The following is a 288,358-nucleotide window of genomic DNA, read 5'->3' as shown; positions in this document are numbered from 1 at the left end:
AATTCACCTGTGAAGCCATGTGGTCCTGGGCTTTTGTTTGTTGGAAGATTTTTAATCACAGTTTCAATTTCATTACTTGTGATTTGTCTGTTCATATTTTCTATTTCTTCCTGGTTTAGTCTTGGAAGATTATACCTTTTTAATAATTTGTCCATTTCTTCCAGGTTGTACATTTTACTGGCATAAAGTTGCTTATAGTAGTCTCTTCGGATGCTTTGTATTGCTGCGGTTTCTTTTGTAACTTCTTTTTCATTTCTAATTTAATTGATTTGAGTCCTCACCCTCTATTTCATGATGAGTCTGGCTAGTGGTTTATCAATTTTGTTTATCTTCTCAAAGAACCACCTTTTCGTTTTATTGATCTTTGCTATTTTTTTTCTTTGTTTCTATTTCATTTATCTCTGCTATGATCTTTATGATTTCTTTCTTTCTACTAACTTTGGATTTGTTTGCTCTTCTTTCTCTAGTTCTTTTAGCTGTAAGCTTAAATTGTTTACTTGAGATTTTTCTTCTTTCTTGGCGTAGGCTTGTATTGCTATAAACTTCTCTCTTAGAACTGATCTTGCTGCATCCCATAGGTTTTGGATCATCGTGTTTTCATTATAATTTGTCTCTAGGTATTTTTTTTATTTTCTCTTTGATTTCTTCCTTGATCTCTTGGTTATTTAGTACCATATTGTTTAGCCTCCATGTGTTTGTGTTTTTTACCTTTTTTTCCCTGTAATTGATTTCTAATCTCATAGCATTGTAGTCAGAAAAGAAGCTTGATATGATTTCAATTCTCTTAAATTTACCAAGGCTTGATTTGTGACCCAAGATGTGATCTATCCTGGATAATATTCCATTTGCACTTGAGAAGAAAGTTTAATCTGCTGTTTCTGGATGGAATGTCCTGTCAATTAAATCTAGCTTGTCTGTCATGTCATTAAAACCTTATGTTTCCCTATTAATTTTCTGTTTGGATGATCTGTCCATTGGTGTAAGTGAGGTGTTAAAGTCCCCCACTATTATTGTGTTACTGATGATTTCCTTTTTTATAACTGTTAGCAGTTGCCTTATGTTTTGAGGTGCTCTTATGTTGGGTGCAAATATATTTATAATTGTTATATCTTCTTCTTGGATTGATCCCTTGATCATTATGTAGTGTCTTTCCTTGTCTCTTGTAACATTCTTTATTTTAAAGTCTACTTTATCTGATATGAGTATTGCTACTCCAGCTTTCTTTTGATTAAATTTGCATGGAATATCTTTTTCCATCCCCTCACTTTGAGTCTGTATGTGTCCCTAGGTCTGAAGTGGGCCTCTTGTAGACAGCATATATATGGGTCTTGTTTTTTGTATCCATTCAACCAGCCTGTGTCTTTTGGTTGGATCATTTAATCCATTCACGTTTAAGGTAATTATCGATATGTGTGGTCCTATCATCATTTTCTTAATTGTTATTCATTTGTTTTTGTAGGTCCTTTTCTTCTTTTGTTTCCCACTTAGAGAAGTTCCTGTAGCATTTGTTGTAGAGCTGGTTTTGTGGTGCTGAATTCTCTTAGCTTTTGCTTGTCTGTAAAGATTTTTATTTTTCCGTCGAATCTACATGAGATCCTTACCAGGTAGAGTAATCTTGGTTGTAGGTTTTTCCCTTTCATCACTTGAAATATATCATGGCACTCCCTTCTGGCTTGTAGAGTTTCTGCTGAGAAATCCGTTCTTAACCTTATGGGAGCTCCGTTGTATGTTATTTGTCATTTTTCCCTTGTTGCTTTCAATAATTTTTCTTTGTCTTTAATTTTTGTCCATTTGATTACTATGTGTCTTGGTGTGTTTCTCCTTGGGTTTATCCTGCCTTGGACTCTCTGTGCTTCCTGCACTTGGGTGGCTGTTTCCTTTCCCATGTTAAGGAATTTGTTGACTATTATCTCTTCAAATTTTTTCTCAAGTCCTTTCTCTCTCTCTTCTCCTTCTGGGACGCCTATAATGTAAATGTTGTTGCACTTAATTTTCCCAGAGGTCTTTAGGCTGTCTTCATTTGTTTTCTTTTTTTTTCTTTTTTTCTTTTTTTTTTTGCCTTATTCTGTTCTGTGGCAGTGAATTTCACCATTCTGTCCTCCAGGTCACTTATCCGTTCTTCTGCCTCAGTTATTCTGCTATTGATTTCTTCTACTGTATTTTTCATTTCAGTTATTGTATTGTTCATCTCTGTTTGTTTGTTCTTTAATTCTTCTAGGTCTTTGTTAAACATTTCTTGCATCCTCTTGATCCTTTCCTCTATTCTTTTTCTGAGGTATTGGATCATCTTCACTATCATTAGGCTAAATTATTTTTCTAGAAGGTTGCCTATCTCCACTTCATTTAGCGTTTTCTGGGGTTTTATTTTGTTCCTTCATCTGTTACATAGCCCTCTGCCTTTTCATCTTGTCTATCTCTCTGTGAATATTGTTTTTGTTCCACAGGCTGCAAGGTTGTAGTTCTTCTTGCTTCTGCTGTCTGCCCTCTGGTGGATGGGGCTATCTTAGAGGCTTGTGCTCCTCCTTAGTTATGTTTATTTCTGCATATTTTATTATTGTGATGCTTTTGTAAATAGTATTGCTTTCCTAATTTCCTTTTGGGATTGTTCATTGTTATTGTATAAAAACACAACTGATTTTTGTATGTTGATTTTGTATCCAATAAATTTATTGAATTATTTTATTAGTTATTACATTTTTTTGGTGATTCTTTAGGGTTTTCTACATATAAGATCATATCATCTACAAACAGATCATTTTCTTTCTTCTCTCTGATTTGCTTGACTTTTATTTCTTTTTCTTGCCTAATTCCTCTGCTGCAACTTCCAGTACCATGTTGAATAGAAATGGTGAAAGCAGTCATCCTTACCTTGTTCTTGAGCTTGAAAGAAAAACTTTCAGTCTTACAATATTGAGTATGATATTTATTTTGCATTTTTCATATATGGCTTTTATCGAAGTAGTTGTCCTCTATTTCTATTTTGTTAAACATTTTTCTCATGAAAGGGTGTTGAATGTTGTCAAATGCTTTTTCTACCTCAATTATGATGATAATGTATTTCTTTGCTTAATTCTGTTAATGTGGTGTAAGAGACTGCTTGATTTTCATATGTTAAGCCATCTTTGCATTCAAGGAATAAATCCCCCTTGGTCATGGTGTGTGATCTTTCTAATGTGGTGTTAAACTTGGTTTGCTAGTATCTTGTTGAGGATTTTTGAATCAATGCTCATAAGGGATGCTGCTCTGTAGTTTTCCTGTAGCGTCTTTTTCTGGCTTTGATATCAGAGTAATGCTGGCATCACAGAATGGGTTAAGAATTGTTCCCTCCTCTTTAAGTTTTTGGAAGAGTTTGAGGAGAATTGATGTTAACTATTTTTTTAAATATTGGGTAAAATTCACCAGTGAATCCATAAGATCCAAGGTTTTTCTTTGGTGGTAGGTTTTATTACATTTTTAATCTCCTTACTGGTTATAGATCTATTCACGTTTTCTATTTCTTCATGATTCATTCCTGGTAGGTTTTGTGTTTCTAGGGGTTTGTCCATTTCAACTAGGTTATCTGATTTGTGGCAAATAGTTAGTTGTTCAATATGTTATGCTTTTTGGTGTTATTGTAAATTGTTTTCATTTCACTTTCCTATTATTTATTGCTATTATTATATATGAATACAGTTGATTTGCTAACATTAGCATTGTATCTTGTGAACTTGATAAATTTACTTATGTATTCTAATGGTTAGTTTACAGATTCCTTAAGATTATCCATGCGAACAATCCTGTTATCTGCAGAGATAGTTTTACTTCCTCCTTCTGATCTTAGTCTTTTACCTAAATGTATTTTAACTGATTTGAATTTAATAGTTTTAATTATGAAAATGTTATTTTTAATGTTTGCCAAGATGTTATTTTTAAAGCACTCAAAGACAACAGATTAAAACTGTCATTTTGTTTTGGCTTTGGATAAGTAACATTTACTTTATCATAGTTTTGTTAAGGAACTGTACTTGTTTTGAACTCTTAAATCAACCTACAATCAAAGTAGACAAAACATAATTATGGTACAGAATATAAAATGAATATTATCTCCCCTAACAAAGGTCCAGTTAATAGCTCTTGGAGAGTGAGTGTAGAAATAGAGATAACAAGAAATACAAATCTGATTTTTAGAAATGTGCACTTAATTATATGACTTATATTTACACTGTAACTGACAGAAGGACTGTCTAAAATTGGGAAGAGGCCAGAGAGAAGAGAAGGAATTGGTTCAGGTGACCTAAATTTTAAAATTTCATATCAGAGGATTACTAGAAACTGTGTGAAAAATATTTTAAGATGAAAGAAATAGCAGAATAGGGTTCGAATGAGCATTTCGGTGGTAAGAACCTGAACTCAAAACAGAAAGTTAAAGATTTGGGGAGGGAATTGAGGTGTGCAGGGACTGTGCCTCTCCCTGTGTACTCATGTACCTTCCTGTTTTTCTTTGCTATATGTGTATTACTTTGCTAGATATTAAAACATTATGAAAAAATGTATCTCAACCTAAAAAAATTATGAAATTGAAATTACCTCTTAGTAGTTGTATTTCTACCCAACTCACATTTCTCAACACTTGAGCTCGCCATTCCCACACACAATACCATCATGTTACTGTTGGCACCATGTGGGTTTCTTCCATGGTGATAATTCCAAATTCTCTTAACCTCTAATCACTTTCTAGCTAAAAACAGGCATGTTGACTTCTCGAATCCTGGAAGGAAGGTGACGACCACCACTTATCTGAATCCTTGTAGGGAACAACAGTCTCTGCTCATATGATGGTTTCTCAAAATGGTTAGTGACAGCAAGAGCCATTATACTACTGCCCATTTGGAAACAAGAGCCAGGTCCACTGTTGGGTTAATAATGAGGTTATTTTGCTTTACTTTGGTGCGTATCAGTGTCCCTGCAGCTGAACAACATATTCTGGTTAATAATGAGGTTATTTTGCTTTACTTTGGTGCATACCAGAATCCATGAAGCTGAACAATATATTCTAAGTGTCTCAAGATCATTATAACCATTTATGCAGACCACTCATGTACCAAAAATAATCAATTACAGAAGCATCACTGAGGTTGTGGCTGAGTGCTTTTTGGTTTCATTTTATTCATAAAACTTTATGTACTCTCTTCCTAGTATGGTAATAAAGTAAAATAAGATTCTGTCCTGGATGAATTGTCCTAATGTAATGTACAGTACTCCTATAGAAGTGACATGTAAATTGTGACTTCAAAAGGTGGAAGAGGTTGCTGATCAGTAATGTGAACTGAAGAAATGTTTTTGGAGAACAAGACATCTGAACTGGCCTTTGAAGAAAAGGTAGTATTCAGATTAATGGTAGGCAGGATACAGGAATAGAGTAAACAAGGGTACCAAAGGAGAGATTAACAAAATATGTTCCAAAGGTAGAAACAGAGACCAAATCAGACTGCTGTGAGGAATACTAGAACCTAATGACAGAAGGTTTCAAATGACAGTATACTTCTTCAAGAAGTGATGCTGGGAAAACTGGACAGCTACATATAAAAGAATGAAATTAGAACACTGCTTAACACCAAACACAAAAATAAACTCAAAATGGACTAAAGACCTAAATGTAAGGCCAGACACTGTAAAACTCTTAGAGGAAAACAGGCAGAACACTCTGTGACAAAAATCACAGCAAAATCCTTTCTGACACACCTCTTAGAGAAAGGGAAATTTAAAAAAATAAATAAACAAATGGGACCTAATGAAATTTAAAAGCTTTTGCACAGCAAGGAAACCATAAACAAGACAAAAACATAACCCTAAGAATGGGAGAAAATATTTGCAAATGAAGCAACTGACAAAGGATTAATCTCCAAAATTTACAAGCAGCTCATGCAGCTCAATATCAAAAAAAAAAACAACCCAATCCAAAAGTGGGCAGAAGACCTAAATAGACATTTCTCCAAAGAAGACATACAGCTTGCCAACAAACACATATGAAAGAATGCTCAACATCACTAATCATTAGAGAAATGCAAATCAAAACTACAATGAGGTATCACCTCGCACCAGTCAGAATGGCCATCATCAAAATATCTACAAACAATAAATGCTGCTGAGGGTGTGGAGAAAAGGGAAGCCTCTTGCACTGTTAGTGGGAATGTAAAATAATACAGCCACTATGGGGAACAGTATGGAGGTTCCTTAAAAAACTAAAAATAGAGCTACCATACGACCCAGCAATCCCACTACTGGGCATATACCCTGAGAAAACCATAATTCAAAAAGAGTCATGTACCACAATGTTCATTGCAGCTCTATTTACAATAGCCAGGATGTCAAAGCAACCTAAGTGTCCATCAACAGATGAATGGATAAAGAAGATGTGGCACATATATACCATGGAATATTACTCAGCCATAAAAAGAAACAAAACTGAGTTATTTGTAGTGAGGTGGATGGACCTAGAGTCTGTCATACATAGTGAAGTAAGTCAGAAAGAGAAAAACAAATACCTCATGCTAACACATATATATGAAATCTAAAAAAAAAAAAAAACTGTTCTGAAGAACCTAAGGGCAGGACAGGAATAAAGATGCAGACATAGAGAATGGTCTTGAGGATACAGGGAAAGGGAAGGGTAAGCTGGGACGAAGTGAGAGAGTGGCATGGACTTATATATACTACCAAATGTAAAAGAGATTGCTAGTGTGAAGCAGCCACATAGCACAGGGAGATCAGCTCAGTGTTTTGAGACCACCTACAGGGGTGGGATAGAGAGGGTGGAGGGAGACACAAGAGGGAGGAGATATGGAGATATATGTATAGGTATAGCTGATTCATTTTGTTATACAGCAGAAACTAACACACCATTGTAAAGCAATTATACACTAATAAAGATGTTAAAATAAATAAATAAATAAATAAAAATAAAAATTGGGGTAAAAAAATAAATGACAGGCTACTGAGTTTAAAGTTCATGCACTACTTTCCTCAAGGTTTTTAAGCATGGAAGTATGACTCAAGAGAAAATCTTCCAACTAGATCATCAGAGAAAGCCTGAGGTCTGAAAGGAAACAATGGATATAAATACCACTGGAACCCACAGTCCACATAAAGGTTGAACACAGTTTTCCTTCTGCCCATGTTTATACAAACCAAAATAAATAATACTCCTCACAACATGCTGATAACTTCACTTTAAATGCTGCAATTCTGGGACTTCCCTGGTGGCGCAGTGTTTAAGAATCTGCCTGCCAATGCAGGGGACATGGGTTTGAGCCCTGGTCCAGGAAGATCCCACATGCCACGGAGCAACTGAGCCCATGCGCCAAACCTTCTGAACCTCAGCTCTAGAGCCCACGTGCCACAATTACTGAAGCCTGCATGCCTAGAGCCCGTGCTCCACAACAAGAGAAGCTACCACAGTGAGAAGCCCGCACACCACAACAAACAATAGCCCCTACTTGTCACACATAGAGAAAGCCTGCACAGAGCAACAATGACCCAATGCAGCCAAAACTAAATTAATTAATTAATTATTTTTAAAAATAAATAAATAATTGCCACAGCTCTAAATTCCCATGTCAGTCCTATATTATCAGAAAGACATAATACAAAGAAAAAATATTACAAGCAGCGAGGGAAGAACAGCACATAACATACAAGGGAATCCCCATAAGGTTAACAGCTGATCTTTCAGAAGAAACTTTGCAAGCCACAAGGCAGTGGCAGGACATATTTAAAGTGATGAAAGGGAAAAAACTACAACCAAGATAACTCTACCCAACAAGGATCTCATTCAGATTTGATGGAGAAATTAAAACCTTTACAGACAAGCTAAAGCTAAGAGAATTCAGCACCACCAAACCAGCTTTACAACAAATGTTACAGGAACTTCCCTAGGCAGGAAACACCAGAGGAGGAAAAGACCTACGATAACAAACCCAAAGCTATTAAGGAAATGGTAATAGGAACATACATATCGATAATTACCTTAAATGTAAATGGATTAAATACTCCAACCAAAAGACATAGACTGGCTGAAAGGCTACAAAAACAAGACCCATATATACTCTGTCTACAAGGGACCCACTACAGACCTGGGGACACATACAGACTGAAAGTGAGGGAATGGAAAAAGATATTCTATACAAATGCAAATCAAAAGAAAGCTGGAGTAGCACTTCTCATATCAGGCAAAATAGACTTTAAAACAAAGACTGTTACAAGAGACAAAGAAGGACACTACATAATGATCAATCCAAGAACAAGATGTAACAATTGTAAATATTTATGCTCCCAATATAGGAACACCTCAATACATAAGGCAAATACTAACAACCATAAAAGGGGAAATCGACAGTAACACAATCATAGTAGGGGACTTTAACACCCCACTTTCACCAATGGACAGATCATCCAAAATGAAAATAAATAAGGAAACACAAGCTTTAAATGATACATTAAACAAGATGGACTTCATTGATATTTATAGGACATCCCATCCAAAAACAACAGAATACACATTCTTCTCAAGTGCTCATGGAACATTCTCCTGGATAGATCATATCTTAGGTCACAAATCAAGCCTTGGTAAATTTAAGAAAATTGAAATTGTATCAAGTATCTTTTCCAACCACAATGCTATGAGACTAAATATAACTTACAGGAAAATATCTGTGAGAAATACAAACACATGGAGACTAAACAAAACACTACTTAACAACCAAGAGATCACTGAAAAATCAAAGGGGAAATCAAAAAATACCTAGAAACAAATGACAATGAAACACAATGACCCAAAACCTATGGGATACAGCAAAAGCAGTTCTAAGAGGGAGGTTTATAGCAATACAATTCTACCTTAAGAAACAAGAAACATCTCAGATAAACATCCTAACCTTACACCTAAACCATTTAGAGAAAGCAGAACAAAAAAAAACCCAAAGTTAGCAGAAGGAAAGAAATCATAAAGATCAGATCAGAAATAAATGAAAAAGAAATGAAGGAAATGATGGCAAAGATCAATAAAACTAAACACTGGTTCTTTGAGAAGATAAACAAAATTGATAAACCATTAGCGAGACTCATCAAGAAAAAAATGGAAAAAGCTCAAATCAATAGAATTAGAAATGAAAAAGGAAAAGTAACAACAGACACTGGAGAAATACAAAGTATCATGAGAAATTACTACAAGCAACTATATGTCAATAAAATGGATAACCTGGAAGAAATGGACAAATTCTTAGAAATGCACAACCTTCTGAGAGTGAACCAGGAAGAAATAGAAAATATAAACAGACCAATCACAAACACTGAAATTGAAACTGTGATTAAATATCTTCCAACAAACAAAAACCCAGGACCAGATGGATTCACAGGTGAATTCTATCAAACATTTAGAGAAGAGCTAACACCTACCCTTCTCAAACTCTTCCAAAATATTGCAGAGGGAGGAACACTCCCAAACTCATTCGATGAGGCCTCCGTCACCCTGACACCAAAACCAAAGATGTGACAAAGAAAGAAAACTACAGGCCAATATCACTGATGAACAGAGATGCAAAAATCCTCAACAAAAAAACTAGTAAACAGAATACAACAGCACATTAGAAGGGTCATACACCGTGATCAAGGGGCTTTTATCCCAGGAGTGAAAGGATTCTTCAATATACGCAAATCAATCAATGTGATACACCATATTAACAAGTTGAAGGAGAAAAACCATATGATCATCTCAATAGATGCAGAGAAAGCTTTCAACAAAATTCAACACCCATTTATTATAAAAAAAAACCTTCCAGAAAATAGACATAGAGGGAACTTACCTCAACATAATAAAGGCTATATATGACAAACCCACAGCCAACATCATCCTCAATGGTGAAAATCTGAAAACATTTCCACTAAGATCAGGAGCAAGACAAGGTTGCCCACTCTCACCACTATTATTCAACATAGTTTTGGAAGTTTTAGTCACAGCAATCAGATAAGAAAAAGAAGTAAAAGGAATCCAAATCAGAAAAGAAGTAAAGCTGTCACTGCTGGCAGATGACATGATACTATACATAGAGAATCCTAAAGAAGCTACCAGAAAACTACTAGAGCTAATCAATGAATTTGGTAAAGTAGCAGGATACAAATTTAATGCACAGAAATCTCTTGCATTCCTATACACTAATGATGAAAAATCTGAAAGTGAAATTAAGAAAACTCTCCCATTTACCATTGCAACGAAAAGAATAATATACCTAGGAATAAACCTACCTAAGGAAACAAAAGACCTGTATGCAGAATATTATAAAACACTGATTAAAAAAATTAAAGATGATACAAATAGATGAAGAGATATACCATGCTCTTGGATTGGAAGAATCAACATTGTGAAATTGACTATACTACCCAAAGCAATTTACAGATTCAGTGCAATCCCTATCAATCTACCACTGGCATTTTTCACAGAACTAGAACAAAAAATTTCACAAATTGTATGGAAACACAAAAGATCCCGAATAGCCAAAGCAATCTTGGGAAAGAAAAACAGAGCTGGAGGAATCAGGCTCCATTACTTCAGACTACACTACAAAGCTACAGTAATCAAGACAGTATGGTACTGGCACAAAAACAGAAATATAGATCAATGGAACAGGATAGAAAGCCGAGAGATAAACCCACGTACATATGGTCACCTTATCTTTCATAAGGGAGGCAAGAATATACAGCGGAGAAAAGGCAGCCTCTTTAATAAGTGGTGCCGGGAAAACTGGACAGCTACATGTAAAAGAATGAAATTAGAACACTCCCTAACACCATACATAAAAATAAACTCAAAATGGATTAAAGACCTAAATGTAAGGCCAAACACTATCAAACTCTTATAGGAAAACATAGGCAGAACATTCTATGACATAAATAACAGCAAGATCTTTTTGACCCACCTCCGAGAGAAATGGAAATAAAAACAAAAATAAACACATGGGACATAATGAAACTTAAAAGTTTGCACAGCAAAGGAAACCATAAACAAGACAAAAAGCCAACCCTCAGAAAGGGAGAAAATATTTTCAAATGAAACAACTGACAGGGGATTAATCTTCAAAATTTACAAGCAGCTCATGCAGCTCAATATCAAAAAAACAAACACCCCAATCCAAAAATGGCAGAAGACCTAAATAGACATTTCTCCAAAGAAGATATACAGATTGCCAACAAACACATGAAAGAATGCTCAACATCATTAATCATTAGAGAAATGCAAATCAAAACTACAATGAGATATCATCTAACCCTGGTCAGAATGGCCATCATCAAAAAATCTACAAACAATAAGTGCTGGAGAGGATGCTGAGAAAAGGGAACCCTCTTGCACTGTTAGTGGGAATGTAAGTTTTACAGCAACTATGCAGAACAGTATGGAGGTTCCTTAAAAAACTAAGAAAAGAACTACCATATGACCCAGCGATCCCACTCCTGAGCATATACCCTGAGAAAACCATAATTCAAAAAGAGTCATGTACCACAATGTTCATTGTAACTCTATTTACAATAGCCAGGATGTGGAAGCAACCTAAGTGTCCATCAACAGATGAATGGATAAAGAAGATGTGGCACATATACACAATGGAATATTACTCAGCCATAAAAAGAAACAAAATTGAGTTATCTGTAGTGAGGTGGATAGACGAAGAGTCTGTCATACCGAGTGAAGTAAGTCAGAAAGAGAAAAACAAATACCATATGCTAACACATATATATGGAATCTAAAAAAAAAAAAAAGGTCATGAAGAACCTAGGGGCAGGACAGGAATAAAGATGCAGACATAGAGAATGGACTTGAGGACACGGGGAGAGGTAAGGGTAAGCTGGGACAAAGTGAGAGAGTAGCATGGACATATATACAGTACCAAATGTAAAGTAGATGGCTAGTGGGAAGGAGCTGCATAGCACAAGGAGATCAGCTTGGTGCTTTGTGACCACCTAGAAGGGTGGGAGGGAGGGAGACGCAAGAGGGAAGAGATATGGAGATATATGTATATGTATAACTCATTCACTTTGTTATAAAGCAGAAACTAACACACCATTGTAAAGCAGTTATACTCTAAAAAGATATTTTTTAAAAAAGAAAAGAAAGAAGACCTAATGAAAGCCTAATATCCATTCAATATTCTAAAATGGGGAATAACTTTCTGCTACAGTGGATATAATTGTTCGGGAAAAAGGTCTTTCTAACATTTTTTTTTTGGAATTGTAGAAATGTATTTTTTTATACAGCTGGTTCTTAATAGTTATCCATTTTATGCATATTAGTGTATATATGTCAATCCCATTTTCCCAATTCATAACATTTTTCTTAAAATACTCCAATATATTATGCTGAAATCTCATTGTAAGGCTACTAATTACAGACAGAATTCATAAGGAGTTGGACCTATCTTGAGTGCATCTAAAAGGAGTTTCATTTTTGAAATACAAAAATAAGTCTGAAACAACTCAGGGAAATGCCTCAAGGAATAAGTAACCATTGATACAAACCTTGGAGGATTATCAATATCTGGGTATAAATTTCCTTGCATTCTCTCATTACCTTGATCTCCCACATAGTTTCATGGTCTACAAGGCACATGGATATGACAAAGCCCAAAAAGTCTGAATGTCTGGATCCACTGTGGCCATGGGACTAACTGAGATTCCCTTTACTCCAGTGGCAGTGCCAGATCCTGGCCTGCCAGAAATTCACTCCTATCTATTCAGTAGCATCCATGCCTCTGGTTCTTGGGGAAGCCATCTGTGTAAATCACACTTACTTAGGCTCCCCAAATGGTACACACAACTTTCATGCCAGTTCAGGCAGCAATAATTTCCCTTTGGTCAGTCAGGTTTCAGTCAGGAAAACAGAAGCCATTCTGGGAATTTCAAGAAATAATTTATATCTTAAAGGGCAGGAATCCCAAGAAATTTCCACAAGCATCAGAGTGAGTAATTCTCAGCACACCCAGTACCTTTTGCAAAATCTTACCTCCAGCCTCTGGTGATGCTCAGTCACCTGCCTGCCACGACAACCAAAGATCAACAGCTCCTCCTTCTTTCTTACTTCTCCAAATTCACACATGAGCCTCACATTGGAGAACTCTAGACTGGAACCTGCTGACAAGGTAAACTGGGAAATATATATATATATATATATATATATATATATAATTTTACATCTTTATTGGAGTATAATTGCTTTACAATGGTGTGTTAGTTTCTGCTTTACAACAAAGTGAATCAGTTATACATATACATATGTTCCCATATCTCTTCCTTCTTGTGTCTCCCTCCCTCCCACCCTCCCTATCCCTCCCCTCTAGGTGGTCACAAAGCACCGAGCTGATCTCCCTGTGCTATGTGGCTGCTTCCCACTAGCTATCTAATTTACATTTGGTAGTGTATATATGTCCATGCCACTCTCTCACTTTGTCACAGCTTACCCTTCCCCCTCCCCATATCCTCAAGTCCATTCTCTAGTAGGTCTGTGTCTTTATTCCTGTCTTACTCCTAGGTTCTTCATGACATTTTTTTTTCTTAAATTCCATATATATGTGTGAGCATATGGTATTTGTCTTTCTCTTTCTGATTTACTTCACTCTGTATGACAGACTCTAGGTCCATCCACCTCATTACAAATAGCTCAATTTCGTTTCTTTTTATGGCTGAGCAATATTCCATTGTATAAAATTTTTAACATTTCAGCCCTATAAGGCAGGATGGAGCTTAGAAGGGCAAGGATGTCATTGAAAACCAATAAACAACATCCAGCATACCTTTCTTCTCTTGACAACCCTTAACTAAAACCATTCCCAAGAAATCAAGACTCATTCCCCCACAGTATTTTCATTGTGATGATTTCCCTCCAGAGACTCAACTGAGTGTTCCTTCTTCCCTAGTCTATGTTCTGCTGGTCCTTCTGCTCCCCCTTGAAAACCACACCTCATCTTCCAAAGAGCCACTTTTCCAGAGTTTGAATAACAGTTTGTGCATTTTTGTGGGTGAAGAGGTAGAGGAGGAATGGTGTGGAGAGACTTTCAATAAATCCAAGATTAAGCCCCTAACATGAAAAGGATAGGTTGTACAATACATACTGAACAGTGCCCCAGTTAGCCAGCCAAGCACATACAAAAAAAAAAGTGTGTACAGTACTTTACTTTGGCATATTCCAACCCAAAGTGAATCCACAGAGTGCGTAGAGATTTGGGATTGGCTCATCCTCACTATTCCACTCACTCTCTGTATCCATTGTACACACTTCTTTTATAGAAATTCTCACTAGATTTTCAGTTACTTGAATGCAAGTATCATGCTTTGCTAATCTTTGTATCTCTGGTATATAATATAATAATACTTATATAGTAGGATTTCCTTGAATAAATGGAGCCGTAAGCTGGAGCTTGAAAAGTTTTCTACTGTATCTCCAAATGGCTGTTCAATGTTCTTATGTATATATCACTTAGTCACTTCAAACACAACATATCCAAAATAAAATCCATCTGTTCCTTAAATCTTTTTCCTCTCAACAGGTCAATAGTGATTTTTTTAATGATATGGTTCATCAAAAAGGTGGGTAAATCCTAAGGTCAAGATGTTTTATGGATTTACATGGCTGTTGAAGACGTTTAAGAAAAGACATGAGAAAAATGGAAGGAGTAAAAATGTTCTAGGAAGATAGAAATGGAGATTGTTGAGCATTAGACAACTATTTGTGATCTAGCCAGAGGGATTGAGGGCATTTTTAACATATTTGAATATCTACTGATACTGAATGATATTATAATGGCATTTCCAGATTTACTTGATAATAATGTAAAAATTTAGAAGCAATTATACATATTATCACTCTTACCCCAAACTTCATGAAAAGCAAAAAAATAAAAAATAAAAGGCAATAAATTCACCACATGTTAGAAGAAAAGAAAGTGTACCATCTAAAGACATTTCTGAGGAATCTCTGAAAGGTGGTAAGCAGACAGAATCATATCTGCAGAGTCACAAAACTGAAAAAAGCCTCAGTGTGAAACACATGCAGAAGAAGGTGACATGCAGTTCTGGGAGTTCCAGAGTCAACAGATAAAATAATAGGGAAGAGTCTGAAGGCAGCTTTGAAGATGCTAAACTGGTTAGTCCTTCCCACATCCTGCTAAAAAACTGCCAGGAGAAACATTGGGAACTGAGGTAAAGCACTGATGTCTGCTCCAGGGTCCAAGACCCAGGCGGTATCCATTGACAGAGGAACAGATAAAGAAGATGTGATACATACATACAGTGGAATATTAGCCATAAAAAAGAATGAAACAATGTCATTTTCAGCAACATGGATGGACCTAGTAATTGTCATACTGAGTGAAGTAAGTCAGAGAAAGACAAATATCATATGATATTGCTTACATGTGGAATTTTAAAAAATGATACAAATGAACTTATTTACAAAGCAGAAATAGAGTCACAGATGTAGAAATCAGACTTCTGGTTACCAGGGCGAAAGGCAGGGAGAGGGATAAATTGGGAGATTAGGATTAACATATACAATACTATATATAAAATGGATAACTAATAAGAATCTACTGTATAGCTCAGGGAACCCTACTCAATATTCTGTAATGACCTATATGGGAAAATAATTTTAAAAAGAGTGGATATATGTGTATGTATAACTGATTCACTTTGCTGTACACCTGAACCTAACACAACATTGTAAATCAACTATACTCTAATAAAAAAAAAAAGAGAAACTGACCCAAGGAGGAGCAGGGAACCTCCTTACCTCTCATCCAGTGGAGCATTCCGCCCCTCCCATGCAATCATTAAAGGTGATCTACAGTTACCACAATCAGCATCTTCACACAAGTAACAAGGACAAAGATAAGAAAACAACTAAAAATTACTGAACATTTGAGTTAAAGCAATACCACTAAAGAATGGCACCAAATCCAACTAACTGATTAACTAACATCTGAAAAAACAGAATTAATAGAACAAGGTGAGGGAAATGTCTTTAAGTAAAAATTTTATGTAGTCATTAAGGGCTGAATTCCCCCAAAATTTATATCTCGAAACCCTAACCCCTAGTAACTCAGAATGTGATTGTATAGAATACTTGGAGATAGAGCCTTTAAAAAAAGTAATTAAGTTAAAATGAGGTTATTGGGTGGTCCCTAATCTAAGACTAGAGTCCTTATATAAGTAGAGATTAGGACACATAAGGGAAAGCAGATATGTGCATACACAGAGGAAAGACCATTTGAAGAGGCAGCAAGAGGATGGATATCTGCAAGTGAAGGAGAGAAGCCTCAGAGGAAACTAACCTTGCTCAGCACCTTGATCTTGGACTCCCAGCCTCCAGAACTATGAGAAAATAAATTTCTATTGTTTAAGCCACCATGTTTATGGCTTTGTCGTGGCAGCCCTAGCAAATTAATACAATAGTGATATTCTCAGAAATCAGAGGATATAGCCAAAAAGGAAAACAAACTAAAGGGTTTAGAAATTTAAAATGTTATTGTTGAATTTTTTTAAGTTATCTAAGTAGAATGGACATAGCTGAAGAATGAATTGGCGAGCTGGAAGCTCAAGCTGAGCAAGTCTCCCAAGATGCTGTGCAAAAGAAAAATGAGACAGAAGGCGTGAAGGAAGAGAAGAAGACTTGGAGGACAGATCCAGACGTTTCAGCAGCTGTCTGATAGGTATGCCAGAGCAAAAACAAAAATAACAGAAAAAAAGGAGATGACATAGAAGTTATTGAAGAAACTTCCCCAGAGATGAAGAAACACATGCATCTTTTCATTCAAAGGGTCCATCAAGTGCCTATGAGAATGAATGAATGAACAATAGTAAATCACATCCACATGAAACTTCAAAACTCCAGTGATAAAATGAAAATCCTAAACACTTCCAGAGAAGTGAAAAAGGTTATCAACTAAGGAATGAGAATTAGATTACTATTTATCTGTCATTTCTCAGACCCAGCAACACTGGGTGTGAGAAAATGCTGGAGTACTATACTCAAAATTCTAAGAAAAATTAACAGTTGAATCTAGAATTCTATGCCAGCCAAATTTCAAGTGCAAACACAAGAGAAAGATATTTTTAGATACAGAAGAATTCATAAAACTTAATTGTTCATCCTCTCTGAAATAATTTTTCAAGATTTACTCCAAAAATTTTTTAAATTAAATATAAAAAGAGGAAGCTTTGGAATACAATACATTGTAGACAACAAAGAAAACAGGAGCTATTTCAAAAATCATCGATTTTTTTAAATTTAATAACCATTTATAACCAAAATTACAAGTAACCTCAACATATTAGGTACGTATGGGGTTAATCAAAGAGGGAGAAAGAAAAAGCACACATCTCTTGTTTGGGAGTAATGTTTAGATACTTATTAACTCTAGACTTCACTTGAAAAACATAAATTTGAAATGGTTCATTTCATAAGTATTCATTACTGAGAAATATATACCTTGCAGGAGTAATTAAAGAAGAGAAATAAGGGGACTTATTAAGATTACTAATCGCCCCAAGTAGCTACTAATACATGTCTGATGGAGTGAAGAAAATGGGCCTATGAGAGGAGCAGAGAGCAATGACCTTCCTTAATTGCCCCTTCCATTCTTTGACTCTATGTGTTGGGAGATGGACAGTGCATTGGACAAAAGTATAGTGTTTAAGTCCCAGCTTCCCATTTATTAGCTGTGTGAGCTTAGTCACCATACTTACCTTCCCAGAACTATGGTTTGTCCATTGTTAAAGTGAAATTGATACCACCACGTAAAATTGCTGCATAAATAAAATAATATAAGCCTCTCTTGGGGACCAACCATGTGCACTTCTGGACAGGAATATAGAATGATGTCTAGACAGAGCCTGAGACCCTCCCCACTCCAAACAACCTTCTGGTTTTCTCTTCTTCCTCTTCTTTTTCCTCACTCTCCTTAGGAATTCTCAGCGATCCAAACTTTGGGACAGTTGTGCAGAGAAATTTTCATGGTAGGCTAGCTGCAGCTGGACCTCACTTTATCTTCCCCAGAACCCCTCAGGAGCTTCATCACAGCCCAGGGGACTTAGTGTAAAGCTCTGGTAGCTTCAGCTTAGCTTTGCCACTGGTCACAATCTTGAGGCAAAGAACTATTGTTTTCACAACCTCCTCAGTGGGTAGAACCTCAGAGAAGAGCTCTAGGATTCATTTCTTAATGCCAAAAGTAATAGAACTACAGAGGTATGTTCTTGCTGATTTAAAAGTTGCTTTTCGATATGTCAAACTCTCACCTATATTTGTTGTGTTTTAAATGTTCCTCCTTATCTGTCTTTTCCTTATCATTTCCAAACCTAAGAAATGTGGGTTATCTATAATCAGCCTTTAATGTTTTCATTACCCTCAGTTGGTGAATATTTGAAGAAACTTGGAATTCTTTTTTTTTAATAGACCTTTATTGGAGTATAATTGCTTCACAATACTGTGTTAGTTTCTGTTACACAACAAAGTGAATCAGCCATATGCATATATATATATCCCCATATCCCCTCCCTCTTGAGTCTCCCTCCCATCCTCCCTGTCCCACCTTTCTAGGTCATAGCAAAACACCAAGCAGATCTCCCTGTGCTGTGCTGCTGCTTCCCACCAAAACTGGGAATTCTTGAAGCTCTGGTAGTTGCTTGAGAGAGAGTCAACAAATAACAGGGTACAGAAAAGCCTCAAGTAAAACTAGATGGTATTATTGGATACGCATGATGTAAGGACACACATAGTCTTTTATGTTGTGGAGTCAAAATGTGCCATCTGAACAGAATAAAAACTGTACAGTTTATTAGCTTTAAAAAAACATGGTCATTTAAATCTACATCATTCATGTGTTTATAAGTATTTTTATATGCTTTATATGTGAAGAGTTTTAGCTTTTTTATTTAAGCGTAGGTAAAAGTCAGCAACTGAAAAATCATATGCATGAGAATATTTGGGCAGTTTTCTGGCTTATTGAATTTCTAGGTAGTGGAGGAGTTACCCAATAGTCCTTTAGTTTTCCACCTTTATCTTTTAATGATTGATTTTTTTTTTAATCATCCCAGGTCCCTGACTCAATAGGTATGTTGTGCTTAAGGAGCATGACCATTTTTTACCAAGAATTTCTTATTTTAAAATGTCTCAGAATGTCATTCTGGTTTTCTATTTATTGTAAATGATATGAATTCAGGGGTAGAATATGCAAAGTCAGGCTAAGAGCATGCTCATCACAGGTGATACCATGTGTATACTTCTCAAAATCCAGAAAAACTTGTGTTAGCAACTTACCTCCTTTTCATGAAAAGTTGTGTACAAAATTTACAGATTTCATCATGATGCCCAAATGCTTTAAAGCGTGTAGGTTCAATTTTCTGTTTCTGGCACTCATTTTTTGGATGTTTACAACAGTGAGAAACCTAAAATGCAAGGAATCTAAAGCAATCCTGTATGCTTTTGTTTGCCCTCTATGCAAAATACCCAAGTAAAGTGGCTTCTCCTCAAAAACCTACATTAGAGGCTAATTTCCAAATGTAGCCCAGTTGTCTTAACACTCCCAACTCCCAAGAAATGTGTTTCCTCTTTGCAGGTTTCCACAAGCCAAAAGTTTTCATTCCTTATATTTAAAAGGCTGTAATTCGTAAAGAAATATGGGCAGGGTAAAGCACAAAGGGTAAAATGCCAGAAATGTAGCTTTGATCTGACTTAGTACTCATTCAACTGTTCTCTTTTCCTTGAGGTTCCCCACCTCACCTCCATCCATTGGTTTCACTGACACCATCCAAAGCCTATTCTAACCATCTAACAACTCGGGAAACTACTGTAGAAGAAAATGTGGGTTCTGGAATCAGCAACCTCAGTTGGAATCTCTCCTGCCCCACTAAGTAGTAGAGTGATATTATACAAAATTCTTACATTCTCTGAGACTCCATTTTCTCATCTGTGAAAGTGGAGATAATAGCACAAAGTGAGTAATCTTGAAATGATTCAATGAGTTGACACGTGAAAGAAACTGTTCCATAATAGACGCTCAGTAAGTATTAGTTTCTCTTCCCTGGCTGCAGGAATTTGGAAGGAACAACAATGTTTGTGTCCATAAACTCATATCACTTGACCACCACAGGTCTTTATATTAACAATCTGAGTGAAAATTCAAGGGCAGAGTACCAAAGAGGCTAAAATGGTTGTCTGAAAAAAATCACTAAAATCCTCCGCCAAACCTCCAGTCTCAGAAGACCCAGAATACTCTTACCAAGAATTTCCACTGACCCTCTTCCAATTGCTAATGATAAGACAAACAGACCTGACATTTGTTTGCTGTTAGAGTGATATAGCTCAATCTTCAATAAAAATTTAGTATAATCAAGTGTATTCAAATTAGAGCATAGTTTAGTATTTTGTTTACAAGTCAGAGGGTATTTCAAGACCTTGTCCTGTCTCTGTTTGCTAACAGGAACATTTATTAGTAGCTTATTTTAGTTATTTTCACTGTCTATCTCTTTGGAGCTAGATATTGGAAGTTTAGTAATACAAACTGGAGGACCAAAAAGGAACATAAACACAGACATTAGGGTAACTGAATAAGGGAATTTGGACAAAAAACTGCAAAGAAGGAAGTTACTTAGTTTGTAGAATATCACATTCTCTGTCCCCTTTTTATGGACATTTTATCCTGCAGAATTCCTGTCACTCTAAAAAGCCATTTTCCTACTTGACGTTACAGCGGAGCCAATGGATTGAGAAGAATTTGGGAAAGTATTCTAGATATCTAGGATAAAGAAAATAAGGTCATGAGCTTCCCTGGTGGCGCAGTGGTTGAGAGTCCGCCTCCCGATGCAGGGGACACGGGTTTGTGCCCCGGTCCGGTAAGATCCCACATGCCGCGGAACGGCTGGGCCCGTGAGCCATGGCCGCTGAGCCTTTGCGTCCGGAGCCTGTGCTCCGCAACGGGAGAGGCCACAGCAGTGAGAGGCCCGCGTACTGCAAAAATAAAATAAAATAAAATAAGGTCTTCCTTATTTTCCTTAACAGTTACAAATTTACCTAATGGTATCAATTCAAATTAAGCAGAGAATAAGGTAAAGTTATTTTAAACATTTGGCAATTTGTGTTTTAAGTCCGACTGACAATATTAAGAAACCCACAATTTAAATCACAAATCATGTGAAATAGTCATTTTCTTTAAAAATGCTGGGTTTCTTGGCCTATGTTGTAAAAAAAGATATTATAAGGGACCGATTACAGCAGGAATTTTATAGAACATTTGTGGAATGAAATATGTGAAGAATTTCTCTAGTTTATTTCCTTCAAATGAGCCACATCATAAAAGTGGTTACAACACACTTTTATATATGTAAGTGTCCCTGGGCCCTCTTAATTGTTGGTAAACTAGTTTTGCTATGAAAGAACTGAAGAACTCCAGCTGGAGTCTGTCCTCAATTGTTACTGAAGGTTTGATTTAATTATTTAGCTGAGCTGCTGTAATTAGCATCCACAAAGCTTTGTCCTATAGTGACTTGAACTAGACTTTAGGGAAGGCTGTTACCATTTGGATGGGCCCTGCTAACCCCAGAAATTAATGTCCATTCAGTTTCCATTCCCTCCTCCTAATGTGTTTGTGTACTGTTCAATGACAACTGTAACATGTTTGTAGTACAAACAGTACTTTGAATTTGGGGTTTAGATGTCTTCAGGCTTTCTCATGTGGCTGGAATGTTGGCATGGCTCAGAAAACAAAAGTCAACTTAAAAAAAATAAGTTGGTTCTTCCAGGAAGAAAGAAATGGCTATCCAGCTTGACAAATGCAGTGTAATGTGAACAGGGCAGCAGGGCTAATTCTGTTAAGCGACTGCTACAGGTCTTTGCTTGTCTTGGACTTTCAGCCTTTTGCTGTATGCAGGGTGAGCCTTGTTAAACTGCCAAGTCGACAATTTTATATCCAAAGGCTTTTGACCATTTTATATCAGGCTTTGCTTCTCTGTTGTGATTTTTCAACAACAAAGTTCAAAGTGCTCTGGGACTTTTGTTTCTAAGGCCGTGATAACACTTAGCAGACTAGGTGGATTGTTGTTTGCTGAATGCAGGCTTGGAAATGGGGTTCTAAGAGGAAAACATAATCAAATAAAATCATTGGTTTGGATATGACAGTGGGCTTTACAAATTTCTGTTGGCTGGTACTTTTTTAAAGTTTGAGTTGGACATCGGATCTCTGTTTCCACTGAACCATTTCAGAAACCAGAATACAAGGCTGAGTTTCAAGGTGAAGAGCAGTGTGGGGTTACCTTTCTACTGCCGGGGCATTCTCCAGCTCGGCAAGGTTCTCGACATTGTGGAGATATGTATTAAGCGTTTACATTACCTCATCTGTGTCAAGCTTAAGTGAGGCACAGATCATTTAAAAAGTAGCCCCAAGTCCTGAGGCCCAGTGCTGAAAATCTAAGAGTTGAAAATCAGTGTCACTCGATGGATACAAATCAGCAAGCCTCATTCAGCACACATTTATTAAATACCTGTAATATATTAGACACTCTACTAACCACATGCCCCATATTGTGTAAAAAAATAAATAAACATCCAGTTAAAAGTTTCTAAAACTGACCAGATCTCCAACCAGCTCCATCAGAACCCTGAGGCAAGTTTATATACTAAGCAGATTGCTGAATCCTACCCTAGATCTACTTAACCAGACTGAGGGAGAGACTAATTTTGTATTTCTAACATACTCCTTAGTGATTCTTATGACTAATGTTTGAAAACTATTCTAGGCCCATGACTCTCAAATCTGGCTAAATATTTTAATCACCTGGTGAATTTAAAACCACCCAAGGGGTGGTGTGATGAACTGGGAAATTGGGAGATTGGGATTGACATATATACACTAATATGTATAAAATGGATAACTAATAAGAACCTGCTCTATAAAAAAATAAATAAAACTCTAAAATTTAAAACAAACAAACAAAACCACCCAAGGACCTAGTACCACAGCAGATGGATTAAATCAGGCCCTCTGGAGGGAAGAGGGTCCCTGGCATCAGTTTGTGTTTGTTTTTGGTTTTGTTTTTGTTTTTTAAGAGCTCTTTGAGTGACTCCCTTATGCAGTCAAGGCTGAGAACAAGCCTGGACAGTAAGCCTTACAGGAATTCACAGAGAGAGAAATGACTCCCATCTGGGGAAGGCGGGTGTTACCTTTAGTTTCTTCTCATATCTTGTAAGAGACATTATGTTCTCTTTGGAAAGTGTCTGTGTATGGGTTTATTACTGTTAATAAAATGAAATACTTATACAGCATCCATCTAAGAAATAGAGTATTTTTATAGACACTACTTAATCCCATTTATCCTCAATTCATCTCTTGTAATGTAATTAGAAGAAAAATTTATTACTGTCCCAAATACAGATAAAGCAGAAGATCAGTACTTTGCCCGAGATTACACAGCAAGTTCATTCTAAAAACCTGACTCCACTGAGTTTGCTTCCAAGAAAAGTTTTTTTAAAAAAAGAAAAAGAGTCTTTAAACAGTCCTGGTTGAAATGAACCTATTCAATTCTGAAAATTATTCAAATATACATTTTGCACATGTATATCCCATAATAGACTGTCTTCCTTTTGGCATTCTTTCTTTTGTTTGTAAATGAGGGGATATCCTGAAGGTTCGATAATCTTTTTATTTCCCTGTTTTACTGTCCCCATAAGTCAATAGCATTGAGTAAACTAATGGGCTTACTCAGTTAAGGTTTTCACCTGTCCAGTTTCCCCAGAGCTTTCCCAGTTTTAGTACTGAAAGTCCCATACCCAGTAAACCACTGAGTCCTGGGCAAACCTGGACAGTCTCTATCAAAAGTGGAAGTAGCCATGCTTTAGGGATCATGGAGCCTGAGAATTTGCATTTCTAAAAGTTCCCATGTGATGCTAATTCATAGATAGGATGCAAGATCATACTTTGAGAACCAGTACTAGAGGTGCTAGGTAGACTTCAAGTTGAGCATAGGTAACAGGTGGTATAGATGGTGTCTTGGCACCAAAGAGCTAGAAGCAGACCACATTAGGTAGAGATGTAGCCTGGGGACCAAGGCTAACATGGCAGGACCCAGGCTATAAGGACCTGGAGTACTAGACAGATAATGACAAGAGGACCTCCATTATAAAGAAGTATGACCAAGACCCTTCTACTAGATGTAGGTGCAAGGTGGCTTCTCAACCTTAGATCAAGGCAAAATTCAGTTCCGGGGCAACAATGCAAGGTCACAGACTTAATGTCCAGTCAGTGAAGCTATTGATTAGGAATTCTTAAAGATCCCCTAACAAGAATAAAAGTATGGAGACCAACCATCCTGGTTGCCCAGGACCTTCCTGATTTTAGCACTGAAAGGCCAAGACCTGGGTAATTCCTCGGTCCTAGGACAGTTGATCTCAGGAGACTGGAGCCCAGGTCCACCTTCATCTCTTGGTCAGATGGCTGCAGCCATAGGAAAGGAAGGCACAGGTAGGAAGAGGAGGGGCCAGCTGGAGATAGGGGCACAGAACAAGGATGGTCATTTCAGCCTATGGCCTTCAAGAGAGGGAAAAAGGGCACCCAGAAAAGTAGTCTATAAATGTTGAAATGCATTTGCTTTAAATGGTCAAAAAACATTAAATGACTCCACAGGCCTGCAGCTTTTCTAAACTCCTGAAAGTGGAAAAGTTCAGCACAAACAGAATAATCCAGACGCCCCATAGATGGAAGTCACTCTCACTGCCTTTCGACAATCATCACGCACACTTAAGATCCCACTGTAAGTATAACCTTAAAGGGCCCTGATATGTGCACACACACCCCAATAGGGAAAAATTTTTGTAAATATTGGCAGGTATCCCATGTTATTTTGGGTCCCCACCATAAAAGAAAAATAGCTAAGTAGAGTAAACACAGTTCAAGATGACTGAAACATGAAAGAATATTTAAATCTAGGAAAAGAGTCTCTCTGGTTGAAAATGATTTTACCTAAGATCCTTAGTGAAATCAGCTAGCATGCCAGAGCCATTCAAATCTCTCCAGGACTGAATATTAATTAACATTCCATCAGAATGGCGAGCACGAGGCCACTATGGACAGCAGCACATCCTACGAGTAACAATAGATTTTTAAGTTGTTCTTCATGAAGGTCATCCACATACTGTATAAAAATAAATTGACAACAGAAAATTTTCCAACTGTAACAAGGATCATCACTAAGGAAATTACCGAAACCAGCATAAAGAATCCACAAGCCAATGCTGAACTAACCCATCTTCCCAGTGACCAAGTAAACCTTGCTAAAGGCTGCATACATGGAAATAATCTCCTCAGTCATACTTAAAATAGTCACTATGGTGATGAACTTCAGCCTAAATAGATGAGGAAGAAGAGTGCCCCAGTATGCTGATTCTTCATGGATTGAGAAGAAATTGATATAACCAAGGTCTTCAAAATGCCAGTATGGGGACTTCCCTGGTGGTCCAGTGGTTAAGGTTTCACCTTCCAATGCAGAGGGTGCTGGTTAGATCCCTGGTTAGGGAGCTAAGATCCCACATGCCTCGGGGCCAAAAAACCAAAACATAAAACAGAAGCAATATTGTAACAAATTCAATAAAGACTGAAAATCGTCCACATCAAGGAAAAAAATCTCTTTAAAAAAATGCAAGTATGTTCCTTCTGAATGAGCTATTCATCCAATAAATTGCAACAGAGGGACCCAAGGAAGACGCCCTCACAGAGCCCTAGTGAGAGTTAGAGCAGACAAGAAGATTGAAAATCTCGCAGATAATCTTGAAAAGAACGCCAAATAAACATGAGATTACTCACTCTTGCAATCACTCATTCAACAAATAGTTATTAAGTGGCATCTATATGCCAGATCCGAGGTGCTATGGATACTCATGTTTGTGTCTCCTCCAAATTCATATGTTGAAGCCCTAATGTCCAATGTGATGGTATTAGGAGGTGAAACCTTTAGAAGGGGATTAATTCATAAGGTGGAGCCCACATGATGGGTGTGGTGACTTTATAAGAAGAAACACATGCAAACTTGCTCTCTCTCTGCCATGTAAGGATACAGTGAGAAGGTGGCCATCTGCAAACCAGGAAACAGGCCCTCACCAGACACTGAATCTGCTGCTTACACATTTAATGTACCACTAAGAAGTAAAGGATGTAGGTGACTCTAACACCTACTAGACTCTACGATCTACTAGGTGAACGCTCACAATAGCCATGCTAGTTCTAAACAATACATTTGGGGGAAAAAATGGAAGCTTAAAGGGTTTTTTTTTTTTCTTCTTCTTCAAACTGAGAAGCTACTGGACATTGAAAATGAAATATTCTGCTCATTTGGAGAAAATCCCTAGAAAGGTGGCTGGCAGAGGTCCCGCCTCCCAGTATGGAAAAGCCTGAGAGCAGAAGATCTGCCTGCTCCCAGGCAGAGAGTAGGCCTTTCCTCCGCCAGGGTCTAAGCCAGGCTTTGCCTCCCTGAATTCTTGCCAGAGGGTGGTTCTCCATGTAGGTCTATTAAATTCTTCTTTTAAAACCTAAGTTAACCAGAGTCAACTTCTGTATTTGAAGCCGAGAATCCTGGGTATGGTACATCCACACAATTATAGGAGAAAATATCTTCAAAATATTTTTAATGGGTGGGTAGAAGATAGAAAGGGGTGAGAGAAGAAGGCAGAAGGAAGGGGAAAACAAATATTCCATCCATCAATGGAAAAAAAAAACTTTTGAAAATGTGTATTGTCTTCTATTCTGATTTCTTTTGGATGCAACTTATGGGTCCACGAGCCAATGACCACTGGCATTCAGTATATTAATAGACATCAAGTTGTGGGGACAGAAGGGATACAACATGATGTCATGGCTACACAAACAGCAGCAGGTTGATAACTTAAAGTTACAGAAAAGAACAGTATCGCCTTTCAAACAGTAATTGGTCCCTGACATCTACATGCCAAGTATTGTCAGACTCATGTCCATGGCTGTAGGTATTCTATGTCATTTTCAGTGTTTGGGCACAAGTTAATGGAAAACAAAAAAACACTGTTTAGTTCAGATTCTTCTTTTTTAATGCAATCGGGATTGTATAAATGTTTACTTAAAAAATTTTTTTGCAGGGGAAATAGGGCTTAATTTATTAGCAAATTGCTAGGGGGAATTTATTAACTACACGATTTCTTTTTAAAAAGGTTCATATATTATGCAGCTCTTCCAGACTCTAAAAGCACAAATTATGGTGCTTAAGGCCTTTGATTTTCAGTTCTTCAGCATAAACCCCACATAGCAAGGCACAGACACTGGGCATTTCTCCCTGGAGTCACTTTGCCTTATTATCAGGGCTGGACTTAAGTATCCATCCCTGGAAGGGGCACAAAATCTCACATTGTAGGACAAACATTCTGGAACCAGTACAAAGAGGCACAGTCATGTTGCAGGATGTGGCTTCAGCCAAAGGTGATACGATCACAAGGCTAGGTTAAGAGAGGAAATGACAATCAGTTGTCTTGAGTTTGTTCCCAATACCTGGAGTCTTCCTGCTCTTTTTCCTTTCTAACTCTGCAAGTCTCACTTACCACTGATGGGAATAATTAGTAATAAGAGCCGGAAGCAAAAGCTTTGGGACACTTGAGCTCTTTTGAACACAATGTAATAATAGTAATAAACTCACAAAAGAATCACTGAATTGAGGGCAGATTCTATTACACCAAAGAACCTGTATTATGATATTAATTAAGAAGATTGTTCTAAACTATATACTATACTCAGAGTTAAAACTCTCTCAACACATCCTGCTCCACCTAAGAACAATTAACTCTCCAGTTTTCACACATGGGTGACAGATATTCACACTCTGGATCTTTGATCTGATTCACTTTTCCATCATTAGAAGATTCAATATACAGGTGTTACACTACATGCAGAAGATTATGTTAATCATAATCATTCATTCATTGATTCATACATTCATGCAACAACTGTGAAGTGTGTGCCTGCTCACAAGGAACTGAAATTCAGATTCAGCTCATATACTTTGAGTCACAACCATGCAATAGGTATTGAGCTGAACACTTTATGTAGGCACTGATCACATGCTAGGTGTAGAGCTAGTTACTTTAAGGAGTTACCTCATCTGTTCATAACAACCTCTGCAGTAGGCATTAGCATTTTTCTTTTACAGATAGCAAACTGAGACTCAGAAAAGTTAAGTGACTTGTCCAAAGTCATAGAATCATCCAAGCTTTAAAATTGGTCTTTTAGCCCTAAGTCCTCTGACTCTTTCCAATCGGTAATATTTTCTGTCTCATGATTCTGCCTTAACATCCTTGCTCCAGGTAAAAGAGTGTCTGATCAGGAAGAAAGAAAGCCACTTATAGATTGATCAAGAAGAAATGAAACCACTAATTGTTGGAATCAGCTTTGCCCATGAGCTGATAGATTAGTTCACACCACCTCAAGCAAACACAAACCCCAGAGACATGGCACACATCAAATCTTTTCAGTTCTTGGGAGCATGGTGCCCAAAGGCTGCTACTTATAACTTCAGCAGAGACACATAAACAGATGGATGTGACATAGTCCAGAAATGGCAGTTACATAATTTCTAGATTTTTCTAACTGGCTCTTACAACTTGTCCAAGACTGAGAATGATTTACCAGGTGCATCCCAACAGGATAATCAAGAAGAAATCATTTCCCAATTAAAGAAATACAAATTAAATTATATCTCTTTCTTGGCTCCATTATTTTGAAATTTCTAACTCGGTGAGGTTGTTTTTAACTTTATTTATTTATTTATTTATTTTTGTGGAAAGAGGCCATATACACACGTTTACATAAGAGCATAGGTTCTGAAATTAGACTGCCTGGATTCAAACCCTGGCTCTATTACCTAGTGGTTATGGAAACAAGCTTATTGCTTTACTGGGATTCAGCTTCCTCATCCATAAAATGAGTATAAAGTGCTTAGAACAAAATCTGGAATATACTAAATAAATGTTTCCCTTTTTTTCTTTTTTTAATTCTAGTAGTATAAAGGAATATACAATTAAACCCATCCATGTCCTCCAGTTTCTCAGTTCTCCTTCCCTGGGATAAACTCTAGTATCAGTTTAGATAGATAGATGATAGATAGATAGATAGATAGATAGATAGACAAATAGATATAGAAATGGGTATAGATAGAGACAGATAAAGAGAGAATCTATGTATATGTAGTTATTCTACATATACAGGCATACCTCATTTTATCATGCTTCGATTTACTGTGCTTTACAGATACTGTGTTTTTTACAAATTGAAGGCAACACTGCGTCATGCAAGTCTTTCAGCACCTTTTTTCCAACATTTGCTCATTTTGTTTCTGTGTCACATTTTGGTCATTCTCACAATGTTTCAAACGTTTTCATTATTATTATATTATATTATTATATGTGTTATAGTGATCTGTGATCAGTGATTTTGATGTTACAACTACAACTCACTGAAGCCTCAGATGATGGTTAGCATTTTTTAGCAAAGTATTTTTAGTTAAGGTATGCACATTGTTTTCTTAGATATAATGCTATTGCACACTTAATGGACTACAGTGCAAACGTAACTTTTATATGCACTGGGAAATAAAAAATTTGTCACTTGCCTTATTGCTATATTTGCTTTATTGCAGTGGTCTGGAACCAAACCCACAATATCTCTGATGTATGCTTTTATATAATCACAGACAGACACAAATACATATACTTATGTATACACATTTATATATAATGTGCATATGACTTGCATGCATGTTCTACTTTTTCACAAATATAAGCACACCATACACATGTTGATTTTCTCCTTTAAAATATTTTTGAAGATATTTCTATATTGACACATTTAGATCTGCCACATTCTTCTACAAGTGATGTATAATATTCTATTTTATGGATATACCATAATTTATTTAACTAGGTTCCTACTGGCAGATATTCAAGGTGTTTCCAATATTTTGCTACCTAAAAAAAATATATTATAATGAGCATCCTTGTGCATACATGTGAGAGCTTATCTGTAGAAAAATCCCAGAAGAGTGAATTTTGTGTTGAATATTCTGTGTATTTTCAATTACTGTGGATATTGCCAACTACTTTCTAAAAAAGTTGAGCGAGTTTAACCACCAGCAAAACATGAGAGTCCTTGTTTTTCAATACCTTTGTCAAGATGCACTTTTCAATGCCAAATTAGTAGGAGAATACTAATGACATCTTACTATAATCTGAATTTGCATTTAGCCTATGAGTGAATAGGGTATATTTCCAATGCTTATTTTAATATTTTAATTTATTTTAATTTCCTTTTCAAAATTGGCTTTAGGTCACCTGCTCCAAAGATGGTTATTGATACTTGAATTTTGTAGAAGACTTATGCTGGTTCTCCTGTAGATTATTCTTCAGTAGTTGAAATTGGCAATACATGTTTCTGTGAAATTCAGTGCTGCTGAGCATAAATTCATGGCATTTATTAAAGAAAAATGTATCAGTGCCTACATTGTTCATTCCTATCGTGAGGAGTTAGAGGTGAGGAGGAAGACATCTATACCTATGTCACACTACCTCAAAAGAGGCTTAACAAGATTTTGACTTTTTGTGTGTGTGTGTATTTTTAACAAGGATTCCCATTTTTAATAAGCACTTGAAGGTGATTCTAGTGCACTGCTAGGGTTGAAAAGTACTAGCTGCTAGGATTCCCCTGGTGGCGCAGTGGTTAAGAATCCTCCTGCCAATGCAGGGGACACGGGTTCAAGCCCAGGTCCAGGAATATCCCACATGCCGTGGAGCAACTAAGCCCGTGCACCACAACTACTGAGCCTGCGCTCTAGAGCCTGCAAGCCACAACTACTGAAGCCTGCGTGCCTAGAGCCTGTGCTCCACAACAAGAGAAACAACCACAATGAGAAGCCCGTGCACCTCAACAAAGAGTAGCCCCCGCTCGCCACAACTAGAGAAAGCCCACGCGCAGCAACGAAGACCCAGTGCAGCCAAAAATAAATAAATTTATAAAAGAAAAAGAAAACTACTAGTTGATGTTACAAACTCACATGGATATATTTATTATAAATCCCCTGCCACCTTTCTGCCAATATACTCTAAGATGTATTCTTTTGAGTCTTTTTTTAATATTCTTTTCCATTATGGTTTATCACAGGATATTGAATATATTTCCCTGGGCTATACAGTAGGACCTTGTTGTTTATCCATCCTATATATAATAGTTTACATCTGCTAATCCCACATTCCCAGTCCTTCCCTCCCCGACCCAAGATTTTGACTTGATGCTATATGAATATAAAGAGAAATTCTCCATCCCACACGTTGGTCCAAAACTTGAGTTAAAAGTACTTCTGAAATTGGAATATGAATTTGAGAATTCCCAGATCTAAGTGGTGAAACCTCTCTGAGGTGAAACTCTGCTGAGTTCTTACATACCTTAAATAATTAGTGGACAGACAGCAAAAAAAATCCTTAATTTTTCTTCCATAGAAGATCTTCCAAAGTTGATGCTGGCAGGATACTTGTGCCCTAGGAAATTCCTTGCTTTCATTCTTCATAGTCCTTGAAAATCATTCTATTGTCCCATTTTAATTTTCAGTACAGCATTTTCCAAACATCGGAAGTAAAAGAACATGAAGCAAACAATTGTATGAAATTTATTTTATCAGTCTGAAACAGAGTGTCTTCTAATATCAAGAGTAAATTCCTTGGGATTGCTGGGTCGTATGGTAGTTCTATTTGTAGTTTTTTAAGGAAGCTCCATACTGTTCTCCATAGTAGCTGTATCAATTTACATTCCCACCAACAGTGCAAGAGGGTTCCCTTTTCTCCACACCCTCTCCAGCATTTATTGTTTCTAGATTTTTTGATGATGGCCATTCTGACCGGTGTGAGATGATATCTCATTGTAGTTTTGACTTGCATTTCTCTAATGACTACTGATGTTGAGCATTCTTTCATGTGTTTGTTGGCAATCTGTATATCTTCTTTGGAGAAATGTCTATTTAGGTCTTCTGCCCATTTTTGGATTGGGTTGTTTGTTTTTTGTTATTGAGCTGCATGAGCTGCTTGTAAATTTTGGAGATTAATCCTTGGTGGTCCAGTGATTAGGACTTGGAGCTTTCACTGTCATGGCCCAGGCTCAATCCCTGGTCAGCAAACTAAGATCCCACAAGCCATGTGGCACGGCCAAAAAAAAAATTGTAAATATCTTATTTTTCCATCAGCTATTAAAAATAAAACATAAAATGTATATTCATATACACTATTTAGGGTGTTATAGGCATGACTTTTTGAAAAAATGTTTTAAAAATCTATTGCTTATTTATGGTTTAACATAATATGGTATGGTATAACACCTACTTACAAAAATGTGAGACTATAAATAAACATGACAAAAAAATTATATATATATATACATACATATACATGGTACATATTCATTCACAAATATCACAAAGTCTATATCTTCCAAAACAGTTGATTTGACAGGCTTTAATTTTTTAAGTTCCTCATTGGGAATTTTATTCATAGTCGATATTATGCAATTTTAAATAACCTTAACCATGGCTGGTATTCATTCTTTGAAAAAGGGATAGTTTTCTCTAGCTACTTATCTCCTTTCTCTTCACTCCTCACATTAGATTAACCTTCCATATAATCCCTGACCATGTAATCCTATACAGAAATGTACATGTAAATATGTCTACATATATGAGTATTGTTATTTTATAAAAGGGGATCCTATAATTTCAATGTCTTGCTCTCCTCACTCAGAAATATATCCAGGGACTTCCCTGGTGGTCCAGTGATTAAGGCTCAATGCTCCCAGTGCAGGGGGCCTGGGTTCAATCCCTAGTTAGGGAACTAGAACCCACATGCCACAACTGAAGATCCCACATGTCTCAACTAAAGACCCAGTGCAGCCAAATAAATAAATAATTTTATATATATATATATATATATATATATATATATATATATATATATATATATATATATCCAGAGAAAAACATGGTTCAAAAAGATACATGCACCCCAATGTTCATTGCAGCACTGTTTACAATAGCCAAGATATGGAAGCAACCTAAATGTCCATCAACAGATGAATGGATAAAGATGTGGTACATATATAAAATGGAATATTACTCAGCCATTATAAAGAATGAAATAATGTCATTTGCAGCAACATGGATGGACCTGGAGATTATCATACTAAGTGAAGTAAGTCAGACAGAGAAAGAAAAATATCATGTGATATCACTTAGATGTGGAATCTAAAAAAAAATGATACAAATAAACTTATTTACAATACAGAAATAGATTCACAGATTTAGAGAACAAACTCATGGTTACCAGGGGGAGAAGGTGGAGGGGGAGAGATACATTGGGAATTGGAGAATGACATGTACACGCTGCTATATTTAAAATAGATAACAAAAAAGGACCTACTGTATAGCACAGGGAACTCTGCTCAGTACTCTGTAATAACCTAAATGGGAAAAGAATTTGAAAAAGAATAGATACATGTATATGTATAACTGAATCAATCTGCTGTTCACCTGAAAGTAACACAACATTGTTAATCAACTATACTTCAATATAAATTAAAAAAAAATTAAATACCTTGTGGCAAATACTATAGGTCAAGAGATATAACACTAATGCATTATTTCTAATGAGGTTTTTGCCACTGCAACATAAAGCGTTACATACTGATGCATTTCTTTCTGTGGAACAGAGCCCATGGACTAGGCCAAAAAAGTATACATGTTTTTTTAATTTAATAGGTGTTGGCAGATGGATTTCCCCAAACCTATGACACCTCATATTTCTACCAACCATGACCATGAGAGTAATCCTTTCCCTAAATCACCACCAGTAATAGTTATCATAGTTCTCTTCCATTCCTGTCAGTCTGGTGTAAAATGACATTTTATTTTTACTTTTATTTGAATTTTGCTTGCTAATAATGAATTTGAGAATCTTTTTATAAATTTATTGGCCATTTGGATTCACTACTCTTTGCCCATTTTTCAGTTGGGTTGTTTCTCTTTTTGTCATATATTCAGCTGTTTGGACAAATGAGTTAAAAATATTTTATTCTAAATTGAATGTTCATTTGTTATTTTTTGTGGTATCTTTTGTCATATCAAGGTTCTTAGCTTTTATAAATTTAAACATGTCTCTCTTTTTATAGCTTCTTGATTTCTATAGCTCCTCAGCGCATAGATTTTATACATTCAGTTTTTAGGTCATCTTACATGACTTTTGCAATTTTATTTTGACCATGTAAGCTTTTCAGCCATTGGAATTTAAATTTAAATGTAAAATAAGATAGGGACATACTTTTCTTCCAGATGGGTAGTCTGTTGTCTAAACATCATTTATTAAGTAATTGCTTGATTTCTTACTAAAATGATCTACCACTTTAGAAATATATTAAACTATCATCTACACTGGACTCTACTTCTTCACTGTTTCTTCTATTCTTTTACCAATGCCACATGACTGAGATGCAGTAGCTTTATTATACATGTTAATACCAGTAAGATAAGAGCTCTCACAAATCTCCCTTGCATATTTTCTTAGCTATTCTGGTGCATCTGTTCTTCAATATGGACTTTAATCTTCTTTGACCAATGATCCTCCTAAAAAACACCAATTCTAATTTTAGTGCATTATGTTTACACATTTATTAGGTGTATGTATTTGATGTTTGTGTTATTAAGTACTCCTGTCCCACAGGTATGCTTTCCATTGTTCAAATCTTACTTAATTTGTTTCAGTAAGATTTTATCATTTCCCTTACAGAAAAAATTTGTCTCTTATTCAGTTAATTCTTAAGTATTTTACATTTTTCAATGATTGTAAATAGGAAATCTTTCCCATTTCTGTTTCTAAGTATTTTGTTAAAGTACATTTTGAAAATTATTGCTTTTAAAAAAAATTTTATCTTGTATCCATGCCCTCACCAAGTTCTTCTTTCTAAATCTGGTGATATTTACTAGGGCATCTTGAATTTTCTAGGTATACAGTATCATCATCAAAAAGAGATCATTTTATTACTTTTTTCAAAGTTCATATCATTTTTTTTTCATTTTGGCTGTGCTGCGTGGCTTGCAGGATCTTATTTCTCAGACCAAGGATTGAACCCGGGCCCATGTCAGTGAAAACGCTGAGTCCTCACTACTGAACCACCAGGGAATTCTCAGTATATCATTTATTTTAGTTTCTTACCTTCTATATCCACTAGCACCTCCAAGATAATGTTAAGTATAATGGTGGTAGTGGATATCCCTATCTAGTAACTAATTTAATTAAAATAGTTTATGTGTTTTAAAATTTAAAGCATTGGCTCAGTGGTTTATATTTTCTTATTTCATGATCTATCTTCCTTAATAATTTTATTAGAAATAACTAATGATTTCTATCAAATGCCTTTTAAGCATCTATTGATAAAATTACATTTTTTCTTCAATGTGTTGATATAATAGTTTATGTTGATAGATTTCTGACACTCAAGAACTCTTGAAATCTGGGATGGGGAATCTGCTCTGTAAAATGCAGATACTGTAGATACTGTTTGGTAAAATTTATTAAGAATTACCCTCAGACTTCTCTGGTGGTCCAGTGGTTAAGACTCTGCCTTCCAATGCAGGGGGCGAGGGTTCAATCCCTGGTTGGGGAACTGAGATCCCACATGTCTCGCAGTGTGGCAAAAAATTTTAAAAAAAAATAATCCTCTACACTCCTTAGTGATCTATGGGTTTTTTGATTAGCCATCTTTAGCAGGTTAATTTTAAAGTTATTTTGGCTTGAAAAAATGGATTTGAAAGATTTCCTTCAACTGTTCAAATAATACTGCAGTTATCTACTTTTTAAAGATTAGCTAAATCTTAGTTATGAAAGCGTCTGATCATGGTGCCTTTCTCAATGTTAAAGTTATAATCATCTTTCCTATATTACCTTTAAAATTTAATCCAATCTTAGGTCAGTTTTGTTAACTTTTATTTTGTTAGGACATCCTTTATTTTTTTCTAAGTTTTTCAAATTTATTACTCTCGAGTTGCATACTTTGTTTGTTTTGTTTTTTTATTTAACATCTTTATTGGAGTATAATTGCTTTACAACGTTGTTAGTTTCTGCTTTATAACAAAGTGAATCAGCTATACATATACATATATCCCCATATCCCCTCCCTCCTGTGTCTCCCTCCCACCCTCCCTATCCCACCCCTCTAGGTGGTCACAAAGCACTGAGCTGATCTCCCTGTGCTATGGCTGCTTCCCACTAGCTATCTATTTTACATTTGGTAGTGTATATATGTCAATGTTATTCTCTCACTTCATCCCAGCTTACCCATCCCCCTCCCCACATCCTCAACTCCATTCTCTATGTCTGCGTCTTTATTCCTGTCCTGCCTCTAGGTTCATCAGAACTTCTTTTTTGTTTTTTGGGGTTTTTTTTAGATTCCATGTATATGTGTTAGCATACGGTATTTGTTTATCTCTACATTTTTATATTATAATTATTTTAAATTTCTCTCTATATGTGTTTATGTTTCTTTTCTTGTTCTTAATATTTGCTCCTTTTGTAACTTCCTTAATCAGTGCTATAAGGTGCTCATTTATTTTATGGGTATTTTTAAATTTTCTTTTGGATTTGTTTTTTCTTTTTTCTAATTTTTTATTTGTTATTCATTAGTTTTAGATTTCATTTCTTATAACTTATATCTTTTGGTTTACTTTGGACTTCTCTTTCTAATTTCTTAAGTGGAGTTATTATTTTTATCTGTTTGGTTTTCTCCTTTAATAATGATGGCATTAAAAGTAAAAATCTTGGGCTTCCCTGGTGGTGCAGTGGTTGAGAATCTGCCTGCTGATGCAGGGGACATGGGTTTGAACCCTGGTCTGGGAAGATCCTACATGCCATGGAGCAACTGGTCCCTTGAGCCACAATTGCTGAGCCTGCGCGTCTGGAGCCTGTGCTATGCGACAAGAGAGGCCATGATGGTGGGGGGCTCACACACCACGATGAAGAGTGGCCCCCGCTTGCCACAACTAGAGAAGGCCCTCGCACAGAAACGAAGACCCAACACAGCCATAAATAAATAACTAAATAAAGCAAACTGTCAACAAGTAAAAATTTAAAAAAAATTTTTTTAAAGTTAAAATCTTCCTGAGTACAGATTTTGATAGCTTTCAAAGGTTTAGATATGAAATGTTCTCGTTTACACTGTTTTCAACACAGTCTGTAATTTCACTTTTAATATTTTATTTGATCCAAAGATTATCTAGAAGTATACTTTTCAATTTCCAAAGAAACTGAAATTTTAAGCCAACTTTTTATAATTGTTTTTCAATTTTATTGAATTTGATCAGGGATTTTGAACTACAAAATTTCTACTTTAAAATTATTGAAGTTTAGGGACTTCCCTGGCTGTCCAGTGATTAAGACTCCAAGCTTCCACTTCGGGGGGCACAGGTTCAATCCCTGGTCAGGGAAATAAGATCCCACATACCATGCAGCATGGCCAAAAAAATAAATAAATAAAAGTATTGAAGTTTAAAAACTTCCAGCCACTCCCCACAGCAGATACTGATGAAATAACAATGGAAGTCACCCTGGGACCCCTTAATGAGATAGGGCGATAGCTCCATGACCCCAACTAGGTAGGGTCTATGAGGCGCATGCCAGCATAAAGAAGCTACAGAAGACAGACCTTCACCCTTCATCTTCCCAATAAAGATTTCTTGCATCTGTCTACATCAGTCAGGGGGATTTGAGGCAGGAGATGGATGGGCCCCAGGCTGAGCAGCTGGAGTTGTCCCCTGGGGACAGATACTACAAGACAAAGATAATAGCAGGAGGGAGGAGAAGTTGAGCCCTGACTAGATAAGAGATAAAGAGACCACATAGTCCTCATTCTCAAGGTCAAGAAGACCTTCCCAACTACACATGTACAGAAAGGCTCCTCAGAGGTCAAAAGGGAGGAGGCACCACCCCATAGTAAGTGATGTCAACCTACCCACAGGCCTCTTCACTAGAATCCATCCTGGCTAGGAGATGCTCGCATGCACACAGGGGAGGACCCTGAGATAAACCAAATACGAACTCAGGATTGGCCAAAGGAAACTCAGAAGAAATGCCCCATATAAGTGATTTAAACTACCACAAGTGTGTGACTCTCTCTCTGAGTCTGCCAGTGTGTGCCTATTCACACATACTCTTTTTCCTCCTAATAAACACTTTTCTTGTTTCACTACAAAATAAATAATTAAAAAATTTTTTAAAATAAAATTATTGAAGTTTTCTGAGACCAAGTACAGTACAAGAACAAGCTCTATTTTGTAAGTGTTCTGTAAATATGTGAAAAATATTTATTCTCCCTTAGAGGTATGTAAGGTTTAATACACATCTATTAAATAAAGTTTATTGATTGCATCATACTTTCTTGTATGTCCTTTTTCTGTTTTTAACTAGAGTTGTCCCAGTATGGAAGATGAATATTTTGTCATCCACAATAATTTTATTTTTTTCAAATTTTGCCTTTATTCCTAAAATATTTTACTTTGTATAGTTAGCTGCTATGTTATTTGGTGTAATATACTCTTCATAAACATTATTACATAATGTACTTCTTCTGTGCATTTAATTTTAAATTTGACCTTGTCTGTCATTAATATTGCCATTTGTTGCATAAAATAAATTGTACTTGTGTCAGAAAATAGATGTTCTGGGTTTTGTAAAGAATGGCCAGGCTTCCCTGGTGGCACAGTGGTTGAGAGTCCGCCTGCCTATGCCGGGGACATGGGTTCGTGCCCCGGTCCGGGAAGATCCCACATGCTGCGAAGCGGCTGCGCCCGTGAGCCATGGCCACTGGGCCTGCGCATCCGGAGCCTGTGCTCTGCAAAGGGAGAGACCACAACAGTGAGAGGCCCGCATACCGCAAAAAAAAAAAAAAAAAAAAAAAAAAAAACAAACAATGGCCAAAGAACGCTCTCCTTTTGGAAAAAGGATTCTATGAGATACTGTCGATGTTAAGTCTTTATACTGTTTAACTAGCCTGCATTCATGTCACAAAGCTATATATGTTCTAGGAACAGTGTTCTTGAATGGTCAGATGCTCATTAAAAACTTTTCAGATTGTGTCAGGTATTGTGGTTGGTTTTGACTTTTAGACAGTAACAGACTCTTGTTTCACAGGTCACGCTGATGCAACTCAGCCTGTAATCCCACTATTAAGACCCACTATCTTTGTTCTTATCTTCATGCAACTGGACCACAAAACAGCTGCAAAGTTCCACCACACACTCCTTTCTTTTTATTTGAATTTGTCTCATAGCTCTTTGTTCAGTCTTCAATTTTAGCCATTAACACTGCTTAAATGAGGTTTATTTTCTTGTAAATAGCATATAACTAGGTGTTATTTTTACCCCAGTCTATGCTCTCTGTCAATGATGTCCCTAACTGCTCTTTTCCCCCACCAGGATGCTCTAGCTCATCTCTACTTCTTTCTCAACCCCAATAAGATGAGGCCCAGAGAATATCTTCATTCCCCTCACTCCTCCCCTCCTGCACCCTCTGCCTCCAGTGAGAAACTTGGAGTGCTTCTACTTCCCACTGCTCTCCACAGTCACAGATTCCTATGTCTTTCTGAGTTAGTGTCATACGTATTAGAAATTTCAAATTTAAAACCTTCTACACAGCAAAGGAAACAATCCACAAAGTGAAAAGGCAATCTATAGGATGGAAGGAAATATTTGCAAATCTTATAGATAAAGGGTTAATATCCATAATGTATAAGGAACTCAAAGCACGAAATAGCAAAAAAGTAAAAAACAAAACAATACAAAACAAACAAAAACCCCTCAAAAAATCCAATTTAAAAATGGACAAATGACCTGAATAGCCATTTCTCCAAAGAAGACATACAAATGGTCAATGTGCATATGAAAATGTTCTCAACGTCACTGATCATCAGAAAAACACAAATCACAACCACTATGAGATATCACCTCACACCTGTTAGGATGGTTATTATCAATAAAAGAAATGATAACAAGTATTGGTGAGGATATGGAGAAAAGGAAATTTTTTATGTTGTTGGTGGGAATTTAAATTGATATGGAAAAACAGTATGGCAGTTCCTCAAAAAGTTAAAAATATAAATACATTTTCTCCAGCAATCTCACTTCCAGGCATATATCCAAAAGAATTGAAATCAGGATCTCAAAGAGATATCTGCATTACCATGTTCATTGCAGCATTATTCATAATCGCCAAGACATGGAAACAACCTGTAAATCAACAGATGAATAGATAAAGAAATGTATATACACACAATGGGATGTTATTCCACCTTAAGAAGAAGGAAATCTGGGACTTCCCTGGTGGCGCAGTGATTAAGAATCCACCTGCCAATGCAGGGCACACGGGTTCGATCCCTGGTCCAGGAAGATACCACATGCCATGGAGCAACTAAGCCTGTGCACCACAACTACTGAGACTGCACTCTAGAGCCCGTGTGCCACAACTACTGAAGGCCACACACCTAGAGCCCATGCTCTGCAACAAGAGAAGCCACTGCAATGAGAAGCACGTGCACCACAATGTAGTCCCATTCGCCGAAACTAGAGAAAGCCCGCATGCAGCAACGAAGACCCAACACAGCCAAAAATAAAATAAATAAAATAAAATAAATAAATTTATTTTTTTTAAAAAAAGAAGAAGAAGAAGGAAATCCTATCACATACAACACCGTGGTGAACCTGGAGGACGTTATGCTAAGTGAAATAAGCCAGACACAGAAGAAAAAATACTACATGATCCCACTTATAGGAGGAATTTCAAATAGTCAAACTCATAAAAGCTGAGTGCAGAGGGTGGTACTAGGTGCTGGGGGGAGGGGAAAACAAGAAGGTACTGGTCAAAGCATACAAAGTTTCAGTTATGCAAGAAGAATAAATCCTAGAGATCTTCTGTACATCACTGTGTCTATAGTTAACAATACTGTATTCTCTACTTGAAACCTTACTAAGAGGCTGTGTCCTTATCACAAAAATAAAAAATAAAAATAAATAAAGAGGGCATTAAATTTGTTATAAAGCAAAAAATTTAAAAAAAAAAAAGCAGTATGTGAGCATGAGTGCCTTGAGAAGGGGTCACCACATTGTCATCCTTGCAGTTCTCTATTTGTTGTGAGTTGTACAAACTTCTCCTTTCAGAGCAGTCATCTTGTTTTTGCCAGGAATATATTATGGGGCATGGTCCTTCTGATGTCTACTTATTCAGTGAGTGTGAGATGATTTGTATCACTTTCATTGGTTTATTTTGACTGTAATGTATTTTTTTCTGCATTAAAGTTTGAATTACATAACAGAAAAAAAAATTAAAAAAATAAAGAGGGCAGGAGGAAACTTTTGGAAGTGATGGATATATTTATGGTATTCTTTATGGTGATGGTTTCACAAATATGTATCTCCAAACTCATCAAGTTTTATACATTAAATGTGTATACACAATAAAGTGATTTAAAAATAAAGAAAGGAAATTTACTTAAAGCTTATTCTTCCTGTTTCAACGACCTTGCATGGTACATATGGATCACATTTTGAGCTATCATATTCTTATTCATGTAGATGTATAGAGGGAAACAAGAAGGAAGGGAGGGAGGGAGGGAAGGAGGAAGGAAGGAAGGAAGGGAGGAAGGGAGGGAGGGAGGGAGAGAGGAAGGAAGGAAGGGAGGGAGGGAGGGAAGGAGAGAGGGAGGGAGGGAGAGAGGAAGGAAGGAAGGGAGGGAGGGAGGGAAGGAGAGAGGGAGGGAGGGAGAGAGGAAGGAAGGAAGGGAGGGAGGGAGGAAGGAAGGGAGGGAGGGAGGGAGCGGGGAAGGATGGAAGGAAGGAAAGGAAGGAAAAAGACATTTACTGCTGCTCGCCACTGTTACCTTGCTGCTATATTTTCTCCATCTTAAGACTTCTGTTGTGGTTCATTTGTTGTTCAGTTAGAGGATTTTCACAAGTACTTTTCTTAAAGAGGTGTATGGTTGATATACTCTCTGAATTCTTGTTTATGCTCACATATATTTCTTTCACTCTGACAAGTCAATGATATCTTATGTGAGAATACTTTGGGTTGCAACTCTTTGATTGGTGCTACTCCACTATCTATCAGCATTCAGTAAATTAATTTTTTTTCCATTTTTTTTATTAGTTTCTGCTTTATAACAAAGTGAATCAGTCATACATATACATCTGTTCCCACATCCCCTCCCTCATGCATCTCCCTCCCTCCCACCCTCCCCATCCCTCCCCTCCAGGCAGTCACAAAGCACCGAGCTGATCTCCCTGTGCTCTGTGGCTGCTTCCCACTATCTATCTACCCTACGTTTGGTAGTGTATATATGTCCATGCCTCTCTTTCGCTTTGTCACAGCTTACCCTTCCCGCTCCCCATATCCTCAAGTCCATTCTCAAGTAGGTCTGTGTCTTTATTCCCGTTTTACCCCTAGGTTCTTCATGACATTTTTTTTTCTTATATTCCATATATATGTGTTAGCATACGGTATTTGTCTTTCTCTTTCTGACTTACTTCACTCTGTATGACAGACTCTAGGTCTATCCACCTCATTACAAATAGCTCAGTTTCGTTTCTTTTTATGGCTGAGTAATATTCCATTGTATATATGTGCCACATCTTCTTTATCCATTCATCCGATGATGGACACTTAGGTTGTTTCCAGCTCCGGGCTATTGTGAATAGAGCTGCAATGAACATTTTGGTACATGTCTCTTTTTGAATTATGGTTTTCTCAGGGTATATGCCTACTAGTGGGATTGCTGGATCATATGGTAGTTCTATTTTTAGTTTTTTAAGGAACCTCCATACTGTTCTCCATAGTGGCTGTACCAATTCACATTCCCACCAGCAGTGCAAGAGTGTTCCCTTTTCTCCACGCCCTCTCCAGCATTTATTGTTTCTAGATTTCTTGATGATGGCCATTCTGACTGGTGTGAGATGATATCTCATTGTAGTTTTGATTTGCATTTCTCTAATGATTAATGATGTTGAGCATTCTTTCATGTGTTTGTTGGGAGTCTGTATATCTTCTTTGGAGAAATGCCTATTTAAGTCTTCTGCCCATTTTTGGATTGGGTTGTTTGTTTTTTTGCTATTGAGCTGCATGAGCTGTTTATAAATTTTGGAGATTAATCCTTTGTCAGTTGCTTCATTTGCAAATATTTTCTCCCATTCTGAGGGTTGTCTTTTGGTCTTGTTTATGGTTTCCTTTGCTGTGCAAAAGCTTTGAAGTTTCATTAGGTCCCATGTGTTTATCTTTGTTTTTATTTCCATTTCTCTAGGAGGTGGGTCCAAAAGGATCTTGCTGTGATTTATGTCATAGAGTGTTCTACCTATGTTTTCCTCTAAGAGTTTGATAGTTTCTGGCCTTACATTTAAGTCTTTAATCCATTTTGAGCTTATTTTTGTGTATGGTGTTAGGGAATGATCTAATCTCATACATTTACATGTCCCTGTCCAGTTTTCCCAGCACCACTTATTGAAGAGGCTGTCCTTTCTCCACTGTACATTCCTGCCTCCTTTATCAAAGATAAGTTGGCCATATTTGCGTGGGTTTATCTCTGGGCTTTCTATCCTGATCCACTGATCTATCTTTCTGTTTTTATGCCAGTACCACACTGTCTTAATTACTGTAGCTTTGTAGTATAGTCTGAAGTCAGGGAGCCTGATTCCTCCAGCTCCTTTTTTCGTTCTCAAGATTGCTTTGGCTATTCGGGGTCTTCTGTTTTTCCAAACAAATTTTGAAATTTTTTGTTCTAGTTCTGTGAAAAATGCCAGTGGTAGTTTGATAGGGATTGCATTGAATCTGTAGATTGCTTTGGGTAGTAGAGTCATTTTCACAATATTGATTCTTCCAATCCAGGAGCATGGTATATCTCTCCATCTGTTTGTATCATCTTTAATTTCTTTCATCAGTGTCTTATAATTTTCTGCATACAGGTCTTTTGTCTCCTTAGGTAGGTTTATTCCTAGATATTTTATTCTTTTTGTTGCAATGGTAAATGGGAGTGTTTTCTTGATTTCATTTTCAGATTTTTCATCGTTAGTGTACAGGAATGCCAGAGATTTCTGTACATTAATTTTGTAACCTGCTACTTTACCAAATTCATTGATTAGCTCTAGTAGTTTTCTGGTAGCATCTTTAGGATTCTCTATGTATACTATCATGTCATCTGCAAACAATGACAGCTTTACTTCTTCTTTTCCGATTTGGATTCCTTTTATTTCCTTTTCTTCTCTGATTGCTGTGGCTAAAACTTCCAAAACTAGGTTGAATAAGAGTGGTGAGAGTGGGCAACCTTGTCTTGTTCCTGATCTTAGTGGAAATGGTTTCAGTTTTTCACCATTGAGGACGATGTTGGCTGTGGGTTTGTCATATATGGCCTTTATTATGTTGAGGAAAGATCCCTCTATGCCTACTTTCTGCAGGGTTTTTATCATAAATGGGTGTTGAATTTTGTCGAAAGCTTTCTCTGCATCTATTGAGATGATCATATGGTTTTTCTCCTTCAACTTGTTAATATGGTGTATCACATTGATTGATTTGCGTATATTGAAGAATCCTTGCATTCCTGGAATAAACCCCACTTGATCATGGTGTATGATCCTTTTAATGTGCTGTTGGATTCTGTTTGCTAGTATTTTGTTGAGGATTTTTGCATCTATGTTCATCAGTGATATTGGCCTGTAGTTTTCTTTCTTTGTGACATCCTTGCCTGGTTTTGGTATCAAGGTGATGGTGGCCTCGTAGAATGAGTTTGGGAGTGTTCCTTCCTCTGAAATTGTTTGGAAGAGTTTGAGAAGGATGGGTGTTAGCTCTTCTCTAAATGTTTGATAGAATTCGCCTGTGAAGCCATCTGGTCCTGGGCTTTTGTTTGATGGAAGATTTTTAATCACAGTTTCAATTTCAGTGCTTGTGATTGGTCTATTCATATTTTCTATTTCTTCCTGAGTCAGCCTTGGCAGGTTGTGCATTTCTAAGAATTTGTCCATTTCTTCCAGGTTGTCCATTTTATTGGCATAGAGTTGCTTATAGTAATCTCTCATGATCTTTTGTATTTCTGCAGTGTAAGTTGTTACTTCTCCTTTTTCATTTCTAATTGTATTGATTTGAGTCTTCTCCCTTCTTTTCTTGATGAGTCTGGCTAATGGTTTGTCAATTTTGTTTATCTTCTCAAACAACCAGCTTTTAGTTTGGTTGATCTTTGCTATCGTTTCCTTCATTTCTTTTTCATTTATTTCTGATCTGATCTTTATGATTTCTTTCCTTCTGCTAGCTTTGGGGGTTTTTTGTTCTTCTTTCTCTAATTGCTTTAGGTGCAGGGTCAGGTTGTTTACTCGAAATGTTTCCTGTTTCTTAAGGTGGGATTGTATTGCTATAAACTTCCCCCTTAGAACTGCTTTTGCTGCATCCCATAGGTTTTGGGTTGTCGTGTCTCCATTGTCATTTGTTTCTAGGTATTTTTTAATTTCCTCTCTGATTTCTTCAGTGATCACTTCGTTATTGAGTAGTGTATTGTTTAGCCTCCATGTGTTTGTATTTTTTACAGATCTTTTCCTGTAATTGATGTCTAGTCTCATAGCATTGTGGTCGGAAAAGATACTTGATACAATTTCAATTTTCTTAAATTTACCAAGGCTTGATTTGTGACCCAAGATATGATCTATCCTGGAGAATGTTCCATGAGCACTTGAGAAAAATGTGTATTCTGTTGTTTTTGGATGAAATGTCCTATAAATATCAACTAAGTCCATCTTGTTTAATGTATCATTTAAAGCTTGTGTTTCCTTATTTATTTTCATTTTGGACGATCTGTCCATTGGTGAAAGTGGGGTGTTAAAGTCCCCTACTATGATTGTGTTACTGTCGATTTCCCCTTTTATGGCTGTTAGTATTTGCCTTATGTATTGAGGTGCTCCTATGTTGGGTGCATAAATATTTACAATTGTTATATCTTCTTCTTGGATCGATCCCTTGATCATTATGTAGTGTCCTTCTTTTTCTCTTCTAATAGTCTTTATTTTAAAGTCTATTTTGTCTGATATAAGAATTGCTACTCCAGCTTTCTTTTGATTTCCATTTGCATGGAATATCTTTTTCCATCCCCTTACTTTCAATCTGTATGTGTCTTTAGGTCTGAAGTGGGTCTCTTGTAGACAGCATATATATGGGTCTTGTTTTTGTATCCATTGAGCCAGTCTGTGTCTTTTGGTGGGAGCATTTAGTCCATTTACATTTAAGGTAATTATTGATATGTATGTTCCTATTCCCATTTCCTTAATTGCTTTGGGTTCGTTATTGTAGGTCTTTTACTTCTGTTGTGTTTCTTGCCTAGAGAAGTTCCTTTAGCATTTGTTGTAAAGCTGGTTTGGTGGTGCTGAACTCTCTCAGCTTTTGCTTGTCTGTAAAGGTTTTAATTTCTCCATCAAATCTGAATGAGATCCTTGCTGGGTAGAGTAATCTTGGCTGCAGGTTTCTCTCCTTCATCACTTTAATTATGTCCTGCCACTCCCTTCTGGCTTGTAGAGTTTCTGCTGAGAGATCAGCTGTTAACCTGATGGGGATTCCCTTGTGTGTTATTTGTTGTTTTTCCCTTGCTGCTTTTAATATGATTTCTTTGTGTTTAATTTTTGACAGTTTGATTAATATGTGTCTTGGTGTATTTCTCCTTGGATTTATTCTGTATGGGACTCTCTGTGCCTCCTGGACTTGATTAACTATTTCCTTTCCCATATTGCGGAAGTTTTCAACTATAATCTCTTCAAGTATTTTCTCAGTCCCTTTCTTTTTCTCTTCTTCTTCTGGAACCCCTATAATTCGAATGTTGGTGCGTTTAATGTTGTCCCAGAGGTCTCTGAGACTGTCCTCTGTTCTTTTCATTCTTTTTTCTTTATTTTGCTCTGCAGCAGTTATTTCCACTATTTTATCTTCCACCTCACTTATCCGTTCTTCTGCCTCAGTTATTCTGCTATTGATCCCATCTAGAGTATTTTTTATTTCATTTATTGTGTTTTTAATCGATGCTTGATTCATCTTTAGTTCTTCTAGGTCCTTGTTAACTGTTTCTTGCATTTTGTCTATTCTATTTCCAAGATTTTGGATCATCTTTACCATCATTATTCTGAATTCTTTTTCAGGTAGACTGCCTATTACCTCTTCATTTGTTAGGTCTGGTAGGTTTTTATCTTGCTCCTTCACCTGCTGTGTGTTTTTCTGTCTTCTCATTTTCCTTATGTTACTGTGTTTGGGGTCTCCTTTTTGCAGGCTGCAGATTCGTAGTTCCCGTTGTTTTTCGTGTCTGACCCCAGTGGCTAAGGTTGTTTCAGTAGGTTGTATAGGCTTCCTGGTGGGGGGGACTAATGCCTGTGTTCTGGTGGTTGAGGCTCGATCTTGTCTTTCTGGTGGACAGGTCCACGTCTGGTGGTGTGTTTTGGGGTGCCTATGGCCTTATTATGTTTTTAGGTAGCTTCTCTGCTAATGGGTGGGGTTGTGTTCCTGCCTTGCTAGTTGCTTGGCATAGGGTGACCAGCACTGTAGCTTGCTGGTCGTTGACTGAAGCTGGGTGCTGGTGTTGGGATGGAGATCTCTGGGAGATTTTCGCTGCTTGATATTATGTGGAGCTGGGAGTTCTCTTGTGGACCCGTGTCCTGAAGTTGGCTCTCCCACTTCAGAGGCACAGCACTGGCTCCTGGCTGCAGCACCAAGAGCCTTTCATCCACCCAGCTCAGAATAACAGGGAGAAAAAGCAGAAAGAAAGAATTAGTAGAAGAAAGAAAGAGAGAGGGAAAGAAAGGAAGAAGGGAAGAAAGGAAGGAAGGAAGGAAGAAAGAAAGAAAGGAGGGAGGGAGTGAGGAAGGATGGAAAGAAAGAAGGAAAGAAAGGAGGGATGGAGGGAGCAATGAAAGCAAAAGGAACAGTGAATGGAAGAAGGGTGGGAGGGAGGGAGGGAGGAAAGAAAGAAAGAAAGACAGGAGGGAGGGAGGGAGGAAGGAAAGAAAAAGAAAGTGGAAAGAAGAAGGGTGGGAGGGAGGGAGGAAAGAAAAAGAAAGAAGGAAAGGAAGAGCGGAGGGAGGAAGGAAGGGAAGGTAGGAAAAAAAGGAAGAGCAGGTAAAGTAAAATAGAATAAAGTATGAAATATAGTAGCGTTATTAAAATTAGAAAGTAATTATTGAAAAAAAAAAAACGGACCGATAGAACCCTGGGACATATGGTGGAAGCAAAGCTATACAGAGAGAATCTTACACAGAAGATTACACATACACATGTACAAAAAGAGAGCAGGGGGAAAAATCAAAAATCTTGCTCTCCAAGCCCACCTCCTCAATTTGGGATAATTCGTTGTAAAAAGAGGAAAAGGGCAAGAAGTCTGAAATCTTGCTCTCTAAGTCCACCTCCTTACTTTGGAATAATTCGTTGTAAAAAGAGGAAAAGGGGGGAAAGTCTTAAATCTTGTCCTCAAAGTCCACTTCCTCAGTTTGGGATGATTCGCTGTCCATTCATGCACTCCACAGACGCAGGGCACATCAAATGGACCGTGGAGCTTTAATCCGCTGCCTCCAAGGCTGCACAGAGAGATTTCCCTGACTCTGCTCTCACAGCTCCCGGGTCTCAGCCTTGGACCTGGCCCCGCCTCTGTGCGTAGGTCGCCGGAGGGCGTCCGTTCTTCGCTCAGACAGGACGGGTTTAAAGGAGCCGCTGATTCGGGGGCTCTGGCTCACTCATGCAGAGGGGAGGGAGGGGAGCGCAGTGTGGGGCGGGCCTGCGGCGGCAGAGGCCGGCGTGACATTGCAGCAGCCCGTGGGGCTCCGTGCGCTTTCCCGGGAAAGCCGTCCCCGGGTCTCGGGACCCCGGCAGTGGCGGGGTGCACAGGTCCCCCGGAAGGCGGGGCGGACAGTGACCCGCGCTCGCACACAGGCCCCGCGGCTGCGGCGGCGGCGGGCGGCGGCAGGAGGCGGCGGTGGCGGGCCGCGGCGGCGGCGGCGGCGGCGGCGGCGGCGGCGGCGGGCGGCGGCGGGCGGTGGGCGGCGGCGGGCGGTGGGCGGCGGCGGCGGCGGCGGCGGCGGCGGCCGCCCACGCCCGTCTCCGAGGTCCACGCCTTACCCGCGGCTCGCGCCTGTCTCCGGCGCTTCCCTAAGCAGCCCTTTTAATGCCCTCTCCTCGCACACCTTTTAGGGGGTCTGAGGTCTTCTGTCGGCGTTCAGTAGGTGTTCTGTAGGAGTTGTTCCACGTGTAGATGAATTTCTGATGTATCTGTGGGGAGGAAGGTGATCTCCGCGTCTTACTCTTCCGCCATCTTCCTCTGGGGCCCTCAGTAAATTAATTTGAAATATAAATAAAGGATGTCACTTGTCCAGTGCTTCCTGGATATTTGCTTTGGCTGATTGTTTGTTCCTCCTGCCTAGAACATTATAATATTCTCTTCATTATTAAAGTTGGGAGGACTTTATCAGTATATGTGTCTCTCTCTTTATCAGTAATTATGTCTTTTCTCATCAGTAAAGCCTGTAATTTGGGCAGCCATTACAACTGACAGTCTCAGGACTTCATTTACTTCAGATAAATATTTTACTAGTATTTGTTTAATTATGCTTTTCTTCCGTCTGGTCTTTTTTCTCTTTTTTTTTTTTTTGCGGTACGTGGGCTTCTCACTGCTGTGGCCTCTCCTGTTGCGGAGCACAGGCTCCGGATGCGCAGGCTCAGCGGCCATGGCGCACGGACCCAGCCGCTCCGCGGCATGTGGGATCTTCCCAGACTGGAGCACGAACCCGTGTCCCCTGCATCGGCCGGCGGACTCTCAACCACTGCGCCACCAGGGAAGCCCCTTTTTTCCCTTTAAGAATGTTGATTGTTTCCATGATAGTGATCCTCAAATTATATATCCAGGTTGCCTACATTTTCAATTAGGCCTTTCATTTGTGCTTTGAGAGAGTCCTTTCAGCTGATCATCAGCTGACCAATTCAAACATCCACAACAACTATCCTTATCTTCAACTCATCTACTGAGTTGTTTATTTCAGAAATCGTGCTGTCAAGTTCAAAGAAGCCTTTTATCTGCTGCTCTTAAGCACATTTCCTTTTTTAATTTAATTATTCTTCTGCTCTTCCAACAATTCACTTCCGCTGAATTTGTGCTCTAGGTTTTCTGCCTGATATTTTTTTCTCTCTCACTTATGAGAACCTTAGATTTGTTGTTCTTTACCTTTGACTGTTCACTGGGACCCCAGTCATGGTGTGGAGAATTCTGAATGGCTGGACTCTCATGAGTGTTGGAAGGAGAAGCATCCTCTGGACCCCTAGGCCTGAGTGTGGAAACCTCAGGCTCTTATCCCCCACAGTGTCTCCCTGTAGAGAGAAAAGGAACCAAATTCATGTCACCATGTTCCCAAAAGCCCTACTGCTATCTATCCTTTTCCTCAATGTTTGTTTGTTTTTAATGTATTAATAAATGAACTCTTTGAGCTTTAGCTTTTGAAAAAAGGTATAGTGAGGTTCCACTTTATTCTATTCGGTTGCAACTCTGGGTTTCAATAAGCCTCTATCACCAGGCTTTATGGAAATAAAAGGTTCTTAACTTCTGGAGGATAACAGGCATCAGGGAGAAACTGAACAAAGCTAGACACTCTTTCTCTAGAAGAAAATGCCCTCTTGTACATTCAGATGGTCACCAGATCTCTAGAAGTCCATGAACTTCAGGTTAAGAGACCTCTAAGGTTTAGATCTTTTATAAGGGCACTCATCCCCTTCAGAGGACTCCACCCTCATGACTTAATCACCTCCCAAAAGCCCCACCTCCTGATACCTTTGCCTTGTGAGTCAGAATGTCAATATATGAATTCAAAACTCAATTTTTATTCATAAGTCAATGAATTATTCATTGAATTTGTGATTTAATTCATATGGTCAACTGACACCATAACATTCAGTATGAAGGGAGAAAATAAAAAATATAAAAGGAGTGAGCCTGTCATGTCAGTTACAAATATAAGGAGCTGAATCATTTTAAGTTTTCACTAAATTACTTTTTTAACCATGAAGATTAGGTAGGTGATCTCTAAGATGTCTTTCAATTATAAAACTTGCTGTATTTGATTCATGCTCTAAAGTTCTGTTATTTCTGTATCAAATATTGTTTTGCAGATCAAATTGTGAAGTCTTTGGAAACAGTAGCTGTGCCTTACACTTGTTTTTATCTGCCACGGAATCTATGGAAATGTCATATACAGAATACACATTTACACAATGATTGATCATTCAATATTTTAGTCTCTGGATTTCTCCATATTCCCTTAATTATTTCAATAATTGACATTACCGAAAACCACCAAAGGCGATTATTTCTGGCAGATGAAAATGTGAGTGTACTATTTCTTATTCATTTACTCTTTTACATATAAACCATTCATTTATCCTGTTTATTTGTTGAACATTGGCAGCTCCATCTATTTCGTGTAAGTTTTTGGAGTTATTATGCCTACTCACAATTATGACTTTTTGTTAAAGAATTACTTTGGCTATAAGACTTGGCTCAGGGAAATTTCTGGGGAATAATAGTCAACTGCAAGGAATTGGTGACCTAAAATGAGTTGGTCATTAATTTTGTTGAAATGCCAAAGCTCATTTCTGAAAATGGTGGGCAAAATAAGCAAATACGTAACTTTTAATAGGTAGTACACTTTTTATGCTGTTCACATAGAGACTTTAATGAATTTTCACAACCAAAATAACTTATTAGCATTCCATCCAATACGGAAAATAATTTTTGTTAGTTTCTAAGCAGCTCTTGTATCCAGAGACTATTTAAAGAGTTTACATCTGATTTAAGATTTATTTGTTTTTTTGGTGTCACTTAAGTATTTCAATTTGTACAGTAATGTTATGGACTGGAAGGAGAATTTGTAACAGATGATTCTGATTATGGTCTTGGTCACACCAGAGAGTAGCTATTGGCCTTCATGAAGCTACTGATCCCCTTGTACTCTTTGGCAAAATAGGAATAATAACCTCCCACTCCAGAATAATAGTATAAACTCTGATGACATGAAGAATTTTTACAGATTTGTCTTTCCTGGAAGACATCTCCTAAAAACATAATGTTCTTTCTAGAATGCTGTGTTTCTAATGACAGAGAAAGTCTTGCATTTACTTTGTCAATTAAATCTGTTAGAATAATTAAGTTTATCACAAATATGCCTGTAGAGACAAAGGTCACTGATGTTCTAATGAAGTCACAGATTCATGTGAGAAATGATGGATAGTGAGCTAAGGATTATAGTGCTGGCATGTATATTATAAGGTTTGGTGGATAAATGTAATTCCTATAACAAACATATTCTAATAAATATAATTTACTTTAACCAACATATGCAACTGCACATAACAAATCATGATGATAAACACACAGGTTACATTCTACAACCACATTTAAAGTCAGAAGTTCACAAAGTTAAAAATTATTGGCCTTTAAAACTATTAAACGAAACTTCTTTCTATTATAGGGAAGCTCTTTTCCATTCTTAGCAAACAGACTTGAAAAATAAAATTCAATGTTATTATAAAAAGAAACTAGATACAGATAGATATAATTTAAATTTCATACATTAAACTAATTGATTCATTAAACTAACTGACACATAGCTGCTAGATTGAGTTATAATTTCTAGTTAGGACTGAATTAAAATTCGAGGCTTATAATTCTCTATTACTGACCTAGTATGCCAATAATAATCACTATAACAATACTAATAATAAAGTACGTAACACTTACTGAGTACTTATGATGTGCCAGGATTTCTTTTTTTTTTTTTTTTTTTGGCTGTGTCAGGTCTTAGTTGCAGCATGTGGGATCTTTTGTTGTGGCATGCGGGCTTCTCTCTAGTTGTGGCGTGTGGGTTCCAGAGTGCATGGGCTCAATAGCTGCAGCACATGGCTTAGTTGCCTCATGGCATGTGGGATCTTAGCTCCCAGACTAGGGATCGAACCCGAGTTCCCTGCATTGGAAGGTGAATTCTTAACCACTGGACCAGCAGGGAAGTCCCCAGGATTTTAACTATGAATATTTTATTTAATCCCAGGAACACCAAATGAGGTAGCTATTATGACACTCATTTCACAAATGAGGAAATGACAGTTTAAAGAAGTTAAGGTACCAGAACTGGGAAGAGGGTGGATTCTCATCCAAGCCATGCCCTTAAGAGTTAAACCATTTGTACTTCTCATAATTCAACAACCTGAAATGCCCTTTTTTCATAATATAATTTAATATGACAGTGCTGTTTTTAATGAAGTAATCTGCATCGCTGAGGTGGGGTCATCACATGCTACTTTCTGCAAAATACTACTTTCCAATCTCTTTCTCCTCAGCATACTGCCTTCCTTTATTTCTCTCTCTTTTATCTCCTTTATTGATTATTCCTTCCCTTTACCAATTTCCACTTTCCCAACTTTTCTCCAATGATCCTTGTCTGTGCAATAAGCTTGCCAGGAGCACCCAGAAATACCGAACAATTCCTGAAAGGGGATCCTTGGGGCTTCAGAGGCTGATGATCCTTGAGACAGAAATTGGAATCAAGAAACAGAAGCTGGGAAATCAGAACTGCTTTCCCCGCATTTTCTTTCTTTCTCTCACTTTTTCCATTTATCTGGGTGTAAATTAAAACAAAAAACTGCCTAATATAAAATGAATGAGCTATGGGACTTCCCTGGTGGTCCAGTGGTAAAGAATCCACCTTACAATGCAGGGGATGTGGGTTTGATCCCTGGTCAGGGAACTAAGATCCCACATGCCACGGGGCAACTAAGCCCACGCTGCAACTAGAGAGCCTGTGTGCCACAAACCACAGAGTTCCTTTTCTCTGGAACACGCATGCCACAACTAGAGAGAAGTCCATGCACGCCACAAGGAAAGATCCCGTATGCCTCAACGAAGATCCCATGTGCTGCAACTAAGACACTACACAGCCAAAAATAAATAATAAAATAATTTTTTCTAATGTCTTTAAAAAAACGAGTGAGTTATTTGTAAATTTATTTGAATTGGGGGGTTAGAATATTCTGACAAAATAAAGATAGAGTTTGAAGGGGTCATTTATTTTAGCTCATACCTTCTGTCTGATAGACAAGTTATTATTGTACTATATCCAGGTCAACCCCCTTATTTTATACATAAGAAAGCTAAGGCTCAGAGTAGTGAAGTTAAACTCAAGGTGAAATAAACAAGATAATGGGATTTCAAGTGGCTGGGAGAGAAGGGGAGAATCACTTTAGAAAAGGTTGTGGGTTGTATTAGTTTCCTCTAACAACAATTTGCCAAAATCAGAAATTTATTTGCTTACAATTCTAGAGGCCAGAAGTCTGCAATCAAGGTACCAGTAGGGCCATACTCACTCTGAGGCCTCTAGGGGTGAATTTGTTCCTTGCCTCTTTCAGCTTCTGGTGGCTGCAGACATTCCTTGGCTCATGGCTGCATCACTCCAATCTCTGCTGCTATGCCCACTTTGCCTTCCCCTCTGTGTGTCTGTGTGTAATCTCCTGCTGCCTCACTCTTATAAGGACACTTGTTACGGGATTTAAGGTCCACATTTTGGCCTGCTGAAAACAAGGAGGGGGCCCAACCCTCCGAAACCAAGGAGGAAGCAACCTTGCTCCCCTGGTCCTGTGGTGGGAGTGGCAGCCCTGATGGTCTCTGAATCACCTTCAGGGTTATACAGTTGGTCCTTGAACAACACAGGTTTGAACTGCATGGATCCATTTACACACAGAATTTTTTCACTGAATATGATCAGAAGTTGGTTGAACTCGAGGATGCAGGACTGTGGATACAGAGGGTCCACTGTAAAAGTTACTTGATTTTCGACAACAGGGAGGGTCAGTGCCCCTAACTCCCCATGTTGTTCACGGTCAACTGTACTTCCCTTTTCTTGAAGAGTAAACCATGTTTGCAGCTGAATCATCCAGTCCTGTAGAATCCTAGAAGTATAACAGCCTTCGTTCTGTTTCACTTTCTCTGTCCCCTTTAGTTCAAACTGGCAGTGTCTCTGTTAGTATAATCTCATCGCTATTTCTGTCTTCTGCTGAGATAGTTGATCAAATCCGGAGGCACCCATTATCTCTTTATCAAATGGTTGTTCAGCCTCACCCTTATTGTTCTTTTGAGAATGCAGTTCCTCATTTTTTGCAATATGAATAAGCTGAGATTTTCCAAATCTTCAAGTTCTGGTTGCTTTTTGCTTAACAATTCCTTCAATTTATCTCTGTCCTCTCCGATTTTACTATATGTGGTAAAGAGAAAGCAAGCTGCTCTCCCAATCCTTTACTTAGAAACCTCCTCAGCTAAATATCCAATTTCATTGCTCACACTGAAACATAATTCAGCCAATTCTTTGCCACTTTATAACAAGGTTTGCCTTGCCTCCAGTTTCTAATAATCTGTTCCTCCTTTGCGTTTGAGACCTCACTGAAATTGCCTGTAACATCTGTACTTATACCAGCCTCCCATTCACACAATCTAGGCTTTTTCTAGCATGCACCTCAAAACTCTCCCATCCTCTGACTACTACCTAGGCTCAAAGCCACTTCCACAAGTTCAGGTATTTGTTACAGCAGCACCCCTACTTCACAGTGCCAAAATCTGTATCAGTCAGCTTCAGCTGCCATAACAAGATATCATCAACTGGGTGGCTTAAATAAGAAAAACTTATTTTGCCACAGTTCTGGAGGCTGGGAAGTCCAAGATTAAGGTTTCTGGTTATAGCTCTCCTCCTAGCTCATAGATTGTCATCTTCTTGCTATGTCCTCACATGGCTTTTTCTCTGGGTACAAGCAGAGAAAAAGAGAGTAAGTTCTCTGAGGTCTCTTCTTATAAGGACACTAATCCTATCAGATCAGGTCCCCACCTTTAAAACCTCATTTAACCTTATTCACTTCCTTATGAAAATGAGCAGGACCTTGTGGGGGCTGCTGGGCATGGAAGCCTTTCTGTGTCCCCCATTGCTTGTTTGTAGGGAGCAGACTCCAGCCTCCATGACCTTCCCTGAGTTCCAAAGGGCAGATTTGAACAGTTGCTAATCAGGGAAGGGAGGGAATGCAGAGACAAGGGAGGAACAGCCAAGAAAAAATAGTGCAGTCTTGGGGCAGGGTCCTGGTTCTGCCTCAAGGGATACACATAGTAATATCTTTAAGCTCTTTATAGAACTAAAACCCCCAACAAATGGAAGATGTCAGCATTCTTCATTCCAGAGAAGACACCTGAGGCCAGATTAAAGGATTCAGAGAAGCTCATCAAAAGATTACCTGAGACCAGATTAGAGGAGTGCAGGCCCTGCACACACCCTAATCTTATCAGCAACCCCTCCCTTGAACCATTGCTATAAAACTCCTCACCAAAACCTCCCGGGTTGGGACACACAGTTTTTCAAGGGCTCGAGCCTGCTGTGTCCCCCTTTGCCTGGCAAAGCAATAAAGCTATTCTTTTTTCCTTCACCCAAAACTCTGTCTGCGAGATTCGATTCAGCACCGGTCACAGAGGCCGAGTTTTCAACATCACTTAGAGGCCCCATCTCCAAGTACAGCCACACTGGGGGTTAGGACTTCAGCATGTGTCTTTGGGTGAGAGAAAGAAACATTCTGTCCATGACATACACCTTAACCAAAAAGAAAAAAAAAAACAGAAAGAGTAAAAGTAAAATGATGGACAAAGCTAAAACATGATAAACACCAAACAAAACCTAGTGTAGCTATACTAATATCACACAAAATAGACTTTCAGGTAAGAAGCTTTACCAAAGATGAAAAGGAACATTTCACAATGATAAAGATTCAATTCCCCAAGAATACATAATTATTCTGAACTTGGTTGTCTATTAACATAGATTGAAAATCTATAATGCAAAAATTGAAAAATCCAAAACAAAAAATAGAATATTCACAATCGTAATGAGAGATTTTAACATACCTCTTTCATAACTGATAGAACGAGCAGACAAAAACAATTAGGGCAGAGAAGACTTAAAAAACATGAAAGTTGTCTTTAAAAGGCTAGGACCAGGAATTCCCTGGTGGTCCAGTGGTTAGGACTCAGTGCTTTCACTGCCAGGGCCCAGGTTTGATCCCTAGTCAGGGAACTAAGATCCCACATGCTGCGTGGTGTGGCCAAAAGAAAAAAAAAAAAAAAAGGCTAGAACCAAAGCAAAGAAAAAGATAATATTTGCCCTTAGTGACCTAGAATTATTCTAGAAAATATCAGCATAAGATGTGGGGTAGTGATGGGGGAAGAGAACAAAGTGACATGAGAGCAGTACTTGTCTGGTTCAGGGCAAATACAGACACTGAAAAGTTTCAGCACTCAATAGAAAAAAAAATAAATATGACAGGAAGTTCCCTGGTGGCCTAGTGGTTAGGATTCAAGGCTTTCACTGTCATGTCCTGGGTTCAATCCCTGATCAGGGAGATTCCGCAAGCCACATGGCCAAAAAAGGATAAATAAATATGACAATAAGCTTAGGCAAAGGAGTAACCACCGTAAGAATGAAAATAGAATGTATAGCTTTTTTCTTTTTTTTTTAACATCTTTATTTGGGGATTCCCTGGTGGCGCAGTGGTTGAGAGTCCGCCTGCTGATGCAGGGGACACGGGTTCATGCCCTGGTCCGGGAAGATCCTACATGCCACGGAGCGGCTAGGCCCGTGAGCCATGGCCGCTGAGACTGCGCGTCCGGGGCCTGTGCTCTGCAACGGGAGAGGCCACAGCAGTGAGAGGCCCGCGTACCGCAAAAAAAAAAAAAAAAAAAAATCTTTATTGGAGTATAATTGCTTTACAGTGGTGTGTTAGTTTCTGCTTTGTAACAAAGTGAATCAGGAATCTGTTATACATATACATATATCCCCATATCTCTTCCCTCTTGCATCTCCCTCCCTCTCACCCTCCCTATGAATGTACAGCTTTTAATCACAGAGAAGAAAACTCAATCTATCCAATGGAAAGTGGGAAATTGAAATGATATTCACAAACTTCCCCTCTTAAAAAAACATACCCAGATGGTGAGTTCTGCTAAACTTTAAATAAAAATGCATTTCCCATCTCCACCACTGGGACTGTGTGAGCTTTGGGAGAGGTTATTTTGCCTCTCTGAGTTTTAATTTTTTCTTCTGTAAAAGGAAGTTATTGCACATAAAGAAATTAGCACAATGTCAGGGTTAGGCATTCAGTAAACATTAACTACATCTTTTAACATTCCTACTAATTTTTACTATTATTTTTACTACTGTTTCTACTCCCATTATTCATGTTTCTTTATAGTCTCCTGAGTCCCAGACATAATGAATGAACTCAAGATAAGCCTATCAATATTTGTTTTAGTTTGACTTACGCAAATAGATATAATTAGATCTTGCAGACATGGGGAGTGTCTCTTTGCAAGATGAGATCCAGACAAAGAAAAGTTTGTGTGAATGCCAAAGTAAGCCAGAAGTAATACATGGTGGCACTGCTATGGTGCAGAATGCATTAAAGTGTCAGCTACAAAGACCAATTGATTTGCATGTGGAAGTCAAATTCTTGCCCAGTTGAAGTAAGTTAGAACAGCAAGCTGAGAAGTGTTCATTCTTGTCCGTGACTTGCTGGTAGGGAATCAGGAAACACATCACTAACGAGGTCTGTACATCAAGCCCCTACATCCTCACCTCTGTTTAATGGCTAGCAAATCTCAATTTGAAGTTGGCTTTGTATATAGTTGGTGCTCAAGAAATGTTTATTTATCAATTTATCAACTTTGGTCCTTCTGTCAATTTAGCAATTTCAATCATTTTATCAACCTGTCAGTTAGGTCATACATAGCTTGCCACTCTTCTTCAGATCCCAAGCATTTCCAAAACTGACTTGTTTATCAACATCAGACCTTCAGACTAAGGAGATCATCCTCAGTGGAGTAATATTCAAACAAGGAACTTGTGTTATTCATTGTGGATTAACAAAAGAAAATATGCTTTTATTATTAGTCTCTACAAAGATATGGTGAACCTGTCCTATCTTTCAGGAAGTGTGACTTGAAAATTTAGTGGAATATTTATTGGCAACAAGAAAAATGAACACCTGAAGAAGCTGGAAAACATATTGAGGATAAATGCTTAAGTTCATAGCAAAATATCTGGCAAGAAAAAGAATGTTAATGGTAGTGTGAAATACACAATGGATTCAGTTATGAATTTTCCCATCAAAGTTTCACTTCAAAAAACAAACAGTGCAGGGACTTCCCTGGTGGCTCAGTGGTTAAGAATCCACCTGCCAATGCAGGGGACATGGGTTCGAGCCCTGGTCCGGGAACATTCCCACATGCCGCAGATCAACTAAGCCTGTGCACCACAACTACTGAGCCTGCGTGCCACAACTACTGAAGCCCACATGCCTAGAGCCCGTGCTATGCAACAAGAGAAGCCACCGCAATGAGAAGCCTGCACGCTGAAACGAAGAGTAGCCCCTTCTCACTGCAACTAGAGAAAGACCACGTGTAGCAACGAAGACACAATGCAGCCAAAAATAAATATAGCTTTAAAAAAAACAGTGCAGACTAGTCAGTGTTTCATAATGGGAAAAAGGCATATCTTAGGAACTAGTTCAGGGAGATATTTTAGTTGCCTTGCTTTGTTTTTCAATTACTCATTTGACTATTTTGTGCACTTCCTTTCCTTGGGGAGATATTCTGAATCCGATCTGATTGTTTTCTTAAACTTATTACATGTGTGCAAAATACTTTTGGTATTTGCAAATTTACAAAATGTTCCTAACCTCAAGAGAAAATAAATAAGTTAGAGAAAATTAAAACAAGGTCCAATCATTAAGCACATTTTTTGAAATCCCTCAAGTGTAGGAAGAATGTAGGTAGAAGAGAACAACAGTCAGACTTGGGCCAGAACCTAGAGAAATCTCTGAAGATGTCAAAAATGATTTCATATGAGTAGTGGTGTTTGTGTTTTTTTCCTGAGGATTTCTTAAAAAGAAGAGTTGGAGAAAAGCATGAAAGAGGCAAGCTTATCAGAATTCAAATTTGGCAAGGGTATGTTGGTGTAGCTAGCTTTCCCCAGCCCATCAAGTTACCACCTAGTGATAATTCAATTTCTTTCAAATCAATGGGAAGAGACCCAACCTAACACTAAGGGGGCATAGAAAGATGAACAAGACTGGATTCTCACCCACGCTAACTAGTTAAGATGATGAAACTGGTTAAAAATTTTTAAATAATACTATAATATTGTATAAGATTATAACATAACCATATTATAAAGAGAACTTCCAAGGTCATCTTCTCCCAGAAGTCAAAGAGAGATGAACTCTACTTCTCATCTGTTTAAATCCTTCTTACCCCTTAGGCTTTGGTCCTACAGCTGTTTCTTACTCTACAAAACTTTCCAGCTTTCTTGTTGTTAATGCTGCATATGTGATTCCATTATAAATACCCCTTGATTTTTAAAAAAAATTTTGGAGTATAGTTGATTTACAATGTTGTATTAGTTTCAGATGTACAGCAAAGTGATTCAGTCATACATATACAAATAATCATTTTTTTTCAGATTCTTTTCTCATGTAGGTTACCACAGAATACTGAGTAGAGTTCCCTGTGCTATACAGTAGGTTCCTGCTGGTTATCTATCTTACATATTGTAGTGTGTGCATGTTAATCCCAAGCTCCTGATTTATGCTTCACCCGTACAACACTCCTTGATTTTAGTTCTAAAAATCATGGAAGGAGTGTCTTTAGCCCTAAGGAAGCATAACATGCAGGGGCAACAGAGCATAGTGGTTAAGAACACAGACTTCAGAGCCAGATGATTTTGATATAAATCTCAGTATCACCAGTGTGCAACTTTAGGATAGTTACTTAATCTCTCTAAGCCTCAGTTTCCCCATCTTCAAAATGGGTGTATTAATAGTTCCTACCTCTTAGAGTTGTGAAGATCAAATGAAGCAGCAATTGTACTTGGAAAGCTAGTGGGCATAAATATTAGCTATATAAGCATTAGCTATAATTAACATTTGATATAGGTATATTCATTCATGCATTCCACAAATATTTCCTGAGTGTCTATTCTGTGCCAGATAATGGTCTAGGCACTGAACTCCAACAGTGAATAAGACAGATAAGGTCCCATGGAGCTTCTGCACTCATCTCAACAAGTAAATGGGTTTCTTTAGGAAAGAGAGTATCAAATACCATTTTGTATATCCCACGGTGCTTTGCACAAAATAGACAATAGGTGTTTGTGAGGAAATTATAATAAGTGGAAGAAAAAGACATGCTTTGAAAATCTTGCACTCCTGGGCAAAGAAAATAACAATTATGTATAGACAAACCAATTGTATTCTGCTAAGAAACTCTGGAATCTAGTCCTTTAACATTTCTTAAAAGAATTCCTTGGTAATTGAAAATATAGAGGATTACACGAAGTTTCCACTGCACCAGGCCACATTTTGCTCACAAGACAAAGGAATGAATGGCACAGAGCACACTTCGGCCAGGTGAGCCCAGATCACCTTGGGTTTTGTGGTCGTTCAGTCTGAAGCATCTGACTGCCAATTAGAAGGCTTGGCATTGCTCTCAGACTTAGAGCCACAGGAGGAAATCACGTGGCCAGGGAGGCCCAGGAACGCCTAGTTAAGGAGTTTCACTTTTCTAAGACTTGAGTTACTAAACACATGTTCACCTAGAACCGTAATTTATTTAATTTTAATTCATTCTTCACAGTAAATAAGAATCAGATATTTTTTTTAAAAAAAAGAACCTTGGGAATTTCTACTCTAATTATAAAAATATGTTTTGTTCATCTAAAGAAACTAGAAGCTATAACTTTGCACAACTACACAGTCTTTCTAAAGAGCAAGTTTTGAGAATTGTGGAGAAACTTAGAAGGAGTTTGCAAAAAATTGGCCTGGGAAATCAGGAGACCTGGGTTCTAGTTTTGATTGCAATTAAGTAGCTGGTTGAACTTAAACAAGTGAAATAACATCTCTGGACTCCAGTTCCCACATCTATAAAATAAGAGCTCTTAGGTGCCCCTTCGACCTCTGATTTTTTTAAGTATTTATTAAACAATCATGTACCGTATGCCCATTTCTTTCACGCAGTAGAAAAAACAACCTTGTATGATAATTGCACTTTACAATGATGAATGTAAAGCTCAGAGAAGCTCGTTTATTTACCCAAGGCACAGGATATGGGTCAAAGGTGTGATTTAAGGGTATCTCCTGATTCTAAGTCACATCCTCTTCTTACCAAACTACAGCTGCCTTTAATGTAATGGAGTATAAAATGGCTCTGGGTTGGAGAAGAAAGAAAGTTCCTGATAACAAAACTTCATTGTCCACTTGACCCTTTTGCCCAGGATTAGCTCTACTCTGTCACTTCCCTGTAGGAAAACCTCTATGCTTTTTTTTTTTTTTTTTTTTTTTTTGCGGTATGCGGGCCTTTCACTGTTGTGGCCTCCCCCGTTGCAGAGCACAGGCTCCGGACGCGCAGGCTCCGGACGCGCAGGCTCAGCGGCCATGGCTCACGGGCCCAGCCGCTCCGCGGCATATGGGATCCTCCCAGACCGGGGCACGAACCCGTATCCCCTGCATCGGCAGGCGGACTCTCAACCACTTGCGCCACCAGGGAGGCCCCTCTATGCTTTACATTTGTGAAGTGAATAGTTTAAAAAGTTGAGTCTTACCTAGAGACGGTCTCTGAGTTTCACAGAATGGACATTCAGAAGATGTGTTCTCAAATAAAGGCCTTTGCTTTATTTCCACCTGTGCCCCAGATGGAGGCACATGTACAGGTGGAGAAATGTAATCAGAAAACAGGATGGCATGTAGATCAAATCCAACCATAACAATCTCCCAGGAACCATAAGACGTATCAGTCATTGTGCCAGTTATACCAACAACCCCAGCAAAAGTAAGATATCCACCCATTCTCCCTGCTAAAGGGATAGTCCCTTAATTACCACCCAAGTTTGGGGCAATGACCTGTCCTATGGCTGGTCAATCCATAGTCTTGTCGTTGGACTACAATGTGGCCTGGCCAGTAAATGCTTATCCAGACCAGAATGCCTGTTCTAGGAATCTGAGTAGTGAAATACAGAAAAAGTAGGTCATTTGGTAGCCATAGAGAAGGTACTGGATATACAGTGTCTTCATATGGACACATGGTGTCTTCATATTAAAGTTGGGCACCCAACAAAATACATCAGGAGCTGGGGTGCCAGTTCTGGCCAAGCAGGTGGGGCCTGCTGAAGGTCCACAGCCTCCTCCCCATGGCTATGCTCCCTAGACCGTTCCTGGGCCTTGGCAGATGATGGCCATGGCAGTGCCCACATAACTGTCCTGTGCATCCTGGGTCACTGGTCCCAACTGTGGTCCCAGCCCCCACTTACCCACACCAGAATTGCAGCCCCCAGCAGATTACCACACCAGTTCCATAGCCTGTGAAAGGAGATACGTTCACAATGCAAATGAAAGCCATGGGTGCTCCATCTGGGCAGAGGGAGCCAGAGCCAAAAAAAAAAACTTAGGCACCCAGATCAAAATGAACAGACCCCTACTTCTGAGGGTCCCGGACTTGTGTTAGGTTCCAAATCATTTCCCAGTTCCTGTTCCATTTTCTATAGAGATTATTCTACTGTGAACCCTGTGCTTGGGTTTCTGAGAGACTATTTTTCTAAACAATATATGTATACTGCTACATCAAAACTTTTTAAGTTATTGGAATAGATGACTCTCTAGTCTTTACAACCAAAAGAGCTGAATAAAACTGTGCACAATTATTTTAGTATACTATATACTACTAAATTCTATTTAGTAGAATAGAATTCCATTTAGTAGAATAAAGTCTATTGGGTAGAATAGTAAACTATTTTGTTATACTCTATACTACTAAATTCTGCTATGTCAAATAAGATGGAAATTAATAGGGACTTGGCACCTGGTTTGCTGATTTCAAGGCCTAATTTATTTGCTGTATTATACTGCCTTGTCATTCTTTGGGCTGATCAGACTGGCTCAATGATAACCATTGAGAGTCTTAAGAATTCAGTAGGCCATACCGGGAAGAGACATCTAGCACCATGCTTTATCTATCAGCCCAAAGATCACATTCTTCTAAGGCCAATTCCATATTCTCTGGGAGTAAATTTTGGGCATTTGGTTTTAATTCACCTATACCTTCTATACCAATAAGAAGTTTTTTCAAATGTGATGAAACTATATGTAGAAATATGTGTATTGATTTTTTTTTTTTTTCTTTTTGCGGTATGCAGGCCTCTCACTGTTGTGGCCTCTCCCGTTGCGGAGCACAGGCTCCGGATGCGCAGGCCCAGCGGCCATGGCTCACGGGCCCAGCCGCTCCGCGGCATATGGGATCCTCCCAGACCGGGGCACGAACCCGTATCCCCTGCATCGGCAGGCGGACTCTTAACCACTGCGCCACCAGGGAGGCCCTGTGTATTGATTATTTATGAAAGTAATAAATATTCTCACAGTAGGTCAAGCAAGCTTCTCCTTAGAGAAATTTTTTGGCCAATAAAGTTGAGTCAAAGGGTTTCCAACCTCTGACTTATTCAAGGCACTCAGCCCTGTAAATTTCATTTCCATCAACAATAATGAGCTCTGCATGCCTTAGAAAAGAACAAAACACTTTGTTCTTTCCCTGAATTCTGACTCTCAATGCCCCTGATGCATCTAGCTCTTCTGATGCTCATAGGAACCTTCTTCACATAATTTAATTTAATGTTAACATTTCCCTCATTGGCTCATTAACTGCCCTCCAGTGAAGGTTAACCAATGAACCCCGAAAGAGGTCTCCAGTTACTCTGCAAGGATGATCAGCAATTCTCACCCTGCACTTCAGCCAACAAAAATGTTGGGCCTTTTTACAAGCAGCAGAAGTCCCAGGTCACACAGTTCCATGGCATAATATATGCAGAAAAAATAGTAAAAAGTTTTATGGCTCTAGGAGAGCCAGCTGGTCTCAGTAATGCCCCAAGGCAGGTAAACTTGCCGTGTCCTCACTCAGCCTCATGCCTTGACAACGTTAACCAAGGGCACTTAGACTTGAAGTGCTATTTGGGATAACCCCTTGCACCAGGTTCTTCATAAGTGCATTTATATCTAATTGGTGTGTTATCTAAGAAATCAGGAGAAATATTTATTTAAAACATGAAAGCTAAGTTCTTTTAATGAATGAGATGTTTTTATACTCTTGGCAAGCCAAGAAATATACATTCCATTTTTCACTGGGAAAGAAACAAGACCTTTTGCCGATAGAATTTCAGTTGAATGTTAGCTTCTGGTAGCTGACTTCCATCCAATCCAAGTATTCCTTGAAAAGCTTTCCCTACTTCCTGAACATATACCACAATGATAAGTGCACACAGGGATATTATCAGAAAGTGGGGAAACCCCTTCAAAGGTTACCATTTCATTACAGACCCCTTTAGGTGGTCAATACTCACATCAAGCAGGAGATACTGGGTGTGGTAGCCCCTACAAAATACAGGGGAGATACTGGGTGTGGTAGCCCCTACAAAATACAGGGGAGAACTGGAGGTAGGGAAGGATGATCCAAGTAATTTAAGGAGAAATCCACCCACTAAGAATCATTTACAACATTTACTCACTTATTGAAATTGTAATGTTTGTATAAATTTCCTTAATACATAGATTTGCTCAGGTTGAGGGTCACACCATGAACATCTTGTCCTAGGTAATATTTGGCACCCCCAAAATGTCATGGAGTGCCCAGAAGGCAAAGTCTTTGCCTTTTATCAAATATTCATCACTTTGTTTTTGCATTTATGTAACTATATATGTATGTGTATTAGGAATATGTGTGTGTATATGTAATGTATATATATATACATAATATATGTATATTACATAATATATATGTACTGATATATATACATAACGCATATACATGTACATATAACATGTATTCCTTATGCATAATTATGTATATATACATAATATATGTATTGATATACATTACATATATATTCTTAATACACACATATATAGTTTTTTCTTCACTGAACTCTAAGGTAATCATCACCCAAAATATAATTGCTTACAGATTCTGTTTAGTTTCCTAAGATTTCTTGATCCTACAAACATTAATCTGGTCCAGGAAATTACACTGGCTAGATGCCTTTATGAAACATTGACTGGATTTCAAAAGAAATTCTATTTCTTCAGAAAAAGAAAGATGCGATGTCCATGGGGTCTTTGGGAGAAGACAAAAAAATCTAAGTGATTCAAAACTATCCTTACTGCCTGCAGGTAAAAAGGCATATGTATCCCAAATGTCGAATCTGATTATGGAGATCAGACTCTAGGAGGATGTGACTATAAAAAATGGAGATATTAATTGTAAAATGCATTAAATGTATATAAATAAACCTATTAACTCTCGACTGCATTTGCATATTCATTACTCAATAATACATTAATTGGCATGTAAATAATCTATATCTTGTTAATTACATCATTAATAGCATTATCTGTTTAGAGCAGCACTATCCAATAAAAACATATGACTCTCCCATATATTTGTAATGAAAATGTTTTCATTTCCCAATCAAGAAGTAAAAAGAAATTGAAATTTAATTTAATACTATATTTTACCCAATATGTCCAAAACAGTAATGTTTCAACATGTGATCAATATTTTTAAATTATTAATGAAATATTTTACAGTCTTCTTTACAATTCATGGTGTTTTTGTTTTTGTTTTTGTTTTTGTTTTTTTGCGGTACGCGGGCCTCTCACTGTTGTGGCCCCTCCCGTTGTGGAGCACAGGCTCCGGACGCACAGGCTCAGCAGCCATGGCTCACAGGCCCAGCTGCTCCGCGGCATATGGGATCCTCCCGGACTGGGTCATGAACCCGTGTCCCCTGCATCGGCAGGTGGACTCCCAACTACTGCGCCACGAGGGAAGCCCTCATGGTGTATTTTACACTTACAGCACATTTCATTTCACACTGGCTGAATTTTCAGGGCTCAGTAGCCCCAGGTGCGTAGACGGTGCAGGTCTAAGGGTGCTGGATATTAAAGGACTGCACACTATACCCACTACCATCTCCCCCAGCTTTCAACTGGGGGCCAGTACATGTTAGAACTTTAAATTAGCCTGTCTTTTACATCCGCCATGCTTGTGTCTTTAGAGGTTCGAAATAGGGTCTAAAGTTTAAACTGCTTTTAATGATTAGTTGTACCACACTAAGAAAATAAAATCAGTGGTAATTGATGTATTATTTCCCTATTGTGGCTATAACAAATTATCACAAACTTAGTGGCTTAAAACAACACACACAAATCTATTATCTTATAATTCAGGAGATCAGAAGTCTAAAATGGGTTGGCAGCCTTCCTTCTGGAGGCCCCAGGGGAGAATCCATCGCTTGGTCATCCCAGCTTCTAGAGGCCACATATGTTCCTTGGCTTGTTCTCTTCTTCCATTTTCAAAACTAGCATCTGCAAATCTCTCTCTCTCAATCTGACTGCTACATCCATCACCACATTTCCTACCCTTACTCTGACTCTCCTCCCTCCCTCTTAGAAGGAGCTTTAGGATTACATTGAGCCCATTTGGATAATCTCCCTATCACAAGATCATTAATTTGATCACATATGTAAAGTCCCCTTTTGCCAGGTAAGTTAAAATTGTCACAGATTCTGGGGATTAGGATGTGGACATCTTTGGGGGACCATTATTCTGTCCACCATGATTGAATATATGCAACTCAGGCCTACAGGGAAAATTCTGTCACAACACCTTTAGTTATGACATAGACCTACATGTGACAAAAACTAGCTATGTCCTAGAAAGCTGTTTCAAGCAATATTTCAAAAGCATAAATATGTAGTACAATAAATATTAGACATGTGCTTGGTATTTGTTTTTAATTAGTAGGATTTGGCAGTTTCTAGAAGTAATTTAAGCTGGAAGCTTGTACTTTTTGATCACCTTCACCCAATTTTAAAGGTACAAAAGGTCAAAAGGTGCAAACTTCCACCTTAAATTACTTCTAAAAACTACTACATCCTGCTTATTGAAAGCAAATGCCAGGCATTTAAGTTCTGGGATGTAATGTACAACATGATGACTATAGATAATAATGCTGTAGTGTATATTTGGAAGTTGTCAAGAGAGTAGATTTTAAAAGTTCTCATCACAAGAAAAAAAATGTGTGACTATGTGAGGTCATGGATGTTAACTACATTTATTGTGGTGATCATTTCCCAATATACATATATATCAGATTATTATGTTGTACATCTTAAAATTATACAATGTTATATGGCAATTACATCTCAGTAAAACTGGGGGAAAACAGAAGTAATTTACATTTATGCTCTGATGACTTACAGAAAGTCAAGATAATAAGTGCCTGAGTCAAGACTGGAGAGAAAAACTCTCCATGTGTATATGAGCTTTTTTTTTTTTTTCTTTTTTTTTGGCTGCATTGGGTCTTCGTTGCTGTGCGTGGGCTTTCTCCAGTTGCAGTGAGTGGGCGCTACTCTTCACTGTGGTGTGCAGGCTTCTCACCGCGGTGATGTCCCTTGTTGCAGAGCATGGGCTCTAGGCGTGCGGGTTTCAATGGTTGTGGCACACAGGCACAGTAGTTGTGGCATGTGGGTTCTAGAGCGCAGGCTCAGTAGTTGGCGCACGGGCTTAGTTGCTCTGCATCATGTGGGATCTTCCCGGACCAGGGCTCGAACCCGTGTCCCCTGCATTGGCAGGCAGATTCTTAACCACGGCACCACCAGGGAAGTCCCTATATGGGCTATTTTAAGCTGCTTTTCCAAATTTGCCAGGGCAAATTTTCACTCACATTCCCAAGTAATTAGTGCCACTTCTAGTATAAGTGAGCCATAAAGGTATACTCTCTCACAAGAATGTAATAAATTTTCTGAATAGGCCTCCTATTCTTTGCTAAATTTATGCCATGAAGTAGAAAACATTTTTAATCAAATCAACAAATATTTAATGAGAATAATATGAGGAAGGCATAGGGACCAGCTCAGAACACTCCATAACTTAAACTATCAATTCAACTTTCTTAAGAATAACAACTACTTTAAGAATTTCATTAGCAATCAGTATAGGCAAAAATGATCATTTTACTTACAAACTGTTAACTGATTCCGCTGGAATGTTGTCCTCTTAAGGCTCTCTCTTCAGCTTAACCATCTTCTGAGGTTCTATTTATACACTAAAAGAGGCAGTAATTGAAATTGTAAAACATGTATTCCTGAACTGCCTGGAACACCACCTGAATTTCCCACCAGACCCTTTTTGTGTGCTCTGGATCCAAGTATCTTGGCCTTGGGGGACATATTAGTAAGCTAGGGCTACCATAACAAAATATCACTGACTGAGAGGCTTAAACAACATATTTCTCACAGTTTTGGAGGCTGGATGTCTGAGATCAGGGTGCCAGCATGGTTGAGTTCTGGTGAGAGCCTTTTTCCTGGCTTGTGATGGCTGACTTCTCACGAGGTACTCACATGGCAGGGAGAGAGAGAGACAGCAAACTCTCAGATGTCTCTCCTTACAAGGACATTAATCGTATCATGAAGGCCTGCCCTCTCGTGACCTCATCTAAGCCCAATTATCTCCCAAAGGCCCCACCTCCAAATACCATCACATTGGGGATTATGGCTTCTACATAAGAATTGTGGGGAGGGGGCACCACAATTTGGTCCATAGGAGGGGATGTGCAAGATCCAGGCAAAGAAGAGTCTCAGAGTGATGGTACATATTCTGGCAACCATGATCAAAGTCAGCCCTTTAGTCATCCTCCAGCTCTCGTGGGGACTTCTTCCAGACTGGGGACGAAGTAAATGTGATTACTGCTAAAAACTCATTTCTCCAGATCTCTAAACATGGCTTCAATGTGCAACCTCCAAAGGGTGTTCTCTACCCAAAAGTGTAGCTTTGCAGTTAAACAATTACATTCTTGAAATGAGGTTGTAACAGAGAAGAGCAAACCTGACTCCACATTGGATGTATTCCTTTAGCTCTAATCTTTGTGCTCTGTTGCCTGTGCTTAGTCATGCTGGCTTTGCACCTTTTGTAAAAGAAAGTTACCTATAGCCTGAAATATACAGGATAGCTCATTCTCAAGGCTTTAATCTTTAAAGGTACAGTAAGTCCCCTACATATGAACGAGTTCCATTCTGATAGCACATTCGTTAAGACCAATTTGTTTGTAAGTCCAACAAAGTTAGCCTAGGTACCCAACTGACACAATCAGCTATATAGTACTGTACTGTAATAGGTTTATAATACTTTACACAAAAATCATACATAAAAAACAACACAAAAAATAAAGAAAACATTTTTAATCTTACAGTACAGTACATTGAAAAGTACAGTAGTACAGTACAACAGCTGGCATACAGGGGCTGGCATCAAGTGAACAGGCAAGAAGACTTACTGACTGGAGGAGGGAGAGGAGGTGAGAGATGGTAAAGCTGAAGGATTGTCAGCAATAGGAGATGGAAGGCAAGCTGAAATTTCACTCACTCACATCCTGGGCTTGAAATAAAGATACTGTACTCTACACAGTACTGTAAAGTACACAAAAGCACAACCACTTGTAGAGGATGCATGCACATGACAATGTACACCAGACACGTGAACTAACTTACATGATTGGACATGGGAATGCAGGTTCACATCTCTGAAAGTTCACAACTTGAAGGTTCATATGTAGGGGACAATGTATAACACTTTTTCATTCATATAGAGAAAAAAAGTTACAGAAAAAAGAATAATTTGTCTTGCTGGAGGTTTATAGGAACATTGTGACCAGACCTACCATGGACAGCCGCAAGAGCAAAGAATTACAGCACCAAGAAGTTTGCAACAATCAGTCACACCCCCTCCCTTTTACTATGAAAGAAGCCTGAATTCTAACTCAGGTAAGATGGTTCTTTGGGACACTAGTCCACCATCTTCTCAGACTGATGGCTTTCTGAATAAAGCTGCTATTCCTGAACTCTTCTCTAGATTTATTGGCTTGTCATGCAGGGAGCTGTATAAGCTTGGGACTCGGTAACAATGTCGAGATTGAGTTTTCTTGAATTGACATCTCTACAGAGAAACCAAAAGCCTAGGTAGGAATATGACTTTCTTACCTAACCTCACTTTAAATAGAAATGGATAGGGTAAAGTTTCATGAGCCAGGGGAAAGATTCAGTTTATGATTCCTAAACTAAAATATAACTGTGCAGAAAAGAGAAGTGAATGATGAGTATCCATGATGATCGTTTTCATGAAAGCTTAGTTTCAAAAAGACCCTGAATTTTATTCATGATTTGTCTTTTTTTTTAAAAAAAAAGGAAAGGGTAATCATTAACCACAGAGATTAACTGGACATGTGGTCTATTTCTGTGCTTTATCCTGTATAAACACAATGTAATTATGACTTCTGTTGGGAATTTCAATAAAACATGACTTAACACTACAGCAAGGGTGCCATTAAAATGTGAATATTAACTTTCCAATAATTTCTAGAAATTGAAATGGAATCTGTTTGGCAATAACATGACATTTTGACACCAATGAAAATATTTTATGTGGTTATGTAAGTGATAAAAATGAATGTTTTATAAAAATTTACCCAGAAGGACTTATAACTAGGAAAAACAGTCATAATTAACAAGATTTCATAAAGTACACAGCAGCCAAAGATAACTTTTAGACCAGCTGAAGGTGATGAGGTCGTTGCTGATCCTAAGTTCATAAGATCTGAGCACATGTAGAGATTTTTTAAAGCACTTAAAAAGAATTAATTTTCCAATATAGAGAGGCTGAGAGAGTCTCCCTCTTCTACGTGACTTTGCATTGTGCCAAAGTAATGGAATTGAATGCATTCTTGAGCTTTTCTAGCAGCCGTTCCTATGGTGCAGAAGTAAATGTGTCAACCCTACCAGTACCAGCTGGAAAAGAGACATGAGTCTACTATTTCTGAATGTATTATGGAGCCTAGATTTTGTTTCCAGGGTAGAATGTGTCCAAAGCAACCAAATTTAAGAAGAGGGTTGTGAAATTATCCAGTGGATGAGTAACCATCTTAACAGTTCAACTGGCTGATGCAAAAAGAGCTGTATTGGCAGGTAACCATACCACTTACTGTGCTGGCTGTGCAGTGTTGGAGAGATTCTTTTTAACATTTTTAACTGAGATTTTTATAGCATGAGAATATTAACAACAGCAATGTCAGAAGAACAAAAACCAATTCTGTCAAGTATATATATACGTATTTTTCAATATGAACATCATTGATCACTAAATTTATAATGTCTACTGGGGATTTTTAAGTCAATAATAATTATGATAATAGTAATAATAATAGAAAGCATTTCATTAACTAAAACATGCTTATCTTTGACTCCACATTTAACTGTAGTTTTCATTAAAATATTTAAAATTATATTTCTAAATCTAACCAATAACAAATATATATATATATTTTTAGTGTGTCGTAGTATGTTTTTTAAAGCTGTTTTAGATTCACAGAAAAATTGAATGGAAAGTACAGAGTTTAAATATACCCCCTTCCCCTACACACATACTGCCTGCCCACAATCAACATCCCCTACTAAAGCGAGATATTTGCTACAATAGATGAACCTTCACTGACACATTATTATCACCCAAAGTCCATAGTTTACAATTAGGCTTCAGTCTTAGTGTTGCACATGCTATGGGCTTTGATGAAAGTATAATGCCATGTATCCACCATTTTGTATCATACAGAATAGTTTCACTGCCCTAAAAATCCTCTATCCTCTGTCTGTTCACCCTCCTTCCCCACTAAACCCTGGCAACCACTGATATTTTTACTGTTTCTATAGTTTTGCCTTTTCCAGAATGTCATATAGTTAGAATCATGCCATATATCACCTTTTCAGTTTGGCTTCTTTCCCTTCAAAATATACATTTAATTTTCCTCCATGTCTTTTCATGGCTTGATAGTTCATTTCTTTCAAGAGCTGAATAATATTCCATTGTCTGCAACGTATCACAGTTTATATATCCACTCACCTACTGAAGGACATCTTGGTTGCTTCCAAATGTGGGCAATTATGAATAAAGCTGCTTTTGTTTCGATATAAGTTCTCCATTCCTTTGGATAAATATCAAGGATTGCTGGATCATATGGTAAGAGTATGTTTAGTTTTGTAAGAAACCATAAAAGTGTCTTCCAAACTAGCTGTACCATTTTGCATTCCCACCAGCAACGTATGAGAGTTCTTATTGCTCCACATCTTTACCAGCATTTGGTGTTATCAGTGTTTTGGATTTTGGCCATTCTAATAGGTGTATACTCATACCTCATCATTTTAATTTGAGATTTCCTAACTATACTTACTTACAATCTGTATGTCTTCTTTGGTGAGGTGTCTGTTCAGATCTTTTGCTCAGCTTTTAATTAGGTTGTTTGTTTTCTTATCGTTGAGTTTTGAGAGTTCTTTTTATATCCTGGATAACAGTACTTTATGTGTCTTTTGCAAATATTTTCTCCCAGTCTGTGTCATAGTGCTTTAAGTGTAGTGAACAACCCTGAAAAGTTGATGCTTTATGAAAATAAACAAACAAACATTTTTGAAAAGAATTCTTTGGTTGGAAAGATTTAGAGTCATTCTTGAAGAAGCACTAAAAATGTTCTATCTTTGAATCGTGTGTTATTTCACTAACTACTAAACTATAGTGGAATTAACTTAAATAATCTACATAATCCCCTTACACCAAGAGGAGACTTGTAAACTAATCAAGGTTGGTTCCACTCTTGGATATCATGAAGAGAGCCAGCTGAAACTTGTGGTTTCTATTAAAATGCAAGCCAGGCTAAGATGAGACAAGAACCAGCTAAGGGGCTTCCCTGGTGGCGCAGTGGTTGAGAATCTGCCTGCTAATGCAGGGGACACGGGTTCGAGCCCTGGTCTGGGAAGATCCCACATGCCGCGGAGCAACTAGGTCCGTGAGCCAAAACTACTGAGCCTGCGCATCTGGAGCCTGTGCTCCGCAACAAGAGAGGCCACGACAGTGAGAGGCCTGCGCGTCGCAATGAAGAGTGGTCCCCGCTTGCCACAACTAGAGAAAGCCCTCACACAGAAACGAAGACCCAACACAGCCCAAAATAAATAAATAAATTAAAAAAAAAAAAAGAACCAGCTAAATATATATCTTGCCAGAAAAAAAGAGAAGATATTCTCTCTTATGTAAGAGGCTTATTCCAAAGCCTTTTTAAGAGTAGAAATATACCTTGTTGCAATATGCTATTAGGCTCCATTGCCACTGAGAAAAAAGAATTCTCACTAAGAAGATGAAATCAAAATGCCTAAGCATTTGATTTTACTACCATACCACCAAAACCACCAGTAATGATGGAACCAAATATCCTTAAAATAACAAATGTAAAACATCTCTGAAATAAGAAGGTATTATCACAACATACCAGAAAATGCAGGGCATCCCCATGTATCGGTGAGGGTTTTGTTGCATATCATAGGATCCACTCCAGTTAGTTCAAGCTAAAAGGAATTTTTTAAATATGATATCCAATGGGTATTATAATCATTGAAAGGTTTAAAGAAGGTCAGCTCTGAGCTGAACTTCCAGGAACACCTCCTAAAGGCACATTACAGAACTGAGCTACTGGCCCTGCCACAGTCAGGAAACCATGGAATCAGGAATCAGCTGCTGCAGCTGCTAACTGCAAGCTCAAATCACATACACGCCCATCCACAGCTGCAAAATGAAGGAACTGTGCTCTGTCTCTCGATACCCATGAAGCTAGAGGCCTAACACTGAGAATCCTGTCAGAGTTGTTGCAAAAAAATCAAACCCCTCTACAATGCAGCTTGCCAGCAGAAATAACACAGGCAAGAAGTCAGCCTCTACATCAGAGTGTTCCACTCTTCCTTCCAAAACTTACGTGGTTGTAAATGATTGGTGGGATTTAAATCACATCTAAAACTGGAGCTTCAGGGGAATCTAAAAAATGTAGTTTTTGAGGGTTGCAGCCTCAGGAATCCAGGAAGACTTACTATAAGGAAGATGGAAAGGATACAGGGAGTGAGGTGATACAGTGTCCCACTCATCCTAAAAAGGGAGCAGGAAGGATGTGACAGTCAGAGGAAAGTCAGGAGTGACCAGAGAATGCCAAGTGTACAGCTTGTGGACACAAGGAGTTGGAGGGAATCCTGGAGCAACCACTAGGGTGGCTGATTCCATCAATATCAGAGCAGTAGGCAGGCGATTTCTAACTCCCCTCTAACTCCCTCTGTTGAGTAGATAACAGACACAGACTGGAGTATTGGGTATGAGTGTTGGGCCAGAGGCCATGCTTAAGAGAAACAGGGAGCTCCACTTCCTTAAGAGAAGTTACTGGTATGCCCTGCCTGGCAGCACAACACCTCATCTTCTCAAAATCCCTGGAGGCTAACTGTGGTAAGCATACTGCTTACATACGTGGGCTAACAGAACCTCAACTACAAAGATGAGCATGCAACCGAAAATTAAACACCTGAGGTAAACAAACACCATGAAAGAGAAACATACAACATAATGAAAAAAGGAAACTTCACCAAATTCGACTTTATACAGCAAACAGATGGAAACTTCAAAAAAAAAGTAAATCTCCAAGGGATGAGAATAGATATTGCCTCCATGAAACAAAAGATTATTATTTTTTAAAACGCTATACTAGGAAGAAAAAGGTTTACCAAATAAAAATCTCACTAGAGAAGGCAAAAAGCAGAATATGTTCAACTAAAGAGAGGACATGTTAGCTGGAAGCCTAAATTTCCCTCTAAATGGCAGAGATGGTGTAGGGAGTGCTGTAGTATGTCACCCAGATTGCCCCTTAGGGACCAAGGCACTCCACCACCTTTGGCTGCTGACAGCTCACAGCCAAGTCTCTCTGCAGGAATTGCCCTTAGGAAAGAGAACTGCCTGCCCAAGGTTATAAGTCCTTTCCCCAAAGGCACACAAATCCCCTTGCTTGAATTTGGGACCATCTGAAGGGTCATCCCAGCTCCAGAGCTCCATGTAAGGTCAGCTGAGGCCTTGGTTGCAACTGCATTATGGCTCAACTTCTCCCTTTTCCCTACCTTGCCTCTCTCCCCCTCACAGATATTGTTTCCTAGAGAACTTTGGCAATAAACTTCCTGTACACACACCTCAGAGTCCATTTCAGGTAACCCAATCTAAGACAGATTGAAAGAATAAAAATAAAAAGACCTGAAGACATCTAGGTGTATCTCCATCTATATGACTGGATCTCCAGGAGACAAGAACAGAGAATGAAGGAGAGGGAAAATCAAAGAAAACATAGAAATACACTTCCCAGAACTGATGGAAGAAAGACTGATCACATTGAAAGAGTCCACCAAGTATTTAACAAAATGAAAAGTATAATATACACATATAGTATTAGTTGGTGTTCTCCAGAGAAACAGAACCAGGATGTGTATATATAGGAAGAGTTCTATTTCAAGGCATTGTCTTGCACAATTACAGAGGCTGACAAGTCCCAAGATATGCAAGGTGGTCCAGCAAGCTGGAGACACCAGAAGAACTGATGTGGTAGTGCAGTTTCAAAGGTTATCTGGTGCAGAATTCCCTCTTGCTCTGGGGAGGTCAGTCTTTTACTCTATTCAGACCTTCAACTGATTGGGTGTCAGCTCACCCACATTGGGGAGAGCAATCTGCTTTAATACAAGTGAACTGATTTAAATATTAATCTCATCTGAAAACACCCTCACAGAAACATCCAGAATAAGGTTTGACCAAGTTTCTGGGCACCATGTTTCAACCACACTGACACATAAAATTAACCATCACACATATAGATATACTTATGGATATGCATATCCTACCTTGAGTCTTTCAGAAAACCAAAAATATACATTTCCAGGGCCAAAATTACATTTTCCATAAAGGAATAAGACTCAGATTGGCACTACATCTCATCAGCAGCACTGGATGTTAGGAAGACACTGGAGAAATGTTCTCAAAATTCTAAGGGAAAATGATTCTCAACCTAGAATTCTTTATACACACAACCTACTTCTTAGGTTGAAGAGTAAAATAAAGATATTTGGGATACTACCATCAGTAAAAATTAATAAAGAATGTATTCCAGCTAAATATGAGTCCTAGGAAAAAACATGGGATACTATAAATATGTGGATCAGAGAGCCAGTAGAGTCATTAAATTAAAATCACTGTCAGCTGTTTTTTTGTTTGTTATTTGTTTTAGCAGTACACGGGCCTCTCACCGCTGTGGCCTCTCCCGCCATGGAGCACAGGCTCCCGACGCACAGGCCCAGCGGCCATGGCTCACGGGCCCAGCCGCTCCGCGGCACGTGGGATCTTCCCGAACCAGGGCACGAACCCATGTCTCCTGCATCGGCAGGTGGACTCCCAACCACTGCGCCACCAGGGAAGCCCATGTCAGCTGTTTTTAAAAAAAACAAAAGTATCATCTAAATTCTCAGGTGATCTCAACATGCGAAATGGGGTTGGGAGACATTAGGAGAAACAAGTGAAAGCATGCTAACATTTTTATCTTTATTAAGAGAGGATATGATGCTGATCAGTGGGAAAACCGTGAGAACATAATGTCTTTGTGTGCATGTGTGTGTTTCAAAGTTTAAGGGTGAAAAAATTACAGTGAAAAAAGGACAAAGGCATAGTAAGAAAATGGAAACAAAAAGAAAGCAGTGTTGTGTTCTTAATCTTAAGCAAGGTTGAATTCACAACAAAAAGCAGTAAGCAAGACAAAGACATTTTATAGTAAACATAATCCTCAAATAAGATGTATTGATCATAAATATCAGTGACCCAACTGGTATATCATGAAAATTCAAAAACTACCAAAAAATATATAAGTAGACAGGAGCATGCTAATAATGAAAGACTTTTGATTGCGTCAATTATAAACAATTAAATCACTTCATTCAGGCCATAGAAAATCAAGTAGATATAAAATAAGATTCTAGAAGACCTAATGACCTAAGTAATAAGGTAGATCCAATTAATATAGTGAAGTCTATACTTTAAAACCAGAAAATAAAGAGCAGAGAGTGGGAAAGACATTACTAAGCACAATGCAAGAATCAGAAACTTTAAAAGTAGATTTAATAAATATTTTAAAATATCCGCATAGCAAAAAATACTGAAAAACAAAATCAAAATGCAATAACAAACTGAAGGTAAATAATTACCAAACATATGAAAAACTTTCATGTAGTAGACAGCTCATGTTTTTTGCCCAGCATCTATATCAGTACCACAATTTTGCTTTGGTGGATAATTCTGGCTCTCTGATTGTGGGGGGCCCACCGCCTCCGCATCCCAAGAGAGGCGGGGGGAGCTCATGTCATCTACCTGGTCACAGGATCAAGTCAATCATTAGCACATGACCTATTCGGAGCCAATAAGAAAGAGCGAATGACAAGGACTTCTGTGCAAGCAACTGGAAAAAAAGACTCTTCCACTGAATTTGGTGACATGAAGCTGTAAAGATGCAGCAATCTTGGTACCAAAAAGAGGATTAGCCTGAGAACGAAGGTGAAGAGGCAAAACTAAGGAATGAACCCCAGAGCCATATATTGGTGCCTAAATAGATTCCATAGAAATAATCGGCATTCTCAATGTCTTTAAATATATGTGGGGCGGGGTGGTGGGCAGGCATAGGATAAACAATTAGAAGAGACTTTGAGGCTGAACTTTGATATGTAGAACACTATGCAAGTGAAAAAGTACTTATCACTAGGTGTTGTGGGTTGAATCATATTCCCCCAAAAGACATGTTGAGGTCCTAAACCATCCACTCACCCCCACCTCTGTGTATATGCCCTTATTTGCAAATAGAATCTTTCCAAATATAATCAAGTTAAAATGAGGTCATACTAGAATAGCTACGGACCTAAATCTAATGACTGGTGTCCTAATAAGGAAATATTTGGAGATACAAAGACATACAGGAAAGAAAGCCATGTGAAGACTAAGGCAGAGATGGGCGCTACACTGCCACAAGCCAAGGAAGGTCAATGATTGCTGGTAACCCCCAGAAGTTAGGAGAAGCAAGGAAGTATTCTTACCTAGAGGCTTCATGGAGAGCATGGCCTATCCAACACCTTGATTTTGAGTTTCTCACTTCCAGAACTACGGGAGAATAAATTTCTGTTCTTTTAAACCCCTTAGCTTGTAGTAATTTGTTATGACAGGCCTAGGAAACTAATATACTGGATAATTACTAACTTTAAGGAAAAGCAAAAAGTTGTACAAGAAAGCAAATGTAACTAGTATATTACACATCTGTTTTGAGTAGCATTTATATAAAAAATAATGTAAAAAATCATGATATAATCATATTGAGAACATGGGGAGAGAGGGGGTGGCAATTGCATTTGTTTATTTGAGGCAGAAGAATTAAATTCTTGCCTTCTATCATGAGAACTTTACCTCCTACTATGGGAACTCAACAGATAAGGCTAAAGTTGACAAATCAAGTAATATCATTATAAGCTTGGTATATAGAAAGATGGGAATAGATGGCCAAAGAAACAGCTAAAAGTTGAAAATGGCCACCCCTGGGAAATGAGACATGAGAAGTTGGGTGCTAGAGTGGATTGTTTTTTCATAATAAATCATGTAGAATTATTTGGGCTATGTATGTTATTAACCTTGGTAAAAATAAAAACAAAACCAAAAAGGAAAAACATGCAAAAATGAACAGACAGTTCACAAAGGAAGAAACTCAAATGATGAAAATATGAACACATGCCTAACCTCAGTTAGCAATTAGAACAATTCAATTTAAAATAAACAAAAAAATAAATCTAACAATATTAAATATTAAAATCTGCCACAAAATGGTGGCAGAAATATAAATAAGTAAAATTAGCTTGGGGAGAAATTTTGAAATTTGAAAATGTCAAGTAAATTTTAAAATGTGTACATATTACAACCCTGCTGATCCACTCTGGGTGGAATCCCAGGAAATTTCTGTAAAGACCAGAAAAAGCCACGTTTAAGAAAGTTGATTACAGTGTCGTTCATAACAGTGAAAACTTGGAAAAAACTAAATGTTTACCAATTGATATTTATCCATGCCAGATAGCAATTGTTTTATAATTTCAAAAAAAACTATGTGGCAATTAAGAGGAGTAAACTAACTTTATATACCAAAATACAAATCTCAGATAATGTTGAGTGAAAAGGAAATTTGAAGAACAATACGTCCAACCTATCACCAGTTACACAAATATGAAAACACATAAACCAGATGTTGTCTATGAATGTATGAATAAAAGCATGAAAACATGGGTTAGATGGATCCTAAATCCATGAAAGAAGTTATTTTGGATTGAGGATTACAAAATGGAACTGAAAGTGAGTACAGAAAGAACATCCACTTCACTTGTAATATTTTAGTTCTTATATTTTAAAATTATTTTAAGGAAACATGAGAAAATACTACCAATTGTCAATTCTGGGTGGTGGATATTCAAGGTTTTTAAAAATGTTATCCAAGTACTTTGTATTTTTATTTCTCAAATTTAAATATTTTAGTGAGAAAGAAATTTCAAAAACTGACTCAAAAAGAATGCAAATAGCTGAATAGTCTAATAACCTATAGAAGATTCCCCCAAACACCAGAGAACCACACACTAAAAGCACCAAGCCCAATCTGTTTTATGGGTAGTTCTACCAAATGCTCCAGAAACTATGTCCTAAGGAAGCATAACCCTGATACAAAACAGAGCTAGATCATTAGCATTTCAAATTCAACCGTGTATTAAATAAAAGAAAAATGCATCGTTTTGCTTGAGTGAGGTTTATAGAAAGAGAGCATTCATGATTCAACATAAGAAAGGCAAGTTTTGTACTATATTGCACTACTAAAAATGAAGTAAGGAAAACAAATCTTAACCTTAAGGCTCAACGTTGAAAGTTCAATGGTTGTAAAAGAAAAAAAAAAAAAAGGTTAAATTTAGTAACCATTACATTATGTATTTTTTCAAATCTTTGCCAACAAGGAATAGAAGGAAACTTCTAAGTGTAGAATAGAGAGAGAAAACATTCCCCTTAATCAAAAACAATAGAGGCTGCCTCTATCCGGTGCTAGTCCATAAAATAAAACAAATTTTAATACTCTAAAGAGGAAAGCAAATGTTAGTAGCTGCAGATTATATAACCGTCTAATTAGACATTCCAAGTGCATCTCCTGACAACCTGTAAGCGAGGCGACTCTCCGCCCCCCGGTGCCCCGCCCCCACTGCTGGGCCTGCGCCCTTGCACGCACGCATGCGCATTGCGCATAAGCGTGAGCCGGAGGAGCGAAAGATGGCGGCGCCTTGGTTCCCTACGCCGTTGCACAGGCATGTGGGCCGTGGCTCCTTCAGCGACGTGTACGAGCCCGCGGAGGACACATTCCTGCTGCTGGACGCGCTCGAGGCGGCGGCAGCCGAACTCACGGGGTGCGAGGAGGGCGAGGGTCCCCGCGGGAGAGGGCTCGGGAGTCCTGGAGAGGCGGCGGCGGACGATCAAGGCAAGGACTGTCGCCGCCGTCCCCGAGAGGAGGCGGTGTCGGTCCACTTGGCGACAGTTGACACCAGAACACTGTAACTGAGGATTTTTCCGTGGATACATGTAGTCAGTGTAGCGGGGATCTGTCCGCAGTTGCCAAGATGGTGTTTTGGTTTCAGGGGCTCCATGCTTCCTCACCACGCCGGGATGTATCTTTTCCTATCAGCTGTTAACTGAAGACCCCAAGCCCCTGAGAGTAGCGATATTATAACACGTTCAAAAGCAAAACATTCTGAAAACAATGCGTCTTAATATTACAACTTGTAGTAAATATCAGCGTCGCATGGCATTAATTTACTCAGTACATAAAAGCATCCTCTAGCAATGGAAGGGCACAAAAAGGAAATGAGGTTGTAAAATATTGGAGTAGGGGAGTGTATTTAAACCCACTGAATAGCATAGTCAGCTATCTAGCAACAGCCATTAGCCCCATGTGACTACTGAGCACTTGAGATGTGACTAGTACTGAATTTTTCATTGAACTAAAAAAATTAAAGTTACATGCAGCTAGCTACCTATAGAAGATACCCTAGCTCCTAATAAGTATTAAAATTGATTTGTTGAAGTGCTCATATAAGTTTTAAATTAATAATATAAAAAGTGAATACTTACATTGTCATTTTTTAAATGAAGGAAATTTGGATAATTAGATTTATGTAAAGATCAAGAGTTGAAATGGGTTTCCTCAGGATGAAACAAAGAGTTGTCAGGCTTCAAAGATCCATATTGTGTTTATTTATCCCTCGTGGTCAGATTTTTCCATGTGTAAAATGCCCCAACTATTGTTAAACTAGTTTTTCATTGTGAACGGTGGAACTTTTGGATTTACTGGAATATAGAATGGGACAGTACTGTTTTATAACTTGTCTTTTATTATCAAGATATCACAGAAAGATTTACAAGCACAAAGTGCCTTGCAAAGTGTGCTTTAAAAGGAACCGATTTTGCTTTAAAGTCTTGGGTATTTCTGGTCTTGGAGTTTTAATTATTTATGAGGCTACAATAGTTATTTTCAAGTAGAAGCCGCCTGGGAAGATTCAACAGACCTTCCTACAGCACAGTAAAGGCTTGTCAGATGTGTAGAAATGGTTCCAAAAGTGAGAAACCCCTGGAGTTTGTTGTTTTTGAATAGTTGTTTGGAAAGTTAGGCGCTAGAGAGGCCCCTGTATCCCATCAAACCTATTTCTGTAATGGAGATAATTCGTGCCTTTGATGTATATATATGATTATAGGGAAGGTCAAATACAGTAGAATCAAGAGTTTATTATATTCAATAGCATTCTTAGGAGTATTATTAATATTCTAAGATCAGATACTCAGATATTTTCCCAATTCAGTGAAGAGCTGCACAAATAGGGAATTTCTTTGCTGCTCTAAATCTGTTATCAGTAGAATGGGGGAACTTTTCTTTCCCTGGGATATGCTGATGGACTTACAAATTACTTCAAAGTGACAGAGAAAATGTTTTTCATAAATAAATATTGTAATAATACCCTATCATTTTAGGAAATACCAAACTAGAAGCTCCTTGTGGGAAGGGCTGATGTCTTCCATATTAATATTTCCAACCCTAAATTAACATTCCATGGTTTATGTAATGTTTTATAGAAATTAATTGAAAGCTACCTGTTATATTACTATTTTACAGACTTAAAATAAATTACATACCCCAAAACAGTTTTGAACTATTCAGTATTAAGCACAGAGTGGTTGTCGGAAATCAGCTTATTTATAAATTTGTTTTATATTTCCATATATTTGTAGGTGAGGGATGATGCTGGAGAAACAGACATACAAGTAGCATGAGTTATTTTCCGAGATGTGTATTTTAATACCACTACTAATACTTGTTTTATTTTGTTTTTTTAGAGTGGAGATATGCCTTGAAGTAGGGTCAGGGTCTGGAGTGGTATCTGCATTCCTAGCCTCTATGATAGGTCCTCAAGCTTTGTACATGTAAGTATACAAATTCATCCACATCTTGCTTGAATGAAATCATTTTTGTAAGTAAATAATATGTATCTGATAGTGTCTATTTAAGCGTAGTAAGTACTCAGATGCAAGTTATGCTTCCCTAAAAGTTATAATTACATGTTCAAAACCATTCCATCATACTGCATAATTATATAAGAAGCATAATAATTTTAGGTCATCTCTAAATTTGAATCTTTTTTTAAAATTAATTAATTTATTTTTGGCTGCATTGGGTCTTTGTTGCTGCACGTGGGCTTTCTCTAGTTGTGGCGAGCAGGGGCTACTCTTCATCGCGGTGCACGGGCTTCACATTGCAGTGGCTTCTCTTATTGCAGAGCACAGGCTCTAGGCGTGTGGGCTTCAGTAGTTGTGGCATGCAGGCTCAGTAGTTGTGGCTTGCGGGCTCTAGAGAGCAGGCTCAGTAGTTGTGGTGCACGGGCTTAGTTACTACGCGGCATGTGGGATCTTCCTGGACCAGGGGTCGAACCCGTGTCCCCTGCATTGGCAGGTGGATTCTTAACCACTGCACCCAGGCTACTGGGACCCAGTCCCTCTCTTTCTTCCTCCCCTCCCCAGACCTTTGCCCTGGCTTTGCTGGCCAAGGCATGGGTCTTTCTTCCATCGCTTCATTTCATGGTACAGTTCACTTTGGCCCTTTCCCATCCATTCCCACGCCATTGCTAACCACACAGTACATTCCAGCCCCTCCCCTCGGAGGCCTTCAAAAGGCCTACATTGGTTCCCTTATCCCCATCCTTGTCCTGCCCTCTTCCCTCACCAGCTGGTTTAGAAGGATTTAGAATTCCCTTTGTCTTTTTTTAGTACATTGTACACACCAAAGTGTCAAACCAGCCGTTAATACCACCCACCACATTCTGAGCTGCCTCCTCACCATTGTGCAGGGCAGTTTGCCTCCCTCCTGCTTCCCCACCTTCCTCCCTACCTCCTTAACTTTGTACTAGGCGGGCCTGGTCCTGCACCAGCTCAGCATCTTCTCAATTTTTTTCATATTATTTATTATTTTAATTTTATATTAAATTATTAGAATAAAAAATGAATCTTATTTTAGATACATAAGTTGATTATCAGAAAAAATTGGAAGTTAATAAAATTTCTCTTTAGAAGATTTAAGAATATAGAAAATATAAAGAAGAAAATAAAAATCACCTTGGTGGTGCAGTGTTTAAAACTCCATGCTCCCAATGCAGGGAGCCTGTGTTCCATCCCTGGTCAGGGAACTAGATCCCACCTGCATGCCACAACTAAGAGTTTGCATGCCACAACTAAGGAACCCACCTGCCACAACTAAGGAGCCCACGTGCCACAACTAAGACCAGGCGCAACCAAATAAATAATTTTTAAAAAATCACCTATAAATTTTACCACACATGGTCCAACTGTGTTTCCTCTATTTTTTTTCATTTCCTATGTTTTTCATTTAATATTGTATGATGAGCATTTTCCTTTTAAATTTCATTTTTGGTAGCTACATAGTATTCTTCTGCTGGATTCATAATTTAATAAATTCCTCCAGATATGTGTGCATGTAAGTGTATTTGTCTACTCTTGGACATTATATCAATATAATAACAATCTTTCTCATCAATGTAACAAATCTGAGTTCTTTTTTTTATTCACCATTATTAAAGCATTCCAATTTTTTTATAGATCTACTTTATGTAAAAGGAGTAGAACATTCCTTGCGTTTTTGTCCGTAGACACAGGATGTAGTTGGTTTCTTTTCTGTTTATAGGTGCACTGATGTCAACCCTGAGGCAGCAGCATGTACACTGGAGACAGCACGCTGTAACAAAGTCCACATTCAACCAATAATTACAGATTTGGTAAGCTGTTAGTTCTTGTCCAGTACTGTAATAATTAATTTTCTTTTCAAGTAAGTTAAGGTCAAGGTGATTTAGGTCAAATAAACTTGAGTCATTAATTAACTTTTAACCCGCTGAACAAAGTAAATTCTTGACTAATATAATCCATCTTTTCCATAATTCAAAGGGACTTTCTCTTGGCCTGTATAGATCAAGTATCTTTCAGTCAGAAGAATGCTCAAACTGGCTTTAATAAAAAGAGTGAACGGTGTCAGGAACTCAAATGATGTTACAGGCATCTTTTTCTTAGCTGTAAACTTCTCTCTAGTGACTGTATTCCTCAGCAGTCGTTCCCTTCATGGTAACAAGATGCTTGCATGTATGTATCTTGTTTCTCAGCAACTTCACAGGGAAAGAAACACTTTCTATTCAGTTACTCTAGCAGAAGCCCTAGAATGAGTGCCATTTATATCAGCTTTAGTCATATGCCTATCTCTCAAGGGGGACTGGAATATGCACATGATTGGCTCGAGCCTGAGTCATAGTCCCACTCCGGCAGCTCAGTTGGGATAATCCAAGCCACTTGGATTGAGAATGAGAGGAGGTAGAGTTTCCCTAATGAAAGTCAAGGACATGTAATCAGATGAAGGGCAGAATGGGTCCTGGGCAGGTAAAAGCAACAAATGACAACTACAGAACCATCATTTTATGTTACACATCATACGTTTTTCAGTTCCATTTTTTAAAACATTTTACATTATATTAGTAAGATTTGGATGATTCTGAACTTTTTTTCAGTTATAAATGTGATTGCCTTTTTATAAGCAAAAATCATAATAGTGTGTACCAGGTGGGCATAAGAAATATAAAATGCTTTCCATGCTTCTTGACCTGTATTATTCTTGTACTGATAAGGGTATTGAGCTTTTCTTTTTTTTTAATTCACAAATGATTTTACAGCTTAGAAGGAATTAAGCCAAAGATCTAAGAAATTCTATACATATCACTAGAAGTTGTTACTGCCATTAAAAATTAGACTATCAAGAAAGATAATCAGTGTGGTGATTTTACTCTTTAAATTTTTATTTTATTTATTTTTTAATTAATTTATTAATTTTTGGCTGCATTGGGTCTTTGTTGCTGCGCGCAGGCTTTCTCTATTTGCAGTGAGCGGGGGCTACTCTTCGTTGCGGTGCACAGGCTTCTCACTGCAGTGGCTTCTCTTTTTGCAGAGCATGGACTCTAGGCGTGCGAGCTTCAGTAGTTGCAGCACACGGGCCCTAGAGTGTGCGCGGGTCTCAGTAGTTGTGGCTTGCAGGCTTAGTTGCTCCGCGGCATGTGGGCTCCTCCTGGACCCAGGGATCAAACCCATTTCCCCTGCATTGGCAGGCAGATTCTTAACCACTGTGCCACCAGGGAAGTCCCTAAATTTTTAAAGTTGTTTCTTTAATGTGTCCATAATTAGTATTATATATTTTTTGATAGAACAATAAAACTTTAGAGGTACAAGAAATTCAGAATATCTATTTTTGTTAACAGAGGTAAGGGACACTTTTGAAAGTCACATAATTAATAAAGTGATAAATCCAGAATTTAAGCCCACATCTTCCGAATCAAAGTCGAGAGGTCTCACAGCTGTATTATAACATGACTGGCATGACTGGTGGTAGTCAGTTCTAAAGCTGTCAGAATCCATTCTTTCAGTAATGAAAGCTGACCATGATGTGGAGTGTTGACTTGTGGCAAAGAAGGTAGGAAGAGGTAGGTATGAGCATAGGTATTGTGATCAGTTTACAAAACTATTTACATTTGCTTGTATTCAGAACACTGGACATAGAGTGTCACAGCTATCATATAAAAGAAAATCATTGTTTTGGATAACTGAGTTTGTTCACAAAGTAGTACTTTCATTGTATTTCTTTTTTAGTTTTAGAAGAAAATCTTTTTCATATATGTCTTATGCATTTCCTTACATTCTTAAAACAAAATGAACATAATTTTACCTTTTAGTGATTCAGGGTCATTAATATGAATATCAGTTATTCTGTACTATACATGATAATGACTAAGGTTTATTCAGGTGTTTCTGCCTTTACATTAAGTAGCTATAGCGTGCAGTGATTTTGAGGGGTTTTTTTCTCTCCTCTTTGTCTGTCTTTACACTTGCTTTATGTTGTCATGTTTCACTGCTGCCCATTGATAGCACTTTCCTGTCTCTTTTCATGTGCTTTGTGCTAGAATACCAAACAATTAATTTAGTTAGACTTGTATTTAAACTGAGAGTTAAGGGATTCTGAATAAGTGCTTCTCACACAAGGTACCTTTTGCTGTATGGATTTAAAACTTGCTGTCAGAGGCCTGTTTTGCTTACTTCTTAATTCTTGGGTTTATTCTAGTGCTGTGAGACTATTCAAAAGGTAGATATGGATGAGTGAGGGTTGCCTGTAATTAGACTTTATATCCAGTCTGCAGTGACTTCTCATTTAAATCCATTTTCTTTTTAACTCCGTAATTTTCTATTTTTTTAGTATCAATTTGTTCCTTTATTTGAAGTCCAGTACTGAAATGATTATTAATATATAGTACCTCAGGGCCATCATAAATAATTACACAGCAAATTCTTTTCTAATTTCCTTACTCAGCATTTCTGGAAAATTACATTTTTGAATTCTTTTTACAATTGGGAAACTTAATTTCTTTATGGAATTGAAGACAAAGCTTTTGGTTATTTCAAATATACTTACTCACCAATGTTATTACTAGAAAGAACAGCAGATTAACTAGTCACCTTTCTACTTGCAGAAGATACACCTGAATTATGTTCTGCAAAATAGTTATCTGTTCTCTTTTTAAATGAGTAGAGAAAGAAGTTACCTTTGAAGAATAACGGTTGGAATTCATGAGTGAGAGTCAGTGTGAAGTAATAATTGAAGGAAATGGCTTTAGGGGTGAGAAGTCATCCAGATACAGCATTTTTACTTTACTGTGCCTGTGAAGGTATAGGATGACATCATCAGACATAATTTTTTAAATACTTCATTATTTAATTCAATCAGAGGGATGCTTTAAATGGCATTTTGCCCTAAATATACTTTCTTTAAAAAGACATCTTTCTTATTCTATAGAAAGTTGTATCAGTTCAAATATTTATAAAATGCCAAACAACTGATGTTTTACAGGTCTCTTCCCACTATTTTTAGTCCTTTGTTTCTTTAATATCTAATTGTTTTAGCCAATATATATACAAGTAATTAAAGAAGTAGAAAGAAAAATAAAACTCTGTCTTCTGATATTTTTGTCATTCATATATGTTTTCTGTCATCTTGTAAAATATTTCCCTTGGTTATAGAAAATAAGTGTAAGTTAGCAGCTATAACTTTAAAGTTGTGCACAAATCTATGTAGAATATATGAGAGCTTGCCTCCATCTTATTTTATCTTCTAAAAGTGAGCCCAGAATGTAAACATGTGAGCTGTTGAAGAGCAGAGTGTTCATTCTGATAAATAGTTTATTTTCCTTATTTTTAGGTAAATGCATATAATCTTTATCTGAATGAAAGTGTAAAGATATTTATCTCCATTTCTGTCTTAAATTTGGCTCTCTAACACATTTTTTCTAAAAACATGAGAGAGTATATTTAAAGATTGATTAGATGGATATCTATCTATCCATCTACTTATTTACTGTTTCTGGGTCCAGCTTAAAATTCTGACTATTTTGAACATTTTTTAGGTCAAAGGCTTGCTACCAAGATTGAAGGAAAAAGTTGATCTTCTGGTGTTTAATCCTCCCTATGTAGTGACTCCACCTGAAGAGGTAAGACATACAACAAAATTTAATTACTAATATTTTCAGCTTTTTTCTATCTAAAAGTCAAACATACTTCATCATATGACATCAGTCAGCCGCTAATAACACAGACTGCTCTCATTTTACTCGTAATTGTCAATTATTGGATACTATTGGTAGACATAGGAAAGGAACCTGAAACTAATGGAAATACAAACTGTGGTCCATACCTATTCTTTAAAATCCCATCCAAATCAAGCCATGGTGTTTAAATTCATGTATCTGTGTGTACCTTTATCATGAATAACAAATTTTCAAAAAAAGATATTTTTAATCACCTTAAATTCACATAGGAATTATTTCTGAAAGCCTCAGCTTTCCTCCTTTCACAGGTGTCAGGAAGTGGGGGTGGGGGAAAGCAGTCCTCATCTCAGGTAGGAAAAAGCTATAACCCTGACACGCATCGCTGTAGCATTTCCAGTGATGAAAAGGCAAACCACAGTAACCATTTCCCAGTTTAAAGAAAGGATGGTCAGGGCTTCCCTGGTGGCGCAGTGGTTGAGAGTCCGCCTGCCGATGCAGGGGACGCAGGTTCGTGCCCTGGTCCGGGAAGATCCCATATGCTGCGGAGAGGCTAGGCCCGTGAGCCATGGCCGCTGAGCCTGCGCGTCCGAAGCCTGTGCTCCGCAACGGGAGAGGCCACAACAGTGAGAGGCCCACGTACCACAAAAGGATGGTCAAAGCAGACAAAAGTTTAGTGATGGACTAGCTAGCTTTCCTCTGAATTATTGTACCTATTTTATTCTTTGATGATCACTCTCTGGCAAGGCTGATAAATATTACATTCACCTTTACCAAGATGGGAAGGGTCTATATTGCTGCTGTTACTACTGAGAAGTTGTTGCTCCCCTGACATATGAACTCACGTGAGAAGGAAAGTCATTGTCGTAAGGTGGACAGCAGTTGAGGGAAATGCAGCTTAATAAAACTTTTTTTTATATAAATTTATTTATTTATTTATTTTTGGCTGCGTTGGGTCTCCATTGCTGTGCACAGGCTTTCTCTAGTTGCGGCAAGCGGGGGCCACTCTTCGTTGCAGTGCGCGGGCTTCTCATTGCAGTGGCTTCTCGTTGCATAGCATGGGCTCAAGGCACGTGGGCTTCAGTAGTTGTGGCATGTGGGCTCAGTAGTTGTGGCTCGCAGGCTCAGTAGTTGAGGCGCATGGGCTTAGTTGCTCCTCTGCATGTGGGAACTTCCCGGACCAGGGATTGAACCCGTCTCCCCTGCATTGGCAGGAGGATTCTTAACCACTGCACCACCAGGGAAGTCCCTGCAGCTTAATAAAACTCTTTAGAAAAGCACTATGGAAATAAATATCAAGCGTGACAAAAATGTTTTAGTCCAATAATCTCAGTCTTTGAGATCTAATTTAGAAAAATGATTAACAACAGAATATAAATTGTAATTTACAAAAATATGTTTAGTGCACCTTTATTTATGATGACAAGTAATATGAACCTATATATGTAACAGAAGAGAGACAGTTAAGTAAATCCTGGTGTATCAGGTCTACAGACTACTGGGAAGACTAGTGAATGAGGAGGAGATTCTGGGAACATGGTGAGATGAATGGGCTTCCTTTCTCCCACATTCCTACTCCTAAGCTGTGTGTGTGATTATGTAGGTAATTGAGTGTGGGCAATGACTTGGGCTTTGTCACAGTTCCAACAGAGAGAGCTAGTGTCATAATTTCCATTAGCTGAGCAATTAGCTGGAGAGCAGGGTTAAATACAGCACAACAAAGATTTTCTGGAGCCTGAAAACATGTTTTACTGTGTAAAACATTAGGAAATGAATTTAAAGATAATGTAGTCTCTGTCAAGACCTGAATCAGTGGCATGGAAACCAAATGAAAATATTTCAGTGCATTGAGCATGAAGATAAAAAGAAGGAAACAATGAAGGTAAAAGGTAAGAGACTTAGAGGTTAGATCCAGGAGACATACAAATAATAGGAGTTTGTACATATAAAAAGTTGTGGCTATACTTACTATTACATCCCTCAACATGAGGTTAGGTACTGTTGGTTTGTAACTGTGACTTATAAAGGATCAGGAGAAGGCACAGCAAAGCCCAGGTAGTAGGCAGTCAGCAGACCACTGAACGTGACTCCTTCCAGAGATGAAAACTTCCCCTCCATGGCCTGTGAGAATGTGCTTGTTACCAGGCAATCCTCCTGGAGGGTGGTCTCTAGTGCAAGCAGACAAACCTGGCTGAGCATCCCTGGGGGGCATGTAAACAGGGTCCAGCACAGAGGGCTCCTAGTCCACATTGAAACAGAGGTGACAAGGGACAGTCTTGGCAAAAGCTGTCATCACCATGCACTCTTTCCACAGGTAACTTTACCCTGTGAAACATCCAGATAATGGGCTCCACCAAAATAAGGGAGTAAGCCAAGAAACGGGAAGATATGGGCCCCAGAAAAAGGGAATTCTTGGAATGATAGAAAAGGGAAGTCTCCAGGAGGAAAGGCATGACAAAAAAAGCAGAGGAACTGATAAATTCCATAGTATGATTAACTATGTGGGAAATTATATTGAGGAGCTTATGATAAATATGAGAATAATTTAAATTAGATACAAAAAAATTAAACAAATGGACATGCTGAATGCCCATCGATAGCTAAATAAGAAATGATACTTTTCCACAATAAAATATTATGCAGCCATTAAAAAGGAAATTGAACTATACCTGATCACATGAAGAGATTTCCATATGGTACTGTTGAGAAAAGCAAGATACAGGTAAGAATGTAGATATAATCCTTTTTTGTAAAACACGGACAAAAAAGAAAAATGTGTGTGTGTGTATGTAAGATGAGAGGGTAGCAGACAAGCAAAACAGGGAAAGGGAAAAGTACAGTTTTTTTTTTAAAGGAGGTATAAGAACATATTTCTATTATTTGTGCATATATATGGTTATAGGTATAAAGAAATTCTTTTTTACGGCCACACCATGTGGCTTGCAGGATCTTAGTTCCCCAACCAGGGATCAAACCTATGCCCCCTGCAGCGGAAGTGTGGAGCCCTAACCACTGGACCGCCAGGCAATTCCCAAGAAATTATTTATAATGGGGAAATATATGCCATGATAAATGAATAAAAGCAGAATGTATAATTGTATGTAAATAATTTAAACTAAAATGTGGACAAAAACCATTAAAGGGATTAGGAAGAAAATAATTGTATTAGGGTTTAAGTAGTTTTTGAGTGATTTCATCAAGATATTCTTTTTTTTAACGTTTTTATTGGAGTATAATTGCTTTACAATGGTGTGTTAGTTTCTGCTTTATAACAAAGTGAATCAGTTATACATATACATATATCCCCATATCTCTTGCCTCTTGGTGTCTCCCTCCCTCCCATCCTTCTAGCTAGTCACAGAGCACCGAGCTGATCTCCCTGTGCTATGCGACTGCTTCCCACTAGCTATTTATTTTACATTTGGTAGTGTATATATGTCCATGCCACTCTCTCACTTCGTCCCAGCTTACCCTTCCCCCTCCCCGTGTCCTCAAGTCCATTCTCGAGTAGGTCTGCATCTTTATTCCTGTCTTGCCCCTAGGTTCTTCATGACCTTTTTTTTTTTTTTTTTTTTAGATTCCATATATATGTGTTAGCATATGGTATTTGTTTTTCTCTTTCTGACTTACTTCACTCTGTATGACAGACTCTAGGTCCATCCACCTCACTACAAATAACTCAATTTCATTTCTTTTTATGGCTGAGTAATATTCCATTGTATATATGTGCCACATCTTCTTTATCCATTCATCTCTCGATGTATTCTTAAGTTTTAGAAATAATATACAATGTTAAGAATCTAAAGATTTTTAATACTATATAAACTCTGGGTTTTGTTTCTATACTATAATTAGATCATTATAGGAAAAAATGCTTCAATGTACTTTTATGTAATAAATGGGTTCCTAAAAAAGGGCTGTAGTACTCTCAGTAATCTAGAAGAGAGCCAGATACAGTGGGACATTTTGAAACTTTGTTGCTGCAAAGTAGATCTCTTATAATACAAGTTCTCCCTTTTAGTTTCTTCCTAATTGTTCTATGTTAAGTATAAGAATTTAAACATTGTATTAATAGTATCAACTATTATTAAACCACATTATTATGCACAGAGCACTGTTCTCAAACTTTAAATATACTTCCTCATTTATTCCTAAAGGATAAAAATAATTGTTTATCATTTTCCTAATTTTACAGATAAAACTGTTGTTTTTCTAATTTTACAGGTAAGAGAGGAAACTAATTCATCAAGATTACAGACTTATCTGTATAAGATTTGGAGACATGAAGGGCTCTGTGAGGGAGTTTTCTCCTGTAGTGCCAGCTGCCATAATTAAATGTGAAATGGTGACAGATATTTAGGACCTTTAGCTTTATGTTGCTAATCACACAATGATCTATCCCAAGGGCAAAAAAAAAAAAGATGACAGGCTTATGCAGGGTCACACATGCTAGGAAATGGTGGGGCTCCGATTCAGCTTTACTGCTGCCTCCTCATCAGCAGTAAAATAAAAAGCATATACCTGTTTGGTGAACGTTACTTGTCAAAAAGATTCCGTTTTTTTAATGTAACTTAAGTCAAAACAGAACAATCTTTCTAATTGGTCACAGGTAAGGAGTCACGGGATAGAGGCAGCTTGGGCTGGTGGCAGAAATGGTCGTGAAGTCATGGACAGATTGTTTCCACTGGCTCCAGAGCTCCTTTCACCAAGAGGATTGTTCTATTTAGTCACCATTAAAGAAAACAATCCAGGTAATACAGACCAGTTTATCTTTTAACCATTTACTTTGCTGAAGTCAAGACTAATTATGTCAAAGATGGTAGTAACCCAGAATGTTATTGAATGTAATCACTGACAACAGATAATACAGACATAACATTCATGTTGAAAGAGGAGAAAGATTTTTTTAGAGGTAGATTTTTCTGATTTTAAAGAGTATTGTCTTTTTTGGAGCGAGGGAGAGTTTTTTCCCTAATTTATCAACTAATTTTCAAATACAGAATCTATAATCTTCCTAAAACACCTCACCCGCAATTCACCCTGTGAATTTTCTCTCTATATTCTAGTCTTCATGTCTTTGACAGTTCTGCTGCATACTCTTTAGTTCATCTGAAGTTTTATCATGAAAGGTATCTCCTGATACGATTTTTATATCTCGGTTTTCAGATTACTTGGTTAACTAAATCGACCATAATCTTTCTTCTCTTTTCTGCACATCTCAGGTTTGATTATTATCTTATATGTTACATTCTCAGCCCCTCATATCACATCATAATTAACTAGGGTTTTCAGTTTGTTTGGTTTTGATGGTTTTTTTTGTTTTTTGTAACCCCAGTTTCTTGGTTTCATCTTTTTAGTGCTACTTATTTGGAAAGGGAAGGTCTTGCTTTTTTCAGTACTCTTGAAAGAAATAAGCTACTTCACTTACTACCGCTTTTCAATGTCAGTATATGATTTGCACACACTCTCGTTGGCATTTTTCATTCAAAAGGGAGGATATAGGACAGAGATTAGAGCCAAGCAACTAAAAAATGAATCATTTACTGTAACAGCAAGTATAACTAACGTTTCTTTTGAGTCCAGAGTAGGCTACCACTGCAAAGCAGTTATTCAGTCTGATTAGAATTCTCAGCAACACCCTGAAAATCCAAGGTGCTCTCATCTATCTGAAGTCCAAGTTCACTTCAATAGAAATTACATGGTATATGCTATTTTCTTAGATAAATAGAATTTGTGAATAGTCTGTTTATCATCTCATTAAACTGTTTAGTGATAATATGTACTTCACCACATGATTTAATTGGATTTTACCTTTTGTTTTAATTTTCGTTTTAGAAGAAATTTTGAAAATAATGAAGACAAAAGGTCTACAAGGGACCACTGCACTTTCCAGGCAAGCAGGCCAAGAAATCCTTTCAGTCCTCAAGTTCACCAAGTCTTAATCTACCGTGTATGCTACTGAAAGCTTTATGCATTTGGCATATTTGAAACAGAAGTCATTTCTTAGTTAACAAGTAAAGTCAGAAATTTGTCATATAGAAAAAGGCAGAAGAGTAAGGCATTTCCTTTTACCCAGGAATCAGTCCTACAGAAATATTTGCACAAATGCAAGTAAATATATATATTATATATATAATTTGAATTTTATATATTACATATATTTTATGTGGAGAATATATAATAAAAAATTATATTTGTAGGGCTTTCCTGGTGGCGCAGTGGTTGAGAGTCCACCTGCTGATGCAGGGGACACGGGTTCATGCTCTGGTCTGGGAAGATCCCACATGCCGCGGAGCGGCTAGGCCCATGAGCCATGGCCACTGAGCCTTCACGTCCGGAGCCTGTGCTCTGCAACAGGAGAGGCAACAGCAGTGAGAGGCCTGCGTATTGCAAAAAAAAAAAAAAAAAAAAAATTATATTTGTATATGAAGAGGATGTTCATTTCAACATTACTTGTAATGGCAAAACAATGAAGTTAACCTAAATGTCCATCAGCAAAGGGATTGGTAAAATAAATTACAGTATATTCATGTTACTGAACATGAGTGACATATCCAGCCATTAAACACAAGTCAGTTCTGTATATACTGAACCAGAAGGGGTTCATGATGTACTACTGAGCAGTGAAAAAAATCAAGTTGCAAAGTAGTACTAACCTATATGTATATTTTTGAAAAACTAACAAAGTTTGTGTGTATGTGTATATAAGAAATTCTCAAAAGGTAAATAACAGCTGGGGATAGAGGAACTTTCATTCTTTTGTGTTGGCATTTGTACAATGATAGTGTATTCTGTAATTAAACACAATCTTTTATTTTAAATGTTTTAAGTTTACCTTTACTTATTTTCTCCATTCTCTATTACTTAGAATGGCTTCTGCCTCCATTCTTCTCCTTGGTCACATTTTTCCTACTTTTTATCCTCTATCATATATTTCTGTTTTCTTCTTGCATATATATTGCAGACTGCTTTCATTTTTTTCTTAGGTCCCGGAGAGTTGTATGTAAATAATCCCAGCACTCAAATTAATCACATTTTTAAGAGCCCACATGTATCTTTCAAGAAATGTCAAATTACCTTTACTAAATTTAGGAACCTCTTCTGTAACTTCCCCACCATTTAAAATATACAGTTGACCCTTGAACAACATGGGTTTGAACTGTACGGGTCCACTTATACACAGATCTTTTTCAATAAAGACATACTGCAGTAGTTCACAAGCAGTGGTTGGTTGAATCCGTGGATGCCGTGGAGGGCTGACTGTAGAGTTATATGTGGATTTTTGACTGTGAGGGGGGTCAGCGCCCTAACCCCCATGTTGTTCAAGGGTCAAGTGTGTTTATCAAAATCAATTAGCAGGACTGTGTAGGACCAGAGTGAGAGCAATCCGTAATTTTTTAATTTGGCTACATTCAGAATCACCTGAGGAAGTTCAAGATTATGCACTCCTAAACCCCACCATAAATCCATGGAATACTCTGCTGACCAGACCTAAAAACTGTATTTTTTAAAATGTACTTCTCAGCATTCTTTAGGCACCCTGTCAAATTTTAGAACTATTGCTTTAGATGGCATGCTCATTTAATCCTTTGGACAATCCACAGAAAGAATAGAATTATCTACCTTTGATGTTCAGAAAGGTTAAATAATTTGTTCAAAGAAACACAGTAGTAAAGAGTGAAAACAGTATGGCAACATTTCAAGCACAGATCTGATTCCAAAAGCTGTCTTTTTCTTTGCTTATGCTGCTTTCAGCAGCAAAAATTTCAAAATTAGTATTTACTTAAATCTGATATCTGTAAATAAATTTCCATTCCCAGAAACAGTGCCATCTGAATGAAATCTTATAGTAAATAACCTCTATCCCAGGAGAAAAAAAAATTAACTTAGAATTTTATTGTGGGCTCTTAGTCATAGTTTTGAGGAATGAGGTCCTGAATGCTTTTTCAAATAATGTTTGAAATACTTTTAAATGAGTATAGAGGACTTCTATCAACATAGGAAACTAAACATAGAAATGCTACGTAAAACACCAAGGACTTCACATACATAGCTGTTTCAGACTGAATTGTGTCTCCCTCCCCACCCCACCCCTGTCACCACCACCAAATGCATGTGTTGAAGCCCTAATCCCCTCTTAACCTCAGAATATGACTGTATTTAGAGATAGGGCCTTAAGAGAGGTAGTTAAAAAGGCCATTAGGGTGGGCCCTAATCTGATCTGGTGTTCTTTTTTTTTCTTACTGGGGTATAGTTATTTTACAATGTTGTGTTAGTTTCTACTGTACAGTGAAGTGGAGTTCCCTGTGCTATACAGCAGGTTCTCATTAGTTATCTGTTTTATACATATTAGTGTATGTATGTCAATCCGAATTTCCCAATTCATCCCAACCCCCTTTCCCCCTTGGTGTCCATATGTTTATTCTCTACATCTGTGTCTCTATTTCTGCCTTGCAAACCGGTTCATCTGTACCATTTTTCTAGATTCCACATATATGCGTTAATATACAATATTTGTTTTTCTCTTTCTGACTTACTTCACTCATATGACAGTCTCTAGGTCCATCCGCGTCTCTACAAATGACCCAATTTTGTTCCTTTTTATGGCTGAGTAATACTCCATTGTATGTATGTACCACATCATCTTTATCCATTCGTCTGTCGATGGACATTTAGGTTGCTTCCATGACCTGGCTATTGTAAATAGTGCTGCAGTGAACATGGGGGTGCATGTGTGACTGGTTTCCTTATAAGAAAAAGAGATTTAAAAACATCAGGAATGCTTGCACACAGAGGAAAGACCATGTGAGGACACAGAGATGGCCACCTTCAGGCCAAGGAAAGGGGTCTGAGGAGAAAACAACCTGCTGCTACCTTGGTCTTGTACACCTAGACTCCAGAACAGTGAGGAAATAAATGTCTGCTGTTTAAGCCATTCATCCTGTGTTATTTTGTCATGGCAACCCTAGCAAGCTAATAGCCAAAGACAGGAAAATACCCACATTCTGCAAACAGAGCAGAGGGAAAAAATTAACTCAGAATTGGTCACCCAAGGAATACAAATACTGGAATTGTTACATAGAATGTTTGAAATAGTTAGAGCTAACATAACATACATACTCACGAAGGAGACACACATGAAGATACTCTTTGGAAGGAAGAAATTCAAGGCAACTTTTAAAAATGAGAAATAGAATTCCTGAAATCAAAAGCCACTATGGAGAATTCCCTGGTGGTGCAGTGGTTAAGAATCTGCCTGCCAATGCTGGGGACATGGTTTCAAGCCCTGGTCCGGGAAGATCCCACATGCCATGGAGCAACAAAGCCCATGTGCTGCAACTACTGAAGCCTGCGCACATAGAGCCTATACTCTGCAACAAGAGAAGCCACTGCAATGAGAAGCCCATACACTGCAATGAAGAGTAACCCCTGGGCTTCCCTGGTGGCGCAGTGGTTGAGAGTCCGCCTGCCGATGCAGGGGACACGGGTTCGTGCCCCAGTCCGGGAAGATCCCACATGCCGCGGAGCGGCTAGGCCCGTGAGCCACGGCCACTGAGCCTGCGTGTCCGGAGCCTGTGCTCCACAACAGGAGAGGCCACAACAGTGAGAGGCCCGCATACTGCAAAAAAAAAAAAAAAAAAAGTAACCCCTGCTCGCTGCAACTAGAGAAAGCCTGCGCACAGCAACAAAGACACAATGCAGCCAAAAATAAATAAATAAATAAATAAATAAATAAATAAATAAATAATTTTTTTTTTAAAGCCACTATGAAGAGGGTAAAAAAGATAGCTAACAAGGGAATTAATGAACTGAAAGAAACTCACAGAATGTAGCTCTGAGAGACAAGAAGAGAAAATAGAAGAAAAATAATGATTATGGAGGATAGAATGCAAAGGTCTAGCAAAACAAGAATCCCAAAAAGAATGTAAGACTGTTTGGAAAGGTAATGGCTAATGTTTTTCCTGAACTGACATTTTAAAGAGAAGATGATGCCTCTCTCACCTTCTGAGATGGACCACACTCTGTCTTTGGAGTGTGTATCTACCTGAGTAAACCTTTCACTTTACTATGGCTCGCTCTTGAATTCTTTCCTGCAACAATGTGAAGAAATCAGGAAAATATAGACCATAATCAGGGGAAGATCAATCAGTACAAACAGACCCAACAATGATAGATTATAAACTACTAAACAAGGACTTTAAGATAGTTATTATAAATATTATGAATAAGTAAAAAGATATAAAGAAAAACTTGAATATAATGAGAAGTAAACATTTAAAAAGAACTAAGTGGAACTTCTAAAGATCAAAAATACGATATCTGAAGTAAAATTATCACTACAAGGGATTAGCAGAGGAAAAGATCAGTGAATGAGAAAACAGTGACAGCACAATCCAAATACAAAAAGGGAGATTTAAAAACAAACAAAAAACACTGAAAATATAGGAACAAAACCTCAGTGATCCGTGGGACAATATATATGCAGTCAAATTCCCAGAAAGAGAAGAGAAAGAGTAGGAGAACTGAAAAAATAAACTGCTTAAAGAGCTGATAGCCAAGATTTTTCAAAATGATAAAAACTATAGGTCTTCCCTGGTGGCACGGTGGTTAAGAATCCCCCTGCCAATGCAGGGGACATGGGTTTGGGCCCAGGTTCAGGCCCTGGTCCAGGAAGATCCCACATGCTGTGGAGCAACTAAGCCCATGTGCCGCAACAACTGAGCCTGCACTCTAGATCCTGTGAGCCTCAACTACTGAGCCCATGCACCACAACTACTGAGCCCATGTGCCACAACTACTGAAGCCCGCATTCTAGTGTCCGTGCTCCACAACAAGAGAAGCCACCGCAATGAGAAGCCCATGCACTGCAACGAAGAGTAGCCCCTGCTTGCCGTAACTAGAGAAAGCCCGTGCGCAGCAACGAAGACCCAACACAGCCAAGAATAAATAAATTAATTAATTAAAAAGAAGGTGAATCCTGGAAGCAAAAAAATGGATAAAGGAGAATCCACACCTAGACATATAGTAGTGATATTGCAAAACACCAAAGGCAAAGAGATCTTAGAAGGCAATCAAAGAGAATGAAGGTACACATCACTATAAAGCAGATGTTGACAAACTGTGTTTGTAAATAAAATGTTAGGACACAGCCACTCCAGTTCATTTCTTCATTGCCTGTGGCTGCTTTGGACTTCAGTGGCAGAGTTGAGTAACTGTCACAGTTACCATTGAAACCATATGGCCCACAAACCACAAAATATTTACTCTTTGTTCCTTTAATATGTTTGCCAATCCCTGCTATAAAGGAACTATAATTGAAACAACAACAGAATTCTTAAACAGCTACAGTGGAAGCCAGAAGCCAGTGGAGTAAGATCTTCAAAATGTTGAGAGTAGTGGTCCACCTACTGTGTTCCCAGCAAAACTCTTACAAGTGAGGTTTTAAAAAGTAACATTTACAGGTAAAAATGAAGGCGTTTACCAATAAGAGATCTACAGTAAAGGAACTTCTAAAAACGTATTTCAGGAAAAAGGAAAAACGTCCCAGGGGTCTCAAATGGAAAAAATAACTGATGGCAAATAAAATGTGAAAGATGTACATAAATGCAAACAAACATTATATAAAATACTACTAGTAATTACAGTGTGATTTAATTGGTTTGAAATTAGAAATAACAAATATTGAACAGCTGTATATAAATTAGGCAGGGCATTTTGATTAGGCTGAAAGTGTTCTAAATTCTCTGCAGTGTTCAGGAGGTGAAGGTAGTACTTAATATGTATGTGTGGTAGGCTGAATAATGGCCCCCAAAGATATTATATTCTAACCCCTAGAACTCTGTGAATGTTACTTTATACAACAAAAGGAACTTGGCAGAAGTGATTAAGGATTTTGAGATGGGAAGATTATCCCGGATTATCTAGGTAGGCCCTAAGTGTAATCACAAGTGTATTATAAGACAGAGGCAGAGGGAGATTTTAATACAAAAGAGGAGAAGTTTATTATGATGCTGCTGCTGGCTTTGAAGGTGGAACAAGGGACGAGGAACGAAAGGATCGCAAGGAATCAGCCCTGGAAGCTAGAAAAGGCAAGGAAATGATTCTCCCCTAAAGCCTCCCAAGGGAGTGAGACCCTGCTGACACCTTGATTTTGGCCCAGAGAACCCCATTTCAGACTTCTGGCCACCAGAACTGCAAGAGAATAAATTCCTGTTGTTCTAAGCCACTAAGTTTACAGTAATTTGTTCCAGCAGCCATAGGAAGCTCATACAGTATGGTCAAATTTCAAGGGTAACCACCAAAATAGAAACAGGAGAGGAAAACAGCAAATTATAAAACAAAAAGCCTCAATTAAAAGAAAAGAAAAATAGGGCTTCCCTGGTGGCGCAGTGGTTGAGAATCTGCCTGCCAATGCAGGGACACGAGTTCGGGCCCTGGTCTGGGAGGATCCCACATGCCACGGAGCAACTAAGCCCGTGAGCCACAACTACTGAGCCTGCGCGTCTGGAGCTTGTGCTCCACAACAAGAGAGGCCGCGACAGTGAGAGGCCCGTGCACCGCGATGAAGAGTGGCCCCCACTCACCGCAACTAGAGAAAGCCCTCGCACAGAGACGAAGACCCAACACAGCCAAAAATAAATAAATAAATGTTTAAAAAAAATTTTTTAAGCTAAAAAAAAAAAGACAAATAGAAAAGGGGGGTAAATCAAGGTAATGAGATATAATTTAGAATATCTCAGTTATCCAAGTAATTGAATTAAACTCACTAGCTAGAAGAAAAATGTTATAATTTTTTAATTTCAATTATACAGTGATTCTAAGAGACTTACCTGAAGTACAGTACATTTTAAGATTGGAAATAAAAGGATGGGAAAAGATATATTATACAAATCAACCAGCTGAGATAGCTACATTAATAGTTGACTGTACTGGGTTGAATAGTGTTCCCCCCAAAATTCATGTCCATCCAGAACCTGTGAATGTGACCTTATTGGGAAATAGGGCCTTTGCAGATGTAATTAAGTTAAGGTGACATCATACTGGACTAGGGTGGGCCCTAAATCCAATATGATGGTTGTCTAAGAAGAAGGACATTTGGATGTAGAGACACAGGCACAGGGAAAATACCACATGAAGATGAGGCAGAGATTGGAGTGATGAGTCTACAAGCCAAGGAGTGTCAAGGATTGCCACCAACTACCAGAAGCTGGAAGAGGCAAGAAAGGATTCTTCCCCAAAGCCCTCATGGGGAGCATGGTCCTGCTGACACCTTGACTTCAGACTTCTAGTCTCCAGAACTCTGAGAGAATAAATTTCTATTGTTCTAAGCCGCCCAGCTGTGTGGTATTTTGTTACAGCAGCTTTGGGAAGCTAATACACTGACAATAAGTTACAAGTGTTATTAGGGATAGAAATGGACACTAAAGAATGATAAAAGGTGTACAGGCAGATATTCACAGTTATAAACTGGAATGTAACTGTAAAAGAGCCTCATACTATACAAAATAAAAAGAGAAATTCAAGTTTAATTTGACTGATCAGTCATACAGGAAGATTTCAAATCCCCTCTCAATTACCACAATATCAAGGAGATTTACAAGAAACATAAAGGTAGATTTGAACAATAGAAATGTTTGATTTATAGACTAACGTATAATAGAGCTCTGGAGCCAACAATTAGAGAATACATAAGCATACATGGGATGTTTACAAACATAATTACCTATTGGGCCAAAAGCAAGTCCCTGGAATAATCAAAGAATCAGTATCATATAGCTCATATTCTCTGATTATAAAGTAATTAGGTTATAAATCTTTAAGAAAAAGATAAATTTTAAAACTCTTCATACATTTGCAAAATTTAAAACATGCTTCTAAATAATTTGTAGGTCAAAATTAAGTGATAATGGGCATTTTTTAAATGACTGAATTATATGAAAATTTCAATATCAGAACTTAGGGAATTCAGTGGAAGTAAAACTTAGAAGGAAATTTACAGCCTTAAATGCTTATAAAAGAAAAGAAGAAAGGCCTAGAATTAATATACTAGGTGTCCAATTTGAGAAGGTAGAATAAATTCTCTAAAAAAGTAGGAAAATTGGCAATATGATATAGATGAGAGCAAAAATTGATTTTATTTTTATTTATTAATTTATTTTGGCCACACTGTGCAGCCTGCGGGATCTTAGTTCCCTGACCAGGGATTGAACCCAGGCCCTCGGCAATGAAAGCACTGAGTCCTAACCACTGGACTGCCAGGGAATTCCCAAAAATTGATTTTAAAAGAAAGATACAATAATATATCAAAGGACAAATATCTGAAAAATGAGGAATTCTGATTATATCGATAATGAAAAAGAGAAGTCACAAATGAAAAAATATGAACACTTGGATGCCAATCATTTTTAAATAGAGATGAAATGGACAACTTCATAGAACTTTCTCAAGCTTCAGCATTCACTACAATATCCTGTATGGGTTGTTAAACCACAAGATAAAGGTAGCACGTGTTTGCATCTGAGTCCTCTTCTCAGGCTGGTCCCTGCTTATAGATGTTTAGAGGTCCAAGATCTCTTTTCATTTTGGATGGTCTCAGTCCAAGTTGTATTTCCGCTGATGTAGTTCTCTTTAAAACTTTAAGGTCTCCTGAAAATCTTTTTGGGGTTAACTCGATTAGATATATGCTACACACATAAATCTTTTCAGGATAAGCTCCGCTCTACCTTGGGCTTCTGTTGAGATATCTTAGGGTTAATGCCCGTAAGCTTCCTAGAGGCCCTGTTATTTAACAGAATCTGTGAGGTTCATCCTTAAAATATTTAAAGAGCCTTTATTCTGACTGAAAATGCTCTGAGACACCACCTTTGATCTTTCTGAGGTCTTAGTGAAGGATTTTATAGTCATACCTTTAATTTCATCTTTAGACCATGAATTTGATTTTTGCTCCAAATGGCAAAGTGAAAACAACTTAGGCTGAGTTTCACTGTCATTCTCACAGATCTATAAACTCCAACTAGATTGGCTTAGCTCATTGGCATAGGCAGTAGAATTGGTAAGAAAAACCTCATGACTTAAGTGAAGAGTGGGAAAGGAGTGTGAAGTACAGGTCACCGGGGAGACTTGTTTCCAACCTATAGCCCTTGGCTGTGGATCCCATGACAGTACTTTTGCAAACGTGCCATAACAACATTTTGGGGAGTGGATTACCGTATGAAGGCCCATTGGCTCCAGTAAGCCAGCACTAATGGTGGTTCCACAGAAAACACTGCAGGACATGGCACTGTCAAGAAATGTAAAGGATCTGAGATTTTACCCTACTTGTAAGCTAACAGGTTAACCTGACACACTCTCACTGTTGGCAGAAGAAAGAATGCTTCTCGATCAGAGACAAAGAACTTTATTACTCAGCCTAGCAATTAATATGAGCACCAGCATATTTTCATCAGCTTCTCCTTGCTCTGGAGTCCTATGGGAGCAACATGGAGGGACCCAGAAGGATAACTGGCATACACAGTGGGTTGCATTATAGAAGAGAAACCCTGAACTTAAGGGAACCCCAATTTTTCCTTGTGGGCATTAAGCATGCCTTCCCTTTGCTGTGTAGACACTGTGTTTATTAGATTGGAGGGTAAGAGTACCTGCTCTTTGAGAAATGTCTTCTCTCTGCTTTGGAGAGAGACACTATCACTATTTTCTAAATGATGGTCACTCTACAAATGTATTTTAAAAATTTATTTATTTTATTTATTTATTTTTGGCTGCGTTGGGTCTTCGTTGCTGCGCACGGGCTTTCTCTAGTTGCAGTGAGCGGGGACTACTCTTCATTGCAGTGCACAGGCTTCTCATTGCAGTGGCTTCTCTTGTTGTGGAGCACGGACTCCAGGCGTACGGGCTTCAGTAGTTGTGGCACGCAGGCTCAGTAGTTGTGGCTGTGGGCTCTAGAGCGCAGGCTCAGTAGTAGTGGCACACGGGCTTAATTGTTCCACGGCATATGGGATCTTCCTGGACCAGGGCTCAAACCCATGTCCCCTGCATTGGCAGGTGGATCCTTAACCACTGCACCACCAGGGAAGCCCTATACAAATATTCTTGAAGAGATAATCCAGAACAAAGGGAAGTTAGTGCCTTAATTTCAAGACATGAAGAAACACAAGAGATCCATGAAGACTTATCTTCCAACATGCATCTTCAGCCAAGTGGGGGAGATACCAGGGAGTAGGAACAGTGACTGCATGTCCATAGGGCCTTCTGCTGAGACACTGCAGTGAATATCATAGCTCGTGTCACAAAAGAGTCCAACAGACTGGGTCTTCTGGCTCAGAGCCCCTGAGCATAACTGCCACAATAGGGTGATAGTTGAGATTTTGGTTAAAGGTTAGGTGCTACGGGTCCAATCCTAATTCAAGACACCACAGCTAGGGCTATGATAACCAGCTGGTTTCAAACCGGTGACAACTAGTGAAATTTAACCATTCACCATTGCCAGAATTCAGAATACATTAGTGAGTCTCCTGAAGTTTGGTGGCACTGACAGAGGCTTCTGTTAACAGCTTTGGGGTGCTATTCATGTTGTGTTGATCTAGTTCAAGGGCTGTCAAACTACAGCCCACAGGCGAAATCTGGCCCACTACCTGCTTTTGTAAATAAAGTTTTATTGGACCACAGCTTTTCATTCATTCATTTGCTTTTGCGATACACTGGCAGAGTTAAATAGTTGACCATAAAGCCTAAAATACTTACTACTTGGCCCTTTACAGAAAGTTTGACAACCCCTGTTCGAGTTAACCAGGGAGAAAATAGAGCAATGCTTCTTAACCCTCACTGCAGACTATAATTGCCTGAATATATTTCAAAATATACTGATGCCAGGAGTCCCACCACACACCATCAAATCAGAATCTTGAGGGATGAGAGCTGGGAATCAGTATATTTTTAAAACTCCCCATGTGACTCTAATATGCAGCCAGGATAACCACAGGAATAGAGGCTTTGGTAAGGGATGCCCATCCCCCTTCATAGGTGCAGTAATGGTTGTAGAAGTCTGAGCAACTCCCTTGTCTCAGTAGAGGAAAAGGGGGCACCTACACTGGCAAGGGCTGGGCTTGCCCTGAACTGGCCCTAGGAATACAGACACTGGACCTAAGAAGAGAACCTGAACCAATGGCCATTGCATCCCTTGCTTCAGTGCTAACTGAGCATCTCACTAGAGCAGTTTACATAAGAGTCAGAGAACTGGCAGATGGTGCCAATCTCTGCTTTCAGAAGGAAGGCATAACCTATGTTGATGGGCTGAGTCAGTCCTTGAGGACCTGGTAGACCTATTCTATGTAAGGTACAAGTAATCATTAGTGAAGTATGCTCAAAAGGAGGGCACAAGATGCAGTGACTGGCATGTGTAACATGGCACTAGTGCAGAGTGGGGCTAAACATGCCACAGCTAGGAGTGTAAGTACTAGAGAGCCCAAAAGTGATGATGTAGACTTTTGAGAGTTGGCCATTAAAGGTATTACAGCTTCTGTCTTACTGTCTTGGGTCACTCTCTCTGGAGGAATCCAGATGCCATGTTTGTAAGAAAACTCAACCCCTTGAAGACACCTAAGTGGTGAGAGGCCACAGTCTCCTGCCCACAGCCATGTGAGTGAATCATTTGGAAGAGTATCCTCCAACCCCGATCAAGCCTTCAGATGATAACTGCAGCCACAGCCAACATCTTGACCTCAACTTCATGACAGACCCCAAAATAGAGCCACCCAGTTATGTCAGCCTCAAATTCCTGACCCATAGAAATTGTGTTAGAAAATAAATGTTTGTTTTAAATTAAGGTTTGGGGTGATTTGTTACATAGTAACAAATAACTAATAAAACCATCAAACAGCTTTCTACTCAATGTGGAGTTTTTTAACTTAATTTGTAACATGCACAATGTTGTCAGATGTTGGTTGTATCTTCAACGGAATGAACATCCAAGAGGTTTATTCAGTTCCTTGAATTGAATATTAAAATTTCTGGACCAATTTTGGCATTGACTTAACTGATTTCTTTTGACATTATCTGATGATATTGACATTATTTAACTGCAAAGTTCTGCTAATGAAACACATCAACAATGATAGCTTTGCTTTTCATGTGTGAAATAAAAATGAGAACAGAAAATAATGAAATTATTTGAGAATAATCACTTAATTTAAATGGAAAGTCATGCTCCACAGAGTGATATATAAATGCACTTTTTGCAGTAGCATGTAATAAAACAATTGTCTATGAGCAGTCACTTTAAAATAATTATACATTTTTGTAGTAGGTGGATGGCTCCCACAGTGTATGGTAAATATATTTTTTAAATTAATTTTTATTTTTTGTTTTAATATTAGCTTAAATGTTTAATAGTTCAGTTAGTGTAAAGTGTGTGTGTGTGTAAATTAACTACAGGGCTATTTGGTAGTATATCACACTTTAGATGTTATCATAAATAATACAGTCACTGCAACCAATTTCAAATTCACTTCTGCTTCATAACTTTCATAAATTAGAAAGAACATTGTTTTTAGCACAACATTGTGCTCCACCAAAACCTGTATGTGCATTATCTCCACTGTGGGGATTTTAAAGTATGTCCACAAATTCTTTGACACTCCTCCCTTCAAAACGTGGAGTCTACTTTTTATTTTAACCCCTCAAGTGTGAGCTGGTCTTAGTGATTCACTTCTAAGGATTAGAGTATGCAAAGGGAAAAACAGTAACCACAACAAAGTAGAAATAATAACCACAATGAAGTATACATAGAAATTTATTTCAAAAAGTGAAAATAAAAATGAAGGCCAAAATGCTTCGTATATTTTTTAAACAACAACAAAAAATTTTAAACCCTCACTTTTAGATAACTGAGTCAAATTAAGTCATATTGAAAATTATGAAATGAAAAAGTACCACATATCAATACTTGCGGAAAAGGGTTCAAGTAATATAAAGACAGAAATATATCTCTCAAATACATCTATTAGAAAACAAAAACTATAGAAGATCAATGAATAACTCAAGAAGTTACAAAAAGAATAAACTATTACAAGTATAATGAAATAACAGAAAAAAATTAATGAAACATAAAAGAATCTGAGTGGTTAAACAAAACAAGGACCTGTTCTCTGAAAAGACTACCTAGATATATCTTTAGTTAGGGTGATCAAGAAAAAAGAGAAATAAGGCACAAATCAATAATATTAGGGATGAAAAATACAAATAGTATATAAATACTAAAAATCATAAGAAAATACCATGAATAACTTTATACCAATCCATTTAAAAACAGATGAAATGAATAATTTCCTAAGAAAATAAAACTTACTAACTTGTGAAAAAATAGAACATTTTAAAGAGTCTATGACTTTAAAGAAGGTTAGTTGAGTATATGCCCACTCCACTCCACAAAACAAAAGCACCAGGCCCAGGTGACTTTACAAGTGAGTTTTATCTAACACTCAAGAACCCTAACTCATTTTTTTAATATGAGCTATTATATCATTGATATACTAGTATATCATTGATACCAAAACCAAACAGAGACAATATAAGAAAGAAAATTATAGGTTAATCTCACTTATGAATATAAATAAAGTATAATAAAGATTATCATAGGGTGGTTTGTGAACAAAGAAGACTTTGAAAAAATATCTTTAAAATCCACAAATATATTATTAGTAATAATAGTACTGATCATGACCAAGTAGGGTTTATACTAAGCATTCAAGGATGGTTCAAGATTAGAAAATCTATTTAGGTAACCACCACGAGGATAAAGAGAAAGAAGAAAGAAAACCTTGTCATTTAATTAGATGTAGAAAAGTATTTGCTTAAACTCACCATCCATTCAGGACTTAAGATGAGGAAACAAGATGTGAAATTCTATAGGACTGTTCTCAGAACTACTGTCAAGCAGATTATGACAAACCTTGAGTTACACAGTCATGAAAGGGTGTTAAATTAAGGAAAGTGCTTTCCAAAAAATGTAACTACTTAATTGTAATCTTGTGACAACTAAAAACTCACTTCTAGTAAGACATGTCAAAATGTATATTCTTTTGCTGATAGAAAATGTAAACTTTACATATCTGTGTGGGGCTAGTTTTTTTTTTTTTTAAATATGCTTCAACCAAAACAACAGATGGAAGCCAATTGAAAGCAGAAGCAGACATGAGAATCCAGCTGCCTTCTAACAAGTCAGACATTAAAGAAATTTGCAAAAATTGTAAAACTGTGTTGCTCTCTCACTAAACATTTTATTTTGGAAAATATAATTATTTATCATAAAAGTATGCCAGTTCTATATTAACAGGTGATGGATTTGATATTGTTATTTAACATAAATTAATAAATATGTATTTTTTTAAAAAAAGAAAATGTAAACTTTTCACTTTGTAAGAGCTGTCAGTTCTGTTATTATGGAAGAATTAGGCTTTGACTACATAGTTCTGTTTGATTTCTTTCTTTTTTCAGGCAATGGCTAGAATCCTAGCAATACAGCCTTTGAAAGATCTGACCCAAGCAGTACAGCAGTTTCTTCAACATTTCTAGCACCATGACTTGACTGGCTCACCTGGAAGATAGTGTGACATGCTATTCCTGACAAACTCTCTAGCACCAAATCTAAAATTAAGAAACATTTTTAAATGTCTCTAAAACTATCAATAAAGAGCTGTCTGTGTAGGTCTGTTTAATTCGTATGGGAACCTGCTGCCAACCTTTCTCTTTCCATCTGCCAGAACAGAATTTCCCAAACAAATTTTGGGAAAGTATGTACCACTTCACATATTTTAAAATTGGTAACTAAAGTTTATCATCATAAGTTTAAATAAGTATAAATAAGATAATTTCCAGGGGCATACTATAAACACTTACATTTTTAAAAATAGAAACTGTTATATCATTCTCTTAAATATACCTAATAGAATCTAAATGTTATAGCAATTTGATTCCCATCATCAATAAAAAATACAAGAAAACCCTTCAACAGTCGGACATTTAACATTAATACATTGGATCTGTATTTTTACTCCATTTCCCTTTCAGAATTATAGTATATTTGGAGTGCTTAAAATATTCTCTTTATCCCCCTGTAATACTGCTGTATAGTAAAAATATGAATATAAATTAAAATTTTAAATATTGATTTCCTGTGACTAAGCTATAGGTATTAAAATATTTTTCTAGATTGTTATTAAATAACTATTAGAACACAAATAATAAAAACATAAACATTAAAAATTTTATAGGTAATTAAGCATAAATTATCTTAAATCTTACTGGAAATTCATCTCTTATTAGAGAGTTGAGACTAGTTTGTAGTTTTATTGTTTTTAGTTCATAGTTCCACAGATATATATATATATATATTATATATTACTTATAACTATATATTACTATAATTACTTATAAATATATAACTAAAATAAGATAGCAGTTGACATAAATTCTATTCCTATTTTTCCTATTTATAAATAAAATCACTGAGAAAACTCTTCATGTAAGTAGATGAAAATGGAGTTTTATAGTAACTCAATCTTTGTTACTCAATGTCATTGCATTCATTAAATTTTTTTGAGTAATATGCTAAACATGAAATAATTTCTAATGATGTATTGACTGACAGCTCTATTAGGCGGCATGCAGAATCTTAGTTCCCCGACCAGGGGTCAAACCCGTGCTCCCAGCTGTGGAAGTGCGGAGTCCTAACCATTGGACCGCCAGGGAAGCCCCTCTATTAGGCTTTTATTTTGTCAAAAGTAAGCAACTGAAAACCACTGAGTTGCATAAAAGGATTTGTTAGCCCTTATGAACATCTTTCTCAACATATTTCAAATTACCTCTCTAGGCTCACAGGGTTTTTTTGTTTTCCTTACCTTGGCCACTGTAAAATTAGAGATAGATGGGTGAGAATTATTTCTTAATTCTGTAAACAGAAGGACAAATGTGGAAGAGATGGCAGGAAAGAGAATCAGTCTGAGACAGGTATATTAACAGGAAGATCGATTTTTGGAGAGTACATGGGAGTTGAGAAAATGAAAATAGATTCATTTAAAATTCTCCATGCACAAGAAGTACCTCTTGAAAAGTCTTGGTGTGTTCTATTTGCTAAATTCTGTTTTAGGTAAAATTAGGGTAATTGTTGTATCTCGGATTTAGGAGTAAATGTAGTATCTATGAGGGTCTCTGCTTATGAATTAAAATGTAGCCACTTCTGCATATTGTCCCAAATTATACTGATAAATTTATCTGAAGGAGAGTTGGAGGAGGTGGACAGTGAAAGGCACCCATCATTCAGGAAGCCTTTTCACACTGGTGAGCATTTGGGAGAAAAAAAAAAAAGGTTTAACTCAAGGATTGACTTGGCATATCTATGTTCTTCCCTGCAACAAACTGAATATATACAGCCTCTTAGGGTGAGTCACTTTTGTGAACTAAAATCGATATAGAGTCTACACCAGGCAAAAAGACTAAGTTAAATGCAAACTAAAACACACAGTGAAAGTTCCTGAACCAAGACAGATCCGATTCTAGTTTGAGATCAAATAAAAACGGAAAGTGTAATCTGCAGCTGGCTTTGCCAGTGCTTCTATATCACAGCCTCTCTCCATCCAAGCATGAGTTGGTGAAAGTATATAAAAGCTCTACATAGACTGAGACATGACATAGAGGGGTAAAGGGTTCCAGAGTGTGCTCAAGCAGAGATACCAAAAGATTGCATATGTATACAGTATTGCTATGAAGGCTATAAAGTTTTTAAAAGAAGAGAGAGGAGAAAATGAATAGAATTGATATTCTAGGACTAATCTAGGTAACTGCTTTCCTCTAGTAGGAGTTTTTGTCATGGAACAGATTATGGGGACTTCCGCTTTTGGCTACAGTAGACTAACTTTTATCAGGCCAACTACCCTAGCCAGAAATTAGATATAATTATAGATACAGATATAAAGATGGAGATCTCTGTGGTCTGCCTGAAAAGACCAGGGTCACCAAGGCAGTAAGGACCTGAAGAATCCAGATCATGTGCAAAAGGGAAGTATGGAAGTGAGACTGATATTTAGCATTTCTTTTCCCCTTAAGGCAACGGCCTATTCATAAGCAGGGGCCCAAGGCTGAAAAGCTGAAGGTGGGAAAAGGTGAGCAGAAAGTGGTAGCCCAGAGGTTGAAAAGGTAAGTAGAGTTTAAAGCATTCTTAGAGGTGTGGGGATATAAAAATTGGAGTTCAGAATCAGCCAAGGTAAAAGAGCGCTAGATGAAATGTACATACACCAACCCTAAAAAGGACGGAAGATCGGACTTCCCTGGTGGTGCAGTGGTTGAGAATCTGCCTGCCAATGCAGGGGACACAGGTTCGATCCCTGGTCCAGGAAGATCCCACATGCCGTAGAGCAACTAAGCCCATGAGCCACAACTACTAAGCCTGCACTCTAGAGCCCACAAGCCACAACTACTGAGCCCTCACACAACTACTGAAGCCCGTGCACCACAACTACTGAGCCCACGTGCTGCAACTACTGAAGCCCTCGTGCCTAGAGCCCATGCTCTGCAACGAGAAGCCACCACAATGAGAAGCCCGCGCACCGTAAGGAAGAGTAGCCCCACTCGCTGCAACTAGAGAAAGCCCACGTGCAGCAACGAAGATCCAACTCAGCCAAAGGAAAAAAAGAAAAAGGGCCAAAGATCAGCTCTGAAGCAGCTAATTCATACACTGACCTGTTCTTATACAAACTGCCTGCTAGAAGCAAAAAAGTAAATCCTTTGTGAAAGAAGATAACATCAGTAAATCCTTTGTAAAAGAAGATAACATGAGATGGTTAATATCACCATCTCAATAATTTTTCATGTACAATGTCAGGCATTCAGGCAAAAATTACCTACCATACCACGAGGCAACAACAAATGATTGAAAATCAAGAGAAAAAGAGAAACTGGCATTAAGAATGATCAAACATGGGCTTCCAAATAACTTCTAAGTAACTGTAATATGTTCAAGAAAATACACAGGATGAAGAATTTTAGCAGTGTTCAAATCAATAAAAAAGAATTTAAAAGATATTATAGAAATGGAAAATAATGTAACTGAAATTAAGAGCTCAGTAGATGAGTTAAACAGCATATTAGACACAGCTGAAGAGAAGACTGGTGAATTAGAAGATAGGTCAATAGAAAAAAATCCAGGCTGAACATGAAAAGAAAAAGAATAAAACAACAACAAAACAGAAGAGAATCTAAGACACATATGGTTCATCGTAAAAGTCCTAATTAAGTAGGAGTGGAAAGAATAGAGCAAACATGATATTTGAAGAATGCATGCTTAAGAATTGTCCCCAAATGACTAAAAAAATCAAATCACAGATTCAAGTAGTTTTACAACTCCTAGCAGAAAAGATCTGACACCATAAACAAAACAAAGAGAAAAATCTTAAAAGCAGCTGGGGGTAGGGTGGGGCAAGGGACACATTTCTTTAAAACGAATAATAGCACTTACAGATTTTTTGCAACAGAAACAATGGAACTCCAAAAGACAAATGAATGATACTGTCAAGGTGATGAAAGAAAAGAACTGCCAAAGATGCAGAAAAGAGTGAAAAGCAATAGAAATAGTAATTATGACACATATAAATTAATATACAGACTTAAAAAACAATAAAGTCTTATGTTGGTTTTTGTTTTGGCTGTGCCATGCGGTTTGCAGGATCTTAGTTGCCCAACCAGGGATCAAACCTGGGCCATGGCAGTGAAAGTGCCGAGTCCTAACCACTGGACCACCAGGGAATTCCCATTATTAGTTTTAAAATATAAAGAAAAATAAAATACTTGAAAATAGCAGTACAGAAAACAATAGTACTGAAGTTATATAAAGGTCCTTGAATTGTCCAGGAAGTGGTAAAGGTATTAATATATGAGATGTTGTTAAGTCAAGTATGAAGGTTATAATCTCTAGGATGACCTTAAATAATAAGCTAATAGGAATTTTATTTATAATGTAAAATAGGACAATAGGAAGAAATGAAAATAATAAGTATTCACTAATCCAAAAGGCAGAAAAAGAGAGACAAAGGAACAAGAGACGAGACAACCAGAAAACTAATTATAAAATGTATCCACAACTGTATTATGTAAATGAGCTAAATATTACAATTGAAAAACAAAGACTGTTAAACTGGATAGAAAAGATTGTACATTTTAATGGCATATGCAACAACAGTGCTTACACAAATACCAGAGGAGCTGCAAGAGACAGTTAGTTGTCCTCCCATATCTATTCTCCCCATCTTCCTCAACAATAGAACTCTTGATTTTTAGCTAGATATGTGGCTGCTTGGAATAATGATTATATTTTCCACCTTCTCTTGCAGCTAGTGGTGAACACAAGAACAAATTCTTTCCAATGAGAAATAAATAAAAGTGTCGTGCGCGACTTATGAGGAGAGTCCCTAAGGCAAGGGAGCATGCTCCTCTTCATCTTTCTTCTTTTGTGCTGAATGTAAAGTACTCAAAATGGCTGGTGCTTGAGCAGTCACCTTGGACCATGAAGTGGAGTCACACATTGAGAATACTGAAGCAACAACATAAGAATCCTAGGTCTATATTCATACATAAGAAACCTAGGTCCATATATATAGACATAAGAAGCCAAGGTCCGTATACATACATAAGAAACCTAGGTCCCCAAACTGCTTATATCTAGACTTCATTTACAAAAGAGATCAATTTCTTTCTTGTGTAAACCATATTTACTTTGAATTTTTTGTCACTCAGAGCCAAACCTAATCAATACTGAATTCTCAAGGACTTCTCCCAAACTTAAAGAATATTAACATCCTTCTAAGCTAGATCTTGGTCTCGCATCCAGAATATATTAAAAAGTCTTAACAACTCAATAGCAATAAAAACAAAACTTTACCTCAATTTAAAAATGAGGAAAGGATTTGAATAGATATTTCTCCAAAGAAGATATACAACCAACAAGTATTTGAATAGATAGATGCTCAACATCATTAGTCATTAGGGAAATTCAAATCAAAACCACAATGAAATAATATTACATATCCACTAGGATGGCTATATATAATTTTTAAAAATGCAAAATAACAAGTGTGTGAGAGACTGTAAAGAAACTGGAACCCTCATACCTGGCTGACTGGGAATGTAAAATGTGGCAGCCGCTGTGGAAAAGTTTGGTTTTCCTTAGAAAGTTAAACACAGAATCATCGGCAATTCTACTCCTATGTATATACCCAAAATAACTGAAGACAAGTACTCATAAAAATAATTGTACATAAACGTCCAAAGAAGCACTATTCACAATAGTGAAAAAGTGAAAACAACCCAAACATCTATCAACAAAAGAATAACAAGCCAGTTGTGGTATATACATGCTATGGAATGTTATTCAGCCATAAAAAAGGAATGAAGTACTGATACATGCTACAATGTGGAGGAACCTCAAAAACATGCTAAGTGAAAGAAGACAGGCATAAAAGGTCACATGTTATACAATTCCATTTATATGAAATGTCCAGAAAAGGTAAATATATAGAGACAGAAAGCAGGTTGGTGGTTACTAGGGGTAGGGTGGGAGGTTGGGAAGTAACTGTTTAATGTACTAAATGCTACTAAACTGTCCACTTTATTTTTTTATTTTTTGACCATGCCCCGAGGTCTGCAGGATCTTAGTTCCCTGACCAGGGATCAAACCCAGGCCCACAGCAGTGAAAGTGTTGCATCTTAACCACTGGATCGCCAGGGAATTCCCACTGTCCACTTAAAAATGGTTAATTTTGGGAATTCCCTGGCAGTCCAGTGGTTAGAACTCCACGCTCTCACTGCTGAGGGCCTGGGTTCAAACCCTGGTTGGGGCACTAAGATCCCACAAGTCGCATGGCGCAGCCAAAAATTAAAACTAAACTTTAAAAAACTAAAATAAAATGGTTAATTTTATGTTATGTGGATTTCACTTAATTAAAAAAAAAAACTATACAACCAACAAACCTGTTAAGAATAAAAAAGCCTCTCTCTCCAGTCTTGATAACAGACTGACTGTTCTACAGCCAGTAACAAGTAAATTAGAACCAATTCAAAATCTATGTAATCAACAATAACTTGATTCAGCAACCTTGCCTCTGCAAGCCAATCATTCAGTGACTGTCTCACAGTTTTGAAGGTCAACCAGTCAACAATAAACTTATCACTAAATCTTCTGAAAGCCAGCTGGCCAACAGGTCTTGCCAGAATAACCATGACTGTAAGAGTGACGTCAACCCACTCCACCTCTGTAACCAACACAACACCAGAACAATACCCGAGTCAAAAACCTTACGTAAAATTAGCAATTGGATTTACTCAAAATGATGGGCCAAACCAGAATAACTCTCCCTTTCTTAGGTAACATAGGCTTTGTTTCAGATATCAAGTAGTAATCTTGATCTCTTCCTTGGACATTTCTCACATCAAGATTATTTATAATACCTCAGTTGACAGTATCCCAATGGACCCTTGGACCAACAGGAAAGATCAGCGGCCTCTTGAGTCCCAAACTCCAATAGTCCTCACACCTGTTGCCAGGTGAGTTTCTCAAAAACAATCTGAACTTTGACTAGGGTTCATTGAGCTCTAATTGCTGAATTTATTTTATCTATGAGTTCTAAACAAATAGATCTTCGTATAAGGTTACTTAGTATACTTAGTTCTGTCTTTATGATAATCAGTCCCACTGCTTGGTTTGCTTTCACTTTCCTGTTCATCTATTTATACAAATTCTTGTCTTATGTTTTCTAATTTTGTCCCTGTCTTGTGTGTGTTGAACATATAAGGAAGTACTTCATAGGGAACAGATGGAGGCATAAGCTAAGTCTCCAAATCAACACAAGTTGGTCCTAAAGACTAATGATTCATTAGACTGATGAAAACTGGCTGTTAAAATGAAGGGTCAAACTTTGCTTTGGGTCCCCTGTGAGATCCTCTTAAGAGTTTTCCCCAAGACCTGGCAATTTGTGAAAGAAGTTCACTTTGTTTAGTCCATATTTCAGGATCAGTTGTTGGGGTCACTGATCACCTGGCTCCTTCCTATCCTCTGCTTCCTTGAAGAACCTCATCTATCATTAACAAACACACTCGACTAATGTAGTGCCTTTTTCTCGTTTGTCACTGATTTGTCTGTGTCAAAGACACAACCTCCTCCTGGCGCAGTTTTCACTATAATCCTAACTCTTGTGCTTAACTTGATAAAGGCAATTTTTTTGCTAAAAATGTCTTGGAATTACAATAGCCATTATAGGGAACTTCTGATATACCAAAATTAATACATTTCAAAGGAGCTCTAGAAAAATTAGGGGGGAAAAAAGCCTAAAGCATTCAACAGTCAACTTTTTGACTGGTATGTTGTGGCCTCAAAATGAAACAATGACTCTTAGAAAGCCTCTGTGAAAGAAATACCAGTTTGTTCCCAAACCTTCTAAACCCACCCCGCTTGCACCTTTCTCTCTACCCAGCTGTAGCTTTACCATCCACTAAAACCCCTTCTATCCTTCGGCACCTTCTTTTACCTCCAAAACAAGTAATCCTTTCCTCAAAGTTTTTCTTAACACAGACCATTTACATTATATATATTCCTTCAAAACAATAGGACCAGAATGCAGATCTAAACAAACTGATATCTGAACCTTGATCTAGAGTTGAGAGCTTTAATCAAGAATTTTCTTAACCTTAGGAAGACAAATTTAAGCAGAATTCAGAATTTTTATTTTTTTTAAATACAGGGACTCCCGTATTTTTTTTAATTAATTAATTTAGTTTTGGCTGTGTTGGATCTTTGTTTCTGTGCGAGGGCTTTCTCTAGTTGCGTCAAGCGGGGGCACTCTTCATCGCGGTACACGGGCCTCTCACTAACGCAGCCTCTCTTGCTGCGGAGCACAGGCTCCAGACGTGCAGGCTCAGTAGTTGTGGCTCACGGGCCTAGTTGCTCCGTGGCATGTGGGATCTTCCCAGACCAGGGCTCGAACCTGTGTCCCCTGCATTGACAGGCAGATTCTCAACCACTGCACCACCAGGGAAGCCCCAGAATTTTGTTTGATATTTATTGTCCTGGACTACCAGGTTTGTACCAATCGGTTCACTTAATTGTCAGCCCCTCATATGAGGGTAAAAAGCTTAAAAGCAGCAAAAACAGTGACAACAAAAAACCACAGAAAATTAGGTGATGGTTTAAATAACTCAGCTCTTCATAATTCAAGAAATGACCTTGAAAGGGTAAGCAAACAGGAAATGCAATACCAAGGCCATTTCAGATGCCTTTCCCTTAGGAAAAGTCTTAACAACTCAACAGCACCAACAAAAATTCAAAACTATGAACAAACAAAAGAGATGAATAAGTAGCAGACTCCAAAAACAAACCCAGAAAAAATTTCTCACAATATTCTGGAGTATCCTCAAGAGCTAATGTAAAGACAGACAGGCTTGTCCTTTTTTTTTCCTTTTTTTCATTTTCAAAAAACAAAAAAAAAAAGGACAAGCCTATTTGTTCATAGTTTTGAATTTTTGTTGTTGTTGTTAAGACTTTTCCTAAGGGAAAGGCATCTGAAATGGCCTTGGTAGTGCATTTCCTGTTTGCTTACCCTTTCAAGGTCATTTCTTGAATTTTTCTGTCTGAAAAAGAAATTCCCTGGCAGTCCAGTGGCTAGGACGCAGGGCTTTCACTGCTGAGGGCGTGGGTTTGCTCAGAAATGCCAATTTAGATGATCTCCAACATGCCGTTAAACAATTCAAAAATCTAGAAATCAAAACAAACTTCTGACCTTCAATATAAAGCAACTGATAATCAAAACAAAAATAAGACCAAAATATTCTCTGTTCTATGAGAAATGGGCAGCTGTGGTTAACAATACCATAAGCAGAAGGGCTAGGAGAAGAATTAATGTACAGTCACGGCTAAGAAACAGGACAACTATCCAAAACCTCTCTAGTAATGTTACTCCAGTAAACACTAGCACTTAACAATTCCCCGACCTTCTTCTAGATCCCTAAGGAGAAAGATCTATAAATACAGATGGACAACAATAAACTGATATGGGTAACTTAACTACTACTAACTTTACCTACCTATAATTCTATTACCATAGTACATCAGACCCATCAGAGTACTAAAACCACTCAAATAATGGAAATGTCCAACAATCTATAACTATTATTTCAGGACCATTATCAGAATATAGTACTTTCCTCATGGTACAACCATTTAGTAAACGGAACTGCCAGTTAAAATTTACTGCAGAATTATTTTTTAAAATTCTGGAAAATGCTACATGTGACCAAAGTATAGCTGATTCTGACATATGACTACACTATGTGTGATTCAAAAATTAACCAAAGGATAAGCTATGATCCCAGAATTTTATGGGCAAAAGACTCTCAAGACATAGGTTAAAGTATTTGTAGCTGAGTCTGAGTCCAGAGTGATTCTTCCTAGATTATCAAGAACCTTTCTTTTTGTATGTACACGTAAGGTTAGGCCTGCACTGTCCAATACAATAGCCACTAGCCACATGTGGCTAATGATCACTTGAAATGTGGCAAGTGTGACTAAGGAACTAAATTTCAAATTTTTATTTAATTTTTATTAATTAAAATTAGAAAATAGATCCAGTTATTGGAAAACTGTTAAGTGTGTTTGGAAAAAACTTGGGTATATGAATTTACTTTTTTAACAGTAAATTTCCTGACATCTAAATACAGATAAAGTATTTCTGTTGAGAATCTCCTATCTAAATTGAAATGCTGTAAATTGAAGATACACTGGATTTCAAAAACTTAATATGAAAAAAGAATGTAAAATATCTAAATTTTTTAATTGATTATATGTTGAAATAGTATTTTGGATACCAAGTTAAACAAATTGTGTTATTAAAATTTCACCTATTCTTACATTTTTGGCTACTAGCCAAACTTAAAATACCATATGTGTCTCACACTATATTTCTATTGAATGGTGCCTGATTAGTCCATGCTCTAAGGTAACTGTTGTCAACTGGGGACAATTTTATCACCTAGGTGACATTTAGCAATGTTTGGACATTTTTGGTTCTCATAACTGGGATACTGCACTGGCATCTAGTAAACAGAGGCCAGAGATGCTGCTAAACATCCTACAATGCACAGGACAATCCCCAAAACAAAGAATTTTTCAGCTCAAAATGCCAACAGTAGTGAGGTTGAGAAACTCTGCTCTAATGGTTTTTCAACAGCACCACATACAGCAAAAATTCGTTGCCTCTTACAGCCTATCCTTTGATCCAATAGCTTACTTTCTCTTGCATTGAGAAACTGCAGCCTAGACTAATTAGTTGAAGTATCTTCAGAATTTGTACTTAGTTCACCTTTAAATCTGACTGCATCAACAACAACAGCTAACATCACAATGCTGAAGGACTGAAAGCTTACCCCCTAAGATCAGGAACAAAAAAAAGATATCTGCTCTCACTACTTCTATTCAACACTGGAGTTTCTAGCCAGATGCCTAATAAAAGGCATCCAGAATGGAAAAGAAATAAAACTGTCTCTATGGCCAATGACAAGATCTTATATATAGAAAATTCTAAGGAATACACACACACTATTAGAACTAGTAAACAAATTCAGCAAGGTTGCAGGGTAAAAGATCAATATGCAAAAGTAAATCTGATGATACTATAAAATGTATATTTTCACTTTCTCCTTCTCATTTTATCAACCGTACACCAGAACTGTATGCCCTCTGAAATACAGAAACTCTCTTAACTGTAGCTGGTAAAAGAGATTCCCATGATTATGATTCTGCAGTTCAAGTCCGTGCCCAGAACAGACATTTTGAATACTCCACTACTAAGTTCCTACAGATGTCGATTGTTAATGGGTCTTATCTTAAAGAATGAATGTTATCTGGCTATACAGTAGTAACCAGGACTTAACCAGATAGGCTCAAGTGGTCCAACTTATGGTCTTCTATAGAGTACATCACATTACTAAAAATAAAAGAGTAAATCGATATACTGTAGCCAGTATTTTTGAAATAGCACATCAATTTGGAATGCCATGGAAACTGAAGTTTCTTAACCTCCTCAGGTACCCCTATAAAATCTGGACAACAAATATACAAATTATTTGATGCCTTGGTGCTACACAAAGAAGTTGCTGTCCTTAAAAAGAAAACCACAGGGCTTCCCTGGTGGCACAGTGGTTGAGAGTCCGCTGCTGATGCAGGGGACACGCGTTTGTGCCCCGGTCCGGGAGGATCCCACATGCTGCGGAGGGGCTGGGCCCGTGAACCATGGCCGCTGAGCCTGTGCGTCCGGAGCCTGTGCTCTGCAACGGGAGAGGCCACAACAGTGAGAGGCCCGCGTACCACACACAAAAAAAAAAGAAAACCACAGGTTAAAAAAAAAAAAAAAAAAAAAAAAAAAGACATTAATTGGTAATAGCTGACCCGCATGCCAAACACTCTGCTTAGTCCAAAGTCCTTTTGCAAGGAACTTTTACAAAACAGAAAGAAAAATTCATGGAGAGGTTCAAGGATTCCACCATAAATACACAAAATTTTTGCCTCTAATTTTGAAGACCAAACAAGCAAACCGAATAATTGGACTGTAAAACCTAAAGTATAAAATCTGGCAAAGCCCGAAGAGCCTCCTGGTTCCACCAGATAAACCCTAGGATGGACACCTGCCAAATTCTTCCATAAGACAACTTATTGTAGTAAGGACAAACTGGCCATGATAGGAAACAAGCAGAGGGAAAGGGAGTTCTTGGATGCAGACGATATGACTATCCAAGAAAAGTCTTAAAGGAGAGCAAGAGTAGAAGACTACTTGCCTACTCTTCAAGATTAATTATAAAGCAGTTTTTTAAAGAAAAAAAATCTGTGTAGAATTAACACAGATAAATAGACCAATGGAATAGAATACAGAGGCCAGAAACCAATACACATACAAGATTTGGTAATATAAGAGAGGAGGCACTACAGAGTCAATGGGCAATGGGTGGACTATTTAACAAATAATACTATGAAAACTGGCTATCAATATGGGGCGGGACTTCTACTTTACAACAGTCACAAAATTTAGTTTCAGGTGAATTCGGTATATTTTGAAATTCATAACTTTTAGAACAAAATATATATAAAAGAATTTTTTTAAGCCTCAGGGAAGGAACCAATTTTTTAAACCTAACACAGAAAAGGCTCAAACATAAAGGAAAAGAATGATCAATTTAACTGAAAAGTTCTGTATAACTAAAGACAGCTACAGACCATGTTAAAGTCAAGCCACCTACTTGAAGAATCCCTGTAAGAGATACAGCATTAGGTTCAAAATAATAATATATAAAATCCATGAGAAAAACAGGCACATAGATAATATATTCACAAAATAATGACCAATAAATATATGGAATAAAACTAAGATTCATGGTAGCCAGGGAAATATAAATTAAAACAAACAGCTACTATCTCACAGCTCTGACTGGAAAACTTCAAAAGTGGTGAGACTAAGTGTTTTAGTGATGACTTAGGAAAACCAGAATTCTCTTACACTACCACTGGGAGTGCAAACTTGCACACCAATTTGGAGAGCAACTTGACGACATCTAAGGTCACAGAGCATACATCTAACATCATAGAGTATCTACCACCTGAAATTCCATGTGGGTGCATATGTCCAGAATATCTAGCACATTTCATTTGCATGAGAAAATATTATCAAGAATGTACACTTGCAGCATGGTTCAAACTGGCAAACAGTAACAATAGACATGACCAGTAGTGAGGGAAATGGTAAGCAAACTGATATAATGGTACTGAACAGCAGTTATGTTGAATGAGAAAGCAAATTACAAAAGAGCACTTGTGATAGGCTATCATAAACTTTTAAAAAGCTGCTATATATTATTTATGGATGTAAACACATGGTAAAGTATAAAATCTTAAGTAGAAAGGAGTCACACCAACTTCAGAATAGTGGGTTAGCTCTATGGAGGGAAGGAGGAGATGGCCTCAGGGAAGAGTACAAAAGAGTAACATTTTATTTCTTTAAAAGTCAGAAGCATATATGGCAAAATAGTTTATGAAGAGTACAAGGGCATTTATATTATTATTATTATGTATATTTGAAATATTTTGCAATTAAAAAGAATTTTAATGGGCACATATGGTATAACAATCAAATAATAACATTAACTATTCACACCACAAAAACCTGTCAAGTAATAACATTAATTATTTTAAGCCACAGAACTTATGTACATACATTACAGCATGTGATAAATATGAGTTAAAAATAAATTCTAAAATTTGCAATTTACATTAGGGTTTTAAATGAATAATTTTCCTAATGGGCTTTGAATCTCATGCAATTTTAAAATGTCCTTATGCTAGAATTTTAAGGGATGCTCTCGAATTAACAAAGATATATAAATAAACTTTAATTAATGTGATATTCTGAATTTCAGTCTTATTTTGGAAAGCTTTTTCTTTAGCATATAAACAATAACAAGCTTTACATTTATATTTACAAGTCTCAAAGAAATGTGCTAAGAGTCCTAAGTATGAAGAGTAGGTATCCCACTTAATTAGTGTTTCACCAAGAACCTGATGCCCTAAATAATAATGTGGAAAAACAATGCTCCATTATTCCCTTTTCTTTTCTACTTGGGGTTTGGGTCAGAAATCAAGATGTACCAATACTGGAAAAGTTATAAACAAAGTCTTATTATAAAACAATTTTTAAAGGAAAAGTGTGTAATTTTCACAGAGGAGTAACACAATCCTTTGGGTTTACTATGTCAGAGACAGACACAGAAAAAGAGAGAATATTTTAAGAAAGGGGGTAAGAAGAGGTAGTAGCATTTTGCTATCTGTACTTCACTTACTGACTCCTTGAGCCTCAAGACTATAAGATAATAAGTACTACAGAGAAAAATTTAGGAGACAGACAAAACTGGGCCGGACACTGCATCTACAAATACAACTTGAGATCTTTAACTCACACGTAATACTTCACTCTCCACTACAATACCCTTGACCACATTCATACTATTTCAATAATAACCATTTTACCCAGTTTATGGTAAGCAGTAATTTTATTTAACATGAGTTGCTTTTTGCCAATTAAACATTTGCAACAGAGATGATTAGCTGATCCTTCAAGTAACCTTGCTATTAAAGATGCTAATATTTCCCATGTGATGGAAGACTGCAATAAAATTATTCCAAGTTCCAAACTTCCACACTTTTATATTTTGGGCACGATTTTTAAGGGCAATAGTGCTGTGGCAAAAGGCAGGTTTTTACCTACCCCATTTCAGCCTGTTAAACTGAATTTTACTTAGTATTAAAATTCTTAACTTGTACTTCTGAAGGGTGGAAAAAATCACCTCCCCGCAACTCTCTAATTTAGTGTAACTTTGACCAGTAAGAATAGCAAAATTTGCTTACAAAATTGAAAGCCTCCTACTACATTTTTATATTTTTTGTTTTTTCCACCACTTAAGTTTCAGAAATAACTCATTTATTTCTTCGCTCTTGATAGAGGAATAACTACCACTCTGCTTCACGAATAAAATAATCTAACTCCTGTTTCTCTCAAATTCTCACCCTCTGGAGACTCATTCCAACTGAGTAATAAATTCACTGACAAGTCTGCAATTCAAATTTCACTAGTACAAGGAAATTCTTCTTCTACAGTAAAAGGTCAGTGTTGTGAATTTAATTTTCTGAATTTCATAACCCTTTATAAATGGAGGCACCTTAAAGTTCAGTTTATACTCTTTTATATAGGATTTCAGAGCATGCTTTAAATAGCTTAAGATAAGCTATATTAATAGCTTAATGTCATTTTATCATTAAAATAATCTACAAATATCAGAATACTAATTAATTTTGTTGTCATAACTAATAAATAAGTCTTAAAATATCTGTAAATGTAAATCAACCCTCTCAATTCATTTACCTCACTCAGACTGTTCTAGAACATAGATCAACAAACTGAATGGGTTTGTCAGTATAATACAGTTGTACAACACTTTCACAAATTCCAGTTCTGTAATTTAGGGTTTTTCCCTGTTTATTTTTAAATGTACAAAGAGATTAAACTTTTAATATAAATATTTTCTCTCCAGTATGTAATATTCTTATGTAAAAGAAAAAGTTTCCGAACATTTACAAAGCAATCTAAAGGTAAGTACACCTGATTTTAGGATCATTACATTAACCAAAATAATTTTCCAGAGAAGGTCCTATTTGAAAGAATGCTCACTGGCCTTCTCACATCAACACTTCAAGATGAATCCAAATCCACTGCCTTTGCTTGATTTACTTCAGGGATCAATTCCAATGGGGAAAAGAAAAAAATCTCAGAAAAAGGTCTCACGACAGAGCGGACAAGTGGATTTGTTGCTAGACGTAAACCATTTGTACTGAAAAAGAAAAGTGTATTTAAATGTTAAAAACTTTTAAAATTGCCATTTTACATACACATCTAAAGTTACCTTCAAATGATAAAGACAAGGGAGAATACTGAAATGTTTGCTCCCCTCCGCTCATCTCCAAAGTCAACACAACTCAGTATTCCTTCCAAAGGCCACACTGTGATGCTCTCCACCTAGGCTCATGTACACAACCACGAAGATGTGTAAGGAAGACCTCCTGTGAAGGAACTGAACATAGGGTGGCTTTCTTTCCAATATGCTGTTTAAAAAGAGCAAAAAGCTCTGATGCCAGATGGCTCTCAGTTCCAATATTTTCAGTCTCCTTTACTTACGGTGTAGATTTTACAAGACCATCTATTTTTTGAGTGCCGAGAGCTATTTTAGAAACATCTACTTATTAAAGGGCTTTGATGCCACCAGTCTCAGTAAATTACTAATTATCTTTCACAAATTTTGAAAAATCATTTTTAATATGTCTCCCATTAACCACAATTAAGAGTTTAACATCTACTGTTTTCCAAGGTTAGATATCATACATATATAATATATATAAGATATAAATAAGTTAATTTCTCTTTAGCTTACCAAGCAGGCTGAATGGAACTTTTTCTTGCATGTTCTACAGGCTTTTTTGGGAAGAGAATAGTTGAAACCATGAATGACTGAGAAACAAATCATACAATCTTCAACACCCTCAAAACGTTTGTCTACATTATTTTTCCATAATGCTAAGCCTTCCATAATACTGCCATTCTGTTAACAAGAAAAATAGATAAATAAAGTCAATATATACTGAAGACCACCAGTATTATTCTTATTCAATTTCACAAATTTTAAAGTTGTATTATAACTTGGAGAGAAGAGAATCTGCTTGGCTATATTCACAATTCTAAGTTTTAAGAATACTGGTTTTTAAAATGACCTCCCAGGTTTTAGGAACCAGATTTAATTTTTCTACATTAAAGGCAGTCTTGAAAGAAAGGCTCCTGCCCCAATTTTCAAGTTTTATAGTCTTAGCTTATTGTTTGATGAAACTTTTTAAATAATTAAATCATTTGGATCAGCTCTCCTAACTTTTAACTAAAAATGATGAAATTAACTATCTCACCTACTCAAATGCTGATCTGTTCCAGCTCTACAATATTGGTGAATATACTTATTTTAAAATAATTTTTCTTTACTGTAGAATGTCTGAGATACATCACAATGTGCAAACAAAACTAGAGACTCACAATTTCTTTAAAAGGCAAAGGTCTTTGAAAGTACTGGGATTTCTCTAACCACAGAAGGAAAGTTGAAATGTTAAAGTAAAGTAGCTCAGAAGACATTCATCTGTCCCATGTCTCACAAAAAGATTCCCTCTCAAACTTTAATACCATGTATTGTTCTGTATCATCTACAATGTCAATGAAGTAAAGTCAATTCTTCTCAAACACCAGAAAAAAAAAGCTGTAGAGCCTGAAAAATTAAAACAGCTCGGCAGGGGACTTCCCTGGTGGTTAAGAATCTGCCTGCCAATGCAGGGGACATGGGTTTGATCCCTGGCCTGGGAAGATCCCGCATGCCGCAGAGCAGCTAAGCCCGTGTGCCACAACTACTGAGCCTGTGTGCCACAAATACTGAGCCCATGTGGCACAAACTACGGAAGCCTGCATGCTCTAGGGCCCACGTGCTGCAACTACTGAAGCCCGCGCGCCTAGAGCCCGTGCTCCGCAACAAGAGAAGCCACCACAATGAGAAGCCCGCTCACCGCAACTAGAGAAAGCTCATGCACAGCAAGACCCAAAGCAGCGAAAAAAAAAACAAACAGAAAAACAAAAAAAACCCCACAAGCTTGGCAGGTTCAAATCATTTAGGCATGTATCTGTTTATCCAACAAAATACAGTATCTATTTCTACTTAAGCAGAAGAGATATATTTTTGTTTTATTGCCCTTTCAAATAGTAAATCAGCAAACTTTCTCTAGTTTAGAAAGCCAAATGTGTACATAGACACTTACTTGATGGGTAAGGTAAGTGCTTAGCTGCAGCATCCAGTTTCGCCACTGCTGAACGGCTACTCCAACTCTTTTCCCACTTTCTACTGTTATTGAACCCAATGGATAATTTGAAGGCAGCTGTATTATAAGTTCAATAACTATATCTTCAATAGTATAAGTGGCCATGACTTCTCGAGTAGTAGCTCGAGCTTTAACCTGCAACACATGGAAGGTAATATTTTTTTGCCAAATTTCTTTTCTTCCCTTTCATTCAAAAACCATCTTGACAGGTTGACTGCTAGCAGCCAGTCCTCATTCAAACAAAACACGGGTAAACTGTTACTTATCTGACATGACATGTTTAATAAAATAGGTTCAAATACCTGAAATGTTTTATAGTGATGTTATGACATTCAAAGATGTTTCAAAAAGAAATGCACTACTCACTAAAAAGTATGTTTTAGTATATTAGGCTTGCCACATCATAGTTTTTGCATAGACCAATAACAGAATGGGTTATTATTAATTATTCCTTCTCCTCCAAAGCTAACATATCAAATATCACTTCTATTTAGATGTTTTTCAAGTCTTTCTCTACCATAGAATTCTCCTGAGCTTTAGAGCCAACCAGCAACTGACAGAATATTTATACCTGATCTTGATTTTCTTACTAGCATTGCAAACTCAACATAAAACACAAATTATCATCCTTTAAAGATTTATTCCTCTGGCTTTCCTATTTCCACGCTAAAAACTGTAGCATCATCTTAAAATTCTCCTTCTACCACATTCCAGATATCAACTAGTTGCAAGTTTGGATAAATCACCACAAAATTTCTCACACCCCTCCCCCTTTAAGGACTATTCTCACTGATACTGCCTTCCCTGGGCCTCCTCCTAATGTCTACACATTACAAGTCTCCCTAACTATTCACCTGAACCCAAGCTCCATGCCAATAGCCCATGTTATAAGATTTCAGTCAGAGAAATTTCACAGATTATAACTCTGACAGTGTCACTGCCCCAAAAGAAAAATTTCAGAGAATTCCCTGGTGGTCCAGTGGTTAGAACTCCACACTTTCACTGTTGAGGGCATGGGTTCAATCCCTGGTTAGGGAACTAAGGTCCCATAAGCCAAGCGACACAGCCAAAAAAAAGAAAAGAAAAGAAAAATTTCAGTGGCTACATAGTTCCAAATATTTTAGACTGTTACTTGAGGCCTTTCCCAATATATCTCCAATTCATCATAGAAGTAGTTTGTTCTCTATTTACCTTCATGAATCCTACTCCATATGAATACTGGGCTATTCATCATTTCTTAGGCCATCACAGAAATTACATTCCCATCTTCAAGCTTTTTGCTTTTACCATACTGTTTTCTCTATATTAGATGCTTTTCCCCATAAAAAAATCCTGCCTACCTCAAAGTAAAATTCCTTCATAAAGTCTCACCTAATCCCCTCAGCCAGATGAACTTTTCCCACTCTGATCGCAGAGCATTCTTCCTCTTAATGTGCCACTTTCCAGTTTCCAATGCAAAAAAACATTATCAGTATCGCTCTTTTCTTTATTAGATTGTATGTTATTACTGGACAGGAATCTGACCCTTCTAAACTGTTCATTTTGCAGGTGACTGGCACACAGTGCCTGGCATCTGTAAGTATTCCAATATATATTTTCAATTAACTAATGAATGTTCAAAAACTATTTGGTGGGGGTAAATAAAATTATAACATCATTTTTAACCTATGCATTAATTTGAGATTTGATATCCAATAATCCAAAAATAAAGTGGACAATTTCTGTAAATTCTGAACCAAGAGTTACAATTGTGATGATACTCACTACAACTGATAGACATAACCAATACTGAAACAACTTTTCTAGAAAAAATCCAAGACAATACTAACCGTCATGCCATTAAATAGCTGTGTACTTGTTTGCACAGAAGATATTTCTTGAAAAGAAAGAACACTGCTAACATACTTGCTTGTAAATCTATCTACAATATTGAAAACACGCTTCTCACTACTATTCCACCACAGCCTAACCATGGCGGGCAAGTCTTTTAATGTCATGTGATAGACTGAACAAGCCAAGTGTGGAATATGGTATGGAAGAGTTGAGGTATCTGAGGAAAAAACAAATTCTTAGTTAGTAACATACATTTCTTACATAAAATAACAGACTAATATTAGTATTTTCTTAGAAGATCATTTTCAATTCCTTAACACTAGTGCTCATAAAACAAACATACCAAAGAAACCAGAACTCTGGAGTATTAGCTTTTTCTCACACATTCAAAATGAACAATTAGAATTGTAAAAATAATGAAAATCCTGAATGACACTGAAAAATCTGCTTAGAAATAGCACTCTTTATTTCACATGAAAGATCACAAATACAGTGAAACACACACTCTTCAAAGAGGAGGAACAATTAAAGATTCTTTTTCTTATAAATTATGAAAAAGAGTCTGGCCTCCTTTACTTTTCCCAGAGCTCACTGATGTGTTATGCAAAAGTTCTAGAATCCCACCTCAGTACTCACAAGACAAAGTCCCATCCTCAGATCTCCAAGTCATTTAAAAAATTCCTATTCTCAGGAAATCACTTATAACACTGCGGCGCAGCTAAATGCATGCATGTCTATCCCTTCAGCTAAAATGTGAGCTCCCGGAGTGAAAAATAAATTTTACTTATCTTTGTTTCCCCAACTGAAGACTATTTATTTACAGGCCTACAAAACATTATTGCGTAACAAATACTTGTTTACTGAGTAAAAGATAATAGTCTCAACAAAGTAAACTTCAAAAATTAATTAAATTCTTAACAACCTTATCCACAAAATCTAATTATATGTCCTATTTAGAGAAATACGGAAAATCTGGCACTTCAACATTCTCATAGCCAGGACAGACATCTGGGATTATTCTCCATGCCCTCAGGGTAACCTGATCCGAACCTAGTCTCTAAGAAAGAACACAAATGCACATCATACTGACCTCTAATACCCAACTGGAGCTCTTCTGTAAAGAATGTTTTAGGGTCCTTATTGGAGAGCTCAACAGCTGTCTCTGCAAAGGTCGGATTTTCTGGCATAAGCCTGAACAGGTGATAGAGCAATTTATTCAAGCTTTTTGTTTTTCGAAGGTGCATTGAATACAGAGCTCGAAGCTGGTGGAGAGTAAACAATTTTTGTTAGGAAACCCAATTAAACCAAGACAATCAGTAGATATGAACAAACTAAAGTGTAACAGACTGTACAAGAACACAATACAAAAATGAATTCATTTGAACACTGAGAATGACATGGAAGAGTCCTATAAAATATATGCCACAGTCTTACTTTCCAGTTGTGTCATTTGAAGGCACTGCTCCCGCTTCTCATAAACTAGCAGAAGTTTTCACTATCCCCTCATTATCAGACATATACCTCTAACATCTTTCTCAAACTGTCTCCCTGTTGATAAGTTCACCCCCACTTGGAGTCTCTGAGCTGAGAAAAATCTATTCGCCGTTCCCCACAGACGATTTGCTCACTCTCCTCCCAAATCTTCCACACGTTCCTTCCGCACCATAATCTCTAATCTTTCAAAATTCTGCTTAAAACTAATCCCATTTTTATGGCTGACCTCATGCTATATCAAAGATTTCAGCATCCCTTTATGACAGAACAAACTAGTATTTCAAAATGTCTTGGGGTCTTCTCATTAGTTGTTTTATAAATCAGGACATTTCACAAACAATATGGATTTTTTTTGTTTTTTTTTTTTTTTCCTTGCTCTACGCGGGCCTCTCACTGTTGTGGCCTCTCCCGCTGCGGAGCACAGGCTCCAGACGGGCAGGCTCCGCGGCCATGGCTCACAAGCCCAGCCGCTCCGCGGCATGTGGGATCCTCCCAGACCGGGGCACGAACCCGTGTCCCCTGCATCGGCAGGTGGACTCTCAACCACTGCGCCACCAGGGAAGCCCTCTGGTTTCTTTTTTAAAAACAGGAAAATCTGGCACCACTGGGTGTCCTATAGGCATCTATGTGAGACGTGTGCTTTTGACTTGTTCCTTAATAACACAGTTTTCATTTGTTCACATTTACCTTGTAGCTCTTTGGTATTTGTACCTGTTTTAAAATTATTTCTTACACTATGTTTCTTCATAGTACAAATATACCATTTTCTGAACACTATGAATGGTCAAATACAAAGATCAAGCCATAGTATTTGGAACTGATTCTTAAAAAATTCATCAAAGAACCTTTACAATGAAGAAATCTGGAGGACACTACCTTTACCAAGTAACCAAACTTAACATCACCAATAAAAGGACAGAGGACATTCTGTGCTCCTAAGGTGAGGCACTGAGAATACATCACCACTGTGTAGTAAACACTCTTGCTGAAAAGCAACCAGAATCTAATGTTGAGGAAACTACCAGACAAATCCAAACTGGAAGACAGTCTACAAAATAACTGATCCGGTGAATGACACCAAAGAAAAGCAGAGGAATTATAAGCTAAAGAAATATGACAGACAAATGCAAACATGACCCTTGATTGAAACCTCAATATAGAAGGAAATAAAACTATAAAGGACATCTGACAACTGGGAAAATTTAAATACAAATTAGATAATATTACTGCATCGAAATCAAATTTGAGTGTAACATTTATATTACATTTATGTTGAAACATGTCCTTGTTCTTAGGAGACATATGTTTAAATACTTTTGGTAAAGCATCATGATGTCTGCTGTCCACCTTCTCTGTAAATCCGAATATTTTTCAAAATAAAAAGTTGGAAGCGAAGTAGAACTTTTTTAAAAACTTAATACATATAGCAGTGGGCTTTTAAAAACACGTCTATTACCCAGCAATTCCACTCTTAGGTATACAACTCAAGAGAAATGAGAAATATATGTACACACAAAAAATTCATGCACAAATGCTCACAGCAGCTTTATTCACAATAGGCAAAAAGCGGAAACAACCTAAATGCCCACTGGATGACTGGATAAACAAAATGTGGTATAGTCATACAACACAATATTATTTAGGCATAAAAAGTAATGCCATAGTGATACATGCTATACTATGAATGAATCTTGAAAACATTATGCCAAATGAAATAAGCCAGACACAAAAGGCCACATATGTGAAAGGTCCACAGTAGGCAAATCCATAGAGACAGAAAATAGATTAGTGGTTGCCAGTGGCTGGGGAGTTTGAAAGGAAATGGGAAGTGACTGCAGATAGGTAAGGGGTTTTTTTGGGGGGGTGGATGTTGAAAATATTCTAAATTTAGATAGTGGTGATAGGTGCACAATTCTGTGAATATACTAGAAACACCAAGCTGTACACTTTAAATAAATTTGATGATATGTGAAATATATCTCAACAAAACTATAAAAAACACACATACAGGTGCGTGCATGCGTGTGTGCATGCACACACACACACACCTTTGCTTCTAATGCAATCTGATTCACTAGTTTTAAGAAGAATGTTAAAAACAACTCAGATTAAGGCCCAAAGTTTTTTTAAATTTTTAGGTTTGTTTTAAGGATTCCTCTAATTAGTGTTATTTACTGGGTTATGCTGGTTTATCTGTTGACAGCTCAGTTCAATTTCTAGGCTCAGTAAATGCTGCTGTAATGCTTTGTGCCCCCTCCCACTCCCCCACTCTGGTCTAACGGGAAAGATGAGGCGTGGCCAGATTCCTAATTTCTGAATATAAGATAACAAAAACGAAATTCTTACACATAAAAACTTCAATTTGCTGCAGTTTTTTAGAGACCAATAATATTTTAAGAAACAAATTTAAATGCTTAACAAGGAGCTCTTGAAATACATCATACAGCAATTTAAAATTAGCTCAAATCACAAACGTTAAGTGGTAGGACTGAAAAGAAATAAAATAATTTGAACATCTAGATCAGTGTTGCCTCTGTGATTTGATTTCCCCCTTAAACAAATGCAAAAGTGCTTAGGGTTCTAGATTTATACCAAGGTATGGGTTATTAGCAACATAAATTATAACTTAAGGATTCTAAAAAATCACATTGGAAATGAATGCCAAGATGTTTAGTCACAGTTTAAATATGTAATAATTAAGTCTTTTTGTATTAACCTGTCAAAGAAGCCACCTACTTTATTAAACTGATTCAATCAATGTGTTAATCTTTTTAAAAGTGGGAATCTGTCTAAAAGAATTTTTTAAAATGGAGTAGATTTCTCCAGCTTCCTTCTTAAACATGAGACAACAGAGACACCTAGTGCCTGCTAAAATGATTTGGTCAAAATAATTACAATAGGATATTTTCTATATTTAGCGATAATGGTCTGAATTATATAAGGTAGTATTTCACAGATCTTTCTCTGAACACTGATTTTCAAGTAAGGTAAATTTCCAATGATGTAGTAATTGACATCTCCACAAGAGTCAGAAGTTGACCACAAAGGAAAAAGAATAGCAAGATCCGATTCTTTTGAAACTCTTACTGTGGTAGCACAAAATTAAATTATAGAAATCTGGTTTCCTGCAATAAAAGGACTTGGTGGCTACATTCAGTTAGACAAAAAAAATTGATCTAAGCACATTCCAGAGATTAATTACTTTTGCAAAAAAACAGTGTGTGTGTGTGTGTGTGTGTGTGTGTGTGTAAAAACCTGTGGGAGGATGAGGAAGCAGAGACAGAAATAAATTTAGCAGAATGTCTGAAATTAGCCAGATAAGATTAGATTAAAATGTGAGGCATTTCCCCTTTTTTTCCAAAAGGAGGGGAAGGAAAGGGTTTAGGACAGTAACAGAGAAATACATATAGGACACAACTGTCAAAAGTCGTCTCATTGGGCCTCCCTGGTGGCGCAGTGGTTGAGAGTCCGCCTGCCGATGCAGGGGATACGGGTTCGTGCCCCGGTCTGGGAGGATCCCATATGCCGCGGAGCGGCTGGGCCCGTGAGCCATGGCCTCTGGGCCTGCGCATCCGGAGCCTGTGCTCCGCAACGGGAGAGGCCACAACAGTGAGAGGCCCGCATACCGCAAAAAAAAAAAAAAAAAAAAAAAGTCGTCTCATTTTATTTACCTGAGATGAAGCAGCTTTGAAGAAAGTAAGTATTAATTTCCAAGTGAGGAGGTATCCCAGAACATAGCAGAAGTCTTCACTCAGTGGCTTAATAGTAACTATCTGTCCAACAGGAATACACCCCAAAACGTTTTCTAGTAAGTCTTCTTGAGTGCTAAGAAGAGACATCAGTGCTGCTGGTGGTGACCTAAGAATCAATGATTAAACACCACAATTTTCTTCATAACTTGTCCCTTAACAAATTGACAGCACGTATAAATTCCAAGCATTTAAAAAAAAATCTTTATTTTCCAAAAACCATTTTAAAAGTCCCCCTTTATAGATTCAATTTTTACCCCTAATTCACAGAGGCAGTTACAGAATTTGAAAGACATAAAGTATTATATAAATATATACCTACATTTCCATATTTATAAATATAAAATATATAAAAATATAATTTTTATATTTATAAATATATAAAATATGCTATAAAATATGAACTCTAGAGGTTAGCACTGAAAGGAAAGACCCTTTTAGAAAACATATATTTCAACCTTCTGTTTTATGGATGAAAAAAAAATTAGATACCCAGAGAAGCTAAATTATTAGTCTGAAGTCCCTTGGCTAGTCAGGGGAATGATTAGGGCTAACAAATCCTATCGGGTCCTTTATCATCCTATAAAGGGTAAAAAGATCATAAGACTGTGTTTCTTCAATGAAGTAAATTTTAACATTCACATTAATTCATGACAATGTGAAGTAACTTTCTTCTTTACGGAAGTACTGCACTCATTAACACTTACAGATGAGCTTATAAGATTCTCAAAAAGTGAAATACTTGCGTGTATCTCCTGTCAAACTCTCTTCTCTCTGACATTCTAGCTTGGTTCTCTCCTTTCACCTCTGTGATCTTTCTTCCCTTGTGGTTTCCTACTACCAGTCCATAAACAAGTCTTCTTTAAGCTTCTGCCCTTAAGTTTTTACCTTCAACGCCACCATCTCATGTACCAACCCTTTTCCATTCCATACCAACCGTCACTAGATTTTACAAACAACAGCTCTCTACTTTCTACACTAACCTGCATGCACTGCTATGACTTCTGGCATGGCGTCCCCCTCTGCTTGCTTCTTTGTACAGTTTAGGCTTCATACTATTGCCAGAATCAGCTGGTGGTATCCCATCTTCTACCAAACAATGCCCCGACTCCTAGAAAATGTCATTTTGAAGGCCCTTCATTACCCTTCCAGCTTCATCTTCCACTCTACCCTCCTTCCCTACTCCACACATATTCATTTATACTTTTATTCAACAAATGAGCACTATTCATGACTGTTTTAGGCCAAAAAACCTGGGTCTGCGAATACAGTCAGGAACAAGAGACAAAAATGTCTGCCTTCACAGAGCTTACATTCCAGTGGAAGAAGATCTAGACAATTAAAAAATACATTAAATGGCAACTACTGAATATTCCCCAAGCATTTCCTGAACACTCATGCCTCAATGCCTTTGCACATGGTGTTCACACAACTTTCCCCTGCCCTACTAAAGTGCTCCCTAATCTGAAAGGTCCAGCATAAATGTCTCTTCCTCACAAGAATGTCTTCTCTTCCTGGCACAGCAGTTGTGTTCCTCTAACATCATCCTTTTTCTTAGCACTTGTCATACACTGTCTTCTATTATAGGGTAATATCATCTAAATTAGATTATAAACTCTTTAAGAAAAATACTGTTACCTAACACTGTATTCTCCCCTCAATGTTTAATTAATACTTTGCACAAAGGGGTGGACAATAGATTTTTGAATTGATATACTCTTTCCACAGCTCCCATGTGGCCAAAGACAGTTTTACTAAACAGTAGCAAACTGAAAATGATTTAGGAACAATTAAGAAGAGAGAGTAACTATCTCTTTGGGTGAACTCTAAATTTCATTTGTATCTTACAGATAAACTTACAAGATCTGAAGGAACATATACTTTAAATTTAGAGCTTTTGTATTGCCTCAGTCTTCTAAAGTCATTATGATGGATTATGAGAATTTAATAAAGCAAACTACAGATGGTTCCCAACTTATGATGGTTTGACTTACAATTTTTCAACTTTGCAATAGTGTGAAAGCAATAAGCATTCAATAGAAACCATACTAAGAACTTCGGTCATTTCCCAGGCTGGCAATATGCAGTACACTACTCTCTTATGATGCTGGGCAGTGGCGGCGAACTGTAGCTCCCAGTCAGCCAAGCGATCACGTGGGTTAACAACCAATACGCTCACAACCATTCTTACCCAGACAACCATTCCGCTTTTCACTTTCTGTATTCAATAAATTACATGAGGGCTTCCCTGGTGGCGCAGTGGTTGAGAGTCCGCCTGCCGATGCAGGGGACACGGGTTCGTGCCCTGGTCTGGGAGGATCCCACATGCCGCGGAGCAGCTGGGCCCGTGAGCCATGGCCGCTGAGCCTGCGCATCTGGAGCCTGTGCTCCGCGGCGGGAGAGGCCACAACGGTGAGAGGCCCACATACCGCAAAATAAATAAATAAATAAATAAAATAATAAATTACATGAGATATTCAACACTTTATAAGATGGCTCTGTGTTAGATGATTTTGGTTTTTTTTTTTGGCTGCCTTGGGTCTTCATCGCTGCGTGCGGGCTCTCTCTAGTTGCAGTGAGCGGGGGCCACTCTGTTGCAGTGTGCAGGCTTCTCACTGCGGTGGCTTCTCTTGTGGAGCACGGGCTCTAGGCGGCAGGCTTCAGCAGTTGTGGCACACGGGCTTAGTTGCTCCACGGCATGTGGGATCTTCCCAGACCAGGGCTTGAACCTGTGTCTCCTGCATTGGCAGGCGGGTTCTTAACCACTGCGCCACCAGGGAAGTCCCCATGTTAGATGATTGTGCCCAACTGTGGGCTCATGTAAGTGTTCTGAGGCTGAGTAGGTGAGGTTAAGCTGATGTTCGGTAGGTTAGGGGTATCAAATGCATTTTTTAAAATTAATTAATCAATTAATTTATTTTTGGCTGTGTTGGGTCTTCGTTGCTGCGCGTGGGCTTCCTCTAGTTGTGGCAAGTGGGGGCTACTCTTTGCTGCAGTGCGTGGGCTTCTCATTGTGGTGGCTTCTCTTGTTGGGGAGCACAGGCTCCAGGCACGCGGGCTCAGTAGTTGTGGCTCATGGGCTCTAGAGCGCAGGCTCAGTAATTGTGGTGCACGGGCTTAGTTGCTCCGCGGCATGTGGGATCTTCCTGGACCAGGGCTCGAACCCGTGTCCCCTGCATTGGCAGGCAGATCCTTAACCACTGCACCATCAGGGAAGCCCTAAAATGCATTTTTTTTTTTTTTTTTTTGCGGTACGCAGGCCTCTCACCGTTGTGGCCTCTCCCGTTGCAGAGCACAGGCTCCAGACGCGCAGGCTCAGCGGCCATGGCTCACGGGCCCAGCCGCTTCGCGGCACGTGGGATCTTCCCGGACCGGGGGTCCCCTGCATCGGCAGGTGGACTCTCAACCACTGCACCATCAGGGAAGCCCCTCAAATGCATTTTTGACTCAACACAATTTTCAACTTACAATGAATTTATTGGAATGTAACCCCGTAAGTCAAAGAAGCTTTGTATTAAAAAAAAAACTTACAAGGCTGGTTCTTCTTCTTCATCTCCATATGACTTTAGATTATCCTGATCATATTGTGGGAATTCAGTCATCAATCTGGAAGTTAGAATATTTAAATTATATTAAATGGTTCATTGTTAAATCATGCTTAAAAGCAGAAAGACCAATACTTATTTTGTAATGAGTATATTTTTTCTACTGAGTTTTTTCTGAAATAACCCATCATGGTCAGGACTATCTAAATATAAACTGTGCATGGAGAACAGTGATCTAAAAGATCAAAAACTTGGCATCCCTGTTATTGAAATGCATAGTCAAGCTTACTTTGTTGTTGTTTTAACTGTGACTTTTTTTAATGACTAAAAGTTAAAGCTAAATATATATTCCATTTTTTTAGAGCACCACGACATTGATTCAATTGAAAGAATTCTTACTTGTATAGCATATGATAAACAGCAATTTGCACAGGCCGAGCTCTGTAAAGGAGTAATGGGGCTAATGTATTTAACAAAGTCTGGAGATACTCTGGCAAGTTTGTTTTTTGGCCAGCAACCAATCTTGCAGGGAGTTTTTGACTCAATAGCTGATCCTTTGGGATATAAGTTAATGTTTCACACATGGGCTTCAGCATTGCATTCTGAAATGATGTTTCAGATGTATCTTTGCTTTCTCCTGATGACAAAAAGGAAAGAAATATTCATACCCCAAAACAAAGTGAGTAATACAGCTTGACCCATTCACAGACAACCAAATGTTACTTAAGAAAATGAAATAAAAACTTGACAAACATTTAAGCAGTCCTAACTAGAAACATGAACTGAATATATATTTCAGATAATCTCAACTATTTAATGACTTCTATTATCTCATCCTTAAAAAAAAAAAAAGACATGTGAGTTAAAAAAATCTATTCTTGTTATCTGAATTAGTATTATTTTAATTTTCAATGGTCTTCGGATGTCTTGCCATTTTTCAATTCTTAGCAGAAACATATATGATGCTTCTGAGATGCCAAGATTTCTCTCTGGCTCTTTTACTATTTTGTACTGTGGGACTTAAACATCCAGAGGTTTGTTTGTTTTTTTTTTAACTTTTCAACAAGTCATTTTCAATGAATCTCACTATTATTCCCTTTTTCACTTGCCTGTAACAGTCACCAAAAGAGGTAAAAGCAAACTGTGGATGCCTGGAGAAAAAAATTCTTTCCATTCACTGATTAGATTTACAGGAAGACTGCCAGTGGTATCCAGAGTTGTGGAATCAAAAAAAGCACTGAGTTCACAGGTCAAATCACAGCTGACACAGGCAAACAGTTGTACAAGTGGAACAGAATACAATGTCTGATTCTCATTTGTTGTCTGAAGAAACAAAAATTAAATAAGTAAGCAGACTTCTAGAATACTACAAATCAAGGCAATAAAGAAAAGTCCCTTTCATTTCTCTAAACTTGAAAAGAAGCAGGTGAAATGCATAGTCTCAGAAGACATTTATATATTTTATATCAAAATAACTTCGTTTCAAAATTAAATATTAGGAATTATCAGTAGAATCAATCCATTTATTCTGAAATGTTCTTTTTTATTTCTAAAACTATGAAAGAAAATATTATCAATTACATTTACCAAGTTGAGTACATTAAAAGCACTTTTATAATCTTCTCAGGAGCCCTATAGGAGCCCTAGTAATTGGGCATTGTTAAACTATTCTTTTTTTTTTTTTTTTTTTTTGCGGTATGCGGGCCTCTCACTGTTGTGGCCTCCCCCGTTGCAGAGCACAGGCTCCGGACGCGCAGGCTCCGGACGCGCAGGCTCAGCGGCCATGGCTCACGGGCCCAGCCGCACCGCGGCATATGGGATCCTCCCAGACCGGGGCACGAACCCGTATCCCCTGCATCGGCAGGCGGACTCTCAACCACTTGCGCCACCAGGGAGGCCCTAAACTATTCTAAAATAAAGAAACTGAGGCTCAACTAGGTAAACTTTAATACTCTAAGCCACACAGCTAACAGCAGGCAAAGCAGAGATTCAGACAAATTTAACCCTGACTGACTTGCTATGTGACAGCCCATAAGTATTACACATCTAGTTGCTTTGGGTCATAAAAAGAATACTAATTCCCTCTGAATTTGCTTAATCTTTAATGCATTACTCTGGCAATACTGAAACAGTACATTTTAAGAATAATTTAATTAGACCCAAAAGACCTAAAAACTTGTCATGAAAAGCTAAAACCTTAATGGGCTGTACTGCAAATATTATACCAGGATGAGCTAATGGAGAGAACATTTTAAAAGCAATTAGCAGATTTGCTACTGAATGATTTTGACAGACATTAAACCTCAATCATTTTACTGATCTGTCAAGTAGTAGCTGGTGTGGAACATATCTATGTAAAGTGTTTAAACGTTTGCAAAGGAGCTAACTACAATCATTACTTGAAGAAGATTAGCAAATAGTTCTGGTACACAGATATGCACGAAGACCCAGTAGCTGTGATGACCCAGCAGGTTAATTTACCTCCAACCAAGCCAACATGGAGCACATGATGAAGTCCCATTCACTCTCTGCCAAAGGAGATGAGCAGTATTTCAGAAATAGGGAAAGGAACCGGATTATTTCTATATTTACACCAAGTATCTCTGGACTTACTTCTGACAGATTACTATGATAAAGACAAAAACAAAAAAAAATTGAAGAATTATATAGACATTCAATTGGAAACATTTAAATTTCATATATTTACCACAGACTGACTGAAATGTCTACCATCTTATTGCTCTACAAAACTGTGACTATAAGATACATAATCTCAGTCCACATCACAAATAGAGGGAAAACAACTGTATAAAGTATTACCTACCAACTGAAAAGAAAAATATCTTCATGATCTTTCTTCCAGGTTATCAGAATTTTTAATATACCATGTAATAGCTCTCCATCATCTATGCTTTTGGTTTGCAGACAAGAATTGAAAATGGCGAGATGTCCAAAACCTCCTAAAGCAAAATAAAAAATTAAAAATGTTTTAAATTGTATTGTTACTATAAAAAAGAAAGTCTACTTTGAGATAGGTTAAAAACTTTCCTCAGAAGTGTCCAGGTTAAGAACTCTGAAAATTCGGGCTTACATGAAAGAGTAAACAAATGAGCTTATAAACTCTACAGGGCAGGGACCCTGTCTCCACAGCCAGCACAGAAAAGAAAGTGTGGAGGGGAAGCTGGGAAGCAAGTAAATGATACTGTGCATTAAACTAACCTATGCTACTTTTCTGTTTTCTTAAGTATACGACTTATTCAGCATACCTACCTCTCAAAAAACAAACCCTAGTTAGAGTGCAAAGTTAAATAAAGTTGGAAGATAGAACATACTATTTCATAATTCATATTCACTCAGTAAGCATCTACTATGTCTGGGAAGTTCTTAAGGGTCCCCTACTCTTTAGTATCCCTCGTGGCTCCTTATCCTTCAACTCTCAGCTTAAATACTGCCTCCACACTGAAATTCCCAAGTATACAAAGTATGCATCTCCTCATTTCTCTAATATCACTTATTTGTTGCCTTTATAGCATTAATGTTTATTTGTTTATTTTGGGGGGAGGAGCTCTACTTTTTTATTTTTAAAATTAATATACAATGTTATATTAGTTTCAGGTGTACAACATAGCTTTTCTGATATTTTTATACATTATAAAATGATCACCATTGCAGTAAGACCAGTTACCATCCATCACCATAGAAGGTTGTTAAAATATTATTGACCTTATTCCCTAGGTGTACATGTTTACTTATTTATTATCTTAATTATAAAGTAAGCTCCTTGAGAGCAGGAACCTTGTCTGTTTTACTTACCACTAGCATATGTCCCCCTAGCATGATGCCTGAGATGCAGAGACATTTATTTTGACTGACTAAATGAAGAACAAATAAATGAGTGAATACAAGGTACACTGTTAGATGCTGGGGAGCTGAACAAAATCCAGTCTATGAAGGGACTCATCTAGCAGTACTGGCAGACTTAAAAACAAATTAGAATATAATATGGACAAAAATTGAGAGCCCAGAACAGGAAATCAGATTGAGTCAGAAGAGGCTTCCTAAAGTTGGTGTGTGAACTGGGATTTATCAAAAGATCAAAGTCTGCAAGCCTAGAAAAGGAACACTCCAAGGAATGCTAAGGCACAAAGTTGTAAGAAAGTATAGTGTTCAAAATTCATGAGAATTTAGCATGGTCAGGGTCCAGGATGGAAGCAAAAGAGGTAAAACTGGAGAAATCAGTTGCAGTAAGATTGTAAAATGTCTTATAGGCCAAACTAAGGACTTAGGTTTTTACCCTGTAGGCAAATGGGAACCAAGGAAAAAAGCAAAAATTAATTAATTAATAACAATGTAATCTTCCTTTAAAGGCTGAGGAAGAATTTTTTTAAAAATCTTCCTGACAAAATAGAAGAGGCTCAAGTTTAATCAGAAACAACTGATCATCTAATACCTGAAAAGCATTTCTTAGCTAATTCTGTTTTGTCACTTTGGCTGGAAGAGCAAAATTGACTGTCAAATCTTAAAAACATTCCCCTTCCTGTTGGCCTCTGCACAGCTGGGCACCTCTGGTCTGTGTGAACAGCACATAATTGTGTGGCACCGCGGTCCTGTCTCCTGCCCCTTCCCCCTCTCTGCCATTCTTCAGTTATAACCCGTGCTGGAGAAATCACCTACACTTCCATCAGGTAATCCTCACTTCCATGCACTATAAGTTCAACTGTATCCCTGTTCCAGAACTGCAAATCCCAACCTAATCCCACAGTTTAACTACGTAAGTGAGCTCAACGGTAAAGCTTAATGCCACAAAAGTTTATTTTTGACACCGGCTGACCCTTTGTGCTAACAAGGCAATTCTGTTTCATTATGTTCTTTGATGGACATATTCTTCTTCCACTATTTCAAACTTTCCCTACCCTTCTTAAAATCTACAATCCAGTTTTTACTTATTAAATGACCTGAAGAGACATGAAGCCATGAAGTTCCCAACCCCCTCTATACCTACATGTGCTTCCATCCTACACCTCTCCTTATCTTGTCTTCACCTATACATGGTTGGTATCTTCTAACTGCTCTAGATCCAGCCCTACATGCCCTCCCCTCTCACCTTCTCACTGGGAGCTATCGTCAGTTATTCCGTCTCTATTTTCTATTCCCCCTCCATCCCCACAACATATATTTCCCCTTTGACCTTGTGTTCATCCCCAGCTTTCACCTCTCTCAACATCCCTTTCTACCAAACATGCAGAACAGACTACCTGCTCCCATTTTCTCACCACTATTCATTCCAACAATGCCAAAGCCAATGGCTGAACTGTGGCATTTAACGGGTGATGAATATTACCTAAACCTCTGCTTTTGCTTATTTTTTAAAATCTTTAGTCCTTATTCTCAAATGTGCCTCCATCCACATACCTATTAAATCTATGTACTGGTGTTCCCTTGATGTTCTCTTTTCACTCTTCACTCTCCCTAAACAAGCTCATACTCATTTACAGGTTACACTATCACCTACATGACATGGACTTTGAAAGCAGTATTTCCATCCAGCTAATAGTCTATTGCTTACTGACAATCTCCATTTTAGTATTTATTCCGAAAACACCTTAAGCTAATGTGTCTAAAACTCAACATTAGCTCCCTGTATACTCCTTCCCCATCCTCCTTCCAATCCTCAAGTCTCCTATAGGGTTTCCTATAAGGCCTAATGGTACTTCCATATACCCAATCCAGAAATATAATCACAGAACCCCATCAATTCTACTTCCTACGTCTTTCATTTCCTTCTCCCCTCTTCCATCTGTGCCTTGATTCAAGCTCTCTTATCTCTCATCATTATTCCCATAGCTCTCTACCTAGTCTTCTACCCCTAATCTCTTCTCTCACATTCACCCTTCACACAGTTGTCAAAATAATCTTTCTAACGTAAATGTGATAGTCTTACTACCTTCCTGCCTAACTTGGGCCAATAGCTCACCTCCTACCACTTAAAGTCCAAACTCCATAATGGACAAAACAAGGCCTTTATGATCTGTTCTTCAAAAATCCATATTCTTGTGCACCCTAACAGCTCTGTCCCCAACTTTCTACCTTAAATGCCAACCAAAATGAACTATCTGCATTCTCCTATGTTTTTGTGTACCTGGAATACCTTTCCCAACCGTGTCCATACGGAAAACTATCTTTCATCGCTCTGTTGAAATATTTCTTTGTGAAATAGCCAGAACATCTCAAAACAGAGTGGAAAACTCCTTTTCTGCACTTCCACACATGACATCTTTTTGCTATGTCAGTTAACATACAACTTTATGTCTATCTTCTCTACAAAAGGAACTGCCATATAGCCAGGGTCAGTAAGTGCTTGTTAAATTAATAAGCAAATGAACTAATAGAGTACAGAATGTCCGAAAAGTTTAAAACATAACAAAAGCTGTTCCCTCTTGTGCCTTTGTAAGTTCAATCACTGGTTGACTAGGGAGAGATGACGCATAGCTAAAAAAAGCTATACATGGAAAAGAAATGATTAGAGGATATCTGTGGTTGTGAATCTTCCCGTAAGGCTGCAGCATTCCTGACCTGCAAAATGGTAACAGCCACTCTCCATTGACACTCGTCCTACTGAGTCAACTTGTTACACAGCAAAAGTATAAACTAGGAAAAAAATTAACTATAATTCATCTCTGCTAGATTTGGATTTAGATATTAAGAAACACTTCTTTCATCTCAAGCAATAATTAGTGAAATATTTATTACCAAGCAACTAACCATTGATACTGCAAACATCTTCCTTGGTCCAGGCCAAAAGGGCAGGTATACATTGAGCAATGAATTCTTTCTTGTCTTCTTTTGACAAAAATGGACAGAGACTTTGAATGGTATGCATGTTACCTTCTGTTAGTGGAAAAAAACTGTTTAAAGAACAAAAAAAAGGTATGAATTATATTTACCCTAAATATTCAGTTATTTCAGAAAATTCTTCTTATTCAGACTATTCAGAAAGACTAATATTTCCACTATATAAAATAATTGTAGAGGAAAAAAAAAGAAACTAGGAAAGAGATTGACACTTGCTGATTCTGGATGACGAAACTGTGGATAATTATTTTTTGCTGCTTCTCTTTTTCACATGTTTCTAATTTCTAAAATAACTTTCCCCATGTATAATTTTTTAAAATTATACAATACATGATTATGCTCTCTTTAAGAGTCTACTGATTCAATTTAAAGAGTACCAGTTGCATGTTGTTTGTATGAACTGATATTCATATATGTGCATATATATAGTTGGGTTTTATTTACCTAAGTTTTGTATTATTTGCCACTTATACTTTGTAGATTGTCTTTTTTTAAAATATCTTTATTGGAGTATAATTGCTTTACAATGTTGTGTTAATTTCTGTTGTACAACTAACTGAATCAGCTATACATATACATATATCCCCATATCCCCTCCCTCTTGAGCCTCCCTCCCATCTTCCCTATCCCACCCCTCTAGGTCGTCACGAATCATGGAGCTGATCTCCTTGTGCTATGCAGCAGCTTATATACTTTGCATATAAGTATATACACTTCTATACTTTGTAGATTGTTTTACATCAGAACATATAGGTATAAAGTATTCTTTCTACTTATTTATTTAAAATTAATTAATTAATTATTCTTAGCTGCATCGGGTCTTCATTGCTATGCGCAGGCTTTCTCTAGTTGTGGCGAGCAGGGACTACTCTTCGTTGCGGTGTGCGAGATTCTCATTGCAGTGGCTTCTCTGGTTGCGGAGCACCGGCTCTAGGCATGTGGGCTTCAGTAGTTGTGGTGTGCAGGCTCAGTAGCTGTAGTGCACCGGCTTAGTTGCTCCGCGGCACGTGGGATCTTCCCGCACCCGGGCTCGAACCTGTGTCCCCTGCAGTGTCAGGCGGATTCTTAACCACTGCGCCAACAGGGAAGTCCATTCTTTCCAATTTAAAGCTACATAACTAGATTAAAAACAAAACCAGGGATTTCCCTGGTGGCACAGTGATTAAAAACCTGTCTGCCAATGCAGGGTACTCGGGTTCGAGCCCAGGTCCGGGAAGATCCCACGTGCCGCAGAGCAACTAAGCCGGTGCATCACAGCTACTGAGCCTGAGCTCTAGAGCCAGTGAGCCACAACTACAGAGCCCGCGTGCCACAACTACTGAAGCCCGAGCGCCTAGAGCCCGTGTTCTGCAAAAAGAGAAGCCACTGCAATGAGAAGCCCGCGCACCACAAGGAAGAGTAGCCCCCGCTCGCTGCAACTACAGAAAGCCCGTGCGCAGCAACGAAGACCCAACACAGCCAAATATAAATTAAAAAAGAAACCCCCAAATATTCCACACTATCATAATTTAACTATTTCCCTATTAGTGGACATTTAGGCTTCTCCCCCCACATTTTTGCTCTTACAAATAATGCTGTAATAACTGTCTTTGAGCAGATACTATTCTGCATATGTGCAAATACCTCTTTAGGCTAGATTCCTGGAAGTAGAATTGCAAAATCAAAGGATTTGAGTGTATTATATTTTGATAATTTCAAGTTGCTTTTCAAAAAAGCATAATCAATTTACATTTTCACTAAAAATGTACAAGTTTGGTTTGCTGCACACTTAATGACTCTTTTTAATTCCTGGCAATATGGTAGATAAAATGTACTACTTTTAATTTGTATTTCTTTCGTATTTCACATTTCATAAATGAATTATCTTTGACTATTTCATCTATGAATTACCTGTTCAAGTCCTAGACACATTCTTCAATTTGAATAGTTTTATTAATAGAAGCTATTTATATATTATGAATATTAATTCTTTATTAACTTGCAAGTGTTTCCTTCCATTTTGCCACCTGCCCTTTAACCTTTGCTTACTGTACTTTTATCATACAGAAGTTTCTTTTTAAATTGTGGTAAAATACACATTATGTAAAATTTACCATATTAAATTGTACAGTTCAGCAGTGTTATGTTCATTCACACGGTTGTGCAACCAATACCCAGAACTTTTTCATTCACAAAATTGAAACTCTATCCATTAATTAAGAACTCTTCATCTCCCTTCCCCTCAGCCCCTGACAACCATCATTCTACTTTCTGTCTCTATGAATTTGACTATGCTAGGTACCTCATATAAGTGGAATCATACAGTATTTGTCTTTTTGTGACTGTTTTATTTCACTGAGCTTAAGTCCTCAAGGTTCATCCACATTTTTTTTAACATCTTTATTCGAGTATAATTGCTCTACAATGGTGTGTTAGTTTCTGCTGTATAACAAAGTGAACCAGCCATACATATACAAATATCCCCGTATCTCCTCCCTCTGGCATCTCCCGCCCACCCTCCCCATCCACATTTTAACATGTCAGAATTTCCTTCCTTTTTAAGGCAGAATAATATTCCATTATATCCATTATATGTATATACCACATTTTTGTTTATCCATTTATCTGTTGATGGACACAAAGTTTTGTTTTTACAGTCAGATATCTATTGTTTCTTTTATGGATTCTGGGTTTGTGCTTTGCTTAAGATCTTCCCCATGCCAAGATTATACAGTCTCATTTTCCCCTAATACTTTTATAGGTCTGTTCTTTACATTTAGTTTTCATCTGGGCTTTACTTTTATGTATAATGTAAGGGAGTGGGTCTCATAATTTTTTTCAAACACCTGTCCAATTTTCCTAATGTTATTTATTATTGACTCATCTCACTGATTTGAAAGACCACCTGTATCAAAAACTAAATTTTCATATATGTGTGGACTGGTTTCTGGACTCTATATTTTGATCCAGTGATCTGTGTGTTCACCAATTTCATACTGCTTAATTATTATTTTGGTAGGGCAAGTCCTTTTCACTTTTCTCTTTCATAAATGTCCCAGCTATTGTTAAGCATTTTCTTCCTTCAAATGCATACTATGTTTAGAACAGTGTGTCAAGTTTTTCAAAAAATGCTATTGAAATTTTGATTGACATTACACTGAAATTATAGATACAACAATTTTTATAATTTATCTTCCCACTTTCTTTTGTGATCTTAAGTTTTACAATTTTAAATTTTTGTTAAATTTATTTCTGGTATTTACAGTTTTGTTGTCATTGTGAACAGAATTTCTTTTTTCCTATGCCATTTTTTAACTGATTATTACTGGTGAATAAGAAAGATATTGATTTCTGTATGTCAAGTATATGTCCATCTCATTTGTAATTAGTTTTAATAGTTCTTTAGTTAATTCCCTATGACTTTTATAATCAGAAAAAAATTAAAAATTATGCTGAATAAAAGAGGCTAACATCAGGACTTCCCCGGTGGCATGGTGGTTAAGAATCTGCCTGTCAATGCAGGGCACACAGGTTTGATCCCTGGTCCAGGAAGATCCCACATGCCGTTGAGCAACTAAGCCCGTGTGCCACAACTACTGAGCCTGCGCTCTAGAGCCCACGAGCCACACCTACTGCAGCCCATGCGCCTAGAGCCCGTGCTCCGCAACAAGAGAAGCCACCGCAATGAGAAGCCCATGCACCACAACGAAGAGTAGCCCCCACTTGCCGCAACTAGAGAAAGCCCATGCACAGCAACAAAGACCCAACGTAGCCAAAAATAAATTAATTAATTAAATTACTTTAAAAAAAAGCTAACATCAAAAGATCATATGCTATATGACTCTGTTTATATAACATTCCTAAATGATAAAATTATATAGAGAACAGATTATTGTTTGCCAGAGGTGAGGAGAATGGTAAGAGGGGAGGTGGCTGAGGCAAGAAAGAGTAACATAGGGGATCCTTATGATAAAACTATTCTGAAAAAAAAAAAAAAAACAACTATTCTGTAGCTTGTAATGTAGTGGTGGTAACCCACACAGAACACACACACAAACACGTGAGTGCAAGTAAACTTGGTTGTGAAATTGTACTAACGTTATGCAAACTGGTACCACTGGAAGAAACTGAAAGAAAGGTACATAGAATTTCTTTGTATTTTTTATAATTGCATGTGAACCTATAATCCATATTAGTAACTGAACTCAAAATAATATATTTAGGACTACCCTGGTGGCACAGTGGTTAAGAATCCACCTGTCAATGCAGGGGACACAGGTTCGAGCCCTGGTCCGGGAAGATACCACATGCCACGGAGCAACTAAGCCCATGGGCCACAACTACTGAGCCCGCGCTCTAGAGCCAGTGAGCCACACCTACTGAGCCCACGTGCCACAACTACTGAAGCCTGTGCACCTAGAGCCCGTTTTCTGCAACAAGAGAAGTCACCACAATGAGAAGCCCGTGCACCACAATGAAGAGTAGCCCACGCTCATCGCCAACTAGAGAAAGCCTGTGTGCAGCAACAAAAACCCAATGCAGCCAAATAAATAAATTTATATATATATATATATATATATATATAAATTCTGCTAAAAAATAGTAATAATAAATTTTTTTAATTTTTAAATAAGATTAAAAATATCAAAATTTAGCTTACAACTCTACTGTACCAGAATACATACATACACACACACACACACACACACAATTTCTGAATTCTTCTTGGTAAATCAGTAAATTCAAAATGCCTCTTGGCAAATTTCAGCTAGGTGTTTAATTCGAATGTTCAGCTTCTCTAGTATGATCAACTCTAGTAAATCTGTAGTATGTCCAATCTTACTATTTGTCTTAAGAACACATTTATTGCATTTTTAGAATATACTTCAATAGGATGATCCTTATTTAAGAGTAAGTAACCTTTTTTTAATTTATTTTTTTAATTTATTTTTTATTGAAGTACAGTTGAATTACAATGTTGTGTTTATTACTGCTGTACAGCAAAGTGACTCAGTTATACATATATATACATTCTTTTCATATTCTTTTCCATTATGGCTTATTACAGGATATTGAATAAAGTTAAGAGTAAGTAACTTTCCTTATCATTTCCATTTAGCAAATAAAGTGATGCAAGGATAGGGAAGGGGAAAAGATAGATTTTACCAGAGAGATTTCTGGGGAAAAGAAAACAAGTTTATGAAATGCTTATTATTTAAAGCACGTATAAAATTCCTCAACAAAATGTTATAAGGTTAAAAATGCTTATTAAAAAAAAGACGTGTCGCAACCTAATGCAATTTAAATTGTTAAGTCTCATTGTCTTTAATTTCCTCATTTCCTAAGTCTTGTTTTCCTGATTCATTAGAGACTGTTTGTTAGTTTGGGGTTGCCAAAGTGACCACTCATAATAAATTTCAAAGTAAAAGTATTTTCAATAAGAATACCCTTCTTTTCTCCTATAATGCCGTTTTACTTCATCAGATGAAACACTTCGGGAAAGGATCAACTTAGCAATAATAAGAGACCAAAGGGTGCCATTTTCCCTGGATCTAAAAGAGGAAAAAAAATTCTGTTTTTAAAGTGAACTTAAGATTTTTAAACAATGCTTACCTGGATTCCTTTTACAGAACTAAATAAATCACCTTGTAAGGGTATCAATTCACACAGCACTTCTGCACCCAAACAACTGCTGTTACCAAAAGGATTGGGAACTTAACTTCTGAAACTCCTTTACAGCTGATATTGAGCTCTCATCCAAGGCAATCCCAAAGCCCCTCAAGTTCCAATAGGGGAGATGACCTTAAAGATTAAGCTTGAGGACCAGAGGTTGCAGCTGGAAAGAGGACATATCCCAGAGGGCACCGAGGATTGTTGAAGTTGAGAAAGCAAGGAGGTATTGATATCCACTGAGGAAAATTCTGAGTGTCAAGTATGTAGAGTGGGACTGGAAAGGAAGACCTGTTCAGCCTGGGGCCTCTGATACTGCAAAGCATATGAAAAATACTACACGCAAGTGAAAAACTCTTCAAGAGAGCAGTTCAACACAGTAATTTCAATGAGCTAACCATCAAACTGCTATAACCTCTACAACAACTCTATTTTCATACCTACTTCCTCGTCTAGGGGAGAGGGTTTTGTGGTTATGATATTAAGACACACCTGCAACAACATGCAAGGTAAAAGGTTAAATTTAGAGTAGTGGAAGGATAGGTTACATATGACAAATTAAAACAACTTCTACAGAATTCTATTTCTTTCATTGTCATCCAGCCCCTGAATGTATTTATGGATTTAATAACACAGGCAAAGTCCAAATATCTCACCAGAAGAGTAAATCAAGTACTTAGGATCCACAAAGTATTTATCATTAAGAATTGGGATTAATTTAGATAAACCCTCTGATTCAAAGATTAGCAATGAAGTGGGCTTACATTGTAAAGACACAAGCCATAACCTAGCAAAAGTCATAAAAAATGGAAATTGAAAGAGATTCTTACCTGTTAAATAACAGCTGCAAAAGGCCAGAAGTATTACCAAGTCCACATAAGTTATCATATGTAATATTCAATTTTTGAAGCATTTCACAAAATCCAGTTAGAAAAATAGGTGGATTGTCTAATTCTTCATACCACTGCAATGAATAGAGCAGTTCTGCAACTAACAGAATGGACAACACATTATTGAGTATACTTTGTGAACAGACCTTTGAATTGTTTTCACTTGTTCCCCCCATTCCCTAACATTGTTTTGCCCACTAATTTCAAAATATCTATGAACTGGGACTTCCCTGGTGGTCCAGTCGTTAAGACTCTGAACTTCCAACACAGGGGGCGCTGGTTCAATCCCTGGTCGGGAAACTAAGATCCCACATGCTATGTAGCACAATCAATCAATCAATCAATAATCTGTGAACTGATTTTCCACTATTTTATGTTCAAGTACGGGGAACTAAGATCCCACATGCCATATAGAGCAGCCAATCAATCAATCAATCAATCAATAAAATATCTATGAACTGATTTTCAACTATTTGATGTTCAACTATAATGAAAGTTGAGAATACCTGATACAAAATATCACTCCTCTCCCAAACATTACTTGGTCCCTTTTCTGATTAGTTAAGAATGTGACAGTAACCTAAGTTATCAGAGAGAGATACTGGAAGAATCCTACTAATTCCTACTATTTTTGCCACAAATAAGAAGTTGCACCCAGGATAAACAACTATGGGACCCAAGACCTGAGAAGTTGAAGTCAATGTGTTAAGAAATGGGAGAGAACACGATCTAGTACACAGGGCATGGGCCTCAGTGACAGACTAGTCTGGATTCAAATGAGCTGCACACATCGTTATCAGCTAGAATAATACAAATCTACCTCACGGGACTACTGTGAGAAGTAAATGACCAAGTATCACAAAACCTGGCATGTCACAGGTTTTCAATACATAATTAGTCACAACTCTCTTTTATAAAGCCAGGTATGGATTTTGGAGTTAGAAGACTTGGAACCTGGTTCAAAAATCAAATCCCATCCCTTGCAAGTTCCAGATATGAAAAACAACAAAAATTATTACTCTTATTTCCATTGTTGTTTTTGGACAGATTCACTCTGTGAGCAAAGAGCAGGCTAATCTCCTCGACCTCAACTGCATGCGGAGTTCGCTCACCACGAGAGGTGTCCAGCTTTCTTCCACAGAGCGCAACATTCTCCTCCGCTAGTAACTGTACTCAGCTGAGGGCTCACAATCAAGACTGATACAGGAATTATGCAAGTCCTCCATCTTTCAGGCCATTTTGTACAGGCCACACTGCTACCTACAATTCTACACCATTTCCTGAAATGGGGGAATTTTTAAATCCCTTTGAAATTCAACATTTGAAGCTCCACTTGCTGGGAAAAAAATTATTGCCCTATACAAAGGTAGATTGATTCAAAAATTAATTGAAAGTTCAGAATCCTTGATGAAATACAAGACTCACTTAACCATTTTCTTTAGGGTTATGTGCCATAGGATATGCCATAGGATATTGATGTCATGCCAGCTAGAGTAACATCTTACACCAAATTCTGCTCTATTGCTAACAAGACTACAACAAGATATTCAGTATGATTCCATTTGATTTGCAATTTAACATTCATCTCTTAAGTGTCCTCAAGTTTCTCATTGCCAAAATAATTAAAAGGAGCTGAGGATTTTTGATTCTTTCAAGATTTAGATTGAAGTATAATGGAAATTATTTCAAAATTACATTTTAATTACTTCAAGATTTATGTTTATATGTATTTATCTGAATACTCATATATACTTACTTATGTTTATATGTATTTATCTGAATGCTTATATATACTTACTTATTTTCTCAAGCTCATTATTTTCTAGGACTATTTCCTTTTTCAGTGCAACTAATATCATTTTGCTCAATAATGCTGAAGTACACAAATGGCTGGGAAGTTTCTTTGTATCTTGTTCTTTAAAATCTGTTTTGAAACACTCATAATTCAAACTCAGTCTTCCTTCTAAAAGAGGTCTATGCAACCACTGCAAAAAAAATACATTAAATTATACACAAAAGCATTCAATAGTTCAATTAATTACTACCTCTGCAATTAAGAAGGGAACAAAAATAAAGTTATTAAAATAACTTCAAAATGTTATTAGAATAACTTCAAAAATGAAGCTATTGCTAGTTTTCTAGTAAAACCACAGAAGCCTAGAAGTTTGGTTTCTATGAACAGAAATTATCAACGTGTGTGTTTCTTTAGGATTCCTTCAGGACAGAGCAAGGTCTTATTTACCTTGTACCATGGTAACTGCCAAGTGTCAACTGGTATCTTGCAAACAGCAAACACCCAACACAGGAGCATTCAAAGGCAGAAACGCAAAGTAAGATACTCATTTCATTTACTTTTTTTCTTCCCCAGAATAAAATTAAAATATTTAAGCGTGCATGAAATCCAAACTTCAGAATAAAATAAGTACTCTCCAATCTCACACATACCTGCATAGGAAGAGACTGTCTCATCTTTTCCCATTCGCTGTTGTCTGGCATTACACTTCCAATATAAACTCCCAGAAGATAAGTATCTTCACTCTCTAGAAGCACATTTAGCAAATCATCAACAGCAGACAAGAGGACCTGAAGACTGAAAATAATGCAAATAACTTAACCACTGCAGTTATGTTATAACCAATTTGAACACCCTGGTATACATTAAATACCCTACGGCAGATAACAGTTTACCTGAACAGAAAAGACAATTCAAAATTAAAGTAAATGGCCTCTCCACCCTCCCCTCGTGACTTACACACAACCAAACAGGGGATTTTATTCAACATTTTATAATTGAAATCAAGTGCTGCTTCTATTTCAGAATGAAGGGGAATGACCTATTTCAGATCAGATATTTCTGAAATATAGCTACTTTATTCCATGAAAAGAGTATGATAATCAGAAAAAGATTTAACTCAACCCCAGTAGCTCTGGATGCATTCTCTTAGTTTTCATTTTTATATATGGATTTAGGCATGAAATGTGAAATACATCCGCAATTCAACCCCTTACAACAGTGGCTACCAGACTCCCCCAAAAAATAAACAATGAAGGACAATCATTGTCTGTGGTGGCCATAAGGGTTTACGGTTACAATCCATACCAGCCTAAGACACAGGACAGCACCCCTATCACATCACTGACCATAAATTATTATGGTCAAAACAAATCACTCTCCAATTAATTGAGCTTAAATGTATGATCATTAAAACAAAATCCTTTTGGAAAAATCTGTTTGGATCTTCCCTTAGAATCCTGTAGATTTCTTATATAACAAGTCATTTTTCATAGGTACTCACACTAATCACGGAATCTTATTAAGGACAATGATCAATTATTAAAGAGATACTCTGCAACTGAGCACAAAAAAAGGTTACCTTGTGATATCCAATGATGAAGACTGAACTTGGTTTTTCAGCCACAGAGCAGATAAACGTAGGAAGGTACTCTTTTTATATGTGTCGCCAGTTTGATGGACCAATAAATTCACACCAGAGAGCCAAGTATTTTTCAGTTTACTGATAAGAAAGTCTAAAATCAAGATGTCAACAGTGATTCATAATCCCTACGAAGTAACTATAATCAGTACAAAATGTCTGACAAAGAACTCATTGCAGATCTGAGATTTGTAAGGTACCATTAAGAAAACATAAAATTACTATTCAATGGCTAAAACAAAACAACTATGTCATAAATATGCAATAATATAAGCTAACTCATGCCATATAAATGTAAAAATGCTAAGATTTTTAAAGTCAGCTTTTTTCTGCTCTGAACTTATTTATAAGAGAGTTGACCTTTTGGAGATATGAAAAATATTATACCTTTTCCAAATAGAAAAGTTAGTATTAAAGAAAGGGTTGGGTAGGAGGGCTCTCCATTAACAGCATTTTTTTTTTCAAGAGTATTTTTTTACATTGCTTTCACAAGTAAGTCTGAATTAACATATAAGACAGGAATATAGTCCTTAAAAAGGGAATCTCAATTTCATTTTACTATACACCAAGATCGAATGTCTTTAACTATAAGAGAAGAAGGTATTAATGTCCCCCTTTATGAATATGGAAACTGAGGCATCAAGAAATTAAACAACTTGCGAGAGCTACTGAGTGAAGGAGCTAAGATTCTAACTCATCTATCATGGCCCCTTCCAAAACTGTTTCCTTGATATCAAGTAAAAACTTTAGATATAATGTCTACATACATCTTTAACTTGGTTTCTAAAGCTGAAAGTATTTAAGATTTGTAGTCCTTTACTCAAAATGCTTTCAAAGTTCAAACACATTATGATTCAATTAATAAAGCCTGGGCACTTACACTATGAAGGTCAGAGCCGGAGATTCCCAACAAAACATTTGAGCAGTAGGCTATTACCTGGCAAATGTGTTTTTTCTTTGCTCTCAGCACACAACTGAAAGAGAGTTAACAATAAATCTTCAGATGATGGCATTAGCAAGCATCCTTTTGCTGAGCTGAAATAGTTATAGGCCACATCACAGATAAAAGACACTGATGAGTCATTATTTTCAGCTTCTGACAATTTCTTTGCTTTGGATAAAGTTTCATGAAGTTTAACAATAATTCTTTCAACATATACTTCTCCAATCAAGTAATCTACAGAAAAAAATTCAAACAGACAAAATACAAGAAACATTAACAGTGTGTTTTCCTTTTTTTAATCTTTGCTTTTTATTTTTTAACCAGTGTATTTTAATACTTTACTTGGGGTTAATATTCCACCTTGGTCTCTCCATGTGTTTTTTTTTTTTTAAAAAAAGGTGTTTATGTTTTATATAAAAGAAAACCACATCAACAAATCAATCTGTTCCCCACGCATAAACGCCCTCACATTAAAAAAAGCTATTCTAAATTAGTAAAAAAGCAATGCTACACAAAATTAGAGTGAATGGCTAAATTCAAAACCCTTTAAAATATAAACCTAAAAGTATTAAATATCTTCCAAGTCATGTTACAGAGATTTATAAACATTTAGGGTGCTTACAAAATTCAGATATTTGAGTGAACTAAACCTTGTTATTCTCAACTAATATTATGCAAACTGAGCAGCATGGAATCCTCCCAAAAGGTGAAAAAACTACTCCCTCCCTACTAAAAAACAAAAGCCATATTTTTACCTACCATTTTTAACATGTTGGGATAATACCAAGCTTAAAAGAGACCATCTTTCTGAGAAGTAAGATTCAGAAGATACTGTGGATTCCAAGTCCTTATTACAAAGATGATCTGCCAAGGTTACCAATTTCTCGCCAAGGATATCTCCTTTTAGCCAAGGAGTTACTAAAGCATGTTTATCTGAACTAGAACATGCCTAAAACCATAAAATTAAAGCAAAGATTAGAAGATCAAAAAGCAGACTTGCCAAAGTATTACTTGTACCATATTACCTCCTTTCATCATCATGGCCTCAACATCATCCCCCATGCCTCCTCCTCAAGTTCTAAGAAGGCTGGTATCTTCCCCCCTATTCCCAACTAAGCCTTGCTTATGTACGCTTCCATGCTTTGTTCATGCTATCTTCCCAACCATAAATATTCCCCCTCTTCTTTATTTATCAAAATCACATCCATTATTTGAGATTTAGTATAAATCCCACCTGCTTTGTGAATTCTCCCCCATCCATACCAGCCCCTACTCATCACTGCTTTTCTCTGAATCTCTTGAGCACTTACTGGGTTGTATTATTATTTATAATGTTTCATCTGTGTATGTCTTGTTTCCAATGAGACTGTAAGTTCCTTGAGAGCAGAGACTGTCTTAAACTTCTTTGATACCTGCTATCAACACTGCAGATATGTTCAATGAATAATGAATGAACTTTAAAGACGGATTTTAAAATGCTCTACAAATATTAAATTTTTGTTCATTAATTTTGCTAAAATTAAAGAACAATTAACATATAATAGTGGTAAATTACTTCAATATGAACAGTGGGACTTATCATTTGCCCAAATTTTCTAAAATAGTTACTGGGGCAGATAGCTGACAGCAACTGGTTTATTTTCATGGGGTGGGGAAGCAAGGAAAAAAACTGTAAATCCACCCCCAAAAGCATGGTGATCCATGTTCCCAGAGCTTCTTTTGGTTTAAGGGCTGAGAAGAAAGGAATTTGCAACTTGGCTCATTTCAAAGCAATCTGGAAAAAAAAAAAAAAAAATCCAAGTGCAGATTGGGTAGTGCCCCCAAAACTGTTTTATCTCCTTATTTAAAAAATTGTAGGTAACGACAGCCTCTATTTTAGTCCAAGCTTTACCACTATTCTGGCTTTATGAACTTAGACAAAGCTCTTAACCAACCTGGGCCTATTTCCTAATTTGAAAAATGAAGGTTAACTTAGAAAATCTCTAAGGTTCTTTTTGGTTACAAAAGTCAGGTTTGTTTTTAAGGAAGCTGACTTTAGGACTCTGCTCATAAAGTATGAGGTTGCATAAAAACAAGAAAAACTAGAATTTAGATGGCTATAATATTGGCTTTCCTAAGATAGCTTACCAAATAAAACCAATCTATTTTATAGAATACTACAGAATCCAAAAAGCAAACTTCTGAATAAAATGTCTCTCAGGTTATTAAGACATGAAGTCCAACTTCTCAATGTTTTAACATATCCACAGAAAGAATCTAACAGGGGTTAAGGAGACTAGTTAGTCACAGAAGTACAGGAAGCAGACACTGGCTATGAACTTCCAAACACTGCCCAGGAAGAGGAGTCTGCCAAACAGATGTACCTGAACTACTGGCAGGTACATTCCTAAGTTGGAAATGGATATATCAATCTTTATCTTATCAAATTATTAACTATATACTTTTGCTCTGATTCTAGACTTATCAAGCAGCTTTCTCATAATTTGGCTTTTCATGTAGCCTGCCTATAGGAAGAGGAGGTACTGAATAAAGTAATTCAAATGGTGTGCCTAGTAAGTTATATTTCCCATTGAAAAAGAGTAAATTAATACTCTGTATTTATTTTGTAAAAATAAACTATTGGGGGAAATAGGGAGTTATTGTTTAATGGGTATAGTTTCTATTTTACAAGGTGAAAAGTTCTGGAGATTGGCCACACGATAATGTGAATAAACTTAACACTACTGAACTGTACACTTAGAAACGGTTACTATGGCAAATTGTATGTTTTTTTCAACATAATTTAAAAAGACAGAAAAAAGAAACTTGTAAATTAGAGTTCTGTAAGTAAAATTTTAAAATAATGAAAAAATTCTTTAAGAAAAGGAAGACTTCTAGGCAGCTAGTCATAACATTTCTATGGTTAGAAAAGTGTTACGTTATATCATTTACATCTTCATTCGGAAAGAATACTTAAGCCATTTAAAAATTTTTCTGAATTATGTTCCTTGATTTCTTTTTATTACTTTCATCACTAATTTTATTACTTAGTCAAATGGCAATTAAATAAAGGTGGGAAGACTTCAGTTTGCCTGTATAGTATTCCAGGGTAAAACAAACTTAATTTCCTGTTGCGTTCTACTCAAAGCTAGAACCATTCAACCCATTTCTACAGAAGAAAAAATAACTAGGATAAAAGCAGAAACCTTAGTTTAAAAGATAAACTAAGATAAATGCTTAACTCTTCCTTTGTTACCCACTAGGGAAGAGACACTGGATCTTCCAGAACCTGTTCATTCTTCCCTGATATTCCTAACCAGAAAAATAATACTATAGAAAGGTGAACACCATGGCTTCTCAAATTATGAGAAGAAAGTTACAATAATAAGGAAGTTCTCTAACAGAGACACCTGATCACATACCATTATGTGAATATAGCTGTGGTTTAATTTTTGTATACCTATAACTACAAAAAAAAGAAAAAAAATCTCTAAGATACCTTTTCAATGACCTGAAGAATAGAATTCCATTTCAGATCCACCTAAAATAAGAAAAAGAGAAACAATCTGCTAGAAAAAACAGTAACTGGTAAAACTTTTTATAAGTAAATGAAGTGACCATGGAACCACTACAAAACTAAAACTTTTTTTTTAGGGAGTCCAGCTTTAAAAAGTATGGACTGAAAGAACTTACCCTTTATTACCAAGCTTTTGTCATCTTAACATATTTACTCTTACTGAACAGCTACCCAGAAGTCTCACGTACTTCTCAATCCCAATCAAGAATATATTGTCTTTAAATTGACATTCATAGTTAAGAAACAATCCCAAAATAACCCCCATACAGGTCTCGTTCTACTCATCCATAATCAGTGTGCCAGTGTAAACCATTATAGTTTAAAAAGATACAGGGAACTCCCTAGTGATCCAGTGGTTAGGGCTCCATGCTTCCACTGTAGGGGGCACAGGTTTGATCCCTGGTCGGGGAACAAAGATCCTGCATGCAGGCATGCATGAATGAATGAATGAATAAATAAATGAAAATAAAAAGATACAGAACAGTAATACCTCAATTAGATCATCCAAGACAGCTTTTCTTTCCATATGACTATCACAGCAACAAAGGGCACTGTACAAAATGTCCACCAAGAAACTAGCATCCTTCCTTTGATCTTCATTTAGCCAACCTATTACTTTCTGGTATAAAAACTGTATCGCGGGATTTTTTTGTGCAAGTTTGGCTATTTCAAGAGGCTTGGCTTTGACAATACTCTGTTTTTCATCACCTAATAGCACTTTAAATACTTGGCTTGAAGAGAAGGAGTTGAGCAGAGTGGAAAGAAACCTTAGATGTTGCTCCGACTTTTGTTCATTGACATAATTAACACTCATTTCTGCTAGCTTACAGACTAAGTCTTCCAAAGGTTTTTTCCTTAGGGGTGATATAAGGTCTGAGCAACTGTGAGTGAGAGAAGGTTCAGCCATTAAGTCAGAGCCTTCACTATTCTCTCCTTCTGAGGAGACATATTTCTCATTCTCTTTATTACTTTCAGGCATCTCATCAGCAAACCTAACCTTACCAACGTTTTTTTTATTTAACTTCAGTGAGCTCTTTGGCTTCTGAAGGACCTGTAATAGATTAGAAACAGCCAAAACTGACTTAACATCGGTTTCTGGTTCATTGATTTTCTCAACACAGATCTCTGACAGTCTTTCCCAGAAATTCAGTAGCACTTTCTCTAAATTGTAAGCTGTTTTATCATCTTTATCCAAATCTGCTTTAGCTTCCCATGAACTTAAAGTTTCTGCCAAATGGTTAAATAGCTGCTCATCTTGCAATCTTGGGTCTTTGAGAACTGCATCAATAAAAGGAATCAACTGAAAGAGAAGGTAGAAATATTAAAGTTCAATTTTCAGGGAAAATAAAATTTAAACAAGGTATTTGTAAAACATTATAAATTTTCATATTTAATAACTGAAAAACATGAATTTTTCCCAGAACTATGAAAAGAGTTAATTTGAACCTGAAAATCATCTTCATATCATTCAAAGAGCCTAATGATTTCACTGTATCTCCCCGAATTACTTCTTTTTTATGATAATTGACCAAGATCATTGGTCATCAACTCTTTGCATCTTCTGAACTTATTCAAAGTTTTTTGCTTTTTTCTAAACCAATATGAAAGACATATAGGACCCACAGAATTCAGAATGCTTTCTCTTAAATTACAAAGAGAAATTAACTATATGAGACATCAACTAGGATCTGGGCTTATATAATCATATTAATTAATTTCCTACCATAAGGAACCATATTCCAGGACCTGCTCTCATCACTAGCTCTAAAAGCCAAGCACAATCGCTCACAAAAGGATAAATGTACTACATATTTTAGAAGGAACAAGATGATTATAATATAAACTAAAATACAAAATGTTGAAAATTGCATCTTCTAAATTGTTTTGCATTGCAACTCTCTAAAACAGAGTTTGTACAACCAGAGAGTGACTAGTACTTAGGCATTATGGTATTATGCTAACAACTAACAATACAGAAATTTTCATTTATTGGTCAGCAATACACATTACTTAATTTGTAAATCATAAAAATGAAATCTTTACAAGGAAGGCTAATTAATAAAAATGGCAACAAGACACAATGAGCTTGATTCTTTATAGTTAGTGTGCAAAGGCACTGATGATTTTTACATTATAAATACCTGATCATTGACGAGCATCTCTTCTATCTCTTCCTCACCTAAGTTTTGCTGCATTATAAAACGTAAGCATTCAAAAAAAGCAGATATTACTGCTGAGCACTCTGAAAAGCTGGTTTTGGTTCTTTCTGTTGATAGCCTAAGAAATAATAAATACCTGTGGCTTACTCCTTCATGAAAAAGAAAATAAGCAATACAAAAGTACCAAAATAAAGGCATAAAAAAGAATTTCTAAAAATAAAATTCTTCAATGAAAAACTAAGAACAACCAAAATACAGCCTGATTAGAATATAAACTTGAAGAACTATGAAAAATAGCATCTCTTCAAAATGTATCAACAGAAAATAACATATTTACCTCTTATTCATGGACCAATCTACCTGCAAATCTCAAAGAGAGAATTTAACCAAATAAAAATAATACTGTAGTGGAAAAAAAAATTTAATCATTACTAAAACTGGGTATCTTTTACTTAGTTCAACAAATACACTGAAATGACGTTTTAAGTGTGACTTTAAACAGCTATTATATTTAAGTTAATGGAAAAGTTCACTGGTTCATTTTCTGCACTCGGGCATTTGTATTTATCAACATACCAAAATATGGGTCATTGAAAAAGAGCCTATTTCCACCTAAGGGCCTTGCCATAATTTATCTCACTTTCTGCTGCATACTACCATGGAAGTCTTGAAAGTACCCAAAAAAAGAATTCCAATTGTAATTCTCTGAAAACTTTAGAAGTGTTTACCGAACAGCAAAACAATTTGGGGAAATTTACATATGACAATAACAAGTATGTTGTTCTGCCCATTTATGAAAATAAGAAAACATCTATTTTGCTTTAAAGGTCAAGAATTTAAATTCCTTACCCTGCAACTAGGGAGGTGAGAAAATTTTTGAAGAAATCCAACTTTGGATCTGTAATAGACTGAGGGAGTCTGCTGATAAATGGCAGAAGATAAGGATATATGACAGCAGCCAGACCCCGACCTCCTTCACGAACCATAGCTGACAGCTTGGGAAACACACTTTTTTTTGCGTTTACATGAAGCCAACAGTCCTTCCCAAAAAAAAAAAAAGATTATAATAATAATTAGAGATCATAAACATACATTTCCCAATTAAGAGAAAAGACACAGACTCTCAAATAAAAATCAAGTATTCTACCTACAGAGGGTCAAAATCTCTCACCACCATTAAAAACTAAAAGTCTGAAATTATAAGAAATTTATTACATTTAGTAATTATGTATACAACATGCTTCCAGGACAATATTGATCAGAAATAACTATTTAGGGACTTCCCTGGTGGTCCAGTGGTAAAGAATCCACCTTACAATGCAGGGGACGTGGGTGCGATCCCTGGTCAGGGAACTAAGATCGCACATACTGCGGGGCAACTAAGCCCGCATGCCACAACTACTGAGCTTGCACACCTCAACTAGAGAGCCTGTGTGCAGTAAACTACAGAGCTTGCACACACTGGAACACGTGCGCCACAACTACAAAGCCCATGTGCCCTGAAGTCTGCGCACCACAACTAGAGAAGAGAAAACAACCCGCATGCCACAACTAGAGAGAAGCCCGCACACAGCAACGAGAGATCCTGCATGCCTCAATGAAGGTCCCACGTGCCGCAACTAAGGCCTGAGGCAGCCAAAAAAGAAGTAATATTTAACTGAAAAGATTTCTATAAAAGCTGCTTTCTAAACTAACAACAACAAAAAAAAACCCTGCTTTCTAAAAGGGACAGCAATATTTAATCGTAAATATAATATTCAGATATGTTGATTTCATTGGGCCATATAAGTTTAAAGGATATTGATATTGACTAAACTGAAAATAAAATAAAAATGCTCTACCATTTTATAGTCAGTTTAAGACTTATACAAAGTTTTGGATTAAATATTTTATTCCCAAGAAAGCATTTTTCTAGCAAGTTTTAAATATTACAATCTGATAGGCTCTCTCACATGGTATCTAAGGCTTCTAAAATACAACTAAGAAGACAAATATTCCCAGCTGTATTAAATGTACCTCTTTAACCTACCTCAATAGTTGTAAGTGTGTAAAGCACAGCTTCCCAGAGAGCAGGGCATACAATGGGGTCACTGTCATCAATGCTAAGAAGGACAGATGGGCTCACTTTGGATGCTTCATCTTTCATCAGCTGTGGAGTACGCTGGCACAAAGCAGAAACTAACTCAAAATAGGCTGAGCGGATCTGAAAGAAAAAACGGAAAGCTGAATAGAAACTAAAAGCCTAGTCAAGGTATGATAAAATTTTATTTATGGTAATGGCAGGTAGGTTATTATTATTAACCATTCCATTAATAAAACTAAAGGGGCTAGAAAAAATACTTTTTAAAAATCTTAAGAACACCACAGAGCTTAAAAGACATTAGGAATTACCCAGCCAAAAGTGAAGGCAGAAAGAATTCAACTTTCTATTTCTTTGGCTCAAGCAAATACAAATCCTCTCTAGTGTAAGAAGCCTTCATCTGGGGGCTCAAATTATCCCTATAAATATACTAGTCAGCACAAAGTTAAAAACAGCTAAAAAAAAATAAGACACCATAAGCCACTATGCAGAAACAAAAGATAACAGAGACCTGAGACTTTAAATCTTATAATTATCTATCAGTTACAAACTCCATATCAACAATGTTTATTATATTTAAAGAAACAAAAGTTTAAAGAAATTTGAAAGGAAAAGGATCTTAGAAAAAGCACAGCAGATCTGAAAAAGAACCAAGCACAATTCCCAAACTAAAAATAAATACACAAATAAATAAATAAGTGCACAATTCATAGTTTAAGAGCATCATACTCAACATTAAGAGTCTGCAACTATTTCCATTAAAGTAAGAAACAAGAAAAGGATTCAAGCTACCACCACTTCTATTCAACATGGTACTGAGACCTAATTAATGCAGAGAAAAGGGGAAAAAAGAAACTAGAAAGTAACCCAAATTACTGTTTATAATCATAGCAAAATAAAAGGCTATAAAAAATATTCCAAAAAATCTGAAGACAGGACTTCCCTGGTGGCACAGTGGTTAAGAATCTGCCTGCCAGTGCACGGGAAATGGGTCCCAGCCCTGGTCTGGGAAGATCCCACATGCCATGGAGCAACCAAGCCCGTGCAGCACAACTACTGAAGCCTGCGTGCCTAGAGCCCATGCTCTGCAACAAGAGAAGCCACCGTAATGAGAAGCCCGCACACTGCAATGAAAAATAGCCCCCGCTCGCAGCAACTAGAGAAAGCCCACGCGCAGCAATGAAGACCAAAAGCAGCCAAAAAATTAATTAATTAATAAATTTTTTAAAAATTTAGGAAAAGAAAAGCTAAACACAAATGATAAGAACAGGAGGAGGAGGAGCTTCAAGATGGCAGAGGAGTAAGACACGGAGATCACCTTCCTCCCCACAGATACACCAGAAATACATCTACATGTGGAACAACTCCTACAGAACACCTACTGAACGCTGGCAGAAGACATTAGACCTCCCAAAAGGCAAGAAACTCCCCACGTACCTGGGTAGGGCAAAAGAAAAAAGAATAAACAGAGACAAAAGAATAGGGACGGGACCTGCACCAGTAAGAGGGAGCTGTGAAGGAGGAAAGGTTTCCACACACTAGAAACCCATTCGTTGGTGGAGACAGTGGGTGGCGGAAGAGGGGAGCTTTGGAGCCGCGGAGGAGAGCGCAGCCACAGGGGTGCAGAGGGCAAAGTGGAGAGATTCCCTCACAGAGGATCGGTGCTGACCGGCACTCACCAGCCCGAGAGGCTTGTCTGCTCACCCGCCGGGACAGGCGGGGGCTGGGAGCTGAGGCTCGGGCTTCGGAGCTTAGATCCCAGGGAGAGGACTGGGGTTGGCGGCGTGAACACAGCCTGAAAGGGTTAGTGTGCCACAGCTAGCTGGGAGGGAGTCTGGGAAAAAGTCTGGACCTGCCGAAGAGGCAAGAGACATTTCCTTCCCTCTTTGTTTCCTGGTGCGCGAGGAGAGGGGATTAAGAGTGCTGCTTAAAGGAGCTCCAGAGACGGGCTTGAGCCACAGCTTTCAGCGCAGACCCCAGAGATAAGCATGAGACGCTAAGGCTGCTGCTGCCGCCACCAAGGAGCCTGTGTGCGAGCATAGGTCACTCTCCACACCACAGGAGCCTGTGCCGCCCACCACTGCCAGGGTCCCGTGATCCAGGGACAACTTACCCGGGAGAATGCACAGCGCCTCAGGCTGGTGCAACGTCACGTTGGCCTCTGCCGCAGCAGGCTCGCCCAGCATCCATGCCCCTCCCTCCCCCCACTATGAGTGAGCCAGAGCCCCCGAATCAGCTGTTCCTTTAACCCTGTCCTGTCTGAGTGAAGAGCAGATGCCCTCAGGCGACCTACATGCAGAGGCAGGCCCAAATCCAAAGCTGAGCCCCGGGAGCTGTGCGAACAAAGAAGAGAAAGGGAAATCTCTCCCAGCAGCCTCAGGAGCAGTGGATTAAAGCTCCACAATCAACTTGATGTACCCTGCATCTGTGGAATACCTGAATAGACAACGAAGCATCCCAAATTGAGGAGGTGGACGTTGGGAGCAACGATATATATATTTTTTCCCCTTTTTCTCTTTTCGTGAGTGTATATGTGTATGCTTCTGTGTGTGATTTTGTCTATATAGCTTTGCTTTTACCATTTGTCCTAGGGTTCTGTTTGTCCGTTGTTTTTTTTTTTTTTCTTAGTATAGTTTTTAGTGCTTGTTATCATTGGTGGATTTCTTTTTTGGTTTGGTTGCTCTCTTCTTTCTTTCCTTTTTTTTTAATTACTTAAAAAATTTTTTTAATAATTACTTTTTATTTTAATAACTTTATTTTATTTTATCTTCTTCTTTTTTTCTTTCTTTTTTTTCTCCCTTTTACTCTGAGCCGTGTGGAGGACAGGCTCTTGGTGCTCCAGCCAGACTTCAGGCCTGTGGCTCTGAGGTGGGAGAGCCGACTTCAGGACACTGGTCCACAAGAGACCTCCCAGCTCCACGTAATATCAAACGGCGAAAATCTCCCAGGGATCTCCATCTAAACACCAAGATCCAGCTCCACTCAACGACCAGCAAGCTACAGTGTTGGACACCCTATGCCAAACAACTAGCAAGATAGGAACATAACACCACCCATAAGCAGAGAGGCTGCCTAAAATCATAATAAGGCCACAGACACCCCAAAACACACCACCAGACGTGGACCTGCCCACCAGAAAGACAAGATCCAGCCTCATCCACCAGAACACAGGCACCAGTCCCCTCCACCAGGAAGCCTACACAACCCACTGAACCAACCTTAGCCACTGAGGACAGACACCAAAAACAACGGGAACTACGAACCTGCAGCCTGCAAGAAGGAGAACCCCAAAACAGTAAGTCAAGCAAAATGAGAAGACAGAAAAACACACAGCAGATGAAGGGGCAAGGTAAAAACCCACCAGACCTAAAAAATGAAGAGAAAATGGGCAGTCTACCTGAAAAAGAATTCAGAATAATGATAGTAAAGATGACACAAAATCTTGGAAATAGAATGGAGAAAATATAAGAAATGATTAACAAGGACCTAGAAGAACTAAAGAGCAAACAAACAGTGATGAACAACAGAATAAATGAAATTAAAAATTCTCTAGAAGGGATCAGTAGCAGAAAAACTGAGGCAAAAGAATGGATAAGTGACCTGGAAGACAAAACAGTGGAAATAACTACTGTAGAGCAGAATAAAGAAAAGAGAATGAAAAGAATTGAGGACAGTATCAGAGACATCTGGGACAACAATAAACACACCAACATTCAAATTATAGGGGTCCCAGAAGAAGAAGAGAAAAAGAAAGGGACTGAGAAAATATTTGAGGAGATTATAGTTGAAAACTTCCCTAATATGGGAAAGGAAATAGTTAATCAAGTCCAGGAAGCAGAGAGAGTCCCATACAGGATAAATCCAAGGAGAAACACGCCAAGACACATATTAGTCAAACTATCAAAAATTAAATACAAAGAAAAAATATTAAAAGCAGCAAGGGAAAAATAACAAACAAGGGATTGAATCCATAAGATTAACTGCTGATCTTTCAGCAGAAACTCTGCAAGCCAGAAGAGAGTGGCAGGACATATTTAAAGTGATGAAGGAGAAAAACCTGCAACCAAGATTACTCTACCCAGCAAGGATCTCATTCAGATTTAATGGAGAAATTAAAACCTTTACAGACAAGCAAAAGCTAAGAGAATTCAGCATCACCAAATCAACTTTACAACAAATGCTAAAGGAACTTCTCTAGGCAAGAAACACAAGAGAAGGAAAACACCTACAATAACAAACCCAAAACAATTTGGATAATGGTAATAGGAACATACATATCAATAATTACCTTAAATGTAAATGGATTAAATGCTCCAACCAAAACACATAGACTGGCTGAATGGATACAAAAACAAGACCCGTATATATGCTGTCTACAAGAGACCCACTTCAGACCTAGGGACACATACAGACTGAATGTGAGGGGATGGAAAAAGATATTCCATGCAAATGGAAATCAAAAGAAAGCTGGAGTAGCAATTCTCATATCAGACAAAATAGATTTTAAAACAAAGACTATTACAAGAGACAAAGAAGGACACTACATAATGATCAAGGGATCAATCCAGAAGTAAAATATAACAATTGTAAATATTTATGCACCCAACATAGCAGTACCTCAATACATAAGGCAAATACTAACAGCCATTAAAGGGGAAATTGACAGTAACACAATCATAGTAGGGGACTTTAACACCCCACATTCACCAATGGACAGATCATCCATAATGAAAATAAATAAGGAAACACAAGCTTTAAATGATACATTAAACAAGATGGACTTAATTGATATTTATAGGACACTGCATCCAAAAACAACAGAATACACATTCTTCTCAAGTGCTCATGGAATATTCTGCAGGAGAGATCTTATCTTGGGTCACAAATCAACCCTTGGTAAATTTAAGAAAATTGAAATCGTATTAAATAAGATTCTTTTCCGAAAACAATGCTATGAGACTAGATATAAATTACAGGAAAAAATCTGTAAAAAATACAAACACAAGGAGGCTAAACAATACACTACTTAATAACCAAGAGATCATTGAAGAAATGAAAGAGGAAATCAAAAAGTACGTAGAAACAAGTGAAAACGAAAACACGATGACCCAAAACCTATGGGATGCAGCAAAAGCAGTTCTAAGAGGGAAGTTTATAGCAATACAATCCTACCTTAAGAAACAAGAAACAGGGGCTTCCCTGGTGATGCAGTGGTTAAGAATCTGCCTGCCAATGCAGGGGACACGGGTTCAAGCCCTGGTCTGGGAAGATCCCACATGCTGCAGAGCAACTAAACTCGAGTGCCACAACTACTGAGCCTGCGCGCCTAGAGCTGGTGCTCTGCAACAAGAGAAAACAGGACAATGAGAAGCCCGCACACCACAACGAAGAGTAGCCCCCGCTCAAGAGTAGCTCCACTCACTGCAACTAGAGAAAGCCCGTGCATAGCAATGAAGACCCAACACAGCCATAAATAAATAAATAAATAATAAGTTTTAAAAAAAATGAAACAAGAAACATCTCAAATAAACAACCTAACCTTACACCTAAAGCAATTAGAGAAAGAATAACAAAAAAAAACCCAAAGTTAGCAGAAGGAAATAATTCATAAAGATCAGGTCAGAAATAAATGAAAAAGAAATGAAGGAAATGGTAGCAAAGATCAATAAACTAAAAGCTGGTTCTTTGAGCAGATAAATGAAATTGATAAACCATTAGCCAGACATCAAGAAAAAAAGGGCGAAGACTCAACTCAACAGAATTAGAAATGAAAAAGGAGAAGTAACAACTGACACTGCAGAAATACAAAGGATCATGAGAGATTACTACAAGCAACTCAATGCCAATAAAATGGACAACCTGGAAGAAATGGACAAATTCTTAGAAATGCACAACCTTCCGTGACTGAATCAGGAAGAAATAGAAAATATGAACAGACCAATCACCAGTGCTGAAGCTGAAACTGTGATTAAGTCTTCCAACAGTGGCGCAGAGGTTAAGAATCTGCCTGCCAACGCAGGGGACACGGGTTAGAGCCCTGGTCTGGGAAGATCCCACATGCTGCGGAGCAAGTAAGCCCGTGAGCCACAACTACTGAGCCTGTGTGTCTGGAGCCTGTGCTCCACAACGGGAGAGGCTGCAACTGTGAGAAGCCCGTGCACCGCGATGAAGAGTGGCCCCCACTCACCGCAACTGGAGAAAGCCCTTGTACAGAAACGAAGACCCAAAACAGCCAAAAATTTAAAAAAAAAAAAATCTTCCAACAAACAAAAGCCCAGGACCAGATGCCTTCACAGGCAAATTCTATCAAACATTTAGAGAAGAGCTAACACCTATCCTTCTCAAACTCTTCCAAAATACAGCAGAGGGAGGAACACTCCCAAACTCATTCTACAAGGCCACCATCACCCTGACACCAAAACCAGACAAAGATGTCACAAAGAAAGAAAACTGCAGGCCAATATCACTGATGAACATAGATGCAAAAATCCTCAACAAGGGCTTCCCTGGTGGCGCAGTGGTTGAGAGTCCAGCTGCCAATGCAGGGGACACGGGTTCGTGGCCCGTCTGGGAGGATTCCACATTCTGCGGAGTGGCTGGGCCCGTGAGCCATGGCCGCTGGGCCTGCGCGTCCGGACCCTGTGCTCCAAAAACGGGAGAGGCCACAACAGTGAGAGGCCTGCATACAGCAAAAAAAAAAAAAAAAAAAAAACTCAACAAAATACTAGCAAACAGAATCCAACAGCACATTAATAGGATCATACACCATGATCAAGTGGGGTTTATCCCAGGAATGCAAGTATTCAGTATATGCAAATCAATCAATGTGATACACCATATTAACAAATTGAAAGAGAAAAACCATATGATCATCTCAATAGATGCAGAGAAAACTTTCAACAAAATTCAACACCCATTTATGATAAAAACCCTGCAGAAAGTAAGCATAGAGGGAACTTTCCTCAAAATAATAAAGGCCATATATGACAAACCCGCGGCTAACGTCGTCCTCAATGGTGAAAAACTGAAACCATTTCCACTAAGATCGGGAATAAGACAAGGTTGCCCAGTCTCACCACTATTATTCAACATAGTTTTGGAAGTTTTAACCACAGCAATCAGAGAAGAAAAAGAAATAAAAGGAATCCAAATCAGAAAAGAAGAAGTAATGCGGTTACTGTTTGCAGATGACATGACACTGTACACAGAGAATTGTAAAGATGCTACCAGAAAACTACTAGAGCTGATCAATGAATTTGGTAAAGTAGCAGGATACAAAATTAATGTAAAGAAATCTCTTGCATTCCTAAACACTAATGATGAAAAATCTGAAAGTGAAATTAAGAAAACACTCCCATTTACCATTGCAACAAAAAGAATAAAATCTAGGAATAAACCTACCTAGAGAGACAAAAGACCTGTATGCAGAAAATCATAAGGCACTGATGAAAGAAATTAAAGATCATACAAATAGATGAAGAGATATACCATGTTCTTGGATTGGAAGAATCAACACTGTGAAAATGACTATACTACCCAAAGCACTTTACAGATTCAATGCAATCCCTATCAAACTACCACTGGCATTTTTCACAGAACTAGAACAAGAAATTTTATAATTTGTATGGAAACACAAAAGGCCCTGAGTAGCTGAAGCAATCTTGAGAAAGAAAAATAGAGCTGGAGGAATCAGGCTCCCTGACTTCAGACTATACTATAAAGCTACAGTAATCAAGACAGTATGGTACTGGCACAAAAACAGAAAGATAGATCAATGGAACAGGATAGAAAGCCCAGAGATAAATCCATGCACATATGGTCACCTTATCTTTGATAAAGGAGGCAAGAATATACAATGGATAAAAGACAACCTTTTCAATAAGTGGTGATGGGAAAACTGGACAGCTACATGTAAAAGAATGAAATTATAACACTCCCTAACACCATACACAAAAATAAACTCAAAATGGATTAAAGACCTAAGGCCAGATACTATCAAACTCTTAGAGGAGAACACAGGCAGAACACTCTATGACATAAATCACAGCAAGATCCTTTTTGACCCACCTCCTAGAGAAATGGAAATAAAAACAAAAAGAAACAGATGGGACCAAATGAAACTTAAAAGCTTTTGCACAGCAAAGGAAACCATAAACAAGACGAAAAGACAACCCTCAGAATGGGAGAAAATATTTGCAAATGAAGCAACTGACAAAGGATTAATCTCAAAAATTTATAAGCAGCTCATGCAGCTCAATATCAAAAAAACAAACAACCCAATCCAAAAATGGGCAGAAGACCTAAATAGACATTTCTCCAAAGAAGATATACAGATTGCCAAAAAAGACATGAAAGAATGCTCAACATCATTAATCATTAGAGAAACGCAAATGAAAACTACAATGAGATATCATCTCACACCGATCAGAATGGCCATCATCAAAAAGTCTACAAACAATAAATGCTGGAGAGGGTGTGGAAAAAGGGAATCCTCTTGCACTGTTGGTGGGAATGTAAATTGATACAGCCACTATGGAGAACAGTATGGAGGCTCCTTAAAGAACTAAAAACAGAACTATCATATGACCCAGCAATGCCACTATTGGGCATATACCCTGGGAAAACCATAATTCAAAAAGAGTCATGTACCACAATGTTCATTGCAGCTCTATTTACAGCAGCCAGGATATGGAAGCAACCTAAGTGTCCATCAACAAATGAATGGATAAAGAAGATGTGGCACATATATACAATGGAATATTACTCAGCCATAAAAAGAAACGAAACTGAGCTATTTGTAATGAGGTGGATAGACCTAGAGTCTGTCATACAGAGTGAAGTAAGTCAGAAAGAGAAAGACAAATACCGTATGCTAACACATATATACGGAATTTTAAAAAAAATGTCATGAAGAACCTAGGGGTAAAACGGGAATAAAGACACGGACCTACTTGAGAATGGACTTGTATGGGGAGAGGGAAGGGTAAGCTGTGACAAAGCGAAAGAGAGGCATGGACATATATACACTACCAAACGTAAGGTAGATAGATAGTGGGAAGCAGCCGCAGAGCACAGGGAGATCAGCTCGGTGCTTTGTGACCGCCTGGAGGGGTGGGATGGGGAGGGTGGGAGGGAGGGAGATGCATGAGGGAAGGGATGTGGGAACAGATGTATATGTATGACTGATTCACTTTGTTGTAAAGCAGAAACTAATAAAAAAAAATGTAAAAAAAAAAGAAGATGTGGCACATATATACAATGGAATATTACTCAGCCATAAAAAGAAACGAAATTGAGTTATTTGTAGTGAGATGGATGGACCTAGAGTGTGTCATATAGAGTGAAGTAAGTCAGAAAGAAAAAAAACAAATACCGTATGCTAACACACATATATGGAATATTAAAAAAAAAAAAAGTTCTGAAGAACCTAGGCGCAAGACGGGAATAAAGACACAGACCTATTAGGCATGGACTTGAGGATATGGGGAGGGGGACGGGTAAGCTGGGACAAAGTGAGACAGTGGCATGGACATATACACACTACCAAACGTAAAATAGATAGCTAGTGGGAAGCAGCCGCATATCATAGGGAGATCAGCTTGGTGCTCTGTGACCACCTAGAGGGGTGGGATAGGGAGGGTGGGAGGGATGGAGATGCAAGAGGGAGGAGATATGGGGATATATGTATAGGTATAGCTGATTCACTGTGTTACAAAGCAGAAACTAACACAACATTGTAAAGCAATTATACTCCAATAAAGATGTTAAAAGAAAAACAATATATCAGAACAAATTTGGCAGAAATTATCAAAAGATTGTTGTAAATAATAAAAGGATTTAAAAAAAAAAGAACAGGAGCTCAGAAGGGTTGCTGGATACAAAATTAACACACAAAATCATAGCATTCCTATACAACAGTAGAAACAAAATAGAAAATGGAATCAAAAAAGGAACCCCATTTCACAATAGTAACAGAAACCATGAAGTCATGTTCAGTATGGAGTATATTATAAAATATTATTCCAGGATTGTAAGGGCCTAATATAGGCTAAATAATTTTGAGAAAGAAGAACAAAGTTGAAGGTTTTCAGGACTTACCGTAAAACAGTAATAATCAAGAAAGTGTGGTACTGGTGTAAAGACAGACATAAAATGTAACGGAGTAAGAGTTCAAAATTAAAATCTCATATGTTGAACTGAATTTTGCCAAAGGGGCCAGGGTGGTGGGGTGAGGAGTAGCTGGTAGTCTTTCAAGAAATGGATACCTATGTGAAAAAAATCTGACTCTCACCTTTATGCCATACACAAAAATTAACTCTAAATAAACCTAAACTATAAAACTTCTAGAGTAAAATATAAAAACATCTTTGCAACCTTCAAGTAGGCAAAGACTCCTTATATAAGAAATCAAAAGTATGAAGTGTAAAAAAAAAAATTGATAACTGGGACTTTAAAACACCTACTCTCCAAAAACCATGGAAAAAAAGTGAAAAGGCAAGCCACAAACTATAATAAAACATTCATGATACTTTACCTGACAAAATACTTGTATCCAGAATAACTAAAGCATATTCATAACTCATAAATAAAAACCAAAAACCCAACTTAAAAATAGGCAGAAGAATATCAAGTAGTGACAGACTGATACATTGATCTTCCTGCAAAGAACAACTATAGACTCTGTGAACCGAACACAAAAAAACTATCCAAGGGCTCTGAAGACTGAAATACACATTTTGGAGGGGGTATCATAACTTGGAGTATGCAATCACACCTACTGAGTTCCCATTTTGTGCAGTTTTGCCCTGAAGGTGGATGCAGTCACCACCACAGAGGCACTGGGGCAGCTACAACTGCAACAGAAAGCCTGACATCCCTCTGGTTGGAGGAAATGAAAGAACAAGGAAAAGGAGCCCAGGGTAACCAAGATGGCAAGAGAGTAGTAGGGAACTCCAGAAAGAAGAGAATCAAAGAAGAGAACCCCCACGTTCTGTGTTTAAACAGTCTAATAAATCTACAGCTGACACTTGAACCATGCCCACTGCAGGCATGAGAGTTTGTTGAGTCTAACCAAGTTGATTGCCCACTAACACAAAGACATCAATGCCCTTTGGAGCAATATAAAATAATCCTGTCTCCAAAACATAACATTCCAGGATACAATCTAAATATTTACGTCTAGGATGCAATCTAAATATTTACGTGTAGGATACAATCTAAAATCCCTCAACATATGAAAGCCAAGAAAATGTGATCTCAGATGTTATTATCAGACATGTACTTTACAGCAGCTATTATAACTATACTCATTAAGGTAAAGAATATGCTAACCATGAATGAAAAAACAGGAAACAGATACATGTCATTATACATTTGTCCAAACCTACAGAATATACAACATCAACAGTGAACCTTAATGTAAATTATGGATTCTGGACGATAATGATGTATCAATGTAGGTTCATCAACTGTTTTAAAAAAAAAAAAAAACAGGTACCACTCTGGTGAGAGGATGTTGATAATGGGGGAAGCTATGTATGTGAGGGGCAGGAGATATATGGGAAACCTTGGTACTTTTTCCTCAATTTTGCTGTGAACCTAAAACTGCTCTTAAAATAAGTCTTAAAAAAGTAGAAAATTTCATCAAAGAAATAGAAAATACAAAAACCAAGTTGAAATTTTAGATATAAAAACTACAACATATTAAATTAAAAATGAGCAAAAGGGTTAAACAGACACCTCAAAAAAAGAGAAGATAGGGAATTCCTTGACAGTCCAGAGATTAGGACTCAGCACTTTCACTGCTGGTACCCTGGTTCAATCCCTGGTTGGGGAACTATGGTCCCGCAAGCCAAGTGGTGTGGCCAAATAAAAAATAAATAAATAAATAAATAAATAAATAGAAATACAAATGGCCAATAAAAACATTAAAAGATGTTCAATACCATTAGCCATCAGGGAAATGCAAATTAAAACCACAATGTAAAGTCTCTACCCCAGAGGTCAGCAAACATTTTCTTTAAAGAGCCAGAAAACAAATATTTTAAGCTCTGCAAGCCATACAGACTGTGTTGGAACTACTTTGTTCTGCTATGTTAGCACAAAGCAGCCACATACAATACAAAAACGATTTACAAAAACAGGTCAGGTGTGCCAGATTTTGACCCATGAGCTGTAATTTGCCGATCCCCGATGCCACACCCAAGAGAACGACTTAAAACAACGGACAGTATTGAAGTAAAGATATGGAACTAAAAATCTCATACACTGCTGATTAAGAGTGTAAAATAGTATAACCACTTTGAAATACTGATACAAGCAACAACAAAGAATCTTAAAAACATTACGCTGAGCAAAAGAAGCCAGATAGAGGGAATTCCCTGGTGGTCCAGTGGTTAGGACTCTGCACTCTCACTGGCAAGGGCCCATGTTCAATCCCTGGTTGGGAAACTAAAATGCCAAAAGCTATGCAGCACGGCAAGAAAAGAAAAGAAAAAAGAAAAGAAAAGAAGCCAGATACAGAGTAATATATGGCTCCATTTATATGAAAACCTAACAAAGACAAATCGAATCTGTAGTGACAGAAAAGTAGATAAATAGTTGCCTAGGTTAAGCGAGAGGATGACTTGCAGGGACACAAGGAACCAATTTTGGGTGATAAAGGTGTTTTACTTCTTAACTGTAGTGGTTATGTGGGTATGTACATGAAGATGAGTGTATACATCTGTCAAATCTTAAACTGTAAGCTTAAAATGACTGCATTTTATTGTAGGTAAATCATAACTTAATAAAATTTGTTTAAAAACTTATTCTAGGATATTTTTTAAATACCTGAATAAATTGTGAGATAATTATAACATCAGGTTCAATAACCTAAAAACAGCAAGTCTCCCCAAATCATTCAGTGGAACCCCAATCAAAATTCCAGTTAGATTTTTTTTTGAAGAATTCAATAAATTTACTTAAATTTATACAGAAGAATAAAGTTCTAAAACAACTTAGTCTTGAAAATGAAGAAAAGAGTGCCTCACCTGAGCAATTATTAGGACATATCATAATGTCATTTTAACAGTGGTGCTCGCATAAGAAGAAAAAAAGACTAATAGATCAGAAGATAGAGTTTTGATAAAAACTCATGAACATATGGGAACTTAATATACCGTAATGGCAGGACCATAAATCAATAGGAAGAGAATGAACAGTTTAACTAGGTGATGTTAGGAAAAGTGGCTCACTGTACATGAAGAGAAATGTAACTAGATCTCCACTTAACACCACATAAAAAGGTGGGTTATTGATGGATTAAAAACTTCTTATAAAAGATAAAACTAAAGAGATTAAAAGATATAACTGTTAAGAAAGATGTAACTATTAAAAAAGGATATAGCTGTTTAAAAAGATATAACTATTAAATATAACAATATTTTTATGGCTTAAAAGTGAGAAAGGCCTTCATAAGGCAAAATCAGTGGTTTTGATTACATCAAAATTAAGATTTCTTTATAAAAGAGGACACATGAAAGGTGACAGAATGGGAGATTATTTACAATGCCTAAAAATGACAAAAGGACTAATATTTAAAATATACAAGGAACTCCAGTAAAATAAGAAAAAGAGAACTCCAATAGAAAAAAAGGGGTGAAGGATATGAATAAGTAGTTTACAGAGGAAACATAAAAATCTAAAAAGCTTATGAAGAGATGTTAAAAGTCACTAGTTAGCAGAGTAATTAAAATTAAAGAAAGGTATCATTTGAACTCCTAATTAGACTACTGAAAAATAGGAAGTTGAATGATGCCCAGTCCTGGCTACAGTATAAGGATATATAGTAGTCATCATGTATTGATAGTTGAGCCTAGACTAATGCAGCAAGTCAGGTAAGCAATCTGGCAGTACTTCAGAAAATTAAGTACGCCTATACTCTTTAACTCAGCAATTCAGAAATTAAGAGAATTTCAGAAAAAGAAATTCTCACAGATCTGGGGATACATGAATGAAGATGCTCACTGCTGCCTTACTTGTGAGAGCAGGGAGTCGAAGGCAATCAAGGTGTCTATCACTGGGGGAATGAACAGGTAAAATGGAATGTATGCAAACTTCTGAGTACTACACATCAGTTAGAAGCCATGGGCCAGATATACATACAGGAATGTAATGGATTTAAATATCTTAGTACTTTTTAAAAAACTACTGGGACTTCCCTGGTGGTCCAGTGGGTAAGACTCCGTGCTCCCAATGGAGGGGGCCTGGGTTTGATCCTTGGTCGGGGAACTAGATCCTGCATGTATGCCACAACTAAGAGCTCGCATGCCACAACTAAAAGACCCTGCGAGATTGGGACTTCCCTGGTGGTGCAGTGGTTAAGAATCTGCCTGCCAATGCAGGCGACACAGGTTCGAGCCCTCGCCCAGGAAGATCCCACATGCTGCAGAGCAACTAAGCCCATGCGCCACAACTACTGAGCCTGTGCTCTAGAGCCTGCAAGCCACAACTACTGAAGCCCTCGCACCTACAGTGCAAGGAAGAGTGGTCCCCACTCGCCACAACTAGAGAAAGCCCACGCGCAGCAAAGAAAACCCAACACGGCCCAAAATAATAATTAATTGAAAAAAAAAAAAAAAAAAGATCCCGCATGCCGCAACTAAGACCTGTCGCAGCCTAAATAAATAAATAAATAAATAAATATTTCCTTAAACAAACAAACAAAAAGTACATGTATAAAATTTAAGGGGTTCCCTGGTGGCACAGTGGTTGAGAGTCCACCTGCCAATGCAGGGGACACGGGTTCGTGCCCTGGTCCGGGAAGATCCCACATGCCGCGGAGGGGCTGGGCCCGTGAGCCAGTGCGTCCGGAGCCTGTGCTCCAGAACAGGAGAGGCCACAACAGTGAGAGGCCCGCGTACCACAAAAAAAAAAAAAAAAAAAAAAAAAAAAACTACTAAGTAAAAAGCAATAAATGGGATGAAATATAACACAGTATCATTAGTATCATTTATGTAATTAAAAACACATGCAAAGGGGCTTCCCTGGTGGCGCAGTGGTTGAGAGTCCGCCTGCCGATGCAGGGGACGCGGGTTCGTGCCCCGGTCGGGGAAGATCCCACATGCCGCGGAGCGGCTGGGCCCGTGAGCCATGGCCGCTGAGCCTGCGCGTCCGGAGCCTGTGCTCCGCAACGGGAGAGGCCACAACAGTGAGAGGCCCGCGTACCGCAAAAAAAAAAAAAAAAAAAAAAAAACATGCAAAAAGGCTGTGACATGCCTAATAGAGAAAATTAGATAAACTTCATTCAGGCATGATGTCTAGTGCTGTGGTGTGGGAATTCAAAGTTAGTGAATCAACAATATACATTAAATAAGGTGTCTTTAAACAGACACACATAAAACAAGGTTATGTACTGACCAACTGTCAAAAATGTCGTGACAAGAGACTAACAGGAGCCTAAGCCTGCATTTCCCCTAAGAGCGATGCTTCGGTGTTCACTAATTCAGTGTTCGTGGACTTCACAGAATATAATCACAGTAAGTAATGAGAATCGACTGCACAGACGAAAGCACATACAGTAATCACACTTAGAACGGGCAGCTGGTGGAGGTGGAAAATGGAGACAGACAGACAAAAGGGAAAAAATAAATACATTAAAAAGAAGAGACTTGCACACACCCAGCAGTTTTAAGGTGCCATGAACAGAGGAAGATGATGATTCAACTCTGAATCGGAGGTCCAAACAACTAAATAAAAAAATGAAAATACAAGAACATTCTAGTAAGAGAGGTAATTCAGTCTCACCACAAAAAAATTGTCTGCAGAACTTTAAACATAAACAATAAACATGAAGCCTAAATAAAAAATAATAAGATCCGGGGAGAAAAAGGAATCAGAGGAATGTCTTAAAATAAAAAAAGATTAAGATACCTGAGGTATACTGTGTTTTCCATACTTCCAAAACTTGTTCTGTGATAAAAGAGACTTAAATTTCTCCTCCAGAGAATCAAGCTCATTATCAGGTAGGAGGCAAAGCAACTTTTTCAATGCCAATAAGGAACAAGTTACAACCCGATAGAATTTAGCTTCTCTCTCTTCCTCTGGAATAGTTCTTGATGGAAAAAGAAAATAAATACATATAAGGATTGAGAATAAGACAAACTACATATTCAGCACTTCTATTTTAAATGTTTTATCATTGAATATCTACCAAAGTTGCTTTATCTCTATATTCATTCTCCCTGTGCCAAACCCCCACAAAATGCCAATATACATAGAATTTTAATCACATATTATTCGAATAATAAAAGGTGAAAGTAAATTAAGAGTTGTGGCTTGAAATAAGTGTGCATGTACACTGCTCTCAGTAGCAGTTAATTGGATGATTAGAGAATAAATAACACTGCATCTAAGAGTCCTTTCCCTTACAGACTCTTAATAGTTTGATTAGAACACAAGAGTAAAAAGTAAATGGAACATCTTACTATTCTTACAATAGAACTATTCATAGTTCTTCAACTATTTCATCCAGACCTTAAAATGGTTCCTGCTATGACTGTCAAAAGGCAAATGTGGAAAAAACCTAAAAAAACATCTCTTTGTAAAAGAACCAAACACATGCGCTCCCAGATAATTCAAATTAAATAGCGGGACAACTTGCAGGTAAAAGCACTTAAAACAGCACCTGGCAAATAGCACTATATTAAGTATTTTCACATCAACATTTACCATCCCTTTTTTAAAAAATGTCACATTGAAATTATCATCTTACTACCTATGAGTGAAACAGTTTCACTTAATCTGAGTTACACAGAAACAATACAACTTACTGTGGGTCACTGAGTGTATCAGGTGTTTCTTTTATAAGATGATCCTGCAGCACCTATAGAGGGGGAAAAATGCCATAGTCTTGAGATTTTATTGAATTGTCAGTGGTGAAGAGACAGAACATAAACTTCATGTTAACTAAAAGTTTTTATCTCCTTTCTCACAAAAGTAGCAAAATTAAGTAGCAAAATTAAGTATCAAAACTAAAAGGTTTGAATTTTACCAATTTTTTCCCCCATCAATCCCCAAGGTTGGCACCTGCTGGGGTAAAGAAAGATAAGGTACTTCTTCCAAACACCTCCAGTTTCCACTGAGAGGAATTTTCCCTTAAATACTCCTGGCCTCTTGCTTCTCCATTCCTCTTGCACACAGCAGTGAAGTGAATGGGATGGCCAATTAGTAAGTTTGGGAGGGAATTAGGCTCTGCTTTCCTCGCCCCTCTTTTTTTTTTTTTTTTTTTTTTTTTTGGCTGTACGCGGGCCTCTCACTGTTGCGGCCTCTCCTGTTGTGGAGCACAGGCTCCGGACACGCAGGCTCAGCAGCCATGGCTCACGGGCCCAGCCGCTCTATGGCATGTGGGATCTTCCCGGACCGGGGCACAAACCCGTGTCCCCTGCATCGGCAGGCGGACTCTCAACCACCGCGCCACCAGGGAAGCCCTCCTCGCCCCTCTTTTCTGAGCACCTCCCTGCTCACAGAGAACAACATTGTGCTCTGCTCCATCATGGAGGAAGGTTCAAGGTTCCATTTGAAATGCTGAGTAAGTCTGCTTACTTCTGGGGGACAGTACTAGCAAGTCCACTGTTCCAGTATCAATTTTATCAGCAATAATAATAACCAACATTTACTGAGTTTTTCCATTTACCATGTATTGCTTTGAGCACATTCCATGCATTAACGAAATCCTCAAAACAACTCGATGAAGTACAAGTTGATTCCTACTTTAACAGATGAGGAAATGGAAGCACAGAAACTTGCCCATGGTCAAACACCCCAACTAATGGCAGAGTGGACTAGAGCCCAGTGGTATGACCCAGAGCCCATGTTCTCTTATAGACACTATGACATTTTGATCTCATTTGCCTAACTCCTCTCTAATAAATTTGTTTTGAACTTAGGAAAGTTCAAACCCAATATCTGTATATCTGTGACACAGCCAACTAAAAGTAAAATAATGGAGGAAATAATCCACATATCCAATGATCAGTTACCCATCCATAATAAAACCAAGAACAAAAAACCAACCAAATAAACAAAACTATGAATAGCCAAATTAATTATCTCAAAATCCATTTTCTGAAACTCTTAAGTGTCCAAATTCATGATACTTCACTCATAACATTCATCACTTGATATTTTAAAGAAATCAATGATATTTAATTTACAGTTGGGATAGAGAACTCCCTTTGAGAGTATGATTAAACCTACAAACCCTAGGGAATTCCCTGGCAGTCCAGTGGCTCGGACTCAGCGCTTTCAAGGCTGGGGCCCCAGTTCAATCCCTGGTCCGGGAACTAAGATCCTACAAGATGCACGGTGCGGCCAAAAAAAATCACACAACTACAAACCATCACCCTAGAAAAACAACTCTGGTACAACAGAAAAATAAAGAATGTAAGAACCAAGAACTTAAAGGGGGAACTAGAATGTGTGTGTGTGTGTGTGTGTGCGCGCGTGCGTGTGCGTGCATGCGTGAGTGCGTGTGTGTGTGTGTGTAGAGAGATGTTGGGTGAAGAGATCAGATAGGTAAGAAGGGACCACATCATGCAGAGCCTTGTAGGCCAAGATAAGAAATCTGGACTTGTAAGTATAATGGGAAGCCACAGAAAGGTCGACTAACTGAAAGGAGGGAAGCAGGGAGAAAACAAGGGAGTCGAGGAGGGAAGGTGTTTAAGTAGGATTATATATAGGGTGCTATGGAAATATACTAAATAAAGAAATAAATGCAAGCATTATCTTTTTTTAAAAAATTTTTACTTCTCCTCAATGGACTCACAGTCCATCTATTTTTTTTTTCTTTTTTTTTTTTTTTTTTTTTTTGGGGGGGGGCACGCGGGCCTCTCACCGTCGTGGTCTCTCCCATTGTGGAGCACAGGCTCAGCGGCCATGGCTCACGGGCCCAGCCGCTCCGCGGCATGTGGGATCTTCCCGGACCGGGGCATGAACCCGTGTCCCCTGCATCGGTAGGCGGACTCTCAACCACTGCACCACCAGGGAAGCCCAGTCCATCTATTTTTATTTCTTGGTATAATACTAACAAATTGGTATCTAGTTTTTTCCAGTCTGTATATCAGGAATAGCAAATAGGGAGAGAAAAAATGAGGAAGGACAGTATTGTGTACAAACTAAAAGCCACAAAAGTTATGGCTGGGGCCTCCCTGGTGGCGCAGTGGTTAAGAGTCCGCCTGCCGATGCAGGGGATACGGGTTCGTGCCCCGGTCTGGGAGGATCCCATATGCCGCGGAGCGGCTGGGCCCGTGAGCCATGGCCGCTGGGCCTGCGCATCCGGAGCCTGTGCTCCGCAACGGGAGAGGCCACAACAGTGAGAGGCCCACATACCGCAAAAAGAAAAAAAAAAAAAAAAAAAAAAGTTATGGCTGATATCGGTCTGGCAAAACTGCTGGCCAAGTGTTGGAGAAATGTGTATCTGTTAATGGAAGTACAAATTTGTATGGCCCTTTGAAGGGCAGTTTATCCATATCTATAAAAAATTTAAACCCTTTGACCCAACATATAGTTACTAGAAGTCTGGTAACTCCCACTCCTACAGAGTATAAAGAAATCTATTCAAGAATGTTCACTGAGGCACAGTGTTTGTTATAAAAAACTGGGTAAATAAATATTTAAAAAAATAATAAATAAATAAAACTATTCTTAAAAAAAAAACTGGGGAAGAATCCCAAATGTGTATTAAAATGAAAGAAGTTAAATAAACTGTTGTTTATCTATATATACAAAGGAATACCAGGATGAAACAGATCTGTATACACATATTGATTTGGAAATATGGGGAAAAAAAGTTTAGATTTTTTTTTTTTTTTTTTTTTTTTTGCGGTACGCGGGCCTCTCACTGTTGTGGCCTCTCCCGTTGCGGAGCACAGGCTCCGGATGCGCAGGCTCAGCGGCCATGGCTCACGGGCCTAGCCGCTCCGCGGCATGTGGGATCTTCCCGGACCGGGGCACGAACCCGTGTCCCCTGCATCGGCAGGCGGACTCTCAACCACTGCGCCACCAGGGAAGCCCCTAGATTTGATTTTAGATGTATTCTTTTTTTAGATTATACATTACAAAGCACATATCTAAAATTTTTTAGATACAGTAAATTAAAACAAACAGGGAAAACTTAAATCATTTAGAAAGATCCAATCCAAAAAGTCAATTATGTTTAAAAAGCCAAAATGATCAACTTTGATAAACACCATTTAAAAAAACGCAATCTTCCACTGAAAAATATTTCACTTCTCATACCCTCACAATGCTAGGTAAAAGAGCTGCCTTTGTAATATGCCTTATATCCCTTAAATACTTTAAAAAATAGATACAGGATGGTTCCAAAGACTTACACTTGTAATTTCATCCTTACAAAATGCTATGGCTTCAGGTTGCTTGCTTGGAGGGAAAGCTGCTTCAAAGGCATCTTTTGCTGCAGATGCAGCTGGTGTGTAAGTATCACACTGAGCCATTAGCCAATAGCCCATTAAACTTTTTAAGTAAGGAGCCAAGTGTTTCTTAACTTTAAGGATAAGTTTTTCAAAAGCTTGCTGTGTGGCTTCTCGAACCCGGCGGTCATGATCCTATTGAAAATATAATATGGTTTAAAACAGCTCTAACCCATAAAAATAAATACTGACATTTCTGGGTATGTGATGAAGACCCATTAATAAGAATTCACCTATGCACAAAGCTAAACTAAAATCAATCATTATATTAAAAAACTGATTAATTTTGCCTTTTCCCAATGAGATAAAAATGACTGTATTCAAGACAGAGTCAGGGCTAAGCCTGGAATAAATAAGCAATTCATTCTCATTCTTCTGCAGCAAGTATACAAAGAAATTACGTTGTCAAAATTTACTATGACTTAAAAGTATCTAGGTAATTCTATAGTAAGGACCTAACAGACTCCTTTTTACAACCCAACATGATCCAATCTGCATAATAATATTGACATAACATTCCATAACCTTACCAAAAATGAATAATAAATTTGACAGTCCCCACAACTTCAACCAAAAACAAAAACAAAAAACACAAAAAACAAAACAAAAAAACCACAACAGAAATAAACTAGTCAAGTCTTAATACTTACTAGTGAAATTTTGCAGAAAATTCTTGGCCAATATGGAAGAACTCCTTTTACAGTTTCCGTGTCTCTCTCTGTACACATGGTTCCAAATTCCTGCATAGCCTAAAATAAATTATTAAAATTGTTAAGGATCAACAGCCATAATATTGGCTGTTGATTATATTTATGCTGTTCTAGAAGCTTAGTCTATTTTATGTAACGTGAGAATACACCATCCCTGTTTGTGCCATATGGGACTAATCTGAAGAGTTCCTTTATAGGTTAGTATGGTAGAAACTTTTCAGTTGTTTTAAAAAATATATAAAACGTACACAAACAAAAAAAACCCATTTAAAATTATAGAGTCAAAATTACATTACTTAATAGGAAAAACTGTAAAGCCAGAATTCCAAAGTGATTCTAAAAAGTGCAGAACAACAAACTAACTTATAACCCAGAAGATAAGTATAACCTAAAGTCTGTGTCAGAAAAAATTACAATTGTAAAAGTACTTATTAGTGATGATTCCTCATTCTTCTTTACATAAAATATGCCAATGACATTTTAACAAAAAGATTTTCTTGATCATTTTAATGAAAACAGTAAAACTTGCTTTTAGTTTTGTCGTGACATCCTTCTTTGAAAGTTTCCGCAGCACCATTCGGAAATCAGAATCCACAAGACTGTCTATTTCTTCAGCTCCTTGAATAGCAGGAACATAGCCTAGGTCACTGTGAAATGTTCCAAAACCAATAAATCCAGGCACTGTTCCCTGTTCCTTGGCAAGGAGTTCTGCAGCTCGGCCACTGTTTGAAGGCTGGTAAGAAAGTAGGGAGAAAAAAAGTCAGAGTCAAGGAAGAGTTCAAAATTTAACTTTGAGTTCTTTGGAGTAATTACTTGACAATTCCCACAATGAAGCAAACTTCTATTTGAGGACTTTTCCCCTCTAGCCTATGCATCTATTGCAATGTTCGCCAAAGATAAATATTTTTGTCACCAAGAACTTAACAATAATGATCCTAGGAACTATTTCCTAGTTTCCTAAACATCAGAACCATGTTTTTAAAGTTGCGATTACAAGCCATTAGAGGCTCATGATATCAACTTAATGGGCCATGGCAACATTTTAAAGAAACAGGACAAAATTTTAAAAATCAGAATGCATCACATATGGTAAGAATAAGTACTATTTTATGAAATTTTTTATTTCCAACTTTTGTATAAATAGTATGTATACACACATATGTATACTGTGTAGTGGTGAAAAATTAACCCATAAATGGATATCTCTTCATTCATCCACTCATTCAACAAATATTTATTAAGCAACTATCCTAGGACAAGTCTAATGTTAGCAACTTCTAGACCAGGAGTTCCTTGTGGGCAGACACACTCATTTCCACATACCCGAAGCCTAACCAAATCTCTCTGGGCTAAAATGGTTACAAATTACATTAGTATGTACATAAAAATCAATACAATGATCAGGATATAAGATACACTCCTTTGCTTTGAAACACAGTCAGTGGCTTGATTGATACACAATATAGTAGCTTCCAGTACTAAAAATTAAAGGATTCTTTGTGACAAAGAAAGAAAATACTTGAACTGCTGAAAGAAATTAATGTATTCATTGTCATCTAATAGGAAAATGCCTCAGTTCAATGTCCAGGATGACATCACAACCCATCTAAACTCATCTATTTCTTATTACTCTGTAAGAATGTCTGAAAATCCAAATGTGTGATTCAGTTTGTTCATACCTAGCAAAACTGTGCTTGGGAAAATCATTTATCAAGGAATAATAATCTGTACTACTTTCTAAACTGAAATGAGTGACCAGAAATGAAAATGATGGACTAGATATTTTTTCAAAACAGTGGCACTTGGCCTAACTTCAAAAAAGGTTCTCTATTTTAAAACTTGATTAAAATGAACTAACATTATTCAGTTTACCTTCTCAATATTGATACATGAATAAAGAGCTACAAAGGAAGTTAGTGAATTATAATTCTGAAAACTATGATGACATTAAGAGATTGGAATCTTACCTATAATCTCATGTGTAAACAGTTTTATTATGAAACAGAATAATGAAATAGTATAAAAAGCTAAAAGCTAAAGGAGCCAAGGCTGAATTCTGAACTGACCTTTAGACCAGAGCTGACAGTGGTACCTAGGTACAGAAAAGGTATCAGACGACCAGTTTCACAGAAACAAATTATTTTCAACTAATTGTATCTTTTTTTCAACATCTACTTTGAAGTTAAAATGTACTTACTGTTTCTTGTTACTTTCTCAACTGTACGTTATATGCTCATACCCACAGTTCAAAAATTAAGAACCTCGATACTGGGCTTCCCTGGTGGCGCAGTGGTTGAGAGTCCGCCTGCCAATGCAGGGGACACGGGTTCGTGCCCCAGTCCGGGAAGTTCCCACATGCTGCGGAGCGGCTAGGCCCGTGAGCCATGGCCACTCAGCCTGTGCATCCGGAGCCTGTGCTCCGCAATGGGAGAGGCCACAGCAGTGAGAGGCCCACATACCGGGAAAAAAAAAAAAAAAAAAAAAGAACCTCGATAGTATTTCTGGCAGTTAATTTTCTTACACTACACCTACTTCATTCTTTTGTGCCTGGCTTCTAGAGGTATAATATTTGAGGTGGCAATCCTGAGTCTACAGTTTAAAGACCAAATTCAGGAAGCTTTCGGGACCTTTCACCATCTGGCCTCGACCTCTCCAGTCATCTTTCTAACACTTTTTTCTTCCCTTGTCCCACTTCCTCCTCCCTGTGCTCCCTTTTGTTCCCACTATTTATGTTCTAGTTCCAAACTCAATACAAAGTTCCCCGAATATGTCATGCCTTTTCACAATCTGGTCTTTTTATTCATTTTTTTTCAAACAGCAAACACGTTTCTTTTTTTTTAAATTTTTATTGGAGTATAGCTGATTTACAATGTTGTGTTAGTTTCAGGTGTACAGCAAAGTGAATCAATTATACATATACATATACATATATCCACTTTTTTTTTTTTAAGATTCTTTTCCCATACAGGCCATTACAGAGTATTTGAGTAGAGTTCCTTGTGCTACACAGCATGTTCTTATTAGTTATCCACAATTTGGTCTTTGTGTAATCTTTTCTCTCCCTGACAAACTCCCACTTATCCCTGAAAACACATTCATGTGTTCAACATTTGCCTCTCCGGTCAATCACCATTCTCTTCTGTTCTCCCACTTTGCTGACACCTGTATCATAATTCTTTAATATATTACAATTATTTTTTTACTTATCTGTCTATCATCAAACTAATAGTTCAAGAGCAGAAAATTTCTCTATCATCTTTGAATACATGGCATTCAGTATTCAAAGTCTTCTGTTGAATGAATGACTGCCACTCTGAAGTTCAAATCCCAACTCCACAACTTCCTGACTACATGAATTTAGGCAAGCTAATTCTCAAAGTGTCAGAATCATCATCTTTAAAATGAGACAACAGTCACTAAATCATTACTTAGGTGTAGTCAAGATTAAATATAAGTTTTCAAACCACCATAATAATAATTGATTCCAGCAAGAATTATCAAAGGATGCTAAAAACCATTAAGTGAACGTCTATGAGAGAACAGGTTATTCTGAAGTTACTACTCCACATATTATTTGTTAATAGCCAATAAAAAGAGACACTTATACAATGGACATCACCTTAATCAAGTGATTAAACATATACCACCAATAATGGGATTATGTGTCTCATTAATAAACAGGCATTATGTGTCCCCGTGGTTTGAGAGGCACTGAGAAATACACATCATCTATGAAGCATTTCTGTCAAAAACTGTTTAACCTGAATGTAATTATAAGGAACAATTAGACAAATCTAAGTTAAGCAAATCAATTGCCTAGACTATTCCAAATTGTCCATGTCATAAAAGAATCTTCCTCCAAAAAAAGGCACTAGGAAAACTGCCTAGATCTAAATGATAGCTAAATGGAATGAGTGATCCTTTCATGGATCTTGGATGTTTTTAAAAATGCTATATCTAGGGACTTCCCTGGTGGCTCAGAGGTTAAGAATCCACCTGCAAATACAGGGGACATGGGTTCGGTCCCCGGTCCGGGAAGATTCAACATACCACAGAGCAACTAAGCCGTGCGCCACAACTACTGAGCCTGTGTTCTAGAACCCACAAGCCACAACTACTGAGCCCACGTGCCTCAACTCCTGAAGCCCGCGTGCCTAGAGCCCGTGCTCTGCAACAGAAGCCACTACAATGAGAAGCCCGTGCACCGCAACGAAGTGTAGCCCCTGCTCACCGCAACTAGAGAAAGCCCTCACGCACCAAGAGCCAAAAATTAATTTTAAAAAGTTTTTAAATGTTATATCTAAATAAAACTTACAGAGAACAATATTGAAATGACTATAGAAATCTGAATATGATAATGTATATTATTAGATAATAGTATTATACTGAAGTTGAATTTTCTGCATTTTATAATTGCTCACGGTTATGTAGAAGAATGGTGCTGTTTTTAGAATATACATGCTGAAGTATTTAGGAGTTAAGGGTCATGATTTCTGCAACTAATTCTCATACGGTTCAGCAAAATACATATATTTAGAAAGAGAAAGCAAAAGTGACCAAAGATTAACAATTGGTAATTCTAGGTAAAGAATTTATGAGTTGTTGCTCTAATATTCTTGCAACTTTTCCTAATATTTGGAATATTTCAAAAGTAAACATTGAGAAAAATTTTTTAAATTAAATGAGGATGCAAGTAAAGCATTTAGGAGAGTACTAACACAAGGTAAGTTACTATTATCACTGTTACTATTATTAACCTCCAAAACAGATTAAGTGACAGATCTAAGAAAATGTGGTACTGGAATCACGAGAATTGTTTCAGAAACAGGAAAAAAGCATCCTCATAAAATTAGACTGTGCCATAATAAACCTAGTACTATAAAAAAATATCATTATGGCATCCCCAATCCTGTAGGTTTAGTCCACTTTGGGGTTTAAACAAGTATTTAGTGAACTTCTACTATATGCTAATCCTTGTTCTAGGCTCCAAGGATAACAGCAGCAGATAAAAACGCCTGCCTTCAAGATGCTTATATCCTATACTAATATCCTAGTGAAGCAAGACAGTAAATGAAGCGGTACAGTCAACTAATATGTTAGAAGTCATAAATGCAACGGAATAAAATAAAGCAGGAAAGGAGAAAAGGGAGCGGGGTGGAGGGCTACAACTTAAAATAGGGTGATCACCAGAGACCTCACTGAGATATCTCAGGCAAAATTTGGAGGCACCTAACAAAAGAGCGTCGGGGAGCCTGCCAGGCAAGGTCAAGTTTCGGTGAAGAGATAAGCATGGCCAGATGGAGTGAGCGAGGCGGAGGGAGTTGAAGATGCGGTCGGAGGTGGAAAGGGGCCGCAGCAGACCATGCACCGTGTATGTATCGTCGTAACGGCTTTAGCCTTTACCCCGAGGGATGTGGGCAGCCACAGCAGGTTTATAAGCGAAGGAGCGACATGATCCGAGATACCCTGCACACCAGGCTCACCTTAACTGCTTCCCACCCAATTCCCTTGCTCACCCCTGCCACCCTGTCCAGGTAACCTTCCTCTTGAAGCTGACACGGAACCAATTCTTAATGAAAATGTTGGGCGGGGGGGATGTGCTCGGGTGAGGACAGCTCTGGCACGGAACATCTTTTCTCTTACGACTCCCCAATCTGCTCAGAGATAACCCACCCCGCCCGCGGGGACGCACACACAACAGAGAGGTCACACTCGACACGCAAACGCACGCCTCCCCACAGCGGCGCTCCATACATCCTCCGGCCCTGCGCCGGGCGGAGCCAGCCACACTGCGAGGCGAGGACTCCTAGGTTGGCTGGGCCACCCCGCACTCACCCTCAGGTTCCCCTTGGTCCTCTGCTTGTTCTTCCCGCCCATGGTCGCGGTCTCAGCGGCACTCTCAACCCGCAGCCCCCGAGTTGACACGGCCGGGCCACAACTTCCGGCCCCTTGCACCGGAAAAGGGCCCACAGGAACGCCTTCCCCTGGCCCTCCCCTTCCGTCACCCACCCCACCCACATGCCGCCCCACTTCCGCTCCCGCCTCCTGCCGCGTCCCTGGCCATCCGTGGCGGGATATGTCACGCTTGCAGCCTCGCCCATCTGAGTCAACGTGACTCCTGCCCAATAGGAAGCCAAACATTGGACCAATAGCGTCAAATCCTGCTTCTTCCCTTTCCTGCAGCGAAGATTTGTTCGCTGCTTAGTGGGTAGGAGATGGGCATGGGCTATAAGGGAGGTGTTTTCATACAAGGGTAGCAATAGATGACACAGTCGTGGCTGAAGGAAGATGGGACAATGTTAGACCTTTTAAAATGCAATTATCGGGACTTCCCTGGTGGTCCAGTGGTAAAGAATCCGCCTTCCAGTGCACAGGGCGAGGGTTCCATCCCTGATCGGGGAACTAAGATTCCCACATGCCAGAGGGGCAGCCAAGCCCTCGTGCCACACTACTGAGCTCGCTGAGCTCAACGAGAGAGCCAGCGTGCCACAAAGCACAGAGCCCACCTGCCCTGGAGCTGGCGAGCCACAACTAGAGAGAGAAAACCCGCAGGCCACAACTGGAGAGGACCCCGCGTGCTGCAACGAAAAGATCCCGCACGCCTCAAGGAAGATCCCGCGTGCCGCAACTAAAACCCAACGCAGCCCCCACCAAAAAAGCAATTATCAGTATCACCTGGGTGTTTCTTAGAAATGCAGACTGTCAGGCCCACTTTAGGACTATTAAATCAGATTTTGCATTTTTAACAATGTTCCCAGGTTTCGTTAAAATTTGCAAAGTAGTGCTCTAGGCAATATTCTCTAAATCCGCCCCCCCCCCGCGTTTTTCCCCCCATATCAAAAGTGTTATGTGCAGCTTTTCGAAAAGAGGGTAGTCTCTCTTAAAATTTGAAATTTACAGGTTTTGTAGTTAGTGATTTTGCTCCTCAGAATCACAGCACAGAAACATAAGCACATGTTGCTGGTTATCTCTCATGCCCACACACTCACCCTATTATAATCGACTCCATGACACGGAGGCTCTGCAGACTAGTTCTCCTTTAGTCAGCTGGCTTCCTGTTAGGTTACTTCAACGTGGTGGGGGGGGGGGGGCGGGGGACAATGGACTAGAAAGAGACGGAAAGAGAAGAGGAAGAAGCGGCTTTCTCCATACTGCTAGCATCATCTCAGCAGCAGCACTTTGCCCTGGTAGCAGCAATTGGTTTAGGCAGCAGGTGTTTTCCGTCTCCATCTTTTTTTTTGACCATCAGAGTCAACCTCATTGCACACCTCAGGGGTACCAGCAGCAGCCAGACAGGCCCCCTCCTTTGAGCTCTTAAGACGGCCAGTGGTGCCCCCTTCTCAGAAGTCAGAGCCCCAGCATCACGGAGTACCTTCTTTGAGCTCCGGAGAGCAGCTACAGCCAGGCACCACCCTCTCTTCATAGGCTTGAACTGAGCCCCAGCTTTTCCAGGCCCTCCTCCAAACTTCTAAATTCGGATTACCCCAACCTCTTCTTTCCTTCCTTCCTTTACTAGCCCTAGTGATCGTAGCTGCTGTGCAGTAATCACCTGTTACCTCATGATTCTCTTTTTGCTTTCATACTCGTTTTTAACCAATCTCCCATGTTAAATTTTTTTCTCTTTAAATAAGTAGTGAAGTTTGTTTTCCTGACTGGACCCTGATTAAAAAATACATACAGAGACATGCTGCAGGATGTTCACTAAAACACTATAATAGCAAGATAATTGAAAACAACCTAGTGTCTATCCATTGGGGGAATGGCTAAGTAAATTATATCTATTCTATGGACTATTAGGCAGCAGTTGAGAGAGGTTTATCTGTACGTACATGGGAAGAATTCTAAGACATTCTTAAATTAAAAGCAAATAGAGTAATATGTACAGCATAATACCATTTGTGTCTAAAAATTTTTTTTAATTTATAAAACAATATTATATGGATACATATATATTATGTAAATACACAGAAAAAAAGGCTGCAAGGATCATACCAATCTGATAATTGAAGTTAATCCTTAGGAGAAAGAAGTGGCAAGAAAAGAGATTAGGGTTAAGAGTTATAGTCAAAGGAAATTAAACCTTCTCTGTAAGATTTTATTTTATACAAGGAGAATATATTCATGTATTAATTATGTAATTTTAAATAAAAATAAATATTTAATCAAGTTGTTTGTATAAAATACCTTACATGATCAGTTGCACAAATCATAGTGTCCTCTTAAGAGTTATACAGTATAGCTGGAAAACAGCTTACCATAAGAAATAGTACTAGATATCAGGCAATTCACTGATAATTTGGGTGTCACATATCAAAAATGCTACAGGAGGGTGAGAGTAACGTGCTGGAATAGTCAGAAAGACTTGCTGGATGACAACTTCAGCCCAAAGCTTGGACAAAATTAGAAAGAGCAGAACCTAAGGAAGAACACTCTAAACAGGACTAGAGAGGGGCAGAGTCAGTGAACTAAGGAATTAGCATGGCCTTTGGAAAGGCCAGTCAAGAAACTGGACTGACTTCTGTGCAAGGACTTTTATCAGGGAAAAACAACTTGAGAGAAGTGACCAGGGTGATTATCCATGCCCTTGTTTACTAAATTCTGCCTATTCTTACTTCAAAATATCTCATGATTTCATTTCTTTCTATTTCCTTGACACTGCCCACATTTCATAACAAGGATCCATATCGCTTGATGTAAACCCTCAAACTATTCCAAACCATGCAGGTCTCTGATTTTCCTAGAACACCATTTTATAATTGGTTTGGGCATTCGAAAACAGTCTCCATTACGTAACAGTTCCCAGTGGTTGTCTCTTTTGAAGATGAGACCCTCTTAAACCAGAGTACTCTAAACAGTGCCTACCAAAGTGGTAATGTTATGTCAATTCTAATCAAAATATCCATAACTCTAATGTAAACCAAAGTCTTAATGAACTTTGGACACATGATTTAAAAGTTTATCTGGAAGAATAAAAGAATCAAAAGGATATTTTTGGTAAACAATGAAGAGAGAAATCTGTCCTATCAGATTGTAACATCAATTTTGATGTTATAAAATAATAAACAAGTTCTAAAATAAAAGACCTAATTAAAGATAATTATAAAATCCAAAATACATAAAAATTAAAACAATATATAGGTGCAGTACGTAGAGGAAAAAAGATACAAAAATTTAAAGAGTTATAACTAGAGAGAGGATGGGAAATTACAATATCTGAGATGTCAAATCTTGAAAGTTAAGTTTGTAACCTATGTACTCCCAAAAGAATTCTCAGTAAGATTTTGTTTTCAGATATCACAAAACTTTCTCAAAAGCTCACCTGAAAGAATAACATGAAAGAATAGCTAAAGATATTTTGAAAAGCAGGCATAACAATGATTTGTCCTTCTAAACTTCAAAACTCAAGATATTGCCGTAACAATCCTAACAGTGTTGTTAGGAATAAGCTGAAATAGAATGGCAAATCCAGAACCCACATTCAGGCTCTGATAAAAGTGGCATCTCAAATGTCTTAAAAATATGGATTATCTGGAAAATATCATTGAAACAACTGCTTACCTTTTGAGAAAATAACTTTAGTACCTACTTCACGCAGCACTCTAAAATGAATTGCTGATGACTGAATGTTAAAAATGAAGCCATAAGATGTGGTACAGGAATACACGCACACGTCATTAAAGTACAAAGAAATATATGGGGGGACTTCCCTGGTGGCGTAGTGGTTAAGAATCCGCCTGCCAATGCAGGGGACACGGGTTCGAGCCCTGGTCCAGGAAGATCCCATATGCCGCGGAGCAGCTAAGCCCCTGTGCCACAACTACTGAGGCTGCGATCTAGAGCCCATGAGCCACAACTACTGAGCCTGTGTGCCACAACTACTGAAGCCCGCGTGCCTAGAGCCTGTGCTCTGCAACAAAAGAAGCCACCACAATGAGAAGCCCGTGCACTGCAATGAAGACCCAACGCAGCCAAAAATTAAATAAATAAATTAACTAAAAAAAAATAAATATATGAGAATGATAAATACTTTAGGGTGGGGTTAATACTGCCAAGGAACAGAATTGTAATCAGCAGAAGTACACAAGAGGATTTCAACCACTCGTGTAGTAGAGTGGTAAAGTTTTACCTGTCGGTAAAGTTTTCTTAAACTAGTTGGTAAGATTATAACTATTCATTTTTTACTTCTTTAAACCTTTTTGTATAAGGTAAATATTCATAGTAAGATAAATAGTATGAATGTTACATATCTACTTCACAATAAGATTTTTTAAAACAAAAAATGTTATAAAGTTATATAGACACATTTTTAAATTATCCTGGAGTAGGGAAAGCATTCCCAGTCAATGCTCCAAAGACAGAAAACCATAAAGAAAATGATTGATACATTTCAGTAACATTAATTTGAAAGTGTTTTTTTTTTTCTTTTCTATGTCAGAAAAAAACAAATAGACAAACTTGGGAAACATCTGCAACATTAACTAGGTGTTAATATGCTTACTGTTAAAAAAATTCTTACAAATAAATATTTTAAGGCTTCTCATTTAGGTATAAATAAGGCATAAACAGGCAATTCACCACGGAGGAAATATAATTGACCAGTACACGTGCAAAAAGTATTAGTCCACACTAAAAGTCAACTGAAAATAACATAAACCAATGTAGATTTTTCCATCTATTAAACTGGCAAAATAATAATCAGTGTTGGTAAAAATCTAGGGCAAAGGAAGTTTTAGAGGTCTTGCAATTTTCATTTCTCAACCTTTCACAAGTGCAATTGGCAAGACAAATCCAGAGTTTAAGAGTGAATTCCCACTTCTAGAAATCTAAATTGAAGAGATAATAATGGACGCTCAGATCAGCTTTGTTTTTGAAACTAAACTAAACCAAACCAAACCAAACCAAAGATGTTACTCTCACGACCAAAACAGTGAACTGCTGAAATCAATTACCATACACTCAGACAACCGAATACAAGACAGTCTTGAAAATATTTAATGTCATGGAAATGTTTACAACCTATTGTTTAATTAAGGAAGGCAGATACAAAGCAGCATGTACACTATGACTTGTTTAAAAAAGGAAGACGACATATACATATATGCAAAAGTAATATACTAAAAAATAAAACGTAAAACAAAAATTTGTCTTCTTAGGCAGGAGATTATGGGTGAGTTTTACATCCAGTTATTTGTACATTTTCTACAATGGTCATCTTTTCTAGTAAAAATATATTGCTTACACTTATTTACATATATTTTGGGGGTGGGGAAAAGCAAGACAACAAGTTTACAAAATCCAAAATGCCAAACACCCTGGGGAGGGGGGGAAATTAAGCCTCCATACTGTATGAGCAAAATTCCTATATTCAATCATCCAAAGCAAATTATTATTTAGGAACTATTTGAAAATAGATAATTTGAAAATATTTTAAGAACAAAAGTGATGGTGTATCAAAAATTACTTTTTCCAAGAATGTATGTATATGTATAACTGAATCACTTTGCTGTAAAGTAGAAGTTAACACAACATTGTAAATCAACTATACTTCAAAAAATAAATTTTTAATAAAGAACTCAGGTAAAATAAGAACTTTAGGCCAATGAACTTAAGAAGTTTCTTTCTGAAAAAAATCACTTTTTCCTATCATATTGTATTTTGGGCTAAACTTAGTGTTATTTAAAGAATCATAAATTAGAACCTCAAACTATCTCAGGAAGACAATAGTGTTGAGAACACATGTCATTTAAACTTCTCTGAAACTACTTAAATTTCTTTCAAAAAATGTATCCGTTTAAAACCAAGTAATTTTTTAATATTAAAAAATTAATCCTCCATTTCAGTAATACCCTGGTTAAAATCGGGGGACACCCTGAACCTCGAAGGTGCCACCCAGGTCCCAGAGAGCATCATTCCTCCAATCATCTCAGCTGTTAGCAACATCCGGGAAATCCCAAGAGGGTAAAAGATAAGTATTAAAACAACAGCAACCCAACAAAAACCGTATCTCAGCGCCAGAGCTGCAACTGGCACGGTTGCAGGAACCCCGTCCAAAAGACAAGCGCAGGACTCAAGCCAGGGTCAGAATCCTTTCACCAGATCCGAATCCAGCTGTCCCAGCTGCGGTTACGCTACCTGCCCAATTGTCCAGCGCTCACCATGTCTCAGACCCTCACGGGCTAGTGCTTCTGGGGCGCGCCTACGAAGGCCGGGCGCATGCGTGAAGCGTCCTAGGGCCCCTCCCAGCTGCTTTCTGTAGCTACACGTGCAGCGGTCCTGCACGGGGGAGGTGCAGGGTTGTAGGAGAAGGCCGTGGTGTCCGTTAAGGCCCAGCGCTCTTGGGAGCCGCTCGGGACCCCGGTTTCCGTAGGTAGCCAGGCACCTGCCTTTCATTATGAGCCGGAATCCTCCCTCGCCAGGTCCTGTTCCTCAAAGGGGTCCGCAAAGGGAATAAGGCCTCCATCCTTCCTCGACGCGGTGGGATCAGATTGCCAGATTGTGCTTAAGTGGAAGCACATGCTCCTTGTACCCCCTTTTGCAGAATTTTTGTGGGCCCAGTTTGTACTATGTAGTTGTAATCATTGTTTCGGGGGGCAGCAGACTGGCAAGTTATGTACGTGCACCTGTCCTTATATGCCTTTAACTCTTGGCTGCCTTGTAGCTTTAATGGAATTTCACGAATGATACATTATGTTGGGTTCCCTGATACACAGCTTTCTAAAACCAAAACCAAAATCAAAACAGTGTCACAGTTATTTTTTATACAAATGCCGAAAGTAATCATCTGTTGTGCACCGCAGCAGATGCAGTTTTTTTTTTTGTTTTAATGCAGTTTATCAAATTAATGTGCAGATGGTAGGACTGGCTTTGACTTTGTTACTTCAAACTGAACATTTGGGCTTGTGGGATTAATTTTAGAATGTTTAAATTTTGTTTTATTTTACTTGACTCAATAATACTATTGTTTGTACAGGAATTACTTTTACAAATTAAAATGGACATGTAGCCAAGGTTTCCTGCCTCCACTCTTGCTTTCTATAGATCTTTTAATTTTTAAACATGATTTGATTTGGGACTAAGAGTTTCTTTTAAAGGTTTGTCATTATTTCTTTATAGATGATTCCAGTTCAAGATATTTTTCAGATTAATACATGACAAACTGTCACTGTGGAATAAAGATACATACTGAACAATTTTACATTTAAGGATGTCTATATATGAAGTACATAATCATTGGTAAAAGTCTAAGAAAGCTACATTGCCTCTAACATTTAACTATAGTTTCTTACAGCTTTTATTGTGTCTCTTACATTATAAAATGTAGGCAGGACAATCTAATTTGCTGTTTTCTAATACTTCCATCCACTCTCCAAAAAATTTTATTAATCATGAGGTTGGAAAATCTGTACTTCTCTTGGTCACGGTGTTAATAGTCCAATGTCTAAATTTGACAGGTCTGTCTGGGAAGAAAACTTATAATGCTACATTATTATAGTCTATGTTTTTATATTATACTTGAGATCTATATATTTATACATAACAATGTTTTTAATTAAAATAATGTACAAAGACTAAAAAAATTATAGAAATTTAGTCCTGCTGAAAGTAACATGTGCATCATTTGGCCCCTTTGGTGGCCTCTAGGGATGTCAGTCTCATGCTCTGGGGTATTTCACCCAAATCTGGAAGTGGCTGGAGGGAGTCAGAAACTAAACGTCCAGCTGGTCCAGCTGGCTGTGTGGTGGCAGCGGAGGAAGGACTGGCATTTCCAGGGCAACTGACAGGGCACTGGGGAGGTGGGCAGCATGGAGGGAATCTGAGGAGGTACGTGAGATGTGCAGCCAATATAGGCACTGTGCTATGAATACCACTGGGATTCTTATTTGTGTTTATACTTAAGATCTATCCACATTGCCTTGTTAGTTCCACTTTATTACTTTTGATTTTTACTTGGCTAGTATGTAGCATAATGTATTTACTGATTCACTTAGTGATGGGCACAGTACATTGCCCCCAACTTTTTACTAAGATAAACAATGCATTATGTCCCCCAGGCCCACTCCTCTATCCAAGTCTGACTTTTCAAGGAATACCCAACACACAGTACCAAGCTGAGTGTTAGCAATTAGTAAATATTTAATAAACACCTTGGAAACTGATTTATGGAGGGCCTCAAAATCCAGATAGTGTGTTTATTTGACTCTAGGTCAATTTGCTGAAAATAAATTTACAGAAAGCCACTTCCAGAGAGAAAAATTCGTCAAAATCCAATTTTCCAAAAACGAATGCTCTAAATTACCAGTCTGATGAATAGTTGAGGCCTATTAGAAAGTCTGAGCTCTGCTCGTGCTTCAAAGCCTTCTGTGAGGTGAGCCAAGGAGCAGAGGCAGAGCATGAGTATACAAAAATAGAGATGAACTGAAAACTCCGTTCAAGAAAAATTTCACTAGGTGGGGCGGAGGCAGCTGTGCTGCATTTGGCTCCAGACCACAGTGTGGGCGTAGCGTCTCTGCACGTGGCCCGCCGCAGCCATCTTGAACTGAGGTGTAGGTGCAGCCGTTCCACACTAGGGACTCTGCTGTGAAGTGCCTGGTGCGAGGTCTCACGACGTGGCACCCTATGAGCAAGTGAAACAAGACTAAGCACAAAGGAAGAGAAAAGAAAAAAGGACCGCCTTGAGCGCCGCCTCCCGCAGTCTCTTCCATGAAGTTGCCTCTGTCTGCCGCTTCCAGCATTCTCTGCTCACCTCCTGCACCGCTGTAAAGAGTAACCGATCATTTGCTCAGGCAGAAGCACTTATCAGCTTCCAAAGAAGTCCAGACAACCTTATATAGGTTCCATGTCACAAGGAATTGAGACCCCTACAAAAACCAATACTTACTGACCAGATACACCAGAATTACAGCTACACGTGGAACAACTCCTACAGAACACCTACTGAACGCTGACAGAAGACCTCAGACCTCCCAAAAGGCAAGAAACTCCCCACGTACCTGGGTAGGGCAAAAGAAAAAAGAATAAACAGAGACAAAAGGATAGGGACGGGACCTGCACCAGTGGGAGGGAGCCGGGAAGGAGGAAAGGTTTCCACACACTAGGAAGCCCCTTCTAGGGCGGAGACTGCGGGTGGCGGAGGGGGAAAGCTTCGGAGTAGCAGAGGAGAGCGCAGCCACAGGGGTGCGGAGGGCAAAGCGGAGAGATTCCCACACAGAGGGAGCTGAGGCTCGGGCTTCGGTCAGAGCGCAGGGAGAGGACTGGGGCTGGCGCCGTGAACACAGCCTGAAGGGGTTAGTGCACCACGGCTGGCCGGGAGGGAGTCTGGGAAAAAGTCTGGAGCTGCCGAAAAGGCAAGAGACTTCTTCTTCCCTCTTTGTTTCATGGTGCGCGAGGAGAGGGAATTTAGAGCGCTGCTTAAAGGAGCTCCAGAGACGGGCGCGCGCCGCGGCTAAAAGCGTGGACCCCAGAGACTGGCGTGGGATGCTGGGGCTGCTACTGCCGCCACCAAGAGGCCTGTGTGCGAGCGCAGGTCACTGTCCACACCGCCCTTCCGGGGAGCCTGTGCAGCCCGTCACTGCCGGGGTCCCAGGATCCAGGTCCTCGGGAGAGCGCACGGCGCGCCTCGGGCTGGTGCAACGTCACGCCGCTTCTGCCACCGCAGGCTCGCCCCGCACTCCGTGCCCCTCCCTACCCGCCCCCCGCCCCGGCCTGAGTGAGCCAGAGTCCCCGAAGTGGCTGCTTCTTTAACCCTGTCCTGTCTGAGCAAAGAAAAGACGCCCTCCGGCGACCTACACGCAGAGGCGGGGCCAAATCCAAAGCTGAGACCCGGGAGCTGTGAGAACAAAGAAAAGACAGGGAAATCTCTCCCAGCAGCCTCAGAAGCAGCGGATTAAATCTCCACAATCAACTTGATGTACCCTGCATCTGTGGAATACATGAATAGACAATGAATCATCCCAAATTGAGGAGCCAGGAGTCAGTGCTGTGCCTCTGAGGTGGGAGAGCCAACTTCAGGACACTGGTCCACAAGAGACCTCCCAGCTCCACATAATATCAAATGGCGAAAATCTTCCAGAGATCTCCATCTCAACACCAGCACCCAGCTTCACTCAACGACCAGCAAGCTACAGTGCTGGACACCCTATGCCAAACAACTAGCAAGACAGGAACACAACGCCACCCATTAGCAGAGAGGCTGCCTAAAATCATAAAAAGTCCACAGACACCCCAAAACACACCACCAGACGTGGACCCGCCCACCAGAAAGACAAGATCCAGCCTCATCCACCAGAACACAGGCACTAGTCCCCTCCACCAGGAAGCCTACACAACCCACTGAACCAACCTTAGCCACTGGGGACAGACACCTACAAACAACGGGAACTACGAACCTGCAGCCTGCAAAAAGGAGACCCCAAACACAGTAAGATAAGCAAAATGAGAAGACAGAAAAACACACAGCAGGAGAAGGAGCAAGATAAAAACCCACCAGACCTAACAAATGAAGAGGAAATAGGCAGTCTACCTGAAAAAGAATTCAGAATGATAGTAAAGATGATCCAAAATCTTGGAAATAGAATAGACAAAATGCAAGAAACAGTTAACAAGAACCTAGAAGAACTAAAGATGAATCAAGCAATGATTAGAAACACAATAAATGAAATTAAAACTACTCTAGAAGGGATCAATAGCAGAATAACTGAGGCAGAAGAACGGATAAGTGACGTGGAAGATAAAATAGTGGAAATAACTGCTGCAGAGCAGAAGAAAGAAAAAAAATGAAAAGAACTGAGGACAGTCTCAGAGACCTCTGGGACAACATTAAATGCACCAACATTCGAATTATAGGGGTTCCAGAAGAAGAAGAGAAAAAGAAAGGGACTGAGAAAATATTTGAAGAGATTATAGTTGAAAACTTCCCTAATATGGGAAAGGAAATAGTTAATCAAGTCCAGGAGGAACAGAGAGTCTCATACAGGATAAATCCAAGGAGACATACGCCAAGACACATATTAATCAAACTATCAAAAATTAAATACAAAGAAAACATATTAAAAGCAGCAAGGGAAGAACAACAAATAACACACAAGGGAATCCCCATAAGGTTAACAGCTGATCCTTCAGCAGAAACTCTGCAAGCCAGAAGGGACTGGCAGGACATATTTAAAGTGATGAAGGAGAAAAACCTGCAACCAAGATTACTCTACCCAGCAAGGATCTCATTCAGATTTGATGGAGAAATTAAAACCTTTACAGACAAGCAAAAGCTGAGAGAGATCAGCACCACCAAACCAGCTTTACAACAAATGCTAAAGGAACTTCTCTAGGCAAGAAACACAAAAGAAGGAAAAGACCTACAATAACGAACCCAAAACAATTAAGAAAATGGGAATAGGAACATACATATCAATAATTACCTTAAATGTAAATGGACTAAATGCTCCCACCAAAAGACATAGATTGGCTGAATGGATACAAAAACAAGACCCATATATATATGCTGTCTACAAGAGACCCACTTCAGACCTAGAGACACATACAGATTAAAAGTAAGGGGATGGAAAAAGATATTCCATGCAAATGGAAATCAAAAGAAAGCTGGAGTAGCAATTCTTATATCAGACAAAATAGACTTTAAAATAAAGACTACTAGAAGAGACAAAGAGGACACTACATAATGATCAAGGGATCAATCCAAGAAGAAGATATAACAATTGTAAATATTTATGCACCCAACATTGGAGCACCTCAATACATAAGGCAAATACTAACAGCCATAAAAGGGGAAATCGACAGTAACACATTCATAGTAGGGGACTTTAACACCCCACTTTCACCAATGGACAGATCATCCAAAATGAAAATAAATAAGGAAACACAAGCTTTAATTGATCCATTAACATGATGAACTTAATTGATATTTATAGGACATTCCATCCAAAAACAACAGAATACACATTTTTCTCAAGTGCTCATGGAACATTCTCCAGGATAGATCATATCTTGATTCACAAATCAAGCCTTGGTAAATTTAAGAAAGTTGAAATTGTATCAAGTATCTTTTCTGACCACAATGCTATGAGACTAGATATCAATTACAGGAAAAGATCTGTAAAAAATACAAACACATGGAGGCTAAACAATACACTACTTAATAACGAAGTGATCACTGAAGAAATCAAAGAGGAAATAAAAAGATACCTAGAAACAAATGACAATGGAGACACGACGACCTAAAACCTATGGGATGCAGCAAAAGCAGTTCTAAGAGGGAAGTTTATAGCAATACAATCCCACCTTAAGAAACAGGAAACATCTCGAATAAACAAGCAAACCTTGCACCTAAAGCAATTAGAGAAAGAAGAACAAAAACATCCCAAAGTTAGCAGAAGGAAAGAAATCATAAAAAATCAGATCAGAAATAAATGAAAAAGATATGAAGGAAACGATAGCAAAGATCAATAAAACTAAAAGCTGGTTCTTTGAGAAGATAAACAAAATTGATAAACCATTAGCCAGACTCATCAAGAAAAAAAGGGAGAAGACTCAAATCAATAGAATTAGAAATGAAAAAGGAGAAGTAACAACTGACACTGCAGAAATACAAAAGATCATGAGAGATGACTACAAGCAACTCTATGCCAATAAAATGGACAATGTGGAAGAAACGGACAAATTCTTAGAAATGCACAACCTGCCAAGACTGAATCAGGAAGAAATAGAAAATATGAACAGACCAATCACAAGCACTGAAATTGAAACTGTGATAAAAAATCTTCCAACAAACAAAAGCCCAGGATCAGATGGCTTCACAGGCGAATTCTATCAAACATTTAGAGTAGAGCTAACACCGATCCTTCTCAAACTCTTCCAAAATATAGCAGAGGGAGGAACACTCCCAAACTCATTCTATGAGGCCACCATCACCTTGATATCAAAACCAGACAAGGATGTCACAAAGAAAGAAAACTACAGGCCAATATCACTGATGAACATAGATGCAAAAATCCTCAACAAAATACAAGCAAACAGAATCCAACAGCACATTAAAAGGATCATAAACCATGATCAAGTGGGGTTTATTCCAGGAATGCAAGGATTCTTCAATATACGCAAATCAATCAATGTGATACACCATATTAACAAATTGAAGGAGAAAAACCACATGATCATCTCAATAGATGCAGAGAAAACTTTCGACAAAATTCAACACCCATTTATGATAAAAACCCTGCAGAAAGTAGGCATAGAGGGAACTTTCCTCAACATAATAAAGGCCATATATGACAAACCCACAACCAACATCATCCTCAATGGTGAAAAACTGAAACCATTTCCACTAAGATCAGGAACAAGGCAAGGTTGCCCACTCTCACCACTCTTATTCAACATAGTTTTGGAAGTTTTAGCCACAGCAGTCAGAGAAGAAAAGGAAATAAAAGGAGTCCAAATCAGAAAAGAAGAAGTAAAGCTTTCACTGTTTGCAGATGACATGATACTATACATAGAGGATCCTAAAGATGCTACCAGAAAACTACTAGAGATAATCAATGAATTTGGTAAAGTAGCAGGATACAAAATTAATGCACAGATATCTCTGGAATTCCCATATACTAATGATGAAAAATCTGAAAGTGAAATCAAGAAAACACTCCCATTTACCATTGCAACAAAAAGAATAAAATATCTAGGAATAAACCTACCTAAGGAGACAAAAGACCTGTATGCAGAAAATTATAAGACACTGATGAAAGAAATTAAAGATGATACAAATAGATGGAGAGATATACCATGTTCTAGGATTGGAAGAATCAACATTGTGAAAATGACTCTACTACCCAAAGCAATCTACAGATTCAATGCAATCCCTATCAAACTACCACTGGCAATTTTCACAGAACTAGAACAAAAAATTTCACAACTTGTATGGAAACACAAAAGACCCCGAATAGACAAAGCAATCTTGAAAACAAAAAATGGAGCTGGAGGAATCTGGCTCCCTGACTTCAGACTATACTACAAAGCTACAGTAATCAAGACAGTATGATACTGGCACAAAAACAGAAAGATAGAGCAATGGAACAGGATAGAAAGCCCAGAGATAAACCCATGCACCTATGGTCACCTTATCTTTGGTAAAGGAGGCAGGAATGTACAGTGGAGAAAGGACAGCCTCTTCAATAAGTGGTGCTGGGAAAACTGGACAGGGACATGTAAAAGTATGATATTAGATCACTCCCTAACACCATACACACAAATAAGCTCAAAATGGATTAAAGACCTAAATGTAAGGCCAGAAACTATCAAACTCTTAGAGGAGAACATAGGCAGAACACTCTATGACATAAATCACAGCAAGATCCTTTTTGACCCACCTCCTAGAGAAATGGAAATAAAGACAAAAATAAACACATGGGACCTAATGAAACTTCAAAGCTTTTGCACAGCAAAGGAAACCATAAACAAGACCAAAAGACAACCCTCAGAATGGGAGAAAATATTTACAAATGAAGCAACTGACAAAGGATTAATCTCCAAAATTTACAATCAGCCCATGCAGCTCAATACCAAAAAAACAAACAACCCAATCCAAAAATGGGCAGAAGACCTAAATAGACATTTCTCCACAGAAGATATACAGACTGCCAACAAACACATGAGAAAATGCTCAACATCTTTAATCATTAGGGAAATGCAAATCAAAACTACAATGAGATATCATCTCACACCAGTCAGAATGGCCATCATCAAAAAATCTAGAAACAATAAATGCTGGAGAGGATGTGCAGAAAAGGGAACACTCTTGCATTGCTGGTGGGAATGTGAATTGGTACAGGCACTATGGAGAACAATATGGAGGTTCCTTAAAAAACTACAAATAGAACTACCATATGACCCAGCAATCCCACTACTGGGCATATACCCTGAGAAAACCATAATTCAAAAAGAGTCATGTAGCAAAATGTTCATAGCAGCCCTATTTACAATAGCCCGGAGATGGAAACAACCTCAGTGTCCATCATCGGATGAATGGATAAAGAAGATGTGGCACATATATACAATGGAATATTACTCAGCCATAAAAAGAAACAAAATTGAGCTATTTGTAATGAGGTGGATAGACCTAGAGTCTGTCATACAGAGTGAAGTAAGAGAGAGAAAGACAAATACCGTATGCTAACACATATATATGAAATTTAAGAAGAAAAAAAATGTCATGAAGAACCTTGGGGTAAGACACTAATACACAGACCTACTAGAGAATGGACGTGAGGATATGGGGAGGAGGAAGGGTAAGCTGTGACAAAGCGAAGGAGCGGCATGGACATATATACACTACCAAACCTAAGGTAGACAGCTAGTGGGAAGCAGCCGCATAGCACAGGGAGATCAGCTCGGTGCTTTGTGACAGCCTGGAGGGGTGGGATAGGAGGGTGGGAGGGAGACGCAAGAGGGAGGGGATATGGGAACATATGTATATGTATAACTGATTCATTTTGTTATAAAGCAGAAACTAACACACTATTGTTAATCAATTATACTCCAATAAAGATGTAAAAAAAAATTTCACTAATTTTTGTATCAAGTGCCTGGGGCAGATGCAAAACTAATGCTTTGAAAAAAATCTATTTGGCAAACTCGCTTTTAACTGCTAGTAACAGATACAGAAATATAAAGAAAACTGGTTTTATTTCATAATAAGCTGTCTAGAGATAGGCAGCGGCTACTGTTCGATCAGCAGTTTATCAGCTTCAGGACTGGCATCTCTGTGGCTCTTTTGGCCCTTCTTTCCCTCGTGGTTGAAAGGACTACTGCAGCTCCAGCCATCACTGTGGTATTTCGGACAGAAAGAGAGGGAAGAGGTGCCCTAGCTGCATCTTTCATTTTAATCAGGGAAGCAAAAGTTTTCCCCAAGGTTCCCTGGCCACCCCCCCCACCCCGCCAGCTGCAAGAGAGCCTGGAGAGAGTGAGCATTAAGCTTTCCCAGGTTCTTAGTGGAGGCAGATAAAGGGGAAGGGGATTGGGAATAAGTGGCAAGTTATCACCAACACTATCGTCCTCAAATATAATTAACTTCTCTTTCAAAATAGGTAGTTTATATATGAAGACATGTCTATCAACGATTTTAAGATTATAAGTTAAAACTCAGTTCTGGGCTTCCCTGGTGGCGCAGCGGTTGAGAGTCCGCCTGCCGATGCAGGGGACACGGGTTCGTGCCCCGGTCTGGGAAGATCCCACATGCCACGGAGCGGCTGGGCCCGTGAGCCCTGGCCGCTGAGCCTTTGCGTCCGGAGCCTGTGCTCCGCAATGGGAGAGGCCACAACAGTGAGAGGACCGCGTACCGCAAAAACAAAACAAAAAAAACCAAACTCAGTTCTGCATTCAATCATGAATATTTTTAACAGATGCATTTCAGCTATACTCCTTTTCCTCTTTTTTTCCCCCTTAACATTTTAGAATGGGACTAAAGGGAAATTACTTAATCTTTCAAGAAAGAGTCGGGGAGAAAGTCAAAAGACCAACAGTAGCAAAACACTTTCAACTACTCTTCTGCTCCTTGTCCTTCCACACCAAAGAGCATCTGGAAAACATCCCCACATCCTTTGGCATTTAAAAACTGATACAGTTGACCAAAGTCCATGTGGTTTCCTCTGGCTCCATTAACACTGAATACTTTTTCTTCAAAAACTGAAAATTTTCTTTGTCTTTCCATTTCCTCATTTGTACCATCAAAAGCAATGTCTTCTCGATGGCGAATTAAAATTCTCTTCCAGCTTAATTTTCTGAGTCTGAAAGAAATTTTCAGAGTAGAAATTTTGAAAATGTGTTGTGTATTCTAAAGCACTGAAAATAGAAGTTATGAAACAGATTTCTCAGTGCCTTTTCCTAGAAGTAAAGATATCTGTTTTTATCTCACATGGATTTTATTTTAATCAAATATGATTCGGGTTATAATCCCACCCCCAAACTCACTTATTTCCATTATCACTGCCTTGTATTAGCATTTTAGAAATGTGGAAATTGCTGAATCTCGACCTCCCAAAGGGACTTCTCAGAAATGAGAAGATTAGAAACCCCTTTGTTTCACAGGGTTCACACAACTTACAGCATCACTAAGATGAGGGAAGAATCAGATCCATAGACATGGAGGGGACAGTAGACACCATCTTGGGCAGGGGCTCGATTTAACATCTATCTACAGAACATCTTCTTTGCGCCCTGTATCAGGCGAAGGGAGTGATGCCGATCATATGTGAGTGCTGTTTTAGACTGAGTCCCCATACATACTGATTTCCACAATCTCTAGTATCATGTTTAGTACTAAAATTATTGACAAGGCATACAAAAGTTGTGAAAGCCAACCTTGACCAGAATTCTTCACAGGCACTTTGTGGGCCTTCCACACAAACAACACCAGGTTTCCCAGGCATGCTAAACCCAGATAGGGAAAGCTCCTTTGCCCACTCTAGAATGTTCTTTCTTTTGCATTTGTTGTAGATGTGATGGCTGTAGATCCAGAGTCTTGTGAGGATGAGGTCAACTGGCTGGACTGTACTTCCTGGAGCAGGGGAGGTTGTGTTGTCTTTGCTGACATAGCCAGAAGCGTGTTCTCTAACCCACTCTGTGGCATTCAATATACAGACATCTCCGAGACAATTCTTTTGTAGGTATGTGGTCAGATCTGTATTCAGCTGAGCCTGCTGGGATCTACTTAATAATACTGATCTGATGGAAAAGATACGGGATGAAAAAACTAAATCAATTTTCTTGGAACAGAAAACAAACTTGAGAATTGTTTTTATTTTCAGATTAGTTTTGACCTCTAGAGTTGGCCAGTTTCTGTAACATACCTGACAGTAATTTCAGGCAGAACTGCAGGGTATTTAAAGGGAAGAACACAGGCCAGAGAAAACATCACCTGATAAAAAAAAAAAAAAGAAAAAGAGAGAAAAAAATGCCGTAAGTGCTGTTTTAAGTTGAGACATGTTTCAAAAGTAAACATGAAACATGCTTTCAAAAGTAAAATTGAATTACCACTGCTTCCTCAGATATGTCCAGGTTCATAGTGATAGTAAAGTAAACTTTTGAAGATCGTCCTTCCATTGTCCTCTTTTCAACACAATCTTTTAGTTCTGCTAAAGCCAGCTGGTCATTCACTATGAGCTCATTCACACCGGGGAACATACTGGCTAGCAGGTCTAACTCAGAGAGCTGGGCCTCTGCCTGTTCAATCTCAATCATTTTTGGATATCGGTAGAGTTCTAGGAAGATAGGATAATAGAGACATTTACAAGTATTATACAATCTTGGGAGAACTCAATATGGGTACTTACTGAATATGGATACTTATTGAAAATTTGATTTTTTCATAAAATATGAAATTTAATCAGAATACCTTCTGGTTATTCTACTTTCAGATGTAATATGCTAAGGACCCAAATAACAGGACAAGCCAATGAGAGCCATAAAACTCTAATAATAAGCAGGCACCAAATTCCTCTGTTTCTAGATAGTTGATGTGGCATCTTGAGCTGCCACAATGAGCAATTACATTGAAGTAAACTAATTATGTAGTCAAACACCATATCAATGATATAACAAGGACAGAGGCTCTGACTGGTTACCTTAGAAAATTAGAATGAAAAGAATAAGTAAGAGAGTTAGTTATGTGGATGGGTAATTTTTCCTTCTTAACTTAATATTCATTAGTTTTTTTAAAAAAGTAGAAGAATGTGAAAAAAGGGAAAATAAAGGCTAATAATCCCACAGCTCAAGTAACTCATGTTAACATTTTTTTAAAAAGTACAAGATTATAAAATTCAAATGGCAGAGAAAGGTTAAAAAATGAAGATACAGTTTGCTGCTGGTGACTGCTTCCCCTATCTGTCCAAGTCCCCAATCCAAGGCAGAGTTTTAGGTGTTTCAGAAACAGAAAACATTTTAGGCATTATACATATATGGAAAACACATGTTGGTATAATGTGTAAATAAATGTAGAGAATTAAATATATAATTAAAATGTATCTATGGGGATCATATATACACATATTTTTTCCTTACTTCCTATCCCTCTTCCCCCCAAATATATTTTGGAGATCTACTCACTGTCAGCACATATTGTTTTATCTCATTCTTTCTAGTGGTTGACTGTCATACTGAATCATGTAGATATGTCATAATTTATTGCGTTTGTTATCTACTGATAGGCACTTGGGTTGCTTCCAGATTTTTTCTATTATGAACACTTCTATAATGGTAGTTTATATATATATATATATATATATATATATATATATATATATATATATATATATATGTGCATGTTGAACTGTGAATACTGTATATTCAAGAATCAGTTTGTAGAGGTGGCTGGTTGGTACAGCATTTAAAAATTTTGGTAGATATTGCCAAGTTGCCTTCCAGAAAGTTGCTACATGGAAGTTTAAAATTTTTACACAGTCCCCTCCTTTAAAAAAAATGCTTAATACATAGTTTTTTATGGTGTTTTGTGTCTGTGTGTGCCATTCATGAATTTTTATTTTTAAGAAGGCAAACTTACCAGCCTTTTCTTTTACAGATTCTGGACCTTGAATCTTTGTTAGGAAAGTCTTCCCCACTCCAAGGTTATAAAGGTTACCAATCTGCTAATCAAAATATGATTTAAAAAAATTTTTTTTAGAATTTGATAAATCGATTTTAATTTCATTTGCAAGAAAAAGTGTGGGGCTTTCTAATAAAACACGAAGGCTGAGCACATGTATTTATTTCTCTTTCTCTCTTTTTCCCCCATTTAATCTAGAGTAAAGGAACAGATTCTTAAATACAAAGGGAGAGGAAATAACAGATAAAAGCTATTCTGGAAGATGGAAAGGGGTGAATGAGCTATAACTAACAGATTTCAGCTTTCTTCCCTCTGTTAACTGCTTGGTCAGGTGGGGAAGGGAGCTGCAGAACTTCAGAAAGGCTCAGTACTGTCAACACCAGCTACCTTGGAAATCAGCAGTGTGTACGCAGTAGAAAACATGAATTTGTTGAAAGTCTAGAGTCTAGACTTTAATTAGACTCTAGTTCAGCATCTCTTAATATTGGCACTATTGACATTTTGGATGAGATAACTGTGTGTGTGTGTGTGTGTGTGTGTGTGTGTGTGTGTGTGTGGCAATCTCTATCTTTTAATTATAGTATTTAGACATTTACATTTAATGCAATATTAATATGTTAGGTCTTAAGTCAACCATTTTGTTTTCTATTTGTTTTCCATTTCTTTGGGGTTTTTTTCCTGCCTTTTTAAAAATATTTTGCAATTCCATTTTGGTTAATATATAATGTTTTTGCATGTATTTCTTTTTATAGCTTTTTTAGTGGTTACTCTAAATTATATATATATATATATAACATTATATATATATAATTACACACATATGTATATACAAATTATAACAGCCTACTGGTATCATATTTTACCAGTGTCAGTAAAATACAGAAATCTTATGTCACTTTTACTTTTACCTTTCTCTCTTAATAATATAGTGATCTTAAATTTTTCTTCTACATATATTTAGAACAGTGTAATAATTTTTGATTCAGCCATCAAATATGATGTAGAAAACTCAAGGAAAATCCATTTTATTCATTCATATTTTTGCTCAGTCATGATATTTCCTCCATAATTCCTTTATTGTTTCTTTTCTGTTTAGAAAACTTACTTTAGCCATTCTTTTAGGGTAAGTCTTACAAATTCTCTTAGTTTTCCTTTATCATAGAATGTCTTGATTTCTCCTTCATTCCTGAAGCATATTTTCACTGGATATAAGTATTCTGGGATGATAGTTCTTTACTTTCAGCATTTGAACAGTATTATGCCTCTTCCTTCTGGTCTCCATAGTTTCTGATGAAAAACGCTCTCTTATTTGAATTGCTTACCCTTATAGCTAAGGTTCATTTTGCTCTTGCTGCTTTCAAGACATTTTTCTTTTAGTTTTCAGAAGTTTGACTATGATGTGTCTTGATGTGGATTTCTTTGGGTTCATCTTGCTTGACATTAATCTGGTCTCTTGAATCTGTTTATACCTTTTGACAAATTTGGGGAATTTTCAGCCATTATTTCTTCAAGTACATTTTCAGTTCTGTCCTCTTTCTCCTCTCCTTCTGGGATGACATGAATGTCAGATCTTTTGTTATAGTCTCATATGTCCCTAAAACTCTATTTATTTTTGGTCTATTTTCTCTCTGTTATTCAGATTGGGTAATTTTTGTTGTAACTTCCAGTTTACTGATTCTTTCCTTTGCTCCTTTCCTTCTGGTGTTGATTCTATCTACTGTGTTTTTAATTTTGTTGTTATATTTTTCATTTCTAACATTTCTTTTTAGTTCTTCTTTATATCTTCTGTTTCTCTACTGAGACTCTATTTTTTTCATTTGCTTCAAGTGTGTTTGTAATTGCCTGTTGAAAATTTTTATGATAGGGGTTTTAAAATCTTTGTCAGATAATTCTCCCATCTCTGTCATTCTGGTATTGGCATCTATTGATTTTCTTTTTTCATTTAGCTTGAGATTGTCATTGTCCTTGGTATGATGAGTGATTTTGATTGAAACTTGGACATTTGGGGTATTAAGAGACTCTGGATATTATTTAAATATCCCATTTTAGCATGCTTTATCTGATAATGCTTCAGGAGGGGAAGAGGTGGGTGCTGCTTCATTACTACCAAGTGTGATAGAAATCCAGGTTCCCTACTCAGCTTTTATTGACATCTAAGGTAAGTGAGGGAGTGGAGAGAGTTCTTCATTACTGCTGGGTGAGGATGGGAGTTCTAGTGCCACTGTAGGCCTCTAAGGATACCTCCCTGGCTGGGAGTGATAGGAGTGCCTCATTATTGCTCCCCAGGTGGCCTCCACTAACACCAGGGTTAGGAGTGGCTTTGTTAATGGTAGGTGGTGTTGAGAGCTCTGACTTTCCACTAGACCTCTCTGACAACACCTCAGAAGGATAAAAGAGGATCCCTTGTTATTGCTGCATCACGCGGATGTACAAACTCTTCATGTGGTCTGACATGGACCTGACATGGGGCTGACACTGACACTGTAGTACAGTCCTTGTTACTGCCTAGCAGGGAGGAAAGTCCTGGGTCCCAACTGAAAATTTTTTGGCAACTTTCTGATAAGGGGTGGGCATTAGGTGCTTATTACAGCTCAGTGAAGATGGAATCTAGGCTCCCTTTGCTGGTGTTAGTAGGGGAGAGGCCACAGTGTTTTCGTGGGATTTGCCTGGTATATAGTATTTATTATTTAAATGTTTTCTGTCTTGCTAGACTGTACTTTTCTTGATACCTTATTAGATAGAAAAGGTTTTTGTTAGGGCTTAAATTTTTCTTTTTTTTTCCGGTTGGTACCCTTGGATTTCTGGATACCAATCCAAAGATGACAGAGAGACACAAAATGAGCAAATGCTGTTGGAAAAATGGCACCAATAGATGTGCTCAATGGTTGCCACAAACCTTCAATTTGTAAAAATCACAGTATCTGCAAAGTGCAATAAAATGAGGTATGCCTGTATACTCAAACAGTAGAATATTATGAGACAATTTAAAAAATGGATATTAACATTGATGTTCATTTTATATGGTTACCTAAAATAGTAGATTGTAGAGCAATATAAATAATCTTAATCAACAAATAATGATATTACTATTCATTCTTATACCATCACACATACTTGAAAAAAAATCACACAGAGAATTCACCAAACTATTAACAGTTGGCTAAATGTGGGTAGAGGGAAGAAGAGAAGGATTTTCACTTTCTAATTTGTGTGCTTCTATATTGTTTGACATTTTATGATTAGCATATAGTACTTCTAAATTCACCAGAAAAAAAAAAAAAAAGCGTTACTCTTCCGAATGGAAAAGAAGAGCTCAATCCCACTGTTGCAGAGGCAAACATGGCTTAACTTCTCAATGAGAATTTACTCTGTGAAATCAAACACCATTATTTCAGCTAGTGGTGTCTTCATGGAATTCCTTTTAATCTTTGGTAAAGGTTTATCGAGCAGCTACTGTAGGTAGAGCTTCATCCTTCACTCCTTCTTGGAACTTTCTATTTAGTTCGAAGATCAGGACTTATATCTGATAAAATATAGAACAAAGAAGGTAAAAAGGCCAAGTGTTTAATGACCAGTATAGGTATTATCACAAGGATTAAGATAAGAGCATAATCAATGAAATAGGTCATCAGGAAAGATTTGAGGAAGGCAGTAGGATATGAGTTGAGCCTTGAAGGAAGGGTAAGACTTAAGACAAGGGAGGAGGAGGCATAGTGGGGAGAGAGAACAGGTGTGCAAGGCAGGAAAGCACAAGGAAAACAGCATAGGCCTGACCCTGTCCCTTCTTCACAAGCCCAACTACCAAGGTCAGGGACTCATCATTTGGAATATTTCTTCTTGTGCTGGTTACTTTCTGATTATCCTCTAAATCCATTCTTGGTCCTTCTTTTCCCTGCCCTGGACTCTGGACAGCTGACCTCTATAGCCTATAGCACCCAAGTCTTCTGCCTTCCTTGTGGTTGGGTTCAGCCAATGCTCTGGCAGGAAGTGGGAGGATGGGAGGAGAAAGAGGCTAGGGTATTTCCTCACTACTCCTTCCCTGCTTTGGTGGTATTCTGACAATGGCTGTGACCTTCTATGACCAAGCTTCTGCAGGCAGCCCTTCTTCTTTAGCTCCAGCAGAACTTTCAGCCTAGGGATAGTCATGGTTCCTTTAATCCTGGCCACACCTCTGTAAATAGCCCCTTTATTAAACAGCCTATTCAAAGTTTCAGAGTGTGTATCTATTTCCTTCCAGAACCATGACTCCTCTTACCTGGCCTCCGCCTCTAATCTCTCCATCAACCATCAATTCACACTCCACATTGTCATTATACTGATTATATGCAGTGTCTGACAGAAGTATACTGAGACAAGCTAGAGGGTGCCAACTATCTATTAGGGAAAAGTTCACATAATCGGTGATTGGGCAACAGTGTTGTGGTCTGGGAGAATGGGGTGGAGGTGTGTTAGGTTCCCAGGGGGAAAGGCATACTGGCTGACGACCCTGACAGCTACCCAATAGAGTTGAGACAGGCTGGGACCTGGGACCTTTTGCTGCAGTGCTTGCACGTGGACAAATGTCTCCTCGCGCAAAAAAATACAAAGAAACTATAAGGGACTAAAAATGACTACATGCAGGCACGACTGGGGCAAATTATGAACAACATACAAAAAGACCAAAAACCCACACAGCACCACCAGTGGGGTGGGCAGACCACCCCGACCCCTGGACCCACCCCTATCCTCACCCCATATAAGGAAACAGCTCCCTCTGCCCCCGGAGTGAGCAAGGGAACTTGTTACTTGTTTTCACTCCCTCCTGCTGTAGCAGGGGTTCCAATAAAGCCTTGCCTGAATTTCTTGCCTGGCCTCTTATCAATTTCTATTGATTAAGCAGGCCAAGAACAGTGGTCAGTAACAGAGTGAATTTATCCCAGTTCACCATCTGGCTGTTAGTTTCAAAGACACAGTATCACAAAATGCCAGCATATTGAGAGTGGATCCACTTCCCAAAGGGTGCCTTGCATGATCCACTATAAGCCCTCTAAGAACATGTCTCTCTATTTATTCAAGTATTCTTTATTTCATCCAATATAGTTGGGTCATTTCTTTAACATCAGAAAATGGTATTTGGCCAACAATTTAGCTAGTTCACTCTATGGTACTTTTAGAGAGCAAAAAAAGTTCTTCCACTTAAAAAGAAATGCAAACTATTCAGAGGTGTCAGGTCAGTAGCTGCAATGGGTCCTGTCAAAAACACACCAAAGATTATGGGAATGATTAATGTGGTGGGGTGTTGGCTTCATTAGGATTAACTGGACATGAATCAGGAAAATATGAGAATAACGTCTTGTATACGATAGGCAGTCTCCACAGATCAGAGTATAAACCAATGCCAACACCACCTAATCATTCCCAATCCCAGTGGTTTTCAAATCATGTCCTTAAAACACCTTACCAGGGTGTCAATGCCATGCTGGGAAAAAAAAATTCATAAAGCATTGTGTGCTTAAATAAATTCTTGAAATGCTCAATGACACAAAGCTCAATAGGTTTCTTTAGGGTGACCATGGGTCATCTTCTTGTCCTGACTGGTTTAGTATTTATCCTAGACAAAAGTGACCCCATTTGTACAATAAACTCTTCTTCTTTTTTGGCCATACCTCGCTGCATGTGGAACTTCCCCAACCAGGGATTGAACCCGTGCCCCCTGCATTGGAACCATGGAGTCTTTTTTTTTTTTTTTTTTTTTTTGCGGTATGTGGGCCTCTCACTGTTGTGGCCTCTCCCGTTGCGGAGCACAGGCTCCGGACGCGCAGGCTCAGCGGCCATGGCTCACGGGCCCAGCCACTCCGCGGCATGTGGGATCTTCCCAGACTGGGGCACGAACCCGTGTCTCCTGCATCGGCAGGCGGACTCTCAACCACTGCGCCACCAGGGAAGCCCGGAACCATGGCGTCTTAACCACTGGATCACCAGAGAAGTCTAGGACAATAAATTATACGGCACACTTTTTGTGTGTGATTTCTCAGAGTCTTTATTGTTAGATGCCAATATGCACCATGAATTTCTAACAAGAAGGTTTAGTATGCATAGTATCCCAAACCTATCTGACCCCCAAACATTTTTTCCAGACCTAATCATATTTGCTCTTCTCTACACAGTTAGAACTGCACATGCCTCCCTCCTTTAAATATGTTTGCTTTACTCTCTAGTGACTTTGTGTGTGTGTATATATATATATATATATTGTGTGTGTGTGTGTGTGTGGTATGCGGGCCTCTCACTGTTGTGGCCTCTCCTGTTGTGGAGCACAGGCTCTGGACGCACAGGCTCAGCGGCCATGGCTCACGGGCCCAGTTGCTCCGCGGCATGTGGGGTCCTCCCAGACCAGGGCTCGAATCCGTGTCTCCTGCATTAGCAGGCAGATTCTCAACCACTGCACTACCAGGGAAGCCCCAACGAATGTTTCTTGAGCACCTATTGTGTGCCAAGCACTAAGACTATAACAATGGACAAACGTAACAAAATAACTCCGCTCAGAGATTTAATCTAGTGGGAGAAGACCATGACAACAAAACCCACACATATATGTATGTCCAGTGAATAACGGCTATGAAGAAGATAAAGAAGATAAGGCTCAAGTTGCAGGATGGGTGGTTGAATTTTACACGGGGTGGTCAGGGACAGACTCTCTGCTAAGGTGACTGCAGGGAAGAGACCTGAAGGCACTGAAGAAGCAAGCCATGTGTTTAACTGGGCAAAGTTTTCCAGGCAAAAGGAACAGCATGTCCAAAGTCCATGAAGCAGGATGGTGCTACACCAGGCGGCTGGAGCCGAATGAGCCAGGGGCAGGGTTTTAGGACACAAGGTTAGAAAGGAAATATGAGGCAGTTCATGTTGGAACTCATAGGGATGGCTAGGATTTGGGATTTTATCCTGACTGATACGGAAGGCCACTGGAAGGGTTTGACTTACTTATGAAGAGGCCCGCACTCACTGCTGGGAAGAGGGTAGGGGAACAAGGATGGAAGCAGGGTGACCAGGTAGGCACCACAATGATAGGAGGAGAGGTGATGGTGGCTTGGATTAAGGTATGGCGATGGAGGTGGTAAGCAACTGTTCATGTTCTGGACATAGAATTCGTGTAGAACCAATAGGATTATTGATGAATTATATGTGATATGTAAGAATAACTCCAAGGCTTTAAGAAACTGGAAGAATGGATCTGCCATTTACTTAGATGGGGAAGATGATGGAAATATGAAGTTTGGTTTTAGACATACTAGGTAATGAAGTGCCTATCAGGACACCTATTAAGCAGAGATGTCAGGCAGGCAGTTAGATGTACAATTATGAGATCCGGCTGAAGATATAATTGGGGGAATAATCGACATTTATTTAAAGGCACGTTTGTTTACTCAGTCAGGGAGTGAGTGAATTTGGGAGGAGGCCTCATTGAGTTTGGAGGTCTGGAAGATGAAACGGAACCAGCGAAGTTTGGAACTAATAGACCTACGGGTTGACAACTACGGGAGTGATGTCACAAGTAAGTGATTTGTCAAATTATTTTCGTAGATGAGATTTCAGTCCCAGAAACACCCTCATGAGAATTTTCTGACGCGAGATTTTAATGAATGTTGTAAGAACGCAGAATGAACCTTGAGTTTCCTGACCGGAATCCTTTTCCCCCCGCTAAGTTTTTTTCTTTTTAAGGGCGGAGCGCGTCGCGCTGCCCGAGTCCTTACCGTCTCAGAAAGTTGCCAGGGCCACTGCCGAAGCCAGACACGCAAGCGCCCTCGCCCCTAACGACTGACCAGGCCGGGGGTTGGGGTGAGGGGAAGGGGGAGGGTGGGGGTGTGTGTGTTGGGGGGGAGGGTAAAGGGGTGGGCGGGGCCAGGAAACCCCGAAGCCAGCTCTAACCAATGAGCGGTGAGAAGGTCGTGGGAAGGCGGTGCCAGCAGGTAGCCAAGTTCCCGGGACGTGGAAGGGGTCGGTGCAGCGAGGGAGCCTCCCAGTCCCGCTGAGCACCAGTGGACAGGGACTCACCTCAAGCCATGGACCCCTTCGGTGCTGTAACCCCGAATTTCCTGGCTGTACGGACAGCTCAATTCTCATCCGGAGGGAGCCTCAGAATTCTAGGGCTAGGCAACCGGAAGTCTACGAACCGCTCTGGCCCGGCAGCCTGGGAGAGGGAGACCGAGTCCTCCGGGGCTGGCGCATGCGCACTCGCAGGCCCGCTCTTCCCGGAAGCCCGAGCAGAGACCAGTGGGATTCCTGGGCCCAGCTTCCTTCTTCTCGGTCGCGGAGTTTTTGTTCTACCGGATTGGCGTTTCCCAGCTGCTGCCACTGTCAGTGAGAAGCATAGCCGGCAAGTTTCCTGAGTCAGGAAATGGTCCATTAAAATAACGCTCCTCAAATTTGAACTTGCAGCGGAATCTTTCGGGGATCTTGGTATAATGCAGCTCGGGATTCGGTAGGTAGTGGTGGGGTCCCACTTTCTGCATTCCTAAGGGCTTCCCAAGCAGTAACGATCCTCCTGGTTCCTGAAGGACGCTGAGTAGCAAGGCAATAGGAACAGGTGAGCGTGGATTCTGGCCTTGGCGACCTTAGGAAGGACCCTGTGCATGCACAGAAATTTGTCCCGGCTAATAAAAGGACAGTTTGAACGCGACTCCAACACGAGAGTAATTAAAAATGTTTTTCTTCACGAACTAAATATACACAATGCATTTTTCCTTTATGTTACATATTCATTGTAGAAATCTCATAAATAAGGTTTGTAAACTGATACCCATTGATGTCAGGTACTAAAACTTCTAGGTGGAGTTTTTTTTTGGGGGGGTGGGGGGCGCTCCCAGGAGCTCTGCTCCTTTATGTCTCAGGGCAGAAAGAATTAAGCCAGAGGCAAAGTGATGGATAAGAAGTGACTTATTAGAATAGGACGCTTGTGAGGCTTACAGGCGGGCAGGCGAGCGTTGTGCTGCCCCGAGTACTTCGTGGGTTACATTTTTATAATCAAAGGAAAAGTGGGGAGGGGGAAAAGACCACCTTCTTCCTCATTCTTGAGTAGATGTCATGTTTCCATCATCAGCTCCTCCTCCAGTCCACTGTGACTGCTGTAGTCCACTGTGACTATGCCACAGTTCTTCCATTCCTCTTTTGATGGAGATGTGGGCTCTTCGCAGTTTTTTAACTATTATGAATAAGGCTGCTATGAACATTCTTGTACAAGCATTTCTCATGACTATATTTCTTCATTAAGTATTTATTAAGCACTGTGTTCCAAACACTTCCAGGTACTAGAGATACAGCCATGAACAAGACAAAGATGTCCCATTTCTCAAAGAGGTTATATCTGCTTGTTTCTGTTTATCTATGGAGGCAAGGGGATAGGCTGGGGGAGGAGGTAAATGTAGGTAACTATGAAAGAAAAATACCAGATAGTGATAATTGCTGGGTGGAGAAGTAAAATAAGGTGATGTGAGTGATCGGGTAGCTATGTTTCCTAGATTGCGCAGCCTATTTCTTTGTGAGGAAGTGACTTTTAAAGTGTGAACAAAATTAAAATAAGCTCAAAAGGGAACAGCATTCTAGGAAGAGGAAGCAGGTGGTACAATGGCCCTACGCCTGTTTCAGGATAGAAAAAAAAAAAAAAGCCTATATGCTGAATGAAGAAAACTTAAATTATATCAGCAGTAAAGAGCAGGAGAGCCAGTTTCCCCCAAAATTTAACCATCGTTACTCTGGCCGATTGGACAGATTGGGATGCCACTTTTTTATTTATTTACTTATTTATTTTTGGCTGTGTTGGGTCTTCTTGCTGCGCACAGGCTTTCTCTAGTTGCAACAAGCAGGGGCTATTTTTCGTTTCAGTGCCTGGGCTTCTCATTGCGGTGGCTTCTCTTGTGGAGCCTGGGCTCTAGGTACGCGGGCTTCAGTAGTTGTGGCTCGCAGGTTCTAGAGCGCAGGCTCAGTAGTTGTGGCTCACGGGCTTAGTTGCTCCGCGGCATGTGGGATCCTCCCAGACCAGGGATCGAACCCGTGTCCCCTGTATTGGCAGGCGGTTTGTTAACCACTGCGCCACCAGGGAAGTCCCTAGGATGCCACTTTCTTAACTTAGTTTTATCAGATTACTAATAAGGATGAATATTTCTTCATATCATGCTCTTTTATTGTGAATTACCTGTTTATATCCCTTGCCTGCTTCTCTACTGGCACCTGCATCTTTTTTTCCTAGCAATTATTGTGTCTTCTGCATAAGACTATAGTCCAGGGCGATGATGCCTATGTTTATTTCACTTTACAGAGGGCTTAGCACTTACCTATTTCTAACGAGTAAACAGTAAATATTTGTAAATTTTACCCTGTGTCGGCAAGGTTAGTTCAAGACTATTTACATATTCAACTTTAGAAGTCGACTGGACAGAATTAGGGAAAAATGCATGAACTTTAAATGTACCCTTAGCCAGCCTTGAGATGCGATATGTTTGAGTAAGGTATCTATCCAGGAGACTCCAAAAGTCTGACCACCACCAGGTACCCATACTTTAGAAGTATTTCAATAACCCCATAGTCACACGCGAGCGGGAAATACTCATTGACAGCCAAGCGCCCAGGGGCTGCCGCGTTCGGACTTCCGGTGTGAGCCCCGCGCAGGCGCTGATTAACTGGCGTCAGTGCCGCCGGACCCTGGGGCCAAAGCCACTTCCCATAATGCTGCGTAGCGGAAGTTGTTGCTTTCTAGGGGTCACGCAGGCTTACGCTCTGTCGCTCTCAATTCGTCACCGGGAGGAAGACGGAGCAGGCTGCCCAGCCCGAGGGCCCATTAAGGGATGCAGTTATGGGCGCTGTCGCCGTGGGTGAGTTCTGCTCCCACTGCCTCGCAGTCACCGCTCGCACGACTTCCTGCGCGCCGGGAGTCCGAATTTCCTGCCCGACTTCGTTCTTCTCTTGAATGCCCTCGTCCTTAAGCACGTTCCCTGGCCTCGGCCCGGTACCGCGTTCTCATTGGCCTCATGTCCTGTCCGTTCCAGGAGCTGACCAATGAGTTGTTGGTGCTGGCGCCCTCCTCGACCCGGTGGACCCCGAGGTTCCCCAGTGGGTGCGGAGCAGTTGGAAGGGAAAGGGAGGTTTGGCGAGCGCCGCCCGGCTAGGGGCACCTTATGGGTTGGGGCTGAATTTGCTGCCGCGTCCGTGTGGTGGTTAGTAGGATAGGCAGCATCTGTCACCTAACCAATTCAGTGCTCCCAGGGTAGGATAAATCTACGCAAAACTTGAAAGCCGTGTTCTAGTCTTGCAAAGTTTTCCAAACGCTTGCATTTTTAATGGCACCGAGCAGGCATGGGAAGACTGGGAGGGCGGAGAGGGAAGGGAACTGGATAATATGAGAGCCGGCAAAACCAGCTCTGATTTAAATTTTGTGTGGAGTCCTGCAAAAAGTAACGCTCATCTGAAGACTCGTCTGAAAAATTGTATAGATTTATTGATGTTTTATAGCTGATGGTACTCACAGTACTCTCTTCTCACGACTCATTAGATGCCCTTTATAGTTGTCAAAAATTTATTGGAGGGGCTTCCCTGGTGGCGCAGTGGTTAAGAATCCGCCTGCCAATGCAGGGGACGTGGGTTCGAGGCCTGGTCCGGGAAGATCCCACATGCCGCGGAGCAACTAACAAGCCGGTGCACCACAGCTACTGAGCCTGCGCTCTAGAGCCCGCGAGCCACAACTACCGAGCCCACGTGCCACAACTATTGAAGCCCGCGCTCCTAGAGCCCGTGCTCCGCAACGAGAGAAGCCACTGCAATGAGAAGCCCGCGCACCACACGGAAAGTAGTCCCCGCTCACCACAACTAGAGAAAGCCCGCACACAGCAACGAATACCCAACACAGCCAAAAAATTAAAATAAATTTAAAAAAAATTATTGGAGCTTTTCCACATCATTGAAGCAACCCCCTTACTGTCCTCTGCCTGCAGCAATTACAGTTCGTCTTTCAAGTTTTACTTTGGAGTCTGGGCTACTGCAGTCCTCAAACCAGATTTGCTAGTGCTGTCTTCACTACTGCAGATCTCTTCATTCTTTACCTTTCTCTTTTTCACTGGAACTTGTGTGCTTCATTCTTATGTACCTACCTTTGCACCTTATAATCATCCGTAATGCCTCAGGTACTATTCTCTTTTTCTATTTCAATACAAGAAGTATTTCTTGACCTACTATGTACTAACACTATGCTAGATGCTATAGGCGATTCAGAAGTAACACCTAAAACCATTTCTTGCTCCTAGAACTTTAGATTCCAGATAGAGAAATAACACATGTCCAGGTTAAAGATTTAAGAAGCAGCCCACTTACGTATCTGATTAGGGTACAAGATAAATAGTGCACGCTAGCTGGGGAAGTCGAGTTGAGTGGTTCATTTAGAGTAGAATGGTTGCCTAAGGCTCCATTGAAATGGAAATCTTGGAGAAATTGGGAAGATTTGGATAGATGGAGAGAACTCCTATCTGGAGATGAAAGGCTTAGAGGTAGGGGCAGGGTGTTTTGGAGTGGAGGATACTGAAGAGACTGGCTTGATTCTGTCTTGGAACCAAAATATCGGCGTTTTAGTTCCATCTGTGCCACCCTGTGATCTTTCATCGTTTTGCTTGAGTTTCCTTCTTTAGCGAAATGCTCCATTTAAAGGGTTTTGTGAAAATCAAATGAGATAATACTTATGAAAAGGCTTTGAAGGTCATAAGCACTATATGATCAAACGTTAGTGGTTCTTTGTTGAGAAGTAATGAGAGTCAGGATTACCACAGCGGTGGGGACAATTTCTAAGGGACCATGAGTGCACAGCATAGGAGGGGGGGGGTTGAAAAACTGTTAAATACTTTGAATCAACAGGGTGATACGAGGAAAATGGCATCATTGGAAGATATGTCTGGTACTGGAATGCAGCACAGATTAGAGGGAGTTGGATTGGAGGCAGGAACTTGGATGCTGTTTTTTTCCCCTAAAATCTGCAATTCTAGATAAGAGAAATTACGTTAAATATTATCTTGGAGTGAGAAAATTGCATAAAATACACCCTCATTTTATATATACCCATATAGTTGTGTTCTTTTGTTAGTAGTTAATTCATTTATTTTGTAAACATGAAACTTTGTTACGTTTTATATTATCTTTGAAAAGGTTAACAGTTATTTAATTTGCCACCCATTCTTCATACAAACCTTTTGGAATTACCTTTAGTTACCCTAACCCATTAAGAGCTAAAAGAGGAATACTTCTAATACTCTAAGCCAGAGCAAGATGACAGCTAAGTATCAGTTGATGGGGAAGTGTTTTAAAAACGTATGTCCCAGGTCCTACTTTCCATTTATGCAATCAGAATTTTAATAAGCATCCCAGGTAAAATAATTATTTTAGTCATCTAAGTGATTTTGACACTAAGTTATTCTAATGTATGTAAAATATACTTTTCAAAATTGCTATTAGGTAGACCTGTATGTACTTTCAGTATTTTTCATGTTTTCTAATTTTTAGTTGTTGGCTAAAGAGGTGATTTGATATGAACTAGATTTATCATAGTAGTCCAAACTGATTTTGTCAAGAATATTATGTAAATGGTTGAGAATGCAGATGTAATCGATTTTCAGCTAACATCCATAGGAAATCCTGGTGTGGAAAAATGCAGAACCGTGTGTCACTTTTTATATTTGGCTTTGAATTATTTTGTGAATTTTCTAACTCCCTCTAGGAGATTGTTTTCAGAATTGTTTTTAATTTTCTTTGAGAAGTATCAATCAAATTGAATTCCCTGCAGGAGCTAAGAAAGATGGCTTTGAAGGACGAGAAATTATCTTGTTTCAAAGTGCCACCACCATTCCACATTTATCTAGTGAGAAGTTGATTCCTAATAATATAAGGGGCTGAGACTTTTCAAGATCTGTGTAAGAAGGTGTAGGTTCTCTCCTGACCTTTACATTTATTGAAAACCTTTTAACCTTAACTAAGAATCAATTTCCTAGGCTATGAAAAACAGAGGTAATACTCTACTTCACGGTTCTTAGAAAACTGGATGATACATGTGAATGGTTTTTGTAACTTAATAGACACACAAAATTATGTGGTTTAGTTATGTTACTGTCTCCGAGAGAACTGTAAAACATACTTTTTTTTTGTCAAGCTAACTTTATCTTGTTTTCTAGATTGTTATTTTGTGTCAGTAAGTAATCCATAAAGTGCCAACATGGGAAAGAAACGGACAAAGGGAAAAACTGTTCCAATTGATGATTCTTCTGAATCTTTAGGTATATTTCACCAACTAAATCTTTAAAGTACTGTTTGTATCCCTAAATGGACATCTATTTTAATATGTAAAAATGGGATCAAAGTGTACATTATTCTGTAATTTGCATTTTAACTTAATCTTTGTATAGACATGTCATTTAATAGTCAGCACAACGTTTTTAATGGTGTGCTGTTTATTCCATTGATGTAACAGACCATGGTTGCACATTTCATAATTTATTTAGGTAATCCCCTACTGTTACAAATGTAGATAAATCTTTAACTTCTCAGTGTTATGAATAGAGCCATAGTAAACATTTTTGTAGCTAAAACTGTTCACATCTGGTTATCTTCTTGGTACAGATCCTAGAATTAGAATTACTGAATTAAATGGTATAAATATGTTCAAGGCTCTTTTGGATCTATTGCCAAATTGCCCTTCAGAAATGTTTTACTAATTTACAGGCCCCCTTGCAGCGTAACAAAGTGCCCATTTCTCTGAACCTTTATTGACACAGGTTAGTATCATTTGTAAAAATCTTCCTGATTTGCTAGTTGAAAAAGAGTATTTTCTTTTTTCAGTCTGTGTTTTTTTGATGACTTACTGGGATTTAGTAGTTTTTCACATGATCTCACTTGCATTTATATTCTCTTGGTGCATATTCATTGGACATAAAGCTAGTTATGTCACTTGATGAGTTTCTAAACCTCCAGGGCCCCTCAAAGAACTGAAACCCTTTAGAGTGGCTTGCGAAGCCTTTTAGTAATCTAGCCCCAGCGGGGGTTTTCAGTTTCAGGTCCAGCTGCTCGTTTTTAAACATGCGTGACTGCCATTCTCAGGAGACAGCATGCACTTTTACATTTTACGCCGCCATCCCTTTGTTCATGAGATGTGCCCTTTTCGGATTGTTCTTTACTCCATGAGGTCATAGTTTAAAGAATGAGTGTGAAATAAGAAAGACTTGAATCCAAATTCTGGCATAGCTGCTCAGTAGTTATGTGACCTTGGGCACTAACTTTGAGGTTTCTCATCTGTCGTTGGGGATAGTAGAGTCTTCCTTCTGGGGTGGTTGTGTGGATTAAATGAGGTAATGTAGCACAGTGTCACACTCATAGTTAAGTGCTTAATTAATATGAGTTTTTGTTACTGTAAATATCTTCCAAGATTGTACAGACATTACCTCCCCTGTGAAACTTTCGTTGACTTCAACCTTCTCGTGCTGCTATAGCATGTTTCAGAGATTCTTGTACATTTATTTATTTATTTGCTTCTCCTGCCAGAATGTGTGCTGCTTAAAGAAAGAGCTGTGAGTTGGTCACTTTTTAGGTTCCCTGGCATCTGTCACAGTGCCGGGTGTGCGGTAGTTGTATTGTTGACTGAATGAGGGACCTTCTCTACAAACCTTTTAAAATAAAGAGAATAATAGATGTGATAAATAAATTGAAGTGATTTGGGGTGGTGATAGTTATACCTAGGACTTCAAAATTTGTATAACTTCTCTTTCTTACATAATCATCTTATAATCAAATATCAAACAAAAATTTAACTTTTCAGGTTATCTAAAAATTTGCTTATAAATTCATTTTTGAAGTTCAAATCACGTGTAAGTTTTGAGATTAACTGAAGAAAGACATATTTTACCTCACGTACTCCTTTATTATTTGTTTTAATAGAACCTATGTGCAGACACATTAGAAAAGGATTGGAACAAGGTAATTTGAAAAAGGCTTTAGTGAATGTGGAATGGAACATTTGCCAAGATTGTAAGACAGACAATAAAGTAAAAGATAAATCTGAAGAAGAAACAGAAGAAAATTCTTCAGTTTGGCTGTGTCTTAAATGTGGCCATCAGGTATGCTTAGATTTTGATTGATATGGGATTTTATTATTTAAGTATGAACTTAGAAATTTATATAAGTATGAACTTATTTTAGAAGATATTACCTAAAAGTACAGTATGGGTGACCAGAATGCTAGCTGGCATAGGTCATGTTCCCTGGGGAACAGATTCTGAGAGTGAGACTTGTGTGTAGGTGGTTTATTGGGGGGTGTTCTCAGGTACCACCCAAGGAAAACAGTGAGGGAAGCAAGTTTAGGCAGAGGGAGAGCAAAGAGGCAGTGCTTCGGGGCCTCAGCTGATCCCACAGTGAACTCTGGCCTTCAGAGAGGTCCTGAATTGAGGCAAGAGGCCAGGCCTTTGTACTTGTGCATAGACCAGCCATTGGATATGGGCTGACCCTGGGGAGGGGAACTAACCCTGGGCAAGGCAGCTTCCTTCCACTGAGGTTAATTCTTGGGGATGGACAGACTGAGCTGTGAGCTGTCACCAGGCCACATTTCTGGCTGCTGGGGGAATGAATACCTTGGGGTTGGGTGGTATCTGGGTTGCAGAACAGCTAACAGGTATTACCTTGGTACCAGAGGTCAGGAGAGCCTCTTAGTCAACCTTAGTGGTGGTAAGTTTATATGTTAGGAAACTGGACTACTGGGCAGTGGTAACATTTTATAAAACTATAGTATAATATCACAACCAGGATACTAACACTGATACAATCCATCAGTCTTAATCAGGTCTCCCCAGTTTTACTTCTCTTCGTTCGTGTGTGGGTATATGTGTGTTGTGCATGTGAGTATGTGTGTATTAAGTTCTGTACAGTTTGTCACCTATGTAGTTTCGTGTATCCACCACCACAGTCAAGGTATTGAATAGTTCCAACATTACATGGACCTCGTGTTGCCTTTTAAAAATCATACTCACTTCTCTACTGCCATCCCTCCCCCCAGCCCCTCGCAACCACTAGTCTGTTCTCTGTTTCTAAAATTTTGTCATTTTAAAAATGTTATATAAATGGAATCATGTAATATACAACATTTTGGGATTGGCTTTTTTCACTTAGCCTAATCACCTGAGGGTTTACCCAAGTTGTGTGTATCAATAGTTTGTTCTTTTTTATTGCTTAGTGGTATTACATGGTATGGGTGTACCACACTTTAACTGTTCACCTGTTGAAGGACATCGGGGCTTATCTCACTTTTCTGGTGATTATGAATAAAGCTGCTGTGAACATTTGTGTACACGTTTTTGCGTGAACTTAAGATTGCATTTCTCTGGGGACAATGTCCAAGAGTGCAATTGCTGGGTAATACGATAATTAAATGTTTAGTTTTTTGGGTTTTTTTGGCTGCCCCACATGGCATGTGATCCTAGTTCCCGGACCAGGGACTGAACCCGTGCTCCCCACAGTGGAAGTGCAGAGTCCCAACCACTGGACCACCAGGGAAATCCCCTTAAATGTTTAGTTTTTAAGAAACTCCCAAACTTTTCCAGAATGGCTGTACCATTTTATATCCCTACCAGTAGCATGTGTGATCCACTTTCTCCACATCCTTGCCAGCATTTAGTATTGTCACAGTTTTTTATTTTAAACATTCTGATAGGTGGTACCTTATTGTGGTCAGACAGTTAAAAAAATTTTATATGCTAGTAAAGAACATATTTATTGTTTATTTATATTTGAAAAGTTTTCATTTAACCTGTTAGATACATATGATGAGGATGAATATATTTTACTACTTCAAATTTTCCACAATACATTTCTTACTATAAATTTTATCTATTTTGCCATCTTTTTAATTCCTAAGGGTAAGACAATGTCAGTATTAACTGTTAACTTTTATCCCAGTAGAGTTATCTTTTGCACTGTTAGCAAGGGATTCTCACTTGTTGTCTTAAGATAACTCATCATGTTTAAGTTTCAAATAATCTCAAATGGTGTTATAATTTTCAAAATTAATATCAAATGTTAATTAGTTTATTTTAGATTTAAATGTTGAGTGGGATAAGTTGAGTCAGTAGGTTTGATATCATTGTTAAAGGATTAGAAGCCATTGATAAATATTTCCCCTCTGAAGGATATTTTTAGTAGCTACAATAGAAACAGGACCACTTATTGTAGTGCTATCCAAGAGAGTTGGAAGTCTGGTTCAGATAGATACACAGTGAAGATGTATTTCTTAGCTGTGATTTAATCACCTGGAGACACACAATATGGTCGTGTTCTTTTATGAATATGCCTATGCAGATGTAGGTAAAATCTGCCATTTACTTGTTCAATTAATGCTTATTGACCTCCTTCACTTTGCTAGGTTTTTGGTAATAGGTTAATTATGTTTTTCATGCCTTCAGGATTTACACTCCAGGGGAGGAAGGATATCAACATTAACAACTTTAATATAAGGTAGAAAATAAGGAATGCCACCAGGAATTTATACCATGTTTTGTAGGAGTGTGTTTAGAGGAAGAATACAGTGTTTTCTCATCTTGAAGGATAAGCACAGGCTTCTGAGAGGAAGTGGCCTTTGAGCAAGATCCTGAAGACTGGGTGGGATTTGATCAGTGGCAGTAACGGTAAAGAATTTCAAGGCAAATGGAATAATGTGAACAAAATTGTATTGTGGAAGGGCTGTGGTTTTAGCTGGTAGATGATATTCAAATAGGAGATTATGGGAGATAATCCTGAAAAGGTGGATTGGGATCAGAGGGTATCAGGTTTGGTGAGTAGGAGTTTAAGAGCAATTCATCACTTTTGAATTGAGTATATGAACAGAGCTTTGTTTTAGGAATATTAAAGTGAAAAAATATGTATCTGAAGAAAAGTGGAAGTTAGGAAAATACTTAGGAAGATGTTAAGGAGTCTAAACTAGAACTAGTGAGTGACTACATTAGCATGGTTTAGTTGGGACTGGAAAGGACAAGTTGGAGTGGAAGAGTCCTTCTAGTGCTTGGGTTTAGAAATACCTTCTTCCTTAAATGTCCTCAGCTGCCTATTCATATTTAAGTTTTAACAAAACCTGGACTCTCTAGAGTCTAAAGTTTTATTTTCAAAATTATAAGAATGGCAGAATTTCTTGACCCACTTCCTTATTCACTGTAGATTATAAATTCTCTCCTGGTGAATTTTTATGGCTTTGAGGTTTATGATTATGATTCTCTAGGGCTGCGGCAGAAATTCTCAGGAGCAGCATGCCTTGAAGCACTATATGACGCCGAGATCTGAACCTCATTGTCTGGTTCTTAGTTTGGACAACTGGAGTGTATGGTGAGTTTCAACTCCTGTGCCCATTTGCTGGAAACCATTTGAAATGTTGGAGAATGGAGGTGTTTGAAATGTTTAAAGAGCAAGAAAGTTAAAATTTTTGTAGTATTTGAAATTTCAGAAGGCTAGAGAATGTGATGTTATGCGAAACTATTGCTTAGTATTGTACAAACACAAAAATTATAGCATGGAGAAGACAGGAATTTTCACACTTGTTTTTTTTTTCTTGTGATATTACAAAGTGTTTGGTAGATTGTTTTTAGTTTAAGAATTGGAACACTAAGAACAAATTCCAGATAAACTGAGAATATAGTAAATTTTGGCAATGAATTTGCATGAAAATGTCAGGCTGGTGTTTCTTTTAACCTCATTAAAATAAAATTTTACATCTTTAAAAACCATTTACATAGCAGTGTTCACTGAACATTTGTCAGTTGTAAAATTTGTTAATTTTGATGATGTAGGTCTGTAATTTGAAATATTAGAAAAAACTTTCACTTTAATGTTATAAATAACCATTTCAGTAAAATGTTTGGAGTATTTTCACAGTATTTATATGTAGCTATAATTCAGGCTAACTTTATTTAACAGTAAACCAGAGTTAATATGTATAGTCTCTTTCAAAACATAGAATTTTCATTTTCAGTTTCTTTAGTAGAATAATTTGAGGGTTACACACTTTGGGTTCCATGAATTAAAGTTAGTGCCCTTTTGTTGTTGTCAGTTTGTTACTTGTCTTCTCTGGGATCTTTTGGGACACAGGTGTTACCTATGTGATGATGAGGTCCAGTATTGTAGTTCAAACCGATTGGGTCAGGTGGTTGATTATGTTAGAAAACAAGCCGGTATTACAGCTCCAAAATCAGGTAAAATCATTTGTTTCTTAATATATACTGTAATGTTGATTTATATAATCTGCTGATATTTAGTTTAACATGCCGTAGCATTACATATAGCTGAATAACATTAATTATGATTGATTTCAAACTATTTTTGGTTAAGAATGTAAAACAGTGAGAATATAGATAATTATAAGGAGTTAGAATTAGAAGGGAATCTGAGAAATAATATAGTCAAATGTGATGTAGTGTCTGCACTACGTAGTGGGCAGTAACACCCTATTCCCATACCCTGGCACAAGGGCTTAAGGGAGTCCTGCCTTATAATGAATTTATTTTGTTACATTTGTTTGGATGATGTGAAAGTAAAGTGCCTGTAACTCCTTCAAAAGGCCAGATACTTCTCAGGTTTCTTTCATACATAATTAAATTAATTGGGTTGACTTTCATCATTTGCTTTAAAAGCTTGTTTAGGTTTTTATGGTCACAGTGGTATTTTTTTTGCAGAGGCAGAATTGCTTGTTCCTAACTTCAGGATTGGTTTTTGACCCTCAGACTTCATTTAAAAATTTATTTCATGTCCACATTCTTTATTTGATTGCTTTATACTCTGATTTCACAGGGTAAAATATGCTCATTTGTAGAAAACATTTGTGCATTAAAAAGGGATTTATATTGAAGCATATACTGTTTGGTTTCATTTGTCAAAGTAATGCTTACATCGGTTCTAAATATTTTTTGTTTATTGGTTTTTCTCTCTTGATGGTAATTTACTTATATTTGTAAGAAAACATTTAAAATCAAACAGGTGGCAAATCATGTTATTAGGTAAAATTCACAAATTCTGGTCCCCAGTATAACTTTGCATTTGGTATGGCTGTGTTATACATTTTGCTAATAAGTCTTTTCTTCTTCTTCTTTTTTTTTTAAAGCAGCAAAAGATAGTGGTAATATTGAACTTGAAAATAAAAAACTAGAAAAGGACAGTAAAAATGAACAAGAGAGAGAAAAAAAGGAAAACGTGGCTAAAGAAAATCCTACCATGAATTCTACTTCCCAAGTAACTGTGAAAGGACTCAGTAATTTGGGAAATACATGTTTCTTCAATGCAGTTATGCAGGTGCCAATATTAATTTTTCCCCCTTTAAGGAAATCTAGTGTTTTCCTCATAGGGTGTTTTTGCATATTTGCTACTTGTAGTCTTGAGCTTTTCCCTTGTAAGTAGTTTATTTCTGTGTTTTCAAAAAAAAAACTCAAGGGAACGTTTACTTTGCATGACAGTAAAACACTGTGCTAAGCACTGGGGTACAATAGGGCTCAAAAGAAACATGGCCCTTGCCCTCAAAGAACTTTCATTTGGGTGGGGGAAACAGGAGAACCAAGGACAGAAACAACCGCCTAGTTGCATGTAGGGTAAGTAGTGGTGGTGGTAGGGTAGCTACTTCATATTGGGTGGTTGGGAGAATGACCTTCTGAGGTGATGAAGCAGCTCAGAACTGAAGTACTTATGAACCAATTAGAGTGGGGGGAAGAGCATGATGTTACTTTTTGTTTGACAGTCGCAATAAAAGTTACAGTGTTGATAATGATTTTCTGTTTTGGTAGAATAGGCACTTAAAAAACATTTGAATGAATTGGTTTGCCTTTAAATAATTTCCCCTTTCTTTTCCATCCTACATTCCAGAATTTGTCACAAACACCCGTGCTTAGAGAACTACTAAAAGAAGTAAAAATGTCTGGAACAATTGTAAAAATTGAACCACCTGATTTGGCATTAACAGTACGTACTTTAAAATTTTCTTTTATTCAGTACTTTCCCTCTCTGAATAGCAGCATTTTAAATTATTTTTAAGAATTGATGCTCATTTTCACCTCTTTTGTTTATTTGGTTTTAAGCTACCTACCAAGTTAAGGATTTTCAGGCTAATGGAAATTTATAAGGGGCCTTTACATTTATTTGCTCTGTGTATGCCATGTACTGCTGTGCTGAGTGTTTGGCTTCCTTCTTGGGAATGCTGTTGATGTTTGTGAAGCCCTAGGCCGTGTATTCTTATTTTTAACATCTTTTCAGGTGACTTAAATGCTATAGAGCCAAATGAATTTTACCTTATCCATTTTTATTATTTACATTTTGCTTTGGCTCCTTCAGTTCCTAGGTAGTAAGTTCCTGATAATCTAAAACAGTAGAACTGAATTCTTTATCAAAGATGAAGCCTTCTCCATCTTTTGATGTACATTTTGAGAATTTAATTGGGACAGCTCTGTCAGGAACATAGGAATATAGGTTGACTAGTTACATTTTGATAAAATAAATGATTCCAAAATTTGACTGAAGAAAGTAATTTTTATTCCCATATTCAGGAACCCTTAGAAATAAACCTTGAGCCTCCAGGCCCTCTTACTTTAGCCATGAGCCAGTTTCTTAATGAGATGCAAGAGACCAAAAAGGGAATCGTGACACCTAGAGAACTCTTTTCTCAGGTCTGTAAAAAGTGAGTATCTGTTTTGACTGTGCTTTCAGTGCATCAGTAGGATGCTGGGAAATAATACGAAAAAATTATTAGCTTTAGAGTTAATTCAGTAGATATATTAAAGCATGGTTTATTTCATTTGGATTAAAAATATGTACTTTGTATGAAAATTAAATCTACTAAGGATGTTGTTGGACTAAACAAACTTTTGAGAAACTAGAACACCCCAAGATTTGGGATACGATCCTGAGATTTTATAAAAAATAATTTCATTTTAGTAGACTCACCATTGTTTTTCTTTTTTCTTTCTTTTTCTTTTTCTTTTTTCTGTAGAGCAGTGCGATTTAAAGGCTATCAGCAGCAAGATAGCCAGGAGCTGCTTCGCTATTTATTGGATGGAATGAGAGCAGAAGAACATCAAGTTAGCATATTTTGACCAGTGTATTTTATAATCTGATCTTCATTAACTTCTGTCATTTGATGTCTTAAGCGTTATTAGAGCAGTGAAAACTAGTTGAGGCCATTATATTAAAATATTTTTTTTCTTCACCAGCCTTTTCAACCAGAATATTTTAATTACTAGAATGAATGAAGGGAATTAGAAATGAGTCTCCTTTTCATAATGCTGTACTTTGCTTGATGTTTACAGCATTATTGTTCTTTAAGGGTTCTATTGTACTAGCCTATACCAGGAGAGCTATAAGGTACTGGAAAATGTGTCTCCCCCAAACGATTCCCAGTTGTAGCTCACTCTTACTCTTAATTCTGAGTGTGATTTAACTCTGCTTTTTGAATCTAGGAAGTATTTTTATTTTGTAAGCATCAGGGAACATTTGTTGTATTTTAAATTTTTTGTTAATTACCAGGATGTAAAGTAATTTGGGGGGATGTGGATATAATTAATAATAGTAATAACACAGTGATAACAACTAATATTTATGTTGCTCTTATTTTTTGTCAAGCACTGTTCTCAGTATTTTGTAAGCATTGCCTTACTCAGTCCTCACAACCATTCTGTGAGTCATTTTCTCACTTCATAGATTATGAAACTAGGGTATAGAGAAGTTCAGTGCCTGGTTCAAGGTCATCCAGTAGTGATGGAGCTAGGCTTTGAGCACCGGAGTTTGTCCCTGTAGCTCTCATTATCCACTCTGCTTCTAGGATATGGTATTTCAGTGGTCTTTTCAAAGGAGGTGGGCATGTTCTGAAAAGCTTTGGTTTGAGTAGGTTAAAATCTTGAAATGATAAGATGGTGCCTTTGCTCAGGGGTTAGTGATTGTTTTTTTAAGTATAATTCTTTTTAGCTCCTGGAATTAATTTTGAAAATGTGATTTTAGAAATATTAAGTTTTATTCAGTAAGTTTGGGGAGCTAATTAATTCTTGATCACTTTCTTGACTTGATTACATACTTTATAAGGAAAATAACTAAAATTTAATGGTATATATATCTATTTTATTACTTTTAGAGAGTGAGTAAAGGAATTCTTAAAGCATTTGGTAATTCTACTGAAAAATTGGATGAAGAGCTAAAAAATAAAGTTAAAGGTAATGTCTGAATTTTTGAACTAAAGCACTACAGTTGAATTCCTCTGTACTTTAGGACAAGATTGCTAGCACATGTATTTCAAATCCACAGTTATTAATAATTTATATTATTTATATTATCCATAGTTATTATAATTTCTCTTTATCTTCATTGATTTAAAACGATTATTCAGTACACCAAAGGTAAATACTTTAGAAATATTTAACTTCTGGTGTATTCTTTTTATGCAATATTATGGTGAAATTTATAAACATAGAGCTAAGATGACATCACAATTTTATTTTTCAAAAAGTTAGACTTTATTTATTTATTTGGCCGTGCCACGTGGCTTGTGGGATCTTAGTCAGATGGCTAGTTCTCCGACTAGGGATTGAACCCGGGCCCCGGCAGTGAAAGTGCCTCATCCTAACCACTGGACGACCAGGGAATTCCCTCAAAAGCTTAGACTTTAATTAGCAGTGATTGTCTTTGAGAGTTGTCAGCTGGTTTATTAATCATGGAGACAACTTTATTCTTATTATGTGACATTTAAAGATTTAGAAAACGTCTGTCCAGTAGAACTTTCTGTGATGACGGAGCGCTTCCGTCTCTCTGCTGTCCGATACAGTAGCCACATGTGGCTACTGAACCCTTGAAATGTGACTGGTGCAACTAAGGAGCTAAATTTTATTTTCATTTAATTTTAACTAATTTAAATTTAGGTGGCCCCAGTGACTAGCAACTACTGTATTGTAAAGCACAGTTCAGAATCAACACACAGCAACTGTTTACCTCCTTGGTGCCCTTGGTGCTGGCCTGGCCAGCAACAGAGAGAGAATCAAGCCTGTTCACACTGTCTGTCATAAAATGTGTTTCTGTATAAATGACACCTGTCATTTGAATAAGGCCTACACATTTCATGTAATTAGAAAGTTGGACTACTAGGTAGTTAAATTATGTCACCTTATGCTAAACTTATCAAGGTTATTTCTGGGAACATAGAAAAATAAAAGGAAGATTTTGTCTGAAATACTGTCCTGAGGGCTTTTTGTTTTTGTTTTAAGTGGAGCTCACAAAGCAAGTTACTCCCAAACTTGCTGCCAGTGTTAGAATGTTAGAGCTAGAAGTGAGCTAAAATAGCCTTCTGTGTATAGCTCGATCTGCTTGTTTTACTAGGTAAGATACTGATATACAGAAAGTCTCACTGACTCGCAAAATTTATTTTCCACTGACTAGATCTTGGATAAGAACTTTTTTTTTTCTTTTTCACAAGATGTGATTATGTTAAAATGTGTTATGCTTAGAAGTGGAGTATACGCTGCTGACTGTAGCATAAAAATAAAATTGTGGTAATTATGAATAGAGAAAAACAAGTCAATAGGATAGGAAATTAAAATTAAATTTTAGGGTTAGATAGGTAAGTAAGTAGCTTCGATTTATTTCATTAATTATATAAGGATAATTGATAGACTTTTTCCCCTTATAGATTATGGAAAGAAAAAATCAGTACCAAGTTTTGTGGACCGAGTATTTGGTGGTGAACTAACTAGTACAATCATGTGTGATGAATGCAGAACTGTAAGTAGATGTAGTGCAGACTGGATTTATGCATTAATATTAATAGTGTACAGTTTATCAATTGTTTCTTTCAAAAACAGAAATGTCTAGTTAGTTTTATAAGATATTCTTTTTGAACTGTCCAAGTATGTATAGTGTTTTGCTGGAACTATGAGCACTCCTTATATCAGGAAGAAGTTATTTAATATTTTAATTGATTTCCCCTAACCCAGAGTCCTCAACACTGTGTAATTTTTCATTTCATTTTCCTAAGCCTTTATTTTAAAATTTAGCACCCCCCCATGATTTTACTATATAATGTTTAAAGTGAATCTTTTCCTCCTTTTTACATTTTCTTTTTTGGTTGGTTAAGGTCTCCTTGGTTCATGAATCGTTCCTTGATTTGTCTCTACCGGTTTTAGACGATCAGGTAAGACTATTGCATTTATTTTATTTAAGTAGATTTTTTTCTTTCCTGTGCTAGATTTATGGGGGAGGGCTTGCTACCTTTTCCAAGCTGTACATTACTAGGCCCAGCATGGAGAAATTTTTCTTAGTGTATATGAGACAGAAGAATTTTAAAGATTTGAAAAAAGAATGGGATAAATATATATATATATTTTTAAAGAGTGTGTCTGGAATTATTTATAGATAATTAACTTGATTAGTTTACATATCGGGAAATACTTCATATAAATTACTATTTATTTTCATTATTTAAGATTAACCACAAATCCCTTACAGACTTAAGTTTATACATGTTAAGAGAGTTTTAAGTTTTAAGCCATATTAATTTAGTTCCTATCAAGTAGTCATAGGAAAAAGAGAACATATTATTATGAGTATTGGATAAATCGTTATTGAACTTAATTTGAATTGGAGGTCCCTTTAAATCACTGTTACTTAGTGATTAAAGTCTTACTAAACTTACTCTGTTTTTTCTTTCTTTAAAACTGTCATTTGCATGCAAAGAAAGAAAAGAATGAAAAGGAATACCTGTAGTGAGACATGTAAATCACTTACCAACAGAAAGTACATTTAGGAATAGATGTAATTACAGCATGATACAGCATGTGTCTAATACAACTCATTAAATTCCTTTCTATTACACTCATATGTTAAGTTGCCTTTTTTTACTCTTTTACTTGTTTGTTTGCTTGTTTTCTCAGTATGTGAAGATTGCTTTCTGGTGTTTGAGATGAATGAATTTTGTCCTGGACATGTTTCCAAACATTGTGAAAAATAAATCTGGTGTAAAATAGGAGTAGAAAACTATTTAGGTAACATGAAATCTCTTCACCAACAATAGTAAAGTTTTATTTTTGGCCCATATTCTCTCCATATTTTAAGAGTGGTAAGAAAAGTATAAATGATAAAAATCTGAAAAAGACCATGGATGATGAAGATAAAGAAAGTGAGGAAGAAAAAGATATTAATGACAGTTACATAAAGGAGAGAAATGATACTCCTTCAGGAACAAGTAAGCACTTACAGAAAAAAGCAAAGAAGCAAGCCAAAAAGCAAGCCAAGGTGGGTAATTAGGAGGAAAACCATACTTTTCTCATTTTAATTTTTTTGAATTATTGAGTTTAAAGTCTGAGTGACACTGGTAGACATGTCTGTTATTTTATAAACAGCACTTTCATTGGGCAATTACAGAATTAGCTCATTTAGTATTCTCTGCAGTGAAGTTTCTCTGAGTATATGTGGAGAAAATGTGCTCTTTGAAAAAATTCTGCATTACTTGTGACAACTTTAAAAAAACTTTAGTTCATTTTCAATAATTTTTTGAGTTGCTAATACATTGACATTCAAAAAATTTTAAATATATAATATAAATGTGTACAATAAAAGTCTCCCTCTTTGTATGACATAGATACTACTTTCATTAGTTTCTTATGTGTCCTCTAGGTATTTTTGGAAAATATGATCAAGTACAATACAAATATGTAGTCTTGTTTTTCACTCCTTTTAAAGATTATGCACAGTGTTCTGGACCTCGCTTTTTGTTTGTTTCTACTTAGATTGTTGGAGATCTTTACATTTCAGGACACAAAGATTCCTTTTTTAACAGCTGTATGGTATTCTATTTTAGTAGTAAACATACTACTAAATATAGTATAATAGATGTACTATAGTTAATCTAACCATTTCTCTTTTGATTTAGGTGTACGAACACCTATAGTCTTTTGCTATGACGGCCAGTGCTGCCGTGAATCACCCTATACATATGTCATCGATTGGGCACATTTTGAGAAGAGGGATTGTATTTGTGGTTTGATAAATTAATTGCCCTCCACAAAAGTTGTACCAACTTATATTCCCACCAGCAACATATGAGACTTGCTGTTTCTCCTTATCCTTGACAGCAGAGTATTATCAGACTTTTAGATTTCTGCCAGTCTGATAGATGGAAAATAGTATCTCAGTGCAATTTTATTTTCCATTTATTTTCATGTAAGTGAAGTGAAGCATGTTTTTTCTTTTTTTTTTTTTTTTTTTTTTTGCGGTATGTGGGCCTCTCACTGTTGTGGCCTCCCCCGTTGCGGAGCACAGGCTCCGGACGCGCAGGCCCAGCGGCCATGGCTCACGGGCCCAGCCGCTCCGCGGCATATGGGATCCTCCCAGACCGGGGCACGAACCCGTATCCCCTGCATCGGCAGGCGGACTCTCAACCACTGCGCCACCAGGGAGGCCCGAAGCATGTTTTTATGTTTAAGGGCTGTTTGTATTTCCTTTCCTTTGAAGTATTTGCTTATATCCTTTCCCCATTTTTCTTTCATGTCTACTATTTTTAACTGAAGCATATCAGAAAATTTTTGTGTCCAGAGCCCTATGTGCTACGCTTCAGCTTTCTCGTATTACGAATTAGCCTCACAGGGACTATCCTTTTAGTGACAACTCAAAATGCTAACCCCTTCAGTCTTGAGGCATTCCAGTAACAGAAATCTGGATAAAATGCAACCCCCCCGCCCCACACTTGGACATAGACAGCAAATGGCAAAGAAGGTGATTTAAGTGGGTAGAGTATTTTATTGTCCTCTGTATAGGTGGCTTCCTTGCTTCTCTAGTTTTGGGCCATTTGTTTCCCAGAATGTTTTCATCCATCCCTCTGCCCGTCCTTGAATTTTTGGTTTGTTTTTATACATCCTTGAGTTTTCAGTTTATTTTTATCTTTTAAGTGAAACCTTGATCTGGTAATTGTAACTCACATGGATATATCCCTTCCTGGTGTGTGTGTAGACACTCGCCCCCTGCTTTAATACATGGCTACTTGGATTCAACAGCCTTACTGCTCTGTCTAGATCAGAGACCATGTCTTGCACATTTTTATTTGCCCCCGTGTGACAACTTTTTGATGATTGGTGATGTTTTATCCCTGCTTTCAATCAAAGAACTTTTCTTTTAAATTTATTTATTTAATTAATTTATTTTTGGCTACGTTGGGTCTTCCTTGCTGTACGTGGGCTTTCTCTAGTTGCAGCGAGTGGGGGCTAGGCTACCCTTCGTTGCGGTGCACGGGCTTTTCTTTGTGTTGACTTCTCTTGTTGCAGAGCGTAGGCTCTAGGCATGTAGGCTTCAGTAGTTGTGGCATGTGGGCTCAGTAATTGTGGCTCGTGGGCTCTAGAGCACAGGTTCAGTAGTTGTGGTGCACAGGCTTAGTTGCTCCGCGGCATGTGGGATCTTCCCGGACCAGGGCTTGAACCTGTGTCCCCTGCATTGGCAGGTGGATTCTTAACTGCTGCGCCACCAGGGAAGCCCCAGAGAACTTTCCTCTATAATTTATTTGATCCCTGATAGTAAAGGAACTTTTAGGGTCGGAATTCTGAGAGTGAACTCTTCCTTATTAACTTATTTATTTTTGATCGATAAACAGGAAAACCTGATGTGATACATGTATGCTTTTTCTCTTCCTCTCTCTCATTGTTGTTGTTTTTTTAAAAATGTTTTGTACTTTTTACACAGAACCAACGAAGGCAACAAAAAATTCAAGGAAAAGTTCTTCATTTAAATGATGTCTGTGCCATTGACCATCCTGAAGATAATGAATGTGAAGTTGAAATGTCACTTCAGCAAGAAGTGGATATTAAATCCAACCATATTTCACAAGAGGAAGTTATACATAAAGAATATTGTGTTAATCAGAAAGATTTGAATGGCCATGAAAAAATGATAGAAAGTATAACTGACAATCAAAAATCCACAGAGGAAGTAGATATGAAAAATGTCAACATGGATAATGATCTGAAGGTTTTGGCATCTCCTGCTGAATGTACTAGGAATTTAAATGGTGCCTACATGATGGAAGGGAGCAATGGAGAAGTGGACATTTCCAGTGGATTTAAGAACCTTAACTTGAATGCTGCTCTTCAACCTGACGAAATAAATTTAGAGATTCTGAATGACGATCATACTCCCGGGACGAAAGTATATGAGGTTGTAAACGAAGATCCAGAAACTGCTTTCTGTACTCTTGCAAACAGGGAAGCTTTCAGTACTGACGAATGTTCAATCCAACATTGTTTATATCAGTTCACCCGAAATGAGAAACTTCGAGATGCTAATAAACTGCTTTGTGAAGTGTGCACACGGAGACAGTATAGTGGACCAAAGGCAAATATAAAAGGTATTCAGACTCTTTCACAGAAAGTAAAATTAATATTTAGGGGTACATTTTGCACTGTATCGGTAGAGTACTACTGTTTTGATTGTATCAGGGTTTGGATGGTGTCAATAAGTTCCCTTTTCCCAAAATACTGTGTAAATATATATATATATATATTTTTTTTTTTTAGAAGATGTTGGGGGTAGAAGTTTATTAATTAATTAATTTTTGCTGTGTTGGGTTCGTTTCTGTGCGAGGGCTTTCTCTAGTTGTGGCAAGCGGGGGCCACTCTTCATCGTGGTGCGCGGGCCTCTCACTATCGCGGCCTCTCGTTGTGGAGCACAGGCTCCAGACGCGCAGGCTCAGTAGTTGTGGCTCAAAGGCCTAGTTGCTCCGTGGCATGTGGGATCCTCCCAGACCAGGGCTCGAACCCGTGTCCCCTGCATTAGCAGGCAGATTCCCAACCACTGCGCCACCAGGGAAGCCGCCTGTGTAAATATTTTAATAGAAGGATGGATAAGCAGAACTTTGTTGATGTGGCTAGTACTCTGTGGCATCCCAGCAGCAGTTAAAGTTGGGGCAGTTTGCTCTCTGATACCACTCCCTGTAGGGGAATCATCCCACTGAGATGTTATCACAGCAGGCTCCTTAACAGATAGGGGCTGTTTCTTTGTATCCTCAATTTCCTGTCGTTTGTGATGACCCTCATCTCCCTTGCATCCAGAAAACCACACTTTAATTCTTCAGCGTGCTGAAGTGACGTGCCCAGTGCAAGGTACTGGGAGGACAGTGCTTTCTTACCATCTTCTTCAAATACAGAACAGAAAGATATTAATAATTCCCCTCCTACCCCTGCCCCCACCTTGTTTCTTTTTTGATCTTGGGTAAGTGGGATAAGGAGGCATCTTAGATTCCTAAGGATTCTTACTAGAATTGTTGAAACATTTAAAAAGTCTAGCTTTTTATTTATTTACTTGTTGATACAAAAAGTAAATCGTGGTGATTTTATAGCATTTCTGTTTGTTTTAGAGCCGGTGTAAGTGAACTATGGTTTGCAGGCTAAATTTGGTCTGCTTCATGTTTTTGTGTGATCTCTGAGCTAAAAATATTTTTTACAGATGAACATTTGAAAATGAGTTTATAGTAGAAAACATGATCTTTGAACCCTAATTGTTACCTCTCTAAAAATGATTCCATTCTTCTTTTCAGTAGACTGCAATCGTACTCAATTATTTTATTATAGTTTGAATTCTGTAAAATTTGTGGAAATTTTCTCTTATGTATTAGTACATACAAAATATCCTTGATTTTGCCTCTTGGTCCAAAAAGCCTAAAATATTTATTATTTGGTTCTTTCCAGAAAGCTTACTGATCCTTGCTTTAGATGTTTGGAATGATTTTATAGCAGATGTGAATGCTATATAGAGGTCTAAAATGATCCTCACAATGCTAAAATTGCTTTCTTTCTATAGGTGAGAAGAAACACGTTTACACCAACGCTAAGAAGCAGATGCTAATTTCCCTTGCTCCTCCTGTTCTCACTCTTCACTTAAAGAGATTTCAGCAGGTACCCCTTGTTCATTACCTAAATTTGTTTTAAATATGTGACACCTGCTTTATTTGTTATTGTCTCAACATATTACTATGTTTTTTTTTGGCTTTCTGTTATTTCTTAATTCTGACTTCAAAGAAGTAGGAAAGTAAAATAATATGTATGTTTATGTTACCACACAAAAGGGGTTTGATGAAGATGCATGTCAAGGTGGAAGAGAAATTTAGGCACAATCATGCCTCAGTTTTACTAGAACTCATGTTGCTCTTTTTAGATATATTAGCATTTTACTCTAATCTTATTTTCAGGTTTAGAGAAAAAAGACCAGTTTCCTAGTTATATCTCACACTTGGGAAATTTAGTGATCTGTGTGGTATCTTATTTTTACTGACCCTTGATAAAAAGGCATTGATTGGTACCTTGGCTTTTCATCATTTTGGTGACTCCATCTTTTCTGGAAGACTTTTTCCTATGAGCAGTACAAGTTGTAAATTCAGTTCGAGTCCCAAAATACCTTCGTAGTGTTTTCTCTTCTGTGATTGGTATGAGTTTGACTAATTGGGTGGGTCTCTATGAACAGTTCACCAAGCTTGGTTAGAAAGTGAGGCTGAAAGTGAGTGCTTCACAGAACAGTATTCTGCTGTTGCTGAGTTGTTTTTTATGTTTATTTTTTATGTATTTGTTTTATTTTTGGCTGTGTCGGGTCTTAGTTGTGGCACATGGGCCCTGTAGTTGTGGCACATAGGCTCAGTAGTTGTGGCATGCGGACTTAGTTGCCCCGTGGCTTATGGGATCTTAGTTCCCCGACCAGGAATGGAACCTGAGTCCCCTGCATTAGAAGGCAGATTCTTAACCACTGGACCACCAGGGAAGTCCCTGCTATTGCTGAGTTTTAAGCACTCAAAACCTGTTGTCTAATCTGGCTTTTCCAGATGCCTAAAGCAGAAACATTGAGAGTTTTCTAATAGGAGCAGCTATCTCAATGTGTTGGAGTGTGTGTGTGTGTGTGTGTGTGTGTGTGTGTGTGTGTGTGTGTGTGTGTGTGTGTGTGTGTGTGTGTGTTGCACTTAGCAAAAGCAAATCAACTGGAAATCAGTTAGTAGTCAGGGAGATAGAGTCTTCTAAGCAGATTGAACTAGGGCTAGATGTTAGTGTTCTTCTGGGCATTGAGGTGGGACTACAGTTTACTTAACATGTACAGCTTTTCCAGGAAGAGAACTTAATGTATTATCCTTCTTTTATAGGCTGGTTTTAACCTACGCAAAGTTAACAGACACATAAAATTTCCAGAAATCTTAGATTTGGCTCCTTTTTGTACCCTTAAATGTAAGGTAGGTGGAACTTGCCTTTTTGGGAAAATCCTTTAAAGGGAAATCATAGCTTATTACCAAATATTCCAACAGCAACTCACATATGTATGAAGTTGATAGGAACTACTGAGTAGACTGGGTCTTTGATCTTTGTACCTTTATAATGTCAAGATCTGTGATGAATCATGTTGAACATTAGGTTATTTCAGTTCAACATTTTTTTGAACCCCCATTATTGTGGCAAACAGATTCTTGGGAGCTGAGGGCTTATAACTAAAGATGAGCAGATATATTAACGGATAATCTCAGTTTAATATGGTTGAGTGCTAGGATTGGTATACACAAAGCAGGGGTGATATGCACTTAACCCAGCATGTTGGTGGTTCAGGGAAGGCTCTGGAGGCTCTGCCTCAACTGTTACTTCAAGGAGTAAGACTTAGTATGATGAATCAAGAGGAAGCAAGTTTTCCAGGCAGAGGGGACAGCAGGAGCAAAGGCAGGGCATGTGAAGTGGCACGGCGGGTGCCGGGGACTGTCTGTATAAGCAGGTCTAGAGCTTACAGTACAAGGTCTTGGGAACGTTAGGAGATGAAGCCAGAGAAGTGAGAGAGGAATGAGGTTTTGGAAGATTATCGTGATGAGAAACTTGGGCTTTATTAGGTATGCGGTGGGGAGCGACTGAAGAACTTAAAGCAACAGGGTGACACAGCCAGGTCTGTATATTACATAGGTTACTTGCTGAAGCAATGGAGGCTGGATTTTAGGAGGACAAGATTAGAGGCAGGGAAGTTAGGAGGCTGTTGAGTTAATTCAGTCAGTAGATGATGACAGCCTAAACTAGGGCTGGAGATGGGGAGATTGAAGGAATATTTCAGGAGGTAAAATTAACAAGACTTTTGATCTCTTGCCTCTGGAAGATGAGGCAGAGGCCTTTAAATGGATGCTGAGGGTGCCACAGAAGGAGTTGAGTATGATTCCCAGGGCCTGATTTGAGTGTCTGGGCAGTTGGGAGTGCCATAAATTGAGGTAAGAAATACAGGAAGAAGAGCAGGTTGGGAGGCGGAGAAAGGAATAATAATAAGTTCAGTTTTGGAAACATTGAGTTTCAGATAGTTTGGAGATATTCATGTGGCTATGTTTAGAAAACATTTGGATGTACACGTCTGAGGGCCAGAATAGAGGGGTTAGGGCTGGAGATAAGGATTCGTAAATCAATACGTAGGTGGTGGTTAAAACTATGAGAGGATAGGATCTCTTGTGTAAACAAGGAGAGAGAAAGAAGTGATGCTTAATGACAGAACTCTGGCGAGCATCGGAGTGTAAGAGGTGTAGGTGGAAGAAGACACCACCGTGGATATCAGCGAATCTCCATGTTGAAGAATTTGGAGAATAAAAGAAGCTATACTGTTGTTCTTTATTCAGATTTTAAATACTTCAGTGTAAACATATTAAGTCGTTATGTGCAAAACTTGAAGTTATGGAAATTCCCCCTTCCTCTCTCCTAATTTAAAATTCTCCAAGAAAGGTATTTCAGACGTGGTGGGTAGAGTGAATTGTCATTATTTTTATGTTACTACTATAGGCCAGGGCCACTTTTGCTGGTATATGCACACTTCAGATATTTTGGCTTCCGTTCCAGACCACAGTAAAGCAAATATTGCAATAAAGCAAGTCGCACGAATTTCTTGGTTTCACAGTGCATATAAAAGCTATGCTTACACTGTATTGAAACCTGTTAACTGTGTATTAAAATAGCATTATGTCTAAAAAAACAATGTACATATCTTAGTTAAAAAATACTTCATTGCTAAAAAATGCTAACCATCATCTCAGCCTTCAGTGAGTTGTAATCTTTTTGCTGGTGGAGGGTTTGAAATATTTTGAGAATTACCTGTGACACCGAGACACCAGGTGAGCAAATGCTATTAAAAAAATTGGCACCGATAGAGTTGCTCAGTGCAGGATTGCCACAGACCTTCAATTTATAAAAAAACACAGTCTCTATGAAGCACAATAAAGCAAAGCACAATAAAATGAGATATGCCTGTAAATAGAAATAGCTCTGGTTGGATTAGTTTTGAATACAGGGTCATCAGGAATCCATCTTTTACCTAAAATGCCATTGTCCTGTGTTCAGGTTTCAAGGAAAGGATTAAGTGGCCTCAGGGTCAGAATATCAGAGAAAAAAACTAGAAAGTGCTAGACAGTATAGAGGTCATGGTAAATTTTTTAAGAAGTGTTGGTAACTTCAGTAGGTTGAGAAATGAATGAGAATATTGGAGTTAGAGCATATAGATACGTTAGAGCTTTTGCTGAAAAGGAAACGTGGTGCATCAATGAAGATTTTTTTTTAGTACTAGGAGACAATTAGGTTTGTAGGCCAAGAGGAAAATCTAGAAGTAAAAGATACAGAAAAGAGAGATAACTGAGCAAAGATCCTGGAGAAGACCAGAAGGGCTGGGATAAGGACACGAAGTTGGAGAATCTCTGAACCAAAGGGAGAGGAGACTTCACGTTCCTGAGAGCGGGCAACATGCAGCTGGGTGGGTGGTGTCAGTTTTCCTGAAGTGGGAGGTGAGGTCACCTCTAAGGAGAAGGCAACAGGCGAGCGGTGGGAGTTTGGTCTAGTTGCTGTGAAGGACATCCATGGAAGAGGCAGCTAACTGAGGACACATTATAAATTATACGGTCACATCGAGGACCTGGTGAGGTAGAAAATCATGAATTTTCCAGGCTGCATGGTTACAGAATTCTGTTTCCTAGCAATAGCAGTTGTCTGTGTATGGGGCCGGGGAAGGTGCGTCATGGAATTCAGAGTTGGGTCATGGGATGAGCTGGATGTGGTGGGTGTTGAGAGGTTCTAAGAATGACATGTGCATGTGAATCACATGGAAATCAGTAGGTGTGAGGCGGGGTCTGAGACTCTGCCTTCCAGTAAGCTCTCAGGTAACGTGATGTTGCTGTTCCATTACATTTTGAGAAGTGAAGAGACTTTTTTGGGGGGAATGAGGCCAAAAGAGGCCTCATAGGCCAGGAGAAAACAAGGGTTGGAGGATCCTGTTAGGTTGACTAGTAGAGGTGAGGTGAGAGTTGGAAGAATGGAATTGTAGACTGAGACTAGAAAATTAGTAAGATTTTTGAAGTTAAAGCGTTCTGAGTGATGACCGATTCCAGAATGTAGTCCTGGCTGTGGTTGTTAAAATGGAATGGCAGGGAAAATCCCGTGAGGTTCATTGGCCACTGAAATCCCTGAGGAAGCTGACAGGATTTGGGATGACGTAATAGAGTTCTTTAGCAAATAGGGAGGCAAAGATTAGAGAGTGTAGTGACAGTACTGTTGAAGGGCACTGATGCTTGTTCAGGAAGACTTTTTACACGAGAATGTAAGTGGAGTAGCTGTCTGCAAGTGGCCCCCAGCTGGAACACCTGTCCCTGTTGCTGCCCAGCCCTACGGCACATGTGATCTTAAAATAAGCAGCCTCCATGTGAGATGGGGAAAGTGAGCTCCTGAGAGGTTGCATGTCCTTCTCACCAAATCTGCAGGGGGTATTTGAAAATGTTAAGGGGTGGTCTTGGGTGTGACCTAAATGCTATCCTCTTGCTGTTAAAGGCTTAATTTTGGGCTGGAAATAGGATGATGAGTTGTTGAGGTATTTTGGAATTATCTGATCCCAGACTCCTAAAGAAGCTTTGGCAAGTTCAGTTATTTAAGTATCTGGGCCAGGAAACTATGATTATAGCAGGTAGACCCTGGTTTATGGTTCTTCCAGCAGGGCTAGAGCAATGGCAACTTTCTAGTAAAAACGTAAGCGTGATACCAACTCAGTAGGCTGAGAAAAGGTAGGGAGAAAATAATAGTCCATTTCAGACTCAGAAATTCTGCTTTCTCGAAGGTTAGAGACCCTGTGCATAGTTTAAAGTTGTCTTGCCGGTGGCATCTGTATAAAGGGGGCTAGAACTAACTTTTGATTCCTGTTCATTTTTAAAGAATGTTGCTGAAGAAAATACAAGGGTACTATATTCCTTATATGGAGTCGTTGAACACAGTGGTACCATGAGGTCGGGGCATTACACTGCCTATGCCAAGGCAAGATCTGCCAACAGTCATCTCTCTAATCTTGTTCTCCATGGTGATATTCTACAGGGTAAGAAAGAGGTCTTACAGAATTCTGGTATTCAGCAGATATTTATGGCAAAACCAAAAAAGGATGAACTTGAATCTTTCCATTTATATTTTTAATTTTACATTTCCTCCTGACAGATTTTGAAATGGAATCAACCAAAGGACAGTGGTTTCACATCAGTGACACACATGTGCAAGCTGTGCCTACAACTAAAGTACTAAATTCACAGGCTTACCTCCTATTTTATGAGAGAATACTGTAACAATTTCAAAAAGTGCTTTCTCTGGAAACATGTCTATGGCTTTTATAATGGCTGTAATAATAAAAAAGACTAACTGTAAATCATGTTCACTTAAAATTAAGTACATGCCAGAAGAAATGTTTATTGAAATACTGAAGGGAAAATACCTAAAAATTTACAGTGGTTTTGTATTGTCACAGTGGTTTTTATTCCTGCTTCCAGTTTCTGGAAAGGACTCTGAATTACTGAAGTCCTCTGTGCTTATTAATATGTCTGGGTGGTGGTTTGCAACACATCAATAAAATGAATTACCCCCAAAACTTGTTTTATTACTTAGAAGATTTTAAGTTGTACTGACATAAACTACTAGAAAACATTTATGTTTCAGATTGAAACTTCAAGTGTGTTAGTTAAAGCAAAAAAGTGTTAATTTTATAAGCATAGGTATTTGACCTTGGTGGTAACATATATAATGCTTCTGATGCCATGCAGTGTGCATAAGCTGGGGTATAGGCTGAACTCTGCAGTTGTTCTGTGTAACTGTTAATCCACCCAAGGAAGACATTCTTTGGAATCCCCTTAATGCCAGCCTCTGGCCAGAAAGTCTGTGAACTGTCCTAATAAATTCCTTTTTTTTTTTTTTTTTTACCCAAGCCAGTCACTGTTTCCAAGTTGCAAACAACCCTAAGAGCCTTCAAGAATACCAAACCTGTCTAAACTTCCTGTAAGGTTCTCTATTAGGATTTCCTTGATGAGTTGCCCTAAGACCCAGTCAGCCGTACGGCATCCAAATTCCTCTGAAATACCAAAAACAGTATAAAATTTCAAAATGTTATTCAAAGACCTTATATAACCAAAACATATAGTAGCACATGTTCTGTAAAATAAGTTAAATTAACTTTTTACTATGGTCTTTTTTTCAAAACTCCACTGTATAAAAAGTGACTTGCTTCATTTGTATGTCAGGAGGCATGTTTTCAGCTGCATCACAAGTATCTTTGTTCTTTGCTACCAGAATATATGTGTTTTAAGTCAGCTATTTAACACATCATTTAATGTTACTGAAACAAGTCACCTCAGTCTTAGGGATTTTCAGAGCTGTGAAGAAATACTCACATCTAGTCCAGGGACTGACAGACTTCCTATAGGTAGTAAATGTCTTAGGCCTAAGTAAATGTCAAGGCCTAAATGTGTTAGGCCTTGAAGGCCACTTGGTCTCTGTCACCGCTATCCAATTCTGCCATTCCCTTGTAGAAAGCAGCCATAGGCAATATACAAATACCTGATCATGGCTGTGTTCCAATAAAACTTATGTATAAAAACGGGCAGCAGGCCAGATTTACACTGCAAACAGGCCCCTCATAACTTAGGGGACTTGCCTCAAGTGCCACAGCTCATTTCATTAACAAGGTTGAGACAAAACAGGTCATCCAGATCCAAGAACAGTGATCCTCAGACAAAGAGGCTTTGATAGTAACAACATGTTTATTGTATCATCCAGCCGAGAATACAAGATACACAGAACACTTCTTAATTTAGGAGAATATGAAAACATCAGGCAATTCCTAGAGTACTACTACAAACAGTGCCTTCACCTACAGTAAAAATCTAGCCATTCAGTCATTTTGGTCATCATCCCAGTCTTTCTTCCCACTTGGAGGCTTGGGCCCACCGGCTGGTTTTGCCATGATGATCTGCAAAACAAAATCCACAAGACTATACTTACAAACTCAAGCTTCAGAGTGAAGAGAAAGAATATTTCTCTATTACCCTGCTTCATTATTAGGCAGTCATCACCAATGAGCAATCTGTTATTACACTGCATATGAAACACCAGCATATTGTTACTGGCCAGCAGGTGAGTTTTCCGCTTTTGTGGACACTAACAGCAGCAAAATTCACACACATTAGCAAGGGGCATTCTAAGACATGCACTTCAATAACCCAATGCTCGGAATGCAAAAAATATCTGCATGCATCACTGGCATAAATCAGTCGGTTTGGCACCTGATTTGCTATTTATATATGAGATTCATCTTGCCAACCATCTTTATCCCAATTTCCTTGTGGTTTAGAAGCTTTAGGTCCACCTGCCAGTTTTGCCATTATAATCTAAAGTGGTCGATACGTAAAATATATATAAAGTTCAACAATGACGTTTTCTACTACCTATAAATGAGAGCCATTCAAATACAGGAAATGTGTGTTCATAAACGAAAAAATCCAAGCATCTAGTTGCCTGGAAACATGCTAGAAACCTCATTTATCTAGAATGTACTAATCCAGCATTTTCCAAGTATAATCATATAGCATTTTTAAAGGATTTATGTTTGGGCAAAAAAAAAAAAAAAAAAAAGGTGTGGGGTGTGTGTGTGGTAGCTTTGGGCTCAAATAAATTTGGGAGAAGTTAAAGTCAGTTGGCTTCCCCCACAGTAGAATTCTAAATGGCTTCCCCCACAGTAGAATTCTAAAACTCTGATATACATTCTAAATCTCAAAATCGGATACAGTATCAACTGCTTCCCAAATTTATAATTTTTTTTTTTTTTTCTGGGCATTGCCATATTTCATGTACAGAGTGCTAAGGGCACATAACAATGAACATCCTCTCCTAGGGTAAAACAAAACACAGCCTTCCCAGTTTAAAACCGAAATTCAGAAGTACCTGTGTGAGCAAGGCGCTTATTTGTGTCATTAACATTAGTCTTGCTTCGACACCGACATTCAACAAGTTCCTTAGGAACTTCTACTATTAGAATTTCTGCTTACCTCATGCTTCAGTCTACTTAGCTTCTCCTGTCCCCTTATACTTTTGGTCCTCCTTTTTATTCTTAGCCACATGTTAACTTATAGAACAAACACTTCCTTAAGGCATTTAAACATTATCTCAGTTTAAAAACTACAAAAACATATTCTTCCACTAAAAACTATTTGAGGCACTGATATAAAAATATACTATTAATAAATCCAGTACACAGATATCCAGTCTCTGATTATTTTCAGTGTGTTGAAACTGGATCTCCAGGTTCCATTTTTGGTCATCTTAGAATCTAAGAAAAAGTTCTTCCTTTACCGAAGTGAAATTTGTTGTGCTATAATTACAACCAACTGATCTGAGAATAAGTCTAATATCCTTTCCATTTTTACCTAAAACTTGCTTCTCCCACGATTAATTTGGCATGATTTTCACTTAATGGATTTATACTGTGCCCCTAGCAATTAAAGTTTTCTACTCAGTATTTAAAAATTATTCGTTGGTTAATAATCACTTATACAATTTTGTAGGAAAATACATTTCATTAAGTTTGGAAAACACCTTTTTGAAAAACTATGAATTCTGGTTTATCTGTGAATCCAAAATAGTCTTCACCACTTTTCTTCTTTGCCATAATTCCTCAAAAATATTGGCAGAAATACTAAGATTTTTTATACCTTAAGATCTTAGTACCTCAAGACATAATCTGTCACAGAAGAAAAAAATGTAAATGCCAGGTCCTATCATCTCCACACTTCCTTGAAGGTGGTACAGTGGTTCCCCCTTAGATGCCTTCCAAGAATCCCAGTGGATGCCTGAAACTGAGCATAGTAATGAACCCTGTATCTGTGCTTTTTCCCATACATACATACCTATGATAAAATATATAAATTAGGCACAATAATACCTGATTGGTAGCATCACTACTCTTGCACTTTGGGACCAGTAAGTAAAATATGCTGACCTGATAATTGAAATGGCTAACAGACAGTGCACACAGCGTGGATATGCTGGACAAAGAGATGATTCATGTCCTGGAGCAGGACAGCGTGAGATTTCATCACGCAGTATACGCAGTATACTTATAATGGCACACAATTTAAAATTTATGAATTACTTATTTCTAGGATTTTCTTTATTATATTCAGGGATTGCAGGTGACTCGTGAGTAAACTGAAACCACAGAAAGTAAAACTGCAAATAAGGGAGGGAATACTGTAGTCTGCAATATCTGCCTCAGATCTTTATGGCCCTTCCATGTTCCATATTAAACTTCCTCTCTAGATGATGTGTACAAAGGGGTTCTTAAGTCTAAAAAGTCTTGAAAACTATGAATCTATATCAGATTTATTTTACCCATTCCAGTTCCCAAATGGCAAAGGATTCTTTCACTGGCAAAATCTTCATTTTAAATTAGCTGAAATACATTCAAAACAATTTAAAACTCTAATAGAAGAAAAGTAAAACAATTTTTTTTGGGGGGGGGATACTTTGAATAGAATGAGAACTGTGTTATGTTCTAGTTCCATGAAAATATACTTCTAACTATATAAAAATTAGTATTTTTAAGGATCAGAATTTCACTTCTCACTCACCTGATCCACTCTAAGTACAGTGACAGCAGCATTAGTAGCCAGTTTGATAGCCCAGTATTTCCCCAGGTAAGTATCTAGAACACCAGCTTCCAACATGTCCTTTACAGCAGGAACTTCAGCCTGTCAACACAAAACTATTTTTATTCTTTCACTTTAAATGTTTATGTGAAAATATTTGTACTCAATAGAAACATGGCTACTTAAATAAAACTAGAATAAGTAGCTAGGAAAAAGTTCTACCCCATCTACACTATAAAACAAATTTTAATAAAACAAAGAATACTAAATTCTCTATCAGATAAACTATGAAAAAGCTAACTGTTATGAAAATCATTTGCTCACAAATCAGAACATTTTCTGATTTTCCTTTTAAACTTAATACGTCTATTTTTAGGTTGTGCATTCACAAAATAAAACAAGTTCATAGTGTTTTTTTCAAATACCTCAATATCTAATCCAACATTTTTATTTCCTTCTTGATGTACTGCATAAAGTTTAGAGATTACTTCATTGGCCTTAACTCCGGAGTTTTCCGCCAGTGCCCGGGGAATACCTTCGAATGCCTCAGCAAACTTCTTAATGGCATACTGTTCAAGTCCAGGACATGTCTAAAACAAAAATGTGCTTATTACTCGATTTTATTCGAACGACAAGAAAGTCAGTTTGTACATAGAAAGCCATATACCTCTCCATACGATGTGATCTGTTTGGCTAACTCAATTTCTGTTGCTCCACCTCCGGGTACAAGACGTTTATCCTATAATACGTAGTTAAAAAAACAAAAACAAAAAACAGAAGTCACCAAGAAGCAATTTCCAGTTTTCTAAATCTTTTCAGATTCCAGTACTCCACCAGACTAGAGGTTTTAATCAGATTCAATTACAAGTTTTATAAAATTCAAATTCCAGTTATGAATGTCACAAAAACGGCATGATTTGAACAAATTATCTTACTGCACCATAGTGTCTAGTATACGAAAAAGAAGGACCAAAGTTAAGAATGGGAACATCACTATGCAGTTATCTGTATTTCCAGATATAGCACTAAGAATAGCGCTGAAGCAACTGAAGTTATATTATAATTGAAAACCACCATAAACCATCTCTTTAAAACAGTTATATATTTTAAAAAAAGCCTTGATTTGCTATTTACTCCTTTTCATATTTCATTTTAGAAAATTCATCAGTAACAAATACTTAAGTGGAGTCTTAAGGAAAAAGGTGCTTTGCTTTACACAAGCCATTCATTTTTCATTTTCAAATTCTCAGAATGTCTGCCAACTGTGTTTTTGAGGACTTACAAATACTAGATTAAGATGAATGCTGATACTGACCCTTGTGAGAACTTTGAAAGTATTAACACCATCATCTACTGCCCTCTCTATATCATCCATCAGATTGTCTGTAGAGCCTCGAAGCACTATGGTAGAAATGGCACCATCTTCCTTTTCTGTCAATAAATTAAATATATTTGGGGATTAGTAAAAGGAAATGAACTCCCCACACTTCATATACATATAGTTTACCACGACTACTTACCATGCTTAAAGACCACCACCTGCGTATCTCCAACCTCTGAGAGGTAAACACTGTCACAATGTCCCATTTCTTCAAGGACAGGAGGAGTCTGCGAGAAAATGACTCTTGTAATAAAAATAATTCAAATAGGTTCAACTCTCTTTTAATATCGTCCAAAATACATACCAATCTAGGAAGAGCTGTAGCACCAACTGTTTTACATAATCTTCTGAGATCCCATTTTGAGTTCAGCCTTTAAAAAGCAAAACAAAGACCTTAACAGAAATTTTAATTCCATGAGATACCATAGTAAAACACAAGAGATTAAACAGGAAACTGTACATTGGACCTCAGGTCACCTTCTTTTGACCCTGAAGTTTCAAGCTCAGAATGGGTCTGGACTGCACGGTGCAATCCAGTCACAGGTGTTTAGGGCATTATTCTAGAACTGGGAGAGTTCCAGTCTCCTTAGGATGTCAAGGGTTCATAGTTCATAGTTCTGAAACACTAAGGAAGCCCTGGTATAGAGAAAACTTTTGCTTTACTTTGGGCAACTGTGTGTTCTGTGAGAAGAAAAGTGATTTACTCTGCACGTTATATTAGGTGCTTGGAGAGGTGGGAACGGGTGGGTGAACCGTCTAGTGTAAACCCCAAATGTGTTCACGAATTTAAAGCTGTGTTCCTGACCCCACGCTCCAGCTGGCAGTGTGTACCAGGTCTGTGTCTGGTCTCTTAAGCTCCTCCTCTTGCTGGGAACGCTCCTCCCTCTCCCTCTTCAATCAACATCTGCTAACTGGTCCTTCAGCTCTCAGCCTAAAGGTAAGTTTTCTCAGAGGTGCTTCCTGTTCCCCTAGATCAAGTTAACTCCTCTTGCCATGCGATCTAATACCTCATACTTTCCCCCTTCTAACAGTCTTCATGGTGTGTTGAATTTACTTGCTTGGTGTTTCACCACCCAAAGCCATTTACAATCCAGGTTAATAGACTGCATCCCCTCTTACCTCACCAACATGATATTGTATTTGTTTGCATAATGAAGAGCCATGTCTGCCACTTTGCCACCGGTTACGACGACATTTGCACCAGTACCAGCAATAGCTCTGACTTGCGCATCCATGAGATTTTCTTCTCCCTTACTAAAGTTCATCAATTCTTCAGCAGTCTTTATCAATACCGTTCCCTAGCAAAATAAGGGAGGATTTTCTTTAAAACCATTTCACCACACTGGTGTTCAGTCACAGAATAACATTTTATTTAAGAAATAATTTAAAGATTTGGGAGAAAAATATGAAGATAAGCATGCACATATTATGAAGCAGAATACAAAATTTGTATGAAATTAACAGAAATTCAGCTTGTTCCTAGACCAATGCCCCTGCCCCCAACACTTATATATTTGCTCTTTGACAGGCACTTTGATGGAAAAATTGGAGAAATACACTGTACTTTTATGTTTTTTTTGGTTTTTTTGTTCTTTTTTTTGCTGTATGCGAGCCTCTCACTGCTGTGGCCTCTCCTGTTGCGGAGCACAGGCTCTGGACGCACAGGCTCAGCGGCCATAGCTCACGGGCCCAGCCGCTCCGCGGCATGTGGGATCTTCCTGGACCGGGGCACGAACCCGCGTCCCCTGCATCGGCAGGCGGACTCTCAACCACTGCGCCACCAGGGAAGTCCCACACTGTACTTTTAGATATGTTAGGCAGGTATCCTGACATCTGTCTTCTGATGAATGTCAACCAAAACAACGTTGTGGTTCTCAAACTTTTTCTAAAACGTGGACTAAGTGACCAGCCCCACCGCACTCCACACCTGTGAAACTTCAAAAACCATCCACAACTCAGATTTCAAGAATTCTAGGGATGCAATCAACAGTGACCTATAAACATATACTTCAAACTTCTTAACATGTATTTTTAAAAACAAACTTCAGGGACTTCCCTGGTGGCACAATGGTTAAGAATCCGCCTGCCAATGCAGGGGACACGGGTTTGAGCCTTGGTCCGGGAAGATCCCACATGCCAAGGAGCAACTAAGCCTGTGCACCACAACTACTGCGCCTGCACTCTAGAGCCCGGGAGCCGCAACTACTGAGCCCGCGCGCCTAGAGCCCATGCTCCGCAACGAGGGAAGCCACCGCAATGAGAAGTCCGCGCACCACAAAGAAGAGTAGCCCCCGCTCGCCGCAACTAGAGAAAGCCCGCACACAGCAATGAAGACCCAACACAGCCAAAAATAAAAATAAATTTGTTATTAAAAAAATTTCAATGAGAAGCACACAAATACTCATTTTCTTCACTGAACATTTAACCTGCTGAATTGTGTAAGTTCTACTAGAAGTCAAGAGCTGTTTATTAGAATATAAACAATACTGTCACCATCTAATGTTTCAAGTTTTGTACTCAGTATTTGAATTAGATATTCAAATATAAATCTGATTAAAAAATAAACGTGACCTGGCAATTTTAAATAATTATGCAGTATTCACTGGATTAAGAGGAAACTCTACCTCAAACTTTTAGAATCATTAAAACTCTCTGAAAGGATAACCGCAAGTTTTTACCTTTAAGGTTCTGAAATCTACATACCTTAGTTTCTGTTATCATTCCATCAAAAGGACAAGAGTACACTGCTATTTTTGCATCTTTGACAGATGTTACATCACCTTCAGTTTCCTTCTTAAAAACCATGCCATGCAATACTGAAGAGGAATGGACACCAGAGCCCTAAAGAGTTGGATATCAAAATCACCAGTGCTTTCATGAAAATAACATCAGGGCTAATTTGTTGATTCTGCATGCACCAAAAATATTAATTTCTAAATAACATAATATACAAAGGCAGTGACTCCTGGGGATGAGTAGGGTGGTGGACATAAAGCATACCAGTCTGCTCAATGCAGGAATCACTGTGGCAACGGGCCACTGTTATGGACGGGGGTCCTTCAGTGTACTGGGAAGAATCAAAGAACAACTGCTCTAAGCCATTCACTCACTCTGTACCAATGTACCAGGCAGAATAGGGATCAAAGACAAGTTTCTGATTTCACAAGCTTACCATGTAATGGCGAAGGGGAAGGCAGTGCATGGATAAAGTCAGAAAACACCCAGCACGTATATTAACACACACACACACTTACAGCTAACACACGTACTAATGTAAGCTAAACTCGGCTACGTTAACAATCACATGTGTAAAATCACTATAGTTATATAGGTTTTACTGTATCAAGCACAGTATTTTTATCAAACACATACTCTTTAAATATTAAAAGTATGAATTTTATTATTATAGAGCATCAGAAAAACTTGAACCTCATTCAAAATTGCCTTCTAAGCTCATTTTTATAAGTCAGCATATATCAAGATTGCAAATAATTAATATTTTGTTTATGCACTATTCTCAACCTTCCAGCTATCATGGAAAAATGATGACTTAAGAAGATAATATGTTGATATCCTTTTAAATTTAACAAGTGGTAGTATTACCATCTAGCAATATCCAAATGTTACCACAAAGGCAGGAAGTCCTAAGTGCCTAAAACCCACAAGGTAAAATTTAGATTAACAGATTTTTTTTTTTTTTTTGCAAAAAAAAATCTGATCTATCTAAATAACATTAATGCATTTTCTAAACTTACCAGAATCTTACAAACTCTGATGTTATCAACATTGAAGTGGCCAGAGTCAGGAAAAATAGATACTGTTAAGAAAATGAGACATATCAAAAGATACATTGGGACAACAGAGAAAATATCTTAATCACATTAAGACATTTTAATCTTGGATCTTTTCATTTACTGATATGTACTCACCACATGCCTGAGCAATAAGTTTGGCCAGAAATGCTTCATTACCATATTGTTTACTCATTATGGAGGTATGAAGTAGAGATGACACTTCATCAACATCATGAAGATTTTTTGCAGAACAACACACCAAGCCGGGAAGAATCTCATGGGCTTTTTTGCAGGCTATTTCATAACCTTCTATGACCTTAAACGTAAAGAGCAAACATGTTTCTTCAAAAGATGTAATTTTGACATGACTTAAGGTAGCTTATTTTGGTAACCCAATGAATACAAATCTTTATTTTCAATAGAAAAAGACAAAGCACACTTCCAGAATAACATTCACGGCACAGCCTACCATTTAAGGGTGCAGGCTTTGGTGAGAGCCCAAATTTGAATCCTAACTGCCATTACTAGCTACTTGCTCAAGGTTTTTCTAACTTAAGGCTCAGTTTCCTTATCTGAAACAAAACAGGATTACTTCTAATAGGCCCCACTCACAGGGTTCTTGTAAGGATAGAATGAGACACTGCATGTGAAGCATATGTACTACAATGCCTGGCACAGAGAAAACTGCTCAAAATTAGCTATTACTAATGACTTTTATTTAGTAGGTATATATACATAAGCAAATATGAAACAGGGGTAGATTATAAAATGAACTCACCTCTGAAACTGACAGGCCGAGTCTCAGAAGCTCTTCAGCTAATTCTAGAAGAGCTCCAGCAAAAACCAGAACAAAGTTCGTGCCATCTCCAACCTCCTGCTCTTGCATGTGAGAGGCCATTACAATCATCTTTGCAGCAGGATGCTGTACCTGACAGAAGGGGTTTGAATTTGAATATCAAGCTAAAACATTTGATCCTTAAAGCAAAAGAAAATTGTTCATTTCCATTTCTTCTTAAATTAATAGACTCCAATCTCCCTATGGGCCAGGTAACCCACTTGATCACATTGCTACACACTACTTATAGTGCAGTCATAAGACAATCCAAGTCCGCCTAGGCCTATGAACACGAATGCATCACCATAAATGAAAATAACTTCACAGGCACTGTCTTTTAATGGTCAGTCACCCAGTTTGTACACCTGCATGAGGTTCATAACTTTATTATATATTCACTAAATTAAAAAACCAAGTAATTCCAACCACTAAACCTAAGGCACTTTTAAAAAAGGCTTCAGAAGTGCTAAAATAGATGTCATTTAACTTCATCACAAGTCTCAATTTTTATGTACATTCTTTTTGTAAGAGGTTATAAATTATGGTTTAAAAGAAGGAGAATATAAAATATTTCTTAAAAACAGCATATCAAAATTTTAAGTGATCATTCCTTAGGATTTAGATGCTTTTTAAGAAATAATCAGAGTAACACCTGATAGCACTGAGAAAACTAAAAAGCTGACACTATAGTTTATTATGAAGACAGTATCCCCGTCACACCTGAACAACTCCTGAGAACATCACAGAGTACAACATTCACATTCACAATGACAAGCCCCTCAACAAATATCTTGTGGAATTAAATTTGTTTTGTTCAATATTATTACTTCAAAACTATACTGTTATTTAAGAAGTTGGAGAAATGTTAACTTATCTATGGAGTTCTGTCTAAAAAGCATTAAGCTCTGGTGCTTTAAGAGCTAAGTTCAGGAAAATTCCCTGAGATTGAACATATGCTTCAATTAGCAGCTGGCTGAGGAATGGTTCTCTATGTGTTCAAGTGCCAGACTGTCCTCATACCTCGGCTGGCAGTATCTATTCTACAGATTCTATAACATCAAAACTGCAGGTGAACAAAGCAAAATTCCACAAACTGATTGTTTTATCTTCACAAAGACAATTAAAAAAAAAACCACACCACTATTTTCAAGTATCAGATGTTTCTACATTATGGAATAATTCACTTCAGTGTCACACTCTACAGAACAAGACAACATATTCAATTTGATATGATTATGAGCAAATATATTTTTTATCACAACCAATAATTCCATAAATTAATAATTTAGGAGATTTAAAATTTGAGTTGCTAATATGTTAAACATAAAGAGGACTCTTTATAATCAGGAAAATCTGTATAATGAATTTTCAGGTTGGGAATAAAAAAATCCCTTATTATCCAATTTGAAATAAAGGTTCTTTTATGTTAAAATATACTGAATTTTTGATGTCACCAAAACATTTCTTGGCTTTTTTAAAGAAATAACTTACTTCTAGCTCTCTTAAAACAGTCGCTGCATCATTTGTCACAAACAACTTCTCCAGGTGGTTGATAATCATTTTGTTCATTCCTCAAAAGTAACAATTAGAAAAAGAAATCCATTATTACTCAAACCCTTCTCCAAATACTGGAAAAATCTAGTCAAGAAATATAAATTTATATCCATTCCTAAAAATAACTTTGTAAGAACTCAAAACATATTATCTATTCTTTAAGGTTATCTCATAGCCCTATGGCTTTGCCTGACTGCACACCTGTACTCTTTCCTTTTTAATCTCCTATAATGTTTATTAGCGAGGATGCCAATTTTGTCATATTTTTGTTCAATCAACACAGCATATTAACATGTACAAAGACTGAAATAATCTACTTAAAAGTACACTTACTTTTTTGCTTATTCCATAAATCTATATCAATTAATTCAGTCAATGGTAGGAGTCAAGAGAGAATTTTTCTCTCTTAAATTATAATGTCACTCTATGTAAAAGACCTGTTCCACATCTGCAACCGTGAACACTAGGTACTGCCTCAATGGTGAAAGCACCATAACTCTTCTATCCTCTCAATAGAACAAAACGTAACATTTGGATTCCAACTTTTCTAAAAAGATCTGAATTGCTGATTAAAGATTAGGAACACTATACTGGTGTCACCAAGCTATGAAATAATTTTCAATGCCATACCATATTATGGCTAAAACTCTCAATTTACATATAATATCCTCAGAACAAGTTTGAAAGAGCTAGTACACAAAATTCTATTACAGTACTGTATCTTTTAAAACAATTTAGAAATTAGAATTTAGAAATTACCATTTGGTCCATATGCTGTACGAGTTGTCTGGGCAAGCTCCTTGCAAGCCTGTATGTTCCTGTACACAGCCTCTTCTAACCCTGAAAAATGCTGTGAAAGAAAACTTCTGATCAGGCAGGACAGTGAATCTCAGTAATTTCTTCATCTGTAAAATGGGGTAATATAATAGTACCTGTTTCAAAGGATTGTTGAAACTACCAAGCAAGATTTATATATGTATGATGCTTGGTATTCACAAATGATCCACAGATTTGTCCACTAGTTGAATGAATAAAGCATGACATTTTTAGGGACCACAGGTACCTACTTACACATCAAAACATAAAGCCTATAATTTTTAAAAAATGTAATGAAAAGTGCAGGGAAGAGTGCTAAGATTGATTAGAGAAAGCAAATGAGCTCTTGCAGATAAAAATACCTTTTCAAAGTTTATCAGTACTTTCTAAAAGTTGAAATGTGGTCATGAATATTTATTGTGTTAAAACCTGAGCACTGTAAAACCAGCAGTTCTATGTTCACCGGGAATTAACATATCTGCCTCATAAATTTTTAGGAACCAAAGCATACAGATTTTGAATGCTCATTTGAACTGCAATATAATTCCAACATGTACACATTGAAAACTGCTGAATTGGTCACAGTACTAAAATTGTCAAGTTTTACACTGGACTTCTTTTAGACTTGGACTTTACCTGTGGTCTCAGATAAATTTCAAGAGCCTACTGTTCATGTGAACATTTTTCTAGAGCTGCTTTGCCCAAGAGAGTAGCCACTTGCCACAAGTGGCTATTTAAATTTTAATTAATTAATTAAAAATTCAGTCCCTCAATTGCACTAGGCACAATTCAACTGCCCAGTAGCTACTTGTGACTAGTGGATACCATACTGGACAGTCCTGATACAGAACACTTCCATCACAGCAGACAGACAATACTGTTCTAAAGATCTCCTGCCTTACACTCTTGTTTTTCCCCCATCCCCATTCTCTGAGGAACAGTCATCTCTGATCATAAATCAGATCCTGTCAAACCCTTTAATGACTTCCCATCACTTAGGGAAAAATGTAAAGCCCCTGTCAGGGCTAAATGTGTACGCACATTCTAACCCTTGCCTACAACTCTTCTCAATTCATCTCTTACCGTTCCTTCCGTTGGTAAGCTTCAGCCCTATCACCTTTCTTGTTTCCTTTTAGCAGGTCACACTCATTCCATCCTCAGGGTCTTTGTACTCACTGGTCCCTCAGCCTGGGACACTTCTGCCTTTAATCTTGGCCACTAAGCACCGAGCTGAGAGTTCTTTCCTGAACATCTTAATTGTTCTATCTACCCCAACCCTTCCTTTTTAATTTTTTTTTAGAGGCAGACTTTATTTCCTTTATCATTATTTGAAATTACCCTTTTTGTTTATTTGGTCATTTATTATTTCTGCCTCAGAAAAATAAAAACCATGGACGTTCTTCAGCCTTTTAAAAAAGTGAGCAATGTCATTTTCAGCGAAGCTCTTTCACCAATATTTACATTAAACCTTGATATTTACTATATTCACAACATCCCAAAAGTGCATCATGCCAACAAGAACCTAGTTCCCTAAAAAATAAACCTGTTACCATAAATGGAACCACACTATCTATATACCTTGAACTATGCACAGAAAATATGGGGGACAAATAAAGAACACTACCATTTGCACACAAGAGACACATTTATCAGTAGTGCTTTAAGATGTTTTTAAAAAACTAAGCTTCAGAAATTACTTCCAATATCTCGCCATAAAACAAAGCAGTTTTATTTAGGCCAGGGTGTCCCTTACGTTGTGGGCTGTGATCGTTACAGCCCTTTTCGTCCAATCTGCTCAATTTAATGATGAGAAAAGCAAGACCCAGAGGAATAAGTTTTACATCAAGCTAGCTAACCTAAGCTGGGACCAGAATCCATTCGCATTGTAACCACTGTTTATCCTACTATAACGCACTGCTTCTGCGAACTAAATGGGGAGCCCGCTGTTTCTCATTTAGAAAAAAGTTGCCAAGACAGGCCCTTGTCCCTCTCTTAACCGCACCACCCACTCCCTGAACTGTGGCAATCAGCTTCGCAGTTCCCAAAGCAATTGCACCTACGTTGTTTCACCTGTGTCGCCTCCTAAAGGAGAGACTCATCACCCCCGTTTTACGGATGGAGGGAAAATGCAGGAGCGGCCTTACATCTGTCCGACAACCAAGTACAGAACGCGGCGTCTGCGGCCTCGTCCCCCACTCGCCGTCTCTGCCCGCTCGACCCTCCCCGGCGTCCGTGAAGAACCAAAATGCCCGCGGGCCTCCGCGGCAGAGCCCTCCCGAGAACACCTCCCTTTCTGGAATCTTCTCTCCCTCCGACCGCTGTGTCGGGGGAGCACGCCCGGCCCGTTAGTACGCCCTTCTCCTTCGCTGCGGCCGCCGCTGCCCTACGCCGACTCCCCCACCTCACTCCTCCTTCCTCCTTTTCTTACCTTCGCTCCCTCCTTGAGCATCTGGGCAAAGCCCGGGGCCTTGGGGACATGAAGAGCCATGGCCACTACACAATGAGCAGCTCACGCGCCCGCTCACACTACCCCGAAGGAAGCGAGAGGCGCGCACAGCCTCCTGGGAACGCAGCGTGCGGCCGCTTCACGCTCCTCCTCTCTCTCCAGCCGGATCCGCCCCTTCCGCCAACAGCCTGGTCTGAAGCCTCGCGAGAAGGAGCACTTTGCGCAGTCAGAACTGACTTGACGATCCTGGATCTGGTCGATCGATCGGGCGGGTTGCGGAGCGCGCCATGTGTCTTCCGGCCGACGCACGCGCAGCCAGCCGGGCCGTTGTGGCACGCTGCTGATTTTTCTCTTTGACTAGACTCGGCACTCGGGATGTTTGAATTTTGCTGGTTCTGACCTGGAAGCCACACCTTCCAAGATTACCTTACTTGTAATCTTCCAGACCCTCGCCTAACATCGGGGCAGGTGTGCGCCGCCCCGCCCCCTTTTTTTTTCCAAGGCAGGGCACCTTCCTTCATCCCCAAAATCTATTCGTTGAGCGTGTGCTCTGACTTGGGTGCTGTAGCAGCTCTGGGGACTTGAAGGTGATAATTAAAATCTGTAAGGATAACTGTATACTGAGTACTCCTATGTGCCAGTCTCTGTTACTTGTTTTATGTGCGGTATCTTAGCTAATGGTCAATCTTACGAGTTAATTCTTATTATTTCCATTTGGTAGAAGGGGGATTTGCAATTTACAAACGGTAATTTGTACAAGATCACAGCGCTAGTAATGTTAAAGCTAGGATTCCTACCCAGATCAGATTGACTGCAAAATGCAAGTTGTTAACCAACTACATTCCTCTTTCCTGCTTTTTCTTGGAAATATAACTCCCTTTTACTCTCCCAGAATCCTTTGAAACCTGACCTCTGTGTCATCCCACATCAGCACATGACTGATTTCAAAAGAATTGAATGGTAATAGAATACTTTAAAGAATAATTTCACACGGTGAAAGTAATCCACTCTCCTTGTAGAAAATATGGAAAACTTGAGCAGAACGTTTGACTTGTCTTTTGTTCTTTGATTGGACACTTGCAAATGACTTATTTTCCTCAACTTGGGACAGATTTAATGTGTCTTAAGGAATAATCACGTGTCAAGTGTATTATAATTTTTTCTAATGAGCACTTAAAATACATAATTATTAAAAAAATACTTTTGCCACCTCAAAGCAAATGGTATGTGAACCACCTGTTGGGAAACATTACAAGAGATCAGTGATTCTCAAAGTGTGGTCCAGGGACAATACAAGATTTTCTCATGGATTAGCTAAGAAATAAATAAAAACTCATTCATCTAACTCAAAGAGAGCATTCCTTATAAATATAACCAACAACAATAACAACATAAAAAACTGAAAGGGATTAAAGATGACACCTGATGAAATTTTAATTAAAATGATTAAGGTATCAAGTCTTGATAAGGACCATGGAAGATAACTTGAGGATAAAACTATTGATGAATCAAGTTTCCATGGAAAATTTATAATAAAAAATGGATCTTAATTTTAGTAAATTGAAAAGGAAATGGAAATCTGTATGGTAATTTATCAAGAATTAAATTGATTTAATTGCTAAGAAGACTGCCTTTTAGATAAAAATTCATTTATTTTGTATTATTTGGGTTAGATGGTGTATTCATAATTACAGAATCAAAACATCAAGGGCAAAATTTCCACTGGCTCCAAATAGTAAGTCAAATATTCCTCACCCAGAATAGAAAATAAACACAAATCCTCAATGTGGCTTCAAGGACTAGGTTCTGGTCCCTGCTTTCAGCACATGTATCTTTGCCCTCTTGGCCTTCCTCTCTGTCTTCTGGCTGCAATAGTCTGAATAGTTCATCCTGTCTGCTTTACCTCTTCTGCTTCAGGGTCTTAGCCTCTGCTGTTCTCTACCTAGAAAGCTCTTCTGGTCCCTTTTGGCTGAGTTAGTTCTACTTCAGTAAACAAACACTTAGGTTCGAAAGCCTTTGATGACTCCCAAGACATTCCCTGTTAGTCATTCTCACAGCTTCTGTGCTTCTCCTTCAGAGCACTTACCATAGTTATAATGACAAAATTAGTTGCAATCTTTCCCAGCTGGTACGTAGGTGCTGTATTGCCAGCATCTATCACTGGGCATTGCATGAAGTAGAGACTTAATGGATGACTAAATGGGTGTCCGAAAAGAAGACCAAAGAACTGGGAGATGAGGTCTCTATTCATCCCTTCCAGATGTACTTGCTATAAAATCAGGGAACAACACAAAGCAATCAAGAGGGTTTGCCCAGGAGTTTGCAAAAGGCCAAGGAGACACAGTTCATCCCTAGTATTCTCCATGCTCATAGTAGCTTTTTTGTCCTGATTAATTTATCTGATAAATTGATGAGATCTGCCTTGATGAATATATTGCCCTTATCAGATCACCCACTGTCTGCTTAGGTGTTGGACCACATTTCTGTCATTTGGGGAATTTATTCTGTGAATCCCATAGCAGGAAGAACCATTTAAACACGTGGTCTGTTAAAGAACAGATGAAGTCTTTCCTTAAACCTCAAAGCACCAAATGACAGATTCACCTTCCCATGAGCCACTTCTATGGGGATTTGTTGAATGGTAAATTCTTCACCAACTTCATTTGCATACAGAGACTGTTCATTCGAATGGGATAAACCTGGAGAGGTCACTTCCCTCTACTCTGGGAATAGTTGTATATGAGTTAGGATCTTTGAGGTTGCAAGGAAAAGAAATGCTGAGATCACTTTAGAGGGTGTGGTTTATTAAGGATCACAAAAAAAGTACAAAATTCCACAACTATCCTAGAGCCAGATGACTTTTCATGTATACGGCCATAGGTTGGGTGTCTCTAAGTTTTATCTCTGTTTCTATGGTTTCCACCAAGGTGGCACCTGATTCTCTTTACCTCTTTCAACTGCTTTTTCTTCTTTCTACATCTTAGCTTTGGCTGGCATCCTTTTCTCTGTGTCTCTTAGTTTCCTGACCCCCTTCAGGTGGGCCTCTGTGTGTTTCATACTTAAACATCCCAAGAAAAAAGATCTGGTTCATTCAGTTTATTGCTATCTAACAAAAAGCCCCCAGGTCCTGTCAAATTCTCATCAAGGATACTACAAATCTCTGTGGCTGCCTTGGCTGAAGCAAGAATTCCTGGTGCACTTAATGTTGACCAGGGGGACAGGATCATCTGTGGCCTTAGTGTAAGGAATGCTTTGTGGCTGTTTTGTATGAAAATGAGCTGTACACATGGCCGACATTCAGAGTTTCATCAGTAGTCTAGTCAATCTGTCCAAGGCTGTGCTGTAGTTAGTAGCTCTCTTAAAGCTTTCTGGATCAAGGCAAAGTGAAAAGTAATGAAATGTATAGTTAGTTAATTACTCCCTGGTTATTACCATTCTGAGAATGGAGATCTTGGACAGGATGAAAGTGATCATTTCCCCCTCACTTTAAATGTTGGCTTAGTTGTCCCAGTGACTATGGGTGCCTGGCCATGATTGAGCTGGTTAGGTTATGGGGATGAGAAAGGTGAAATGGAGTGAGACAGTGCGTTTAAATTCTATTAGTGATGCCTTAGATCTCTGAAGATGGATGAAATCTCTTAGAGGACTTCAGAGAGACGTTTCCCTTAAGCTGTTATGAATGGATTGTCGATAAACTAAAACTGTGTTTATCAGTCCCTCTTTTAGTAAAATTAGAAGTTACTGCCTTAGTTCCTCTGATGGGTGTACTAGATTGGCACACTTGTGCAGTCCTGTATTGCAGAGGCCAGAGAGCTGAAACTATTTCCCAGGTTCCCTTGCTGTTATGGTTCAGGATAGAAATAAATCTCTACCAGTTAGATACCTTCATGTGAGGGCTGGAAGGTGGTAGGGAGACAAAGTCTATTTTCAAGCTGCTTTGGTAGTTCTTCCAGCAAGCAGAATTGTGAGAGGATGCTGTGTTGGCATTACTATTCCAGTAGTTACTCTGTGTGGAGGGGCAGCTGTGGTGACAGCGAAGGCGTCTTATCCTGTCTTCCTGCTCTCTGCATCACAGCTGTAGTGCTGTGTTCTTGATCTCAGGCTGTCCAGTGGTGATTCCTGAGTCCCACCTTTCTGATCATACAGAAAGTATGGCTCCCAAGGTGGGTCAGTTCTGTGACATCTGGGGTTTATTCCTGGAGGCCCACCTGAGAACTTGTTTCTCCATCCATCCATGGTAGATTTTTTTTTTTAAGAAGATGTTGGGGGTAGGAGTTTATTAATTAATTTATTTATTTTTGCTGTGTTGGGTCTTCGTTTCTGGGTGAGGGATTTCTCTAGTTGTGGCAAGAGGGGGCTACTCTTCATCATGGTGCGCGGGCCTCTCCCTATCGCGGCCTCTCTTGTTGTGGAGCACAGGCTCCAGACGTGCAGGCTCAGTAGTTGTGGCTCACGGGCCTAGCTGCTCCACGGCATGTGGGATCCTCCCAGACCAGGGCTCGAACCCGTGTCCCCTCCATTAGCAGGCAGATTCTCAACCACTGTGCCACCAGGGAAGCCCCCATGGCAGATTTTTGAAGCATCTGATTCCTTATATGAAAACCCTTTCTGCTTCTAAAACCTAGAGTGGTTTCTGTTTCCTACATGGGATGCTGACTGAGACAATTCCTGTGTTTATGATTGTTAGGAAGCTAAAAACAGTCACGGCCAGGCTTGTAAGCTAACATGTGAGATGAAATTCAGAAGTCATTCAGGATCTTGCCAAAACTAATTTTTACTCTTGATTTTTTTAAAATGGTTTTTAAAAATCAATTATTTTTGGCTGACCCAGAACTGAGAGTCAGAAAAGGTTTTGAGATGAAGCTGATGAGGAAGATTGAGGAAGGCCCAATATCGAGGAAGATTGAAGAAGGCCCAATATCAAGTGATATGAAAGACCACCCCTTTTCTCATGTTTATAATTTGCAATAAATTGCTTCTCTCTAGTACATGCAGAAAACATTTCTTTTCATAGTCTTACTGATTAAAAAGGTTAAATTAAATATGCTACCCAGTGAAGATTTTCTGTTATTAAAATTGTTTGTGGTCTGCTAGTAACTAGCCTTTCTAACTTTGTTCTAATGGATCAAAGTTAGCATATCACTCCCCACCTTCCCCCTTTTCAAAAATATAGATTATTTATTATTTGAATCATGACTTTATCAGATCACTTTTTTTTTTTTTTTTTTTTTACATTTTAGCCAGTTTCCCATGACAAATTGCAAACCGGATTTCTCAAGTCAATATTTTAAACGAGCAAGATTTTGACAAGGCTATTCCACAGTAAACTATTTTTTCCTTTCTGTATGTTTTATACAGAAATTTTCAAGAACAAGATAAAATTATTTATAACTTTTATTGCTCTTTACTCAGTATTTGACTCTGTGGTTAGGAACCAGGTGTAGCCTAAACTGTGTAATATTGAGCTTAGTCCTGATTCTTATGTAGAATTTACATCTTTAACACCAGTGCAAAGATCTGGGTTTGGAAGGACAGTCTCCTGAATAGTAATTATTTCAAGATGAGTAAAATAGAGATTTTTGACTACCCCCTTTCCTTTTACTTGTTTCTTAAGATTCAGTATTACTTTTAGATAAGCCAGTTGAATCCCTCCCTACTCCCCCTGAGAGTAAAAGTAATACACATTATCTGCTAATATTATCAAGCTCTAGAAATGACTTTATCAGCTCTTGATTCTCTTTTCCATTACCTAAAGGATTAGCTTAAATTCAGGCACTGTAGCTGTTAGCAACTGCTGTATCAGTTAGCAAAAACAAACCACTCCACAGCTTAGTGGCTTAAAGCAACAGCCACTAATTATTCCTCACAAACCTAGGACTGGTTGGACACTTCGGCTGATCTGGACCAGATATTGCTGTATTAGGTGGGGATTGCTTATGTAGCTGCAGCCAGCTGGCGGGTGGACTGAGAATTGGTAGGTTAGGAGGCCTCAACTGGGACAATCCTCATCCTTCAGCAGGCTACCTGGACTGGTGCTGATGGAATTGAGGGTTCCAAGAAAGCAAGCAGAAATGTGCAAGTACCTTGTCAAATTTGCTACTATCCCGTTGGCCAAAGTAGGTCACAAGGCCAAGCCCAGAGTCAGTGTAGGAGGTCAGTATCAAAAGAGTACAGGCACAAGTAGCATGAAAATTGAGGACAATAGTGCAGTCAATCTGCCATAGCTATTCAACCCCAACTACCCTTTTTTCAAGTTTTCCAATATTGATTTTCTTTGTATTCAACAATTCCACTCAGAAAGTTATCTTAGGAATATATCGGAACCAATTTACCTCGTAGGATTCACTAGAAAGCAACATTACTTAAATTAAAATTTTCTTTTGGTGTGCTACTGAGATTTTTTTTTTTTAATCCTTGAGCCACAGTGAATGGCTGGTAATATCTATATTGAAAAGATTCAGGCTAAAAATCAGTGTGGTCATTCTTTGCGTTGTAGAGCTTTGGTGTCTTACTTTTCCTTTTATTTGTATTTTGAAATAAATGAAGAACTTTTGGGAAGGCACAAATTGGTACTTTCTAAAGATATTTAGGTGTTTGCCTCAGTTAGTTCCTCAGCTTTCTCGACTTTACTGCACAGAATATCTGCACCCTGGATTCTAGTTTGAGAATATAACTTTTAACCATCTTTTATCAAGTTCTTATCAAAAGCCTAACTGTAAAAATTAACATTTGAGGGAAATTCCCTAAATTCCATGCACTCTCATTTAGATAATAAATTTTGCCCTTGGATCAAGCCAGAGCATTAACATTCTAGTTCTCTGGAGAACTGAGTTTGACAAAATGCATTTTGATATCTTATAACAAGGAATAGTAAAGGAATGGCCAAAGGTAAGGGACTCTTATCTTTACTCTAGGCCTGTTGTTGTGGGTGTCAAACATTTCGTTACACAGTTTCCTTTTTATATGACCTGTGGGGAAAACTTACCATCCAACCATTGTTTTTATTTTGTGATCTCTATGAATCTTACAACTTCTTTGTTTCTCTCTTAAATTACTAGAAACTTTGAGCCAATATGTAGCCCAGCTCTACCACCTATATGACTATGGTGTGACACTTCTGTGTACTACTCACTAGTTGGTTTTATTTTCTTGCTTCTTCTTTCTTCTTTTGTCCAGACCATCTCAACTTAAAAATTTTTTTTTATCAATTTTATTTGTTTTATGAGTCACATCAAATCCTTTATGGAATGAGATGGGGTATAAATATATTTTTTAAAGTGCTAATTTGTGGATTTACAGATGGTTTGGGGATAATTAAAGGGGTTAGAAGCTTTACTGTAGAGTGACCTTTCCCCCCCCTCCCTCCCTTCCATCTTCCATCCCTCCCTCCCTCCTCCCTCTCTTTTTCTTCCTTCCTTCCTTCCTTCCTTCCTCTCTCTCTCCCTTTCTTTCTCTCCCTCTTTCATTCTTTCTTTTCTTACTAATTTAAACCGAGGAGTTTACATTTTTGCTAGAAACACAACCACACTGCAAGTAACACAAAACCAAAGTATAAAACAAGTCTGAGGGCTTCCCTGGTGGCGCAGTGGTTGGGAGTCTGCCTGCCGATGCAGGGGACATGGGTTCGTGCCCCGGTCCAGGAGGATCCACATGCCATGGAGCGGCTGGGCCCGTGAGCCATGGCCCCTGAGCCTGCGCGTCCGTACCCTGTGCTCCGCAACGGGAGATGCCACAACTGTGAGAGGCCCGCGTACTGCAAAAAAAAAAAGTCTGAGACCTTCTTATATTACTATACATTGATTCCATTAAAAACAGTAAGGGGGATCAAAGATTGTTGTAGACATTTTTTCCTTAAGGTATACACATTAACTGATTCATGTAAGATGGTCCCAGATTTCTTTTAGTTATTTAGCCCATGAGCTAGTACTTATTTTTGTGGTTGGATTAGCAAGGATGCTTGATGGTTCAAATGTTTATCAGCCATCGTCATTCTCACTTGTCCTATTCTTAATGGTTTGGCTATTTTTGTTACAATGATTTCTACTAGGATTTTCAATAGGGTCAGTCATTAGTCTCAGGTGAATAAAATTAAGGAGGATCTTCATGTCTATTTATGTAATGGTTGGCTAGAGCAATTATGTTTTCTCATTGCTATCTGACTGAGCTGTTTTCTGTTCCTTAACAGATATTCACTTTTCTGACTCTGTTCCAAACTGCACTGCTGAGGTGAAAGTTAAGCCACATCAGGAATCCTGATGAAGAAGGAGGGGAATGGCCACCAAAAATCCCTCCCAAGAGATCTTTTTATCTCCCTACATCATCATAACAGGGCTTTTGACAACTTAGGAAAACAGCCGAGCAACACTTAGAAATTAACTTCCTGAGATGAATAAGAAAATTTATTTAGAAAGAAGAGATGCAAGGCAATATGTATTAGAAAATACAAGGCAAAATTTAGAAAATGTGAAAATATGCAATCACTTATCTCAAGATGACTCTCAAACTTTGCAAAAACTTACAAAGGAAAAAGGAAAAAATTAGCAAAATTTAGAAAATGTGAAAATGCGCAATCACTTATCTCAAGATGACTCTCAAACTTTGCAAAAAATTACAAAGGAAAAAGGAAAAGAAAAATTAGCAAGGAAAATACCTGTCTCCAAGCCCATGTACTTTCTCCTTATTTGAAATATGGAATGACTCTTAGGCCCTTACCTGGGGCCTTTGGACTGAGAATTGCAAAATAATGCAGCTCATTCCCATAAGCTTTATCATCTGGTTTCTCAGATAGAGCAAATGGGAACAGGTGTGAGAAAGAACAACCTAAGAACAATCAGACCGACAGATAATAGCCAGACAGACAAGGGCCTGAAATACTTAAAGGAGACTTGAAGAACTATAGCAACATAATCGGTGCTGTTAAGAGAAGCCACTATGTGTATCAGTGTTTTGCATTTAAGGTGATCATTGGCTATAAGTAAGCAAAATAAATAATGATGCTTGCACCTTGTCTAAGTGGTCACTGAATATGTGAAATATATTTAAGTTCTATCAAAAATGATGGCAAAATTTGAACATCTTTTGGTTCTTGGTGGGGGAGCTTCATTTGTCTGGAAAATTCATTTATAAAAACAACCTCATTCCTCTGATATTATTTATGACTGAAAGGCCATTATATTTAACATTAATTGAATGCTAGTGACATGGTTAGTGTGTTCTTTGAAGGAATGTTGTGATGGTTTTGATGCAGAATCATAACTCTTTATCACTCTCTGTGAAAGACAACTCAGGTAGTTAAATTTCTTCCGTGCAAGGTAACCGAACATTTCAGATACTTGTATTCAGTAGTTATGTGGGATGTGGCGACAGATTTTACCCTGTGCCCTCCTCCAACCTCTTCCTATAAGACTGACAACTGTATTTCATCAGAGGTAGGGTAAGGAAAATGTAGAAAAGTAGCAGAGGGAAATGAACCTTGGAAGTCTCTGAGTCAGCTACTGCTGTTGGCAACCTCTGGGCAATCTGGGGCGGGTCAGTCGCCTATTTGTTGATGTGCTGATTGAAACTCTGGGACTGCTTCTTTCCCTTAATACAAAACCAATTTTGAGCCAAGCCATTTAAGACCTTTTGAAAACTGACTCTAGAATAGCATGTGATATCCTGAGGAAAAAATAAACCATGATTTAGTAAACAGAATGATCCACAGAGTAAGGATTGCTTTATATGGTGTTCTCACAGAAACAGAGGGCACAGATGATCAAGTGTGGCCAGGGAAAAAAATCCTTGATGCACCCATGTGAGTTCCAACTTGAAATGGATTTCTGGAAGTTCCCAGCCTAGTGTTTGCTGCCCACCTGCTTTGGGAAGTGGATGGAAGAATTCTCACCAAGCCTGGGAAATAGAACGTCCACTTACCCGACGAGGTGCTAGGAGAAATTAAGAACTGTTTGTGTCATTTCATTGTGACCATGGTGTTTGGGGTTGTTCCTTCAAATTCCTTTTGCCATAGGCAGATGGCAAAAATCAAGAATGGTGGAGAGTGCTGGCCTAAGATTTGACTTCAGTTTGATTGATGATAATGATGACAAGAAAGATAGTACAGTAAAACATGCCCCACAGTGATGACAATTTGGCTTTATGGTGATTGGCAATTGAGTCCTATCCCCTGCTTGAGCCCTGTTCTTGCTACATTAATCTTGCTATATCTTGACTCTGAATTTTATAAGAATGAATATTTTGGGCCTCCCAATATTATATGTCAGGGTTTAAGGGTGATGATGGTGAGGTCACCTCTTGTTGAGCATTTACTCTGTGCCATGCGTTCCTTGTACTGAGCCCTTCATGTTTGTTGTCTCATTTAATCTTCACAGCCAGCCTGATGGAAAGCCTCTAATGACTTCACATTGGACTTAAAATAAAAACCATGCTTTACACCAGGGCTTCTAAGGCCCAACATGATCGGTTCCCATCTACTGCTTGTCCTGCTTCCTTTTTTTTTTTTTTTTTTTTTTTTTTGCGGTACGCGGGCGTCTCACTGTTGTGGCCTCTCCCGTTGCGGAGCACAGGCTCCGGACGCGCAGGCTCAGCGGCCATGGCTCACGGGCCCAGCCGCTCCGTGGCATGTGGGATCTTCCCGGACTGGGGCACGAACCCGCGTCCCCTGAATCGGCAGGTGGACTCTCAACCACTGCGCCACCAGGGAAGCCCTATCCTGCTTCTTTTTCACTCACTCTGCCACAGCCACATAGGCCTCTGTTTTGTTCTTGGAACATGCGAACTCCTTCCCTCCTTAGGGCTTTTCTACCAGCTGTTCCCTCCGCCTGGACGTCTCTTCTCCTAGACCGAAGCATGGGTGACTCCACTCGTCATTCAGGTCCCAGATTAAATCTCACCTCCCAGAAAGGGTTTCCTGGACAACTCCAATCTAAAGCATTTCTTCTATACCTCCTTCACATCACTCTGTTTTATTGTCATCATAACACCTAATGGTCCCTGAAAATTTTCATGTTGCTTAATTAAAACTATCTCTACCAATGTAATGTAAGAATTACATTCTCAGGCATGTAATCTTCCTGAGAACTTGGACCAAACATGTTCTTTGTTTTTATGTTTCCAGCTCTTAGAACAGTGCTTGGCACACAGAAGGTATTCAATCAATAAATCAACGAACCCCAATGTTTGGATCAGGAAGCTGAAGCACAGAGAGGTTATCTATTTTAGGTCACCCAGCTTCTAAAGGCTTATGCAGTATTTATTCAGGCTTAATCCTGAAGCTCATTTTCTTAACCACCATGTTTTAAGACACTGATTAAGAGATCTCTTTACATCAAACCTGGACTCATGTAGAGGTAATAGCTGAAAACTAAACTTAGATGCCCAGGAGAGGGATCCTGGTTGTGTTGTAATCTACTAACTAAGTTAATTAGTTTATTGAACCACTATGCATTAAATAGTGCCCATATTTCTCAAAAGTGCTGAATTTCAAGACTACGCATTCAGGAGAGAGCAGAGCTGGAAAAATATTTCAATTTTGTTTTAATACTTTTGATCAACATAGATGCTTTTATCTTCTTCAGCAGTTTAACTATGAAAAGTGAAGCTTAAATAGACACACAATTTAGGCTGTTCTAAATATGATTAAGGAGTTTAAGCATAAGCATAAACAGCAAATAACAAATACTGTCACTTTTTGTTATGTTCTCCTGCAAGTGTTTATTTTAAAATATGTAATCCATTTTTGACAAAAAGCACACAAGTTTGCAGGCTTTCATTACATTTGCATCATTGCAGATAATTTGGTCTGAATTATGTGTAAGGAATAAATGTAATTTCTGGGTTCCTGTAAGTGCCCTGTCATAAGCTCTCCTTAAGTCATTTCACACCCTGCAAAGTTTAATTTAAGCATGCTAGTTTTATTGGATAGGTTAAAAGGAATTAAATTAGTTTTAAAATAAATTATGCTGCAAATAATATAAATGCTAATAGGAAATGTATTCCATAACACTAACGCTATATTTCTTGAGGCTGCTGAAGCCCAGTTATTATTATCATTACAGGCAATCTTAGCTTACAAATGATCAATTTAGGAAATGAGTTTTGGTGACACAGGGGAAAGCATGTGTGTGTGTGTGTGTGTGTGTGTGTGTGTGTGTGTGTGTGTTGAGGAAGGTAGGGACAGTCCACCTTTTGTGGTCCTGCTTTCTCTGATCTCAAGATGATGTGAACTTTCCTTTGTTTCCTTGTTCTTTAGCTTGGAATCTTGGGGTGCGACTGTCCCAGTGAGTTAGCTACCTTTTTTTTTTTGCAACAGAGAGAACCAACAAGAAACTGGTGCTGGTGCAGAGGGAACTAACAAGATATTGGAGTATTGGGCATGGGTCTCCCAGAGATATCTCTCCTCCCTAAATGAAGAAGCTGTGGACGGCTGCTCATACTGCTTGGGGAAAGTAGGATGGGCTCCTTAGATCCCAAGTTGGGACTTTTATGGGTCTTTTGCCATAAAAATACTGTTGTATATTATTTTGAGAGAGTAGAAATAATGGTGTTGTTAGTAGTCTGTCTCAGATACATTCTAAGTTAATGTGTATTTGTATATTTGCAAACTGGCCCAGGAACAAATGAGAAAAAGATGTCTAGTTCTAAACAACCAGCATATAAACTGCCTCTGGGAAGAAAACCCTTTCCTAAGTTGATGGCTGCTTGTCATTCTGCACTTGACACCATTAAGTTTGTAGCTGGTGAATGTTTGTGGTCTTATAATTTCTTTTTTTTTAAATTATTTATTTGGTTGCACTGGGTCTTAGTTGTGGCTTGCAGGATCTAGTTCCCTGACCAGGGATTGAACCTGGGTCCTCTACATTGGGGGCGTGGAGTCTTAACCACTGGACCACCAGGGAAGTCCTAAGTGGTCTTATAATTTCTTGAACTTGTCTGCCAGGTTGGTCTTAGACACAGGAACGAAGTATTAACCTCATAAAGAAATCGTATTGAAATAAGCAGCATAGATCTCTAAGGTGAAACATCATACTTTCTGTCTTTACATAGGATTTACGAAAAGGGACTTACAAAAAGGGTCTGAGCTATTCAAGAGGTGAAAGAAAAAAAAGAGATGGAAGGGAAGAGGGAGGGAAAGACCAAAGGAAGGAAGGAAGAAAAAGATAGTTGGAGGGAAGAAAAAAAGAAAGAGTTGGACATGGCCTAATAATAGTTTTCACATTATTAAACCTGTTTCCTTGCCCTAATTTCCATCATCACTGCATTCATGGTGAAAGCTGTAAGTTCAATAATGTGAAATGTAACTCATTCATTCATTTGTTTATTCTGTATTATTTTTACAGACTCCTCCGTGCCTATTTTTCTCTTAAAATGTTACTAAATGGCCAGCAGAAGGTGCTCTTTCCTTAATTTAAGTCTTTCCAACCACGTCCCAAAAGGGAACAAGCTGTTTTATAAGATCAAAAACTGTGATCCAGTGAAAAGAGCTGAAGGACCTGTAGCCTCTCTTTTCTTTCCTCTTCCAAATGTTACAAAACGGAATACATAAAAGGCATAGGGGATGCAGTCTCTTTCAGCTTTTTTTGCTAAGAATAAAATCTAATCTTGATGCCTTCCTTTCTTTAGTGGAGCTACAATTATCAAGCCTGTGTCCTCTTTCATGAACTGATTTTTTTTTCAGTTGGCTACATTCTTGGAAATTCCATTTTTCCTCAATCTGTGTGTGTGTGTGTTTGTATTCTTCCTTTCTTTCTATACCAACGTTGTCCAATAGAGATATAATGCAATCTGCACGTGTAATTTAAGTTTTTCGTAGTCACATTAGAAAAGTAAAATGAAACAGGTGAAATTAATTTTAAATATATTTTATTTACTCCAGTGTATCTAGTTTTCATCATTTTAATGTATAGCCAAAATAAAAATATTAATAAGAAATTTTACATATTTTTTTGGGTATTGAGTCTTTGAAATCCGGTGTGTATTTTATGGCACAACTTAAGAGCACAACTCAACTTGGCCTGTCAGTTTCAACTGCTCAATAATTACATGTGAGCAATGGCTACAGTATTGGACAGTCATCTCTACACCTTCCCCCTTTCTTTCATCATTTCCCCATTTCTACGTAAACTGGCAGAAATCAGTGTATTACAAAATGATGCTATGTGTGCAGGGACCCTTTAGGTCTAATTATCTACTAATTTGGATCATGAAGGAAACATGACAAATGACCTGCATTGCTTTGAGAGACTGTCATCTACCAGTTTTGAGATCTTTTAATAGAATGTAAATAATATTTCTTAGCCTGTTGATTTTTAAGTGGCTCTAATTCTCTCTAGCACAATAGGAGGTGTAGATTTGACTCAAAACCTTCAATTTTATTTTTCTGAGTTTGTTTTCCAATACATGATAGGAATTACAATCTACTGCATATTTCCTATATGCCAAGGACTGTGTGCTAATTATTTACCCAGATGATTCCATTTAATTGTCACAATAGCCCTTTGGGTTAGTTACTATTATTATCACTTCTATTTTAAAGATGAGGAAACTGAGGATCGGAGGGGCTAGGGAGTTGTCCAATGTGACCCAGCTAGAACACAGCACAGGAAGGCTTTCATGCTGGCTCTGCAGGGCTCCAAATCCCAGCTTCTTTGACTTTATGCATGGTATTTTCCCAAGTTGTGAGTATATTAACTGCAAGTTTAGGATGTCGGTAAAGAGTAGAATTCTGCAAATGGAAGTAATCCTAGAGTTCCTGTAATCACACCTTTCTGTTTTATAGGAAACACACACACACACAAAACCAAACCTAAGGCTGAGGGAGGCTGAGTAGTTTCTCCTTTGAATACTCAGGTCTAGAACCCAGGCCTTCTGATTCCAAGCCCAGCCCTCTTTCCTCTGATTAGAAATATTTCCAGATTTGGACTCCAGTTTATAGGACCATTAACAATCCTCTCTAAAAATGAGGCAAGAGGTTTCAAATTCTTCTCAGGGCAAAACAGAACTGACATCAAAAGATTTGTTTGGGGTCATTTGTTTCATCGTGACTTTGATTTGGCCTTGGTCTTTATTTAGCATTTCAGTTTTATGCTCTGTGACAAGTTTGGCCATGTCGGAGGACCGTCCAAAGGTCAGAGAGCTGGCTGCTGATGATTGGATGCTCCCTCAGAAGCCAAAGTCTATTACTGTGCAGTGGAAATCCCCAGCTCACCTCTGCAGGAGTATTGTGTCCACTCTCTGGAAGTTGTGGGCATTGCAGGCTTTTCGCACCCTGTTCCCTGGGAGCCTGATGCTGGCCGTCAGCACTTCATCCTGCTGGGACCTGGGTCACGGCAGGTCGATGGCTCTCTGGTGTTCTGGGCATCCTCTTTCTCTCTCATTCAGTCAAAGATTCTGATTCTCTTTCATTTTCTCATCAGGGGCTGTGGTCTAGAGGAGAAAGACTGTTCCTGAATTTGTTAATTGTGCTATTTTGTTTTCTTCTCTGATTTGAGTACAGATCTCCCCAACATCTTGCCTAAGGCTCATGATAACTCTCATAAAGCTTTTGTTTCCAAGTAATAGCTCATGTCAACATCTATAAATAGGCTTCCTCTAATCTTGGATATACAACACATTTTTCGTATTAAACAGTATATTTAAGTATTCCTCCAACTATTACTTCTCAGCTAGTATTGAATTTGTTCCAAGAGCAACAATATTATTCAAGGCTAGAAATATCCCATCTGTAACCTGTTTAATAAGATAATTCTCTTTATCTTTATGAAAAAGGATGATCTGGGTTTAAGTTCCAGCTCTGCCACTTAGCAGGCAATGACCTTGGGCACATCGAGTAACCTCTATGAGTTTCAGTTTCCTTACCAGTAATATGAGGCTGATGATAATTACCTTCCTCATAGGATTAATATGAAGAACAAATGACACATATGAAAGTCCTCTGTAAAGTGCAAACTATTCAAACCTTAGTTTGTCACATTTTCACATATCTGTGAACACGTGAATACATATATGTTGTGGACATGATTGTTTATATGTCATGACGTAGACTTGGGCCAGTCTAGGTCATAGTTATCACTCTAGGGCAGTGGTTCTCAACTGGGGACAATTTTGTATCCCAGGGGATATCTATCTAGCAATGTCTGGAGATATTTTAGAGTGTCACTTTAGGGAGATGGTGTAGAAATTTAGTAGGTAGAGGCCTGAGACTCATCTAAACATATCTTACAATGCACAGGTTAGCTCCCACAACAAAGAATTATCTGCTTGAGAAACCCTCCTTTAGGGCATTGCTTCTCAAACTTTAGCATCTCTCAGTGTCACCTGGGAAGCTTGTTACAGCACAAATTGCTGGACTCTATCCCTACATTTTCTGATTCAGAAGGTCCAGGGTGGGGTCCAAGAATTTGCATTTCTAAGATGTTCCCAGGTGACGGTGATGTCGCTGGTCCAGGAACCACACTCTGAGAACCACTGCTGGAGATGATTCTATCAATATGCACTGGTTGATTTCAGAGGCTGCTTTGTTTAGCCTACCAAGTAAGCTAGTGTTTTTACTTGTTAAATGGTACAAAATTTGTACCAGCTAGTGGAGGAGTCTGGCTTCAGGTCCAAATCCCTTGTGTGATCTCTGTGTGATTAGAAGCAATGACAAAGCTTTGCTTGGCAGGCCTCATGGAAGGAAGCTAGCTGCCCTCCCCACTCCAGACTTGGTGCATTACAGTTTTCTGGAGGGAGTTGCATGAAAGGTCTCAGGTCCCCCCACCTCTCCATGATCATAGACATAGCCGCCTTCCTAGCCCAGGTGCCTCCATTCTAATGCCTCTTTACTGAGGGTCTTGGCTAAGACACTTCTCCTCTTGACTCACCTTTCCATTCCTAGCCTTTCCCCTTCCCCCTTTCTCCAGCTTATGGGGTCCATAAAGACAGAGGAGCCTCTGGTTTAGGGCTCCTTTTGCTTGTGAGTTGATTTCTCTGACTGTCCTGCATGTCATATGAGCCTCACCTGTGTTGTTTCGTGGTGGACAATGGAACAGAGGGGAGCTGAAGCCTTTCTCTTTTGCCTCTTACTTGCACTGTCATAGTAAGTGAATAAAGCCTTGATTGTTACTCTCAGTTTGACTCATTGTCCTGACCCCCTTGAAACCTGATTGTTCAACAGTACATATTAAGTATTCTCCTTTACTTCTCTCCTCAACCCATGTGCTGTCAATACAAATGTTATAGTAAAAATATGTGGTGTCACTGTCTACTCCAGAGAAACAATTCTCAACCTTGGCTGTACATTGATATTACCTGGGGATCTTATTAAAATGCAGTTTCTAAGTCAGTAGGTCTGAGGTGGGGCTTGAGATTCTGCATTTCTGCAAAGCTCCAAGATGATGTCAATTCTGCTGGTCCAGGGAGCACACTTTGAGCGGCAAGACTAAAGTTTCAAGGAAGTAATGATTTCATTAAGAGAATTACCATAAATACACAGACATACAGAACAATTACAGTGATGCCACTCAGTGGTATCAGCTGTTTCTAATATTAAAAAATGAGGTGATTTTAGAACAGTGGTGCTCAACCCAGGTGCATTTGAGGAGCTTATAATTTTTGGCATGGAAACTCAAACAGAATGTTTGAGTATGGCTGGAGCCTGGAGAGTGGAGGAGAGTGCGAATTCTTATGAATCTGGACAGGTGCTATATTCAGGACTCATTTGGTTACAGGCAGTAGAAGCCCAACTTAGGGAGTTGAAGTATAAAAGGGAAATTGTTGGCTGGTTGAAGTCCATGAGTGGAGCTGGCCTCAAGGGCAGTGAAATGATACCATCAGGTCTGTTTCTTTGCTCTCTTACTCTACTTTCCTCTGTGTGTTGGCCTTACTCTCCTCCATTTCAGAGGCATGTCCTTCATATGTATGGGAAGTGGCAGGGCATGATTAGAGGTGGCTCAAGGTTTACAGCATCCCAGTTTAGCTACTAAAAAGGAAAGTGAGGTTTCTTTCTTCCAGAATATGTATAAAATCCCAGATAAGAACTCTATTTGCAACATATACCATTCTAGCCAATGACTGTGGCTGGGGATGGAAGGCGTACTGTGATTTGCTGTCTACCAAAAGCACAGGTAGTGGAGAAGGGATATTACCTTAGGGAGAAAAGAGTTGCTTTTACCCAGAAAAAAAAGGACAAGGGGAGGCTGAGCAGACAGAACCAAAATATATTCACTAAAAATATCTAGTAGGAACATGGAGGGAGTATATATACCACAATAAGACCTTGAACTTTTCCCTAAAGGTAGCTTAGATGAAAAGTTTAGTTTTGAATACATTGTTGAGCTGTATGTGAACTGTATGGTAGCCAGCAGATATTTGGAGCTCACCTAAGGAGAATGGGAAAAGAAGAGAAAGGAAGAAAAGAAAAAGAAAAGATTTTCAAATAAATTGAGAATATTACTATCGCACACAAAATATGAGATAGAACAAAATTAAAATTTGTTTTCAATTTTAATAACACCACTGCAATCCCCTTACATTGACCTTGAGATGTTCGCTAAGTACCTGTGATTTGATGACAACTCCAGTTCTTAGGCTAGAAAATAGTCAGATTTATTACCCGTTTGTTTAGGTCATAGCCTTCCTTCTGAATCGTTTTGAAATTAATCATTTCTCCTATAGGCATATGGTCAAGCACATGATATGTAGTTACCACAACAATTGAGTTCACATGAATTAGGCAGGTGAGCAATATTCCAACTTAATTAAAACATGCAAGGATATAATTTATACGATGTGTACAGTTGGTCAAAATGGATTACCCATTAATGTTATAATATTGGAATTAATAGAAGCAGAATGGTCTTTTTTAAAAAATTTATTTATTTATTTATTTTTGGCTGTGTTGGGTCTTCGTTGCTGCGCCTGGGCTTCCTCTAGTTGCAGCGAGCGGGGGCTACTCTTCATTGCGGTGCACGGCCTTCTCATTACGGTGACTTCTCTTGTTGTGGAGCACAGGCTCTAGGCACACGGGCTTCAGTAGTTGTGGCACATGGGCTCTGTAGTTGTGGTGCACTGGCTTAGTTGCTCTACAGCACGTGGGATCCTCCCAGACTAGGGATCGAACCCATGTACCCTGCATTGGCAGGCGGATTCTTAACCACTGCACCACCAAGGAAGTTCCATAAGCAGAAGAGTCTTGCTAAATTTTTTCAGGTTTTAGCTCAGTCAACAGAAACTGGTCAAGCAATTAAGATTAAATAAGATCATAAAAATGTATGCAAAAGCAAATTGTAGGTTCTGTAAATTGTGTCTGTGTAACTTGAAGGGATTATGGAGGAAAACATAATCTAGTAGGTCTATTACCTAAACTTGTGCTGTCCAATATGGTAACTATATAATTTTAAATTAAGTAATATTAAATAATATCAAAAATTCAGTTCCTTAGTCACATTAGACACACTTCAAGTGCTTAATAGGCATATGTGGCTACTGTCTAACTTATTGGACAACACCTGTAAAGAACATTCCTATCTTCATGGAAAGTTCTACTGGACAACACTAATCTTGACACCATCAATGGGTCAAGTTCCCTTTCTTTGGGATGAAATAAGCCAAATACAAATTTTAAAAGGGATTTTTCTCTCTCTTCGTGCCCCAAAGTAAGTTCTGTCAGGTCCACCTTAAAACACACTTCCAGATCTAACCTCTTTTCTCCTTTTTTTTAATTAAAAAAACTTTCTTTTGGCTGCACTGGGTCTTCGTTGTGGCATGTGAGCTCCAGAGCACATGCGCTCAGTAGTTGCAGCGTGAGGGCTTAGTTGCCCCGTGGCATGTGGGATCATAGTTCCCCGACCAGGGATTGAACCCACGTCCCCTGCACTGGAAGGCAGATTCTTAACCACTGGACCACCAGAGAAGTCCCTTCTCTCCTCTTCTGCTGCTATCCTCTGAGTCCAAATCATTATTACCTCCCATTTGCACAACTGCAGTTGCCTCCTGAACTCACCTTGTTTCCATTCATTCCATTTATATGTGGTCTCCATAGACCAGCAGGGTGATTTTTAAAAAATAGATCAAATGTAATTTTTTTAAAGGAATACAAAAGAAGGAAATTGAACATTTATTGAATTCCCATTATTTGCACCACTGTGTGCTGTTCTTTTAAGTAAACTATCTTCTTTAATCTTTACAATAATACATGAGGGAGATATTTCTTTCTTCTTGCAAAGGTGGAAATTAAGGTTCAGAGAAGGCAAATAACTTGTATGTGTTTACCTAACTGGTAAGTGGCAGAGCTGTTGAAGAAATGAGTGAATGATCAGACAGCAAAGTCCACAAGCTTCCAATGAGACTGACTTGCCAAACGCTGTTAAACCCTAAAGGAGATTTGTTACTGAGCTTCTTTCTTTTGAGGAAGAGAGGGACTCTTTGTATCTTTATCTACTGTATCTCTTTATTTATCTGGACTTTGCATCTTTAGTTGAGAATACCAGTCTTTTGATCAGATTAGAGTTGAAGGTCTCTATTCCTTTAACTTCCAAATATGCCAAAGTGACCAGCAGAGTTTTGACATGACTTATACTGAAAGGGTTCTTTCCCTGACATCATCCTAGGGTTTAAAGCAGTGGCTCTTCACTTTTCTGGGTGTGAGGTATACTAGAATTTTTGAAAGCATATAAAAACAGCATACACACAGAAAGCCAGTAAAAATGATAATGAAGCATAATAAAGTAAAACATCTCAATATATGTAAGTACAACCACAATTATCACACTGTCAGTCATGGCGTCCCTCTTTGTCACTATTCCACCTCTTTCTCTGCATTGGACTATGTGTTCCATCTGTCACATTACTGTGTTCAGAGTATGCATACCGCAGCAAAAGTAAGTCTTATTACTTTTATTATCTTTGTTGTTGCTGGTGGATCTTTGCTGTTGCTGTGAAGAGACTGCAACATAGCAATTGGTCAGAGTAGGAGGCTCTTTGTTTTCTCCTAAGAAATAGACCTCACCCCCATTTTATCCTCTGAGTGGCAACATTGGGATGTACAGGAAGCTGTCTGCATCAGCTTCTTAAACAATGGAGATTCCCAAGCCTCAGTGGTCTTGGACTTCATGTCTTGGGTTGGATTTTAACTCAAAACAGCTCTGTGGCTCTTTCTCTTACAAAAGACATCTTTTGCTTGTTTTTCCAGTAAGAAACCCTGAGTTCCAGGGGTCATATGATAAAATCAAGGTAAAGAGGTTATTTCTATATGTCTCTCTTAGGTCCCTTTGCCAAATTCCTCTGTATTACATAGGTCCTCATCCTTCCCAGGTTTCCAACCGTCTGGCCATGCAGTGGCTCTAATTTATGTGGAGAGTTCCCATCAGCACAAACTTTTGCCATGATGCTGTTTACATTTTTTTTTCCTTCTTGATACACATTTTCCCCGCAAACCAGTCTCAGACCTTGTATCCCCCAAGGCCATGCTACTCAGAGGGTGAGTGTCAACGTCAAGTCAAAAGATCCTGTAAAAACAACAGATAATTCCACTCTGGGTATTTATTAGAAGGAAATGAAAACACTTATTCAAAAAGATATCTGTACCCCCAAGTTCATTGCAGCATTATTTACAATAGTCAAGACATGGAAACAACCTAAGTGTTCATTGATGGGTGAATGGATAAAGAAAATGTGATATATATAATGGAATATTATTCAGCCATAGAAAAAAAAGAAGTCTTGCCATTTGTGACAACATGGATGGACCTTAAGGGCATTATGCTAAATGAAATAAGTCAGACAGAGAAAGACAAATACTGTATGATCTCACTTATATGTGGAATCTAAAACAAAAAACAAAAAACAATTGAGTTCATAGATATAGGGAACAGATTGGTGGTTGCCAAAGGCAGAAGGAGAGGGATGGGTGAAATGGGTGAAGGTGGTCAAAGGTACAAACTTCCAGTTACAAAAGAAATAAGTCCTGGGGGGCTTCCCTGGTGGCACAGCGGTTAAGAATCTGCCTGCCGATGCAGGGGACATGGGTTCGAGCTCTGGTCCGGGAAGATCCCACATGCCATGGAGCAACTAAGCCTGTGCGTCACAACTACTGAGCCCGTGTGCCACAACTACTGAAGCCCGTGTGCCTAGAGCCCGTGCTCCACAACAAGAGAAGCCACAGCAATGAGAAGACCGTTCACCACAACAAAGAGTAACCCCTGCTCACCGCAACTAGAGAAAGCCTGCGTGCAGCAACAAAGAGTAACCCCTGCTCACCGCAACTAGAGAAAGCCTGCGTGCAGCAACAAAGACCCAATGCAGACAAAAATAACAAATAAAATAAATAAATTAAAAAAAAAAAAAGTCCTGGGGATGTAATGTACAACATAGTGACTGTAGTTAATAATAGTGTGTTGTATATTTGAAAGTTGGTGAGTGGATCTTAAAAGTTCTCCTCATACACACAAAACTGTAACTGTGTGTGGTGATGGATGTTAATTAGACTTACTGTGGTAACCATTCCAAAACATATACTAATATCGAATCATGTTGTCTACCTGAAACTAATATCATGTTATACATCAATTACATCTCAATTAAAAAAAAAACCAAAACTTTTTTTCCCCTCAAGTTTCCTTCTGTTCTACTTTCAGAAACATTCTCCACGTCTCCTCTCAACCAGAGCTATGGTTTACATTTAAACTATTGCTGTCCCAGTAGAAAAACCCCTTTGCACCCCTTTAAATGCGTTCACTATTCCCCACCCCGTCATAAGAAGTGTGAGTTGGGAAGCTCACAGTAGTCATTGCATTTCCAACGGCACCACAGACTGACCCATAAGCAAATCCTCCACACGGAGGCGAGCTTTGCTGTTTTCCACTCTGCGCGCTGACCAGACTTACCCACATATGCTAATTTGAGAACCTCTTTTGTTCAAAGGGAAAGCTTGTCTGGATTAGAAAAGTCCTGTGTAGAAACTTGACACTGTCCCGGGCTGGGAGTATTTGGAATCACACACAGGAAAGGGCTGTGTATTTGTTGACCTGCCTACATGACAGAATGTGTGTGTGGCCGTCTCTAATTACAGCCCTCCAGGAAGCATCACCCCCAAAGTACGACTGCTATGAACTCCGGCTCATCCTCATTAACCGAGGTGGAGATTCTCTTTCTGCCTGTATTGTCTTCTAAACCATATCCTTCCTGCAGTCTTTTCATGCCTTGGAGACTCACTGGCCATCCTCTGGGGGCACACGAGCCTAGCTTTGCCCCGATCAGACACATTCAATAGTTATTCAATAGCTTTTGTGAATAACCAGCTCTCCTTAGTCAAACACTGGGTCCCATTGAAGTGCCCTGCACAGGGCCCTAGAGAGCCCCAGGTATGATTTCTCACACTGAGAAAAATGTTGTCTGAGGGGAAGAGAAGAAGCTAACCTGTAGCCATTTGATTTCCACCCGGGTATCCAGGTCCAGTGGAATCCCATTGCTGATTAGCCTCTGGGCCAATCCTGATCTTCTGCTTTGTCTCTAGGATCCAAACACTGGAAGTAGAGCTTGCCCTGGGGGATTTTAGGTTTAAGAGGCCTCTCTCTCTGATCCTCCTCAATCCTCCTGTAGGTGGTTCGTCCCTTCTCTTCCACCCCTCCCCCCGCACCATGCTAACTTATTAACCTTCAACAGGTCAGGTGCTGCCTTTCATTCCGATCCTGGCTCAATCCATGGAGCTTCTTGTGCTCTGAGCTGAAAGTTGAAATGATAAGGATGAGGCCTTTGGCCTGGAGGAGGGCCTGCTTAGATGTTGAGTCATACCTGTAAGCTCATAATCCCAGTGAGATCTGATTAATGATCTAAAGGACATTCAAGTTGCATCCTTAAGGAAGGAGCAAGTAATTGTTTACCTGGAGGAGAAGTGGGGTAGGGGGAGAAGATTCCAGGCCATGGGGATAAACATCACATATAGAGGTATAGGGGCACAAAAACACATGGTAGGGCTTCCCTGGTGGCACAGTGGTTGAGAGTCCGCCTGCCGATGCAGGGGACACAGGTTCGTGCCCCGGTCCGGGAGGATCCCACATGCCGCGGAGCGGCTGGGCCCGTGAGCCATGGCCGCTGAGCCTGCACGTCCGGAGCCTGTGCTCCGCAACGGGAGAGGCCGCAGCAGTGAGAGGCCCGCGTACCGCAAAAACAACAACAACAACAACAACAAAAACAACACATGGTACGCTCAGGAAAGAGCTATAGGAAGTTCACTGACAGGGACATTCTTTCCATAGATCTTATTCTGGAAGTTCAGTGTAGACGGGCCAGCGGAGGAACAAGGGTGGTGACATTCAAGAGTGCTTTAAACCACCTACCCACGCTGCCTAGGACTGAGGGTGTGTCCTGTCCAGAGTTACCCCTTGGCTGGAAAGCATATGGCCCTGCACTCTAGCTTTGTTGGAGGAAGGCTACATGGAGGGAGATTCCGTTTTACGGTAGCACAGAAAGAACTTCTTTTCCTTAAAATATTGCTGAAGGTAGCTCTGTGAAAGTAGGCTCTAGACAGTCCTTGCCTGGCTCCTGACCTTTTCTTCCCACCACTGGGGTCCCTTGAATCTCCCTGTCTTCCCATCGGTAGGCGCATCCCAGTCTCCAGTCTCTAGGATCAAGCCAGACAGGGCTACAGGTAGCCCATATGG

At 38.3% G+C, this 288,358-nt stretch overlaps 5 protein-coding genes across 21 annotated transcripts; 2 read left to right on the top strand and 3 right to left on the bottom strand.

Annotated features, from left to right (window-relative positions):
• Positions 1–81,543: 81,543 nt before the first annotated feature.
• On the top strand, positions 81,544–96,242 carry N6AMT1 (N-6 adenine-specific DNA methyltransferase 1). The gene is made up of 6 exons (XM_060099777.1): positions 81,544–81,685; positions 83,664–83,750; positions 85,522–85,612; positions 89,324–89,407; positions 94,071–94,212; positions 95,297–96,242. The coding sequence occupies exons 1-6, from the start codon at positions 81,552–81,554 to the stop codon at positions 95,401–95,403; spliced, it is 645 nt and encodes a 214-aa protein (XP_059955760.1). The 5' UTR covers positions 81,544–81,551; the 3' UTR covers positions 95,404–96,242.
• A 27,578-nt stretch (positions 96,243–123,820) lies between these two features.
• LTN1 (listerin E3 ubiquitin protein ligase 1) lies at positions 123,821–191,317 on the bottom strand. Of its 2 annotated transcripts, XM_060098589.1 has the most exons (30): positions 191,189–191,317; positions 185,883–186,086; positions 185,294–185,392; positions 184,548–184,778; positions 180,987–181,039; positions 180,088–180,268; positions 164,125–164,298; positions 162,945–163,135; positions 162,078–162,213; positions 160,427–161,236; positions 159,859–159,900; positions 157,140–157,329; positions 156,375–156,614; positions 155,378–155,531; positions 154,449–154,593; positions 153,802–153,988; positions 151,944–152,103; positions 150,891–150,995; positions 145,375–145,517; positions 141,437–141,572; positions 141,094–141,238; positions 139,722–139,935; positions 139,012–139,249; positions 138,599–138,673; positions 134,990–135,176; positions 130,915–131,086; positions 129,821–130,041; positions 127,932–128,126; positions 126,518–126,685; positions 123,822–125,920 (listed from the first exon to the last, which is right to left on the bottom strand). In XM_060098589.1, exons 1-30 carry the CDS (start codon positions 191,228–191,230, stop codon positions 125,858–125,860), a joined length of 5,301 nt encoding a protein of 1,766 aa, XP_059954572.1. In that variant the 5' UTR covers positions 191,231–191,317; the 3' UTR covers positions 123,822–125,857. The 2 variants fall into 2 exon arrangements, with proteins under 2 accessions (XP_059954571.1, XP_059954572.1); XM_060098588.1 differs by lacking the exon at positions 184,548–184,778 and having other exon boundaries at positions 123,821–125,920; positions 191,189–191,305.
• Positions 191,318–207,646: 16,329 nt separating this feature from the next.
• RWDD2B (RWD domain containing 2B) lies at positions 207,647–219,154 on the bottom strand. 8 transcript variants are annotated; one of them, XM_060098583.1, is made up of 7 exons: positions 218,982–219,046; positions 214,335–214,473; positions 210,909–210,993; positions 209,384–209,610; positions 209,200–209,267; positions 208,712–209,074; positions 207,648–208,137 (listed from the first exon to the last, which is right to left on the bottom strand). In XM_060098583.1, the coding sequence occupies exons 2-7, from the start codon at positions 214,359–214,361 to the stop codon at positions 207,891–207,893; spliced, it is 1,017 nt and encodes a 338-aa protein (XP_059954566.1). In that variant the 5' UTR covers positions 214,362–214,473; positions 218,982–219,046; the 3' UTR covers positions 207,648–207,890. The 8 variants fall into 8 exon arrangements, with proteins under 8 accessions (XP_059954569.1, XP_059954570.1, XP_059954566.1 ...); XM_060098584.1 differs by having other exon boundaries at positions 210,909–210,990; XM_060098579.1 differs by lacking the exon at positions 214,335–214,473 and having other exon boundaries at positions 218,982–219,154.
• On the top strand, positions 218,896–248,866 carry USP16 (ubiquitin specific peptidase 16). Of its 9 annotated transcripts, none has more exons than XM_060098572.1 (18): positions 218,897–219,408; positions 225,128–225,229; positions 226,884–227,062; positions 230,206–230,309; positions 231,069–231,172; positions 232,081–232,265; positions 232,830–232,925; positions 233,507–233,637; positions 233,950–234,037; positions 235,084–235,162; positions 236,629–236,720; positions 237,073–237,129; positions 238,050–238,229; positions 240,666–241,326; positions 242,778–242,872; positions 244,102–244,188; positions 248,156–248,312; positions 248,429–248,866. In XM_060098572.1, exons 2-18 carry the CDS (start codon positions 225,169–225,171, stop codon positions 248,551–248,553), a joined length of 2,481 nt encoding a protein of 826 aa, XP_059954555.1. In that variant the 5' UTR covers positions 218,897–219,408; positions 225,128–225,168; the 3' UTR covers positions 248,554–248,866. The 9 variants fall into 9 exon arrangements, with proteins under 9 accessions (XP_059954561.1, XP_059954555.1, XP_059954553.1 ...); XM_060098570.1 differs by having other exon boundaries at positions 232,078–232,265; XM_060098571.1 differs by lacking the exon at positions 218,897–219,408 and adding an exon at positions 221,706–221,794 and having other exon boundaries at positions 232,078–232,265.
• Positions 248,867–249,998: 1,132 nt separating this feature from the next.
• On the bottom strand, positions 249,999–263,854 carry CCT8 (chaperonin containing TCP1 subunit 8). Its single transcript, XM_060098569.1, has 15 exons — positions 263,709–263,854; positions 261,224–261,314; positions 260,402–260,481; positions 258,854–259,003; positions 258,211–258,391; positions 258,037–258,098; positions 256,985–257,122; positions 255,401–255,579; positions 254,586–254,652; positions 254,421–254,508; positions 254,216–254,331; positions 253,568–253,639; positions 253,326–253,490; positions 252,883–253,002; positions 249,999–250,226 (listed from the first exon to the last, which is right to left on the bottom strand). Exons 1-15 carry the CDS (start codon positions 263,766–263,768, stop codon positions 250,149–250,151), a joined length of 1,647 nt encoding a protein of 548 aa, XP_059954552.1. The 5' UTR covers positions 263,769–263,854; the 3' UTR covers positions 249,999–250,148.
• Between the last annotated feature and the right edge of the window lie 24,504 nt (positions 263,855–288,358).

Source organism: Mesoplodon densirostris, chromosome 5 (genome assembly GCF_025265405.1).
Source record: "Mesoplodon densirostris isolate mMesDen1 chromosome 5, mMesDen1 primary haplotype, whole genome shotgun sequence".
Lineage (NCBI taxonomy): Eukaryota > Metazoa > Chordata > Mammalia > Artiodactyla > Ziphiidae > Mesoplodon > Mesoplodon densirostris.
The sequence above is the reverse complement of the archived record's forward strand: the minus strand, read 5'-3'. Positions and strand labels throughout refer to the sequence as shown.

Coding starts and splice junctions, on each gene's coding strand:
- N6AMT1 (XM_060099777.1), top strand. CDS start 81,552: ATGGCGGCGCCTTGGTTCCCTACGCCGTTGCACAGGCATGTGGGCCGT. Junction 85,613..89,323: donor AACCAATAATTACAGATTTG/GTAAGCTGTTAG, acceptor AACATTTTTTAG/GTCAAAGGCTTGCTACCAAG. Junction 89,408..94,070: donor TAGTGACTCCACCTGAAGAG/GTAAGACATACA, acceptor AATTGGTCACAG/GTAAGGAGTCACGGGATAGA.
- LTN1 (XM_060098589.1), bottom strand. CDS start 191,230: ATGGGCGGGAAGAACAAGCAGAGGACCAAGGGGAACCTGAGG. Junction 184,779..185,293: donor TTTTCTGCAAAATTTCACTA/GTAAGTATTAAG, acceptor TATTTTCAATAG/GATCATGACCGCCGGGTTCG. Junction 180,269..180,986: donor GATACACTCAGTGACCCACA/GTAAGTTGTATT, acceptor TTTTCCATCAAG/AACTATTCCAGAGGAAGAGA.
- RWDD2B (XM_060098579.1), bottom strand. CDS start 219,050: ATGAGAATTGAGCTGTCCGTACAGCCAGGAAATTCGGGGTTACAGCAC. Junction 209,075..209,199: donor CTGCCTGAAATTACTGTCAG/GTATGTTACAGA, acceptor CTTTTCCATCAG/ATCAGTATTATTAAGTAGAT. Junction 208,138..208,711: donor TGTGAAGAATTCTGGTCAAG/GTTGGCTTTCAC, acceptor AATTTCTTTCAG/ACTCAGAAAATTAAGCTGGA.
- USP16 (XM_060098570.1), top strand. CDS start 225,169: ATGGGAAAGAAACGGACAAAGGGAAAAACTGTTCCAATTGATGATTCT. Junction 237,130..238,049: donor TACCGGTTTTAGACGATCAG/GTAAGACTATTG, acceptor CCATATTTTAAG/AGTGGTAAGAAAAGTATAAA. Junction 248,313..248,428: donor CCATGGTGATATTCTACAGG/GTAAGAAAGAGG, acceptor TCCTCCTGACAG/ATTTTGAAATGGAATCAACC.
- CCT8 (XM_060098569.1), bottom strand. CDS start 263,768: ATGGCTCTTCATGTCCCCAAGGCCCCGGGCTTTGCCCAGATGCTCAAG. Junction 254,332..254,420: donor GGTGGTGGTCTTTAAGCATG/GTAAGTAGTCGT, acceptor ATTTATTGACAG/AAAAGGAAGATGGTGCCATT. Junction 253,640..254,215: donor CTTTCAAAGTTCTCACAAGG/GTCAGTATCAGC, acceptor TACGTATTATAG/GATAAACGTCTTGTACCCGG.